The sequence below is a fragment of the Canis lupus genome, chromosome 28, assembly GCF_011100685.1.
Source record: "Canis lupus familiaris isolate Mischka breed German Shepherd chromosome 28, alternate assembly UU_Cfam_GSD_1.0, whole genome shotgun sequence".
Taxonomy (NCBI): Eukaryota; Metazoa; Chordata; class Mammalia; order Carnivora; family Canidae; genus Canis; species Canis lupus.
Window position 1 is genome coordinate 30,146,656 of NC_049249.1, and position 288,358 is coordinate 30,435,013.

Consider the following 288,358-nt stretch of genomic DNA (forward strand, 5'->3'; position numbering starts at 1 on the left):
AGGTACCAGATAACTTACAGCATATACTCCTGGAACAGAGGGCGTAGTAATCACACTTTAATAATCACACTTTAATAAGTTGGCGGCTGTCTTTCCCTCATGGCTGATGTTTTACCTTAAGAGAAAAATATCTTTACTCTCTAAAAATAGAAGGAAACAATACAATTAATTCATACAGGTTTCTGTTACACTCTTTATGCCATTTTCTTTTGAAATGACATAAGGAATTGATGTGTTAAAAGGGGCAGGGCAGCCCCGGTGGCCTTGCTGCCTTCAGCCCAGGGTGTGATCCTGGAGACCCAGGATCGAGTCCCACGTCAGGCTCCCTGCATGGAGCCTGTTTCTCCCTCTGCCTGTGTCTCTGCCCCTCTCTCTCTCTCTCTCTCTCTCTGTGTGTGTGTCTCATGAATAAATAAAATCTTAAAAAAAAAAAAGAAAAGGGGCAGTGAGGGGTGCCTGGGTGGCTCAGTTGATGAAGTATCTGCTTTCAGCTCAGGTCATGATCTCAGGGTCCTGGGATAGAGCCCCACATCAGGCTCCCTGCTCAGCAGAGAGTCTGCTTCTCCCTCTGTCTCTCCCCCTCAATTATGCTCTCTGAGATAAATGAATAAAATGTAAAAAAAAAAAAGGGGGGGGGGAAGGCAGTGAAAGAGACCTACAAATGTTCCTTTGGCAAATGTACTTAGCTGAATTGTGTCCCACCAAAATTCATGTCCATGAAGAATCTATGAATGCGACCTTATTTGGAGATAAGGCTTTTAGCAGATGTAATTAGTTGTTAAGAGGATGTCATACTGGATTAGAGAGGGATAAAGGCCATGTGACCATGGTGGCAGAGACTGCAGTAACACAGCTGCCAGCCAAGAAGTGCCAAGGATGGCCGGAAGTCACCGGAAACTAGGAAGACACAAGGAAGGATCCTTCCCTACAGCCTTCAGAGAGACACAGCCCTGCCAACACCCTGATTTTGGACTTCTAACCTTCAGAACTGTGAGAGAATAGATTTCTGTTTTAAACCACCTAGTTTGTGGGAGCTGGTTACAGCAGCCCCCGGAAACTGACAAAAGTGAGCAGGGCAAGGACAAGCACAGTGCGTGACAAATGCTTGATGACTTATAAGTGTCATAGAGAAGTCACAGATCCAAATAAGAGATTTCAAACCTAAGGTGAGTATTATACAAGAGGCAGTGGCTACACAGACCTCAGAAATGGTCCTCCCCTTCCTTCCAAACATACACCATGGTGAATGGACACTGCTGACTGAAGTTCCACGAGACATCTTGAGGGTATCCATTGTCTCAAATAAGATAACACATATAAAGATCTTAGAACTAGAAAATGCCTTGAGAACTATAAGGTGATTATCATACCTCCAGTGTAAAGAATCTTCTATATTCTGAAACATCAGAATATAGAAGGGTCATATGGGTGGGCTGTAAAGTCAGCTTTCAAGAAATCTTTCCCTTCGATGATATGAAGCCCTGGTTTTAATGTGTAGTGTATAGTATGTTTGTCTTTTTCACCAAAATGAGTTGTGTGAAGATTGATGAGGTATATATTTGAAGCTGATTGTAAATGAAATCACTCCTAGGTAGGGAATTACCGAGAGGCTAGGTGGTGTGTTGTTTTTTGTTTTTAAAGATTTTATTTATCCATGAGAGACAGACAGAGAGAGAGAGAGAATGAGAGAGAGAGAGAGAGAGAGAAAGGCAGAGACACAGGCAGAGGTAGAAGCAGGCTCCATGCAGGGAGCCCGACGTGGGACTTGATCCCAGGGCCTCAGGATCACGCCCTGGGCTGAAGGCAGCACTAAACCGCTGAGCCCCCCAGGTTGCCCTAGGTGGTGTGTGGTGTTGGGAATCACACTGGATTAGAACTTCCAAGGTTGGTTTCCATGAGGCCTGATGTCAGAGATTTGTGCCCAATCCTAGACAAGTTGCCAACTCTTCATTAGGCTAGATGATTGCTAGAGTTCTCTATAATTTCCTCACTGAGTAGGATAGAGGGGGCCACTGGCCATGTAGTAGGGCCACTCAGTACCTGTGAATGTGACCTGATTTGGAAATAGGGTCTTTGCAGATGTAATTAAAGATGTCTGGATGAGATCACCCAACAACCCCCACCCTTATAAGAGCCAGAAAAGGAGAAGATACACAGAGATGCAGGGGAGCAGGCTATATAAAGATCCATGTGAAGACAGAGGCAGAGACTAGAGGTACACAGGTACAAGCCAAGGAGTGCCAAAGATCACAGAAGCCACCAGAAAGCAGGAAAGAGGCCTAGACAAGGTTCTCCCTCAGAGCCTCCCACAGGAAGCAATCCTGCTAACACTTTGTGTACTTCTGGTCTCCAGAACTGGGACAAGATAAATCTCTGTTGATTTAAGCCACCAAATTTGTGGAGATTTGTATGACAGCCCTAATTAATACAGTTCCCTACAGGGCAGGAGGGCCCTGCTCCCATTCCTTGCCTCATGGAGCTTCTGGTGACAGCCAGCATTCTTTGGCTTGTGCACATATCACTTCCATCTTCAAGTGCCTCTGTTCTGTCTTCAGGTCACCTTCTCTTTTGTGGGTGCAAAATCTCCCTCAGCCTTTTTTTTTTCTCCTTAAATTGACATATAGGACTAATATATGACATAATGACTAATAACATAGTTTTAGGTATACAATATAAGGAGTTGATGTATGTAGGGACATATATATATGATCACCACAATAGTTGAGCTAACATTCATCACCATATATGGTTATACTGCTTTTTTTTCCTTATGAGAACTTTTTTCTTTTTTAAATGTAGGCTCCACGCCCAGCATGGAGCCTGATGAGGGTTTGAACTCATGACCCTGATATCAAGACCTGAGCTGAGTCAGATGCTTAGCCAAGTGAGTCACCCAGGTGCCCCTGTGATGAGAACTTTTAAGATCTGCTTCAGTCTCCTTATTAGGCTACATGTGATTGCATTTAGATCCCACCCAATTAATCCAGGATAACACCCTTAATCACATCTCAAGGTCCTTAATCATATTGGCAAAGTTACTTTTTCCCTATAAGGCAACATGTACAGGTTCCAGACACCTTCGAGGTCTAATTCAGCTAGCTCCGGTGGGGGTTGGGGTAGGGGTAGGGTTTCAACTGTGCTTTTAGTGAAATGTCCAGTAAGCCACCTAAAGCAGTCAGGTGGGCTGGAAGCTTTGCCTTCATCTGACTTAGTCTTTTCCTCTTGCCGCTGAGGGTGGGTGGGGTGAAGTTTAGGCCTTCAGAGAATATAGAATGGATACTACCTGTGTCCTCAGTTCTCTCTTTTTTTTTTTTTTTTTTTTTTTTTTTGAGTGTCTGCCTTCTGCCTTTATTCAAACCTACTCCCATTCTGATGTCTCCCAGCCCCTGTTTTGAAAATTCCAACCCTGGGGTGCCTGGGTGGTTCAGTTGGTTAAACATCAAACATCTACCTTTGGCTCAGGTCATTATCTCAGGGTCCTGAGATGGAGCCCCGCACTGGGCTCCACACTCCCTGGGGAGTCTGCTTCTCCCTCCCCCTCTGCCCCCCACCCTGCTTATGTGCACTTTCCCTCTTCTCTCCCAAATAAATAAATCTTTAAAAAAAATGGAAATTCCAATCCTTCCAACAAGTTAGGACCTATCCCTTCCTGTCTTTCCAAGTATTTATCACTCTGGCCATCAGCCTGATGTTCCTTTCTTGGTTTTGGAGTGTGTGTGTGTGTGTGTGTGTGTGTGTGTGTGTTTTGGAGGTTAGGGGGTGAACTTGGGTCCCATGAATTAGGAGGTGCCTGGTGTACTTCTAGGGAGTTCCTTGACCAGGAAAGGGTGTGACCAGGTTCCTTCTGAATCACTTAAGGGCAAGTATACCTTGCCCCAGGAGTGTTTCATTTCTTCCAGAGACAGCTTAGTCTGGTATCACATGATGAAAACACTTTCTTCCTATTAATAGTGCTTTTGAATCCTCTCCTGGAAAATCTATAAGCCTAGCATTATCGAATCAAAGAATTCTTCCTAGCTCCATTTTCACCAGAAGTGTTCCACATTAACTGGGAATAGCTCTGAGTCATTTGGGATGAATGGTGCTATTCTTGAACACGCCGTTTCCGATCTCCAGATTTATCTCTTGATAGAAGTGAGTGTGTGGGTGTGTGTGTACATGTGTTCCCCCAGCTATATGATTGTTAGTGGATTAGAGAATTGGAGGTAGCAGAAAGTATATCTGAGTTTAGAAAGGGGAGAGAGGCTAAAATGATGCCAGAGAATGATCTGAAGAGGGAATCAAGAGAAGACAGAGGAGGCACCAAATTCTTCTGGAATGTAGAAGCACAGGATGTTCTTTATGCTAGTGTTGGGAGCAAGGTCTGTGGTGCCTAATGCTTTTTAAAATATGGAGGGTTCTCTTTAGAAGGGAAGACACAGATTGAGTACAGAATTTGGTACAGGGCTTTGGATGAAATCCAAAAGTCCTGAAGCTTATATGTCATTAGCCTCAGGGTGAATCCTCTGTCTCTAATTTGAATCAAGGTCAACATCCACCTTGTAGTTATATGACTAATATCAATCACTCCTATTTCCCAATGATGTGATTTGAGCTAAAAGCATCTGAATTGTGTATATATTAACATTTATTCTTAAAAATTTTTAATATTTTAAGTAATCTCTATACCCAACGTGGGGCTTGAACTCCCAACCCTAAGATTAAGAGTTGCATGCTCTACCAACTAGTCGGCCAGGCACCCCTATTTTTTAATATATATTAACAGAATATATAGGTTATATAGGTTTATACATAACATGTTAAGAATCTGAAATAATCTGAAATCTAGTGGGGGGCACTTTATAAAGTAGATGTTTACAAAATTATAAAATTACATTTCTGTAACACTTTGTAGCTCAGAGCACCCTTTCAAAGACTTTACTTCATTGAATCCTGCTGAGAAACTTGTAAAGAAAATTTTATATTTTCTCTGCATTTTACATGAAGGAAGCCAGTCTTGAAGACAACTTGGAGATCTGCCGGCTTTGGTGAACAGAGGAGGTAGCCAGACCAGAGCTCCCCACTTGTCAGAGCTGATAGGGTTACATGCAACCGGTGAATACCCAACCTGGAGCAGGGTGCTTGGCTAGCAGTGGGGTAGGCCGGTGAGAACCAGAAGAGAGAGTCTATCAGAACTGCCTGAGTCACACTGCTGTTTCCTACCTCTCTCCATCCCCCTTGGATTTCTCAGCTCCAAGCTCCACCCACAGGCAGGACTGTAAGCAATGTGCTTCATAGTTAGAGCCAGCAGGAAAAAAGGGGCTGGTGGTGCATTGGAGAGTGCCTTCAGACCCGGAGCTTGTCTATCTCTGCAGGTGGACACCCATTCCTGAAGCTTGCTGCCCTCCTCACAAACTCTCCAGTTCTCACTGTGAACTCACAAGGTGAGAAAAGTCCACATCCTGGTCTGCAGACTTTGAATGTAAGCCCTGCCCCCAGCCCCAAATCATTTACAGGGCACATTTTTTTTTCCTATTCAAAATGAAAATAATTATACTGAATCCCAAGGGAGTAACAGGCTCCTGCTGCAGTGATGGGGCAGCGTGGTTAATGCCTGAGTGCTCCCAGCCTGCCCTCCCCCACCTCTGCCCTACAGCTGGAGAGATTTCTGGCTTCTTTCTTTCTCCCTTCTTCGAAGGGAAATAGCCTTGAGTGGTCAGATTTCACAGCAAAGAGCTGAAAAAGAGGAAGGAGCCTGGAGAGGAAAGGGACAGGAGTATCTGTGCTCTATGAGGACAATGATGAGAAGAAAAGTAAGATTTAAAAAAAACAACTTACAGAGGCTTTATAGTAGTTGAGAAATATACACAGAGGACTTGTATTTCCTTATTATTATTTTTTTAATTGTATGGAATGGATTCAATGCTGCCCTGGACTGGGCCCCTTGGGCTAGCTCTTTATAAGCATCACGTCTACAACCTAGAATCTTGATTAACAGCTATGGGAGAAACCGGGAGAAACGATGCACACTGCTTGTGGGCAACTTAAGTGTTAGGATCTTGCCATATTTGAGATCAGCTGCAATGTAACTAATCCGAAAGTAGAAGATGACCAAGTTTTGAAATGTGTTTGCCACATCTGCAGCTGGTCTCTGGTTATTCATCATGGTCCTCATTTAAATCATCTTGGAGACTGTGAATCCCATTCCACTCTTGACTCCCCCAGCTGTGTACCCCACCCCCTTGCCCATCCTGTCCAAACACTCCTCCCCACAATACACACCTTCTCTGCTTCCTCCGGCTCACTGAAGAATTGCTGGAAAATTGATGGAAGAGGATTGAGCAGTAGTAGGAAAACTGAAACCCTGTATTTCCTTGTTGCTAGGTCCTACCCTTATGAAATGGTGAAACACTGAGCTATTCTTTTTCTTGGATCAGGAGAAGAAACAGTGGACTTAAAATCTCCTGGGCAGTCATTCCAAGGACATACCAAATTTCTGCAGGAGCAAGTCCCCCCCGATATTTTCTGCTGCAGTGCAAAACATTCTTTTAAAAAAATCTCTAACATGATTATCTAACAGAAAACATTTTTGACAATTGTTATTGATTTATGATGGTATCAACCCCGATAGGCCATCCACCTGAGAGTTATAATTGGCAGAGAGGAAGAACAAGCCACGGTTACTGCTGTGGTTTAGCAAATGTGCTTAAGATAAAACTCTGTTCCCTTATGCTCAATTTAAAAAAGTATACAATGCAGAGAAAATGGCTAATATACTTAACCATATCTTGCTTTGACAGCATTTAAGATGTTAGGAAAGCTCAAAAGTACTAAGCAGCATATGAAAAATAAAAAGACCCATGCCTTGGATTCCTGGCTTGTCAAGACAAAGGTTCTAGACTCTTAGGCAGTAAATTACCTAAAAATGTTTGTGTGTGGTGGAAGAAGGAGTTTTGCACACACAGATTTAACTAGTGTTTTTTTTTTTTTAAATAAAGCATTAAAAACACGTGGTTAAAAAACTAAACTGTACAGGAATATAAAGTAAAAAGGAGAAGTTTCTGCCCTCCTTGTATTTCTGATCCACCCTCCTCCCATTCCACTGGGGTAACCATACTTCTTTGTAGGTTATTTCAGAAATGTTCTGGGCCTATAAGAACATCTTTCTCTCTCATTCTCCCCTTTTAAAAACCCTAATGGCATACTTTAAAATACTACTCTGCCCATTTGGACATTTTCTATTTAACAGTATATCTTGGACTTTTTTTTTCAAATTAGCTTTTTTTAGAACTAATTTCTTAACTATTTTTTAATTGAAAAGCAAATGCGTCACAGAAAGGAAGTGAGAGACAGCTGGCTTTAGACAAATATGAAATCATCCCTGTAAGGGCTAATTACCCTCCCTCTGGAAGGAGATTAGATGCAGACAGATTAGATTCATTTTTTTCTCTCTCAAATACACACGAAAGACTTATTATAGCTGGTTAAACAATGACTTGGGTGGATAATTTTATTGGGCCATATAATGAAATACCAAGTACTTTTTAATCCCCAAAATATAGAGATGAAGGAGATGGTCTCCTCCAGTGAGCAAAGTAACCTTTTTCTTTAGACCAACATGACAGTCTCCTGAGAAGCTTTCTCCCTTTTGCCTCTGTGGTGCTTCTCAAACAATATGTCAAAGTGCTCCAAAATGGTTGTTATAATTTCCAATAGTCCCTAGTGAAGTTATGGGAGGAGGTAGCACAAGTTTACTGGCAGACAAATCCAGGAGAAATTAGCTGAGGATTGGTAAAATGTAAACACTTGGCTCATGATCGTCTTGAGCCTCTAACCACCTCCACTGCTGACCAAAGAATGAGCAGCCTCAGGGCAGGCAGACTATGAATTTTTAAAAATTCTTCCTTTGGGAGATTTCTCCTACACAAACGAGACTGAAGAAAGTTCTCATCAACAAGCAACATACAAGACTGTGGACAAGTAGACAGGAAATGATGTCAAAAAAGTCAAATTTCGGGCAGACCGCGTGGCTCTGTGGTTTAACACCGCCTTCAGCCCAGTGCGTGATCCTGGAGGCCCGGAATCAAGTCCTGCATCAGGCTCCCTGTATGGAGCCTGCTTCTCCCTCTGCCTGTGTCTCTGCCTCTCTCTCTGTCTCTCATGAATAAATAAAATCTTAAAAAAAAAAAAAAAAAAAGTCAAATTTCACCAGAGGACACCAAGATCCAATCAGAACCCAAGAATCTCAGAGACAAATAATAAACTTGACACTGAAGGCCAAATCAATAATCAGAGTTGAGTCATTTACCATCATTATTTGCGTAGGTTTAACTATGTGGACACATTTCCTCACATTCATTGATTTCAGGGCTGAAAGAACCCTTAGTGACCATCTCTTTTAATAAATATAGAAATGGGCTAAAAAAAGATTTAGTGACTTGAGATCACACAGAGCTGGCTACTACAACCTAACACCCCCATGAATACACTTAAATGGGTATAAGAATGCCATACATGTAAAAAAAAAAAAAAGATGTAATATGCATGACGGCCATTCCTGTTTAAAAAGCAGAAACAGCATCACATCATGGACTTTCCAGTACAATCTGGGTGACACCATTCAAGGGCAGGAGGGCCTTGAATTAGGAAACTGGAAGAGAGTGATGTCACCTGTAGTCACAGGCCAGAGATGGGGAGGCTGGCCAGGGATTGGAGAAGCTGCAGGGTCTGAGGTTCAAGAAGTCCATAGCAGGGGGATCCCTGGGTGGCTCAGCGGTTTAGCGCCTGCCTTCAGCCCAGGGCATGATCCTAGAGTCCCAGGATGGAGTTCTGCATCAGGCTCCCTGCATGGAGCTGCTTCTCTCTGTGTCTCTCATTAATAAATAAAATCTTAAAAAAAAAAAGCCTATAGCAGGAGCAAGGCAAGGTAGCTGTGGCAGGAGACTGGGGACCTGATATCTGCCAAGGACAGAGTATTTCCTCTTTTCACTCATTCTGACCAGCAAGGCATGCATTTAGGAGAGAAAGAAAGTCAGATTCCAGGAGCAACTTTTCTTCAGGTTTTCTCTCTCCTAAAGATTCTGCTTGTTAACTCCAGATTTATAGGTAACCACTCCCCTGCAATGGTATTAGTTAATGACTGACTGCTGTTTTCTGCTTACAGCAGAAAATTAGGCAGACTTTTCCAATTAATTTCATTTTTAAAAGTGTTGCTTAGCCCTGGCTGCATATTACAATCCTATGGGTAGCTTAGAAAAAAATGCTGATGTCAGAGCCTACCCCACTTAGATTCTGATTTCATTCGTCTGAGGTCCTAACATCCGTTTGAAAAACTCCCCAGGCGATTCTAATAATAAGTAGCTAGGGTTGGCATCATTGATTTAAAACATCAGGACAAGCTTCAGTCGACTAGCCAATTGTTTGCAAACAATTACAATAGCATCGTTTTCTTCACATCTGGCAATGTGATTTATTTAAAAAATAACGAAATAATTTGTAGAACATACAGTCATCATAGGACTTCCTTATTACCTATTCATTTTTGCTAAGTCAACAGATGGCTGAATTCAACAGTAAATCTGAATCTGTTGGTTCCACTGAATCCCATCTCCATTATCTTCTGTGTCCAAGTCACATCACAAAGATTTGATATAGGTAATCACTCCTCTTGATCTTTATGTTGACGATGTCTGGGCAGTCCAGGAGGCTTGGTACTTATCAGAGGTACCCGGACAGTTTGTCATTATGGGTCTTTCTGTGCTATGCAAATTCAGCAGAGAACTCAATGTGGGCTGGAATAGTTATGTGGAATTCCTTGTTGCTTTGGGGCTCTCACTTTTATCTAAGCAGAAAGTTAAAACTATTGCCTTCCTATTCTTGTCTCCTACCTCATTTTTTTTTTCTTCCCTTCTAAAACATTCCAGAATGCAGGAGATAGGAGTAGCAAAGACTCACGGATTTATAAAACAGAGTGTAAAAGCCATTTAGTTCAGCCACCATCTGAAACCAAGAGGCCTCCCCAAGCTCATGCACTAGACCACATCTGGAGATGGTCGTGGAACTGGGGACCTGACCCCCAAGCCTCATTCGGTTTAACATACTACCTGGTCTTTCAAAATAGCTCAGAGATATTCACGGTGGGGGGCGAAGGAGACTTCCTCCTTCCACAAGAGGTTTTCCAGCCATCTTCTCCTTGTCAAAACTAGATCCCTTCCAATCAAGGGCTGGCTTGTTTTTTTGACGTCTTCTTGGACCCATCTTGCTTAATTTGGGACAGGATAACTTCAGAACTTTGCTCCCTTCTTCCTAATTAGAGCCCCATGCTAATACTTGTGTGTTTTCTATTGTTACAATACTCCGGGTTGATGTGTATTTATTGAATGCCTGCTGTTGTCAAACGTCACAAGGTTCTCCATAAGAGTGAATATCGAGAGGACGGCCCAGCTCTGCAGAGCCTGGCTGGGGAAGGACCCCAGGAAGTGCGCTTGGGTTGCACTTGCAGGCTCTCCGGGTCTGGGTCCCTGCGCGCAGCTCAGGCCCAGGGAGGGGGGGGTTCAGGCTGGATGATGTACGGAGCCAACCGGGCTTTCCTTAGGGCTGGTGGAAGGAGCCAATAACTTGCCGGCACGGGAGGGAAGAGCCCACGAGTGGGCTCCTGCTGTATAGACTACACTGCGGGAGGGCGGCCGGCCCCCGACTCAGCCGAGCCCGAGGTCCCGCGGCGGTCGCTTCGGGAGGGAAGGCGGGCTCGCCAGGGGCGGGGCCTGGGAAGGGCGGGAGGAGGGGTGCGGCAGGAGGGGAGGAACCGGGAGGAGGAAGCCGGAGGAGCTGGAGGAGAGGGCGGCGGGAAAGGGCAGGAAGGAGAGCGGAAAGGAGAAAGCTGCGCGCGGAGGAGACGGGGAGGGGGAGGAGCCTGGGAGACGCCGCGGGCGGGGCCAGAGAAGGGGGCGGAGCCGGGGAGGGGCGGAGCCGGGGAGGGGCGGAGCCGGGGAGGGGCGGAGCCGGGGAGGGGCGGAGCCGGGGAGGGGCGGGGCCGGGGAGGGGCGGAGCCGGGGAGGGGCGGAGCCGGGGGAGGGGCCTCCCAGGCCGCCGCCGCCGCGGGTGCGGGTGCGCGTTGTCCTCCCGCGGGCCTGGCCGCCGGGGCGCTCCCTCAGTCGCCGTTCCTCGAGGCGCGGGCTCCGGCGGCCCCGGCCGACTAGGACGCCCCGCGCGCCCCCCGCGCCCCCCGCGCCCCCCGCGGGCTGCCGGGGCCGGGGCCGCAGGGACGCCGCTGCGCCCGGCCGCCGCCGCCGCCGCCGCCGCCTCCCTCGGCGCCCGGGGCCGGCATGGAGCTCTTCCAAGCCAAGGACCACTACATCCTGCAGCAGGGCGAGCGCGCGCTGTGGTGCAGCCGCCGCGACGGCGGCCTCCAGCTCCGACCCGGTGAGGTGGCGGCGCGGGCTGGCCCTGGGCCCGGCGCGGGGGGCGGGGGCGGGGGGCGCGGAGGGGGCGCGGAGGGGGCGCGGCCGCCCCTCGGCGCGGGCAGCCGGGCGGGCGCCGCCTGCGGCCCAGGCGCGCGGGGCGGGGCGGGGCGGGGCGGGCGCGAGCCGGGGCGCTGGAGCTGTCAGGATTTCCTGAGGAGGGAGCGCCCGCCTCGCCTCTGCCCCTCCGCGGGGGACAAAGGGCCGGCGACCCTCGTCCCTCCCGCGCGCGCCTCCGCGTCGGGGTCCGCTCTGCTGCCCGGGGGCGAGGACCGGAGCGGAGCCGCGGGTCGGAAAGTTCGGGCGAGGGGCGCCTGGCCTTCACGGGAGCGCCTCCGGCATGTCCTTCCTGACGAGTTCTGGGTTCGAATCCGCTCCCGATCTGGGGCCGGAGGCGATCGTGCGGGTTCAGTGGGGCGTCCTGCGGGAGGCTCACTCCCTGTTGACATCTGTGTGTTTCCGGCCCCTTCTTGTTGAAGGTGTGACTTCGTTCTGGTCACCTGCTGGGCGCCCGGTTTAAAGCGCCTTCTCTTTGATTTTAGTATTACAACCGGCCTGCGTTGTAATGTTAAACTTTTAATAATGTTAAATGTTAAACTTTTAATAATATGACTCAGTGCTGTGCCATACAGGATGCATCGTGGGGCCATGTTTGGGTGAGCTGTTAGGAGGTGCCTAATCGGCAACGGTCAGTTGGCTTTAGGAAAACTGGTTGACAGCAGCCAGTGAGACGAGCGGCCCTGACCTCACAGAGCTGACAGGGGTCCCGGGGCGGTTGCCCTCAGCGGGGGACTCGGTAGCACCTCCCGGCTTGAGGCTGCCTGTTCCTTTTCCGAATCACCTCAGAGAGCTTTCACTTGAGAAGTGTGAGAGGATAGAGTTCTTTATTGTTTTTTTTTTTTTTTATAAAGAGTATTCTTTTTTTAAAGATTTTATTTATTTATTCATGAAGGATAGAATTCTTAAATACCCAGAACATTTAAAACTTCTTTGTGACTCTTGTGTGTGATATAGACAAGGATGACACGGTGTAGGATTGGAAAGCAGGGAAAAAGTCCAAATGAGCATTTCAGTATCACAGCTGTTACAGTTTATAAGATGATTTCCGATATTATTATTTTTTCCCCCTTAATATATTAGTCCCACATCCCCACACAACCTTACAGAGCAGGTGGTGGTATCCTCTTTTTCAGGTGAGAAGACAGGTTTGAAACTTGAGTAACTTGCTGAGCTCACAGAGGGCCTCCCCTCCCCCCACAACACACACACACTCTCGCAGGTTCCATTGCTTTTCTTTCTTTTTAAAAGATTTTTATTTATTCATGAGAGACACACACAGGCAGAGGGAGAAGCAGGCTCCATGCAGGGAGCCCAGTGTGGGACTCCAGGATCACGCCCTGGGCTGAAGGCGGCGCTATACCGCTGAGCCACCTGGGCTGCCCTCCGCTGCTTTTCTGTGAAGACCTGCTAGTTTGATTTGTGAGAGCAGTGAAGGAGAACTTATTTTTTCCTAGGCTCTGGGTGTATTTTTCTTGCCATTGCATTTTATTTCCTCTATTCAGAATGGAAGAGAAGTGACTGCACCCAGATAAAGTTCCTGATGATCTTGGGACAGAAGTTGTAGATAGGTTGATTTTGGCATTTTCCAGTCATTCTGTTCTGTTTTTCCTGATTTGACCATTTGCCTGGCGCACACACACACACACACACTCCCAGGTTGGGGTAAGGCTTCAAATGCTCCTTGAAGAAAGGTAGATTGTGAAATTCTTCGGCTGTCAAAGAGCCAACCCTTTAGATTCTTAGGGCTGGACTATTACAGCTGGATGGAACTTGAGATTATCTCCAGTTTGTCCGACAGAACGCTTTTCTGTGCCTCACTTCCTCTTCTATAAAATGAGGGTTGGGCTTTTGAGTCCTTGTACATCACAAAAATGTTTTTAAAACAATACCGATTTGTTCAGTGTAGACTTTGGACAAGAATTAATATGTTCTGTAAAGAAACAGGAGGTCTCCAGGTGGTCACCTGTGAATTTGGGCAGTTGATTGAGACGTATGTAAATAGGGTAGACTTGATTATTTCCATTTCTTGGGCTGGTCTCTGGTTCCTCTTAGCCTCCAAGATTGACAGAGGTGAACCAAGCTAGTGGAATCACATGCAGTGAGGTAGGGACAAGAGTCTTCTGAATAGGAGGGGTTTTGAGTGAATTATTTGTCATTTTCTTTAGTTTGTGTCTTATACCAGGAGCTCTCCAGTCCTAATGGTTGCTTGGGGATAAATTAACTCCCCTCAAGTGAAGTAAATCAACTCTTCTTGGATGCTGGCTAGCAGCTTTCAGTGAAGGCTACTGAAACCCATACTTCTGAGCTAAAGAAGCTCAGATGAGTCACAGGCTTAAGCCTTTAAGGAATATTCACAGGGTAACCTGGGCTTAGATTTTGGATTAAGCCATGTGAGTTGTATTACTGTTTATATATCCAAAGTCCATATCAGAAGGTAAATTAAAATTTTTTTTTCTGAATAAAATGGCTGTAGTCTTTGCAATTAAGTTTATATCCCTTCTGAGGATACAGCAGACCACAGAGAGATGTAGACCAAAACTCCAGAGGAGGGAAGAGGCCATTATGTTTCTGAAGTAACAGCCTGTTTTGATCTTTAGGTGTTCAAGTGTAGCCAGTGAGTAAAGAATCCCATGCACTAAACTTTACTGAATAGTTTTTCCTATCCAGTACTCAAGATCCTGTCTATAGAATGGCTATTAATAATGGTATTTTAATTGGATAAGTGCTTTTCAGATCTTTTTCTATAGAATCATTTAATATGTCTTCATTTTATTGGATCTCTTCCCTCTGCTTTTATGGACAGTTTTGCTATTGTTTGTAATGACAGCATTTAAAATTTCATTGCTTCCTCTTGGCTATTTAACTGAATAGATTACTGACCAAGTCCTTTTCTTTTCCAAAGGGCAGTATTATAAAACCAAAAAAGCCTGTGGGCATTGTGGTTTTTGTTTGTGGCTATTGAACAACCTGAAACAGGACTTTTCTTTTTCCTAGAGACATCCGAAGAATCAGTATGGATATTTGAAGTTTAAAAGCACCATTTCCTTAGCCTGGAATGTTTATCAGTCCCTTTTCCTGCCAAATTTATTCTGGACCCAGCTCAGATACTGCCCCCATCTGGTGCTCACCCTGGCCCACGTCCCAAATAATTCTGGGGCAGAATTGTTGGTCACCTTAATCGTATTTCCAGGTGCTTTATATGCTTAGTACACACTTCCATTACAGCCCATACTGCATCATATAATAATTTGCTTGCTTCTTCCCTAGTGGACAGTGCATTTCCCAGAGCAAGGACCGTACTTACTCATCTTGGTATCTGGCTTTAGAGTGGTTAGGATGAAGAAGGCCTTTTTGGCCTTTGAGCTCACTCAAGTCCAAGTTTTTTCTTCTCAGTCCTATCATTATCATAAAAATAGGATGTTGGGCTATGCTTAATTTTAATTGTAGGCCCTGTTTTAGAATATCTTCTAATTGGGACAGAAAATCTCTGTCCACTTGGGTGAGGAAGTAAATATAAGGAAAGGTGACTTTTCACTTGTGTTTTCTGATAGAGCATCACCTTTTTTTTCTTTCTTTTTCTGTGTGGAAATCTTTGTGGTAGTAATCCTTATTTTCTTCTTTAACATTGTTTAAATATTTTCAGTTTTTTTCTTCCAGCTCAACACTTGAGTACTGTTACTTTTTCTGCTCTTTCCACTTTCTTAAGGTTAGTGAGGAGTCTGCCTTCATAGCAGACTGCTTTTTGGTGGATGCTTATGTCTTTTGCAGGGTAATGACTACCAGAGATTGTTTTATTTTCTACCGGGAAAATAAAGCTCTGTGTGAATATTTGATAATCTCCTGAAAGTGATGTTTTATTATCTGAGAATAAGGATTATAATTTAAAGACTTAAGGAGGAATATAATGTAGTCTACTATTGGGGAAGGGTGGTAGGGTCTTATCTCTTTAGTCTTAAAATTGCTCCTACTAGTCCTTGTGGCTTTGTCTGATATGATGGTGTTATGTAATTTCCTGCTGAGTATTGCTTCATTCTATTCTGAGACTGAGTGACCATAAAAAGATGGCAAAGCATCTGTCATATATATAACATTCATAAGCATGTAAACCATATTTATGGATATGATACTCTGAACGATGAATACCAGAGAACATTTTTTTGGAGGGGATAGTAGCTCTGTTAGAATTCACAGAAACCTTAAAAAGTGTTCCTGTTCTTCCTAGAGTTATTTTTTGATGAAAATTATTTTTAGTATGTCATATGAAGTTAACTTTTTTCAAATGAGAAATTATCGTTATAGAATTGAAATCCACATGGAACAGTTATCTCTTCAGGAATTGCATTTTATGAAACTAGATTCCATTTATTTAGAGATTGTTAGTGTCATTGGTATTTACTTTGGAAAAAAATTATTTTGAACTTGATCTTTTTAAAAACTCATGTTTACTAAAAAGTCACAAATTACCAAAATGTAACCAGGCGTTTGTATTTAAAAATTGATTATTGGGGCACCTGGGTGGTTCAGTTGATTGAGAGACTGATTCTTGATTTTGACTCAGGTCATGATCTTGGGGTTGTGGGATGAAGCTCTACACTCAGTGTGGAGTCGGCTTGTCCCTCTCCCTTTGCCTCCCTCCTCTCGTGTGTGTGCTCTTTCTCTCTCACTCTCTCTCTCTCTCTCATAACAATTTTTTTTTAAAGTTGATTATTAAATCTATTGTAAAAATCTTTTTAAATCATTTTGTTGAATAACTAGGGTTTTTAAAAAATTTATTTATTTATTCATGAGAGACACAGACTGAGAGAGAGAGAGAGAGAGGCAGAGACACAGGCAGAGGGAGAAGCAGGCTCCATGCAGGGAGCCGGATGCGGGACTCGATCCTGGGACTCCAGGATCATGCCCTGGGCCGAAGGCAGACGCCAAACCGCTGAGCCACCCAGGGATCCCCGAATAACTAGGTTTTGTTGTGATGTCTTTAGTCTTCAGTTTCTTTTAAATGGCTTATCAGTTTTATACCTTAAATCACTTTTCTCCCATATTTTATATTTCTAACAGATTAGCAATTTGATTGATTGTACACATTTATTTTTATGAACAATTGATGCATGCAAGGTAGAAAAGACCGTTTTTTTTGTTGTTGTTGTTGTTTTTTTGTTTTTTTTTGAAAAGACCGTTTTCTAAAGTAACCCCCTCCCCTCTTCTTTAGCTTAAAAAAAGTCTAAGGTGATTGATGACATTTTCAATCAAGTGGTACAGATTTTGGGAAGTTTTTGTACATATTTTGTTGTCTACATTGTCAACTGCGATTAATAGTAGTAATAGCAACAGCTTTTATGTATAGAACATTTTTCTCAATCAGAAACTGCTCTAAGCCCTTGATATGTACTGTTTCCTTTCATCCCCACAATAAACATCAGGAAGAGGTTTTTATTATTATCCTCACTTTATAGGTGAGGCAGCGCAGGCACACAGAATAACTTTTCCAGCTTCACAACAAAGTAAGAGAATCTAACTAGCTTCTAACCCAGTATATGACTCCAAAGCCAAATTTTCCCCAATATTGACAAAAATGTTTTATAAACCTTTCTACCTTCTTGACCACAGGATTTATATTTTTATGGGTAATATCTGAAATGCATCTTTAGCTATCATAATGCTATAGGGTAGCTTATGGAGAGAATAAAAAAGCCTTAAATGTCAAAGCATCATATTGAGAAAGGATCTATATAGAACAAAAGGCTGATAATGGGACTACTGGTTGGTTCTATGACCCTACCTACCCCCTGCCCTGACTCCTTGTTGCAAACAAGTTTATGTAGTTGCAGGGAATGTTGTTATATAATAGATCGCCTAGTGATTTTTCCACATTATGGTCAGTTTATCAGATTACTCTTCTTAAGTTTTTAGAACATCTGCAGTTTGGGAAGGGAATAGATATAGGGTAGATCTTGGAGCAGAAACATTGATATGTATTGGCTGGGAACTAGTTCAGCCAGTGATGAGCAACCTGAAGCCTTTTCCAGTCTACCTTCAAGAGTCCTAGATCCAGTTTCACTGTATCCTTTCAGAGCACATAAAGCAGAGGGAGTGGAGGAGAGAAGGTCTTCAGGACAACCACCTTCAAAGAGGGCAAGAACCTTTGTAGAGTCACTAGTTCCTAGATGCTTGTATTCTGACCAGGCCTTAGCCAGCAGATGCCAGGACTTGCCAAAGGCCGGCTTCAGTGTCAAGGCCTTTTAGGCTACAGTATTCAGATGCCAGAAACCAGGGAGCCCTGACAGCTTGGTGTTTCAGAAATTTGGTCACATTGGTGCAGCTCCTGGATGCCCAGCAGCATGACTCCCCTTTGTCCTAACTGCCCAGCCTACTTCAGCCCCAGCAAGGAGAAAGAGGTGTAGATTCATCTCCACTTCCCTAGCACTTGGCCATAGCAGGTCTTCTATAAAAATAATAGTGAATTAATTGAAATGATTCTATTCCCTGGTTGACCCTGTGTACCTTAAGCAGCAAAGGGGTGCTGGGACGATTAAACAGAATATAAGAATAGAAGACCAGAACCTGCCTCTCTTGCCAAAAAAAAAAAAAAAAAGTTCTAATTTCTTATTGTCATTTTATTCATAAAGAGAGGAATCTAACTTTTAAGTCTGGGATTCGATAAATCTGTTCTCTTTTTGAATGAAAATAAATGCAATGCAAAGACATTGATATTTTTCTCGAACTGGCCCTTATGCAAATAACAAAAATCACTTGTTGCTGATTCTGGTACTTGTGATTTTTGACAAAATTAGGTGATATATTTACAGATAGATACTAGATGATTAGAAAATCAAACTAGTTTGTGCTATCGATTGTGTGGATTCTCATAGCCATAGTTTACTCTTGGTGTGTTTCATGGGGATTTAAAGGTGTTAGATCTTTGTAAGCTGTATTACTATCTTTCTATGAATAAACTGTAAACTGGTTTATTTCTGTTGAAATGTTTTGAAATATAACCTTTAAAAATCTAGTCTTGCAAACACAAGCCCTGGGAAGGTAACAGCAGTGTCCTAGAACCTCTAACAAATAATTACTTGTTATAATCACTATGTATATACTGACCATAATTGAACTGAGAAGAACATTTGGAGTATATTTAACAAAATAGAGAAGTAATACATTTTTAAAATTATCAGTAGCTGTTGATAATATGTTAAGTAATAATGCACAAGTAGCATTTTAGAATTGATGATAAACACTGAACATTTAGTAATATAGTACTATCACAACACATTCTGGTAGGATCTTAATTAAATCCCATGCTCTGTTAGGATGACTCATTTTCCGGTTGCTGCGAGACCCTTAAAGAAACTGCTCTCATTCACAAAAAAAGCATCCACTCCTGCCTGCTTTCTTTGGTAAGGCTGGTTGAATGAAATACAGGTTGATTTTAGGTCAGTGTTTCTTGTTTTTTCTTTTATTTAGTTTTAGTTAAGGTTCCTTCAAGTTTATCCATGCATTTCTTTAACTTGCTAGTGGGATATTTAAAAATACATTTTCTTTATGAATTTTTTTTACTTTGAAACAACTTTTTACTTACACTGAACCTCAGATGTCACAGTTTCTGCAATGGCAAAAATATGCAATTTGAAACAATCACAAGATCTGAAATATTAGGAAATTTTAAACACTGCTATAATGCTTTTTGAGTAGTTTGCATGTATAATATTAATGACACTTCTGAATACCATTTTACATTGTTTTTATGTCAGGTATATACATTCTTCTCCCTACTACAGGCATATATATCTCCCCCACCCTTGGGTGACAGACCAAATTGTTGAGCAGAGTAATAGTTTGCTACTCTCCCTTCTGGGCAGTTGTGCTTCTTGACTTCCAGGATTCACATCTAGTAGCTATTTTATTTATTCCCCTTTACCTCTTTTCCAGTGCACATCTCCCTTGTCTTACAATGGAGTTACTTCCTGAAAACCCATTGTAAGTTGAAAATATAATTTGAAAGTGCATTTAATACACCTAATCTATCAAACATAGCTTAGCGTAGCCTGCCTTGACCATGCTCAGAACACTTCAGTTAGCCCACAGTTAGGGAAAATCATCTAATGTGAAGCCTATTTTATAATCAAGTGTTGAATGTCTCCTGTAATCAATTGAATACTGTACTGAAAGTGAAAACAGAATGGTTGTATGGGTACACAATGCTTGTGAGGTGTGTGGATTGTTTACCTGTGGGATCACATGGCTGACTGGGAGCTACAGCTAACTGCAGCTGCCCAGCATTGTGAGCCTATGGTATGGCTTAACACTAGCCCAGGAAAAAAAAAAAATCAAAATTTTAAATTCTAAATACAGTTTTTACTGCATGAGTATTGCTTTTGCATCACTATAAAGTTGAAAAGATGCAAGTCAGACCATTGTGAGTGGGGGACCATCTGAACTCCCTTTTCGAAAAGAAGCAGCCTCATTTCTTCCCTGTAATTTTGTAATTTTGTGTTCTGGTTCTTTCTCCTTCCAAATTCTGTTCAGTCTGAAATTCTGTGAAGTCATTTATTTATTTCAACATTTATTGAAGACCTGTCTGCTGTGCGCTGTGCCAAAGAAGAAGGTAGATGGATAAGGACGCTGTACCCTCACTGGGGATGTGCTCCAGTGTGGGAGAGACATACACCGGATTCTAGAGTGACACATGCTGTGACAGAGCTTAAGGTCCAGTTGTGTTAGGAGGCTTGGATTGGGTATTAAAGTTTGAGGTTTTAGTGTTTTGTTTTGTTTTTTCCAAGGTGGTGAAAATCTGTTTTCCTTCCTAATAAAGAACATGGGAAGAAAAGTGCTTTTATTTGATTCTGTGAAGTTTCTTCCAGCTCTAAATAGTCTGATTGTTTCTCTCTGTAAGAGTAGAAAGCCATGGAAAAAACTAACTGTATACACTAGTAGACTCTTATGGACTTTTTTTTTCTTGGCAGACATAACTCTGTATGCATAGTGGCTTCGTTCTAATTGGTACTCAAAAAAAAAAAAAAAAGAAAAGAAAAAGAAAAAAAGGTTTATGAGAATGAGTAGTTCCTAATGGCCAGACTGAAATAGTACAGGCTCTCCCGCTTACTTCCCGCCTACAGGACACTGTGTTTGATCTAGAAACATCTTTATTTGAGGGCCATTAAAAGGACAAAACCTAGACCTGAGGGTGAATTTGAAGGCAGAGTTTTTTGTTGGAGGAGACCTATGGGGGCAGAATGACTATACAAATAATCCTAGATGGAAGGAGTAAGAGAATTGAGCAAAGTTTCCAAGAAAGGCTTGGAAATGATTTAAACACCACCTGAGAGTAAGGTTTCATCTATTTAATTATTGAAGTGCTAATTTTATGCATCTTGGTTGCGAGCTCTAAAATGAGGAAAGAAAATACCAATTGCTCTGATTTAGCTTTCAGGATCCTATTTCTGAAGATAATATCAAAGCAGTTTTGGGGAGCACAGAAAGTGAGGGGTAGATCCCAACACATTGCTGCTCCTTGGGTAATATATTATGAATTTATTATTTGAGGATTTGTCTAATCCTTATTTGAACTGACTATATTGTCAGCTTCTTAAGGTAATGAGTTTGGAAAATTGTAATTTAAGCTGTACTTACCTTCATTTATTCTCAAATTCTGTCTTTTTAATTTTTTTTAATTTTTTTATTTTATTTTATTTATGATAGTCACAGAGAGAGAGAGAGAGAGAGAGGCAGAGACACAGGCAGAGGGAGAAGCAGGCTCCATGCACCGGGAGCCTGATGTGGGATTCGATCCCAGGTCTCCAGGATCGCGCCCTGGGCCAAAGGCAGGCGCTAAACCGCTGCGCCACCCAGGGATCCCTCAAATTCTGTCTTTTAAATGTGTCTCCTGTACTAGTGTTCTGAATGTACTGTGAAGTCTATGCCTTCCATAATTTTATACATTTCCAGCAGGTCCTCCCAGGACCTGATTACATTGTCTGAACTTGCACAAGTCTTTTTTTCTTTGATTTGTCCTCTGTCCACATCTTGAGATGTGACAGTTGGGACTTTACATGTCAGAGAATCATAACAATTTTTAGATTGGTTATTATAGAGCTTAAAAAACAATTTCTGATATCCTTCATCATTGTGGTCAAAACTTTGTGGCTCTGTTACTGCACCATAATTAGATCCCTGTTTTAATAGAAAAGTCTAGATAGTCTTAAGATGCCTTTCCTAAGTAATGTCTCTCACCTTTTAAGTATTCTTAGGGTTATTTTTTGAAATAGTTCTTTATACTAGTTTAGATCAGCTTTTATGCCAACTATGTTTTGAGACTTTATGTAGTTTGTAGTACTTTATTTCATGAAGGTGTTTCAAGGCCTGCCTGGTGCAGGAGTCATCTATAAATCAAAGTGATATAAAATTACTAATGCAGGTTCCACCCAATAACCTACAATCCCTTAGACGAGTAATTCTCAATCTGCTGGTACATTAGAATCACCTCGGGGAGATTAACAAAATACTTGTGCCAGGGCCCCACCCTAACCACCTGAGTCAGACTGTCTTCAAAGGGTGGGGCCCAGGCATCTGCATTTTCTAAAGCTCCTAGATGATGATCATGAGAACCCAGGATCAGCAACCGGTGTGTTGGAGTTCACACTGGGAAATCACCAGCTGCTAGAACTTCTAAATTGGATTAACTCTTTAGCTTGCTGAATGCTGGAAAATAATTACCATTAGAGAGTTCAAAGAAATGTGTATCAGACTTTGCATTTATAAGACAGCACCTGAGTCAAATTATTCCCTAACCTGTTTTCCTTAATTAAATTTTGAGAATTGAAGCATGAGCTAACGATGGGAACTTACAGTTCCTCATGTTAGAACCCTTTTCCTCATCTGTTTGACTTTCGTGTTGGTGATTGTCTCTTCAGAGCAATAATATCCTTTGTCTTTAGCAGGAAATGAAACTTGGGTCTGCTTGTTTATGCATACTCTAGCACCTTTTTTTTTTTTTCCTCCTTAAAGACACAAGTGAAACTGCTATAAACTTCAGTAGATGTGTGAGACCCAAGCTTATCTTGGGCTGAAGGAGTGCCAGTCACTCTGGGCTCTTGGAATGAATGACTCATGCACTCTGAAGGCACACAGTATTTAATCACTTGTTTTCTGTGTACCAGGAAGAGGAGGGCATGTGAAAATAGAAGCCATGTACTGCCAAATGGGTCTGAAATAAGAGTGGAAATGTTGACCTAAGGGGTCAAACAATTGAGCTATGACAAAATACCTAAATATCTTTGGGTGTGTGTTACTTTAATTATTCCATTATTTTAATTTAAATTTGGCGCTATTTCAAAAGTGCTATACTTTGATAATTTGTAAGCAACTCGACTAGATAACTTTGAAATTCCTAAATTTTAAAACCAATCTGCCAATTTCAGAGGTTTCTCTTTTGATTTGTGTGACACCTTGGATGGTATCTTTTGAAGGAAAGATTAGAAAGCAGTATGTTTGTTGGAGCAGATCCATCACATGGCTCTTCTTTGTGGAAGGATAGAAGCCCACTGGTCACAATCTCTGCCGTGCCATTGCCTTCTGCCTCCAGAGTAGCCATTAATATTGGTGACAGGGTGGCCAATACTGAGTATAATTGCTACCTTGTTCAGACTGATATCATTTACATGTGTCCTCTGTATACATAGACTCTGCTAATGCCCCTTTTATTTCCTTAGTGAAGAGTAACAGGTTAAAAAACATACACACATTTTGAAGTGAACTGTGTGCAAGGTGCTGTACCCGGCAACAGAGTCATAGCAGTTCAGAAAGACCCACTACACTCCCTTCTCGTACCATTTACATTACCTGTTTAGGCTTTCCTTTCTTGTTTTGTCTTGCCTTTACATTGGTAAGGGAAGCCATGTGCCCCTGCTAGGCCTTTTAAGATAATTTAAAGTTTACTTGAATTTTCAGGTAAGTCTTCCATTGTGGGTAATCACAACTGCATTATTTATTATATTTATTGAAAAATAAATGCTTTTAGTATTAAAAGCACCATATTGGAAAGGACTGGTCTTTTGGGGCTTCCTTTAAAAACAGTAAAAACAAGATGTTAGTCTTATTAAATGTCACTAAAGATAAGCAGTTGATAGGAGAAATCCATTTTCCATTTCAATCTTTCATGCTTACTTTTACTTAATTATTCATTCATTTGGTTCAATAACTATTAAATGAGTGCCTGCTACCAGTGGCAAATAAAACAGGCATGGAATTAAATAAACTGAGAGGTTGAGACTTAAATCTCTCCCTTTAAGTAGTTAGTCGAAATTGTACATTTATTATAATTATTAATATATCAGGAGTTATTTCTACTTTTTATTTGTTTTCCATTATTATGTATACGTGGTTTTGTTGTTGTTTTTCTTTTTCCTACCACTTTCTCCTGTCTCCCTAGCTTGAATTTTCACCAGGTGTCTTTCTGTTGCTGATTAAAAGTTATACATTCTATTTATATTTCTCCATGGTTTCTCTGACTTAGTACCCAATACTTACTTTCACTTGCATAATGAAAGTGTACCACTATTCGTGTCTTTGCCCCAAGTGTATTTTTACCTCCTTTTAGATATTACCTCTTCTAGATTCTCCCCCTCTCCTGTGTAGAGGATTTAGGGGAACGTAGGAAGCTGGCCCTCAGTTTGCCATTTGGACCTAAATCAGGTTGCTGGGACTGAGACTGGAGTTACAGTCTAGTTTTGAGCTACATCAGAGCTTCAGGTCCACATTTCATGTTCTGAGGAAACAGGGTTCCGGGGGCATAGAGATATTTTCATAAAATATCTTTTACTCTGAGAAGGCTTTCAGGAATTATGGTCCTGCTATAATATAAGATTTAATAAGTAAAAACATATTGAAGTTTTTCCCCCTCCTTTCTTTAATAAAATCCATATGTAGACCCTTGAAATAAAAATCTTGGAGATATTTGAGTAAGAACCTAGAATTTTAAACACCTGTACATTTCCCAACTTGAACTAAAGGTTATCAAATGTTTATATGCCACATGTTGTGTTGGGCACTTTCACATAATTCTCTCGTTTGATACTATTACAAGCCCTGAAAGTTAGATGGAGTTTCCATTTACAGCAGAGGAGCTGTTGTCGAGAGGGGTTCAGAGACCGCAGTGGAGCTGAGATTCTTTCACCTGGGGCACGGGGTGCAGAGTGCAGGTGGTAACCTCATTGTGCCCACATCTCTGGACTTCGTCTAATCTCCTCATTCCAGTATCTGCCCAGACCACCCTTGTGCACCTGGCCCTGTCCTGTCACCTGGATCTCTGGCTTTAGGCCCACCCTCTCATGCCCATCCTCCACACACTGGTCCTCACATTCACTCTCCTACGCAGTCTACCCCGTCTGGACAGAGTGGCTCCTGCATTTACAACAACCCCCTGTGCCCCAAAGTGATCCCTGTGTAGTTCTGCAGCCTCCTCCTTCTAGCTTAGCTCATAGTACCAAACTGTCTAGAGTCCTTTCTGCATTCAGTAAATATTTGCTTTCCTATTATGCATTAAGCAGCCTGCCAGATGTAGGGCTGACAAGAGAGTTTTGAATGAGCCAGATTGGGGGAGGTCTTGGCCTGGACAAGGATAGTGGTGGTGGGATTGGAGAGAAGTGAAACATTCATCAGATATTGAGAAAATCAATAGGACTTAGGGAGGAAGAAAAGCATTTTGGATGTCTCCCAGGTTCTGGCTTACGCAGCTGGAATGATGTTGGTGAGCTGAAAGCCCTGTACAAATGTAAAACGAGGGTATTACACTCGAGAACATTTTGTAGGGAAACTTAGAGTGTTAGAGGTACACTAAAAAGAACCCCAGACTAAGTGGGAAATGGTGTTCTGATTTTGACAAGCCTGTGTTGTATGGGGCATGGCCAGCCCTGACATTTTTATCTGAAATAGATCCAGTGACCTTAACTTAGCCACTGTAACTAGTGAACCCTTCTGTGTGATTCACTGTAAATTATCTGACCTCAACTTGCTGCTCAATTCCATGCCATACTTTTCTTTGCCCGTTCAGCATTTTGGAACCTGCTGTGTACCATGTACTGGTACCATGTACCATGTACTGGGGACGTAAAGCTGAATGAGACTAGATCTCGATGAGCTTCCTCTTCAGTCAGGGATATAGGGAAGTCAGTAGTTGGATGCATTACACCAAAATAAGGTGCCATGATGGAAATATGAGCAAGGTTTAGGAGGGCCACAAAAGAGTGCTTGATCAATTCTGCAGGGCACATGGAGTAAGGAATATATCTGGGCACACCAGTGACTCTTGTTCTGAGTCTGGAATGAAAAGCAGGCAGAAGTGGGTGGGGAGCAGCATTCCAGACCCAGCCTGCACACACTTCTGGGTGGTTGCAGGAAGGCTGGGATGCTGGGGGTTGGGGAGAGGCAGGAGGAGGGTGGACACGACCAGCCTGACCAGCCCGTGCAGAACTTTCCAAGGAATTTGGACTTTGTCCCTAAGGCTGTGGGGAGTAGAAGTGATACATTTGGATTAGCAATGTTCATATTTATCCTTTTCTAATGCCCACTGTATTTTGTTCACAATATTAATTAAACTAATTCATTAATTAGACAAAACTAGACTTCAGGGGAAAGAGCACTATTTAAAATAAAGGCAGTCACTCTATCCTGATGAACTGTTGTTCACCAGGAAGGCACATTAATCCTGAATGTGTATGTGCCTGACAATGCAGTCTCAAAATAAAAAGCAAAAATTAAGAAGAAATGGAAAAATATACACAAAGTATGAGATTTTTAAAAAAATCTCTCAAAAACTTTTCAGTTAAGAAGTCAAGAATATTAGCAAGTACGTACAGGAGTTGAGCTAAATAATCAACAAAGTTGATATAATGAGCCCTAACGTTAAATAGTATGTTCAGATGTTTGAGATCCATTCTAAGGAATACTTTATAAATCGTGTCCTGGTGAACACATACCTGTATGTTTGTACCAGAAGCAAGAAAGTTTTGTGGAGTGTTTCTCTTCACCTGGTGCAGTTTTTTATTTACCATTCTGTTTCATTGATGTGAATGCTGATCTCATTATGCAAAATTGATTTCATGACCCACTAATGGATTGACATTTTTTTTAAGAGATTTTGTTTATTTATTCATGAGAGACAGAGGGAGGCAGAAACATACACAAAGGGAGAAGCAGGTTCCCTGCAGGGAGCCCCATGTGGGACGTGATCCCGGGACACTGAGATCATGCCCTGAGCCAAAGGCAGAAGCTGAACCACTGAGCCACCTAGGTGTCCCTGAGACCATTTTTCTTGAAAACACCGAGTTTCAAGCATGCATAGAAAACTGACTTTTTGGGTTCCTCTCACCATGCCAAGCCTTGGTTCCCCTCTCATCCCCCTCTGTCCTCCTCTGCCAAAGCTGGGAGGACTTTGGCTCCTGTTTTTACTGAGTCAAGGCCATCTAATCCATTCCTTTGCTGCTTCTCAGTGGCTATATTTAACCTTTCACCTTCCAGACCTAGAAAAAGGTAGTGTCATTTCTTTCCAAGGGCAACTTTTACACCTGTACTTTTGATTTCATCATCTTCTATTTTCCTCCTTGAATATCTCCTTTGGTTCTTCTTTCTTCTTGATCATCCTATTAGGAACTCAGTCTTCATGGGTTTAACTGGCTCTCTATCTGGACCTCAAAGATCATCTGTGACTATTCTTTTTTGTCACTAGAGCACAGAACTTGGTCATGTTTATAGTTTTTTTTTCTAGTTTTTTTTTTTTTTAAGTTTTTAATTTCTTGAATGGCTGATGTATTTGCCTGGCTCAAAATGTCAAAGATGGGAAAGAGTATTAAGTTAGGAGGTTCTCACCCACCTTTTCTTTTAGCTGCTGTATACCCTGTCCCTTGTGCTCATTCTCCTACTCTGGAGAGAAGAGAGGTTTCAGTGGCATTTTTTATTTTACTTATTCTCTTCCTGTCCTTCTTTGGCTTCCTATGTGGTGGTTCGTGTTAACCCCCTGTGCATTCTTCACTTACTGCCCACCCTGCCTCTGGGCTACATAGCTCCAGGTTGTTTCAGGCTAAGACTCTGGCAACAACCTAATTAGTTGTTCCTTTCCTTATTCTCAGGCTCTCTCTCCTGTCAATGCTGTCAGCTAACCCCTGACTGTCATCTTGTTTTATGTATGCCATTATCTGCCTGCCCTCATCTCCAGGAAGCACACACTCCTTAGTTTTTTATTCACATCTCCTCAGAGTTGGCCTCTTTACTTTTTCCAGTCTTATCAATCCATATCGTCTACAGCCATTGGTCTTCTGTTCCAGACAGCTGCTCCTTTATTTTTATGTCTTCTAGCCTGGTATAGCGCCTGGTTTCTGGCAGGTACTTAATAAGTGTTTCTCCACTAAAGGGACAAATTCAAGACCAAACCTTCTACTTTCCTCTGCGTTATTCTTCTTGCTGCTTTTCTTATGCTTAAAGTTCCACTTCAATGTAATGGTTCCTGGCTGCTTTACCTCTAACTTTGTCTTCCTCTTCCGTATTTCTAGAGCTCATTTGGTACCCAAAAGGTAGAGTCCTACAACTGTGGTCTGTTCATCCGAGGTCAGGGTACAGGGTTATGGGCAGTTGGAGCTTGCTCTTTAGAAAGGCATCTGTGTTGGTAGATACTGAAGCTTGGCCTGCCTGATACAGAGATTCTGGTGCATTGTTTGAAAAAAAATCAGGGTGGGGTGCCTGGGTGGCGTTGGTTGAGCGTCTGCCTTTGGCTTAGGTCATGATCCCAGGGTTCTGGGATGGAGTCCCACGTTGTGCTCCCTGCTAAGCAGGGAGCTTGCTTCTCCTTCTCATACTCCCCCTGCTTGTGCACTCTCTCTCTCTCTGTCAAATAAATAAAATCTTAAAAAGGGTATTTTTAGGCTGTACACCAACATGAATCCTAGTAGAGTAGTTAGACTGTTAAAAATGAACAAGGAAATTAATAAATACTTAATACTGAGTAAAGAACAATTTTAACTGTAAAGATAATGGAAAAAGGAGTGATACAAAAATTAAAAACCAGTACAAACACGTCAGAGTCGACATCTTTAATATAAAAGGATTTAAATCAATAAGGAATATACAAGAAGTGTTAGAAGATATGAATGAGAAAATCCTAGAAGAAGAAACATAAGCAGCTAATTTTATAATTAAATGTTTAATTTTACCTGCAGTGAAAAGAAAATAAACATCATTTAGGCAACGGATGCCAGCAAATGAGAACAATTTAAAAAGAAATTCTAAATGGTGACAAGAGTACTTTAAAACAAGCACTTTCCTATGTTTCTGGCAGAAGTCTAAGTTGGTATAACCCTGTAGAAAGCAGTTTGGTAATATCTGGAAGCTTTAAATTTTCTTATATGTCTTCACTGACTAATTTCATTCCTAGGAATCTCTCCTAGAGCTGTTAATTACAGAGGCAATAAAATATTTGCATAATACTCACCATTTATAACCTTATTTATTTTTAAAGATTTATTTATCTTAGAGTGAGAGCAAGTGTGCAGGGGAAGGGGCAGAGGGAAGAATCTTTTTAAAAATTCTTTTAATTTAAATTCAATTTAGTTAACATGTAGTATTAAAACATTAATAACATATAGTTTCAGGAGTAGACTTTTCATCAGTGCTTATTACATCAAGTGCCCTCCTCAATGCCCATCACCCTAGTACCCCATCTCTCCAGCTCCCCTCCAGCAACCCTCTGTTTCCCATAGCTAAGAGTCTTTTATATTGTTTCTCTCTCTGTTTTGATTTTTACTTCCCTTTCCCTATGTTTATCTGTTTTGTTTCTTAAATTCCACATGTGAATGAGTAAAGTCTTATGGTGTCTTTCTCTGACTTATTTCACTTAGCATGATGCCTTCTAGTTCCATCATGTCATTGCAAATGGCAAGACTTTTTTCTGATGGCTGAGTAATATTCCATTGTATATATACATGGCATCTTCTTTATCCATTCATCTGTTGATGGATATCTAGGCTCTTTCCTTAGTTTGGCTATTGTGGACATTGCTGCTGTAAACATTGGGATTCGTGTGTCTCTTTGAATCACTATTTTTGTATCCTTTGGATAAATACTTAGAAGTGCAATTGCTGGAGTCATAGAGTAGTTCTATTTTTAACTTTTTGAGGAACCTCCATACTGTTTTCCAGAGTGGCTGCACCAGTTTGCATTCCCACCAACAGTGTAAGTGGATTTCCCTTTGGGAGAGAGAGTCTTAAGCAGACTCTGCACTGAGTGCAGAGCTCTACGTGGGGCTAGATCCTAAGATTACCACCCCAGCCAAAATCAAGCATTGGCCACTCAACGGACTGTGCCACCTAGGTACCCCATCACAGTATTATTTAATAATAAGGGAAAACTGAAAATCACTTAAATGTTCAAGAGTAAGGAAGTGCTTCCTTTAGTGGAAAATTATGCAGCCCTGAAGTTACAATTTGGAGAGTATTTTAAAGACATGAAATGTTACAAGAAAAAAATTAGCATATACTGTTATATTTGCAGTCTTGTGATTCCATATGCATACAGACATATGACCTGAAACATAGCAAAATAAGTTATTTGGCTGGTGGGATGGGAGTGATAAAATATTTTTTCCCATTTTATACAGTATGGCTTTTATAATGAGAATGCATATTACTTAAAATGTAAATATTATCTTATTGGTTAGTTCCATGTATAGATTCTTTTTTTTTTTTTTTAAGATTTACTTATTTAAGCGCATACACAGAAAGAGACAGAGACAGAGGAGAGACAGAGAGAAAGCAATAGCAGGGGGAGGGGCAGAGGGAGAAGTAGGCTCCTCACTGAGCAGAGAGCCCAATGTAGGGTTAGATACCAGGACCCTGGGATCTGTATAGGTTCGTAGTACAATGGTTAAGAGGATAGGCCATGAGTCATGCAGGCCTGGCTTTGAATTACAGTTCTGCCCAAAGAGAAGTTAACTTTATTTGCCTCCCACTAAATATATCATTAACAACAAAGACATTCAAGATACAATAGTCAAAACTCAAATGAATTTGGAGACTATGAATTATTAAGTCTGTAATTACCCCATGAGTTACTGATTGATTATGAATTTCACTAAAATAAAATTTAAGTGGTAATAATTAAAATGTTATTTTAATTTTCTACTAAAGGAGATACTGTTTTCATTCTTGGTAATTTTTTCTAGTCTTGAGCTACCCACTAGGGTTACATTTATCTCCATGTATATAACAGCCTTTTGCAACCTGCATTTTGCAAGAGAATTAAGCCTTGCTGTCCTCACATATCCACTGAGTGTAATGAATTAGCCTCTTGCCTGGTCGTCTAGAATAGTATAAATTATGTGCCGTTCTTGGAAGAATTGAAAAAAGTCACCCAAAGCAATCTGTTCTGTTCTGAGCAACCCTCCCTCGGATGGATGCCTGGCATAGAATAGGCACTCAAGAAATGGCATGGCTCTTAGTGTTTTTGCCATAGAAGTCACATAAAGGAGCACCGACTTTCTGGATTTCCTTGCTTGGTGTAAGCTTCTGTGGGAAAGGGTATTTTCCAGGATGTGATCCAGTAAGTGGACATCTCCATGGCTGTTCCTCAGGCCTTGTCTTTGACTCTGGGACTGGCTCTGGGCTGCAGGCCAGTGGAGGACTCTTCTGATTTGCCCTCTCCCAGTGTACCAGCTTCTTTCCTCCACTGCAGGGCGCCAAAGTACTGCCTCCCATCTGAGTAGAGTTTTGGCTTGTCATTTCCCTTCCCCCCATAACTGTCCTTATAGCAGAAACCTTATTCAGGCCTTGGATTTAATACTTTCCCACAAATTGCTTTATAGTAATGTATTCAGTTTTGGATGTTCATAACTGCCCTTTGGGGATATCGATCATTTAAAATAGTGCTGAAGATTGTGTTTTAATGTTTTCTGATGAATATTTTCTTATGATTGCTTTTTATTTTATTTTAGCTACGGATCTACTTCTTGCCTGGAATCCCATTTGTTTGGGATTGGTAGAAGGTGTTATTGGGAAAATTCAACTTCATTCAGGTATGTTTCTGTAAAGTCCTTAAATCTGTTAAATTTAATGTAGCATTCTATGGCATTTTCTTCCTTAAGGATGAATGTGGATTCTGTTTAATTCCTTTGCCCTAATTTTAGGTCTGCCCAAAGTAGGTCTATTTCCATATAAGTTTCATGAAATGAAAATAAAGCTTTAGAGAAAAGAAAGGGAGGTATAATTTTACAATCCTTTCTTTCTCTTAATAGGTATTTAATACTTTTTCTTTTCTTTATGTGTCAGGAATTATGCTAGTTGGTAGAACATAGTAGTGAGGAAAAAAAACTGACCAGTGCTCACCCTTGTGGAGCTTACATTTTAGGAAGACAGGCGTCAGTAAGTAATCACTAAAGTAAATGTGCAAGTACTTGGTAATTGTGGTACATGCTCTGACAGAAACACCAACTATGCTGATTTCAAGGGAGAAGGAGGTTGGAGAAGGCTGGCAAGGTAGGCAGGTGGTGGACCGTGACTGACCAGGTTTGAGACAGTTGTCCATTCTGGATACAGTCAACTCTGGCCAGGTGCTCTAACGAGGTAGGCAAATTGATGAAAGGTCTAGGTTATTCACCAGACCCTTGTTTTGAAGACAGACTCTTGTGTCTGGGATTTGGAGGGAATTTTGATGATGAGAAGAGAGATGTTACATAGGCAGGTTCCCAAAAGTCCCGAAAAAGACTAACTGAAATATTTTAAGCACTGTATTTAAATATCTATCTGTTTTTCTTTTGGCATCATTTTTAATGAGTTACGAAATATAGGCAGCTTTGCCATTATTACCATGTAATTGGGAATCTAGCTATCTCTGTAGTATGTCCTTCCTTATTCTAAAATAAAATTGTTGTGGGGTGCCTGACTGACGCAATGGGTAGAGCATGTGACTCTTGATCTCAGGGTTGTGGGTTCAAGCCTGACGTTAGATGTAGAGATTACTTAAAAATAAAATCTTTTTTTTTAAGGTTTTTTTTTTTTTTTTTTTTTTTAATTTGAGAAAGAGAGCGTGCGCAAGCACACAAGTTGAGGGGGAGAGGCTGAGAGAGAGGGAGAAGCAGGCTCCGCACTGAGCAGACAGCCCACATGGAGCTCAGTGCTAGGACCCCAAGATCATGGCCTGAGCCAAAGACAGACACTTAACAGACTGAGTCACCCAGGGACCCCAAAAATAAATCTTTAAAAAATTGTTGTGCATTTGGGAACTAGGTTGATTCCTGTGTGTTAAAAAGCATGTATTGCCTGCGACGATCTAATTTTCCTTTGCTAGATTCTTTGATTATTTTTTAAGGTTTATTTTTATTATGAAATATTTCATAGCTGCATAAAACTGTTTACCACAGATATACAGTATAGGTTGTTGTAAAACACACATATCTCTGCCACCCAAACTAAGAAATGAAACACGACCAATGTCTTTGGATCCCTCACTGTGCCTCCCTCCAAGTGTGTCCCGTTTTCTTCTCTTCAGGAACACTCACAGTTTTTAATTTTGTGTTTATTATTCCCTTGATTTTCATTGGTGCTTTTATTACATATGTATTCCTAAATAATAGGACGCTAAGGTTTGTATTTGGGAGACTTTATGTAAATGATACCATTTGTCTTCTACTTCCCCCTACCCCCAACTCAACCTGATATTTGTGAGATTTATCCACATTGATGTATGAAGCTTAGTTCTTTAATTTTCACTGTTGTAGGACTGTATCATAATTTGTACTTCCTCTTGTCAGTGTGATTGTTTGGGGGTTTATATTTGCTATTAGAAGTAGTACCGCAATAAGCATTGTTGTATATTCTGTCTTTGGTAGTTTTGTAATCCTTTTGGTACAAAGAGACAAGCATTTAGACATTGTATAACCATGCTAAGTATTTTAGTAATACTCTCCTACCTGTCCACATTTACATAAATATATTTTTAATTCATTTATATGCTGACAGGATAATTTCATAGCTGAGTGTTCTGAGCTAAAACTCATTTTCTATTGTTTAAGTGAAGCTTATGAAACTTTTGAGTTATTTTTCTTCAATTTCACATCCTGGAGCAATGAATAAATCACTGAAATCAGTCAGGAGATCTGAATCTAAACTTTATTTATTAGCTTCGTGATATAGAGGGGGCTACTTAACAGGGGTTTCATTTATCTATTACTGAGACCCCAGGAATTAATGCCTTCAAACAACAACAACATATAACATCACACAATTTTATGGATGGACCAAGTGACTCTTTTGCCCTTTTCCCGCTATTGTCTGGGGTTGTGTGGCAGCCTTCAATGGGGACTTTTCCTGGAACCTCTCTGTCCAGATAACTCATTTCATAAAGCCTCCCCTTTGGGTCTTTCTGTCCTGGACACCTGGACATTTTTTCGGAGTGGTGGCTGGGTGCCAAGAAGACCAGTCTCTGTGTGCAAAGGTTTATCAAGCCTCTGCTTGTGTCACTGAGGTTGCTAATACTCCGTTGGCCAAAGGAAATCATGTAGCCAAGCCCAAAGTCAGCATCAGAGGGAGGTTCCCAAAGGCTGGCATCCCAGGAGGCTGATTCATTGGGACCACAATGCCCATGAGCCTCTACTTTGTAAGCTGTAAAACAAGAGTAAAAATAACTGCCCTCTTTTTCCCCTATAGACTTATGAATCTAAATGAGATATATACCTGAAGGTACTTAATAAATTATCACTATTTTTTTGAGAAATTGCTGTTCTACTGAAGGTAACAGGAAAGAGAGAAAAGGATTTCCATAAGATGTCAGGTAACAACTCACTTTTAACATTCTGTATGTTCTTACCTAAGCACTGAACTCTCTCCCCTTTCTCTGTCTCTCAAATGATAACCATTTTATCAAGGCCCTTTTGGTTGCAAATACAAACCTATCGGTATACATAAAACAAAGTTTTATTAGGACCTAAGGGACCAAAACCAAGAAATGGATGTCTTATAAGGTCCGAGATTACATTTTGGGGCAGGTGGTCTTGAGCACCACTTCTCTATACATCTCTTTTATTTTTTCTCTTCTTTTGGCTTTCTGTTTGTGTCCATAGGACAAAATTTCTGCTCTGACATGGTACCTTCAGGCCTCATGCCATCCGACAGCTGCTCTTCCCTACAAACCAGTGGAGACTGCCTAGCCGTCAGGGATTGAGCAGGGAGTCTAGTTCAGACCTCTGGGACAGAGATTTTTATAGGCCCTGTCTGGGCCAAGGATGGTCCTGGTCACAAAGTTCAGCTCCAGAGATTGACTTCTTCTGTCAGACTGGGAGGCCTTGGACTTGGCAGACAACCCAAAAGTTTCATTCTAGCAGTGAACAAATATAAGTTGTTGGTAGATGTGTTTATGATGCAGTGAAAGTCTGGTCATTTTTGAGGGGGTGAATTTGGTAATCTCCTGCAGTCAGCCTTTGTTTACAAGTGCTTTCCCTCCTGGCACCACTTGCCTTTGTTTAGACTCAAAACAAGTGGTTGATAAGCAGTGAGGCTTTCTGTTCTACAGGACATTTTAGAAAAGGGAGAAGTGAAGACAGAAAATATAAGAAAGGAAAGAAAGGCAGGGAAAGTAATCTGTACTTTTTTTTTTCTCTCTTGTCACATCACTTCTAATGTTTGGCCCTTAAGAGAAGGAGTGGGGAAGAAGCAGAGGAACATCTTTTCTGCTGCTACCCCCCCCCCCACCACCACTGTTCTTCATTCCCTCACCCACCACCCCCAGAGAGAACTGCAGCCACACCCCAGTGTGTCACACAGCCCCCACATTGCGCCCCCAGCTCCCCGCGCTTCTGCATCCATCTTCCCCTTCTCCGTTTGCTCCCTGCATTCTCTGCCCTAGGATGCCTCCCCTCCCTAAGCCCTGCTAAAGCTCATGCTCTAGCCACACCATTGGCCTGGCCTAGCCAGTGGAGATTTATTCCCTGGGCGGACTAGAACTAACATGATCCTTTCAGGTGCAACTTTCCTCTAGGAGCATCTTACCTTCTGGGGGTAGAGGATGGGGGAATAACATGTCTGTACTTAAACTCTTTCTCACTCCTGTTTCCCTCCTACTTCTCCACATTTCAATGCATGAATTTTTGTTCTTGCTTAGTGAGATGGGAACATAAGTTTATTTGAACAGATGTCATTGACAGTCTAACAGCGGCGTGGGTGAGCCATGCCACGGTTCCTGACTGTCACTGAACTCTGAGCTGGGTGGAATGTAAGCAGGCGTGACTTAGAAACTAGATCAGTTTGTGAGGGCTGCCATAGCAAAGTCCCGTAGACTGGGGAATTTAACAGAGATTTATTTTCTCTCCATGCTAGAGGCTAGAAGTCCAAGGTCAAGGTGTTGGCAAGTGGTTTCTTCTGAGGCCTTTCTCCTTGGCTTGTAGATGGCTGTATTCTCTCTGTGTCTTCACATCATCTTGACCATCTTCACGCTGTCCTTTCTCTGTGTGCATCTGTGTCCAAGTGTCCTCTTCTAAAGACACTAGTTATGTGGGATTAGAATCCACCCTAATAACCTCATTTTAACTTAATTACCTCTTTAAAACCCTGTCTCTAAAATGGGGCCACATTATAAGGTCCTGAAGGTTAGGACTATAGCATGTGAATTTTGAGGGGATCGAGTTCAGCTCATAACAGGAACTTAATGTCTACTGGAATGCTTATTACAAAAGCATATCAAAGAGAATTCCCACTGTTGCTTCTTACTCTTTATTTCTTGGTGAGATAGGTCATTTCCCAGATATCATTGACTAGGCACCGACCCCAGAGTTGGACTAACCTTGAAGATCACACAATAGCCTTAGGTTAGGTTATTTCATCTAAGATGTCTGTGTTGTCCACAGTAAGACAAAGCTAACATCTCCTTGATATGATCATTGTGAGATTTAATAAAACTCACTTAAGTGCTTAGCATGGTTCCTGGTAATAGTAAGCAATAGATGCTGGCTATTAATTTTTTCCCTTAGTTTTAAGGGTCACTTAGAGGTGTCAGATATTCTTTTTTTTTTAATATTTCATTTATTTATTCATGAGATACAGAGAGGGAGAGAGACAGAGGCAGAGACATAGGCAGAAGGAGAAGCAGTCTCCACGCAGGGAGTCCAATGTGGGACTCGATCCTGGTACTCCAGGATCACACCCTGAGCCGAAGGCAGACGCTTAACCGCTGAGCCATCCAGGTGTCCCAGTGTCAGATATTCCATTAGGGAACCACTTAAGTCCTGGCTATATAATTTTGAATAAATTTTAAACTTGGATTGTTTTTTCTAATAATGTTAACTTTTGCTGAAACTAATGATACTAACATGTCATTAAAAGACTACATGGTGGGGATCTATAAAAAGTAATGTTTTTAATGGTTAAATATTAGCATCAGTGAAAGTTATATTCCATAATCCATATGCTCCTTTTAAAAAAATGTGTGGTGGAAGAATTTTAAAGTATTATTTAATTATATCCTTTGCTGATAATTGCCCTTCCTTTTATCAAGCTCTGCCAGAAAATTGTTCTGTTAACCCTGGTGTTTAGAAAATGCCTTTTTAGAACTGTTAGTCTTCTTTGGATTTGGAAGGCCTCTTCCCCACACAATTGCGGGCAGGTGGACTTTCAGCTAGGGTGTAATGTTGTCTCTCTCTCTCTGACAACTTGATGTGCCTGATTTTGGTTTGGTCATTGGGATTTATCGATATGAAGAACAGAAAATAGAAGGAATATGTCATGTGCTAAGTAGATGAAAGAAAAGCTTCATGAAATATAAACTTTTGTCCATTGTAGGGTCCAGGAGGACATAAGCATGATAGTCAAATTTTTATCGCAACTGTAATTACATATTAATTTTCTGTTTTCCTTTTTTTCTCTTGGTCCCCTCCCACCCTAAGAATAAGCTCCAGGGAGATGGGATGTGTCCCCCTCTGCTCCCCTACAGCAGGGCTATTCATAAATATTTCAGCAAATACTACTTTAACAAATAATTGTGGAATGCTTACTGCATGTCAAGGTCTACACTCAGTAATGGGGACTGTAGGATGAACAAAACTCAAAGCCTCCAGGAGTGTAGGATTGGATCCAAGAGATAGACATTAATGACCTGATCACACCACTTGATCATTAGGCTTAAGCTTCTGAAGAAGAGTGTAGTATGTTGTAAGGCAAATGACAGAGGGGCCTCACTGGTGCAGTGGGGGGCCCTGGTTGGACAGTATCCCCGAGGACGTGATGTCTGTGTCAAACTTGAAATATGAGTGAGATCATCTGGACAAGGCCAGGATAAGGGTGGAGAGTGAGAGGAAAGATGGTTCTTGGCAGAGTCAGCAGCCATACAGAAGGCCCACATGATTGACATTTCTTCTCTTTTCTGTGTGATGTTGGGGAGATAGCTGTTATCTTCACTCAGGTCGCTTTAAGCTGCACACTTTAAATGGGTCACAAAAGCTCTTTCAAATTTATTTTGAAGACTAAGAAGAAGATAAGCTCAAGGTAAGAAATATCTGAATATGAAAAGCCAAAGTATATACTCAATGATACTTTCAGAAATAGTTTGAAAACTGTCAGGAATCTCCATTAATTTGGCATTAGAGGCTCTTGGTTTAGTAACTGAGTTACTACTCATAGTGTTGAACAGCTAGAGACACCGTTCACTCAAGCAGCTCTCGTTTGTTAAAATAGCGCTCGCCATCTGGTGTTTTCTCCACTCCTGAAGTGGTGAAGATGTCTCAATCATTAAAATGGTAAAATGTATTATGCATATGGTTTCAAAAGTGTGATTTTAGTCTGCTGGGGAGACTTTGCTAGGACACTAATGACATGAAATATTTTATATACTTCAGTGATGAATGAGTGGAGTGTCACTAGCTTTGCTTCAGTACTTTCCTGAAAAGCCATTAGAAAACCCTAGTTGTTGAGGGCACTGCAGGGCAGAGGAGAGAAGCTGGCAGGGCTTCTTATGTTTAAACATGAGTGTAACTGTCTGTATGCAGTTGCATTGTGAGAGAAGTAGATTGTTTTATCATCTACCGATAACTTATACTATTACAAACATGTAAGGATTGGGATAATGGCTGTACAACTTCAAACATATATTAAAATCATGGAGTTGTACACTTAAAATGGTGGAATTTTATGGTCTATAAATCCTATCTCAATGAAGCCATTAAAAACATTTAAGTCAGAAGGTAGCTTTTGATGTACTGTGTTGTTATTACTTCTGATTTTATCTTAATTAAACAGTTAAATACCTCTCTCTTTAGGTAACTTCTGGTGATTTTTTTTTTTTAATGTACTAAAGTTGCTTTGAGGGAAGTATTCTAAGGAAGTAGTATTTGTGACATTACATTTCTTCCAAAATAATGATTTATTATTTTTTAAAAATTTTTTATTTATTTATTCATGAAAGACACACAAAGAGAGAGAGGCAGAGACACAGGCAGAGGAAGAAGCAGGCTCCATGCAGGGAGCTCGACGTGGGACTCGATCCCAGGTCTCTAGGATCAGGCCCTGGGCTGAAGGCGGTGCTAAACCACTGAGCCACCTGGGCTGCCCCTGATTTATTTATTTTTTAAAAGATTTTATTTATTTATTCATGAGAGACACAGAGAGGCAGTGACATAGGCAGAGGGAGAAGCAGTCTCCCTGTGGGCAGCCTGATATGGGACTTGATCCCAGGACCCTGGGATCACAACCTGAGCCGAAGATAGATGCTCAACCACTGAGCCACCCAGGCATCCCCAAAATAAGAATGATTTAAATTGTAACTTAGATACAATCCTCTTATAGTCATTTTGTTATTCATAAGGATCTCAGAATTATTTATTTTGGGGGTAGAATTTTCATTGGTGACTAGGTTCCTGGCTACTCCTTAGAAGATTCTTTACTTGTAGTTTAGGGCATCTAGTCTCTGAATGGCTTTGGGTCTGGGAAGCATCTTCTCATTCTTTTCTGCTTCCTTCCTCTTCCTTCTACTCTCTCCCCAGGTACCTAGGTGCTGAATGGCCTGTACCTCCTCTTGGCTCCCTTCAGCCTATTCCATCACTGTACACTTCTGAATTTTCCATCACTTACCATGTCCCTGATCTGAGCTCCAGTCACCTTCGTACACATGATTCCACCTCTCTGGCAGGAGCAGAGCTTGAAGTAGACACATAAATATGACATATAGTTCTGAGCTCTCCCAAGGATCATCAGCCAAGCAAGCTTCTTGTTGCTGAACACATCTCTAATTGGCAGGTATTCATGTTTTCAGGGAGAGAGATTTAAAAAAAATTTTTTTATTGGAGTTCAGTTTGCCAGCATATAGCATATTACCCAGTGCTCATCCCATCAAGTGCCCTCCTCAGTGCCCATCACTCAGTCACCCCAACCCCCTGCCCAGCTCACTTCCCACCACCCCTTGTTCATTTCCCAGAGTCAGGATTCTCTCATGTTCTGTCACCCTCACTGATATTTCCCATTCATTTTTAGGGAGAGAGATTCTTTAGAGATGGGCCAATTTGCCTCTTAGGCTATTCCACTACCATCTCAGTTTCCAGTTACAAACTCATTTGTTCTTAAACTCCAGTTGTTTTCCTCAGTGATTCCCATGGTGGTGATATTAAAAGTTTTTAGGTTTGGAAAAGAAGAGGATTGTTACAGTAAGAGTGACATGTATGGACCACCTACAAAGATGCTTTTTATATTTATTTCCTCCTTTATGTTCTTTTTGAACTTTTTATCTTATTGAACATTCTGAAGTGATTATAATCAAATTATTATCAGGTCTAATTGTTGAAGATTAGAAATCTTGATAAATATAGTAAGTTCTCATTTACTTAGATATGGACCAGTATCAGCCGGCCAGAGCAGAAAATGAAGATTACTGATTGAATTGACCTGGTTTGCAAGCTGGTTACAGCCTTTGGGTTTGGGGTCCCCTCTTATAGGGGCCAGTGGCCTCCAATCTTGAAGCATGCATCTCTCCAACAGTAATTTATCTTCATGATGGTAGACCAGCATCATGAATAAAAATGCCAATTACAGGGTTCCTGGGTGGCAAATTGGTTGAGTATCTGACTCTTGATTTTTGGCTCGGGTTGTGATCTCACGGTCATGAGATTGAGCCCTATGTTGGGCTCCATGTTCAGTGCAGAATCTGCTTGAAATTCTCTCTTTCCCTCTCCCTTTGCCCCTCTCCACCTCTGTTTTCTCTCTCAAGTAAATAAATATAAAAAATTCCCAATTATACTTCATATACTTATACATAATTGTACTTAACAAGTAGGAAAATATGTACTAAAGTTTTTAATAAACATATAAGAACACATCACTTTAAGAAGAATAAGCTATAGTTATATAGAAAATGTACTTTTACATACAAATTCATTTTGCCCAATGATACTTTATAAGTTTGACTTTTCTAGTTTTGTAAAACCATTACAGACAAAAGACTTTATATTTTTATAGAGTATAAGAGATTATTTCATTTTATAGCAGGTCATTATTAGGCATTTAAATTCATCCTAAGCATAGTAAGCTGACCTGAATATGCTTCTGATTCCACCATTTGGTATTTTTGAAATGGTGCCTATTAGAAGAGCTTCTTGCCCTGGATGCTCTCCTGGTGAGTCATTGTCAATTTTCTATAAACCTAGACTTGGGGAACCTTTAGTAGGCAGCAGAGCAACCAGTCAAGAAATATTGAGTAACTACTATGTATGGAAAATTTAACAAATTCATAATTGGCTTTTTAGTTAGTAAGAGAATTAGAAGGTCCAGTATGATGCACTTTTAGCTACTAGGTACCTGACTGGAAAAAATGGTGCTGGTGTAGTGGTAGTATTACTTGTAACTCCACTTATTTGATGTACAAGGCTCCCTGAAATATATTCAGGGATGTATAGTGTTCTCTTTCCGTTAAGGGTGAAAAAGCATTTCTGCTAATGTAGTTTAAAAAAAATAGAAATGGCTTTATTTACTTATGTATTTATTTACTGAGCTTTATGCCTAATATGGGGCTTGAGCTCACAACCCTGAGATCAGGAGTTGCATGCTCTATCTACTGAGCCAGCCAGGTGTCCCAGAAATGGCTTTAAAAATAAAACAAACATTATATTAGTATACTATGATATAATAACATTAAATTAATATAGTATGACTCATATCTTTAGAAATGGCTTTAAATATAAAACAAACATATTAATATACTATGATATATTAATATACTATGAACTCATATAAGACAAACATTATATTAATATACTGTGATATATTAATATACTATGAGTTCATATCTTTAGAAATTTAAATTCATGTATAAGTTTGTATAAAACCAGTTTATAGATTCATGCTCCTTCCTATTCATATAAAAGTACTAACTGGCCCATGAATAGCTTATGCAGTGGGTTTCAATGAAATAGATTTTATGCACACATCATACTGAATTTAAATTCCTACCAAATATTTGTCTATAAAAACAACAATAAGACAGAATCCTTCAAATTGGAACATAGTTTATCCTGAGATAAACCATTAAGATTTTCCAATTATTAGCTTCTCTAATAATGTATAGTGTGTTAATATAATATTATATAACAGATCATTTAAAGAGATGTCATACATTCAAAAAGAGATCAAGAGAAACTAGTCAGAGAGTCTGTTTCTGACAGCAATAGATTAGCAGTATTTGAAGAGATAATAGCCAAGAATTTTCGAAAACCTATTATAAATAGGTTTAAGAAGTACTTTGAACCACAAGGGGAAAAGTATAAAGAAAACCACACTTTAGCACCTCATAATGAAACTGATGAAAACTGAAGACAAAGAAAACACCCTGAAAGCAGACAAAGAAAAAGTACACATTAAATTCAAAAGCGTATAGTGAGCCTTGATAGAAACAATGGAAGCCAAAAGACAGAATGATATTGTCAAAGTGCCTGTCTGGCATTTTGTACCTTTTAAAATTTAAGGAAAATAAAGACATTTGAGACAAACCGAAACTGAGAGTATTTGTTACCAGTAGTATCTGCACTAAAAAGAAACAGTAAAGAGAGTTCTTTGGGCAAAAGGTAAATGACTCGATGGGAGTGTGGAGATGTGGGAAGGGATGGAGATCCACGGAAAATGTAAATAAGTTGGTAAATTTAAAGGAATTTGGTTTTATATGGAGTTTAAAATTAATGACATTAAAATACATAGCAGTAGAAATGATAAGGAGTTAACGGGGTCCTTTCGCTGGTTCTAAGGTCCTTTTACTGACCAGAAACTGGTAAAACTGGTTAAAAAAATAGGCTTTTCTAAGTCAGGGTTCATGTAATCATTCCCTATGATATAACCACTAACAGAATAATAAAAGATTGTAAAATGTGAATAAAAGAGGAAATAGAATAATAATTTTAAAAATCCCCCAAAAGGCAAGAAATGTGAATAGAACAGGTAGGACAAATAATAAGATGGTAGATTAATTTCTAAATATACCAATAATTAGATATAAATGGGTTTATACTCCCATTAACTCACAAAGCTTTTTATTTTATTTTTTTAAAGATTTTATTTACTTATTCATGAGAGAGGGAGAGACACAGGCAGAGGGAGAAGTAGGCTCCATGCAGGGAGCCTGATGTGGGACCCAGTCCCGGAACTCCAGGATCATGCCCTGGGCCGAAGGCAGGTGCTAAACTGCTGAGCCACCCAGGGATCACAAAGCTTTTTATACTGGAAGAACAGTCAAATCCATCTACAGGCTGCTCTCAGACAAATTCCTTAAGTATGTGAAAATAAAAAATAAATAATAAAATAAATCTTGTAAACACTAACCTACTGAAAACTGATGTAGCTGTACTAATACCAAAACAGACTTTAAGGTGAGATGCATAGAGGGATATACTTTTTCATAACAAGGCTTAAATCACCAGAAAGGTATAACAATTTTAAACAAATTTAAATTTGTATGCACCTAAACATAACTAAAAAATATATAAAGGGCAGTGAGTCATGTGACTGAAATTGGTTCAGACTGTCAATGTGAAATGACAGAGAAACAACGTTAAGTATTCCTGCTATCAGTTTGACACAGAAGAAAGGAAAGCCGAGCCGACTGTCATCCCTTCTCCTAATTCTCGCTTTCCTTCTTTACCAACGTGTTTCCATTCTCCAGTACATGTGGTGGGAACACAGGCCCCTCCCTGAGGCATCATCTGTAGAAGCCCTTCAAGATTTTAAATATCTGTATTTGAATATTACATTACAAATAACTTTGGAGTATATGTATCTACCTGTCTTTGGATTTGTGTGAGGATGTAGTTACAAACTCTAGTGTACTGACCCCTCCATTCACAGTGGATCTCGTTAAGGCAACAGGTGCTCTCTGCTTGGCCATTCCCCACCCTCTCCGCCGAGAAGTGGACCCAGGAGAGATGCAGGGTGTGCTTTGTCTTCAGGAATACAGTCTGTTTAGGAGCAAGCTAAAGGAGCTAAATGCGTAAACATCAGCAACAGATGCCCCTTCTCTCTTTATTTTTGCCTTTGGTCATAGCATGAATGGTTATATAGAGATAGAAAGTAGAGAGTATCTAATGCAGTGACAACAGAACCTACAAACTAAGTCATGGTTGTATGCCACAAAATCCTTCTTTTTTTTTTTTTCCCTCTCTCTCTCAAAAATCTTAACAAAAAATCCTACTGAACCAGTTCATGTCGGAGCCAGTCTTTGGAAAAGGTGTACCAGAAGAAAAGAAAAGCAAAAGCTTTTTCACACAAATATTTCATTCACTTCGATTGTCTGGCACATATGAATATGTATTTCTTTCAGGAGCTCTTTTCATTGAATCTCACTTAACCTATTTACCGGCTTAATCAACATGCCCCGCTGCCTCTCTGCAAAGCCTGTTGGATGCACTAGATGCTCTGAAGGCTGAAAGCTGGGGACTGGTGGGGGATGGAGTAGGAAGCTCCCTCTCTCCCAGTGGATCATGGATTGTGTTTGTTCCTAAACCTGTTTATATCCATGTAACTCATTATTGTAATTACATAATTTAATTAAATATTAAATAAGCCTATCAACTGAGTGTAAAGGAAGCTGAATTGAATACAAATACTAAATAAAGCTGTGTTGCATAAAAAGAAAAATTAAACAGCAACACCAAATACCCATCAGTGACTCATCCTTTAAAAAAAAAGTTCTCAGTAAATCAATGTACATTTGAATGTTTCGTATGAAAAATAAAGTTAAATTGGTTTTTAAAGTTTTTTTTAAGCTTTCAAGTAAGATTAAAAGAACTAATGCCAAGTATGGTAACCAATTACTCTTACAAAGTGAGGTTTGGATTTGATTTAAAGAATATCTGTGAATGGAATGGGGAAGAATGGTCAAAGGAAACTTTAGTTTTATCCATTAACATTTACATTTTTTAAGCAAGTAGAATATAGTCATTTATTCCCTATAAAATTATTAATAAAAAATGAAAAGAATTGCTGGACACTCATCATTGGATCAAATGCCTATCTTTTCTTTATGTCAGTAAGATGGCTAGCCATGTCAAGAAATATCTAGATGGAATACTTCCTAGAGTTGAGGTCATGAGTGTCTATCTAAAAACATTTTTTCCTGAAATTGGTTGTAAAAAAAATCTTTTGATGAAAATTTTTATTCCACAATTGTTTATCCCCTTTTAAGCGAGTCAGTTATTGTATAGAGCAAGCAACTGAACCTTTTCCAGGACTATTGTTGTAGCTTGCCCTACTGGTCATGCTTTTCAAGATAGCGCCTTCCCAATCAGTTTTCTTATCTTGCTGAGGAAGTCAGAATTCCTTATCTGTCTCTTCCTGGAGGACCCAGGGTTACAAAACCGACTTTTTCTCCCATTATAAAATGTTTAAAAGGTTGAAAGAATATTTTTATGCCAGAGGACCTTGCTAGCCTGTCTCCTTTGGCTCTTGGTTGCACCAGACATTTACATCTTACCGTGGCAGCTTTCATTGAGCCATTTTTTCCCCCTGGTGGGTGACATAGATTAATATGATAGCCTGCCTTGGTGCTTTAAAAAATTTAATTACAGAATTATGCCTGATGCCTCCTGGGACTGCTAAACACCAGTGTCTGAATACGTCTACATTTTTTTTTTTTTGTCTTAAAGCTCAAACAATAAAACATATTATTTGGGGCATTTAACCCTGTTAATAATGTGTTTATTCTTACCAGACTTTCTAGGCTTCCAAGGTGGATATGTGCTGTTTCACCTTAAGCAAAATAATTATAGAATAGACATTACTATTGTTTTCCCTGAGTTTTTTGTTTGTTTTGCTTTGTTTTCTAGAGTCAGTGAGTTTGCTTGGAGATAGCTTGTGTTCAATTCAAAATCTTCATTTTCTTTCCATTGTGATAATTTTAATTACCTTTTGAACACTAGTGAAAAGAGGTAGCTGTTTGGAGAGGTGTTGATGTATTTCAAGAATTAGGAGGCTGTTCTAACTTTACCTTTGTCTTTGGGAGAAAATACACTTTTTTTAGTTTTTTATTCTCTGCTTCACTAGGTTAAAACTCCTAACAAGTTTGTTTTGTTTTTAGAATGCGCTTTAAAAAAAATTGAGATGTAATCCACATGCCATAAAAGTCACCCTTTTTAAAAGTGAACAAGTCAGTGGCTGTTGATATATTCTCAAGATTGTACGACCATCACTAATCCCAAAACATTTTCATCATCCCAATTTACTTCAATTGTAACTAGTCGATATCTGTTCCCTTATTTTACTTTTCATGTTTTCTTTTTTGGTCGATGTGTGAGACTGACTGAAAACAGGAGATTAAAAGACTTAAGAGCACAGTTAACCCAATGCAGTTCATAGATCTGGATGGAAGCTCAACAGTAAAAAGACATTTTTTTAACCCATGAACCCCACACTCCTAACTGCTAAGTGATTTAAAAGCAGACTTCAGATAATTTGTTTATCCACAAATATGTTTCAACACCGTTTCATGACATTCACTCTTCCCCCCTCTTTAATCATCATGTACTAGGTGCCCAAATTATATGAGTCTGTGTCTGTTCTACTCTGGTATTCATTTGACCGTACTTATACCAGTACCCCATTGTTTTATTTACCATAGCTTCATAGTATATTTTGCTATCTGGTAAACATTCGCTCTCAGTAATAATAACATGAATTATAAAAATTATTTAACCCTCATAGCTACTCTCTGCAGCAGACAGTTTTATCCCATTCCACAGATGAGAAAACCGGAAGAAGTCAGTCAAATATTGTGCTGCCAAGTGAAAGGTAAATAAGTGATGAGGTAGGGGCACTCGGATGGCTTAGTCAGCTAAGTGTTGGATGCTTGGTTTCGACTGAGGTCATGATCTCAGGATCCTGGGTTGGAGCTCTGTGTCAAGTCTGTGCTCAGTGGAGTCTGCTTGGGATTCTCTCCTCCCTCTGCCTCTACCACTCGTGCTGACTCGCGCACTCTCTCTCAAATAAATGAGATCTTTTAAAAAATAATAATAAATGGTGAGCTAAAATTCAAGCCTAAGTTCTGACCTCAAAGTCCAGAACCTTAAAGCTTTTTCTGAGAAGGGAAGGCTGCTATTTACAGATTCTCTATTGTTTGATCATTTACATTATATTTTCTCATATTTAATCTTCATCCTAACTCCCTAGATCTATTGAACTTCAGCCCATAATATATATATTTTTAAAAAGCACTTCAATTTTTCACATTTTTTCTAAAGTGTATTTGAATTTGTAAGTTGTGTTTCAGTGTTGGCAGTATTTGTGAAAAAAATGATGCCTTTTGGTTTCCCAAGTGAGTTTATGTATGGAGTAAAACCTTTGCTCGAAGGTTAATGTTTTGGCACTATGCAATTATTAGATGTTTTATTGGAAGGATCTTTATTACATTTGATTATGCACATTGTGTTTTTCATTGCTGTGATTTATTAAAATCATAATTTGCAAAAAAAAATCATAATTTGCAATGTTAATATGAAATGTATCCCAAGTAAACTCCAGTAAGAAGGCATGAAGTAGGAAAAGGGCTTCACAGTGTTGGCTTGTCTGGTCAGCTGCCAATGCTTTAATCTGTTCAGTGTAAAATAGAAATTATTCCTGTGAGATTAGGAGACCAATGGTAAGTATTTTGTTTTATTCAACAAAATGTATTGACATATGCAACAGTATATTATTTGTTGCTAACTCTTACCCTTCTGAAGAACAAGTATGATATGCTTTATTTATTACGTATTTGATTTATTATATGATAGGTGCTTGATAACTGATCTTGATCCATGCCTGAAATACTCCCTAGCCCATGGTAGGTCTTTGGTTAATGTTTAATGATAATGAATAATGAAATAGCCTGTAAAAGCTTTGAAGCTTTATAGTAAATTTCCACCCTACTTTATAAAGAATTATGAAACTCTTCCAAACTCTTGCATTTTTGAAATGCCTAAAGCACATCTTCAGAGCATGATCCCTAACATGAGAGTTGATTGATATTTAGGGGAAATTGAAATACTGTATTTCTCTTTTAAGAACATTTTTTATATGGTAAATATATATCCGTCATGTTGGTTTTCCACAAGAAATTACTGAAGCACTATTTCAATTATTTTAATGTTTGTTGCTAGTTAGGTAGTATTTTTTTAAGAGTGTAACTTCATGAACTGAAAAATTGTATTTGCATGCTGTCTTTCATAGACCATTTCCCATTTAATTAAAAATCTTTTGTGAGAAGTAAAAATTATGATTAGGAAGATAATTGTTGGGCCTCTGGATAGAGGCCAACAATTCTTGTATTTATTAAAGATTCTTTAGTTTGTTTTACCATCATACCACTCCCCCCCTCCCCCACGATTGCCCATTCTCCTCAGTCTATTATTTGCTATAAGTGCTAGTGTACACATAAAGTAGTTTTGGAATTGCTAACTCATATCCTTCCAACAAAGTCACTCACCAGAGTACAATATTATATGCAGTTCTTTTTGTCTTTTGTTTTCCATAGTTATTTAGGTGCGTTTTTTTCTAATAGTGTGGTTACACTTTTCGTTTGAAGCACAGTTGAATTAGTGTTTGCATTTTGTTTTGAGTTGTCCTCTCTCTGTCCTTCCCCCGCTGCCATTGAAAGGAACTATTTATTTTTGAGAAGGGAGACATCACTAGTCAGAACTATATAAAAGGGTATACTCATGGGCAGCCCTGGTGGCTCAGTGGTTTAGTGCCACCTTTGGCCTAGGGTTTGATCCTGGAGACCTGGGATCGAGTCTCATGTTGGGCTCCCTGCATGGAGCCTGCTTCTCCCTCTGCCTGTGTTTCTGCCTCTCTCTCTCTCATGAATAAATAAATAAAATCTTTAAAAAAAAAAAAAAAAAAAAAAGGTATACTCCGAGAACTGTCACTTCCCCTGATCTCCCTTCTTCCATCCTGTTTCTGCCTATCCTCTGTAGATAACCAGTCTCATTAATTTCTAGTTTATTGCTCTTATTTTTGGTGTGTAAATTGCAGATATATGCATATTTTCTCATATCTTTTTTTAAAAGATTTATTTATTTTAGAGAGCAAGCCCACATACATATGCAGGGGGAGGGGGAGAAGGAGAGAGGGAGAGAGAATCCCAAGCAGACTCCCTGCTAAGGGCAGAGCCTGACTAGGACTCCATATCATGACCCTGAGAGGCCAGCACTTAATTGACTGAACCACCCAGGTGCCCCTCATATCTGCTTTCTTACATAAAGGGTGGCATACTCTTGATATTCTTTTGTGCTTTGATTTAATAATATAAAGTCTTATATGATTTTAATATCTCCTTGTTCTATAAATATATCTTTATCCATGTAATATAATCAAGAATCATTCCTCATCAGTTCCTAGAACATGCCTAATTCTTCTTTACTCTCTGCATAGTACTCCACTGAGTGGATGTGTCCTAGTTTATTCAGCCATTCTCCTATTTTTGGACAATTAAGTTGTTTCCAATATCTTGCAGTCACAGACTGCTACAATGAATAAACTTGAGTGTACATACTTTTGGGTTGATTGTGTATTTTCAGGGTAAACTCAAGGGTGGAATTGCTATGTTAAAGGTAAGTGCATGTTTTATTATTAGGTATCACTAAATTTTCCTCCAGAAAAGTTGTATCTGTTTGTATTCCCACCAGAACTGTATGACATTGCCTCTCGTTCCCACAGCCTTGTTAGGGAATGTGCTCTCGTACCTTCATATTTTCCGCAGTCTGATGGATGAAATGATGTCACTGCATTTCAGTTTCCATCTCTCTCGTTATAAGTGAGATTGAACATCTTTTCACATGTTGAAGGCTATTTATTTATTTATTTATTTATTTATAAGATTTTATTTATTCATTCATGAGAGAGAGACAGAGAGAGGCAGAGACACAGACAGAGGACAAAGCAGGCTCCGTGCAGGGAGCCCGACATGGGACTGGATCAGGCCCTGGGCTGAAGGCAATGCCAAACTGCTGAGCCACCCGGGCTGCCCCATTTTTTAAATTTTTGTATATTTTTTTATTGGAGTTCAATTTGCCAACATATAGCATAACACCCAGTGCTCACCCCGTCAGGTGCCCCCCCACCAGTGCCCGTCACCCAGTCATCCCAACCCCCCACCCACCTCCCCTTCCACTACCCATTGTTCAGTTTCCAGAGTTAGGAGTCTCTCATGTTCTGTCACTCTCACTGATATTTCCCACTTATTTTCTCTCCTTTCCCCTATATTCCCTTTCACTATTTTTTATATTCCCCAAATGAATGAGACCATATAATGTTTGTCTTGATGGCCATTTATATATCTTTGTCATGTGCTTTACTTTAAAGTGTTATATCGTATGTATATTTTGTTGTTAGATTATTCTTCAGCTTGCCAGGATAGTAGCATTTTATAGATACCAGACATTAGTGTGACTTTTCTCTTTCAGATCTTCCATGGTGGCTTATTTTAATTCGGCAGAAAGCATTGGTGGGCAAACTTCCAGGAGACCATGAGGTCTGTAAAGTCACCAAAATTGCTGTGCTGTCACTTTCTGAGATGGAGCCTCAGGATCTTGAGCTAGAGGTAAGGTGGAAGTCTCAGGAAGTTTTATGGTAACTTGGTATAAATATAGTAACAAATATGAGGATTTGGTTAATAGACCAAAATCTTAATTCTAGAGCTAGATAATATTTTTAAAGTAATTGAATCCTGTGGTTTTCAAACTTCACTTCAGTAGTGGAAACTTTGTTTCAAGATCTGTGAAATCCAGTATAACAGATGCATAAAAGCAGAGGCGGCTTTGGTTGAGGTGGTGATGTGGGGGAGAAGATCCTTGGGATCCAGCCCAGGTGGCCTCTTATGGAAAACCACTTTCTGCTCCTAGGGAGCCCTAGGGTTCTGCATAGTACAGTTTGAAAACTCCTGATTTGGGGGAGAGAGAGGATAGTTAAGAAGATGAGATTTAACTTACTCTATATCCTTTTTAAATCTGTATTTCTTGAAATTTTTCTAAGCATATATTTCTTTTATAATTTTTTTAAGTTTTTTTTTTTTTTCTCAAAGAAAGAATCCATTGATCTAGTGCAATCTTTTAATTTTTCAGGAAGGAACCAAGCCTGCAATAGAGAGACTTAAGGCCAAAATAATGAGATTTCCCAGGGCCAGTATTTTTTACCACACTGTACCACCATCTGGTAGAAGTAGCACACAAAAGCATTTGTATTATGTTTGCTGTTGGTGCAAGAATTGGCATCTAGGGGTGTTATCACTCTGCCCTAGTCCTAGGCTCTCTCTCTCTCTCTCTTTTTAAAAAGATTTATTTATTTTAGAGAGCGCTCACATGGGGGTGGTGCAGAGAGACAGAATCTCAAGCAGACACCATGCTGAATGGGGAGCCTGACATGGGGCTTGATCTCATGACCCCAATATCATGGCCTGAGCCGAAATCAAGAGTCAGCTGCTCAACCAACTAAGCCACCTAAGCGCCCCAGTCCTAGGCTATCTTGATCACTGTGATGTGGGAAGCTCTGAAAGTTATGTGGATTATCATATTTAATCCCATAGATCACTCTGTAAGGTAAATACTAATGGATCCACACTGTACAGATGAAGAAAGGAGTCTTAAGTCACAGCTGGCAAATGGTGGGGTCTGGACCTGGCCACAGGCCATCTGGTCCTGTATCACTCTGAGCTGCCACCCTCTTACCTAAATAGCAGGTAACAGGTAACATAGCATCTACTGCCCCACAATTTAATCCATATTTTTCTAGGCTGGGCTCTTGGGGAGGGTGTTTGGGGACATGGTTAAATTGTTTTAAAAATAAGTAAAAATATAGCTATTTTTATGCTTCAGCTATTTTAATCCGAATTAAAATTTGATGATCTAATTTTAAGAAACCAGCATTAAAATGAAGTTAAAAGGGTAGCAGGTAACAGGTAACAGCATCTACTGCCCCACAATTTAATCCATATTTTTCTAGGCTGGGCTCTTGGGGAGGATGTTTGGGGACAGGGCTAAATTGTTTTAAAAATAAGTAAAAATAGGGATCCCTGGGTGGCGCAGCGGTTTGGCGCCTGCCTTTGGCCCAGGGCGCGATCCTGGAGACCCGGGATCGAATCCCACGTCAGGCTCCCGGTGCATGGAGCCTGCTTCTCCCTCTGCCTGTGTCTCTGCCTCTCTCTCTCTCTCTCTCTCTCTGTGACTATCATAAATAAATTAAAAAAAAAAAGATTTAAAAAAAATAAAAATAAAAATAAGTAAAAATATAGCTATTTTTATGCTTCAGCTTTTACTGGTAATTTGATGAGCTAATTTTAAGAAACCAACATTAAAATGAAGTTAAAAGGGAGCACCTGGGTGGCTCCCCTGGTTAAACATCTGCCTTTGGCTCAGGTCCTAGGGTCCTGGGTTTGAGCCCCATGTTGGGCTCCCTGCTCAGTGGGGAGTCTGCTTCTCTCTCTGCCTCTGCTCCTCCCATCGCTCACTCACTCTCATTCTCTCTCTCTCTCTCTCTCAAATAAATATAATCTTTAAAAGTGAATTTAAGAGGACCCTGATATTCTCTTTATTACAGGAATCAAAAAATAAAATTTTGAATAAAATATTTCTCTTTATTGGTAGTAGAGCTAGAAGATTATTCACTTATTCATTATTGCTGATCCAGAGACAAATCACTTAGGTAGTAATTAGGCCTATTAAAGGCAGGTGTTTGTAATTTTTGTTTACATTTTATTGTGGGGAAGAGCAAAATTCTGTTAGTTTACTAAGCCAATTAATTTGTCATCAGTGTCTTTGGATGGCTTTGCTGACAAACCGAAAGATCAGCATGGCTTTCTGTCACCAGTCTTTGCCTTGATGGGGAGCGCCCCTTGGGCTGGCATTCTGGTCTGAGCATTAAGCCTGGGGACCCTGGTAGTAGATTTAGAGCTCCTTTCCAGCAGTGAATAATAGGAGGAAGGGCAAAGAACAGCTATGTGGAAATCATGAATTGCTTGCTTATTTTCTGACATGTTAATTTAAGTCTTTGGGACCTTTATTTCAGTTTCCATATAAATGCATTTAAAAGGATGTTTTAGAAGCTTGATAATTTTTGTTTGTTTTGATTTGTTTTGATGTACTAAATTGTAAATGAGAAGGAAAAAAACCCACTTCTTAGAAGTAATCATTGTCCATATTCTAGTGAGTTTTAGTGGTTATTTCTATTTGCCCTAAGCTCTTTGAAGGAACAGTATTACTTTCAAATTTTCAGAATAGTTTTCATCATATGCATTTTTGCATATTTTTTCTGCTTTAACTCCTATTATTTTTCATAAACATACATATGCATATAAACAGATTTTTAAAAAACAAAACCAAGTCTTACATTTCTTTCTATGTCTTTCTAATTTGGCTGCCTGTGTATCACTTTCAGTGTCCTTACCCTTTCCTAGCAGGGCCTCAGGCTCTTTAGTGTAGTCACTATTCTCAGATTTGCTAGGACTTTATTAGAGGAGCAGGAGCAATCTTATTCCAGAATCTGGAATTAATAAATTTTCTAGTTTTCTGCCTTGGTTACCTTTTTACCTCAAGTATAATGTTTGTTTGGCAATTTAAAAAAAATTGACATACTATACAGTTCACGCATTTGCAGTATATAATTCAGTGGCTTTCAATCGGTTTAGAACATATTCATGCATGTTCTTCATGAAGAAGCCCTGTGCTCATTGGCGGTCACTCCTCATTTCTCTCCGAATCCTAGTTCCCTTAGTCCTAAACAACCACTGATCTACTTTGTCTCTCTAAACTTGCTTCTTCTGAACCTTTCTTATAAATGGAATCACATAATACATGGCCTTTTGTGATTGGCTTTGGTTTACTTGGCATAGTGTTCTCAAGGTGGATGCCAGTTGTTTGTATATAGCAGTACTTAATTGCTTTTCATCCCACATATGGATACATTGCATTTTATCTATTCATTCATCAGTTGATGGATATTTGGATTGTTTTCACTTTTTGGCTATGCTGAATAATTCTGTGAACATTCATGCACAAGTTTTTGGTAGACATGTGTTTTCTTTTCTCTAGGGTGTCCACCTAGGAGGAATTGCTGGGTCACATGATAACTCTATGTTTAACCTTTTGAGGAACCACCAGACTGTTTTTCAAAGCAGTGTGCCATTTTTAAAAAATGATCTATACAAGGGTATGAAGAATCCTTGGGGTTCAAATAGACAAGAATATAGATGTTCTTTCTTTTGAGAAAATATCCTTTAAAGTTTTATAGGCTTCTGTCCCATGTCTGCATATCTTACTTGGTGTATCTCATTGCCTTAATAGATAACTGTATCATTTTCCATATTTAGTTTCCCTCTAGACATCTGTTTAAAATTTTAGCTCCAGATGGACATAGATAACAACTTTTAAAGTAAAATCATCTATTTTCCTTTTCTTAAACAGTAGCAGTAACATCAGCCCTTAATCTTGGTTGTGAACTATAAGTGGCTACAGTAATAGAAAAACTAGAGGACCATCAGGGAGCTTGTGGTGGTGGTTTTCTTTTTGAGATGATGTGTATCAAAGCTGTGAATAAGGGCTTAAGCACATACTGTACAGAACTGGCTGGGCCTCTGGGAAAGGGAAGATGATCCCACTATCAGCACTGTATGTTGTAATTCTAAGAGCTCTGTCTAAACAAAGCATCTTCGGACTGGATGTGATCCCAAGAAGTTATTTTCTCTATCTTAGATCTTTAGTAAGACTAAATTTAACCCTTTTAGGATTAAAGGATGTGCTTGTCATGATGAACACTGGGTAATTATAACAAAAACGTTTTTAAAAATGGTAGCCTGCTTCAAAAAAAAATTGTTACCCTTTTATTTTTTTTTTATTTTTATTTTTTTCAAATTGTTACCCTTTTAAAAATGATAGTGGTCTATACTTTTCTAAAGGTAACAATGTGGAAGACTCTAAAATATTTTTTGAATTGTTTAAGGTAAATTTAAATCTGTTTAGAAAAATTGGTTTAAGAGACAGAAAGAGATTTCCAGATTAAGATGGTATCATGAGTTTGTGCTCTCCTGTAGAGATCACAGTCCTCTGAAAAACTTGGGGCCATATTTGAGTTCAGGATTTGGGGGAGTTTCAAAAGGCTAGTCCATGTATTCAATATGTACCCAGTGAGTCTGGGCATTACCCCATAATACATTACATTAATATTTATTGAAGAGTCTTACGAATATTCATACTATGGGGTATAAAGGATGACTAATAACAGCCTCATATCTATTCCGGGCATATTTAGCCATTAAATGAATTTGTTACAAACTTAAAAAATGAACTTCTAGGTTTCAGAGATTTTTGGATTTGAGGGTTGTAGATAAGAAAGTTAAGGGATATTGGGATTGGGTTGTGTTCCAAGCCGAGGAAGGGGGTAGATTGTTTTAAAAAGAAAGAAAAAGGAAAAAAAAGCAAAAGACATTGCCAGGCCTAGAGAGAAGCAGTATCTCATCTTCAGTGGGTGGTCAATTGAACTGAGACCCTAGGCCTCCTGGGTTCTGGGTCCAGAATAAGGAAGTGGGAACTGGAGATTTGGCCCCTGCAGAGTAACTTAACAAAGGGCTATAGGAGAGATGGGGCCCTGGGACCATGCACAGCGCCGAAGTCTGGTGCTGAAGTGCGACTCCCCAGCTCACGAGAGGAGGCTTGTTAGGTTGTCTATTCTGTATGGGATAATCATTCATAAAGAATTCTTCTGTCTGTTAAGCTGGTAGCACCTGCCTTAAGAAATACTAATCTGGGCAAAAGGTAAGGATGTGAATGAACACACTGGCAATCAGCATGAGGTAATTGGGATTGGTAGGAGAGATAATAGAGGAAAATAATGGAAAATGACCACTTGGTTTCTTTCTTAAGGGATCCAGTAGAGTAGTGTCATCAGTGAGGTAGGGCAACCAGAAAAGGAACAAGATTTGGGAAACAAATGTTGATTAGACTGGGAGATGCTGAATTTGAGGGACTAGTGTGTCAGTAGCTGGGAGATGTTATATTTTTGTGAACTCAAAATGAACTCATGAACTCAAAGCAAAAGAATGGCTTTAGAAATATGTAAACATACCAGTAGTTAAAATTAGGAGAGGACAGTGTTTTCTAGGCTGCATGAAGAAGGGGAAGAGAGCTAAGGCAGAACGTTGGGAAATACCACTGTGTTTAGAGACAGAAAGAGATGCCAAGGAAGAAGACTGAAAAGGAGCAGTGAGAGGAGGGAAGAGCCCAGAGTCGTGAGGACCAGAGGAAGAGACCACAGGAGTGATTGTTAGTGTCCTGTTCTTAGAGAATAAGGTTTATCCTTCTCAGAGTTGAAAAGGTCCTGGTTTTACTCTGCCCAGGAGGTCCCATTGGCCTTTCATTCTTTGACCTACATCAACTAGACCATGTTCTCACAATTAGCAGTCACTTGAACCATTTGTACCCTGCTAACTCAGAGGAGATTCTAGGGTTGAGGAATGGATTAAAAAAATACATATTCTGGTAAACTCGAACAAGGTTAAAAGATGGTAAGAGAGGGGCTCCTAGAGATCGGAACAATGCAGAGAGGAGTGAATGAAGGGTCCTGGTCCTCGGGACGTAGCAGGAAACTAGCCTTGCAGAGAAAAAGGGACTCCCCTCCTCCTAAGAGTGAGGAATCCATGGATGCAGGCAAGGTGTGGTGCTACAAGGTTACTTTAGAATAGCTAGGTCTTGAGCATCAGCTTTGAAATATTCCTGGGGGATATTTTGCTGGCTTGAATATTCTTAAGGAATAACTGTGTGACAAATGCATAACATCCAGTTTTGGAAACTAAAATTGCAACAGTCTATAACTAGGTTTGGGCATGTAAGAGTGTTATTAATATGACTAGATAATTACTAACATTCTATATAAAAATTGCTAATCAACAGTTGCTTGGTGTCATAAGCAGAAGCAGCAACGGGACTAATGGGAGAGCGTCTTTTCATTTTTTTTAATAAACTAATTTTTTATTGGTGTTCAATTTTCCAACATACAGAATAACACCCAGTGCTCATCCCGTCAAGTGCCCCCCTCAGTGCCCGTCACCCATTCACCCCCACCCTCCACCCTCCTCCCTTCCACCACCCCTAGTTCGTTTCCCAGAGTTAGGAGTCTTTATGTTCTGTCTCCCTTTCTGATATTTCCCACACATTTCTTCTCCCTTCCCTTATATTCCCTTTCACTATTATTTATATTCCGCAAATGAATGAGAACATACACTGTTTGTCCTTCTCCGATTGACTTACTTCACTCAGCATAATACCCTCCAGTTCCATCCACATTGAAGCAAATGGTGGGTATTTGTCGTTTCTAATGGCTGAGTAATATTCCATTGTATACATAAAGCACATCTTCTTTATCCATTCATCTTTCGATGGACACCGAGGCTCCTTCCACGGTTTGGCTATTGTGGACATTGGGAGAGCGTCTTTTCAAAAATGCTTCTCTACTGCCCCAGTGAATCTGCACCAATGAAGATGGGGGTGTGTAGGGTATATTCATGGAAAAGGGGGAGTTACTGTTTTCCCAGGACTACCTATATGCATGCTCAATGTATGAATCTGGAGGTTGCCGTTTATATTTTACCATCAGAGATTATCCATTCATTTAACAAATATTTATTGAGACCTCTTATGTGAAGTACTACTAAGGGATTAGAGATGCAGGAGTCAATAAAACAAACATGTCTGCCATTATAAAACTTCCAGTATAGTAGATGGAAGTCAGACAATAAACATCTGCATAATAATAATTATGTGTTATGTAGTACATTGGGAAATAATATATGCTATGGGAAATACAAGTTGGACAGAGTAAGGGTAGTGGGGAAAGTGCCCAGGGGTGGAGAGATTGTGGTAAAAGGTCTGGGGAGGGGGTGTACGGGCAGAAAGGACAGCTAGGATAGAGTCCCCAAGGTGTAAGTATTCCAACATGTTGAAGAGCAGCAAGGAGGCCAGTGTGGACACAGTGTAGTAAGCAAGGGGAAGAAAGTGGTAGGTGGTGAAGGCAGTAGAGGGAAGATGAGCATCTGATTTTGGACTGGTTGAGCTTGAGATGCCTGGTGGAAATTCAAGTGGAAATATTGGGATTTGTGAATCTAGAATTTTGAGTCTAGAGAGAGCTGGGCTGGAAATATCCATTTGAGAGGGAGGAGTTGGCATATAGAAGATATCTGAAGCCATGAGACTGGGAGAAATTACCAGGGAAGTAAATGTAAATAGAGATGAGGGTCAAGAACTGAATCTCGTGGTGGTCAAGACATTAAGAAGTCAAATGGTCAGAAAGGAACCAGTAAAAGATATAAAGAAGGAAGACCAGTGAAAGCCAAGTGTACAGTGTAGCAGAGAGGATGAGGGAGCAACGAACTGTGTCAGATACTACTGAGAGTTTAAGGACCAAGAATCCACCACTGGGCTTAGCAAAATAGAAGCTTCATCGTGTTGGTCACAATGAAGATAGCAGTGTAGGCGGAGTAGTAGGGGGCTGACGGCAGACTGGAGTGGCTAAGGAGAGACATGGGAGAAGAGGGGTTGGGCGTAATGAGGAGTACAAAGGAGTGGGACACTGGTTGGCAGAGGAAGAGGCATCAACTGAAGGTGTGTTTCTATGCTGATGGGAGGTGCCCTGGGGAAGGCGGGGAAGAGAGAGCTCCTGGAGCCGTGTCCGTTTGCTTAATTCTTCTCTCCTTCCCTATCAACTTGAGATCTTGTTACTTTTGCTCACTTTTTGGGAAATTGTTAGCCCACTTTTGGCAGGACGACTGTGAGCAACTTTATCTTTTTTTTTTTTTTTTTTTTAGATTTTATTTATTTATTCACAATAGAGAGAGAGAGAGAGACAGAGACAGAGACACAGGCAGAGGGAGAAGCAGGCTCCATGCAGGGAGCCTGATGCGGGACCCGACCCCGGGTCTCCAGGATTGCACCCCGGGCTGAAGGGGGTGCTAAACTGCTGCGCCACCCGGGGATCCCGCAACTTCATCTTTAGTCCCCGTGTGTTCACTGGTAGAGCAGGAGTGGCAAAAAGTTGTAATCAAGTTGCAAAACCCAAGTGATTAGAAACACCCTAGTAGTGGTAATTATTTAGTAAGAAACCAGTTATAATAGGCACTTAGTAATGTTCTTAATGAGAGTCTGCCACTTAGCATAGTAATACAACTAGTATGTTGAAAAAATGGAATTACTGCATATGGTTAATAGAATCTTTGTGTAGGGCAGCCCGGACTGCTCAGCGGTTTAGCGCCACCTTCAGCCCAGGGCCTGATCCTGGAGACTGGGGATCGAGTTCCGCGTCAGGCTCTCTGCATGGAGCTTGCTTCTCCCTCTGCCTGTGTCTCTGCGCCTCTCTGTATCTCATAAATAAATAAAACCTTTAAAAAAAAAAAAAAGAATCTTTGTGTACCTTTCAGAATACTTGCTTTCTGTGTTGAGCTGCATGAAATTACTTGTAAAACCCTTGACTTTAACCAGGTGGCTTTCTTTAGAACCCCTGTACCCATCTCTTAACATGTTCTCATCCTCTTCCTCATCTTTACCAGTTGGACTGCATGTTTCTTGCAGCCTCTACTTACTGCTTCTTCAAATTTAACTAATCTGTGGTCCCAAAGAGCAGGTTTTCATCTGATTCCATTAGTGTGTGTAAAGATGGAAGGAGAAAGAGTGGTTGGAATGTCCAGCTTTTAAGATTCCCAATAGAGCAGACTCTTGACATCTTCTCAACCAAAACACCTCAGTTAACTAGCATGAATGAATATTTTCCACAGCTAACTGTAAAGTAATGCCCCTGGAGCACAGCAGATGTGTATTTTGCAATGTTTTTAATCTTAGATGTCAATTTTCAAAGCATTAATAAACCCTACCCAAAGCATTTTATTCTTCAGTTGTATTGACTAAGAACTTGCTATAATTATGACCCTAACCTGAATTTCCCGCTCCTAAATCCTAAGGATATCCTGTCTTATATTCTTTGCTTATCCTCTACAATAGCTTTCTAATCCTCGAAACCACAGGTGTGCTTTCTTGATCAGTTATCTGCTTGGTCATTTGAATAATAAATCTGGAAGTTTTCTTTTGACCAAAGTGCATGAGCAGTAGCGGCCACTTCTGCACTCATACTTGAACATTTAACAAGCAGATATTAATAACAATTTTCTGTTTCCTTCTAATTATTTAGCTCTGTAAGAAGCATCATTTTGGAATTAACAAACCAGAGAAGATTGTACCATCTCCCGATGACTCAAAGTTTCTACTGAAGACCTTTACGCATATTAAATCGAATGTGTCTGCGCCTAATAAAAAGAAAGTAAGAGTTTAACTAATAGGGGCTTAGAATTCATCTTTGATTAGTTTTAAATTGAAGGGTAATTTTCTTCCCAGTAAACTTGTTTTCAAACTGCTCATCTTATGAAAGCTCTATCTATGCATGGTCCTTGGGATTATATTCACTTCTCTCCTGGGAAGTTGGCTATTATCCACGTAATGCTGTGACATTGAATTCCTGCGGTAATAATAGATTAATTTCTTACAGGTTAAGGAAAGTAAAGAAAAGGAGAAGTTGGAGAGAAGATTACTTGAGGAGTTACTGAAGATGTTCATGGACTCGGAATCTTTTTACTATAGCTTGACCTATGACCTGACCAATTCAGTACAGAGGCAGAGTGCTGGGGAGAGGGACCCCCGTCCCCTTTGGCAGAAGGTACTCCTCTCCTAGCTCAGAGCAGAACAGTTTCAGACCCATTTGGCTTCTCTAGGAAACCACAGACAACATGTTTCTTTTTTCTTTTTTCAATAGTGCTATCTTTTCATTTATTTATTTTATTTTATTTATTTTTTTATGAATTTATTTTTTATTGGTGTTCAATTTGTCAACATATAGAATAAAACCCAGTGCTCATCCCATCAAGTGCCCACCTCAGTTCCCGTCACCCAGTCACCCCCATCCCCCGCCCACCTCCCCTTCCACCACCCCTAGTTCCTTTCCCAGAGTTAAGAGTCTTTCGTGTTCTGTCTCCCTTTCTGATATTTCCCACTTATTTTTTCTCCTTTCCCCTTTATTCCCTTTCACTATTTTTTATATTCCCCAAATGAATGAGACCATATAATGTTTGTCCTTCTCCAATTGACTTATTTCACTCAGCATAATACCCTCCAGTTCCATCCACGTTGAAGCAAACGGTGGGTATTTGTCGTTTCTAATGGCTGAGTAATATTCCATTGTATACATAAACCACATCATCTTTATTCATTCATCTTTCGATGGACACCGAGGCTCCTTCCACAGTTTGGCTGTTGTGGACATTGCTGCTATAAACATCGGGGTGCAGGTGTCCCGGCGTTTCATTACATCTGTATCTTTGGGGTAAATCCCCAGCAGTGCAATTGCTGGGTCGTAGGGCAGATCTATTTTTTTTTTTTTTTTTTTTTTTTTTTTTTGGGCAGATCTATTTTTAACTCTTTGAGGAACCTCCAGACAACATGTTTCTGAACTGTTCTTTCTCTACCTTTTCCAGGTTGATGACCGATTTTTTTGGAATAAATATATGATACAAGATCTTACTGAGATTGGTGTGAGTAATTGTCTCAAAAATATCCTAAGGAGTTATAGTTATTAAGCAAATATTTTAAAATTGTATTAAAATGAATTAAAAGTTTCACTAAAATGAGGTGCCTGGCTGGCTCAGTTGTTAGAGCATGTGACTCTTGATCTCAGGGCTGGGAGTATGAACCTCACGTTGGGTGTGCAGCCTACCTAAAAATTAAAAAAAAAATCTTTTTAAATATCACTAAAATATTTTGCCCTCTAGAATGGGAATTGTTTGGCTAGAAAAGCTAAGGCATTATTTAAGGCAATTCACAACTCCACTACATAGCCACAGACCTAGCTTTTTAGCTAGTTCCCATAGGTTAAGACTGTGCAACTAAAGTCCACATATTTCCTATGAAAGAGAGGTTTTGTTTGTACCCATTGGAATGTGAAGCCCAATTTATCTTTAGTGATACCATTTAACTTTCCTGTCTCTTCATCTGGGAGCTGGAGTAGACAAATCTCTAAGGACATTCTAGTACTGCCAGTATTTGAATCAGGGAAGATAGGGAATATGGTGAGATTATTGCATGAGATTACTTCCAGCTTAATGATTACTTTGTTCCTTTACTCTGTCACATATGTCAGACGATTATGACCATCCAAGGACAATTAATTCAGTCAGTCCACAGATATTCATGGAAGGCTTGCTATGTACCAGTTACTGTTTTGGACACAAAGTGGGCAAATAGTTGAATGAGTAACATGTTTTCTTGTCATTAACTTTTCAAAAATTTCAAACCTTTTTTCTCCTTTCTCTCTCTCTCTCCCCCTTGGCAGTGGTTAGTATAAATGATTTTTACTTTAGCAGTGTCTACCACTAGGTATCTGTCTTGCCTCTATTGAGAATGAGGCTTGAAAATGTTCTCACCTCTTTATATGAGGCTGATCAAACTATGACCACTGAAATTCAGTGATGGGGAGAAAAAGGTTACTGTAATGCAGATTTTTGCTGTTTGCTGACAGATTGAGCTCTAATATGTTTTGTAGAGTTTTTGTCAGACACTTCGAATTACCATTTAAAACTGATGACTTGCAGTAGAGGTGGCATTTGGCAGTGTACGTTTCTCTTTTCCTGTCACGATTTTTGCATGATTCCTAGAACAAAAATACAAATAATGAGGATGGTGGTAAGAATAATGAATGCAAATAGACGCTTCACTTCACAATTTTCAATTCTAACCACCTTCCTAAGATCCTATCTGCATGCTTCATAAAACAAAACAAAACCATGAGACTGGTCCTGGCTTATGTGGTTATGGATGGGAGGTGGGTTTGAAGGTCATGCTGAGGTTAAGGCCAGATACAGTTGTGGAGATGTGAGAGAAAGAGGGAGAACAACACTCTGGAGCCCTTCTTACCCTTTACCGTTCCTGCAGTCAGCTCGGAAATTGGAGTATTCTTAGTCTGAAAGGCACAGAAGGGGACATGTCTAACTGTAATTAATACTCTGCTAATTATGTTGGGTGACTTTGTAAAATAAGTATGGAAAGGATTTTTTTTGGGGGGAGGGGGCATTTCATTTGCTGTATGTACTTTAGTTTGGCAAGGCAAGTTTTTTCCTAAACTAGAAAACAGGTCTGTCTTCTATGCTCATAATAAAGTGTTCAGAGTTAGTTGTATTTTATTAAAGTCTTGATGCAGTGGGGAGTTTAAAAATCAACCTGTATATTATTTTTGGGTTTTGTTGTTGTTGTTCTGTGCCAAGGGGAATAACACAATAGTTAAATTTGTCAATACTTATGATAAGGCAGGAACTATGCCAAACACTTTCTACATTTTACTCATTCATACAGCCTAATTAAGTAATAGTTTTTCCTATTTCTCAAAGCAGGATTTTGAGGCATGGTGAGGTTAAGTGATTCACCAGAGTGAGTAAGAGCTTGAATTCATTACCCAGGCAGTGTGGCTTCTGTCTTCTATGCTGTGGGCCCTCTCAGGCAGCTCTTGTTTTTGTTTTTAAGACATCTCTACACACAATGTGAGGCTCACGACCTCAAGATCAAGAGTCCTGAGTCAGTCAGGTGCCCTTCAGGCAGCTCTTTCTGAATGATGACTATAGAGAAAAGGAAAGGCTCTCCCCTTTGTCCTCCTCCCTCCCTCCTTTCTGCCATTCTCCAATAAGCAGGAAAGATGGTTAAAAAATGGGTTTCTTCTTCTAGTAGACTCACAAATATGTGCTGGCTTCCGTTTGAGTTTAAACAAGTAGCAGTGCTGTACAGAAGAGAGACAACATGATGCTCATATTGTTTTCAGACACCAGAGGTGGACTTTTGGATTCTCCCCATTATCCAAGGTTTTGTGCAGATTGAAGAACTTGTGGTTAATTATAATGAATCATCTGATGACGAGAAAAGCAGCCCAGAGACCCCCCCTCAGGAGTCCACTTGTGTAGATGACGTTCACCCACGGTTTCTAGTGGCTCTCATTTCACGCCGAAGTAGGCACAGAGCAGGTGAGTAGAGGGCTGGAATCGTGTACAAGTTAAATTCAGAGGAAAGTGGTAAAGCTGCAGATGTGTTGAAATGCTAATGACAATAATGGATTTGGAAACATAATTGGCTTTAAAGTGCTCAGTGACTCTAAATAGTGTGATGTAATTGGGGACCAATTTCTAGAGGGAGGTGAATGGGGGAGAGTTAACAAAAGCAGAAAGAAAAGGAGGTATATATATGGAGAAGAGAAGAGAGTCACTTGGGATATGCTTCTAAATACCATTGTTCCCACTGACAGCATGTATCACGGTAATAAATCCTTTCTGAGTGCTAGAACCCTTGGGAAAACCCTTCCCTTTCAGTTCACAGAAAGTATCTTCACTTCAACTTTTAAAAAACAATGATGCATATAGTTATGAGTTTTGGGGAAGTTGTTGCTGCTCTGTCTGGCAGTTTCACATTAGATCCTTGGAGCTCTGCTGAAAGGCATACTTGGTTAAGAAGGGTGTCTAATCAGACTCAATAATTTTTTTTTATGTTGCTGTTTTCTGTTTTAACTGTCTTTTTAGGAATGCGTTATAAACGGAGAGGAGTGGATAAAAATGGGAATGTTGCAAATTATGTGGAAACTGAGCAGTTAATTCATGTTCATAATCATACTTTGTCATTTATTCAAACACGAGGCTCTGTGCCTGTCTTTTGGAGCCAGGTTGGGTATCGATACAATCCACGACCCCGGCTGGACAAAAGTAAGCCTGTCAGTTACTTGGTTTGCAAATGATGATTTCAGAGAGAATTTTTTTTTTTTTAAACATTAGGTACTTCCTGGGTTTGGATTTGCTGGATTAGATACTTCATTTAAAACAATAACCCATGGTGAAATTTAATAGTGAAATAGTATTTGCAAGAGTAATAACCATTATTGACCATCTGAGTAAGTTATTTAACAATAAAAAATTCCCTAACAATAGGGTAAAACATAGCTTATTTCACAGATTTTAAACTGTTGTTTCCTTGGGGAGTACTTTCTTAAATGCTTACTTTCAGAAAAGGGTAAATAAATATAGCCAATATTAATAGAAGCAGAAAATATCTGAAGATGGCATCTACAAAAAATAGATATGTCTTTACTCAGATGTCTCACTGTGAGGGGTTTGTTGTTGTTTCAAATATTGAGGATTTAACTTCTTCCAGTATTTTAACTGTAGCACTGGAATAGCTAAGTAATGTCAATCTAACCAGATTACTCAGTGAGGTTGATTTTTAAAATTGTTTACAGAATATTTTCCTCCCCAAACTCAATATATATTTATGAGAATCCAGTAAACCTTCAGTTTTTAATACTCATATTTGTAGAAAGGTTTTTAGTCTCTTATAAACTACATGGAATCCTGTTTCTAACAATAGGCCGGATGCATGGACAATAAAGGTCCTAGTCTCACAGTGTGCACTTCCAATGTAGTTCAGTTCCAGTTGAGAAGAAAGGAATCTAAGATCTTTGTCTTAGCATTTTATTATAAAATACTGTTTTAGACCATCTTAGTTACATTTGGTTGTCAATAAATTATTGAAAAATAAAAGTAAAGATGGAATAGACACTAATTGCTGTCTCAAACATTGGAAGGAAAAATAGATTTTGTATCACTTCTTTGTAGGTGAAAAGGACACTGTTGCCTATTTCTGTGCCCATTTCGAAGAACAACTGAAAATTTACAAAAAACAGGTGGGCTTTGATCTGTAGTAATAAAATGTTCCTTCATACTCAACCATGGATATGTATCTGTTTCTTTAAATTTTATGAAAATAACAATGTACTATTTGTAATTAAGCAAAATGGCATCTTGTCATGAAGTTGACCATATAAGCTAATGGAATTTTCAATATTTTTTAGGAAGAATTATCACTGTACTTTAGAATATTTTTAGATAAGAGATTAGTCTACTGCTGGTTCATTATTACAGGCCAAGAGTATCTAGAGTAAGAAATGAAAGCCATCTCTTTGTACAACATAGTTGCACCTCCTGAAGATATTAGTGTATCTCTCAGTATCCTTTTTTTCTCTACCCATCTTTCATGTGTAGGAATATGATCATGTAGACTAAAATCAAGTGAAAACTGTTAAGAAAATTCCAAGTTCAATAAGATGACCAGGTTTCAGATACAAGATTCATATAGAATAATCAGTAAGTCTTATCCATTAGCAATGAGCAGTCTGAATGTGTAATGCTATAGGATGCATTTTTCTGACAGTCTTCAACAAAAAGAAAGAAGAAATTACCTAAAACCCAATAAACATACAAAAAAGGTAGCATGTGTATGGAGGCGGGGGGTGGGAGGAAGAATGACTAAAGAACACAAAAGAAAAACTGAATAAATGGAGAGAAAATACCATGTTCCCGGAACAAGGGACTACTACTGAATAGGTGTCAGTTCTTCCAAAATTAATATATAAATTTTGTGCAGTCCCAAAGAAAGCTGAGCAGGAAAATAAAAAGCAAACCCTCAGATGAAAGAAATTATAATGTTTGATAAGCAAAAAAGGCAGGTAATTGAGGAAATGAAAACTCACACATTACTAATGGAAATGTGTTGGTACAGCTGTTTCAAATGGTATTATCAATCAAAATAAAATATGCGTATATTGTTAGTCCAAATAGTTTTGCTTTTTGATATCTATCTATGTATTATATACAGAAATCACTTTCTGGTAGATATGGACCTGAATGTGAAAAGTTAAACCATAGGGGACCCCTGGGTGGCTCAGTGGTTGAGTGTCTGCCTTTGGCTCTGGGCATGATCCCAGAGTCCCGGGATCGAGTCCCACATCAGGTTCCCTGAGTGGAGCCTGCTCCTCCCTCTGCCTATGTTTCTGCCTCTCTGTGTGTCTTTCATGAATAAATAAAAAAAAAATCTTTAAAAAAAAGAAAATTAAACCATAAACCTTCTAAAGGAAAATATGGAAGGTCTTTTTTTTTTTTTTTTTTTTAAGACTCAGGACCTTAGCTCAGCCTCACTTTGGTGCCCCTAGAACATCTTTTTGACCTCAGGTCTTAATCATTACTTAAAAAGTGCTAACTTGATGAGAAAATATCAATACATTTAACTTTACTAAATTTTTAACCTTTATTGAAGTTTTATCATTTATTTATTGAAACTGTGTTAAACTTAGGACTAAAATCACCAACCATGATGAAAAAATTAATAAATTAGACTATTAAAATAAAGAATTTCTGGGGGTGCTTGGCTAACTCAGTCCAGAGAGCATGTGACTCTTGATCTTGGGGTCGTGAGTTCAAGCTCTACATTAGGTATAGAGATTACTGCTTCTCTCTTCCCTCACACTACTCTCTCTCAAATAAATAAATCTTTTTTAAAAAATAAGGAACTTCTGTTATTTAAAGTCACTGCTAAGAGAACAATAGCAATTCACAAAGTAGGAGAAGATATTTCAGATTTTTTTTTTTTAAAGATTTTATTTATTTATTCTTGAGAGAAAGGCAGAGACACAGGCAGAGGGAGAAGCAGGCCCCATGCATGGAGCCCGACGTGGGACTCAATCCCAGGTCTCCAGGATTACACCCTGGGCTGAAGGCAGCGCCAAACCGCTGAGCCACCCAGGCTGCCCAGATATTTCAGATTTTTAAATACATAACTAGGACAAAAGACTCCTATCTAGAGTTGTTAAAAAAACAAAACAAAACAAAAAACAAAAAAAAAAAACCTCTTATAAAACCCTAAAAAAAAAAAAAAAAAAAAAAGGATATATGTCCTAAAAGAAAACTGGACAAAAGATTTCAGCAGATGTTCCTGAAAAAGTATATTTAACATGCCAATAAAGCATATGAAGGGTGTTCCACTTCATCAGCCATTGGGGAAATGCAAACTAAAACAACTTACACACCACAATGACTACAATGAAAAGATAGTATATGCCAAGTTTTGTTAATAAGGATGTGGAACAACAGGAACTCTAATAAAAAAATTTCTAAAAATCTACCTGAGAGAAACACGTGTTCAATCCAGGAGGCATGTACAAGAACATTTATTGCAGCATCAAAGTAACCTGTTCTTCAGAAGGTCAACAGAATAAAGTATGGCACATTTAAAATGTTGAATACAGTTGCTTAGAAATGAGGTAGATCTGTGTATACTAGCATGGAAAGACCTTAAAATCACATAGTAGAATGAGAATAGACTGTGTAACAGCATATGGTGTGTTGCCATTTAAAACCCACCAAACAAAAGCGTATTATTTATATACATGTAATTCTTTTCCATATATATATGTTCTCACACATCTATGGAGTGCACGTTTATATAAGCATACTTTTATATGGGCTAAAAGAGAACCTACCACTGCCCACCAGTGTAACTCCAGGGAAGGCTGTGGGTCTGGGTTGCAGTGAGGAAGGATTTGACCTTTATCTACATTTGAACTTTTTACAATGTGAGTTAAGTTCATGTATCAGCAATATGTAATTGCTGATAATATGCTAATTATAACTAGCATTACAGAGAATAAACCACTGTTTAGATGTTAATATATAGGGGCACTTGGAGGGCTCAGCTGGAGGAGCCTGTGATTGTTGATCACGGGATCATGGGTTTGAGCCCCATGTTGGGTATAGAGATTACTAAAAAATAAATTAAAACTTCTTAAAAATGTTAACCTGTAATCATTGTGAGAATTGTAACAATACAGAGATGTATGAAGGAATTGGAAGAAATAACCTCTCATCACCCTCATCCCTACTCTGTGTTGACTTTCAAAACCTGTTTGTACACATCAGTTTTATCAGTGTATGTACTGAGCAGACCCCTCTTCCTTTCTAACAGTACCCTAGAAATGCTCCCTTATCTACCCGCATCCTCTGGGTCACTGTTCTCAGACAGGTGGACCTGCATGTCAGTCTGCCTCAGTCAGGATGGCACCACTGTTCCTATTGCCAGTGATTGGTTTAGGCACTGGCCTGTGTGTATTCATTGGCAGTTTGACCAGTGAGGTACGACATGAGGGAAGTCTGCCGGGAAGCTTCGGGGATTGATTTCCTGCTCTAATAAAAAAGAGATACGGGAACCAGCAGTCCCTCCGTGGTAGTTGTGTCTGGATTTGACGTACTGCCGCGGCTGTGTCGAAACTGTGAGTGAACTTAGCCTGAGAACTGGCCAGTATGCCAAGGACGGCAGAAAAGATGGAAAGATTTGGTACTGGTACCACTGAATTAAGCAATTCTGGAAACATGCAACCTCCAGACTTCTTGTTCTAAGATCTGAGTCAGTGATTTGTCAGTTGCAGCAAAAACCATCTTGACACATGCATATTTACACACATAAAATCAAGCCAAAAGGGGGCTGTACCATATATACTATTCTGTAACTTTTCACTTAATATTTCATGGCTGCTTTTTCTCTATTTCTCTATTGGTGGACCCTTAGTCTGTAGTTTTGCTTATGTAAAAATTTTCCAGAAAACAATGTTCATATATTATGGGACACTCATGTGCTTTATAGAATATATTTCTAGAAGTAGGATGGCTAGATCAAACAGTATGCATTTAAACGTGATACCTACCACTCTGATGTTCCCAAAGAGATCACAAGAGTTTATTCTGTCAGCAACTGGAGCCAGTGCTCATTTCCCCATATATTCACCAATGCTGACTCTATTCAGGATTCAATTTTTGCTTTTACATAGATGAAAACTAGTTTTCTGTTATAAATTTGTATTTCCTTGGGGTTTAAAAAAAGTTTTTGTTTAAATACCAGTTGGTTGGGATGCCTGGGCAGCTCAGTGGTGAGCGTCTGCCTTTGGCTCCAGTCAGGATCCCGGAGTCCTGGGATGAAGTGCCGTATTGGGCTCCCTCTGGGGAGCCTGCTTCTCCCTCTGCCCATGTCTCTGCCTCTCAGTGTGTCTCGCGAATAAATAAATAATATCTTAAAAAAATAAATTCCAGTTAACATACAATATATTGTTAGTTTCAGGTGTATAAGATAGTGATTCAACACTTCTATACAACACTTCCATACAATACTTGGTATTCATCGAAACAAGTACACACCTTAATTCCCATCACCTATTTCTCCTGTCCCCCCCATGTCCCCTCCAGTAACCATCAGTTTGTTGTTCTCTATAGTCAGAATCTGTTTCTTGGTTTGTCTCTCTGATTATTAACAAAATTGTAACTTCATGTTTATTGACTCTATATATTTTCTCCTGTGAATTTCCTCTGTATCGTTTATTCTTTTTTTCTTACTGAATTTATAGCATTCTTACATATTAATTGGTTTTATGTTATAGTTCTTTATTTCTTTTTGTTCTGTTGTTTTACCTTTGCTTACTTGTATTGTCATCAGGTATAGAGGTTCCAGATTTTTATGTTGTCACATTTGTCCATCTTTTTCTTTATGCCTCTGGTTTTTATCTATGCTTAGAAAGTCCTGTCCTGTCCTACAGTTATGGAAAGATCGCCCCAAATATTCTTCTAGCTTTTTTATAACTTAAAAATATTTAGGTCATTAATGCATCTATAACTTACATGTTAACTAGGGAGCTAGTCTAAGTTTTCCCCCCACAATATGGGCAGACGATTATTCCAGTACTATTTATAGAATATTTTGTATTTCTCCCAGAATGGTATTGTTATCCTGTTTTAGATTCCTCGGTGTACATAGGTCTGTCTCTAAGCTGTCCTCTTTTATAGGTCCTTCATCTGTTTCTACATAAGTACTACCATCTTAATTGCTATAGACTTAGAGTATGTTTTACTCTTCAATAGGTCCTCTTTTATTATTAGTTTTCAGAACTTTTTCCACATTAGTTTTCAGAACTTTATCCTTCCAGATGAACTTTAGAAGTAACTTGTCAGCTCCATAGAAAGATCCTGATCAAATTTTAATTGGGATTGTTGAATATTTAGATTCATCTGGGGAGACTTGGCATCTTTACAATATCTGGCTATCTGGAACCATAATGTATCTTTCCATTTACTCAGATTTTCTTTTATGTATTTCAGCAAAGTTTTATAGTGTCCATAGGTAGGTCTTGTATATGTCTTTAAAAATTATTCTAAATAATTTAAACACATGCTATGACAAAGGACCTGGTTTTTATCATGTACTCTAATGGGTTATTGCAAATACATAATGCATAAAAAAGCTATTAATGCTGTTGACGTGATTCTCATACACCTAAATGTAACAAGTGAAAATCTAATTTTATGGGAAAAAATTGATGCTTGAGTGGATAAATTTCTAATTATGACTATAAAATATTTCTAAAACGTAATTCCAAATAAATTGATTAAAGACCATATTGAGTTTTTAACACCTGATTAAACTGAACTTGTTTTTCCTTACTCTCACAGGTTATTATTAACTTGGTGGACCAGACAGGCAGGGAGAAAATTATTGGCGATGCTTACCTGAAGCAAGTGTTACTCTTCAACAGCTCACACCTCACTTATGTCTCATTTGACTTCCATGAGCACTGGTAAGAGGGCTTCCTGGTGGGAGTTTTAATCAGTTCCATTGTTTGTGGTATGTGCTGCCACAGTGACTTTAGCTTCTCCTCTTCCTTTGGGCAGAAAAACTTCTTGTTGTTACTTAGTTTTAATTTTCATATGAGCTTTATTTTGGCTAAAAATTTAGTTGTTCCTGAAATATTTAGACTTTCTTTCACAAAAGAACGTGTAGATGGAGAGTTCCATTTTTCCTTCTATCACTCAAAGAACGTCTGGAGGATTTCTTTTCTGCTTGGGTCCAAGCCTGGCAAAAGTAATTGAGTCTCCTTATTTAAAAATCATTGTTGTCTCATCTTTATACTATATTAATAGTACTTCTTTCCCTATGGACAGACTTTACTAGAGTTTGCTCTGGAAAAACAACTGGTGAATCATTTTGATGGTAACTTTAACCTATGTGTATTCTGAAAGCCAGGTTCTTTTGTCATAATACTTGCTCTAATGTAGGTTCGCTTACCCAGGCGTATTGAAGATTTGGTGGGGAAAGAAGCTTCTGATTCCTGCAATAGGTTTCAGTGTATTCTTAAATATATTTTCCTTCACAATGCAGATTAATTGTAAGCATGTATATAGTTGCCTATGTAATTTATAGTAGTACTTAAAGCAATAAATGTTTAAATTTTTAACTTAAAAAATTTTCCAAGCTACTTTAAATATTGTATCTTAAGCTAAAAAAGAAAGAAAGGAAAAAAAAAGGCCCAGTTCCTAAAGATTTTTTTTTCTTTTGGCATGTATTTTAGCCGCGGAATGAAGTTTGAGAATGTTCAAACACTAACAGACGCCATTTATGACATTATTCTTGACATGAAGTGGTGTTGGTAGGTATTTCATAAGTCAATTTGACAAACTCTTGGTCTGTGAAATCATATGTATTTGGCACTACTAAGCATTAAAATAATAGCAAGCTGGAAAAGCATTTTTATTTTTCTTGTTTTGCTCCCCAGTTCTTGTTCTTTACAAGAGAGTGTGTGTCATTAGGCAGTGTTAGCTTTAAACAGGGAAAAGGTGTCAGGTGGTCAGGCAAGATGGAATGGCATGCACTATGGCTGTTCTTTAATTCCCTCTAATGCTCCATAGTCTGTATTTCCTCTTTGTCTTCTTTCTTAGCATTCCTAACATGGCATTGGGGTACTTGGTCTCAGTTTGCAGGCATTTCAGAATTATCAGAGAAGGAAGATGATTCTCAGACTGCAGGAGGGATATGTAGGAATAAGAAATTGGCTTAAAGCATAGGAGAGAACATTCTATTAGACTTTAAGGCAACAGGTGGCCAGAGAAATTAGATGCACAAGGCATGCTGCAGGACTCCTCACCAAGTGGTAAAGTGACTTTGTTCAAGCTAGATGCATTTAGGTGTGTTTCTCCTCGGAGTCAAAAGGGAGGGACAGGATGGTGATTTAAAGCGCCTTCTGGCTTTAACATAGACGAGCATAATTTGGGGGTTGTGTCAGCTCTACCTAGTAGTTGTGAGACTTGGGACAAGTCATTCTGCACCTCAGTTTTATTTTTCTTCAAAACAGATATAATAATGTCTGTCTTATGAAGTTACTGTGTAAATGAGTAACAGTATCTACAAAGTACTCAGTGATGCCTGTCACATAACATTCCAAACAAATGAATAGCCAGTGCTGCTGTTGTTATTGCTATACTCTAAAGAATTGTGGTTTTTGAAAACCTTATTAAGGTATTTTATATTGTATAATAATCCCATACTATTTTTAAAAAGGGTTGATCAAGCTGGGGTAATATGTAAACAAGAAGGAATTTTTCGAGTCAATTGCATGGACTGCCTGGATCGCACCAATGTGGTTCAAGCCGCCATCGCCCGAGTGGTCATGGAACAGCAGGTAATTGGGGGTCTATTAGATTGTAACTATTCATTTCTAATTTTTTTCCACATGTGAACAAAAAACTAAAATCTTTCTTCTGTAGAACATTTACAGCATATAGGCATTCTCGTGACATTGAAACCTGGAAAGTACAACCTTCACTAGAAATAAGTTGAATTAAGTGGCATTTTCTTAAGAACTCGTTTCAAAAATGTGAGGCCCAACATTTCAGTGTTGATTGGGTGGCGCTGTGTGGTCACACACCTTTTTTCTCTCAGTTCCAAATCCTGCCTTATGTATTGGGGCCTGAAGGTCTCCAGCACTTTCTGCTCAGCCAGCTGCCTTTGTGTTAGGCTCTGCTAGTACCAGCTGCCAAAGGAAGACAGTGAAGCAGGAGGAGGAGGAAGGGGGCAAGCTTTGTCACCTGTGTCATAGCCCTCGTAGTGCCTTCTCTGTCACTGTTGCCTCCTTTGGCACCTAAGAAACCAGCCTTTACTCTCTACCCCCCAGTTGGTGGCAGCTGCTTCCTGTAGCCCTAACATCTGTTACTCAGTGTCCCCTTTTAGATCTTTCACCCCCTATCACCTGAGTAATGAATTTTTTTTTTTAAGATTTTTAAAAGTTTATTTTTTCATGAGAGACACACACACAGAGAGAGAGAGAGAGAGAGAGAGAGAGAGGCAGAGACATAGGCAGAGGGAGAACTAGGCTCCCTGCAGGGAGCCCACTGTGGGACCCAATCCCCAGACCTGGGATCATGCCCTGAGCCAAAGGTAGACACTCAATTGCTGAGCCACCCAGGCATCCCCAAGAGTAATGAATTTTCAAGGTGGAAATTCTTAGCACAGTTTTTGGGCGTTTTGGATAGAATGTAGTGACTGTTTTTTGAGACCATGAGTCTGTTCCTTCTAACATTGCACTCAAGCAGCCAGATTTTGAGTGTAAACTGTGGCTCCACAACATATTAGGTGTTGACCCCATGCAAAAAGCTCAACATCTCTAAACTTCTATCTCTTCATCCTTAAAATGGACATAATAAGAGTATTGATTGCAGCGGGTTATGAGGAGTAAATGAGATAATTTGTATTAAAAAAGCTCTTTGAACCCCAGCCTCAGCACAGAGTTCACACTTACTGGGCACTTGTTGCTCTGCTACTGCTAATATTATTGTCGTCTCAGTAGGCTTTTTTGATAGTTTCACTTCATAGCCAAATTTAAAACAAAGACCAAATATGTAATAATTAAAAAGTACATCAGAACAGTATAAATATTTCATTCTACTTAATTATGTGTAGCAGTTGATAAAACTATCTCTCAGTTGTGCTTTATTTTGGAAAAGTCTGAAAACACCATTTCTTTTATTTAAGAGTCTGAAAAGGTATGTGAACATGCTTCCTCTTTCCATGGTGTGTATCTTATGTTATGGTTTCCTGATTTATATGTAGCTAATCCACCAATGTGTTAATTTTAGCTGAAAAAACTAGGTGTGATGCCCCCAGAACAGCCACTGCCTGTGAAGTGCAATCGGATCTATCAGATAATGTGGGCCAACAACGGTGACTCCATCAGCAGGCAGTACGCGGGGACCGCTGCTCTGAAGGTGAACGTCGATAGTAGCTGCTGTGGGTCATTCTATGGGACACAGGATGGGGTGTTAAGCCAACTTTATTTTTGAGAGAAAGATATTTGGGCTACAGATGGTAATCTGTGTATTTGACTCCTTTCTGGAATGTTTGGCTCAGGCAGGGGTCACATATTCAGATTCTGCTGGGGCCAGGTAAGGTGGCCACCCATTAGATGAAAGGAGGCCATGGGTACAGACCTAAGGAAGAGCATCTGTCTCTGAAGGGCGCTGTTCTACTGCTTCTGTATGGGGACAGAGGCCCAGTGTTGCCAGATCTTCCAGTATTTCAAGGGAGTTTGGAAATTTGGAATTTCATGTGAAATAGTCGGTTTTTAAGATGTTACATAGATAAAACATGTCTATTGGTAGAATTTGGTTCCTAAGTATGATACTTTGCCTCCCCTGAATTTGAATCCCAACCCTGCCCCTTACTAGCTTTGTGTCTGTCTCTTCATTTGTAAAACAGGATAATACTAGACACACTTGAAGATTGTCATGGGATTATATGAGTTAATGCATGTGAGGAATTAGACCATTCCCTGGCACACAGTAAATGCTGAAGAAATGTTTTATTATCTTTTCCTGGTTGTTATGAATAAGTCTTTTGAAGATCCTACAGAGCTAACCTTCACAGAATTTAATTAATTTATTTTTTATTTAAAAAAATTTATTAGTGTGCACAAGAGAGAGTGAGAGAGCACCAGCTGAAGGCTGAAGGGAGGGGCAGAGGGAGAGGGAGAGGGAGAAGCAGGCACCCCATACAGCAGGGAGCCTGATACGGGGCTCAGTCTCAGGATCCTGGGATCATGACCTGAGCCAAAGACAGATGCTTGACTGACTGAGCCACCCAGGTGCACCACAGAACTTAATTTAAATGTGAACTATACTTATTGGTCACCAAGTACTCCTGTGGGCAATACGAAATAAGAAATGGTTGAATTAGTTTAAATTAGTTCTGTTAATTTTCCTTCAAGGTAATAGTTCATCTCAAGATATTTCTTACAAAAATCAAGTCTCAACAGGCATAAGATAGTCCATCTTTGGTTGAGTGATAAATATCAAAAAGTTTTTTATTAATTAAGGAAATTAGACTTTAGGAGTCATTGTACAAGTTACTGGTTAAAGACAAATGAACACCTACATATATAAAGCAAATACTAACAGAATTAAAGGGAGAAATAAATAGCAGTATGATAACAGTAGGGGACTTTAATACCTCCCCCCTTTTTTAAGATTTTATTTATTTATTCATGAGAGACACAGAGAGAGGCAGAGACACAGGCAGAGGGAGAAACAGGCCCCATGCAGGGAGCCCAATGTGGGACTCGATCCTAGGTCTCCAGGATCACATCCTAGGCTGAAGGCAGCACTTAAACTGCTGAGCCACCCGGTCTGCCCAATACCCCCTTTTCCACAATGGATCATCCAGGCAAAAAATCAATAAGGAAATAGCAAATTTGAATAGGACTGTAGACCAAATGGACCCAGCAGACATATATAGAACATTTCATCCAGCAAGAGCAGAATACACATTCTTTAGAAGCCCACGTGGGACATTTTCCAGGGCAGATCATAGGTTAGACCACAGAACAAGTATCAACAAGTTCAAAAAGATAGAAATTATATCAGGTATCTTTTCTGACCACAGTGGTTTGAAACTAGAAATCAGTGACAGGAAAATTGGAAAATTCATAAATATGTGGTAATTAAACAGCACTCTCCTAGACAATCAATGGGTCAAAGAAGAAATCAAAAAGGGAAATAGAAAAATACCTTGAAACAAATGAAAATGGAAGCACAACATACCAAAACTTACCAGATATAGCAAAAGCAGTTCTAAAGGGAAAGTTTAGGGGATGCCTGGATGGCTCCTGTTTGGCACCATGCCCAGGGCATGATCCTGGAGTCCCCGGATCAAGTCCCACATTGGGCTCCCTGCATGGAGCCTGCTTCTCCTTCTGCCTATGTCTCTGCCTCTCTCTTTCTCTGTCTCTTGTGAATAAATAAATAAAATCTTAAAAAGGGGGGGGGGTTATAGCTATAAATGCCTAAATTAAGAAAAAAGAAAGATCTCAAACATCCTAACTTTACACCTCAAGGAACTAGAAAAAGAAGAAAGTTAGCCCAAAATTACCAGAAGGAAGGAAATAATAAAGATTAGACCAAAAATATTTGAAAGAGAGACTAGGGAAAAAAAACAATAGAAAAGATCAATATAATTAAGAGTTGGTTTTCTAAAGAGATCAACAAAATTGACAGGCCTCAGCTAGACTAATCAAGAAGAAAAAGGACTCAAAATTATAAATGAAAGTGTCATTACAAATGATATCACAGGGATCCCTGGGTGGCGCAGCGGTTTGGCGCCTGCCTTTGGCCCAGGGCGCGATCCTGGAGACCCGGGATCGAATCCCACGTCGGGCTCCCGGTGCATGGAGCCTGCTTCTCCCTCTGCCTATGTCTCTGCCTCTCTCTCTCTCTCTCTCTGTGACTATCATAAATAAATAAAAAAAGATTAAAAAAAAAGATTAAAAAAAAATGATATCACAGAAATGCCTAGAATCACAGGTGACTACTCTTTACAATTATATGCCAACAAATTGGACAACTTAGAAGAAAAGGGTAAGTTTCTAGAAACTTACAACCTACCAAGACTGAACTTTGAAGAATTAGAAATCTGAGCCAGTGAGTGAGGAGTAAAGAGATTGAATCAGTAAGCAAAACCTACCAAGAAAGAAAAGCCCAGGGCTTACATGGTTTCACTGGTGAATTCTATCAAATATTTAAAGAAGAAATAATTCCCTCTCAAATTCCCTCTCAAATTCTTCCAAAAAGTGGAAGGGAAAGGAACATTCTGAAATTCATTTTATGAGGCCATGATACCAAAGACAATTCATTACAAGAAAAGACAATTATAGGCCAAGATCTCTGACCAACATAGATGCAAAAATCCTCAACAAAATGCTAACAAAACAAACTCAACAGCATGTTGAAAGGATCACACATCATGATCAAGTGGAATTTATCTCTGGGATACAAGGATGGTTCAACATGCTTAAATCAATAAATGTGACATGCCACATTAATAGAGTGGAAGGTAAAAGTCATATAGTCATTTTAGTAGATGCAGAAAAAGCATATGACAAAGTTCAACATCCTGAGAAAAACTCTCAACAAATGTGGTATAGAAGAAAATGTACTTCAACATAGTGAAGACCATATATGACAAATCCACAGATAACATCATATTCAGTGGTAAAAGCTAAACGCTTTCCCTTTAAGATCAGGAACAAGACAAGGGTGCCCACTTACCACTCCTATTCATGATAGTAATTTAATTCTAACCAGCATAAGCAGGCAAGAGAAAGAAAGAAAAAGCATCCAAATTAGAAAGGAAGAAGTAAGATTATCTGCAGATGACATAATCTTATCCTTAAAAAAAATCCTAAAGACTCCACCAGAAAATTGTTAGAACAAGTTAATTCAGTAAAGTTGCAGGATACAAAACCAGCATACGAAAATCAGTTGCATTTCTATATACTAACAACAAACTATCTGAAAAAGAAATAAAACAATTCTATTGACACTTGTATCAAAAACTATAAAAATATTTGGAATAAATTTAACTAAAAAGGCAAGAGATGTGTACAATGAAGATTATAAGACAGTGATGAAAGGAAGACACAAATGGAAAGATATCCTGTGTTCATAGATCAGAAAAATTAATATTGTTAAAATTTTCATAATACCCAAAGCCGTCTATAGATTAAATGCAATCCCTATGAAAATTCCAATAGCATTTTTCCCAGAAATAGAAAAAGAGATCCTAAAATTCATGAGCCCACAGACCCCTTAATAGCCAAAGCAATCCTGAGAAAGAAAGAACAAAGCTGAAGGCATCACTTGCCCTGACTTCAAACTTTGTTACAAAGCTATAGTAATCAAAACAATATGAGACTGGCATAAATCCAGACTCATAGACCAACAGAATAGAACTGAGAGCTCAGAAAGAAACCCACACATATACAGTGAACTAATATTTGACAAGGGAACTAAAAATACTCAATAGGGGAAGATAGGCTCTTCAAGTAAATGGTGCTGGGAAAACCAGATACAATGTGAAAGAATTAAGTTTGGCCCTCATGTCACAAAAATTAACTTGAAATGTATTAAAGATTTAAATGTAAGACCTGAGGCTTTACAGTTTGATCCTACAAGAAAACATGGGGTAAAGCTCTGAGGCATTGATCTCAGCAGTAATTTTTTTTTTTTGGATGTGACACCAAAAGCATAAATGAGAAGAGTAAAAATAAACAAATGGGACTACATTAACTACAAAGCTTTAGCACAACAAAAGAAACAATTAACAGAATAAAAAAACAACCTTTGGAATGGGAGACACTATTTGCAAAACCTGATAAGGGGCTAGTATCCAAAATATAATAGTTACTCCATAGCTCAATAACAAAAAACGAAAACAATCTGACTAGGAAAATGGGCAAAGGACCTGAACATTTTTCCAAATAAGACATACAAATGACCTATAGACACATGAAAAGATGCTCAACATCAATAATTATCAGAGAAATGCCCATCAAAACCACAGTAAATAACCACCTCATACTAATTAGAATTGCTGTTACCAAAGACAAGATAACAAGTATTGGCAAGAATGTGGAGAAATGTACATTGTTTGCAGGAATGTAAATTGGCACAGCCATCATGGAAAACAGCATGGAAAGTCCTTAAATTAAAAATAGAACAGGGAGCACCTGGATGGCTCAATGGGTTAAGCATCAGACTGTTGGTTTCAGCACAGGTCATGATCTCATAGGTGGTGGGATTGAGCCCAACATCAGGCTCTGTGCTCAGGGCAGAGTCTGCTTGAGATTCTCTCCCTCTGCCCCTCCCCCAACTCATATGATCTCTTTTTTTTTTTTTCTCTCTAAAATAAACTTAAGAACGTTATTTAAAAAATAGAATGGCCATATGATCCAACAATCTTATTTATGGGTATATATTGAAATTAAATCAGTATCCCAAAGAAATAGCTGCACTCCCATGTTTGTTGCAGCATTATTTTCAATAGCCAAGACCTAAAAACAACCAACCTGTGTCCAATGGTGGATAAATGTTGAGTGAGTGAGTAACTGGAGTGAGTGTGTGTGTGTGTGTGTGTGTGTGAGAGAGTGATGGAATATTCAGCCGTAAAAAAGAAGCAAATGCTGCCTTTGAAAACATGTGGGTGAACCTTGAGGGCATTGTGTTAAGTGAACTAAGCCAGAGAAAGACAAATACTGCATGATCTAAAAACGTCACATCAACTCTTAAAAATAAGAGTTGACTGGTGCTTGCCAGGGGATGGGGGAAATGGAGAGATGTTGGTCAAAGGGTACAAACTTCGAGTTAAGTCACTGTCATCTAGGGACTTGCTCTGACACCTCCGTTGTGAAAAGCAAGAGTAACAAAACAATGTAAATCTTCGTTGGATCATTCTACAGCAATTTAATGGGCAGTAAAGTACGGAAATTGCTATTCTTTCTCCATATTCACACACATCCACATGCACTGGCTAAATCCCATTGTAATAAACTCTAGGGAACTGTCCACACTTTCCCACATTGGAAATTTGTGATTTTTGAGGCTTGAAAATCTTCTTGTATGTTATATAATAAGTTTTGACCTGTAGATCCTAGAAATTCGACAGATTGCCAAGAATGGATTTACTTTATAGCAGCATCTAACTATGAAGACTTGATGACACAAATAGTATTTTAATTATTTGATGTGCTTGGGTCACAGCCAGATACTAGTAGATATTTTAACTACATTATTTAGAAATTATAAAAGCCTATAGAATTTTGGTCTTGTATTGAAAGCCCACATTGACTTTGGGAGCATTCTTGTGTTTGAATCAATTGTCAAAATGACTTTTTCCTTAACAGGGTGACTTTACAAGGACAGGAGAAAGGAAGTTAGCAGGAGTTATGAAAGATGGGGTTAACTCGGCAAATAGATATTACCTGAATCGATTTAAGGATGCTTATAGGCAAGCTGTTATAGGTAAGGAACATAAATGCCTTCCTTTTTTTTTTTTAATTTGTTATTCCTCTGTGACTAGTGTTTTACAGAAATCAACTTCATTAACATAGTTCATGTTTTATAATATACTTGTGTTTCTATATTCAGCATCTTACCCAAGAAATCAAATTCAAATTTTTACAAGACTAGAATTTGATGAATTTTTTAGGCTGAAGCAACAAAAGAAATTACTCATTTCCATACGTATTTGTCAGTTTGTTGTTCATGTAACAGAAGGCAGGGGTGAGGTTCCTGGAATATGGGAATAAGGTCTCCTAAAACCTCATCAGCTTAAAACTCCACGTTCTATTTGATTTTCCATTACTTGAGGCTGGGAGATGTAATGAGAGGTCTTTTTTTCCCCCCATATGACATTTATCATATGTTCTTGCTGTGAATAACACACCATCCTTTGCTATAAGAGTGAATGAATGGGACGCCTGGGTAGCTCAGTGGTTTAGAGCCTGCCTTTGGCCCAGGATGTGATACTGGAGTCCTGGGATCGAGGCTCCCTGCGTAGAGCCTACTTCTCTCTCAACCTGTGTCTCTGCCTCTCTCTCTGCGTCTCTCATAAAGAAATAAATAAAATCTTTTTTTTTTTTAAAGTGAATGAATATAATATTAGGGTATCAGATTTAGGGATTATCCTAACCAATTCTTATCATTATTTGGAAGAGGAAATGAGGGTAGATTGCCCAGTGGATTTCATATGTTGACAATATGACATGAAAGTATTACCTCATAGGATTAAAGTGAATGCAGAGCATTCTAGATTAGAACCAAAGTTGCTTGTCCTGCGGTCTCTGAGAATATTTTTTAAATCCTATTTTTAAATCTATTATTTGTCATACATGAATTGGTAGGGCCTATTTATTGTATCAGAAGTATTCTTCGCAGGATTCTTCTGAGCCTTCTATCACTCCAGCCTAGCCCCAACCCCCGAACTCGGGGGTTGCTGGCGGCCCATGGGCATTATTCCCCTAAATCCATTAGAAGTCCCACTGCTTAACACCTCTGTTCTCCTGGCCTCCAGAGTCTCCCATTACCTGAGCTCACCATAGCCTCATAGAAGGAAATCGCAAACATATACTCCAAGCCCTGTTCATTGCAATTTCCCTAGGATTATATTTTACACTACTTCAAGCCTCCGAATATTATGAAACATCTTTCACAATTTCTGACGGAGTCTACAGCTCCACTTTCTTTATAGCTACCGGGTTCCACGGACTACATGTAATTATTGGCTCTACATTCCTCATTGTCTGCTTTCTCTGACAATTATATTATCACTTCACATCAAACCATCACTTTGGATTTGAGGCTGCCACGTGATATTGGCACTTTGTCGACCTAGTCTGACTATTCTTGTATGTCTCTATTTACTGATGAGGATCTTACTTCTTTAGTATAATTAGTACAATTGACTTCCAATCAGTTTCAGATTGATTCTGAAAAGAAGTAATAAACATAATATTAACTCTAATAATCAATGTATCCTTAGCATCCCTACTTGTAATAATTGCCTTCTGACTCCCTAAACTAAATATCTACGCAGACAAGGCAAGTCCTTATGAGTGTGCTTTGACCCTATGGGGTCCGCACGCTTACCCTTTCCATAAAGTTTTTCCTAGTCGCCATCACATTCTTACTTTTCGATCTAGAAATTGTACTACTCCTTCCACTCCCCTGAGCATCACAAACTAACAAACTAACAACAATACTCATTATAGCACTCCTACTAATCTCTTTATTAGCCGCAAGCCTAGCTTATGAATGAACCAAAAAAGGATTGGAATGAACCGAATATGATAATTAGTTTAAACTAAAACGATTTCAACTCATTAAATTATGATTTAGCTCATAATTATCATATGTCCATAGTATACATTAACGTCTTCCTGGCATTTATCCTCTCTCTAATGGGCATGCTTATCTACCAATCCCACCTAATATCATCCCTACCTAAACAGGCCAGTTAGGAAATTTGAGAAGCCTGGTGTAAAGAGGTTTGGTTTTTTCCATAGGTAGTTTGTATGTCGACTTCAAAACTGGGTTTTAGCAGTTTAATCAAGGAAAAGTAAGATACCTTTCCTCCACGGCTTGATCTAGCAGCTCAGTTATGTCATTGAGAACCCAGACTCTGTGTCCCTCTTTCAGTCCACCCATCCATAGCATCAGCTTCACCCGAATCTTGAAGCTGGATTTCTTCAAAGATGAGAGAGAGAGAGAGAGAGAGAGAGAGAGAGAAAAGAAACCAGTAGCAGCCTAGGTTTACCGCTTCCCCTTCTAAGGCCAGCAGTCGGCACCTGTGTCCCAGAAGTCTCCAGTCTGTCTTGACCGTCTGTGGGGAATGGATTATATAGCTTTGTGAACCTTAAGCTACATGCTACAGCAGGAAGAAGTGAGCTTGTCTCTTCAGATCCTATGCTCCTTTTAAAATTGGCTCGTCTTTTTATTACCGAGTTGTAGGCATTCTTGATATATTCTGGATACAAGTCGCTGTCAGATGATTTGTAAATACTCTCACCCATTCTGTGGGTTGTCTTTTCACGTTCATGATCTTGCCCTTTGAGACACAACAGTTCTTAATTGTGATGATATCCACTGTGTCTGTTTTTGTTGTTTTTGTTGCACGTGATTTTAGAGTCATATCTCAAATATCCTATCAGCCTGATCCGAGATCACCAAGGTTCATGCCTATGTTTTCTTATGAGTTTTATTGTTTTAGGGCTTTTGTTTTTTTAAAAATGTATTAGCAAATTAAGATGATGATAGATATTAACACTTTCTACTCTAGATTTGATGCAAGGCATTCCAGTGACAGAAGATCTTTATTCCATATTTACCAAGGAGAAAGAGCATGAAGCTTTGCATAAGGAGAATCAGAGAAGCCACCAGGAACTAATTAGCCAGCTGTTACAGAGTTATATGAAGTTACTGCTGCCTGATGATGAAAAATTCCATGGGGGCTGGGCTCTCATTGACTGTGACCCCAGGTAAGTTGGAGTGATATCCTGGTAACTAATGTGCTTAAATTTCTGACGTCATCATCATAATTAGTACTATCATTCACAAGCTATGGGCATGGATGCATGATGCATGGCAGTTTTCAAATATAGGACTGGTCACTAAGGCAAACTGACTGAGACACTCACCTTGGGTGCAAAATTAAGGGGGCATTAAAAAAAAACTCAGTGATGAAGAGAAAGATTTTATAGCAATATTTGATTTTTTAAAAACCCAAATTGTAGAACACAGGACACAGCTGGGCCTCTCCTTTTACCCCCAAATCTAGGTTTATTGTTTTGATGCACATAACAGTGCAGCAAGAAGTGCAGTGATGCTAATTACCTTGATTGGTTGTAAAGTATCCTGGCCTTTCACCAAATAAATAGGCCAATTAATGCTCAACATTTTTAAAACAAAAACCAAAAACCAGTTTCAAGCCATTTTTCAAAATGAATGGCAGGATCTAAATTTATTTACCAGATTGAATGTTTGCTTTTAGGCTGAAATCTAACATTATAATCTTTGGTATTATGAATCAGTAACATTGCAGAAAATTCTAGACCAAGCTCTGAGGATAAAATGGCTCTATTTAGATTTTATCTTCTACTATATTTCATCTGTTTTTAATAAAAGGGGCATAAAACAAGCTTGAAAGAACAATTGAACACAAGATAATACTTATATATTAAAATAAAAAATAATATTGACTGTAGGTTCATTGGGAAATCTTCCATGACTTTAATTTCATGGATTATTTCACTTCGATAATCAATACTGTATGGATGCAATTTTCAGACTCTTAAAATAAGAGCTGAGGTTTTCCTCACAAATTAGCAGAAAAATTCTATGCTCCTTTGAGCCATTTGGTAAAAATTTTTCGTTCATGTACCTTAATTTTTTATAGCAGCAGTACAGCTTAATGCAGCACCCCCCAAAAGGTCATACTTTTAATTCCCATTCAGAAACAACTGCATGTAGCACTCCTGTGTTTTGCTTGAGTTTTAATTTGAGATTTTTTTTTTTAAGATTTATTTATTTATCATAGAGAGAGAGAGAGGCAGAGACACAGGAGGAGGGAGAAGCAGGCTCCATGCCGGGAGCCTGACGTGGGACTCAATCCCGGGACTCCAGGATCACGCCCTGGGCCAAAGGCAGGCGCTAAACCGCTGAGCCACCCAGGGATCCCCTAACTTGAGATTTTTAAAGGTGTCGAGATTGCCAATATCATCTTCCTTAGATCAAGTACCTTTATTTCTTCTTTGGAGATGATTGACATAAGGAAAGACCAAAAGGTTTATTTCAAAAGCTGACTACCATTTCGTAAGGTCATATTGCACCTGATTTGATTTCCAGTCCTGTAATTCTCACATCAAGTTGTGTGCTGGATGAGGAGTTTAAAACTATGTAAAGTGTATTTACTGTGCTATTTAAAGCTTGCTACAGAACTGAGATAAGCCCTCCTGTTAGAATCAGTAGAAGTCTCTTGCATTTAAGAAAAACATGTATCAAAACACCCAGACTTCTTTCTGGCATCTGGGCTCACTGGGACAACTGCTGTATTGTACCAGTGCTGCTCTGTACCGACGTAGTGCTCAAACCAGACCAGTCTCCTCTCCTACTATCAGGTCTTTAAGAAAACTTGTTGGGTGGTTAGATTCCCAAATCCATACTTCCCATATGCCAGATTCCTACTCCAGTTTTCTCTTTTCTTCATTCACATGATGAACTACTTCTGTTTTGTTCTGATTTTTTTTTGACTCCCACCCCTCTCCAGTGCCCAGCAATCGAACTCATTTTTCTTTAATCGTGCACTATACAATTTGGCTTTCTGATAACCGGGAGCCAGTGATTGTGTTCTGCTCATCCTCTTTGGTAAAGCTCCTGATGAAGAATATGGAGACACATGCTAGACAGCAAGTGTCACTGCATCCTTCCTTTTGCTCGTTGGCCTCATTTGGGTTATACAGGTGAGGAGAACTTTCCAAAAAAAGCAGAGCCCTCTCTTCCTTCACCACAATATAAGCTTTTACATTCCAGTACATTATCACATTTTTAGCAAGTGGGGATACCCCCACCAATCACCAGTGGCTGTTTCCAAGCAGTCTCACATTTCATGATGGATAGTGAAACCTTTCTGTGCTTTTAAGTTCATTTAATTCTGCATTTCCTGCTGGCTTGCCTGTAGGTCTCATCCTGGCCCAGGGCTTATGTGCCTAATGGTCATAGGGGAGTTAGTGACCTCTACATATTCCTTAAATTCTCAAACCCTTCATGCTCCCAGCTCTGCTGCTGTGGGTCTGAGCCCGAGCTTTCTGCTGAGTCTGCCTTGTTAATTCTATGTGTATGTTGTGGTCTACTTCTTCATTCCTTTGTTTTAGGATATCTCTTTGCTCGAATTCTTCAGCTGTGGGCCTGTGGCTCAGTCTCCTAATTTCCAACTTGTTCCTGGATTCCCTGCCTCTCTTCTTCACATGTCACTATTGCAAGATGTTTTGTCTTCTAATTCTTTCTTAGATGGTCTATTGCTAAGTTCTATTGTGAGAGAGTCTCTTTGTTTCTCTTACCTGCCAGAGCATATTCACCACCAATATCCTCATCCTCCTCTTCTTCCTCATGCTCGTTGGTGGACAGAAGAGGCCAGTGTCAGAGTCTTGGACCTGGGAGTATATTTTGACCTTTGTCCTGTGGGACACTGAGAGATTCTGAAGATTGTCCCATCAACTTAGATCTCATTAGCTGAGATGCTGTCTTCCCTGTCTTATTGGTGCTAACACACAGGCCGTGCCTGATGGAGAGTGGTTCTTTGTGTTGCCTCTTTAGTACAGACACTTACCTGGGTCTAAGGAGAAATAAGCGGAGGCTTTGTTGCTAACCAGGACAACGGGAGTGTCTGAGGAAGTGACGTATTGATTCTCAAGAGGAGGACTGGGTTGAGGGTGAGTCGAGGGGGGTGGGCACAGACTTGTGCCTATGGTCTGCTCCTGGGTGACAGGGACAGACTGCTCAGGTTTGAGACTTTCCACTCTGGTCTCAGAAGGATCTCCTCTAATACTGACTATACCAGAAGTGGTTGCATGTGACATTGAGGTGTTTTCTGCTTTTTAGGGTTTTTTATTGCCTTTTGTGTTTCTCATTATTACTGTATTTCTAGAAACTGCCTTCTTTGAAGCTGTGGGACAAGATGATGTGGAGGGAGTAGAAAATGAAGCAAATGCTTTGGAGTCAGTGACTTTGAAAGCCATGTTTTGGCTTGTTGGCTTGGATAGAAGGCTGGGACCTGCCTATCAATAGTCTTGGTATCTTTGTGGTAATGGGAAACACTTTGCCATGCTGAGGCTGGCCCCAATGTTGGCATCTTTGGGAGGCATATGTGGTTTGGAGCCTTACATTTGGGCTGTGGAGGAACTGGAGCAGGAGCCAGCAGTGTTTCAGAGCAGTCTTGTCTTTTCTGCCTTTCATTCCAGAGTAGATGCTTTTTCAGATACAGAATTATTATCATCTTCAGATACACTACATTTTCCTCTCAGGTGGATTATTCTCTGATGGGTATCATGTGTCCGTTTGAATTTCCAAAGTTAACTGTGTGTCTGCATCTTGATTACACAGTTCTTCAAGAACCCTCTACTTTCTTTTGTGGTTGACATCCTTTATAATACTGCTAAAATTTCTTTAAATTTGCCACTGGTATTTTTCATTTGCAAAGCTTAAAGATTTTCCAGATGGTGAACAGTTTTCCCTTGAAGGGAGATGTTTGGAAACTAGCTCTTTGGCTGAGTTGCTATAGAACCTTTGTACAGTCTATCAACTGAGCCAGAGCAGTGGACCCAGAGCAGGCGCCCCTGATGGAGGACAGGGAGAGGTAGCTTTGGGAATAAATGTGCCAACTTAGGTCCTGAGAGAGCCAGCCAACCAGCCGTGGACTTGGGGGTCTTTAGCAGTTGGTACCTGCCTGCCTCAGCTGCTTTTTCCTGGGTTGTGTGTATATGTTTTTAAAAGCTTCTATTAAGATATAATTCATATACCATAGAATCCATCCATTTAAAGCATATGATACAATAGCTTTTTTTTAAATAGCTTTTATTATATTCACAGACTTATGCAGCTATTACCATGGTGAATTTTAGAACATTTTCATTATTCCAGAAGAAAGCCCTGTACCTTCTAGCAATCACTATTCTATCACTCTGCCCAGACAACCACTGATCTACTTTTTTGTCTCTGTAGATGTCCCTGTCCTGGACATTTTGTATAAATGTGATCATATAATATGTGACCTTCTGTGACTGGTTTCATCCACTTAGCATCATGTTTTCATGGTTGGTGCATGCTGTGGCATATGTCATAACTTCATTCCTTTTTATAGCCTAGTGGTATTCTGTCCTATGGATATAGCATATTTTGCTTATTTTCCTCCGTGGATGGGCATTTAGGTTGTTTCTACCTATTGGCTACTGTAAATAGTAATACTCTGAATAATCACGTCCAAGTTTTGAACACCAATTTTTATTTGGGGTACATACCTAGGAGTGGAAATTGCTGGATCATGTGTAATTCTGTGCTTAACGTTTGAGAAACCATCAAGCTGTTTTCCACAGTGACTGCACCATTTGACATTCTTACCAGCAGCATAGGAGGGTTCCAATTTTTCAGCCTCCTCAACTAATATTTGCTTTTGCTTTCTCATTTTTTGTTTTGTTTTTGTTGTACTTCACCTAAGGGGTGTGAAGTGGTATCTCACTGTCGTTTTGATTTGCATTTCCCTACTGACAAAGGATAGTAAGGATTTTTTCGTGTGCCTATTGGCCATTTGTATATCTTCGAGAGAACACAGTCTATTGAAATCCTTTGCCCATTTTAAAAACTGGGTTTTGTGTTTTTTTGTCCAGTTGAGCTACGTGTTTTGGTAAATAAACTTTTACAGAGCCCAAGGCTAGGGTTAGCGTGAGGCAAGTGTGCAGGGTTGTACAGGTGCAGGGTCGGATCCTGTCTTTATTTAAAACGTTAGTGTTCTGTTCATTGTGATATTCTGGCATCAATTTTGATTTTTTTAAAATACCGCACTAAAAATTATCTTGATGGTTGGGTGTTTTTTGACGTCCCCGTAAATTTTACGCCAGAGACTTGCCGCACTGCAGTCCCAGCCGCTTAACTCTGGCGGAAAAACAGTTGTGGCCGCAGTTGACCAGCACGCAGCCCCGCCGCAGCAGCAGTGGCCCGCTCCCTGCGCCTCCCTCCGCGACCGCGACCGCGACCGGAGCGGCGCTGGCCCCGCACTGTCCGCGCGCTGCGTGCCGGCCTCGTCTGTTGCAGCCCCGAGCTCGGCGTGGACCGCCCGTGGCCAGCCCCCGGCGCGGAGGCCCCCGCGGTCCGCGGCCCCCAGGCCCTCCCCTCTCCCCGGCCCCGCGGCCCCGAACGACAGGGGCCTGGGGGCTCGCGGGTCGCAGGACGAGCCTGCAAAGTGGAAGGACAGCAGGCACACGGCTCAGCTGCCCTCAGGCCGCCCGCCGGCCCGTCCTTGGTTTTGCCCAAGCCTCCTGAACCCGCTAGTTCCACCCCGAGTAGATGAGCCCTTCACCCGTGGCAGCAGAGCAGCCTCTGTTGGGCTGTTGGGCATGAGCACAGGGACGGACGCTCACGGCGCCCGCGGCAGCCCGCGTCCCCCGAGCGGCGGCGACAGCCCCTCCCCGCGGCGTGGGCGAGGTCCGGCGGGGGTCCGGCCGGCCGTGGGTCTGGGCACGGCGGCCCCTCAGCGCCCCCTCCGCCTCCCCTCCGCCTCCCCTCCGCAGGCGCGAGCTGGGTGCCAGGCGGGGGCGGGCTGGCGCGGGCGGGCGCGCATGCGCACTGGGTGCGTGCCGCGGCAGCGGGGGCGGCCGGAAGCGAGCGGCGTCTGTGGGCGGGGCTTGGCGCTGCAGTTGCCGCAGTTGCCGCAGTCTCCGCAGTCGCTGCAGGCGCGAGCTTGTGTGCGGGCGGCTCTGACTGAGCTTCGACTTCTCGACGGACGGACGGGCGGACCGACTGACGGACACCATGCCGCGCTCCCACCGGCCTCCCCCGACCGCCCAGCGGCCCGCCAACGCCACCGGCAACGCCGCCGGCAACGCGGCCGAGCCTAAGCCCGAAGGCGGCAGCCTGGCCACGACTTTCAAGATTTTTCTCCTTTTCGCAGGACTCATGGTTAAAGTTCCTGTGGGCTTGTATTTTTCCTGCAAATTGCTCCTTTTCCAGAGTCTCCTGTTAATGTCTCCTGACGACAGTGGCTTTTACGCGACCATTGTCGCGGTGGTGGGGCTGCATGTGGTGCTGGCGGTGTTCGTGTTCATCGTGTGGAAGGAGGGCATGCCTGACTGGCAGGAGAACAAGAGCGAGTAGAGCCGCGCGGGCTGCGGGCGCGGGGGGCGGGGGAGGACGCGGGGGGGCTTTCTTTTCTCGTCCGTGTGGACCATCGTGTCTGTTGTGCGCTTCGGGGAGGGTGGGGGGAGGGACACTATTTACTGCAGCGGAGGCTCCAGTAAAACCGCGGGGTGGGGGTGGGGGTACCTTTTTCCTGACCGCCTGTCACGTGCCCAGTGCTTTTCGTTAAAGACATAATGTTTGTGACTGAGGATCCTGTCGGACTGGTGTAAATATCACTGCCCCAATCGGAGGCTGCGACGAGGCAGCGCTGACTTGTACAAGTAGACTTTGTTTCTTGTGAAAATCTGTGTGGTGACGTAATTGCGGTGGCTCGGCGGGAGCGCCGGTGGCGGCAGCGCCTGTAAGTACCTCTGCGGGCGGGCGGGGGCGGCGGGGTCCGGGGCGCGCGGCCTGGCCCGGGACCGCGGGCTCGGGCGCAGGGGGCGGGCGGCCGGGGGGCGGGCCCGGCGTCTTATCCGTCGTATTTTTTGGTGTATTATTGGACGTGAAACTCGAGGGGAATTTGTTAGGTTAGGTTAAGGCCGTCCGAGGTTCGCCGCGACAAGGTGCCGCTGATGTAAATTACTGCGGGTTCAGATTGTGGTTCTTTTTCGCCGCAGAACGCGTTAAACAGTGACCTCATTCTGACGCAGTTGACGGACGTGACTTCCATCGATAAATGTTTTTTTTTCCCTCCCGTTTTCCATTGGTTTTTCAGTAGCATTTTGGTAAATCGTGGCAAGTAGGTATGAGATTCTAAGCGAGCAATACCCACTCGTACAGTGGAAGTTTGAGACCAATGTTAGAACCGACACTGATTTCCGCCTTGTGATTGGAAGTTAATGTTGTTATAATAGATACTAAAAGTGTTGAGTTCACATCTTGCCCTGCTTATTTGTAGATTTTATACATGGACCACCTTTTTATTAATCTTAAAAAATACAGATTTTGCTGTAGGTTTAACGGGTTCATCAACATTCATCTGGTTTCTGACCCTTACTTTGATATGTGATTTGAGAATGGAGGGAAAATACAGCAAAATGGACTTAGAATAAGGAAATGTTTATTCGTTCTTTAAAAGCCAGGTAAATTATTCTGGAGTAAGAAATACAGTGGCTTGGGTTTGGTCCCATTTTTGCACCTCAGTGTTCTGTTTATTTTTGTGTTTTTTTTTCCCCCAAAAGATGCATTCTATATGTGTGTAAAAATACCCTTAATGTGCAGTGTCCTTTTTATGGTTAGGCTCTGTGAGATAATCTAGACATTTTCTCCCTTCTGAGCGTGAGGGTTTTCCTTCTTTCCCAACCCCCAACCCCTTTCCCCCCCAAATTCTTATTTCCCTCTATCCTCCCACCTCCTTGGCCACAGCTCTCTGAGAAGGGACCTCTCCTCAGCTACAATCCTTTCCTGACAACTAACCTCCCCCCTTCTCAAATTGGGTTCCTTTTTTCCCCCCTCCAAATGGATAGATTATTTACATTTAACCTAAAAAATAGGACTCACTGACTGATTTCCCCACACACACACAACCAATCTTTTATTTTAAATTGTTCTGCTATAGAAATAATCTTGGTGAAAATGCAGATGAAAATGAAAATATTTAATTTCCTCTATGTCTGTTTAGCCTCATTGATGCTACTCACAGAGATGTGGATGTGCTGTTACTGCTTTCTAACTCTGCCTACTACGTGGCCTAGTAAGTTGCTTATTGATTTAAAGCTTTTAATTGTTCGAGTACATTTCCTAGAGTTCATGACAAAAAAAAATTAAGAATCTGTTTTGTTACATATTTTAAGAACTCGATTGAACTTTATATAACTTATATCACTTTTTCCTCATCAATTTGAAAATACAATTTTAGAATTAGTGTTTATAGTGTTCTTTTAGCATTTAGTATTATTTTGTTTTCCATGTTTTGTTGTACTCCACATTCATTATTGACTATATATTATTATACAGTGTACATTTCCCCACTGTTTAGCACTGATGCTTCCATTTTATTGCTATTAGGAATGATACAGTTGTCTTTGCACCAGTAATTGTATACACGCACACACATGCTTCTCTTTTAAGAGTATGATGAATTGTAATACTTCTATGGTTTATTGCCAGATCTCCAGAAAGACTAACAATGTCACTAGCAAGCAAATAAGTACTTCCCATTAGCCTTACCAGAATCAATTTTTTTTTTTTCCTCTAAGTCATAGGCCCAGATACCCATTGGCATTAATCATATGGATTTTTTTATTCTTGATTCTGGATAGCAGATCTGTGTTATTCATAAACACATACCTTTAGTATACATATGTGTGTTTGCCTTTTTAGGTTAAGTTTTAGGTTTGTTGGTTTTGTTTTGTAAGTTTTTATGAAACAAATTATATTTTGTAATTGATTTTAGTGTAAGATCCATAAGCTGATTCTCATCTAGTTTTTAAAATGTTTAACTCTTTACCCCAGAGTGCGAAGGTTTTAACTGCATAGAAGTTACTACTAATATATCTCAGCTGCCAAGCCAAATATGCTTTTGATTGTAATCCTATTTTTACTCCCTTTCCCTTTATCCAGTTATGATGATGAAGTTGATAAAGTAAACCAGTATCAACGACTAAGTCTAGAAGACCTGGAAAAAATAGAAATAGGTAAATTTTAACATGCTAACCAAGTCCTAGAAAGCAAATACTGTTCTTCTGAGATTGGGTCACATTGTTTGAACAAACAGTACAATTTATTAGAACCAGAAAGGGATATTGATATTTCAAGTAGTCGATTTCTTAGGACTTTCTTCTATTCTTTAGAGATTAGTGATGGATGTGGTCTAATAACTGTTTATTACTTACCTTATGAAATTAACCCAAGGATCAAGAAAGTTTAAATATTTGAGACTGAAGAAGTTCTTTAACCTCATCAAATCAAATCACACTAAGCTTATATTTTGTGTACTCTCATGTAGAAATAAAATCTGCTAAGTAACTGATGAGTAATTGTTGGTATTTTAAAGATACAGAAAAAAGTAAATTTTATGTGAGATATTTAACCATATTCATTTGTGTTTTTAGGTCCTGAACCCACTCTCTTTGGTAAGCCGAAGTTCTCCTGCATGCGGTTGCACTACAGATATAAAGAAGCAAGTGGCTATTTCCACACACTGAGAGCTGTAATGCGCAATCCAGAAGAGGACGGGAAAGGTAATGAAGAGATGACAGTATTCAGTGGTAACTTTTGATCTGCTCTTTTAAGTCCAAGTGGAAGTGGGGACAGTATATACCGTTATAAATGGAACTTAGCTTTGTGCTTTGTAACCTTGAAATAGCCACTTTGTCCCCACAAAGCAGGGAAATTATTTGAACTGGTGTAGGTTGGGGCAAAGGTGTCTGTAATGGGAAATCTCGTTGGGTTTGGCCATACTTGAGTGCCAGGGCTTTATCCTACCACATATGCCTCTCATGGACAGTAGTCAGGGAACTCATTCACAGCTGTTGTCGTGGCATCTAAAATGGTTAGGACAAATGAGAATAAACTTTTACTTCCAATTGATTTGGCTCATTTGCCCTTTATTAACTCTTCTGTTAAAATTTGTTTCAGAACATAATGAACAAGAAGCAGTTTTCTATAAATTGTAGCAAGTAAACTTGTATTTGAATAAGACCGCAAATTTCATTTAGGGTTCTGAATTACAAGTACTATTTTTTTTTAGTATGTTTTTGGGGAAACTGGCAAGCAGTTGTATTTGGGTTTCAGATACCCTTCAGTGCATTGCAGAGATGCTACAGATAACCAAGCAAGCCATGGGATTAGATGTACCTATAATTGAGAAAAAACTTGAGAGGTAAGTGTACTACTTCAATTTTCTTAAGAATAAAGACCTTATTATCCAGAGTCTTACTTCTTTAAAAGTATTTGCAAATGAGAAGTCAAATTTGGGTAATGTATTGGTATTTAAACTGGGAAATACCAGATTTCTGTGGGTCAAAAAGTAAGACTCTTAAAAACGAGAAATACATTAGTTGTCACCATAATTTAAACAACTTTGAAACATTCAAGCTCTGATTTTCTCTCTAAACACCAGTGGGTTCTAAATTTGGGAAAAGAATGCCTGTGAAGAGATTATTTCACATTAAAATTTGGCTTCCCATCTGATTGTGTTTCATGGTCCACATTCAACTAGAGGAGAGCCATTTGGTCAGCCAGAGAAACATTGTTCAGTCTTGTGTTAGTAGAGAGTTGTTTCAGCAGCTCTTTAGCATCCTAATTTTTATGAAATTTCATGACCAGCAAGTCATACATACATACTGAGACGTGTGGCAAATAGCACTTTTTTTTGTATTTATAGCTGTTGTGAGGGATGCCACCTGAGAAAATCCTGTCAAATATCCCGTATCTTTTAAAATAAACGTAGGTAAACCACACGAAAACAAAAGGAAACAAACCCCCCTCCCACTTGAATTCAACCAAGTTGGAATCTGTGCAGACAGTTTGAGTTAAGATGCTATGGACTCCCATTTACAGTCTGTGCTGGGTTTGTTGGTTGTCAAGGTGGTCCATGTGGTAGACCCGCCCCGAATGGTAGCCACTTGCCTCTGTAGAGATCCCCTCTTCCCCTGTTCAGGCTCAGTTTACCTGTGGTCAGCCGTGGTCCGGGAACAGGTGATTCTCCTCCTGACACATTGTCAGGCCATAGCCTGATGCTCACAGTGACCACATCATTCACTTCATCTCAGCGTGTAGGTATTTTATCCTCTCAAATCCTCACCAGAAGGAGTGAGTACAGTACAGTAATAAGATATTTAGAGAGGACATTCATATAACTTATGACAGTATTGTAATTCTATTAATCTCTTACTCTGCCTGGTTTATGAACTTTATCACAGGTTACATATGTATAGGGAAAAACATGTAAGACATATAGGGTTTGATTCTACCTGTGGTTTTAGACATCCACTGGGGTCTTGGAATGTAACCCCGTAAATAAGAAGGAAACTGCTGTGGTTTGAATTTTGGGTGTGGTTTTGGGTTTTTTTTCTCAGAATAATGCACAAAAATGTAGGTTGAGACAGCCATTGAGAGGCTTCTCCTTTCCCTTTCCTTCCTCTACTGCTTCCCCTTCTCTGAACGCCAGAGAGAACCCTGTTGAAGGAAACATGCAGTAGTAATGATCAAATCTAAAGACAAAGTTTTGATCCAAAAGAACTCAACATGATTAATCCCAACTACTATGAGGAGCTTCACTGAGTAGGATTAAGATATTGCAGACGGGAGTGTTTCCACAGGCTGGCTGGCTGGCTCATCAGTGCACGGCCTGCTGGAGAACACGATGTGCAGGAGACTGCTTGCTGGACGGGGGTTAAAGTCACACAGCCGGGGCACGGTTCCCACTCAACATCCAGGGACAACTTGTCAATGTCATTTACAAAGGCTTCTGCTGCCAAGTTGTAAAATACTACACACCAGTTGCTTCATAGACTTAGTATCAGAAATAAGATATCTCATTAATCATCTTTTAATAGTGATTATATGGTAAAATATTTTGTGCATATATTAGGTTAAATACAATCAAAATTTCGGGTTTTTAATATGGCTAGAAAAACTTAAAACTACATATAGCTTATGTTTCTATTGTATAGTACTGTTCTAGCATCATGGATTATCTGATTTTGCCACTTAGCAGTGCACTGTTTCGGAAATTGGGCCCACTTCAAGTCAGCTTTCATTTATAGTAACTGGAACTGGTATATTGGATTTCACAGGGAGTTAACTTTTCTCTTCTTCTAATTGTAGGAAGAGCAGTAAACCTCATGAAGACATCATTGGCATCAGATCTCAAAACCAAGGCTCTCTGGCACAGGGAAAAAATTTTTTAATGAGCAAATTTTCATCTCTAAATCAAAAAGTGAAACAGACCAAATCTAATGTAAATATTGGCAATCTACGAAAGCTAGGAAACTTTGCCAAACCTGAAATGAAAGTTAACTTTCTAAAACCAAACTTAAAAGTAAATCTTTGGAAGTCAGATAGTAGCCTTGAAACTATGGAAACCACAGGTGTGATAGATAACAAAGTCCAGGCAGAGTCGGATGGGGAAGTGTCTTCAGAGAATGACTCCTACCACTCTGATGAATTCCTCGCAAATTCCAAGTCTGATGAAGACAAGCCGCTAGCTAATTCTTTAGAGAACGTAGGGCCAAGAGACTATGTTCTTCCTAGTTGTGGTATTATTGCTTCAGCACCTCGGTTAGGCAGTCGGTCCCAGTCCCTCAGCAGCACCGATATTAGCATTCACGCTCCTTCGGAGATTGTTGCTCATGGAAGTGGGTTTGGAAAAGGCCATGAGTCTCCTTTGAAGAAAAGTCCTTCAGCTGACAACATATACGTATTGACTGGTTTTGCCAAGCCTGTGGATATTTACTGCCACAGATTTGTACAAGATGCACAAAACAAAATGACCCAGCTGTCAGAAACAGGGTCTGTTTCTCAGCAGGCTAGTGAGGAAGGAAATCAAATGACCCATCAAGTTTCTAATGAAGAAACACAATCCGAATCAACAGAACAGACACCTTCTCGGCCATCTCAATTAGATGTGTCTTTTCCTGCAACAGGTCCCCAGTATTTGTCAGTTGAACCAGTGCATCCAGTTGTAGGTCAAAAGACCCCTGGCTCTGCATCCAGCATGCTTGAACTTGAGACGGGGCTTCAAGTAACTCCTTCTCCTTCAGAGGGCAGTAGCAGCAGAGCAGTCTCTCCCTTTGCAAAGATTCGAAGTTCCATGGTCCAGGTTGCTAGTATTACCCAAGCTGGGTTAACCCAGGGGATCAACTTTGCGGTGGCCAAGGTTCAGAAGAGCCCTGCAGAACCTGAAGTGGTGAATCAAGTCCAGCAAAATGAACTTAAAAATATGTTTACACAGTGCCAGACACGCATAATTCAGATTTAGTTTTTAGCCACAAAGAATCCTATGGCTTTTATTTAATCCAAAAAGAGGTTTCACATATTAGGCTATTTTAATCTGTACTGTCTTTGAAGTTAGGGATCACAAATTCTAATTATGTTTTTCGGGAAAGGTTTTAAAAGGAATCTGAACTTCAGCAGATTTCCAGATTTGAGAGCCAGAACAACAGAAGTACATCATCCTAGAAGGTGTAAACGTGAGTAGCTTATACACTACAGAGCAGCTGGTCCTTGAGAGTAGTTTGGGGATAATTACTTTGCGACATGACCACCTGCACCTATTTTGGAGTGGGGTGGATGGTGCAGTGTAGCGAGTAAACCCATGAAGGATGAACAAAGGACACGTGTAGGGGAATAGCATTTTTCATAATTTTGTCAGTTCATTCCTGTGTAAATACATTTAGTTCTTAGTGACTTTAGAGTGTTAACTAGTACGAAGCAGCATTTGAATATAAAAAATAACTAGTTTAGTTTTGATGGCTTAACCATTCCCTGTTATTTGAGGATTACTGGTACGACAGTCAAGAAAGGTATGCCCATTTGATCCTAATTTTCCCCAGTCTACTTAAATTTAAAATATTCTGCCCCTTGTACACCCAAAGTCTGGATTATGAAGACCTGTCAGTCATAAAGCCCGAGACACAAGGTGTGAATGAATACCAGCATCTATTTAATTTTGCCGTTTTTAGGAACGGAAGACTACGTTTACTGGGTATTGGTAATTATTGAAATGAGTGTTCAAGTTGTAATTTCTTGCAAGGGAACATTCCTTAACATCTTGTATAGGCTGTGACGGAATTGTTGAGATTTAGTCTGAAGCACAGTTGTACTAAAACTGATTTTATGGCTGTAATCCTGACCCCATGGCCTAAGAAAAGCCCGTACGAGGACGTTGCACACCTTATTCCAAACAAGTATCGGTTCGTCTGGTATCTTTAGAGCCTTACCCTGTTGAAGTGATTCTCAGCTAAACATTATGTCTGTTGTAACTTTGATAAGTATTTCCATATTTGTTATTTATTAGTGGTATCTTTTTTTTGAAGTGTCAAATCTTGTGACTATTTAAAATAAAATAACATTGTAATTTAGAGTGACCATGTGTATGAGAATTCCTTGAATAACATTTTAAACATAATGGTTGATTTCTAAAGCAGATTTAAAAATTCGTAAGATCAATACGCTATGACTGAACACTTGGGTCTCAGCCCTTTCAGTATTTTCCTCTTTTGTTGATATGACTTTAAAAGTGAAGTGTATCACCATCAAATTTCAAACACCCAAACACTGAAACCAAAAGTTTTATTCTGTCCCTAACCAACTTTTCCTGAGTCTCAAAAGTATTAAAGTGTCACACAACAGGAGAGAAAATATAAGCAAAGGTCAGGTGGTACAAGCTTCATGAAATTCCTTGCAAAGAGATCTTTGAAAACTAAAAAGGCGGCAACATTTAATTCCAGTCAGGGTAGTATGTTCAGTTTCCTGGTGATCCAAATAGGAATAACCAACTTCACCTTCCAGTGTGCGGGCAACAGAGAAAAGAAAAGGGGTTCTGAAGCCCAGAGCGCCAATCTCCTACCTGGTGGGACACCTGTAGGAAGACACCACGCTGCATCAGCTCCCACAGTTAAGCTTACGACGGTTTTCCACCAGGAAGGTGTTGGATCTTTTCCCATACGTCACAGGGTAACTCTTACAATTCATGAAAAACAGCCCAAAGTACTAATAATTTGGGAAGTTTTGTTTATTTCAAAGAGGGTTTTCCTTTCAAGGGAACTTTTCTGCAAGATCAAGCAAATTATTTACTTCTCTTTGGTAAATTACAATTCACATTGGCACAATAATCACACGGTAACTAATCTACTTGAATTTTATTTTCACAAATCCAGTTGAGTCTTCATTTTTATTTCTAAAAGGTTAAGGAAGTCTAGCCTACCCGTTATAAAAATGAAAACCAGTTAGAATTCTAAATATAAACAGATTATTTACATTAGTTTATAAAAATAGATTTGAGTTTAGGAAAAGTTAAACTAGTAATTTTCACTTCAGTTCATTAGGCATAATGAATTCCTTGGTTTTCAAGGCTGACCCTGGTTTCCTTGTTCAGCAATGTCGATTCGGAGTGGGAGGGGAAACAACACCCACAGAATCATTTAACTGATCTCCTGTTTCCCACTAGGTAAACTAACTGGCTTTAAAAAAAAAAACAAAAAAAACAAATTAATCTTTATACGTAACTGCTGAGAGCTTACATAAAGTAATGGTCAAAACTTTCCAAACATCCTTTATGCCACAATTACACTGCTGTACTGTATTAAATTGCTTTCTAGCTATGGATAATGATATTTTTGTTACCTTAAAAACCTTTATGTTAAAACTAATTGGTCTGGGAAAAACTTACCTATAGCTTTATTGGGTATTCCTGGATTAGCAGATAATGTTCGTTGAGCTAACACATCTGCAACTAATGGAAAAACTTACGCAAAAGTTTAAAATCCAATACAATCATCAAAGCAACTAAATGACAATTATGAAAACAATTTAAAACTTTATTTTCTACAGAAGGCATATTTTAAAAAGTTAACTGTTTGCTTTCTTCATACTTGGGCAACACAACCTATCCTAGGGCAGCATTCCCTTAAGTCCCATAAAACAGTGGTTCCCAAATGCACGAGGGGTGAAATGAGAAAAATAAGGACAATGTGGTGTTTTTTTCCCAAAAAAGCTGTGTTTATTCCACTGAAAGGACTCTCATCCTGAGACTCCTTTTATGAAGAAGAAAAAAAAAGTGTTAATACAGTGGTTTCTTTCAGATTACTTGGCAAAATACATCGGCAACCCTGTCCCTCAAATTTTCGGAAATGTTACTACTGGTCCATGAAATCCAAAGGTCTGGGAACCACTGCCATGTAATAGACTAATTTTGCAGGTTATTAATAACTGTTAAGTGGAAAAAAAAAAACAAACTTCTGTGGTCCAACGTTTGGGAAAGGATGCTACAGAATTTCACAGTCATGTGAATTAATGGCCGGTACACCCCATTCCCCAAAGTTGGACCACTAAACACATTCAGACCCACCGTTAATTGGAAAGACATTGTAAAAATCTGAACAACTCCTCTGACTTTGGAATTCCAACAATTTTCTTCAAATGAAGTTGACATCAGCATTTCAACAGAGTCTGACCTACGACTTAGCTGAAACTTAAGGAAAAGGTATCAGCAACATTATCAATATTAAACTTTTAATATCAAATACACTTTTGTACATTGTTACTAATTTATATAATTATAAAACAATCAAAAGCTCCATAAAACCAGTAAGGTAAAAGCCCTTACTGAATATTATATAAACTTCAGATGTTACCAGGCTTGATTTCAGGAAAAGTCATTGGTGTCTGATACAAATTATCTACAAAACAATGTGGTATAAATGGTACTTGAATTTTACAATAATGTGGCTACAATCTGCCCAATACTCTCAGAGGTGTCAGATCTTCAAAGTTCATTTCCATTCACACATTTCTGCTGTTGAAGCCTGGTTCTTCTTAAAGACTCTAACTGCTTTGCTCTTAGCCATCGTTCTCTTGACAGTGTGGTCTGACCGGCACTGAGAGACAGGAACCTGGCACGAAACACAGAATTGGATTTAAGTCTAGACTGAGGACAGTAACTAGTTCTTAAAAAAAAAAAAAAAAAAAAAAAAAACACCACCTAGGAATACTGGGCCAGGGGTCAAGACCATCTGGTAGCTTACACACAAGTCAGGAGCCAAGTAAGACTTCCGTAAAGGGATCTTTAAGGTTTAGAGAAAAAGCAAAACCTGTTCCACTGAAATGGTCACTGGCCAAACACAATCCCCCCCCTCAATGCCCTTCACATGGTATTTTAAAGGAAAAACATTTTCCATTTGTAGAAACCTGCCTCAGTTACTCCTAAAAACTGCGAGGTTCATACAGAGTTTACCGAAAAAGCAATTACGGGCAGGTCCTACTCACCGAGCCACGATGAGCAGCTGGTGGAGATCGTCAGCAGTGATGCTCTGAGGATCGTTCTTGCGCATCTCCACAAAGTCATCTTCAACTGCCTGTGACAAGAGAGCAAGTGGCCTTTAAAACCACGGCTTCTGAGGAAACGATGTGCATTATGTAGGAAAAGCAAAGTAATGCAGTCAGTTGGCTGATGTGAAAATGAGGAAGTCAGCCCTGCTGCTTGGGCGGCAGAGAGGGCAACGGACTGGGAGCCACCCCTCCACAGCCTGGGGCTCCTGGGCGAGCACCTAGGTCAGCAATGGGCACAGTCAACCGTGCAGTGATGTCAGAAGTGGCAGAGGGAGGGAGGATCTGAAAATTCTTTCCACCATTAAAGGGGACAAGAACACTAGCAAGAACTATCAAAATGTGCTTCTTCAAAAGTCTGAAAACTAACCAGAATACAGGCATCATATGTTCAAGACAGAACACTGGGCTCTGAGGCATTTTAGTTTGCCCTACCCACCCAACCCCCAGCCTACACCCCCAAAAAGGGACCGCCTGGCAGCCACACGACAGGGTGCTTGCAAAGCAGCACTCCTGGAGATCCGTCACTCTCTGCTGGTTCCTTGTGAGAACCCACGTGCAAAGCGTCTTTACTCAGCCGGACTCTATGAACAGCCTCTTCCCCCCACCTCCCGGGGAATTTATCAAAAACAACCCGAAGCAATTACTGATCATCCTGGCTGCCTCACGCACTGGGTAACAGTTGGGGCAAATAAGCAGCTAACCAAAACCCTTAAAAGAAAAAACTAGGAAATGAGAACTTTTCCCCTCCAAAGCCCGCAAAGGACACATCCATCTCTAAGTCCTCCCGAATGCAGAAGGCCGCATGCGTGCAAAGGGCCGAGCATGTACTCCGATCAGAGCAGGCCCTCAGGGGCAGCCCGGGTGGCTTGGCGGTTTGGCGCCTGCCTTCGGCCCAGGGCGTGATCCTGGAGACCCAGGATCGAGTCCCACATCAGGCTCCCTGCATGGGGCCTGCTTCTCCCTCTGCCTGTGTCTCTCTCTCACTGTGTCTTTCATGAGTAAATAAATAAAATCTTAAAAAAAAAAAAAAAAAAAAAGCAGGCCCTCAGCTACTCCGTCTGGGTAGCCTTTTCTGTGCAAGCAGAAAGAGAAGGGATGGTCACAGTTGTCAACTGCGTGGCAGTGTGTCGAAGGCCTACCCCGTGGAGACACAGAGCCCTGGGCTTTGACTGGGAGACCTGCTTCCAGACATCTAACGAAATTCACTCACTGACTGGCCTCTAAGCTAACAGAGCAGAGACTCCAGGACCTACACACAAAGGATATGTTTCCAAGAGTTCGTTCAGAAAAGTCACTAAGCATCAAGCAACAACAAACCCTAGGGAGGGGAAGGATCCACCAGAGCAGAGCTAGCATATCATTTAAACACCTGGTTTTGGGGCGCCTGGGTGGCTCAGTGGTTGAGCATCTGCCCTCGGCTTAGATCGTGATCCCGGGGTCCTGGGATCGAGTCCCACCATCAGGCTCCCTGCATGGAACCTGCTTCTGTCTCTGCCTCTCTCTCTGTGTCTCTCATGAATAAAAATTTTTAAAACAACAACAACAAAAACCCCTGGTTTTCAAAACAAAAACAAGGGAGACATAGAAACAAAAAAAAATGTCTGGATCGTTTCACTGGAAACAAAGAAGTAAACAGAAACAGTCCTTGAGAAAGCCCAAATATTGGACTTGCAAGACAAAGACTTTGAGTCAGCTCTTTAAACATATTCAAAGAACTAAAGGAAACCACATTTAAAGAGCTAAAAGAAAGTATGAGAATAAGGTCACATCAAATAAAAAACAAGAGGTAGAAATCACTTATTAAAGATTTTATTTATTCATTTATGAGACACAGAGAGAAGCAGAGACACAGGCAGAGGGAGAAGCAGGTTCCATGCAGGGAGCCCGACATGGGACTCGATCCCAGGACCCTGGGATCACCACCTGAGCCAAAGACAGATGCTCCACCACTGAGTCACCCAGGTGCCCCAACAGAAATTATTTAAAAAGTAAACAGGTGCTTGGGCAGCTCAGCGGGTTAAGCATCTCTCGGTTTCAGCTCAGGTCATGATCTCGAGGGTCGTGAAATCAAGCTCTATGTTCAATGGGGAGTCTGCTCTCTGAATAAATAAAAGTCTTTTAATAAAATTAAAGGCAAATAAAAATTCTGAAGCTGAACACTGTAGCTGAAATTTAAAATTCACTACTAGAAACTGGGCTCAAAAGCAGCTGTGTGCAGCAGGCAGAAAAAAAAGTCTCAGCAAACGTGCAGAAAGGCTGAGTGTGAATGGCCAGTGTGTCCAGAAGAAAGTATAAGGGAGGAGGAAAAATGAACAGAGCCTCAGCTACTTGTGGGACACCATCGAGTTTGCCAACATCCACCTACAGGCATGCTGGAGGGAAAGGAGGGAGAAAGGGGCAGAAAGAAATGTAAAGAAATGACGGTCAAAAACTCAGCAAATTTCCTCAAAACTTCCCCAAGATGGACAGTAACCCGCACACCCAAGAGGTTCAATAAACTCCAGTAGAAGAAACTCAGAGATCCAGACCCCCAGCACCAGAGCAAAAGGACTCAGTGCGCACAGGGGCCTCGCCTCAGCCGCGAGCGCACCCCTCACCAGAAACCCCCACGCCAGAAGGCAACGGGAGGACACACGTGAAAAGCGCTGAAAGAAAAAGTCTATAAAGCAAGAACTCCACGTCCAGTACAGCTAGTCTTCAAAAACGGAGAAATTCAGACATTCCCAGATGGGCAACCACTCGGCAGAACTTGTCACAGCCGATGTGCCCGACAGGAAGCACGGAAGGACCACGGGGAAGGGAACCACACAGGGAAATACCCAAGCGGTACAAAGGTCTTTCTCCTCCTAACTTTTTCCCTCCGATTTAAAGACAGGAGCGCAAAGCAGGACTGTAACCGCGCGGAGGAGCGCCGCCCACGTAGGACACGAGCTCGGCGCCAGTCGCGGTAAGTGGAACGTGACCAAACCGTCTAACTCAACACGGGAAATCGTTGGTTTCACCCCAGACACACCTTGGTTATCTCATCGGAAATGCTGTAGTCCAGGAACCTCAGGAGGGTCAGGTAGATGCGGAACTTGTTGAGGACAGAGGGGAGCACGGCGGACAGGAGGCTGTCGGTGTACTCCTCCATGTTGGGCGGGATGAGCTGGGGCTCCAGGTGGATCTGGCAGTCTGCCTACGGAGACCAACGGGACGCGGGGTTTCCCACGTTCCGAAATTAATCCAAAATTTCGGGAGGAGGCTTCATCTGTATCAGCCCGCGTAGCAATCGAGAAATACTTTTTATTACCGGAGGGGGGACACTTTCTAACATTCGTTTATAAGCACCGTGACTCCCTCGGCGACAATTACAGAGGTGAGCGTTTCTTTGGTTACTTACATTTCCGCAGGAAGAGCAGTAAACACACAAAAAGGTAACCAACCTCTAAAAACCAGCTAATTAAAATGTTTTCAAGGCTTTCTTAATCCTGGAATATGTGTACGTCTTACTGATCTCTCTGTCTAGAAACCACGTAAAGCAAATCACACTTTCCCAGAGAAAACTTACCCGGGGGCCATTTCATTCTCGTTCACGGGCAGTTTCTCATGAATCACAGTGAACATCAGTTTACAGAGAAACTCTACACCTTTTAGACAACGGGGCGTACTTCTCATCATGAAAAGACACAATTAAAAGCTCCCTGCATCAGTCACTCTGATGATTTATCAGAGCATTTCACCATAAAGCATAAAAATAATTACCATGTCATCAGGAACATTTTTAAATGTCTTAAAAGGAATTCTGAACTATTCCTCACGTAAGATTGGCAGAGACAATAGGACGGAGGCAGCAAGAACAAAGGTCTAGATGTGAATCAGGCAATTTACAGAAAGCTTCTACTTTCTCTGCCTGGGTGTGGGAGCTGCTGCTACCGACAGCTTTCCTCTGCTCTTCTTGGGATTCGCCGTATCTGGTTCTTCACAGGTTTTCATTCCCACAGCGGGAACAAAATAATCAATTCTCTTACTGATAATCAACAGCCCCAATTCTGAAACAAGTTTAACTCCTCAATAATAAGCCATACCAAGAAACAAAAGAATACAGGTATCTTTCCAACGTAACCTCCCTCCATCTTAACATGTCTCCTCGTACCGGCAGGAGTGATCTCCCCTCTGAAGTAATAAAAACATTAATATTGCAGGGGAATTCCATCTGGTGGTAACTGAAGTCATAATCCACCTTCTGCCAAGTTATTAGGTTGCTCAGGGCAGTCACATTATGAACACCTGAAAAATAAAAAAATAGTGATTTTTTAGTCATTTGATTTTAATCACCTAAACAATTTGGTTTTATTGACACTGATCGTAAGACATGAAGTTTCTACTGCTTTAAAAAGTTATCTCAAGCACTGTTCGACCTCCTAAGCTAAATGTTTACTAAGTAATAGGCTTCGGACAATACTGGTCAAGCTAAACAAATGTATTTTGGGGCCAGGACCTCCTAAAATCTAATCTAGCATCTGGTATACAACTAGGTACAAGATAGGTTCCCAGTAAGTACAATCACTTTCTATGTGACGTGTACAGGTCTAGCACAGTATGATTGAACTAAAATGATTTTTACGCATAGAGATAAGATTATTGAGTTTTACGGATTTTTATACTCATCTGTGCCTTATTAAGTATACCCAGTCCACACTATTTTTTTCCTTCTACCTTTACTTCTTGAACTTACCCCCCAATAAAGTGTAGTCTTCTACTAAATATTTTTTTAAGAGATTCTTTGAAATAAAAAAATAAAAAACTTCATATTGGGCAGTTAATGTTTTATTAAATCTTCTCTACACTTTTCTTTCTTTTTTTTAAAGATTTTATTTGTTCATGAGAGAGATAGAGATAGAGAGAAAGAGAGAGAGAGAGGCAGAGACACAGGCAGAGGGAGAAGCAGGCTCCATGCAGGGAGCCCTATATGGGACTCCATCCCAGGACCCCAGGATCATGCCCTGAGCCGGAGGCAGATGCTCACCACTGAGCCACTCAAGTGCCCCTACACTTTTCTTTTTAGCTAATATATGACTGAAGGCATAATCTCCTCCTTTCTTAGCCTTAAAGAGCTCCTTGCTACATCCTTGTCCTGTCATCGTACTATTTTCATACTAGGACAAAACACAGCCAATGTACACAATTTCTAAGTCTATAATATCCACATTACACTAATTCATATGGCAAGCCTTGATCCAAAATGCTTGTGAAATAGAAGTTTGTCTCTGATTGGTGATCCTTTTATTTAAAAAAAAAAAACAAACTTTATTTTTTTAATTTATGATAGGCACACAGTGAGAGAGAGAAGCAGAGACACAGGCAGAGGGAGAAGCAGGCCCCATGCACCGGGAGCCCGACATGGGATTTGATCCCGGGTCTCCAGGATCGCGCCCTGGGCCAAAGGTAGGCGCCAAACCACTGCGCCACCCAGGGATCCCTGATTGGTGATCCTTTTAAAAGTCAATACCAGATCTGGCTTTCATGGGAGATTAGGAATGAAGAGACACACTCAAGTCCATACCTGGTGTGTCCAGCTGCCCTTGTTCTAGGAGAGTTTCATCAATCACAAGGGAAGTGTTGTTCGGTAGCTGGAGGAGCCCACTGACCAGGCGATTGGCTGTATAGTCTTTGTGGGGGATGAATTTCAAATGGTTCATGTTCTCTATAGTCATCTGCAGACGAAAAGACTGCGAAAAGAAATTTTTTAATGAGCAAGGAACAAAGTTTCCTGTTTTAAGGAAGTACATATATGGGGTTAAATACTTTCCATATGTGTGTAAGGAAAGATCTTATATTAATTTCTAAGGCTATAGTTTCATGGTTTCTTGAGCTCCTAGAGAAAAAATCTTACATATCCACCTTAAATAATAAATCTACAACTTAAATAAGAACTTCACTAATTCTGTGAGCTGCTTTACTCTCAACTGTTTTGTTCGGTATTCTTAAAAAAATAATTTCGATTTTACCAGGAAACGAGAAACAAACAATAGATAATTCAGATACATTTACCAAACATTCAGAAGCTCAACTTCTTTTACCTACCACAACCACAGGATAGCAATGTAGAAAGTATTTATTTATTCAAAATGAGCAAAGTGGGGAAAGAAAAGCTTAATTTTCTTCTGTGTTCCTCAAATTAAAATCACATTCACTCATCAGACTACTGCGGACCAGGAAACAAACTGTCCTAAGAGAAGCAGGGGTACAGACCACACTGAGCAGGTGCCAGGCGCTGGGGGTCCTGTAACCTGCTGCAGACTACCTCCTCGTCCGACCTTAGCATGGTACAGTCTCGGTCAGTGCACATCACTCCGTGTCCCCGCTCCGAGCCCACCACTCCATGCCCTCTGTACCCAGCGTCACACTCCAATCTCCCTTCCTATCACTCCAGCCCAAATAGTAGTACGTGTGCGAAGGTGGAAATTGGGGTTAGGGAGGAGGGTGCTAAGGAGAAACTCTCAGAACTGACAGGATTATTGTACTATGGCTCAGTGATTCAAAGAAAACGGGCAGGGGGCTAGGACCACATTCTAGACAGAAGAAGTCTGTCTAAATACAGGGTGGCACACAGCAGGGTCTAGCTGCACGTAGCAGAAGCAGGTCGATCACAGTACACCCACTGTGAAAACTAAACAAGATATTAACCAGGCAAGTGTTCAGAAAAAGTTTGGTGCTAGACATAAACTCGCAAGAGGAATGTAAGGGAGTGGGATATGTAACAATGAAGAGTAAAACCCACAAATCTACTACAAAGCGATGAAAAAGCTACTACAAAGCGATGAAAAATAGAACAAGGAAATACCTCACCACGCTACAACCCTGAGCATCAACCACAGAGAATTTTCACATTTACAAACATAATCTGTGTCCTACTTATGCATGCTAGGCTGCTGCTTGGACTTCACCTCCTCCCCTTCTCCCAGAACTCGGTCCACACTGGCCACACTGGCCTCTGCTGGTGGGCCTCAAGTGTGCCGAGCACACCACAGCCTCAGAGCCGTGCTTGCTCTCCCTGCACAGGATGGACATTCCCTCCAACAGAAGCATTTGGCCTGTTCCTACGCTTGCAGCAAGTCTCTCCCTGAATTCCCTGAAGGTGAGACCTTCCCCCCACACTGTATACCTGAGGTACTCCACTCTAGCCCAGACTCCCTAGCCCCCCCACTTCCCCTGCACCTTTACTGTTCTCCATGGCACTTCAATGACATATTCTGTATTTACTTTTTATTAGTCAGATTTCAGAATATTATGATAGAAGGCCATTTCAGTAATTCCCAAAATGTGGTCCAGGGAACTCCGAGGGAGTGGCTGATACATTTTATGGAGTCCATGAGATCCAAAGCATGCATGGATAAAAGACCCAATCAATGTGCAAGGCAGAACAATGAATTTACAGTAACAGAGTATGAAAAGTTCCTTGAGGAGATTACAGATTTCACACTTGCAACTATCCTTTAAAAAAATGCCATGTGACCAGTTTTGGTTTGGTATCAAGGAATATCCCATTATTCAAAGAGGTCAGCTCTCCTTCATGTACTTCAATCAAAACATCCTATCACAAAAGACTGAATGCAGAAACGATTTGATAATCGTTTATCAGTGGTCTTCTATTAATCCAGATATTAAAGAGACTGGCAAAAATTTATTTATTTATTTATTTATTTATTTATTTATTTATTTATTTATTTATTTATTTATTTATTTATTTATTTAATTTGAGATTGGCAAAAGTTTAAAGCCAGGTCACTTTATGACTTGGGAAAATAGCTATTGTTACAAAAATATTTTATGTTCATATGTAATTATTTTCAAGAATATTTTGGTATATCTTTAGTTTTATTTTCTACTATGGTAAATTGATAATAAAAACACAGATAAGGGATCCCTGGGTAGCTCAGCGGTTTAGCGCCTGCCTTCAGCCCAGGGTGTGATCCTGGAGACCTGGGATCAAGTCTCACATCAAGCTCCCTGCATAGAGCATGTTTCTCCCTCTGCCTGTGTCTCTGCCTCTCTTTCTCTTTGTCTCTGTCTCCCTCATGAATAAATAAATAAAATCTTTTTAAAAACCCAAAACTTTAATCTTAAAAATAAAACAAAACCCACACAGATAAACTATACCTCTTTGAGTCAATTTTTTGTGTCAAGTGAGTTAAGGAGTGTGAGAAATGCTGGTCTGCTTGGTCTACTGCTGTTTAAGGGCCTTACCCTCTAATAACATGGTCACATGAATGATCTATTTTAACCTCCTAAATCTCCAAAATAAGACATGATCAGCATTGCCACTCACATGACTAGTCAGAAGCAATTCCCTCGTTCCCAATGTTTCACTACCACACAAACCCTGCATTCCATCTGCCCTGGCAAACAAAGGCAGTGTGACTTTGCAAACAGGAATTAAAACTGGGGTAATGGAGAGAAAGATCTTTATTACCTAAACTAAATGAACCATGGTCCTCTAATTTAGGCTTATTTAAAGATTTAAGATTTTAATGCACAAAAATGATACCAAGTTGCACAAACTGGCATCAACCAAGAATATAATTTTAAGGGATGTACTTGCAATCGTGCCATTAGAGTCCTAGAAACTTGTGCTAAGGCAATAAAAGGCAAGTGAAATGTTTAGGGGTGAATATGTAAATTATGGGACATGGCAGGCTATGTCCTCTTTAATAAGATCTATTAAAATCTCAAAGTTAAACACTTGAGCTGAAAAGACAATTAGATGGGTTTTTAAAGGATGCTCAGGTTTTTTTTAAATTTTTAATTTAATTTAATTTTTATTTTTTTTATGCTAAATAACACGTTTTCATTTTCCAAAACACTAAAATAGCACACGGCGGAGTAATTTAGGACACAAATGGAGAGAGGCAATGAGTAACCCCGAAAATGGTTGTCTTACTTTAGGACTCCTTAAAAACTCATACTCTGAGGTGACCTTGATTGGAGTTCTCAACAACCAGAGGGGTTACCTCAGAAAAAAGGTTAGTGTATAAGATACCTCCGCTCCTGGAAACTGGAAACGTTCTACAGGGGAAATACGAGGTCTGTCTCCCCCTACCTGAGCTACAGCAGATGGTCTCAAGCTTGTTTTATTTCAGGTGACAGGGCTAGGGCTCCTTGTTTGAGAAAGGATTATACTAAAAGGACACTGAATATTTCAACTTTCACCATAAGGACTCCATTTAAACTGCATTTCAAGGGGAAGGAAAGGGATGTGACAAAAATCAAATTTTGCTGCTGACCAAAATTCGATAGAACGCAGAGATGGTGGCAGCTCACAATCACGTCAGGCAGGGCTGAGAGCAGGTAGGGAGGGGCTGACTTGTATATAAACAGGCACTTTCACCTGATGATCAAACAGTCTAGGGAGACGGTATCTGGGACAGTAGCCCATTAGAATGAACGCTGAAGATACATAAAGAATTTTGTTAAATCTTTACATTGTAACCTGACATTTATATAGGATGTATTAATGTTCTTGAAAAGGTATCCCAATATTGAATGTCTTTCAAGCACAAGATAAAACATGTTCAAAAATCTCTCACATCAACCAACTTCCCATGAGTTCATCTGATCATACAAACTGAAGCAGAAACTTCATGGCTGCCCTGTTGGCATCCAGACTCAGTGTGAAAGAAATCATTATAAGACAACTTTTAAAATTAATCTCACTATTTTTTTATTGTTCTGCTTGTACCTTAACTATGGCATAATGGATTTGCTACTTCAAAAGCTGGTAGAGCCAGTAACCCCAGTGTTATCTGCAGATGGTTTGAGGTACTTTTTATACTTGAAAGCATTTTCTTGTATTCTACTATTTGTTTTGAAAACACAGGCTCTGAATGGCCACGGAAAACACATATTGTCACATCATTCAGGAAAACTTCGGGGCATGTGTACAACAGTGTAAACAGGACGAAATGCAAGCAAGACAGTTCCAACTCAAAGCCTGGCCCTTCTGGCAGAGCACTTGGCGGTTCCTCCTCAGACATCCCCATTCCTAACCTTTTCTGACAGCACAGTCGTCCTGACCCCCAAGGCTCTCCTTTGTGGCACCATACTCTGTGGCTGTTGATTGCCCTTGGCCCCTAGGTTTTTTGTTTGTTTGTTTGTTTTAATGTATTTTTTTTGAGACAGTGAGCAGAGAAGAGAACACAAGTGGACCGGGGAGGGGCAGAGGGAGAGGCAGAGGGAGAAACTGGTTCCCCACCAACTGAGCTACCCAGGCGCCCCAGAGTGTTCAGATTTGTAATAAATATTTATATTGATCTTACTGCTGGAACAAGATGTTGAATGATCCGGTACAAGTGTTCTGTGAAGGTACTATTCCGTGGGCAACCACTCAAGTTAACTGTGAATTTTCCCAGTGGAAGAACGTCTCTTCTTGTATACCTAGATAAAAAGATACCAACCAGTAAGATATTGATGATTTTCTGATTTCCATCAAAAAGCAAACAAAGATTAGCACAATACTGTCATTAAAAATAAAGCAAATTGGGATCCCTGGGTGGCTCAGCAGTTTAGCACCTGGGTCCCAGGATCAAGTCCCCACATCGGGCTCCCTGCATGGAGCCTGCTTCTCCCTCTGCCTATGTCTCTGCCTCTGTGTGTGTGTGTTTCTCATGAATAAGTAAATAAATAATAAAAATAAAGCAAATTACTCTGATCAGTTCATTTATCAGAATAACAGCAATAAAAATAATAGCCAGTACTTATATATATGAGCACTGAGCATGTGCTATAGGGACTGTTCAGAGGGCTTAAATGTCTCATTTAATTCCTAGACTCTCTGAGGCAGGTCATCTTCGCTGTACAGGTGAGAAATCTGAGACAGAAATCTGAAGTAACATGCCCGAGTTCACACAGCAGGATGCAGGAGAGCTGGATTTGAACCTACCGACTTTGGCTCCAGAGTCTGTACTCAACTGTTATATACAGCGATCTGAAGTCCCAACCAAGTGAAGGTCTGCAGTACAAAGATGTTGACTGCAGTGTCATTTACAGAGGAAAACTAGGAAATCTAACAATTATGGAACTAGCACAACGGTCTATAACAAAATACTGTATAGCCATTACAGTTCATGAAGTTCATGAAGAATTACAAAACAAGAATGTTTAAGATAGGGACACCCTGGAATCTCTGGGTGGCTCAGCAGTTTGGCACCTGCCTTTGGCCCAGGGCGTGATTCTGGAGTCCTGGGATCAAGTCCCACACTGGGCTCCCTGCATGGAGCCTGTTTCTCCCTCCTCCTGTGTCTCTGCCTCTCTCTCTCTCTGTGTCTCTCATGAATAAATAAATAAAATCTTTAAAAAAAAAAAAAGATAGGGACACCTGGGTGGCTCAGCAGTTGAGCATCTGCCTTCAGCTCAGGGCATAATCCTGGAGTCCCGGGATCAAGTCCCACATCAGGCTCCCTGCATGGAGCCTGCTTCTCCCTCTGCCTACGTTTCTGCCTCTTTCTCTCTCATGAATAGATAAACAAAATCTTAAAAAAAAAAAAAAAAAGAAGAAGAAGAAGAAGAATGTTTAAGATATGTTAAATGATAAAAACAAGACGTGGATCCATTTAGAGTACGATGGAGATCCGTGTAGGAATGTACACATACGTAAACAAAAAAGATGAAACAAACATGAGCCCAATGTGTTACTGGAGATCATCTCTAAGTGGGTGAGATTACAGACAATTTCCAGTCTCCTCATGCTCCTGGAACTTGCTGAAGACACAAGTTATTTCTGAAATCAAAAAATAAAGACCTGCGGTGGAGGGGAAAGGAGGTAAAGCACGTCTGCATACAAGTTAGATGTGTGTACACTGGGCCTTGCAGAGCGTTAGGATGTATAAACAGAGAATTCAGAATGCAAAAAGAATAAAATAGCTCATTTTACTCATCAGCTAGATTCTTTGTCTGATTGTGGCTCTTGTATTTAAGGGAGACAAACAAAAGGTTAAATGTAAAACAAAAAAATGGACAAAGGAATTCGTGATATCATGTAATACTTATTACACTGAATGAATAAAAACCATTTGATGACGAAAATAATCAACAGTAGCAGAGAAGTTACCCGAGAAACCTTCCTGCTCTCTTCCACTTTCAACAAAACCCCCACCTCCCCTGCCTGCCGCCAGGAATATAGCACTTACACTGTAGAGATGAGATGCAATATCAGGTATTCAGCAGCCAAGCTATCTCCCAGAAGGGCGTGAGTGAGGAACCCAAGCAGCTCTGCTCGGATGGGGGACAATTCGGACATGAAACCTGAAACAACTAGAGAAGGGAGGGAGACCACACTCAGAACACACATACCAGTTCCTCCCCAGTGTCTCAGGAACAAAGCACTCAAGTCTGTAGACAACTAGTGTAGACTTAAAATATTGGTCGTTAAGTGATGCCAACATTCAAAGTAAGACAGCTTGTCAACTTTTGGGCCTCATTTTAATAAAGAAAATTGACATAAAGGAAAATGGGCCAGAGTCACAGAGATCGCTAGATTAACCTGAGCAACGAGGAACTGACCGGCTCAGCCCCACCGTAAGCACACGGCACACGCAGCTCCCAACACGCGCAGGGCTAACGGTCTCTGGGTCCCGAGGCCTCAGCACTTACACTTACAGGTTTTGCTCTCCTCCTTGTTAAGGCAGGCAGGCAGTAAAGGATTGATGTGCTGTAACTTCTGAGCTAAAACCACATGAATTCTTGGCACTAATGAAGCAGGAGGACTGTGCACTCTCTGCTCCTCGGCAGTGTCTGTGCATTCCATCGGATCCAGGAGCGAAGAGGCATCCCTACAGAGAGGAGAAAACTTCAATTCATAGGCACAGCTCTGAAAATGAGAATTCAAGCCAAGAATGGTTCCACCTGTACATCTCCTCAAAGAATGGAAAATGGCTCCTCATGCTAAATTGTCATGCCACATAGACATCAGGTGAATCAGGTCATATGAGGATATGTATGTATTCTTCAAGAACAAGAACACTTTGAGGATGCTAGAACTACAACTAATGGGACAGAATGCATCACTGATAAAGAGTATCTGTGCTTGGAAACCACCTTATCAGCTGAGACATGAAATACTTCACAGCTTGTCTCAAAAACTGAAGTCCTTTTCTCAAAAGCCATTAGGTATCTATTATTCAGTGTGGAAGATCCATTTATCTCTTATTTTGCTAACTGGTTTTCCTAAATTTTATTCTTCCATTTCACCTCCTTGAATAGTGAATAGTCAAGCAGTGAAAAAATGACTTTTTCAGATTTGCTAAAAAATTAGCAGACGATTAACTCATAGTGATATGACTGAAACAAATCACTAAAACGTTTCTAGAACTTCAGACTTTACCAGCTGCTCTACAGAGTCCCCAATTTATACTGCTGCCCTCCTTACACGCAAGGACGATGACAACTTTTACATGGTATGTACTGCGCATTGGGCAGTGTTCTTTGCTGGGCACACATCAATTCATTAACGCCTCACCTACCCTCATCTACAATGAGGAATCCACATGGCCAGTTAAAGGGCCAAACCAGGTTGACAACTCAAGCCATCGGATGCATCTGTGGATTAAGCGGCTTCAACAAATGAAGTGACTAAAGCAGGAAAATCATAATCAGAAACCTCCAGGACAAGCAATCTGCTACACACACACACACACACACACACACACATATGTTGCTGCATTATATATGTGTGTGTGTGTGTGTGTGTATTTACAGTTGTTTAAAATTTCTGTCCCCCGCCCCCTTTTTTTTTCTTATGGTGAAAAGTAAACTCTTCTTATAGGGAAACCAAGATCAATGTCCAATACTCAACAAGAAAACTGTTTTGCGTGAGGGGATATGATCCCACTCTTGGCAAATTCAAAAGGAAACAAGAGAGAATGAGAAAGACTTGGGTTTTCAGGATATATTGTTAAATGGGGTGAGAAAGTATAAAGAATACATATTACCATACCACCTTCATATAAAGGGGGGATAGAACATACACATGTCTACTTATTTTTGCAAAAAATATAAGAAAGATAAAAGCAGAGACAGGTTGGTTCCCTATGGAGGGTGAGTGGGAACAGGGCAGGGGGGGATGACACCCCTACCTTCTTTGTATGTAACTGTGTTGTGGGCAACAATGTCAACGTTTTCTATACTTAAAAAAATCAAAACGAGGATGGACAAGGATAGACGAGAAACTCTAATGTGAAACGCAATAGAAACAAATAAGCTTAACTACATTAAATGAATAATGAGCCAAAGAACCAAAGGAGAAGAAAAGGACTCACTCCAGGAACTATGGACACAGAACCCTGACTATAGACTTCATTTTAAAATAAAAAGAAGTAGAAACCATTCTTGAACTCAAATTATGAGGTTTTTTGCAGTGGCATAGATTACCAATTCTGAAGTTGCCTTCTCTGTGCCATGGAATATATGGGGAATAATGGAGTCAAGCTTCTTTCTGTTAGGAGTTACAAATAATGTGGAAGGAGAAGGGAGGACATGTGCACGTGGAGCTAGAACTAGAAACACTGTGAATTCATGGTTCTGATAGAGAGACTTATTAATACATAAGAAGGGTGGCTGGGGGCTCAGTCGGTTAAACATCTGCCTTCGGCTTGGGTCACGATCTCAGGGTCCTGGAATCGAGCTCCACGTCAGGCTCCCTGCTCAGCGGGGAGTCTGCTTCTCCCTTTCCCACTCCCCCTACTTACATGCTCTAACTCTGTCAAATAAGTAAATAAAAATATATAAAGATGTATGGGTAAATAAACATTCATTTATTTGTATGCATACAGTGTATATGTATATACACTTCCTAGCACTGTCCACTAAAAAGGCATAGAAGCAATACCAATCCTAGAACCAATGAGCACACAAGCACTCACATCGTGACTTTAAAATTCCTCACTAAAAGAAACTGATGCGGGATCCCTGGGTGGCGCAGCGGTTTGGCGCCTGCCTTTGGCCCAGGGCACGATCCTGGAGACCCAGGATCGAGTCCCACGTCGGGCTCCCGGTGCATGGAGCCTGCTTCTCCGTCTGCCTGTGTCTCTGCCTCTCTCTCTCTGTGTGTGACTATCATAAATAAATAAATAAATAAATAAATAAATAAATAAATAAATAAATAAATAAATAAATAAAAAATAAGTAAAAACTGATGCTTAGAAAAATAGCTGACACTGCAGTTGGAGTATGGATCGGACAAGATGAGGTTGAAACAGCATAATGTGTCAGAAAAGATATGTTCAAAAATGAGGTCATGTCAGCAAGGCCCCAGAACATATTTACAATGACTCCCACTAGCCAAATGAGAAAATTTGAATCTCAAGTACCAGACTAACATCCGTGCTGATATAAACAAACTACTTAAATAAACAAGAGAGAAGGGAAATCTCTCTTCCAACAAAATGCCAATAAACTAGTGTAGAAGGAATGACTGAGAGATAAAATCACCATGAGAGTAACAAAACTGACTCAAGAATCATCAATGCATAGGGGTGTCTGGGTGGCACCATCAGTTGAGCATCTGTTAGTTTCAGCTCAGGCCTTGATCTCAAGGTCATGGGATCAAGCCCTGTGTTGGGCTCTACACTCCGTGCAGAGTCTGCTTGAGATTCTCTCTCCCTCTACATCTGCCCCTCCTACTCTCTCTAAAGTACATAAATAAATCTTTTTAAGAAATCATCAGTGGATATTAAAAAAAAGCGATGAAATGAGAAACTGGGTATTTATGTAGTCTCCAAGTATCTCCTTCCAAATTGCTTATTTTTACAAAGTAAAAAAACAGAAACCTTATAAGACAGAAACCTGACAGATGTCACCTTAACAAAATGATCAAAATTAGTATCACTAGTAATGGGGCACACGGACATTATGTGCCTCCTGATAGGACAGCCTGAATCTAATGAGGAAACGTCACACAAACCCAAACTGAGATATTCTACAAAGTGACTGGCTGTCCTCTTCAAAGGTGTCGAGGGTCTCTGACATGTGACAACACAGGAAGACAGCCATCTACAAACCAGGAAATGGGCCCTCACTAGACACCAGACATAGGTATGTCAGCATCAGCACCTTACTCTTGGGACTTCCCAGCCTCCAGAACTGTGAGAAACAAATTTTTGTGAAGTTTAAAAAAAAAAAAAGGTGTCAAGGCCAGGAAAGACAAAAGTTGAGAACTGTTCCAGGTGAGTGAAACATATGACCCTATGGATCCTGGATCAAGGAGAAGGAGGAGGAGGAGGAAGGAGGAGGAAGGAGGAGGAGGAGGAGGAAGGAGGAAGAAGGAGGAGGAGGAGGAAGAAGGAGGAAGAGGGAGGGGGGAAGAAGAGGAGGGAGGGAGGAGGGAGAAGGAGATGAGGGAGAAGGAGAAAAAGGAGAAAGAGGAGGAGAAGAAAAGAAAAAGGAAAAAAGAAAAAGAAAACAGAAAAAGAAAAAAAACTCACAAGAAAGAACCATGGCCCATGGTATGGACCATGAGTTAGTGTATGGTGTGTTTAGAGCAAATTCCTCATTTTTTATAACTGTACCCTGACTTTACAGGAGAAAGTCTTTGTTCTTAGGAAATAAGGACTCAAGTATTTAGGGAATAATGTATGCAACTTACTCTCAAGTTTTGCAGAAAAATACATGTGCGTATACACATATGAATGACAGAACAAATGGGATACCAGCGTTCACAACTGCTAACTCTGGGTAAACGGAGAAAGTTCTTTATAAATATCCTCCAATTTGTCTGCAAGTTTGAAATTAGATCAAAATAAATTTACCCAAAAAAGAGCAAACAGACTCACCTTTCATCATTATTTAGTATACTTAGTACAGGATCCACAGACAGGACACCATATAACTCAAGAACGTCATTGACTTTGAAACAATCCCAGTCTTCATATACCTGATAGGAGATCACATAAAAATCACATTGTTAGGACCAAATAACACCAAATAGTCATAAAATATTAGTGTTAAGGTAATAATAGTATCTTAGATTTTTATCGGTCAGGAAATGGACCTTAAAGCAACTCATTTATTTCATAAATTGAAACCAAGACAATAAAGTACTAGCCTAAAGTCATTTTCCTAGTTAGCAATTAACAACTAAAACACAGGACTCCTGACTCCTGGACCAAGGTCTGTTATCAACGCACTACACTACTTCGAAGAAAAGGCTTTCCCAAATGATGTTGATCAATTAACTTTAGAGACATGCATTATCAGGTACCTGGGTAGCTCAGTAAGTTAACGGAGGGCCTTCAGCTCAGGTCAAGATCCCAGGGTCTTGGGATTAAGCCCCACGTTGGGCTTCCTGCTCAGCTGGAGTCTGCTTCTCCCTCTGCCCTTCCCCCTACTCATGTTCTTTCTCTCTCCCAAATAAATAAAAAATAAAATCTTTAAAGAAAAACAAGAACCATGCATTATCTCAAAACCTATTAAGCACACCAAGAAAGGAAAAAAAAAAACGCAGGACTACTAACTTTGGACTTATTCACCAACTATGCACCATTAGGAACACAAAACTCAGAAAGGTTTTTCACAATAAAATTTTCGAAGTCTATCTTTGATGGACTTCAGTAACTGTCAAAGCCTCCTCTTGATGAGGCTAAACTGAAGCACGGCAGGAAGCTGTCCTGTCTGGTCCCTGTGATATATAACTAAAGTGCCATTTAGGTTAAAATCACAAAATAAAAGAATGAAAATTCTCAGTGATCATCTCTGAAACTTATATTGCTTGTTTCACCTATCAGGATCAAAAAACCAGGGTAAGCAAGATAGAACAAACTACCAATAGATTTTTTGCCTTCTATTTTATTTTAAATACAAATGAGATACAGATTTTGATGAGAATAATGTTGAAAATGCACAGATACTGTTGGAAGTTGGAAATGATAGAGAAAGGAAGTACACATGAATTAAACTATTCTGTGTTGGAAATATTCAAAATTTTTTTTTAAGTAAAAAAACATGGGGCTCAAACTCACAACCCTGAGATCAAGAGTCACAGGCTCCACCAACTGAGCCAACCAGGTGCCCCATATCCTTCAATTCTTTGAGAGTGCTGTGGTTGGCAGAGCATGGCCTCCCAAAGAGGTCTACATCCTAATTCCTGAAATCTGTGAATATGTTACCTGACAAGCAAAAGGGATGTGTGTACATTCAAGACCCCAAGATGAGATCATCCTGTATTACCTGGTTGGGCCCAATCTAATCACCAAGGTTCTTAAAATGGGAGAATCTCTCCTACCTACGGTCTAAGGGAGAAATGACTATGAAAACATGGTTAGAGAAATGCATAGCTGCTGGCTTTGAAGATGGAAGAAGGGGCCTCAAACCAAGAAATGGGAGTATTTATAAAACTGGAAAAGGCAAGAAAACAGATTCTCCCCCAGAGCATCCAAAAAGGAATGCAGCCCCAAGGACACCTTGATTTTATCCTCAGTGAGATAGATGTTGGACTTCTGACCTAAAGCCTGTAAAAATAATAAATTTTTGTTGTTTAAAAGCCACTAACATTGTGAATATTCACTACAGCAGCCATGGGAAACAAACATAGACGCTGAGAGTACTCCATGTTAACTCCCAAGACACATTCCACATCTACAACAAGGTCAGGTCTATAAAGGGTTTAGTACCTTCACAAGGCATGCAGGGCCCTTCTCCCCTGGCAGTGGAAAATTCAGGTCAAAAGGAGAAGAGAGGTTCAAGAAGTTCAGCTGTTGCCCAGTAGAAGCTTCAGTTTCTAAACGTTTTGGCTCTCCACACCACTGAAGACCACCAACACTCCCTAAATTCAAAGAACAGCACTGTACTTAGTCATTTTTAAGGCTTCCTAAAGAGTCTTTCAAGTTTGATATAAATGATGCTTCTGAACTCAAAACCCAAGTTGTTACAGTTCTTAAGAAAGTAGCATATGCTAACAAAACCCTCTGTCTGAGCTAAAACAGAAGATTATGAAGATCTGAAAATTTTAATCATTTCTCCCATTAACAAAAAAACTCCTCCCTTCAAACCTCAAGTATTGTAAAAGTTAGTATTTAATACAGTGACTGTGACATCTTTAACCTACAAAACACACTGTCTACTGACAATGAACCCACCTTGAAAGAACATGTTTTTCTACTTATTAAACAGAATAAAACCATATAGCAATAAATTCATTTACCAAATAATTTGTAACATTCATTATGTACAATTCATTCTGATTCCTAAATCAGGCTAGCTGCTGGCAATACAAAAATGATTTAAAAAATGCTCTCTATCCTTGAAAGTAGTCACAGCTTAGGGCGTACAATTAATTAGAACCAACATATAGCTTGCCCCACCATAAAACAGCTCAGCAATAAGAAGGAATATACTATTAATACATGCAACAACCTAGATGGATCTCAAGGAAGTTTTGCTGAATGAAAAAAGTCAATTCACAAAATGAACAAACTGTATGATTCCATTTATGTAACTTATTATTTTATTAGGGTTAATGCTAGACTGGAATCTTTTTTTTTTTAATTGCAGTATACCTGACTACATAACACTCTTGTAGTAACATTAGGACAGAGATGAAGAATGGATTAGTGTTTGCTAGGGGTTAGGGACTTGTGGCGAAGGGAGAGGCCGGAGAGCAGGAAGCATGACTCTAAAAGGGCGACTTGAAAGACGTGGGCAATGGACTGTTCTAGATACTGTGGTAGCAGCCCCACACGTGACATCTATAAGTGACAACACTGCCCAAAACTAAATACACACAAATAAGTACATTTAAGATAAGAAACGTGAATAGAAGGTCGAAGGGTGGTGTCAATGTCCACTTTCTGGTGATGATATTCTACTATAATTATATAAGATGTTACTATCAGGGGAAACTTATTTCTTACAGTTACATGTGATCTTATCTTAAAAAAAATTTAAAAATATATATAGCTTGAAAGATCACCTAGAAACCAACAAACAAGTTAAGCTGTACACAAACGCACTCAAATGTCCAAGGGCCCTATATACAAAATGACATCCAAACAAAACGCAAAAAAGAGGAGAGCGTCAGCTGCTTAGGTGATAAGAGAAATACCATACATCCCAGATGCTAGTATGTTATTTATTGTTATGACACACACTAATTTTAATGAACACTTAGGGAGTGGGTGGAGAAAAAGACCACCACATTTGTACAGATTGTAAAACATTCCAAAGTTAGAAACATTAAAATATGCCTTTGCTCTAAGGAAATACAGTAATATGAAGTTCTAAAGTAGGAAATCTATGGTTAAATGAAATTTTTAGTAATTCTTTACCACTCTCAATTGAATCTTACAGATGCTCCTTGACTAGACTGAATTGTTTGACCCCCTCTCCCTTCAACTTGCCTCCTGATGATGGTGCTCAAGAGAAGTGAATAGACATAAAAGAGGAATAAAGACAAACTTATCTACCTGCCATAATTAAGAAACTCACCACTCCTAAACACTGTGATTGGTGAAATCAAGAATGAAATATGTGAATTATGAAATTATCTCATGCTCTTAGGATATTGCAACTTTTGGTCACCCTGTATTATCAGAATTCATTGGGTTTTCAGCATGTTTCATGATAAACCACTACAAATGTGCATAAATAGAACAGAACTGTGACTATTCTAAGGGCTCTCTGCTCTCAAGCTGAGAACGAAGTTACATAGTTGACCACAATTTCATAGTTATCCTCTGATGCTTTTGATCTTACTAAATTAACGTACCACTATTTGGGGGCGCCTGGGTGGCTCAGCTGGTTAAGCATCTGCCTTCAGTTCAGGTAGTGATCCAGGGCCCTGGATTGCCCTGCATCAGCCCCTCGCCACCCCATGTCAGACTCCCTGCTCAGTGGGGAGCCTGCATCTCCCCCTCCTTTTGCCCCTCCCCCTGCTTGCGTGCACGTGCTCTCTCTATGAATAAATAAAATCTTTAAAAAATAAAAACGTAACACTATCTCAAAAATCAAATGAAAAAGGATGTTTTCAGATATAAAGAAAAACATTTTCAGCATAAAGTACTAGCTTCCATATTACTCAGGAGCTGAGATAAAAATAAAGAATGAGAAAAGACCTTTTTCAACTAGCCTTCTGAAACTCTTACAAATTAACAGGAAAGCAGACACGTCTAAGTGATGCCTAACTGCTCATTTATGAAGCAGTTTGACCAAAGAGTACTGTAGAAACTCACAAAACTGTCTATAACTGATGAACTTGAACGCAGGGTTGTTAAATCATGGTCAGTTCCTAAATCTAGAGCAATATTACACAACCTTAACTCTGAAAACACATTTGAGAGAGAGAGAGATGTACAGAAAGCTCATTGGCATACACTACCTGCTTGCCTGGCCCCTGCATGTTGGTCTTTCTGTTTATTGGGCTGTAGGTCCATATCTTCATCATCTTCGTAACTCCTCTTGTGACGACTGGGAGTGTAGGATGTCGAAGGGCTGACTCGAGCTTGGTTTGCATTAACATAGGCGTTAAATGAAAAGTTAAGAAAAATCTACCATGAATTGAGGAATCCTAAGGAATCCTAATTACAGGGCTCATAAAAGCTGACTGGTTTGCAATTTGGTTAAAATTAAAACATCCTTTTAAAAGACTGGACTTCCAGTTCTGATCATCAGAGTAGCAGCTTAACCTCATGCTCCCTACCTGCACTATGAAGAACTACAAACTGCACAAAAGACATGAGCACAAAAGACATTCAGGCACTGAATGCTGTAAAGGAGTTTAAGGCTATAGTTCCTGAATAAGGAAACACACCGGGAAACTCCACATTCTTCCCAGCCTTCTCTTGGGAATATTTCCCAAACTGCAACAAAGAGACATGAAGGTCTCACCCTTGCTAAGTAGAGAAAACAGAGCACACAGTTCAGGGTTACTGAGCAACCAGAATTTGCAAAGCAAACAAAAACAGAGTAACAAAAAGGCAAGTGTTGCAGATAAAGACCCAAAAACCTGTTCAGCTTTTACTTGGGTCTTTGGCTGAACACAAAACTATGGATGTACAGTCAGGATTCCTTGAGGCCTAGCAGGAAAACAGTTGCTAGTTGGCTGGGAGCTAACTGTAAATTCTGGAAATTGTATAATACTAGAACTGGACCCTGATGAACATCTTGGGTACTTACTTAGGTGTGACCCAGAAATAGCACATCTCACGAACACATCTCCTACACAGCAAGGGCCATTCCATACCCACCTTAACAAATTTCAAAACCAAGCCATGACAAAGTCAAAGTGATCCACTTAAATCACCTGTCAGAAAATGCAACATTACTGGAAGGAAGACAAAACCAACCCTCTACAATGTTGTATATCAGCATATAGTAACACATTATTAGTTATATATAAAGAGGCAACAAAACATGACTTACGATCAGGATTAAAATTAATAAAAACAAACCCAGAGAGGACTCAGATATTGGAATTAGCAGACAAGAATACTAAAAGGTATTTAAAAAATCATTTAAAGTTTTTTTTTTTAATTTTTTTTTTTTATTTATTTATGATAGTCACAGAGAGAGAGAGAGAGGCAGAGACACAGGCAGAGGGAGAAGCAGGCTCCATGCACCGGGAGCCTGACGTGGGATTCGATCCCGGGTCTCCAGGATCGCGCCCTGGGCCAAAGGCAGGCGCTAAACCGCTGCGCCACCCAGGGATCCCTAAAAAATCATTTAAAAAATATATATAGCCTTTATTGTGTTAAAGTATGTTCCTTCTAAACCTTAAAATTCAATTTTAAAACAAAGACGAAGGGCACTTGAATGCTCAGTCAGTTAAGTATCTGCCTTCAGCTCAGGTCATGATCTTGGGTCCTGGGATCAAGACCCATGTTGGGCTCCTAGTGGGGAGTCTGCTTCTCCTTCTCCCTCTGCCCCTCTCCCATGCTTGTGCACGTGCTCTTACTCTCAAATAAATGGATAAAATCTTAAAAAAAAAAAAAAAAAAAAAAAAAAGACAGCTGAGTCAAAGATGAGGGATGTTACCAGAGAAATGGGAACAATGGAAAAGAACCAAATGAAAAATCAAGAACTGAATATCTGAAATGTAAAGGAACAAAAAACCCCCACAATCTTTGTCATCTGGAGAATAACAACATTTAATGATTATCTGATTGAATCCCCAGAAAATGAGACAATGCCAAGAGACTAAGACAGAAAAATATTTAAAGAAGGGCACCTGGGGGCCACGGTCAGTTAAGCATATGCTTTCAGCTCAGGTCATGATCCCAGAGTCCTGGGATTGAGTTCCACGTCAGGCTCCTTGCTTAGCAGGGAGTCTGCTTCTCCCTCTGTCTACACCCACCCCACTCCCATAAATAAATGTATCTTTCACATAAATAAAAGCTTTAAAAAAAAATTTTTTTTTAAGAAATAAAGGCTGAAATCTGAAAAATACCAGACTACAGATCCAAAACCTCAAAAATACCCAAGCAAGATAAACACAAAAAAGCCCACACCCAGCCCATCACAGTAAAACTGCCAAAAACTATAGACACAGAGAACATTAAAGGCAGCCAGGGAAAAATCAAAGATATTACATACAGGAATACAGTAAAATGACAATTAGACTTTCCTCAAAAAGCAACAGGGATCAGGGCACCTGGGTGATATAGTCAGTTGAGCATCCAACTCTTGATTTTGGCTCAAATCATGATCTCAGGGTTGTGGATTGAGCCACACATCAAGATCTACATCAGGCATGGGGTCTGCTTAAGAGTCTCTCCTCCTCCTCCTGCCTCTCCCCTCACTCACTCTCTTTAAAAACAAAACAAAAGAAACAAGCAAAAAAAGCAACAGAGGTTAACAGACAATGGAAGAAGACATAGAATGCTGGGGAGGGTAAAGAGCTGTCAATCCAGAATTCTGTATCCAGTAAAAATATCCTTCAAAAATTGAGGTGAAAGGGGGTACTGGGTGGCTCAGTGGTCAAGTATATGCCTGCCTTCCACTTAGGTCGTGATCTTGGGTTCTGAGATCAAGTGCCGCATCGGGCTCCCCTTGAAGAGCCTGCTTCTCCCTCTGCCTGTGTCTCTGCCTCTCTCTGTGTGTCTCTCATGAATAAGTAAATAAAATCTCAAAAAACAAAACAAACAAAAAAAGAAGTTGAACCAAAAAACTCACCACCAACAGATCTACACTTTATTATTTAACATTTTAATCTTTAGATCTGTGCTTTAAAAAAAAAATTAAAAACAGCCTTAGTGAAATGACTCTATATAAAAACAAAAAGAAAAAAGAGAACTAGAAATGGTACATACCACAAACACAAAGACACTGTTTCCTCATTTCTTAATTTATGTAGAAAATAAACGCTTACAGCAAACAGGATAAAGTATTGTGGGCTCCATAGTTTAAGTACAAATGAAGCGAATGCCAACAGCAGCATAAAGAATGAGAGGAAGAGATGGAAGTACAGTGTGGTAAGATTAAAAAGAAAAAAAGAAATCACAAGGAAAATTAGAAAATATTTTTGAGTTGAGTGATGGTGAAATCAAAATCTGTGGAATGCAACCAAAGCAGTTATTAGAAAAAATATATAGCCTTCAATGCTCATATTAGAAAGGGAAGCTTTGAGGGATCCCTGGGTGGCGCAGCGGTTTGGCGCCTGCCTTTGGCCCAGGGCGCGATCCTGGAGACCCGGGATTGAATCCCACGTCGGGCTCCCAGTGCATGGAGCCTGCTTCTCCCTCTGCCTGTGTCTCTGCCTCTCTGCCTCTCTCTCTCTGTGTGACTATCATAAATAAATAAAAAAAATTAAAAAAAAAAAGGGAAGCTTTGAAAATAATTATCTGAGCCTCCACTCTGAGAAGCTAGAGAAAAATTAAAGCCAAACTAGCATAAAAGGAAATAAGTCAACGAGATTGAAAACAGAAAATTCAACAGTTGGTTCTTTGACAAACCATGAACAATACTGATCCAGAATAAAAGAAAAATTAATTAACATTACTGGAAATGAAGAGAGATCATTGCTAGATATTTCCCAGACATGAAAAGGAAAATAAGGAAATATTATGAAAAGCTTTGTTACTGACATAAATTTAACAAGTATGACTAAATGATTTTGAAACCATTACTTGAAAGATACAACTTATCACAACTGATACACAGAGAAAACTAATAAAAAACCTAATTGAAAATCTTCTCACAAAATGCCAGGCCCCAAACTGGAAACAACCCAAATGCTCATCCAGTGGAAAAAATATAAACAAATAAAATCAGCAATAAAAAGGAATGAGCTACTCTCACACACAAAAGGATAAATCTCAAATGTATTATGGAGAACAAAAATCAGACACAAAAGACTGCATGATTCCATTTTATGACACACAAGAATAGGTAAAATGCAGCTACAGTGAAAGAAATCAGCACAATTGTTACAAGAGGACAGTGAAGTGCCTGGACATAAGGGAAGTTTCTGGCACAAGTTCTTTACTTTGATGGGTGTAAAAAAAAATGGGTGTGCATTTGTCCAAATCACTGGAGTGCAACGTTAAAATTCATGGATCTCAGGGTATGTGAACTATGCCTTAAAAAATTACTAAAAAATTTAATGAAAACATTAAAAATGAAACTGAGATGTCAAAACATCTCTCAAAAGAAACATGTTTTTTCCCTTCAGAATCCAGAATTAGGGCAGCCCCAGTGGCGCAGCGGTTTAGCGCCGCCTGCAGCCCGGGGTGTGATCCTAGAGACCGGGGATCAAGTCCCACATCAGGATGGAGCCTGCTTCTCCCTCTCTGCCTGTGTCTCTGCCTCTCTCTCTCTGAATAAATAAATAAAATAATCTTTAAAAAAAAAAAAGAATCCAGAATTAGTTATTTTGAAACTGTGTTTTTATTTAATTATGGTATTCTTTTTCAGTACCTTTAAATCCACCTGGATCTTTTTAACAGTATTTCACTATGGGAATGTACCACAATTTTATCATTTCTCAAAGATGCATACTTGGGTTGTTTTTATAACTTTTCTCATTTAGGACAAATGAAAAACATTTCATTAAAATAAAGCCAGGCTCTGTAAACGAAGAACAATTTTTTTCCAGCTAACTTCGCTGGTGTAAAAAGACTAAGTTTCTAAAAACGCAAAATTTAATTGTGGTCTTTTCAAATAATAAAGTTATCAAGAACCTCTCAGCACAGAAGAAATTTCAGATAAAGGATATTTCTTTTACCCATGTAGATTCCCCAGGCACTGGGACACAATAGAAAGTCTGTCTTTCCAAAGTGGTAGTTCGTGGGGAGTTTAAATCCACTTCTTGTTGAGGCTGTGATATACACAAAAAGTATATTTAAAATTTTATTAAGAAAAACAAAAATAAAAATTTTAATTAGCAAGCTACATATTCACATTGTTTGCAAAACCATAGTAAATATTTCATATTAAGAATGAAGAGGGATCCCTGGGTGGCGCAGCAGTTTGGCGCCTGCCTTTGGCCCAAGGCACGATCCTGGAGACCCGGGATCGAATCCCACGTCGGGCGCCCGGTGCATGGAGCCTGCTTCTCCCTCTGCCTATGTCTCTGCCTCTCTCTCTCTCTCTCTCTGTAACTATCATAAATAAATAAAAATTTAAAAAAAAAAAAGAGGATCCCTGGGTGGCACAGCAGTTTGGCGCCTGCCTTTGGCCTAGGGCGTGATCCTGGAGACCCGGGATTGAATCCCATGTCGGGCTCCGGGTGCATGGAGCCTGCTTCTCCCTCTGCCTGTGTCTCTGCCTCTCTCTCTCTCTCTGTATGACTATCATGAATAGATATAAATAAATAAATAAATAAATAAATAAATAAATAAATAAATAAAACTAAATCTAAACTATCATTTTTAAAAAAGAAAACAGACATAAAATCATTTCATATGCAATCAATCCATGATCTTCTCTCAAATCCATATTATATAGCACCTTGTTACAAAATTAAATCCTTTTAAATAAATAGGATACTTTAATTTTTTTCAAAAACAAAGCATGTCTCTCACATAAAAAAAATCTTATCAGCCTAGAAAACAGGAACTTAATGAAATATGCATTAAGAAGTAACTCTGAGGGACGGCTGGGTGGCTCAGCTGTTGAGCCTTCAGCTCAGGGCACGATCTCAGTCCAGAGATCAAATCCCTCATTGGGCTCACAGGGAGGAGCCTGCTTCTCCCTCTATGTCTCTCATGAATAAACAAATAAAATCTTAAAAAAAAAAAAAAAAAACAAAAAAACAAACAAACAAACAAAAAAACTCTGATATGAGATTTGAGTCAGATGTTATTCCCTAGAAAAGGTATGTTCTCTATTTTCAAATATACTTAGAAAATCCTAAGAGGTGGAAAGGACCCAAATTTAATATTAAAATATTACTTTAATATTACTTTTAGTACATACATAGGACAAAAACAATCTCTTAAAATAAAACATAGATACCATTTTGTAGAGGGAAATAAAAGAGTTGTCAAGTTTCAGCCTAAGCTAGTTATGTCCAAGCAAGGCTCTTTGTGTGTGTTTCTTTCTTTCCAGGCCCAAAGTTTTCCTGGTTTGGTGTTTTTACTTATGACCTTTAGCAACACAATACGAATTCTTTGCCTTCAGCAGTGTCACACACGGACAGACTCATGTATTTTATTTTCCTTATTTCCAAATGCTGAGATAACTAACTTGTGGGGATACTACATTACTGTGTACTAGACAAAGCTGTGTATTGATACCTTAGGCTCATATGAGTTAGGGCTCCTCAAACAAGGGATACAGCAAGTATTTATAAAGTTGCCTCATTCATTTCGGCACCATATTTTACTTTATGGAAACACTCTCAAAGAAAAAGACACTGGGACACCTAAAGTTCATCATGTGTTAAGATTAGCAAATCCATCTTTCACAAGTCCCCCTAAATAATTATAGGAAGTTACATTCTTGTTTAATATTCACAGCAACCTTTCAAATTAGGCCTGTTCTTCTGTCAGGACTGGCCCTGAGCTAGAACACTTCACTCAATCAGGCACAGCTTCTACTCTGAACTGATGTGCTGGTATTAGGGCTTATAAATCTATCTCTTGAGGTTTGGGTAACCAGGGGTCAGACTCCCAGAATGTAAAAAGCCCCAGATAATCTAAGATTCTGGGTCAGCAAAGCAGAGAACTAGACAGAGAACAGAGGTAACGCCACCAGGTGCTACCTTTCTACTTAAGCACTGGCCTGATCTATTGTCATCTGTGATACTTGTTTTTTTTTCCCCAACAACTGACAATTACCATCACAGTTTCTAAGGAACCACATTAAAACCCAATTTCAAAAAATACAGATATACTGTAATTCCTCTGTAACTGCCTTTCTGCTAAGTTTCTACCTCAAGACTGTCGCTTTCACAACCATAATTATATCCAGTGTCCTCTGCCTTCTTGCCTCTCCCATTACAGATATGTAAGAGTTTCCATTACTTCTATCAAAGAAAGCTTAGTTTATTAAAAATATTTTTCCTAAGAAAACAGGATTTAATGAAATTTAACTTAAAAAGTGTTAAGTCCTAAGTTAATCTTACATTTTTACTTTAAAAGAATTTATTATAACTTGTAATTTTGAAACCAAGTATAGATATTAGGAGAATAAAGGCATTAGTTTTGTTATTTACAATACTCCACCTTCTAAGAGATTTTTAGAAGATAAAAAAAGTATCAAAGAAACTCTTAACTAAGAGGTGAATAAAACATTTCACATAACTTCTTAGAACTTATTTACACACTTGAGATCAACCAAAAGAAATAAATTCGCTGCTTAAGAAAAAATTCTTATTAAAATGTTTTCTGTATCTTAAGGATACATACCCCACACTCTGCTACATCTCTATATTTTCCAAAATGAAGGACCTATGATCGAAAACAAAGGATAACAGTATCATATCAGTATATCTGATTCAAAACCACCATAAACAAGGATAAAATTAATACCACTAATTACAAACAGAAAGTTTCATGAAAAAAAGCAATACATACACGTGCTTTTGTATTTCGATTAACTGTTTCATAAACTCCCATGTAAAACTCAGGGTCAAACATATCCTGAATCATGCAACGAAACTTCACAAAACTGTTAGGTTTCAAATAATGAAGGGGAACTTCATTCAGTGATGGTACCTTAAAGAAAAACAAGTCAGTAAGATACTATTTGTAAAACTGTAAGCACATATACAGAGACTGTATATCCAGAACCCAACCCTCCCACACACACACACCAAGACCCATTAGGAAGCCAGCAAACTCAAGAGTCAACATAAAAGTGCTAGACACAAAAGTATTTTTTATGTCCTTCCAAGTTCGTATAGTGACATCTGATTCTAATGTAAAAGGATGCTTTTCCTTAAGAACACTTCTCAAGTAGCAGGCACTTGCTTTGTTGAGCTCTTAAGACTAGTACATACCAATTCTTTTTAAATGAAATAAAACAAAGATAATCGAGAATCTCGCAATTACTGATTTGATTTGAAAGTAACACGGTCAATTACTGCCACCTAGAGGCACCAATACAGAAGCAATGAATTGCCTGAAATTAAAATTTCAGTTGGAAAAGGGCAAAATCTTTTAATTCATGTGCACATAAAGCAGAAGACAGTACACTTTAATGTATATAGTCTAAAATTTTAGTGATTGTTTTGGCAGCACATATACTAAAATTTCATGTGGGTTACCACTCTACTGAGAAAAATTGGAAGTCAGCCCAAGGCTCTCCCCCAAGAATAACAATAAACTTACCCATTTAGGAGCGTTATTTTCCTTCAGCTTTTCCTTAAAATATTCAATTACTTTCTTCTCCCAGTCAGGATTAACTCCATTTTGGGCTGAAAGAAAAATATACTTTTCAAAACTAAAGGTACAATACCTAACAATAGCCTAGGGTCACAGGAGGCACTTCACAGTCGGGTGGAACGCCGCTGCGCTGGGCACTCAGGAAGCCGCCCTACCAAGGGGGTTGAGTATTACAACGCAGGGCGGTCAGCAACCTAGCTGAGAATACCCACAGGATGAGATATGAAATTACCTAAACAAAGCAGCATACGAACTATCATTTGTAAAGCACAACGCTTTTTGAAAACATTTTTAGACAGATATTTTCTTTACAACTACCCTAAAATTAAAGGGAGTTCTTCTAAAACTTTTTTTTTTCCCATTTCGGGAATGATTTCAAACTTCAAAAAAAAAACTCAAATGAATAGTACAAAGAATACCTGTATCTTTGTTCCATTTGCTTTATCTCATCTCTCATATATATTTTTCTGACTCACTTGAGATTAAGTTATACACATCATAAACCTTTGCCTTTTAAGTATTTCAATGTGTTTTTCCTAAGAACAAAGATTATCTTATATAACGATACTGTTACCAACCTCAGGAAATTCCAAACTGATACCATACTTTTTATCTAACTTACCATCCATATTCCAATACTATCCTTTTTTTTTTTCTTTTTTTTTTTTTTTTTTTTTTCCCAATACTATCCTTGATTGCACTTTTTCCTCTTCAGTACAAGAGCCAGTCTAGGATCGCATATTGCTCTTAGCTATGTCTCTAATCTGGAACAGTCCTTCAACCTCTGTATGTTTTATAACATTTATATTTAAGAGGAATACAAACTGTCTAAAAATGTAGAATGCTCCTCACTTTGGGTCTGATGTTCCCATATGATTGGATTGCAGTTGTGCACTATCGGGCAGACTGTTCTATAAGTGATGCTGTGCCCTTGTAATGGGACCATCTAGAGACAAGATGTCCATCTTCCCCTCACAGTAAAATTTTTCCCCTTTGCAACTATTAAGTAATATGGCAGGAGACACTTTAAGACCAGGTAAAAAAAATTTATGAATCTTGCCACAACCCCCAGATTTAGCATCCACTGGTGCCTCTTACAATGATGACTGCAAAATGATGAGAAAACGGCTTTTAATGTCACGTTAAAGAAAACCGGAGCACCTGGCTGGCTCAGTTGGTAGAGCATGTGACTCTTGATCTTAGGACTTTAAGTTCAAGCCCCATGTTGTGTACATTACTTAAAAATAATTTTTTTTTAAAAAAAAAGGTAAGAAAACCAAGGCTCTGGGAAAAAATTACAGGAATTGACCAAGACCAAAATACATTACTGACAAAATTAGGAATACCTATTTGGGAGAACAAGCAAACCACATAGCTAGCCAGTACTTCCACCATTTATACTCATCACCTAAGTGCTATGTAGTGAAGTAAAGGAACTGCCTCTATTTGTTAGAGCTGATTGCTAGAAATACTCATAGAATTCTACTAACACCCCTGCCCTGTGTCTGGACCCCTCTGGCCACAGTGAGGCACCCGAAAGAGTGCACTAGCAGGGGCTTCAGCTCAGAAGAGTTACAAGACGCTGGTGTCTGCAAGAAGGTAGCAGGGCCCACTGGGATCGATCCCAGTGGATCCAAGAAGGCAAAACAAGTCCACAGAGTTCCTGCAGTGGCCATGAGAATACTACCCCAAGCTTACCCTCTTCCCAGGAAGCCCTTGGCCCCCAAAAAGGGAGACAGCTCGGCTAAAGACCTCAAATTGGCTGCCCAGCTGATGGGACGAGTCATGCCCATATGGAAAGTTTACGAGGAGAAAGCTAGAGTCATGTGGAGGAGGAGGAGGAAACTACAAGGTAATGGCTAGTGTTCACATGGCCCATGCCAATGCCTGACTCTTTGGCACTCAGGCAAAAAGGGCCAAGGACACTACAGAATAGGATTTTGAGAAGAAAAAATAAAGTGTCATTGGCAAACTGTGATAAAAATATAAATATGTAAACAAAATGCCCTCTAAGTGATTCTGACAAAGTTTCAGAATAACTACTGTATTAGGTAAGTGTCAATAAATGATTACTAGTAGAATTAGACAAAAAGAATTAAAAAGAATGAGTGTTTTTGCTTCCACTGAAAACGGCTATTTAAAGAAAAGGTTGATACACAGTCATGACAGCATACCAACACTGCTTTTCTGACTGCATATGTGTAAGAACCATGAACATGCTTGGGGCAGGGGTGGGTGGGTTGGCTAGCCAGCTCAGTTGGTGGAGTATGCGACTCTAGATCTCAGGGTGGTAAGTTCAAACCACGTGTTGGATGCAGAGCTTACTTTAAAAAGAAAAGAAAGAGCAAAAACAAATGAACATGACCATGCCACATAACAGATGACAAGGCTCCATCAGACAGTGACTGGAAGGTGGTAAGGTATGGGTATACAGACAGGATCTTCTAAGGCCACCTTACAAATTGTTGCTGCCCAACAATTAAGGGACTGCAACAGATAATTAAGAAAAATAAATAAATAAAGCATGCAATAACTGTCCATTATTTATTAAGCCTACAGTGTGTCCGGCACTCTACTAGGTTCAATAAGGATACTGATAGCTAAAGAACTTAAAGAAGCAGTAAATAATAACAGCCAAAAGCAAAGAGAATCTAACGCAGGTCAAATAATCTCAGAAGAGGGCTATTGATGGAGGTGGTACTTGAGCCAGGCCTTGAAAAAGGGGTAGAACTGAAACATGCTGAGGTATAAGAAATTCATGTATTCCAGACAATTAAGCAAGAACAAGGACGGCACTACTATTCAAGTATGTAGAACACTCAGTGCCTGAGAGCTGCATGTGGCCCCTATGACTAAGTTTTCTCAAAATTAAGCTATTCCAGAGGAAAACAGAGAGGCAGATTCCTGTACACACAGTGTAATTATTTGGCTGTAATTGAGCCTGGCACTAACCCACCCATGAACTGGATTACCTAAGATAACGTATTCATCATTTTGAGTTTAAGTAGGACCAAGTTGGGTCACTTGCAACCAAGAGTCATGCTTAGCACACACGTATCACTTTATCGTATTTCCTATGAATTCTTGGCCATCTGAATTTGAGCACCATTGCACTTGAGCTTGATCTAGTTTAAGAGCCAAGGGAACTGAGTAAGAAAAAAATACATAGGTTCTCACCAACAGTGTATGTACGAGCTTCTAGCTGGTTCTACCTCACCAATACTTGATCTTGTCAATCTCTTCAATACCAGTCATTGTGCTGGATACATACTGGTCTGTTGTCACTGTGGTCTTAATATGCATTTCCCTAATGACGTACACTTTTCATGTTTATTGACCATTTCAATAAATTCTTTCATGAAGTGCCTATTCACTATTTTGTCCATTTTTAAAAATAGGTCTGTTGTGGCATCAATGATTGTACTAATTCTTTGGGTATTCTAGACGTAAGTCTTAAGTCAGATATAAACATAGGGCACATTATTTTCCCCTAAGCTGTACTTTCTCTTTGATATTCTTTTTGTATGTCTTTTGATGAGAAGTTTTTCATTTTGATTAAGCCAAATTTGCCAAGTTTTTCTTTCATATTTACAGACCCCAGGGTCATGAAGATATTCTCTTAGGTTTATTTTCCACAATTAGGTCTGTAGCCAACATCAAACGAATGTTTTTGTTTATATTGTAACATAGGGCAAGGCTCACTTTTTCCCAAAAAGCTATCCACTTGTTTCAGAATTAAAAGGTTTGCTTTCTAGCACTGATTTGCTTTGGCATTTGTGTCAAAAAATCAACTCACTGTACTTACTTTAGCCTATTTCTACATTCTCTATTGTATTACCCTGATCTATTTGTCTATCTTTTTGCTGTATTAATATACTCATACTGTCTTAACCTCTATGGCTTGATCTTAAGTCTTATAATTAAGTACTGAAGTTCTTCAAGTTTGTCTTGATTATTCTCATCCTCAACATGTCTATATAATTTTGAGGACCAGTTTATTGACTTCTGTGTAAAGTCTGCTGAAATTATGACAAAAATTGTATTGAATCTACAGATTAATTTGAGGAGAACTGACATCTTAACAAAAGTGAGTCTTCCAACCTATGAATTCTCCCATGGGAAGAGAACAGAGGAGCCTACATACAGATTCCTCCAACTCCATCCAGGTCTTTTTCCCTTATGATCCACTATGGATCTTTACTGTGCTGCTATAATAAATCTTAGCCTTGAATACAACTATATACGGAGTCCCAGTAAATCCTTCTAGTGAATCTCTAAAGATAGAAGTGGTCCTGGGAACCCCCTCACATGAGTATATTTAATAGTTTCTTTTAATCACTGAATAATATTCCACGGTATAGCTGAATGACAATTTGTTTCTCCATTTTTTTTTTTAAAGATTTATTTATTTATTCATGATAGACATAGAGAGAGAGAAAGAGGCAGAGACACAGGAGGAGGGAGAAGCAGGCTCCATGCACCGGGAGCCTGACGTGGGATTCGATCCCGGGTCTCCAGGATCGCGCCCTGGGCCAAAGGCAGGCGCCAAACCGCTGCGCCACCCAGGGATCCCCTTGTTTCTCCATTTACTTGTTGAAGGACATTTAGATTGTCTCCAGGTTTAATACCTATAAACAAAACAACTATAAATGTTTGTGTACAGGTTGTGTGAACACGAACTTTTCTTTCTCTAGGTAAGAACCTAGGAATGGGACAGTTGGGGTATATGGTCAACGTACGATTGACTTGTAAGATTCTGCCTGTTTTCCAGAGTGGCTACACCATTTTGCATTCTTACCAGCAACATGTAAGAGATCCAGTTGTTTGTATCCTTGACCCAATTTGGTACTGTCACTATGTTTTCCAATTTTAGCTGTTCTAATAGGTATGTAATATCTCATCATGGTTCAAATTTGCATTTCCTAGGAGCTATGATGCTGAATTAGTGAAGCATCTATTTAATGTTTGACCTTTTTTACAATTGGGTTAATTCCCATTGTCCTTTCTTTATATTCTGGATACAAGTTTTCTCTAGGATTCTCGAATATATTCTTCTAGTTAATAGCTCATCTTTCTAGTCTAACAGTACTTTTTGCAGAACAGAATAAAAACTTCTGTTCTGGGATCCCTGGGTGGCGCAGCGGTTTGGCGCCTGCCTTTGGCCCCGGGCGCGATCCGGGAGACCCTGGATCAAATCCCACTTCGGGCTCCCGGTGCATGGAGCCTGCTTCTCCCTCTGCCTGTGTCTCTGCCTCTCTCTCTCTCTCTCTCTCTATCATAAATAAATAAAAAATTAAAAAAAAAAACTTCTGTTCTGGTAATTATCAAATTTTTGTTTTATGCATGTCTAAAAACTCACTGTCCGGCAGCCTGGGTGGCTCAGCGGTTTAGTGCAGCCTTCAGCCCAGGGCGTGATCCTGGAGACCCAGGATCGAGTCCCACATCGGGCTCCCTGCATGGAGCCTGCTTCTCCCTCTGCCTGTGTCTCTGTCTCTCATGAATAAATAAATAAAAAATCTTTAAATAAATAAGTAAATAAATACTCATTGTCAAACCCTGGGTGACAAAGATCTTCTGTTTACTTCTAAAAGATATATATATATATGTATATGTATATGTACATATAAAATATTTTTTGGTTTTCATTTAATTTTTTTAATTTAAATTCAATTAATTAACACATAATGTATTATTCGTTTCAGAGGTAGAGCTCACTGATTCCTTAGTCTTATATAATACCCAGTGCTCATTCCATGACATGCCCTCCTTAATGTCCATCACCCAGTTACCCTACCCCCACCACGTCCCCCTTCTAGTGACCCTTCAGTTTGTTTACCATGATTAAGATCCTCTCATGGTTTGTCTCCCTCTCTGATTTCTTCTTGTTTTATTTTTTTCTCTATTCAGTATAATCCTGTTGTTTCTGAAATTCCACATTAAAAGTTTTGTATTTTTATAATCTTAGGTTTTATATTTAGATCTGTGACCCATGTTAAGTTAATTTCTGCATAAGGTATGAAATTCTTGGTTAAAATTCATATTCTTGCAAATAAATATCTAATTGTTACAACAACTTCATTGAAAAGATCCTTTTCTATTGAATTACCTTTGTCAAACAATGAGGGCAACAAGGATGACCCTTACAAGCGTTCTGGTAAGTGAAATAATCTAGACACAAAAGGGCAAATATTATAGGATTTCACTTACATAAGGTACCAAGTTTATAGAAATAAAAATTAGAACAGAAAGCTCTTAGGGGGATACAGGAAGGAGGGGGGAATTGGTGGGGAGGGTTATCTATTTCATCTTGGGTGGGTGTGGATAACATGTGGTTGTAGTAGGCAGAATAATGCCCCCACAAAAGATGGCCACATCCTAATCCCCAGAAACTGTGAATATGTTCCACAACAAAGAGGGAATTTAGGTAGAAGATGGAATTAAAGTTGATAATCAACGGACCTTGAAACAAGGAGATTTTCTGGGTGGGTCCAATATAATCACAAGGGTACTTTAACGTGGAAAAGTGAGACAGAAGTAGTAATCAGTGATGAAAAAAAGAACTCAAAGGGGACCATAAGCCAAGAAACATTGGCAGATTCTAGGATCTGGAAAAAGACAAGGAAACAGATTCTCCCGTAGAGCCCCAAGAAAAGGAATGCAGTCTTGCTGACAACTTTACTCAGTAAGACCCACATCATTCTGGTTTCCAGAACTATAAGATAGTAAGTTTATGTTGTTTTAAGCCACTAAGTTTGTGGAGATTTGTTACAGTAAAAACAGAAAACAAATTGTTTTTTTTGAGGAACTGTTCCATTAACTTGTTGAATTTATGTCCACAGAGCTATCTTGTGTTATCCTTTCCATGATAGTCTATAGTGTCATCTCCTCTTTCATTCCCAGTACTGGTAATTTGTGTCTTCCTTTTTCTTTTTCCTTTGCTAGTCTGGTTATAAATTTATGAATTTCATTGATCCCTTTGTTAAAAAAAAAAAAAAAAGCCTTGGGTTTCATTGATCCTCTCTTCGGCTTTCAACTTTGTTAATTTCTGACCTATCTTTATTAGTTCCTTTTACTTGGATTTATTTTGCTCTTCATTTCTAGTTTTAAGGTAGAAGCTTAAATTATTGATTTGAGATCTTTTCTTCTAATAATACGTATACTTAATGTCTCTTAGCACATCTTTGGCTGTATTCCATAAATTTTGACATGCTAGGTTTTCTTTCATTTTGTCCAAAATATTTTAAAATTTCCTTTGAGACTTTTTGATCCATGGATTGTTTAGAAGTATTTCCACAAGTTTGAATTTTCTTGTCATCTGTTACTGATTTCTAATCTAACTTCATTATGGTCAGAGAACATATCTGATGATTTCAACTCCTTAAAATCTGTTAATATTGTTTTATGATCCAGGATGTGATTTATCTTGGTGAATGTTCCATGTGCACTTAGAAAAAAAAAAAGTATATTCTACTGATGTTAGTGGAGTAGTCTACAAATATCAATTAGATATGCTTGGTTGACGATGTTTTTCTATGTCCCTTATTTTGTTCACTAATTCCAGAAAGTACTAAAAGTAGTAAAATCACCAAATATAATTACAGATTTTTCTTTTTCTCTTTTCAGCTATATGACTTTTTACTTCATGCATTCTAAAGTTTGCTGTTAGGCACATTTACATTTACATCTTCTTAGCGAAATGCTTAATCATTGTGTGACGTATCACTTGTTCTCTTCTCATACAACCTTTCCTAAAAAAAATTTTTTTAAGATTTTTATTTATTTATCCATGACAGACACAGAGAGAGAGGCAAAGACATAGAGAGAGGGAGAAGCAGTCTCCCCGCACAGAGCCCAATGTGGGACTCAATCCCAGCACTTTGGGATCATACCCAAGCCAAAGGAAGATGCTCAACCACTGAGCCACCCAGGAGTCCCTCTTAAAAATATTTTTAAATTTAAGGGGTGCCCCAGTGACTCAGTCCATTAAGTATCTGACTCAATTTCTGCCCAGGTTGTGATCTCAGGGTTCTGGGATCCAGCCCTGTGTCAGGTTCTGTGTTCAGTGTGGCATCCACTTGAGATTATCTCTCCCTCTGCTCTTCACGCTCGTATGCTACTCTCTAAGATAAATAAATCTTTTAAAAAATGTATTTTTAAATTTAAAATGAATCCACTAAAAAGGAAGACTTAAGGTCCAAGAAACAACAGAATTAATTCATGAATGCTATGGGGAAAAAAAATCCGAGCATAACAATTAAGCAACAAACCTGAAAAGCAACTGGCACAAATTAGAGGAATAATTCAGAAGGCAAGCTGAACATCCACAAAGACATCATAGTTCTCAGTAAATAAATAATATGAATGAAATGCTGGAAGAACTTGATGAAAATGATATCAAATTTCTGTTCAATAAGAAAAAGAAATGCAGCAATACAATATTAAGTAAATTAAGTTTTAACACAGTACTACTCAAGAAAATACATATGCACCTGACCGCATAACCTCAAAATGCATAAAGCAACACCTTTCAGAATTAACAGGAAAAACTAAACAGAAATCTCAATTAGAGACTTTTATTTAACATAGATAGCCCTCTCAGAAACATAAATCAAGCATAAAACACAAAAGCATACAGCAGGTATGAAGACAATAATAAGCTCTCCAATAAATATAAATATCCAAAGTACAGCTTCAGTACATGTGACATTCACAAAAAGTTCTATGTACTAGTTACAGAGGAAACCTCAATAGATGCCAGGTGTATGTTCTCTGTCCAAAATGTGACAAGATAAGAACTCACCACAAAAGGAAAGCTTAACATATAATCATCCTTATGTCTATAATAATTTTTTAAAACAAAGAAGCCCACACTAATAAATAACCCTTAGCTTAAGAAGAATTGATAGGGGTAATTCTGGAATTCTCCCAGACAGATAACAAGAAAGGTACAAAGTTTAATGTATATGGGTTGCTAACATGACATTCAGAGAAAAAGTTATAGATTCAAATAAATTTATCAAGTACCAAGAAAGAATGGAAATGGATGAGCTTATTAGTATTCAATTTAAGAAGAAAAAGAGCATAGAGCAACTCCAAAGAGTAAAAAATAATAAAGGGCAAAAATCAATGAAATGGAGAATACAAATCATTAATATTAAGATGGACAAGTTTTCTGGCAAGCCTGCTCAGAAGAAAATCCAAAGAAAGAATAAAATCTTACAAATAAAAACAAGATACAAACAGAGCACAAGGGGCACCTGGGTGGCTCAGGTCATGATCTCAGAGTCCAGGGATCAAGCCCCTGGCTGGCTCCTGTTCAGCAGAGTATCTGTTTCTCCTCTGCACCTCCTCCCACTCATGCTCTAATAAATGAAATCATAAAAAAAAGTAAAAAAAAAAACAAAAAAAAAAAACAAAAAAAAACCCAACACATTACTAAAAGGAACAAATATTTATAGGCATAGAAGAACAAAATGAAAAAAGAGAAATGTGATACAGATAACAGAAATATTAAAAACTGTGAAATATTATGATTATAAACATTAAAAATTCAAGTGAAATGGATAAATTTTGAAAGAAAATAAATTGCCAAAACTGCCACAAGACTGGCAGAGTTCTTATTGTTACCACAATTTGGTCAAGGAACACTGTACACCTAATATCGATAGGAGAGAAACTGCTTCTGATCCTTCTTTCAATCTCATGAAGTCCCAAGTCCAGATAATTTCACACTTTGAAGCCAAGTTGACAAAAGATAAAGACACAAAGATCCTATATAAACTGTTAATACAGTGGAGTATTCGAAAGAAATCAGAATAAATTCCTTTTATCCCAATAAAACAAAAATAATTATCAGAAAATCTATGAGTGTGATCTAGGACATTGAAAGATTAAAGAAAAAACATAACCACGTTGGGGGATAAAAATAAGGTATTTTGTAAAGTGTAAAACCTATTTTCTGATGAAAAGTTATAAATTATGGCTTGAGAGTAAACTTTGGAGTGTAAGAGAAATATTTGACCTTGCCTCTTGAAACACTGTCCTTAAAGCAAAATAAGTTAATGACATAATTATACTTCCTTCACTACTGGTCCAAACACACTAGCAGGTCCTACAGGGAAAGCAATTATATAATCATAATAATGTAAATGCTATTCACTGGTTTTTGACCTTATAATACAATCAGATAAAGCACTAAAATATCATAAACTTTGGTAATACACAGTGATGAATACAAATTGGACAGAAGCAGTAGAGGGCTGTACAGACACTAATTTCCTCATCTTATGAAATGGAAACCCTGAAATAGTATCTAAAGTTGCTGGAGGGAAGAAGTAATTTTTAGAATATGCCTTTATATTCAAAAGGAAAGCAATTGAAGAATTAAAAATAAGTGAAAAACCAGAAGCTTCCCACTGAGATAGGAACAAGGCATGGATGTCCCTCTCATCACCCCTTTCCAACACTGTACTAGAAGTCATAACTAATGCAAGAAGACAAAAAAGGGAAATAAAAGGTATACTGATAGAGAAGGAAAAAATAAAAGTGTCCATTCACAAAGGACATGTTTCTACATAGAAAACCCAAAAGAATCCACAAAAAACCCTCTTGGAACTAATAAGCAATTATAGCAAGACTGCAAAATCCAAGGTTAATATACACAAGTCAATCATGTTCCTACACGCTATCATGAATAAGTGGAATTTGAAATTAAAAACACAATACCATTCACATTAGCATCCCTCCAAAAGAAATTCCTGCGTATAAGTCTCACAAAATATGTATAATATCTATATGAGGAAAACTATAAAACTCTGATGAAAGAAATTAAAGAACCATATAAATGGAGAAATATTCCACATTCATGGATAGAAAGACTCAGTATTGTCAAGATGTCAGTTTTCCCCAACAAAATCTCAACTAAGTGCATCTGTTTGGACAGTGTTTGGACCATCTCTAAGTGGTCCAGAATAGTACAAACTTGCTTAGGGGCAGTTAGTGTCCACCAACCCTTGGGTAGCACTCTAGAGTCCCACATGCATACAACAGGTTTTAAATGAACAACACAGTGATTGAAAAGATGAAGGAACAAAACTGGTCCTAAACTTCTATGAGATAACCTGGGAGTGTTTAGTTGTATTTAATATATAAAACAGTGTGAAATGAGAGGTATAAGTGCAAATTTTTAGCTCATACATTAAATATTTCACTGAATTTAAACAGATTTAATACTGAAATGTATTCTTCTCAGTTATTTGCTTTATAACTAAAGAACGAGTCAAGAAAATACATTCGTATCAGTGGCACAATTTGGTAAATGCTTAACTTGTGTCTTTGCAGTTTGTTCTTTCTTTACTGAAAATACTTCCATAGTAAAAAGAAAGGAGGTATTTAAAAAAATGATCCAGGGAGCCAAATACCCAGGGTATGGGCCTGAAGTTAAACAGTCTGGCTCTAGAGTCTGTAATCTTAATTATACTCTATTATCAAAAAAACTACAGATTCAATGTAATCTCTACCAAAATGCTGTCTTTTTGCAGAAATGGGTGATCTGATTCTAAATTTCTATGAAAAATGTAAGGGACTCTGAAAAGGCAAAACTATACCAAAAAGGAAGAAAGTTGAAGGCGCAAATTTCTTGACTGAAAAACTTACTGCAAAGCTATAGCAATCAAGCCAACATGGTAGTGATATAAGGAAAAACACATAGACCATAGAATGGAATTGAGAGTTCAGAAATAAAGTTACACACCTATGCTCCAGTGATTTTTTGACAAAGGTGCCAAAACCATTCAGCGGGGGAGAGAACAATCTTTTCAACAAATAGAGCAGGAACCCCCAGGTTGGTGAATGCATTCACTGTTGGGAGGTAGCTAACACACCCCAGTGCCCTGGAGACAGATATGAGGTACCATTCCAGATCTCACCCTGTGTACCTCTTCATTTGGCTGTTCATCTGTATACTTTATAATATCCTTTATAATAAACTGGTAAAGATAAAAAAATAAACCAAAACCAAATTGTTCTTTTGGCCAGACAACTGGATATCCACATGCCAAAGAATGAATTTGGATCCCTACTAAATACTTTATACAAAAATTAATTCAAAATGAATCAAAGACCTAAATATAAAGCTATAAAACTCGTAGAACATAGGTATAAGTTTTTATGGCCTGGCATTACACAATGGGTTCTTAAATATAGTAACTAAAGGGAAATGAGATAAATTGGACTTTATGAAAATTGAAAACTTATACAAGTGCTATGAAAGTTTCTCCTTTCTTTTCCTTTACACAAATTAGTGAATTATGCACAAAAAAATGAAAAACTTACATCCAAAGACACTATCAAGTGAAGACAATCCACAAAATGGTAAAAAATATTTGCAAATCATATATATCTGATAAGTCTAGTATGCAGAATATACAAAGAACTCCTATCTCAATGACAAAAGTACAATTAAAAAATCTGCAAAGAAAAAAAAAATCTGCAAAGGATTTCAATAACATTTCTCCAGAGAAGATATACAAACGGCCAAGATGCATATTAAAAGATGCTATTATCATTAATTATTAGGAAATGCAAATTAAAATCACAAGGAGTTACCACTTCACACCCACTAGGATGGTTATAACTAATGAAACAACAGAAAATAACAAGTGTTAGATGTAAAAACTGGAAGCCTCACACATTGCTGGTGAAAATTTAAAATGGTGCAGCCACTTTGGACAAGTTTGGCAGTTCCTCAAAAAATTAAATATAAAATTATCATATGACCCAGCAAACCTATTCCTAGGTATTACCCAGAGACCTGAAAACATACATTTACACAAAAATTTCCACATGGATGTTTACAGCAGCAACATTCACAATAACCAAAAAGTGGAAACCCAAGGGTCAATCCATGAATGAACGGATAAACAAAATAGGATATATCCATGCAATGGAATATTATTTTCAATCATAAAAAGGAATACAGTGCTGATATAAACTACATGGTCGAATCTTGAAAATATTATGCTAAGTGAAAAGCCAGACATAGAAGTCCACATTTTTATTCCATTTACATGAATGTCCAGAAGAGGTAAATCAAAAACAGAAGTAGACTGATTGCCAGGGAATGGAGGAGGGGGCAATTGGAAGGATTGCTAAAAGGTACAGAATTTCTTTTTGGGTGATGCAAATGATAGTGAACTATACATTTCTAAATGGTTAATTTCATGTTATGTGAGGTATATCTCAAAAAACAAAACAAAACAAAACAAAAAACTTGTAAAAATAAAGGCACTCAAGGACACCTGGGTAAACCAGTCAGTTAAATGGTCCGACTCTTGATTTTAGTTCGACTTGTGATCTCAGGGTCCTGAGACCGAACTTATAACAAATACTTTTTCTCAGCGGCCTACCAAGATCAGGATGGTAGGAAAGATCTAAGGTGGGTACAAATCAAAGGGGATGGATTATTTGCCTAGAATCATGGTGACAGGGGCACTTGGGTGGCTCGATTGGTTAAGCTTCTGCCTTCAGCTCAGGTCATGATCCTGGAGTCCCAGAATCGAGTCCCACATCCAGCTCCCTGTTCAGTGGGGAGTCTACTACTCCCTCACCTCTTCCCCTCACCCTGCTCATGCTTTCTCTCTCGTGCACGCTCTAATACTTTTTTTAAAAAAGAATCATGGGGCAGGGCGCGTGGCTCAGCAGTTTATCACTGCCTTTAGCCCAGGGCGTAATCCTGGAGACCTGGGATCGAGTCCCACGTCAGGCTACCTGCATGGAGCCTGCTTCTCCCTCTTCCTGTGTCTGCCTCTCTCTCTTTCTGTCTCTCATGAATAAATAAATAAAATCTTTAAGAAAAAAAAAATCATGGGGACAATAAAAAAGCAGACTTTTAGTCAACTTTATTGCTTTGAATTCTCTAAAATGCTAGTGATCAAATACTTCTCTCTGCCCTCCTCCACATACCACTGCTTTTTTGTGAGCTAGTCTAGTTCTAGTTGTTAGATACAACCAAAGTGCCTTGAATATAACTAATAATGATCTTGACCTAACAAGCTAAAGAGCAAACAGTGAAAGAAATCAAAGTCGATATACACTCCTACCTTTTCACTATGCCATCACAGAGCCCAACAAAGATATGCTGAACTGAAGTATTTCTAAATCATAATTTAAACCTTTGGATCTCAATGTCCTGTACATAAGATCTTTCAGAAACTCCAAGTGAAGCATTAAAGATATTTTCTGAAGGCTTACAGGAAAAAATTTACATATGAACCACTGTAATATGGCAGATACAAAATCAAAATACGGAATGATTCACAAAGATGAATTATCACCCCTGCAGTAATTATTGGCCACTCGCAGAATTTCAAAGTTTCTTATCTGAATGAAGAAGAATTAGGACTTGCATGTGAAAGTAACTCCTACCTGGTAGGATCATGAATTCTCTGAATTATTAATAGGAGGTCCACCAGAACTGTCCTAAGTCTAAGACTTGTGATCACAGTAACCATCCCAATTCACACTGTTTTTAACTGATTAGTCTTCCCACTGCCTCTTTCAGCACACGTTCCCTGAACATTTTCAATGTACAAGGTGTATTCCAGGCAATGAGGATATACTGGTGAGTAAGAAAGGGCCCTGAATTCCCTGAGTAAAAATGTAGCAAAGGAACTCAAGAATCAAGTTCAACAACTTGCCTCTTTCATATGTGAAAATTAATAAAGGGAAATCTCAGCTAAAGTTTACCTGGTATGCTAGAAGGGGAGGCTGGAACCCTGAGCTGCACAACCCTATGTCAATTACAAGAAGAAATGTACAGAAGTACCTTCAAAAGGAAACCATCAATTACAGGCCACTACAGGGAGAAGTGTATACTGCATCTCTGACAAGGGTCTACAATCTCTGCAACTAAGCCACTGAGAAACAGCATCACCCTCAACTCCTACTTCCCTCCAATGGGCTGGCTGTCCTTCAAAATAATCCATCCTAACTTCCTCCTTCTCTTAAAACAAAGTTCCTCTCCTTTGTTTATGGGACTTGTCTGTGGTTTGCCATAGCTTGCTTGTCCCGAATTGCAATACTCTATTATTTCCCAATAAACCCACTTTTACTGGTAAAGTAACCTGCAGTTTTAGTTTTAACACGTTAAGTTTCAGGACATATAAAATCCTGTAGTAATCAAAGCAGGGGGTACCTAACTTACATTCTCAAAATAAGAGTAAGAGTTAGCCAGGAAAGTGCAAGTAGAATGAGGAGGAGGAAACCAGGCAAAGGAAACAGCTGCTGCAAAAGGCCTAGAGGCAAGGTTCAAAATCAAAGAACTGAAAGAGGGTTCAGTTGGAGGGGGAATGTGGTGATGAGGTTGGAGAGCTAGGTATGGTGGAGCCAAAGCCTCATAAACCACAACAGACATCTCTCGATCTGGGTGAAAAATCAATTTAAAACAATTTACTACAAGACCAAAAAGAGTCTACAAGTTTAACACCTAAATTACTTCTCACAGAAACTTATCTGTAATGCTATTATAAAGATTTCCAACATGTTCACAATGATAAAAATATACAATAAAAACATTTAGGGCAGCCCGGGTGGCTCAGCGGTTTAGCACTGCCTTCGGCCCAGGGCGTGATCCTGGAGTCCCGGGTTCGAGTCCCATATCGGGCTCTCTGCATGCAGCCTGCTTCTCCCTCTGCCTGTGTCTCTGCCTCTCTCTGTGTGTCTCTCATGAATAAATAAATTAAAATCTTTAAAAAATAATAAAAATAAAAATATTTAGAACAGCTTCTACAAAAAAAAAAAAAAAAGAAAAGACCATAGAGCCGTGTTATTTTCTTCCCTTTCAAAAGACACAACCAATATGGGAAATTAAGACATTCTGTGGGGAAACCCATCAACAAGGTCCAGGTGCCCGCAACAATTTACAAAATTTATACAAAATACTATAAAGCCAGTATTTTATATCTAAATGCGTCCTTTCTGTCCTATAACAAGATGTGCCCCCCAGGATCATACACTTGAGACACAAAAGTCTAACAAATACTTTCAAAACATCATCAAATATGAAATTATCTCATTCACTCATCCAGACTACAGTAGGTGCTATTTGCGCTATTATTATATGTGCTATATAAATTTTCTAAATAGCCATAACTGGAACCTCACCCTTAAGCGCAAAAACTTTTTACTTTTGATGGGCTTTCCCTAAAAAGTACCTATGCATCTACACCCACCAACCGTGCAGTTTAATCTTCACATTTCAAGGGCCCTTATTTGGGACATCGATTATGGGTTTCAGTATTCACTGTGAACATCAGTTACTAGGATTTAGTAGAAAGTATACATGTGGGGATCCCTGGGTGGCTCAGCGGTTTAACGCCTGCCTTTGGCCCAGGTCGCCATCCTGGGCTCCCGGGATTGAATCCCGCGTGGAACCTGCTTCTCCCTCCTCCTATGTGTCTGCCTCTCTGTGTATTCTCATGAATAAATAAATAAAATCTTAAAAAAAAAAAAAAAAAAGGACACATGCCCCTTCCTCAAAGCACCCAATGGATATAGTGATTTTTTTTTGGGGGGGGGGACCTTTTTAAAAACATGTATACACACACACACAGTTCTAGATTTCTTCTTTAGCAGGTCGTTCCATGTTCACCGACTACCCTCCGGATGCCTCCCCAGGCCTTCTAATTTGCTGCTTCTAGTTTTGGCTTGGGAAACCAGAAAACTAAACCAGATCAAATTATAGGGAAAACGAACAAAGCACTGCTGAGTCCGTCCTGCAAGAAATACTTCTGTTTAACGCCACCGGTTTTTAGCTGCTGGACTATCTGGCTTCCCCTGAAGCCTTCTCGCCAAAGCCCCGCGGTGCTCCAGCCGAACTAGGGCCACTCCCACCAGGAGCTAAGTTCGCTGCAGGTGCTGCAACCTAAGCGATCTCGGCTTTGCCTCGCACCGCTCGCTCCTGAGTGCGAGAGAGGAGGAGGGAGAGGCCCAAAAGGACCAGCTGCCCCGCACACAGAGCCTACATAAATCTTTCCCTCAAGGACGCTCAGCAGCCAAGTACCACTTGCAAAATCAACTGCAACTAAAATGTACCAATAATAAGCTTGTCTGCGGCGTCTTCTGCTCTTTTCTACGTAGGGACCTCCTTCTGGGGCAGCTCCAACATTTCTTGCCAGAGCTCCGGCCCGGGGGCAGACAGACGGGATGCCACCCGGCGGGTTCTAAAGTCATCCTAAGAGGAAAACGAAAAATTGGGCCCCGGCGCCCAATCTTCTCTCGAAAAGGGAGGATGCGTGTAATAGAGTAGTTAGAGCCAACTTCGGGCGGCGAGCGAGCGCTCCCCCGACACACCGGAAGTTTTGAAATATCCTGCAGGCTCCCCGCAGGCAGGGCGCTGCTCCCCGCGCGGTGCCGGCGGGTCCCCGAGGGGGTCAGGAGCCCCCCCTGCGCGAGCTGCGGGGCGCGGGGCACGGAGCACGCCCCCCCCCCGCCCCGGGGCGCCGCCGACGGGAGCCAGGCCGGCGCTCACCGCCACCGCCGGCTCCTCGCCGCGTCACCCCGGCCGCCCGCGAGCCGCGAATCGGGCAGGTGGGAGCCTCGGCGCCGCCCGCGCAGGCCCGCCGGCCGCGAGAGCCTTCGGGGAGCCCCGCGTGCGGCCGGGCCCCGGGCTCGGGCAACTCGGCGGCCGCCCGGCCCGCCCCCGGCGCCGCCACTCACCGAAGAAGCCTTGCACGATCCCGAGCGGGTGGCTGAGCCAATCCTCCCCACAGGGCATCTCGCCGACGGCGGCCGGGGCGGCGCGGCCCGGCGTCCCGCGCCGCGGCGGCTCCTCCTCGGGGGCTCGGCCGCCCGCCGCCCGCCCACGCACCGCGAGCCTCGGGGCGCGCGCCGCCCGGCCTGCCCGCGCCTCGGGGAACCACGGCCGCGGCGGCGACTGCGAGGAGCCGCGGGCCGCGGGCAGGAGGCGCGTGCGGGCCCCCAGCCTCCACTTCGCACAATGGCGGGAAATAGGCGCCGCCGACCGCGCTGCCTGCGACCTGGGTGGAGCTCGAGCGGGGAGGGGCGGCGGGAGCGCGCGGCGCGGCCCCGCGGGCGGGAGGAGGGGCGGGCCGGCTCGCGCGGGGGCGGGGCGGGGCCGGGCGGGGCGGGGCCGCGACGCGGCGGCGACGCCCCGGCCGCCATCTTGGACACGGGCAAAAGGAAGGGCACCCGGGGCGTCGGGGAGGGAGCCTGGCGTCGGGGCCGGAGGGAGGCGCGTTGCCTCGGATCACGCCGTGCAGGTGGGAAGGCGGGGGGGGGGGGGGGGGGGGGGGGGGGGCGCTGCCTGTGTCTGATTTATTAATTCAAGTAAGCGCCTTGCCCAGGTCGGAGGCCGCAGCAACCTGAAAAAGCACAAGCCCAAGGACACCTCGAGGTCCTCTCTGGGCGAAATGAATGGGTGAAACGGCCCTTGGGGCCCACCCACCTCGTCTTGGTGCTGCTTTTTGTTTTTGTGTTACTCCCTTCTCTGGAGCCCTGCCTGAAACCCATGCAGGGGCTTTCCTTCAGTTGCATAAAGTCTTACCCCACTGGCGGAGGTAGACATTCACATGAGGGCACTCTGAAAAATCCCAAGCGACCTTTGCTGTCAACTCCAGCAGGAGGGTAGAGGGACCAGTTCCTAATTAGGAGGCAAGCTCATGACTGGAACCGTACCTGGTCGGCCTCTGCCTGGAGGCTGGCAGGTTCCTGCAGAAGGTGTGTACAGGCAGGCATACCTTAGAGATGCCGCTCCTTAACTACACCACCGCAATAAAGTGAAAATCAGAGTAAAATGAATCAAATGAATTTTGGGGGTTCCCAGTACAGATAACGATTTTTTTTTTATGTGTGTGCGGTACTGTAGCCCATTAAGTGTGCCATAGCATTGTGTCTTTTTTAAAAAGTACATTAATTTTAAAATAGTTTATTGCTTAAAAGATGCTATCATCTGGGGGCACCTGGGTGACTCAGTCTTTTAAGCATCATCTTTAAAAAAAAAAAGATTTTATTTATTTATTCATGAGAGACAGAAAGAGAGGGGGGACAGGCTCCCCACAAGGAGCCTGATGCAGGACTTGATCCTGGACCTCGGGATCAGGTCCTGATTGAAAGCAGACGCTCAACCACTGAGCCACCCAGGTGTCCCCTTTTGAGCATCATCTTGATTTCAGCTCAGCTCATGATCTCAAGGTCATTAGATGGAGCCCCATATCCAGCTCAGGGCTGAGCAGGGAGTCTGCTTGAGATATTCTCCCTCTCCCTCCGCTCCTCTCCCCCAAATAAATACATTTTTTTTAAAGATGCTGTCATCTGAACTTTCAGCAAATCATAATCACCCATCATGGATCTTCATCACAAATACAGCACTAATGAAAATGTTTGAAATACCACGAGAATTATAAAATCTGTCACGGAGATACCCAGTGAGCAAATGCTTTTGGAAGAATACTGTCAATAGACTTGCTTTGAATGGTATTCCTACAAACTTTCAATCTGTAAAAACAGACAAAAATGCAACATCTGTGAAGTGCAATAAAGCATAGTAGAACAACGTGCCTGTATCGAGATACCCTCAGAATGAAGTGGCATCAGCACACACAAAAGATCAAATCTAAGAGTAACCTTTTAGTATGGATATTTGGAAAATATCCAAGTTCAGCCATGAACTAGCATGTTCCTCCGAGGCCTGGAATGTACCTGGGAAAACTGCGGTATCAGCAGCCAAATATAGCGCTTGTTAACAGAAGGATGGTCTGAATGGAATCTGGAAAGTGGGGAGCCCAAGAACAAAAACTGAATTTAAGTTGCAAGCCTGACTTTGGGCAAAGGTGTGGGGGGGTATAATTTGTACTTCTCATTGTGAACTAATTAATTAACATACTGGATTATACATCTGGCTCCTGTGAGTTTGCGTGAGCTGAGAAAATTGAGTTTCAAATCCAGGGCACTACTACCACTTCATTCATTTATTTATTTGTTTAGCAGAGAGGGTTGCCATATCCCTGGTATTAAATGGAGAAATCCCATATTTTAGCTTCAGGACCTGTCACATGCAAATTAAATGTATGCAGACATGAAAATGTCTGCTTTTAAGTCATAATAATCTAAGATTTGCTTTATATGAATTGCAATTGGATACCAAGTCAGCAGTGACTAGGGACACTTCAGTTTTAGATGATTACTCAGATATACTTAACGAGACACTGTGATGCTCTAAAAATGTCATTATTTTATAATATGAATGACTGTAACATTTAATTTTTCTGTAGGAACGCATTTGATACTACTAATAAGTAGTTATGAAAATGTAAGAGGCCACAGCAGGGTCCAAAGAGTACATCGCTATGGCATGATTTTTTCCCCCACCACCAGTAACAGCACTTCTGCCCCCACTCCAAGCTTGAATTGTTAAGGAGGGCATTAAGTAATCCCTTTACCTTTGGTAAAGGAAAAGGATCCTTGAGGGCTTCCCTAAAATATGACATTTAATTAGGACTTGAAAAGATACCTAAGAGTTAACTAGGCAGAAAGTATGTGAGAAGAGTGTTCCAAGCCTAGGAAAACAAAGCTTATAAAGAAAAATTAAAATAATGATAATTCATTATATGACTTGGCTACTAATAGTGTTCATATAATCATAATAATGTTAAAATTTGAATGTTGATCTAACCAACATTATAATTTAACTTTAGTGAGAGGTTGGGGGTAAAGGCTTCATATATATGATGAAGACAAAGATCAAAAGGGGCAAAATCTTCATTGTTCATCTAGGAAGTCAACACATAATGCAAACAGGGAAAACTTCAGAAGTGGGAATGTAATCATGTTAATTTAGAAATAAATACTGAAAGAATCAACTGAAAGAGTTAAATGTAATTGACTTCAGAGTGGGGTAATTTTTTTTTAAACATTCGCTAGTTTTCTACATACTTGTTATTAATTAGACCCCAGCTGCACAAGAATTTCCCCTACATTCTAAGATCCTTGAAGCAATGATTTTGGGTATCTATACAGTTTTATTTTCTAGCACCTAGAACAGTGCCTAGCACAACATAGGCGCACAATAAATGGTTGCCGAATGGATAATGCACGTTTTCCATCAGTTGTCTAAATTTCCTCTCTAGGTGTTTAGACATATTTTCTTGGATAAATTTTTTTATATAAATTTATTTTTATTGGTGTTTGGATATCTTTTCCTGAGCTTTTAGGACCTGTTCCAGTCTGGACTTCTAGTCTGCCCTCTACCTCTGGTATTAAACTGTCTTCCTAGGGTCTCCTACCACATTATCCTAAAGGATTCTCTTTCCTTTCATGTTTTCATTGAGACTTTGAAAAAAATCTGTTCCCTCCTTCTTCCATACCTATAGACAGATTGCCTACGGAAGAACTGCATTTCCTACTTTCAGAGGTATTGCTGAGGCTGGTTGCCCAACTAGGGACTACATTTCCCAGCTGTCTTTACAGTTAGTTGAGGCTGTGTGATTAGGTTCTTAACAAAGTACTAAGAGCAAATAAGATGTCTGGAACTTCCACTTAAATTTCTTTCTTATGAGAAAATTTTTGGTCCAGATATGTTTTTTCCTTCTTTATTATGGATGGAATGGTGATGACTAGAATGACTCTGTGTTAAACACAGGTTGGATTTTCATTTGAGCATTGCATTCTCTCTCTCCCTCTCCCTCTGCTCCTCTCCCCACCACACGGTCTAAATAAATAAATCTAAAAAAAAAAAAAAAAAAAAAAGAGGGGCATCTAGGTGGTGCAGTCAGTTAAGTGTCCAAATCTTGGTCTCAGCTTAGGTCATGATCTCAGGGTCATGGGATCAAGCCCTGTGTGGAGTCTGTACTCAGTGCGGAGCCTGCTTGAGATTCTCTCCCTCTCCTTCCCCTTCCTGCTCATTCTCTTTCTCTAAAATAAATAAAATAAATCTGGAAAAAAAGAAAGAAAGTGGCAATTTCTTACAAAGTTAAAAATACTTGACTATAAGATCCAGCAATTCTTTTTTTTTTAAGATTTATTTATTTATTTATGATAGACATAGAGAGAGAGAGAGAGAGAGAGAGAGAGAGGCAGAGACACAGGCAGAGGGAAAAGCAGGCTCCATGCTGGAAGCCCGACATGGGACTCGATCCCAGGACTCCAGGATCATGTCCTGGGCCAAAGGCAGACTCTAAACCGCTGAGTCACCCAGGGATCCCCAGATCCAGCAATTCTACTCCTAAGTGAAGTGAAAACAATGTCTACATGATGATTTTTACACACATGTTCATTGCACCTTTAATAATGATAGCCCCAAACGTGAAACAACCCAAATGTCCACCAACAAATGAATGAATAAATTGCATTATAGCCATACAATAAAACATTACTTAAAAAGGAAAAAATAATAACCTATGATTCACATAACATAGATGAAACCTCAAAAACATTATATTGATCAAAAGAAGGCAGGTACAAAATATAGGCAGGCACTATATGATTACATTTATATGAAACTTACTAAAGTTGAATATGGGGAGGTGGGGGGCTGGGGTAATTGGATGATGGACATAAAGGAGGGTATGTGATGTAATGAGCTCTGAGTATTATGTAAGACTGATAAATCACTGGCCTCTACCTTTATGAAACTAGTAATACATTATATATTAATTAATTGAACTTAAATAAAAATAGTACCACCAAAAAACAAAAACAAAACAAAAAGACGAATGCAAAATGTAAAAATAGAAAGTAGATCAGTGGTTGAATAGGGCTGGGAGTAGAACTTATGAAGTTATAAATTGGCTGGAAAGAGGAACACAGGGAATATTCTAGGGTGATGGAATTATTCTACACTGATACATAGTTTTGTCAAAACTCATAGAATTATACATTTACAGTTCATACAATTTATCATGTAAATTGTACCTCAATAAAATGATTAAAAAAGTAAAAAAGAAACAAGGAACATTAATTTTCAAAAAGATTTTATTTAATTGAAAGAGAGAAGGTGGAGGGACTGAGAGGGGGAGAGAGAGAGAGAGAGAGAGAGAGAAACTCAAGCAGATTCCACACTGAACATGGACCCTGATGTGAGGCTCAATTTCATGACCCTGAGATCATGACCTGAGCCTAAACCAAGAGTCAGATGCTTAACCAGCTGAGCCACCCAGGTGCCCCCAGATAACATTAATTTTAATAGTATGCTAAATCCAACATATCCAAAATATTATAATTTGAATAATCAATATGAAGATCTTTAATGGATATTTTACATTCTTTTTTTTAAACTAATTCTTTAAGTCTGGTGTGTATTTTACACTTACAGCACATCTCAATTTGGACAGCTCCATGTCCAGTGCTCAATAGCCACAGATGGCCAGTGCTACCAGATTAGGCAGCACAGGAGAAATCGGGGCCTTCAGTATTCAGATCAGAGGAGGTAAGAATCTTGCTCAAATGCATTTTCAAGGGTCTTTTAATATCTCCCAGGTGAGCTAAAGAATCTAGTCTTGTGGCAAAGTTCAGATTAAGAAAAAAAAAAAAAAAAAGTTCAGATTAAGGATGTAGCTTTCCCTCCCACACTTATTAGGTTGACAGAAAAAGAGCTCAGGTCAGACAAGGAAGTAAAGAATGTTGAACCATCAGGAATAAGATGCCAGGAGCTTGGCCTGAAAGACTCTGCAGCTGGTCAAGCTTTAAAGCAAGTCTCAAGCCCCACGCTCGTATGAGCAGAAAGTGGGCTACCAAAGCTGTACAGCCCCCAAAGAGGACATGCTTCCCAATGCCACTTGAGATATGGCCATGGAAGATCAAGGACAATGAGAAATCTCCCCAAGGGCAAAGCTGAGGCCAGGAAACACTATAGATTCGGGAAATACTTCCAGAGGCTTGAATCAGAGGCAAGCAGGACTAGTAAATATTCTCTACTATTGGGGCAGGCAGTACTTGAAATTTATGCCTAGCAGGATTTAATAATTTCTGTGAGACAGTGGGAGTCTCCATGGCACTTACCCTGTCCTTGCTCCCCGACCATCTCCATCTATTGTGCGTTATTGTCATAGCTCATGAGGAGCCACATCCAGACCTCAAGGAAAAGGCCAAGCTGCATCCAGAGATCTTGGACTTTTAATCTGGATGCATCTGGTTGCTTCCTGTGGAGAGTGAGTATGTTGTACGTTTGGGAAGAAGGGTTGGTATTTGGTGGCTGGAGGGACACACTGTAATGGTGATTGTCACGTCATGTGCCCTTAAAATCTTCTTCCTCCATATAGAACAGTTACAGAATTGTAGATAGGATGTAGCTACTCAGGTGGGGACGCTATTCCTAGCTCTTCTTGCAGCAAGGGTGCCTTTTGTCGAAGTTCTCACTGGTGGAATGTGAACAGAAACATCTTGTGCAAGGTCTACCTCACTTGTTAAGATGAGACATTTGTGCCTGAATCGCTCTGACCCCTTCCTGCTGCCGTGCTTGGCAAGAACTAGAGCAGCCTTAGAAGCCTTATGTTGAAGATAAAAAGCTGGTTATCTACATATACTCTTATGTGAGTGAGAAATGAACTTTGATTTTGTTTAAGCCATTGCACCTTGGGTCTTTTTTGTTATAAGACCTTACATTCCCCTGTACACCTGTGTTGGACATTGTGTTTCCTATAACCCATGTAGGAAGACTTTCTTAGCTTCTTCCTTTATTTTGGTGGAGCACCTTCTCCATTTGCTGTCTTCGAAGCTGTGCTTGGGTGGGGTAAGTCTTTTGAGATCTCAATTCCTTTGCATTTGACCTGTTTTTATCCTTCTGGAACCTTTAAGGATCTTCTGTTTGTCTCCAGTGTTCTAGTGTGTGTCTATTTTCAACCATTGTGCTGGGTACTCAACCCTTTCAATCTGGAAAGTTGTATCTTTCACTTCTGGGAATAAAACATCTTTTCTTTGATGATTCCCTCCCCTGCATTTTCTCTGTCTCTATTCTTAGCAAAACTCTTAATATACAGATATTGGCTTTCCTTGCCTGGCACTCAAATTTTCTTATGTTTCTCTCTTAGCTCCCATATGTTTGTCTTTTTGCTTCACTTTTTGTGAAATTTCCTCATTATTTATCTTCCTTCTACTGATTTTCTTGTTTGTTCTCTGAACATTTCTTTTTAAAATAACACCCTGGTCTTGTTTCTTGGTTACAGACCTTCTTACCCCCTGAAGATATTATTAATAGATTTTGTAAGTCTTTTTCTTCCTGTGTGTGTGTTGTTCCTTCTAAATTGCCATTTCTTCTTCCTTTTGTGTGTGTCTTGTTTAGATTTCTTTCACATTAAATGATCTTCTCAACCATGCGGTGATCATATTACAGTGTGGGGACTCAGGGCACCAGCTGACTCAGTTGGTAGATCGTGCAACTAACACAAATGTCTCATCTTAACGAGTGAGGTAGATCTTGATCTTGGGATTGTGAGTTTGAGCCTCACATTGGGCATACAGCATAGTTAACAAAAATAAAGATGAAAAAGTAAAGTGTGGGTGATGTAGTTTTTTTTTAATGTTGTTGTTGGTGGAGTCTGAAGCCTACAGCCAAGAAAGAATTCTTGAGACTTCTCTGGTGCAAAATGATGGTTTTATTAAAGCCCAGGGACAGGACCCATGGGCAGAAGGCTGCTGCCCTGGGAGTGTGAGGAACAACTGATTATATACATTAGGGTTGGGAGAAGTAATGATAAGGGAAATTCCAATAGAATTTTCATATGTTAAAGAAGACTCAGGATCTTGGAGGAATGTTATAATCTGCCTATCTCAAGTATCTGTCAGTGGGCTGCAGGTTATAAGGAGATTTAATTTTATCCACACTTCCTTCCACCTTTGTTTCCCACATCATGAGGACTAACAAGGTGTTTGGAAGCTCAGAACATATAAATAGGGTTTGTTAATTATGAATTTAATTAGGGGGTGATCTGGCTGGGCCATCTTCCAGGGGAGCCCTAACTTCTGCATCTGTATATCTCTCATTCCCATTCCCCAAAGAAGATTCTTCTAATCTTCTGCCAGTGTTCTTAGAGCTGAGTGGAGAAACTGGGCTGGGGCTGTGGGAGAGATTATTTGATAATTCAGTAAACACATATTTGTCTAATGTTCCTTCTGTTACCCACTCCCGAAGGGAAAACTTAGTCTTTTTTTCTAGAAAGGGGATGGTTAGTGGTCAGTTACTCAGAGCAGGAGAAAGGGACCTAACTGCTTCTCTAACAGTTTTAACCAATCTTCCTAATTACAGGACCTCTCTCTAGCTCCTCTGCTACTTCCTGAGATGCCTGAGTTATCAGACCCGAAACTTTATGATGATTCTATGATGCAAATAAAGTTGCCCTTGGGCTTTTCCTATTACTGGTTTGCTAAATCACCTACTACATGTCCATTTTGTGTGTGTGTGCAAAATCTTGTGGCTGTCAAATCCTCTCCCATCCTCCTCATCCTTATGGGTTTAAGAAACATACCCATAAAATATTTTTATCTTTTTAAAAGTATTTTATTTATTTATTTGATAGCGCGTGCTCGCGAGAGAGCTGGCAAGAGCAGGGGTGGAGGGGCAGCCTCCCCGCTCAGCAGGGAGCCCAAAGCCGGTTCTATCCCAGGACCCTGATACCATGATACCCTGATTCCAAAGGCAGATGCTTAATCAACTGAGCCACACAGGTGCCCCCACCTATTTTGTGTTTTCAACAGAGTTTTAGGAGGAAGAAAATGGAGAGGCTTCTATCCAATCTGACGTCTATGCCCAGGAGCTACTCCTATTTCTATTCATTCCTACTGCAATTGCTCTCTTTTGAGCCACTATCACTGCTTGCCTGGTCCACTGTAGCAGCCTGCCAGCTGCCCTTCCGGGCTTGTTCTTTCCTTATCTATTTTATTACACTGAAGCCAGAGTGGACTTTTTTCAGAACAAATGTTATTTCTCCACCCTCCTTTATAACCTTGACTCCTTTTTGTTCTTAACTTGTAAGACCGGGCATCATCTGGCCTTGCCCTGCTTTCATCCTCATCTTCCAACTTTCTCCCGGTTGCTCACTGGCTTCCAGCCAGACCCTAAGCCATGTTTCTCTTCACACCCAAATGTGGCATCTCAGTGTATTCCTATTTAATGCAACCTTACTGCAATGATCTCTTACTGCTTTCCCCACCAAAATTTCCAGTTAACTTCTCCTCATTGACTTTCAGGTCTGGACTTTAATTTTTCTTCTTCAAAGAAGCTTTTCATGTCACTCAACAGTATGTAGGTCCTTTGTGATGGTCCTATTGGTCTAAATATTTGCTATCTTTCCCCCACAGAAGGGTTTGACCTCCCTCTCTTGATGGTGTCAATATTCCACATAACACACTTGGGAATTTTTTTTAAGATTTTATTTCTTTATTCATGAGAGACACACACAGAGAGAGAAAAAAGAGAGAGAGGCAGAGATAGGCAGAGGAAGAAGTAGGCTCCCTGTGGGGAGTCCAATGCAGGACTGCATCCCAGGACCCCGGGATCATTACCTGAACCAAAGGCAGACACGAAACCACTGAGCCACCCAGGTGCCCCACACTTGGGAATTTCTACATTACAACTTTCATCACACTATAGTTTATTGTCAGTATGTGTTTAATTTTCTGTCTTCCTGGTCAAACTATAAGCTCTAAGATGGAAGGGTCTTGTGTCTATCTTAAACACCACAGTGCCCTCAGTGTTTAGGATATTGCCTTTCCCACCCCACAGGAATGACAGACTCTCTCCTTAACCAAATCTAGCAAGCTTTCTAGCAGTTTAAGGTCATGTCCCTAGAACGACCCCAGTCCTCCTTAAAACGCCTGCCTTGAGAAAGCTCAACACTGTCAGAATAATTCACTGTTTGTTCCAGACAAAATCTGGTGCTAGGCATACAGGCACCCCCACTCCCAACTCCCTTTTCAGAGCAGTTACTTAAAAAAAACTTGCAATTATAAATCCCTTAGAATTTTGAGATGCAAATCTGCCACACAGAACCGTCTTCTCAAGGCCCATCTCCTCCCAGCCTGGTGGTGTATTGCTCTAACCTGTGCAAGTGTCTGTCATAAAGACATGAGAAGTTTGTTTCTCCTCCAGATAAGTGCCAATTAACAAACCAGGTGGCCTAGTCACATGGACCAACGCCCCTTGGCACCTCTCAATGCTTTCCCCTTAGCACTCCAGCCTTTAGAAAGTCTCCAGTCTTTTGTTTTGGGGAAGTTTAGTTGAGTTCACGATGTACCCTCTTTTCTGTTGTAATAGTTAATACTGAGTAAAATCCATCCTTACTGCTTGAACCAGTGTCTGGCTTTGTTTCTCTCTGACGGTAAGTGCACTAAATAGTTACTGAATTAAACAGGCTCTATGCAGACGTGAACAGCTGCAGGGGAGGAGTTACATGATGTCAAAGCTCCTTTGGGGGGTCTAGCTTCTTCTTCCACACCCCACAAAGCTACTTATCTGTCATTTTTTTATTTCATGATCTCTAACTACATGAACGATGACAATTACATCCAAATCATCCACAGTGCATTTTGGGATTCAACTAATCAGATTATTGCAGAGAGATACAGAAAGCTATTTTAAAAGTGGCACCTCTAAATTTCAATCCCCTGGTTCCCCTTTTAAACACGGCTTAAAAACTTCAAAAGTTTTTGCCATTTCTATTTCTGGGCCTACAAAAAAGAGTTCAGTTCAGTCCAGAAAGACATGTGGGCGGGCTGGATGTGAGAGCGAGCGTGGGTGAGCTGGGCTCAGCTTTGGCTACAAATGGCTCACACACCTCTTCCCTCCCAAAGCGGGCAGCACTCTCTGTCTGCTCCTGCAGGCTTGCGCTGTTTCTTCAAAATCTTTGCTAGTTACGTTCTCCGGTGGGTACTTTTAGGAGGCCCAGAGCGCCCCACCCCCGCAATCTCGGACCCTCACTCGGCGTCAGCTAATGCCTTGATTCAGAACCAGCAGCCGCGCCAGCCACGCCCACGCTCCAGCTCCAGCCTCGGCCCCGGCAGCACCTGGGCGTGTCACGTGCCAGGACTCGGGCGTGAAGCCAGCGCCGCCATGTTGGTTTCTGGCGACGCTTTCCAGGGGAAGGGGAAGGCCGCTTCCTCAGCCTCCCGTTGTTCCGGGGCCTTGTGCGCAAGTGCGGAAGTGTGTTGGCCCGAGTGTGACCGGTTTCCGGCCGGGGGTGCCGCACCGGCTGCCAGGAGACGTGTAACGGACGGTGGGCCGCAGCCATGGCCGAGAGGAAACCTAACGGTGGTGGCGGCGCCGCGTCCACCTCCTCATCGGGCACTAACTTGCTCTTCTCCTCCTCGGCCACGGAATTCAGCTTCAACGTGCCCTTCATCCCAGTCACCCAGGCGGCCGCTGTCTCGGCCTCCTTGCTCCTGCCGGGAGGTAGTAGGGAGGTGGTGCGGGGATCCGGGGGGCCGCGGGGGGCGTGGGTCCCGGGCGTCGGGTGGGAGCTTTTCCGTCCGTCTCCATCCAACTCCGTGGGTTGGATGCCACGGCCATTAGCGGCCAGATTTGAGTGGCCCGGGAGCGCCGAGATGTCGGGGGCGGGGGCCGGATCCTGAGGCTCGCTCGTAGTCCAAGGAACCCTCTGTCCCGAGGGCTGGACTCTCCGCGGTGGCACTGGCACTGCCCAGATTTCTGTTGTGTCTGTAGTGGTGTGCCCGGTGCTTGCGGGGAACGCAAAGAAGTTAGTGCCCCGTAACTAGGCTGCAGTCGGGTATCTCCACCTGCCAAGTGGAGGCACAGAACGCAGCGCTTCGCTTTGTCTGGGAAGCTCTTTCTGGTCCTCCTTGGCCCCCACTTCTGTGCGCACCCCAGCTCATCCATTTCTTTGTTGTTGTCTAGGGGTGTTGCTTTTTCGTGGTTGCGGGACATAACCCAGAGCATGGTATTTAGGAGCGCAGACCGAGTTTCAGCCCTGGCTCTGCCAGGAATTAATTGCTGTAGGGCTTCAGGCATGTTACTTCCCCTCTCTGTGCTGCTTCGCTGTACCTATCTGGCCAGCCTCGTATAAGGCTGTAATGAGAGGCGGATTGGTTTTTGTGTCATGTTTGTGAAGGCCACGTATCTGCCTCTCTATTTGGACTGTGGCCTTCCTGCAGGTTTGCAGCTCCTGCTACAGTGTGTGCTAGAGTGCGTGCAGAGGAGGGGCTCAAGTAGTCGGTGGTACAGCGGAGGGCCTCGTATACCCTGCGGGGGAGTTTATGGTTCATCCTATAGGTTGTGCGGGAGCCTCAGGAGGACTTTAAGTTAACAAGGCAGTAAACTTAGAGGTATGTTTCAGAAAGACTGGAGCTTTCTGAAATTGCAGCGGAGGAAAGCTGACTGTAGCAAGAGTGGTCAGTCTGGTAGAGTGGATGGCACTCTAGCCCTAGCCAGCCACGTTGGGCATGAGGACCAGGGATGAGAGGTGAGAGATTTTTTTAGTCTATAAATTGTTTGACTTAGTAACTCACTGGAGGTCATACTGTCGGCACTGTCAGCGTGCTTCTCTTCTTTCAGTTTTTTTAGCCCAAAGCCCTGGCTCCTTAGCTGGCATATAATGAATACCATGTACATGTTTCTTTATTACTTTTTTTAAAAGATTTTTAAAAAAGATTTTATTTATTTATTCATGATAGAGAGAGAGAGAGAGAGAGGCAGAGACACTGGCAGAGGGAGAAGCAGGGAGCCCGACACGGGACTTGATTCCGGGACTCCAAGATCACGCCCTGGGCCAAAGGCAGGTGCTAAACCGCTGAGCCACCCAGGGATCCCCCCCCCCTTTTTTTTTTAAAGATTTTATTTATTTATTTGAGAGAGAAAGAGACAGCATGAGCGGGGGGGGGGGGGGGCTGAGAGAGAGAGAGAAAAGGACTCCCTGCTGAGATCATGATCTGAGCCGAAGGCAGACGTGTGAAACCAACTGAGCCACCCAGGTGCCCCTGTGTACATGTTTCTTGAATGTGTATCTGAAGGATTGAATGAAGGGATTGAGAAATGACGAGAGTGGGGGAGCCTAAGAGACGATGTTTTGATTTGAGTGTCTGGATGGATGTTGGCAGACATCTGTTGAGCCAGGTAGTAAAAGAAGCACAGGAAGGGGGATGGTTAAGGTGATACATTCATTTTCAGGCTTACCGAGTTTGAGGTGTATGTGGCTGTGTCTGCCAAAAGTTTGAGGAAGCAGTTGAGTAATAGATTCTGGAACACATGAGAGCAGTCTCGGTTTGAGACAGAGTTGGGAGTGTCACGAGTGTACAAGTGCTCATTAAAGTTGTGAGTGTCTTTTACCAAATGTGTCCACGTGTAATTAGAGAGTGCTCCTGAGGGGTGCTGGCAGCATTTTGAGATCAGCATTCCATTTACAATTGATGCTAAGTAGAAAAAAGTTTCTTGGATCAAGCTGATCCAAAGGACAAAGGATACCACAGAGGTTTTTTCCCATTCCATGTTTTTAGTGTTGAGAGATGAACTGAGAAATAAAACAAGTGAAGTCCAGGTAGATGAAAAGAGAGAGTGGGCACTGGAAATGTTACCAAAAAGGGGAATAGAACCTCCTTTGTGCAGGAGGTGATATTTTTAGTTACAAAGAAACAACTGAGAAAAGTATTTAGTGGAGTATCTTAGTTAAATTGATATGTGAGAAATATAATGGAGTAACAGAGAAGCTCAAGCCAGAATCACTGTTGAGTCCAGTGGCCTTCTTCCGCCGAGGTCAAGAAGGATTCTGAAGCTTGAAAGAAGGCCAGTCGGACAAGGATCACAGTGTACTGTCTGCTGGGTGTGGGTCCTCTGTTTACTGCTTCTAGCAGTAGGAGATAAGAGGGAATGAGACTGGAGAAGGAAAAGATTAGGAAGAGGAAAGTTTCTACAGGCTAAGGCTTATAAAAAGCTTAGGAAGAGCAGGCTGGACTTTTGAGGCCGAATAGAGGGAAAATCCTTTTATTTTACAACTTGGTTACAGAAGAGAAGATAATTTGATGTTGATAATACTTGCAGTGAAGATCAGTTTGGGCAAAGGGAAGTGATGAGAACTTCGGTTAGAAAATAACTTTTTTCATGATTTGGCATTCTCTAATGACTAGTTATCTGGTTGTGTTACTGTGTGAATTTAGGGATGGCAATTAATGGTTGACCTACTTTGCCTTGGGAATACAAATACTGCATGTTCATTTGTACAATGAATGCTTTGTAGCTAAGAGCCCTGACACACCCCTTCTTGTCGATAGAGTCATATCTGTACTTAAATTTCTTGTTACTGTAGAAGTAAAATTACGTGTATTTTGGTAATGGAATAATATTTGAATTATTTTTTACCAGGAAAAAATTCAAAATGAGATTTAAAAATAGGTACAGATTTTGTTTTTGAAGATTTTATTTATTTATTCATGAGACACACAGAGAGAAAGGCAGAGACACAGGCAGAGAGAGGAGAAGCAGGCTCCATGCAGGGAGCCCGATGTGGGACTCGATCCCGGGACTCCAGGATCACACCCTGGGCCAAAGGCAGAAGCTCAGCCACTGAGCCACCCAGGCATCCCAGATTTTGTTTTTGAAAATATCCTCATACGGGATCCCTGGGTGGCTCAGCAGTTTAGCGCCTGCCTTTGGCCCAGGGCGTGATCCTGGAGACCCGGGATCGAGTCCCATGTCGGGCTCCCGGCATGGAGCCTGCTTCTCCCTCTGCCTGTGTCTCTGCCTCTCTCGCTCTGTGTCTCTCATGAATAAATAAATAGAATCTTAAAAAAAAAAAAAAAGAAAATATCCTCATACAAATATGTATAATTTATGTATATTGACAAAATAAATATGTAACTATTTATGTTTGTTAAAAAATATAAAAATTCATGTACCAAATTGTTAACAGTGATTGGGAGGTGGGCTTATGGATGAATTCTAATTTTTCCATTCTTTTGTTGTTTCTTATTCATATTCTCTAGTTTTTCATTTCAAAGAAAAAGGTTTTCTTTTGTTTTTGTTTTTTTTTTTCCAGTAGTGCAGAAATAGAACAATGAAATGAAAGATACAGTTGCTAGATCTGCCATATAGGATCATATCTGCAGAACAATAGACTATCCTTTAAAGTGTTTGCTCTCTGGTTCCCTTTCAGAGGATTCCACAGATGTTGGTGAGGAGGACAGCTTCCTTGGTCAGACTTCTGCTCACACATCTACCCCACAGACATTTAGTTACTTCTCTCAGGTATCAAGCAGTAGTGATCCTTTTGGGAATATTGGACAGTCACCGTTAACGACTGTGGCAACATCAGCTGGACATTCAGCATTCTCCAAGTCCCCAGCTGCTCTCCCTTTCACAACCGGATCCCAAGATGTGTTGAATGCATGTTCACCATCCATTTCGAAGGCTCAGTATGGTGCTCCACCTTCTTCACAGATGGGAATGAATACTTATCTGCCTTCTCAGCCGAGTAGTCTCCCTCCTTCCAATTTTGGGAGCCCACCGCAAGGAACACCCCAACAGGGACATAATCCGTATCGTCATACCCCTGTGAGCAGCCGGGCTAATCCTTATATTGCACCACCACAGCTGCAACAGTGCCATACACAAGGTCATCCCACCCATCCTCCACCCCCCGGACCCCCTGTTCAGATGTACCAGATGCCTGTAGGATCTCTGCCACCGGTAAGGAAACATGTGTTTATATCCTAGCTATTCACTGTGATTTTTTTTTTTTTTTTAAGATTTTATTTATTCATGAGAGACACACAGAGAGAGGCAAAGACATAGGCAGAGGGAGAAGCAGGCTCCCTGTGGGGAGCCGTATGTGGGACTTGATCCCAGGACCCTGGGATCACGACCTGAGCTGAAGGCAGATGCTCAACCACTGAGCCACCCAGGTGCCCTCACTGTGATTTTTTATTTTTCTCTCAGCTTATGTTTTTAAAATCACTGCACTTTTTTTTTGCAAGACACACACACACAGAGAGAGAGAGAGAGAGAGAGAGAGAGAGATCGGCAGAGACACAGGCCAAGGGAGAAGCAGGCTCCATGCAGGGAGCCCGACGTGGGACTCGATCCTGGGTCTCCAGGATCACACCCTGGGCCGCAGGCGGCGCTATACTGCTGAGCCACCTGGGCTGCCCAAACACTGCACTTTTAATAACCAATGTGATGACAAACTATTTTCAGAGGGCATTTTTTGTAAGCTATGTGCTTTGAAGTAAACGTTCGTTTAAAGGTAGCTCATCAAATGGTTCATGTATTAGTTTATATTCTCAGTTTATGGAAGGTAGTACTTGATTTTAATGAATTAACTACATGTTAGTTATTTCCAGATTTTAGTGTAAGATGCCAATAATGTCTTCTGGGGATATGTGAGAGTTCAAGCAGTTATTAACAGACTGCCGGGATCCCTGGGTGGCGCAACAGTTTAGCGCCTGCCTTTGGCCCAGGGCGCGATCCTGGAGACCCGGGATCGAATCCCACGTTGGGCTCCCAGTGCATGGAGCCTGCTTCTCCCTCTGCCTGTGTCTCTGCCTCTCTCTGTGTGTGTGTGTGTGACTATCATAAATAAATAAAAAATTAAAAAAAAAATAAATCTTTAAAAAAAAACAGACTGCCAATTTCTCATTTTTTAATTATCCTGTTCAATCAAAACATTCAATTACAGAGACTAAAATTCATTATTCCAATTTGAATTTCTTTTATTTACATTATGAAATTTGGATCTGGACAGTCAGACTCTATCTCAGGAGGGTGATTGAACAACATTTGCATTGGGTAAATTTTATGAAATTCCCTTATGCTCTTTTCCCAGCTAATTGTTCAATTAGCTTCAATTAGCTAATAGTTTAATTAGCTAATAGTTCAATTAGCTAATAGGTTCAATTAGCGCCTGCCTTTGGCCCAGGGCGCGATCCTGGAGACCCAGGATCGAATCCCACGTCGGGCTCCCGGTGCATGGAGCCTGCTTCTCCCTCTGCCTGTGTCTCTGCCTCTCTCTCTCTCTCTGTGTGACTATCATAAATAAATAAAAATTTAAAAAAAAAAAAAAAGAGAAAAGAAGGTTGCAAAAAATAAAAACAGCACCCCAGCACCTTAACCTATATTTACCTGTCATTAACCTTTTACCCCATTTGTTCTGTCACTGTGAACATGTGTTCTCACACACATTTGGGCATCCTCTCTCTCCTGTTCTCACTGTGTTATCTGCAGTTATTTTGGGAAACACTTGGTTAGTAGAATACATGATGACTCTTTACTCCTAAGTATTCTTGTGTGTATTTCCTAAGAATAAGAAAGTTCTTTAACATAACCACAGTACAGTTAACCTCAGTAACTTTAGCATTGATACAGCATCCCAAAATGACTTTCAATTAAAAATGTTTAAAATAATTGTATTCTGATTTTAGAATTATTTCCAGTGTAGAAAATTTGAAAAATGCAGAATAGCCAAATAATTAAAGATTGTCCCTCAAATAACCCCTTTTTTCATTTTGTTCTGTGTCTTTTTTATATTTTAGACAAATGTATTTCTGTGAACATTTTATAGGTGTTAAGATTATTTTCTAAAATTATTTTTAATAGTTCTAGAGAATTCCAACAGTTAAGTAACTTAATCAGGTCTCTGTTAGACATTTAGATTGTGTCCAGTGATTTTCTATTATAAATGACCTTTTGTGTACATCTTTGTAGGTAAATTTTTACTTGTTTCTTAATTACATCTTTAGGTTGAGTTCTTAGAAGTGGCCAGGTCAAGAAATGTACAAGTTATAAAGATGAACTAAATTGTAGAAGACATAACTGCTAGATTCATTTCTGTGAAGGTATTGGTTTACTTTGCCATCGATGTGAGAAAGCCCAGATTACTTTAACACTGGTGTTGGGCTTTGTTAGGTTTTTTAAAAATTTGAGTTGCTTTAAGGCCTAATTATTAATCTAAATGGTTGTCTAGAAATATGTGTAGGGTAATCATTGCAAACATCCCTTTGGGTCTGAGGCGTACATGGAATTTTTTTTGGACTAATGTCATAGTCCTAATTTTTTTGCATCCTTCAGATTCCTCCTTCAGTGCCATCAGGGTTGAGCCCTCCAACGCAACAGCAGGCACTTGCTAGACCTGCAGGTCCCTCTGTGCACGCGCCACCTTTTCTACTTCAGAACCAGTACGAACCTGTTCAGCCCCATTGGTTTTACTGCAAGGAGGTAGAATACAAACAGCTATGGATGCCTTTCAGTGTGTTTGACTCTTTGAATCTTGAAGAAATCTATAATTCAGGTAAGCACTGATTATGCATCGCCTGCATTTGATTTTAGGACGAGAAGAAGTAAAGAGTGATTTATCCATGGCTCGCTTTTTGTGTGTGTCAGATTCCTTAGTCCTGGTGGACTCCACCAGACTATACCTTAAGATAATGATATAAATGTACGTCCTGAGTTATTAGAGCAAGGTTTTTAAGGAAGTGTTTTAATAATTTTCTTCTTTGTTTAAAGGTATTTTAGATTAGAGAAATAGAGTAGTTCCTATAAGGTGGGTGTCAATTTTCGTTATTTCCCTTATTCGTTTATAGTTACGGGCATTTATAAAACATCTTCTTTGGAACTCTTGTTCCTGAAGACGCTCTGAAAAGTGTTCTATGATCAGGTGAGTTTTGGCAGCGATTTCACTCCACGTACCTTTTTGAGGTAGTGCACTGGAGTGTGTGAAGGTATTGAGATTGGAGTGTAGAGAATATGTGTTTGTGTTTATCCTGATGATATTTCATCATGGGATGTAACAATCACTTGTTAGTACCCTCTAGAAACATATTTCATGGAGCATTGCTGCTTTGATGAAAAAATGGAAACCCACCAGTTACTTGAATGATTTTATGATTTTTTTTTCATGATCATGTTTTAAAGCTTCACTGTGGCTATTTTTTCTTCACTTAAGAAGAGTCCTAATTTTGAGCAGCACAAATTGATCATAAACTTCTATTTTTAAACAAAAATGGGCTTAGTTCTTTGTCTTTTAGGATCAGCCAGTCACCATATTCATTATTTATTACTCTTAAACATCTCTTGTAACTGTTGGGTTAAAATGTGGATTTTATACTCCAGTCCAGCCAGATCCCGAGAGCGTCGTTCTAGGCACGGATGGAGGGCGCTATGATGTTTATCTCTATGATCGAGTAAGGAAGGCCGTGTACTGGGAGGAGGAGCCCGCTGAAGTGAGACGCTGTACTTGGTTTTACAAAGGGGACACAGACAGCAGATTTATTCCCTATACAGAGGAGTTCAGTGAAAAATTAGAGGTATGTGGGCTTTATTCCTTTTTTAAAAAAAAAAATTATTCATGAGAGACACAGAGAGGCAGAGACACAGGCGGAGAGAGTAGCAGGCTCCATGCAGGGAGCTCGATGCGAACTTGATCCCCGGACTCCAGGATCGTGCCCTACGCCGAAGGCAAGTGCTTAGCTAATGAGCCACCCAGGTGACCTTGGGCTTTATTCCTTTATGCTTTTCTTTAAAAAACATAGGCTATAGCATATAGTCTAAGTATAAAGTCTAAGCAGTATCTAAAAGTATTCACTTTATCTCAGTTGTATTTGATTACAAATGGGTGACACTGGCTTTGAGGGTGGGAGAGCTACCTACTGACCATCTCAATAACACATGGCTGTTCTTAACCGAGGGAGATCTTAGCTCCTCTTCAGCCTCTTTCATGATGCTGAGACCAGATCAGGGAAGATGCAGAGGAGGTTAAGAAGTGAAAAAACCAATGAGAAGAGAAGCAGACATATTTCTCAATATTTTGTAGGTGATCCTGTCCTATGAGAGCACTGAGACAAGAGTTGGAAATAGAAAAACACCTATTTGATGATGACATGATTATCTATATAGAAAGTCAGGAGAACTTTTACAAATATCAGTAGCACAAGTCTGGATATAAAATCAACACACACAGAGTTAATGGTATTCCTGTGCAATAGAAATAACTAACTGGGGGTGCTGTTGGTTGGCCCAGGTGGGAGAGTGCGTGACTCTTGATCTCAGGGTTGTGAGTTTGAGCCCCATGTTGGACATGGAGCCTACATTAAAAAAAGAAAGAAATAACTAGCACCCATTTAAAAAAAAAAAAAAAAAAAAAGATGCTATTTATAACACTAACAAAACCATAGGCTGAGTAGGAAAAGGTCTGACAAATACCTACATGAACTTGTGGAGGAAAACTATGAAACAGAATTAAAGGAAATAAAAGATGATCTCAAGAAATGGAGCTAAATATGTTCACAGATGCACAGTTAGGATGTCAGTTCTTTCCAAGTTATTTTATAAATTTTATGTAATCCCAATCAAAATCACATCAGAGTTTTTAAGGTAAAATTTGTAAACTCCTCTGAATTTTATATGGAAGGGTCAAAGTATCAAGAATAACCAAGACTGGGATCCCTGGGTGGCTCAGCAGTTGAGCGTCTGCCTTAGGCTCAGGTTGTGATTCCCTGGTCCTGGGATCAAGTCCTGCATCGGGTTTCCTGAAGGGAGCCCGCTTCTCCCTCTGCCTATGTCTCTGCCTCTCTCTCTCTCTGTGTCTCATGAATGAATAGAATCTTAAAAAAAAGAAAAAAGAAAAAAGAATAAGCTGTTAGAAGAATGGCATGTGGAAACTTGCTCTACCAGACAACATTTATTTTAAAGCTATGGATTGAAAGGGAATATGAAAAAGTGCAAATAATTCTTAAGATGAGGGCAGCCCTGGTGGCGCAGCGGTTTAGCGCCGCCTGCAGCCCAGGGTGTGATCCTGGAGACCCGGGATCGAGTCCCACGTCCATCTCTCTGTGTGGTGCCTGCTTCTCCCTCTGCCTGTGTCTCTGCCTCACTCTCTCTCTCTCTGTCTCTATGAATTAATAAAATAAAATATTTAAAAAAAAATTCTTAAGATGATAAAACTTCTTTTCCTTTAAACATTTTTATTTGTATTCCTGCTTTTAATAATTATAAATATGGTAAAAATTACAAAAAGCCAGGTGAGGAAGAGTCAAAGGGATAGAGGCTGTTGGAGAGGAATCATTAATCAGTGTTTGGGAGACAAAAAGAAATTAATCTATTTTGACATGATTGTCAGATAACTGTTGTTAATAATTAAAAAAAACACACACACACACAAAAATAACTTTGGACAGTGGATGTGCTAGTTTACTTCATCTTGTGTCTCTCTCCAAGAGGCCCTCAGACCTTTTTTTTTCCTTGTTGTAAGTAGAATACTCTGTCTGGAGGAAGAGTAAGAAAATGGTTCAATAGTCAGGTCTTTTTATTTTTTTTTAAAGGTTTTATTTATTTGAAAGAGAGGGAGAGAGAGCACAAGCAGGGGGAGCATCAGGGAGAGGGAGAAGCAGGCTCCCCACTGAGCAGGAAGCCCAATGTGGGGCTCAATCCCAGGACCTGGAATCATGACCTGAGTGGAAGGTGATGCTTCATTGACTGAGCCACCCAGGAGCTCCTCAACAGTCATGTCTTTGGAGTTGGAAAGTTGAGGGTGGGAGTGAACTGCAGTTCTGCCGTTGCTAGTTTACAGTGTGTAATGTCATGTAGCTGTGAACTTAAAATGTCTAATAGGGGTTGAGTGTGTCCTCCTTTCCACCCTCCGAAAGATATGTTGAAGTCCTAACCTCTAGTGCCTCTGAATATGATCTTACCTGGAAATAGGATGCTTGCAGATATAATTAGTTAAGATGAGATCATTCTGGAGAAGGGTGGGCCCCTAATCCAGTAGGACTTGATGTCATACTGTGTAAAAATAGAGAATGGGAGTGTTGCGACTATAAGCAAGGAACACTAAAGATTGCTGGTAAACCATCAGAAACTTGGAAGAGGCAAGGAAGGAGTTCCCTATAGGTTTCTGAGGGACATAGCCCCACTTACACTTGACTTCAGACTTCTAGCCCCCAAAACTGTGAGATAATAACATTTCTGTTGTTAGAAGCCATTCAGTTTGGGACGCCTTGGGTGGCTCAATGGTTGAGTGTCTGCCTTCTGCTTGGGATGTGATCCCGAGGTCCTGGGATTGAGTTCTGCATTGGGCTCCCCATGGTGAGTTTGCTTCTCCTTCTGCCTATGTCTCTCTGCCTCTCTCTCTCTCTCATGAATAAATAAATAAATCTTAAAAAAAAAAAAAAAAAGCCATTCAGTTTGTGGTACTTTCGGACAGCAGCCTTAGGAAATAATAGGCTTTGTAAACCTTTGTTTTCTTTTCTATATAATGGGTATAGTCTTATTTAGGAGTGTTGAGAGGAATTAATTAAATGAGGTAATAATGTGTATAAAGTGACTGACAAGTGTGTTAATACATGACAGCTGCTGTTACATTATTTTTATTGTCATTGTGTTATACTTTCACACTTTTTCTCAATGTGGTATAGATTTGTCTTACTGGATTATTTGTTTCCATTATTTTAGGCTGAATATAAAAAAGCAGTGACCACGAATCAGTGGCACCGTAGATTAGAATTCCCAAGTGGAGAAACAATCGTTATGCACAATCCAAAGGTAATGTTATTGTTTAAGATATTAAAATATTAGGTTCATTTTATTAATTATTTTGGTGAATGTGGTTGATAAAAAATGTTCATTTTAATTAACTTCTGTAGGGATATATTTATAACAATTGCATGGTTTTTAAAAGCTTACTATAGTTCACATTGATCATAGAAACAAAAATTAAATTTTTCTCATGAAGTTTCTGTTTATGGCAGCGTATTAACTGAAGCTTAGTATGCACCATTGAAGTTGCTTGACAAATGTTTGCACTTGATCAGAGGTCGGCAGGCTTTTTCTGTAAAGGGCCAGAGAGTAAATATTTAATTCTTCGTAGGCTGTGTGATCTCTGCTGCAGCTGTCAGCTCTGCCACTGTAGCCTGAGAGCAGCTGCAGATAATATATAAACTGGTGGGTGTGTCTATTGCAGTAAAACTTTATTTATAAAGGTCGTGGCTCAGAGTTGGCTTGCAGGCCATAGTTTGTCCCCCCTACCCTTGATAATGGTTTGTTTCCACTTTTAAAGATATGTCCTTCCTTTTCTTAATTTGTATTGTCTCTACAAACTTTTTTTTTTTTTTTTTTTAAGATAGTGATTAGGGGTGTTCTTTCATTTCCCATACTTGATATCTTTGAGTTCCAGATTCCTCACTTGTAATAGGTACCTCCCAGGGTCTTATTTCAGATAAAATGAAGTAATTTATACAGAAACATCCAGCATAATGCTTGGCATACAGTAATTTTTCAGAACATAGACTATTTATTTATTTTAGAGAAGTATACAAGAAAAAATTAATTTTAATCTTACCACTTCTGTAGTCCTTATTGATACTGAAATAAGTAAAAATCTTTATATGTCAACAAAATTTAAACAGTATAAAGAAATAAAATAAAAAACAAAAGCCTCTTCTGCATTTCCCATTTCTCCTGATGGTAACTACTTTTTACCTCTTGTTTTTCATTTTTTTTTTTTTGATGCATATACAAAAATTTTGCATACCATCTTGTATGCCTCTTTTTTTTTAAAGAAAAATTTCTGCGTGACATGGGACTAAATTAAGCTGATTTATAACAAAATACATGTTTTCTTAAAAAGTGGTGGGTAAAACAGTTTTTGGCATTGAAATTGAATTTGTAAATTAATTGGGAATCTTGTTATTCAAAGGATTATGCCTTAAATATTTTTGTAAGACAAAGATTTCTCCATTCTAGGTAATTTTCCTTATTTCTTATGTGTAAACCTGGATTTTTATGTTATATTTTTAAAACCAAGATATATTACTTCTGATTTAGTTGCGGTATTTTCTAGTATAAGCATTGGAAATAACGATATTGATTTGCCTAGTTTTAACGGTTAATGAACACTAGTAGGACTGTTAAAGAAATTGTTTTGGGAGAACAATATAACACTTGATTTGTCAACTATTTATATTATGAAGTAGTTTATTACGTATTGAAATAAATTATTTAGCCTGTAATGGAAATAGTCTTGGTCCTGAACTCTGTCATAATCCTTCTGTCGTGTCTTGAAGGTTATTGTCCAGTTCCAGCCTTCATCGGTACCAGATGAATGGGGAACCACACAAGATGGACAGACAAGGCCCAGGGTTGTAAAGCGTGGGATTGATGATAACCTTGATGAGATTCCTGATGGTGTGTATCGCTTCCTAAGGGCCAAGGTCATTTTTAGACTCCTCTCTTTCAGCATCATTTTTTAGAATGATGAAAAAGGAAGCAATTATTAGGACTACCTGCCATAGCATTCAGAAATCAGGCAGGTTGGCACATATCTTTCTTTTACTTCTATTACTTTTATATCTGTTTATTTCTAAATACAGAATTCTGTTGAAGATCTACAAACCATGTGACATGGATTCTAAAATATGTATTGTTGTGAACAAGCACTTTGCTGGTTGAAACTAGGCTCTTGGCAATATTTTTGGACCTTTGTGGTCATGTCTCATGTTTGTATTACTGTAGTGCAGAAGATGGCAAACTTTTTCTGTTAAGGGCTAAATAGTAAATGTTTCAGGCTATATGGACTTTGCTGCATCTGTATTCAACTCTGCCATTGTAGTGTGGAAGTATCTGTACGTAGTATGTAAACAAATGAGCATAGCCATGTTCCATTAAAGCTTTATAAAAAACAGGCCCATTTGGCCAATGCCTACTCCAGTGTATGTGCTTTGATCTCTCCCGTTACACCATTTAAAATACAGATTTGATTTGATTTGATTTGATTTATTTTTAAAGATTTTGTTTATTTATTCATAGAGACACAGGAAGAGAGAGAGAGAGAGGCAGAGACACAGAGGGAGAAGCAGGCTCCATGCAGGAAGCCTGACGTGGGACTCGATCCTGGCTCTCAGGATCACACCCCAGGCTGTAGGCGGCGCTAAACCACTGCGCCACCTGGGCTGCCCAAATACAGATTTTATTTTGACGATTATATACTTTCATTTTTGTTTCACTGCCTTATGTGACTATTAACATAAATAAATGTACTCAAATTATGAATGTGAACAAAATAACCAGAGTAAAATAGTAGATTTAACTTGTAGTTGTTTCTATATGCCAGAGTAGAATAATAGATTTAACTTGGTTTTCCTATATATAACTTGAAGATGCTCCAGTAGGTACAAAACTGCTGGTTATCATATGCTGGTAGCATCTGGGATCAGAGGTGGCGTGATTCCTCCTCTTCTTGGTCTAGTTCACTGTTATTTGCCAAGATGGACCTTGAGCTTTGTTCTCCTCATTTATAGAGAGTAATGAAACTCACTAGCTTGGGAGGGGTCTTGAATTTCTTTGTCCTATCTTGATGACAAAAGGGGTATCTAGAATATTGCTATTTAAATACGAAAACCCAAACAATTTCCCAGTTTGCATGTATGCGTGTAGGCATGTATATATTTCTTTTGTAGGGGAAATGCCTCGGGTTGATCATTTGGTGTTCATGGTACATGGGATTGGACCTGTGTGTGACTTGCGCTTTAGAAGCATTATTGAATGTGGTAAGTATTAGTCATTTATTTCATGGAATGAATTGAGAAGTGATAACTTTTAAATGTTCATTTTTGAGATAGTTTCCAGCTCTTTACTACTGGCTGAGGAACTGTAAGAGGAGATTTAAGTGGTCACTAGGAAATAATGTATACTTGATTTGCTTCTATGATATAGGTAATTCATAAAATCCTACAATGAAGAATTAGAAGGAATCTTGGAAATTAGTCTTTCTGACAAATAGCCTCTGCCTAGGCACTTTTGGCAACTAGGTATACCTGTGCATTGAGGTGATTTAAAGTGAATTAGTTGAAGTTGTTTAATGGAACAATCTGCCTGGTTTACTTAAATTTTTGAAGTTTTATTTTTATATCTGTATAATAATAGTTCTATTGAATACTTGATTTGTACCAGGCATTTTGCATACGTTGTGTTACTCACCTCTCACAATAAACCTTGAGGGGGGTATAGGTACTGGTGCTGTTCTCCCCACTAGTAGGTGAGGCACTGAAGTGCGTAGGTGTAAGTTGACCTCTCCTGTATCATGGTCTGTGGGTTCTTGAGTGGGGGTCCTCCATTCCAGAGTGTGTATCTATAGTGCTATGCTGCCTTCCAGGAATGGTAGTTAAATGTTTTTCAGTTGTTCTATACATTCCTCTGAAATATTGAAAAATTAAAAAGAGCTTCCTAAAGGTTGGGTATTTTCCTTTTTGGACTGATTTTGTCATTCCTATTTTTTTTCTTAAAACGTTTGTTATATAAAAAGTACTAGAATATTTGAGGGAATTACCAACTATCTATCAAGCTAGGACATTTAATCAATTTAATTTGTCTTCCCTGATTTTCTTGTTTTAAGTGGATGATTTTAGGGTGGTTTCTCTGAAATTGCTGCAGACACATTTCAAGAAATCTTTAGACGATCGGAAAGTAAGCAGAGTGGAATTCCTTCCTGTTCATTGGCATAGTTCCTTGGGTGGGGATGCCACAGGTGTTGACAGGTTTGTGGACTTTGATAACTCGTTGTTCAGATTAGTCAAACTTAGATTCAAAATTTAAACCGTAATATGAAATAGTTTATTGTAACTTCAACATATGTTTTCAATAAATTTAATCCTTTCTTTAAATGACGTAGTTTCTCTGATGACATATGATTTAAACACTGGCTACTTTTCCATGTGCGCATGCATTTGTGTTTGTGCATGTGTGCACATGCATACATGTCTGCATTCCTATTATAAACATTTAAGAGAATCTGGTAAATGTAAGCCCATTTTAGAATACTATTCTAATCTATAGTAGGTTATACAGGAGGCTATCCTGTACATTGTAGGATGTTTAGGAGCATCCTTTCTTCTACCCACTGGGGAACAGCAGTGCCCCCCCGCCCCCAACCACCAACAGCCAAAAATATCTCCAGTCCTTGTAAAAGGCCAGCAGCATCTGTAGGCACTGTGACAACTGAAAGTAGCCCAGTCAATTTTGAAAGCTCCCAGTTGAGAAACAGATTTAGATAATATTTATGCTAGGACACAGGGCTAATAACATACCTGGATTTTAGTGAAGATCATGGTTCAGGACACATGTTTTAATGAAACTAATTCTGCAAATAGCATTCTCTGTTATTCCATATATTATTCTATGGTTAGTCCTGTTTATGAGAGTATAATCTTGAGAGTGGATGTTCATGAACTTCACTATATCCATTCTCAAATCAAGAAGGATTTTCAGTGCATGAAACTCCTTTCTCATTCCTTGCTATATTCCCTGTTGTCCTTTCCACCACAGTTTTTGTCAGGTATCCTGATTTCCAATTAATGGGAGGAATGGAAGAGTAGCCTTTCATCTTTAAAAAGAAAATTAAAATTTTTACATAGGCCTTATTTTATGTGATAACTCTTTGGAGAATCCCCAAAGTCACAGTCTAGTTCTAGGCACACATGACTTATTTTTTGTTTTATCTTGATTGATTTATAATAACTCTGTCTACAGAATCAACTCGTAATTAGTCTGTGGAATTCTTATACTCGTATATTTAGAAATCACTGTCTCAATTTTAAAGAATCTGTAGATTGGAAGGTGTCTGGTGACTGAATTTGCTTTTTCTTTCTAAAACAGGAATATTAAGAAAATCACTTTACCAAGTATTGGTCGGTTTCGTCACTTTACCAATGAAACCTTGCTAGATATTTTATTTTACAATAGCCCCACCTACTGTCAGACGATTGTGGAGAAAGTGAGAATGGAGATAAACCGCCTGCATGCACTATTTATGAGTCGGAATCCAGACTTCAAAGGAGGAGTCTCTGTTGCTGGTCACAGTTTAGGTAAAACTGTCAAATATCCACATTTTAAACATAATTTTTGTTGAGTTATCACTGCTTTAAGGTGACGTTGCTAGTATGAGATTTAGGATTAAAGATTTTAAGTTTTATAAAGGGTGGATGTGAATGCGTTGAGTTTAGGTTCTACCTTTGCTTTTCAATTACCTAGGAATGCTTTTATTTTAGTTTATTCTGCTGTTTGGTAAAACGAGTATTGATGATCAGATCTTGATTGACATTGAACTTTTGTATGACTTTTGCCTAAGAACTTTGAAAAAAAAAAGAGAGAATTTACTTAGTGTTATAAAAGTATTAGTACATTATAAAGCAAACTGCAATTTTTTTTTTTTAGGTTCTTTAATATTGTTTGACATCCTGTCTAATCAAAAAGATTTGAATTTGTCAAAGTCTCCTGGACCTTTTGCTGTTGCTAATGGAGTTGTGAAGCAGCCACATTTTCAGGAAAAACAGGTATGGCCCAGTTAACATATTTAGATTAGAGATGAAGCCAAACAGTTTCCTAAAGTCTGAACTGTTTCCTGAAAAAAAACATTTTTTTTTCCTTAAGTTTAAGTAATCTCTATGCCCAGCATGGGGCTCAAACTTGCAGCCTCAAGATCAAGAATCCTATGCGTTTCTGACTGTGTGGGCCAGGTGCCCCTGAAAAGTCTTTATAAATCAAAGTACCTTGAGGTTTATAAGTATGATAGAATCATATAGCTTGAGTTTCTCACTTGTCTTTCTTATGGATTATAAATTTAAATGTGAAAAAAAGTTTTTGATTAAAAAAAAGTCAAGTAAATTATTGTAGGAAATGGGAACAAGAGTGATTTATTCACAACTTTTTCAGAATATTCAAACTTTGGATGATAAACTACCCAAAATTATGACTTCTATATGGAGCAAAATTGTTTAAGATTTGCTGTAGATCAGGGGACAGTTTATGGAAGTTTTTCTGAGGTTTGCAGTCAGTGTTCCCTGACTTTTTTTTTTTTCTCCTTAAGATACCTGAAGAGCCAAAGTTGACTTTGGATGAGTCCTGTGACCTTGACATTGAAAATGAAGAAGTCTTAAGTTTGCAAGAAACTCTGGAAGCACTTAGCCTCTCTGAATATGTTAGCATATTTGAAAAGGAAAAGATTGATATGGAATCTCTGGTACTGAGGATATTTTGATTCATTTTTGTTTAAGATTGTTTTTCTTGTGTATTAGATCAAAAATTAAGAATGATTTGAACACTTTTACGTCATGATACATTTCAGATAAGGCAGAGACTTAAATATTTAGAAACTGAAAAACACAGGAGTTTTGTTTGTTTGTGTTTTAGTATAATCTGGGAGGGCTTCTAAGTATGACACAAAACCCAGAAGCCATAAAAGAAAAATTGGATAGCAGATTTCCTAAACAACATCTAAAGGCCAGTGATGATTTTTTTTTTTTTTTTTTTTTTTTTTCCGTGAGGATTTTTTTTTTTTTTAAACAATGTTATCAAGCCATGAAAAGACATGGGGGATTTTATCTTTTATTTTATTTTTTAAATTTTTTATTTATTTATGATAGTCACACATTGAGAGAGAGAGAGAGGCGGAGACATAGGCAGAGGGAGAAGCAGGCTCCATGCATCAGGAGCCCGATGTGGGATTCGATCCCGGGTCTCCAGGATCGCGCCCTGGGCCAAAGGCAGGTGCTAAACCGCTGCGCCACCCAGGGATCCCAAGGCCAGTGATGATTAAGAAGACTATTTGGAACACACATTAGAGACAAAAGATTTATTTCCATATTATTTAAAACTCCTCTGAATTAATTCCACAAAGGCCATCAACACAGTAGAATAGGTGAAGAATATGAACAGATGATGTGCAGAAAGGGAAATAACAAAAATGGCTTTTTGTCATATGAAAACTCCTGAGAGAAAGTCAGATTAAAGGTACAATGAGTTTTTTTTAACCTTTCGGTTTGGCAAAAATAAAAACTTCTTAGTATAATGTGGGCCAGGGTGAGGGTAAGTGGGCACCATCTACATACTGTGTTTTTTTTTTTTTTTAAAGACTTTATTTATTCATGAGAGACACACAGAGAGAGGCAGAGACTTAGGCAGAGGGAGCTGCAGGCTCCCTTTGAAGAGCCCGATGTGTGACTCAATCCCGGGACTCCGGGATCAGGCTCTGAGTTGGCAGAATCTCAACCGCTGAGCCACCCAGGCTTCCTTACATATTGTTTGTAAGACTAAATTGCTACAACCCGTATGGAAAGCAGTTTGGTAAATATTTTTACCAAAATTTTATTTGAGATAGAATGAGAGAGTTCACAAGCGGTGGGTGGGACCAGAGGGAGAGGGAGAAGCAGACTCCCACTGAGCAGGGAGCCCACCATGGAGCTTGATCTCAGGACCCCAGGATCATGACCTGAGCTGAAGGCAGACACTTAACCAACTAAGCCACCCTGGTGCCCTTATTTTTTTCTTTTTAATGAAGAATTATAACTTTTTTTTTTGAGGAAGATTTTAGTGTATTTAAAATAATGGCAGGGTTGGAAATTTTATTTAAAATTTTTTTTATTTAAGTTCAATTTAATTAACATGCAGTATATTAGTTTCAGAGGTAGAATTCAGTGATTCATCAGTTATGTATAACTCCCAGTGCTCATTACATCATGTTCCCTCCTCAATGCCCATCACTAAGTTACCTCATCCCTCCTACCCACCTCCCCTCCAGCAGTCCTATTTATTCCCTATGTTAAGATGGTAATACATTTTTAAAATACAAAAAAACAAAAACAAAAACAAAAAAAACAAAACCCAAAAAACAAAAAACCAATCTCTTGCCCCAGCAATTTGACTACCAGGAATAATTTCAATAGAGGTATTCACACAAGAGCATCTACAAAGATACTTGCTATAGCACAGTGTTTATGATAGCACAACCTTAGAAACACCTTCTGTGTCCAGTAGGAGGACACTAGTATAATAGTTTATGGTACATGCACATAACAGAATGCAGCTGTTGAGTGAATAAGGCAGTGTCAGAGATAATGGTAGGAAGTGATTTCTAAGATATGTGAAAAGTGCACAGTTCAGTCCCATTTGCATAGCAGGGTATACATCCAAGGAAAACCATGTAGGTGCTGTGTATACAGAAGTTGTCTCTAGGAGAGCAGATTGCAGTGGCTGCTGAGGGAACTGGGTGGTTGGAACAGGAGTGGTGGTAAGAGACTTCATTGTCTGCTTGACTGTAGCTTTTGAATTTTGTACAGCACGTGTGTATTTTCTGCTAAAAACGACTAGAATGATTTAGATGTAGAAGGCTCAGATTTTACAACCTAAATTAATCTATGATCTAAAAACAAATTAACTTTAAAAAATTGACTGGCTCTTAGATTGATTTCAATGGGATGGTTCCTTTTTATCATTTCCTGATTCCAGTTTCATCTATCATTAGATTAACTAATGTGCTTGTTTGTCTGTTTTCTTTTAAAGCTTATGTGTACAGTTGATGACCTGAAGGAAATGGGCATACCTCTTGGACCCAGAAAGAAGATAGCTAACTTTGTAAAACAGAAAGCAGTTAAACTGGTAAGTTCATTTCTGCCCTTAAAACTGAAACCAAAACTCATAATTTGACTAGCTTGTTTATATTTTGGAAGTTTTCGTTAATACCAGTGTGGTTGGGCCAACTGGTGTGCTCCCTGCTCAAGAGCATAGTGGTAGAGCTGATGGAAGTGTAGACTTTATTTATTTATTTATTTATTTATTTATTTATTGATTGATTGATTGATTGATTGATTGTGTAGACTTTAGAGTCAGCCAGAACCAGATATCAATCCCAGTTAGGGTAACTGACCATCCTGGTTTTCCTGAGACAGAGAATGATGAAGGACTTTTAGTTTTAATATTGGTATTTGGGGATTTCCTGGTGCAATAACTGGGTAAGCCTTGGATAGTTGGATGAATTGGTCATCCTGCTACCCAGTTCAACCGTTTTTAACTCCTTATTCATGATGAATTTGCTTAACTTTTCAGATTCTTGGTTTCCCTAATTTCTAAAATGCAAATGATGCTACCTTCCTTAAAGGGTTGAATTAATGCATAGAAGTTAAGCTAATGTTAGCTCATTTTCTCCCTTCTTAGTTCTCATCATCTGAAGAGATAAGAATAGACCCACTAAAATCTCATTAAATAATAACCAAAAAGCAAAAATTCTTTTTTTTTTAATATTTTATTTATTTGTCTGAAAGAGAACGAGTGAAAGAGCACAAGCAGGGAGGAGGGGCAGTGGGACAGGGAGAAGGAGACTCCCTGGTGAGCAGGGAGCCCAACTCAGGGCTTGATCCCAGGACCCTGGGATCATGACCCGAGCTGAAGGCAGGCACTTAACTGAGCCACCCAGGCACCCCAAAAAGTAAAACTTATTACAAAACAAAACAGCTAAAAAGAGTGTAAAAAGAAATAGAGCAACTACGGAAAAACTCACTTGTTACATTTAATTTCTATTTATTTATTTATAGCTTTTATATATTTGAGAGAGAGAGCATGACATGAAAGGATGAGCAGGAAGAGGGGAGATGCTGAGAGAGAGGGAGAAGCAGACTCCCCACTGAGCAGGGAATCTGACATGGGGCCCGATCCCAGGACCCTGAGATCGTGATCTGAGCTGAAGGCCGACATTTAACTGATTGAGCCACCCAGGAGCCCCTAATTTTCATTTATTAAATTAATTTTATAGAAATCTCCAAAATCCGTTGTTTTCGAATAGTTGTTGGGTGATAGATACTTCATTATGGGTTGGATTTGCATTTCCCTGATGATTAATGATATAGAACATATTTTCATGTACCTGCCGTGTGTATGTATGTCTTCTTTGGGGAACTATTCAAATCCTCTGCCCATTTTTTAATTGAATTGACTTAATTTAAAAATTTTTTTTGTGAATTGGGCCGTAGCTGCATTTTAGTGCAGTAAACCTCTTGCTTCATTTTCTGAGGGAACATTGTTTGAGAACCACTGCTGTAGGACAGAACACTCATTGTAATTATTCAGTGACTCAGTGAGAGAGGATGGGGGTATAATAGGAAGTGGAAAAGAAGGGTGGCAGACAGTTTTATTTCTTCTATATTGCCTACTGAATTAGCCACTTGGACTTGTTTCCCAATATCCTAGTGTTTGGGAATCATTAATAGACAAGCTTGATTTGGCCAGCTGTTTTGTTCAGGTGCCACGGGGTGACTGTTTCAATAGAGACATACATAGCCTTGTGCAGCTTGGGGAGTACAAGCCACTAAAATGTGGGCTTGTGGCAAATGGGCAAGTTCCCCCGTGGTAGCTATTCACATTCCCCTGACATGCTGGCTGCTGTGTCAGGCTGTGGTCAGTGAGTGGATTTGATCTCACTGTTACAGAGATACCCTGGTTCCACAGATGCTCCTAAAGCTTTGGTTCACTTCCTTATTTATGGAAATATATGGATCTTAAGTGTTCAGCATAGTAAGTTTTGAAACTTTGTGTACCAGTGTAATCTTTTTGAAACTTTTTGCACCTAAAACAAGAGTTAGAACATTTCTGTCACCAGATAGTTCTCTCCTGCTTCTTCCTAGGCCGCTCCTCCCACTCTCTTGACGCTACTCTGGTTTCCATCACTGTTGAGTTTGCTTGTTCTGCAAGTTCATGTAAATGGGATCAGTGTTACGTATTCTTTGGTGTCTGGCTTCTTTTACTCAAAATGCTATTTTTGAGATTCATCCAAGTACTGTGTCATTTGCAGTTCATTCTTTTCTATTTCTGAGTAGTTATTCTGTTGTGTGACCACAGTATGCTTATCTGTTCTTCTGAAATGTTTTTGAGGAAAACTTGTCAGTGGCTCCATGCAGACATAATGGGTGTAAATATGTTGAATGAAGAAATTTCTCCCCAAATCTACACCTTTATAGGAAGTATGTATTTTACAATTATATGATACTTTAATCTGTCTAAAGCTGAGATCATAAAGGAAGAAGTTGGCATTTTGTATTAAAACTTTATATAGAAAAGTAGAATGAATAATGATAGGCAGCATTTGGATTTTTTTTTTTTCTTCTTAACAGAAGTGAAGCTATTTTAAGAAATATGAAAAGTTTTTCAAGACATCTGTTTTCAGGGACAGATCACAGGAACAAATACTTTGCAGAGCTGGTTTGTTCTAAAGTCTATCCCAGGAATAGGGGCAGCCAACTTTCATGAGGTACCAAGACATGTTTCAGCAAAAATATTTTCACTTTCCTAAAGTTATATGCTGTTTTCAAGTCCAAATATATTATAAATATCTGATCCTTTTCTGTCAGCAAAAAAGGGAACACTTTTTTTTTTTTTTTTTTAACTCCAACGTTGGTAGTATTTGTGCAGAATGAAGGTAGAATTTGTTTTTTTGTATTTCTGAATACAGGTGAAATCAGACCATCTGAAACTGTCCTGCAATTCACATCTTTCAAAGGTCCTTTCCTCCATTCACATGAATTCATCAGAGTCATTGCCGTCCTGATTTGAAGACATGTTCTCAGCTTTCATCAGTGATGAATAGCTCCTTAGTTCGTCCATTTCTCGCTTCTTCTTCATCTCTTCCTTTTCTCTCCTTTTCATCTCCTGAATTTGGGCTTTTTTCTCATTCCTCTCTTCCCGGTCTCTGCATTCCTTCTCTGCTGCTAGGTCAGGGAACCGCTCCATTTTGGTCTTTTCCAACCGGTTCAGGATCTCATTCACTTTCTTCTCCACAGTCACAATTTTCACATCCTTCTGCCTGTTAAAGCCTATCTGTCCCACATCCATGTCAGCTGTTTTCTTCAGATTAGCCCACGGTGTATATACCACATTAACGTTGTTCATCTTGCAGCCTTGAATGCTATTCGCCTTCACAAGATGGGCGCAGTCCATCAGGACTTCCTTTGGAATGTCTTCTATCTTCTCCCCCTTATGTAATCGAAGGTATACATGAGCCGAAGAGAGTTTGTCCACATGAAACCAAATATCTTCAGGCCAGCCATGCTTTATTAGATCTTCATTTTCATATTTATCCTTTCCCATGTAAATAGTGTAAGCTGAGGAGTTAACGCTGCTGCTGGTGAAGTAGAACACCATGATCCCGGTGGCGGCGGTGCAGCGGCTCCAGGGCGGAACAGCAGCACTCAATTCGCCAGCTCAAGAGACCAGCATTTGGATTTAATTGTAGCTGTTTTGCTGTTTTTTCTTAGTCTCTTCATTTTTTCTTCCAAGAATTTTACTTTATTTTTTAAAGATTTTATTTATTCATGAGAAACAGTGAGAGGCAGAGACACAGGCACAGGGAGCCTGATGTGGGACTCGATCCCAGGACCAGGAGATCACGCCCTGAGCCAAAGGCAGACGCTCAACCACTGAGCCACCCATGCTTCCCTTTCTTAAGAATTTTAAAGTAAATTATATAAATCATGGCATTTTTCCCCCTATATGTTATGTACATCTCTAAGGACATTTCTGTGAACACCACACTGCCTAAGAAATTACTGATCATTCCTTAGCATTGAGATAGCATGTTCTGTAGTGATAGCTGATTAATTTTGCCTCAGAGTCATGTTATGAATTATGAAATGTTGATGTTTTCACAGGAACAGAAAAAAGCAGCATCAGAAAAGAAGGCAGTGATGGCGGCTTCGACAAAGGGACAAGAGGAGAGTGGCCAGAAGGCTAAAGAAATGGCTTCTCTTCCCTCAGAATCTAACGAGTCCAAAAGGAAACTTCCAGTTGGTGCTTATGTGTCTTCTGTGCATGTTGATTATGAATCTTTTGAAGTTGGCACTGGACAGGTAAGTTTGCATGTTGATTAGGGCTGCATATTTTATGTTGGAATCATGTATCTTTTTCGTTGGAGTTGGCTTTAAATTCTTAAAATAATCAACATTTATGGAGGGTGAAGAAAACTGATTTTCTGTCCATAAGATGGTATGCTTCTTTCAATAAAATATTTTATTTATTTTGAAATTTATCTTTATTTCCACTGCTCATTATTTTATAACATTAGTCTCTCATAGCCACTAGCAACAGAGTGGTGATAGAAAATCATGTTGTGAACACACTTGTCCTGTTACCTGTGGTTTAGCTTCCTATGGTTTCAGTTACCCATGGTCACCTGTGGTCTGAAAGCCCATGGTATGGTCCTCCTTCTGACATATGGTCAGAAGGTCACTAGTAGCCTAACATTGGATCACAAAGCTTGCATCATTCACCTCACTTCATCTCATCAAGTAGGCTTTTTATCATCTTACATCATCACAGTAAGGCTGAGTACAGGACAAGAAGACGTTTCGAGAGAGACAGACTATATTCACATAACTTTTATGGTAATATATTGTGATAATTGTTCTATTGTATTATTAGTTATTGTTAGTCTCTTACCCTGCCTAATTTATAAGTTAAGCTTTATTGTAGGTAGGTACATATGAGCAAAGACATAGAATATAGAGTACAGTTTTTCTGAGATTTCAGGCATCCAATGGGGGTCTTGAAATATATCCCCTTGGGTAAGGGGGGACTACTAAATACTTAAATTTCTGTGAGATAAACTTGATGTATTCACTTACATTTTTTTGGATTTACATTTCTTCTCTTGCAGAAGTTTTTTTTTTTCTTTTTCAGAAAATTTTCAATAAAAATCAACCTAGGGAGTCAGCAGTGCTACATTTAATAATATACTTTAATGTACTTATATCTTAATGGCTTAGAAGTTTTATTTATAGTTGTGTCTGTAAGGTTCCATTATCAGAAGTGAATTAATGACTGATTTAAAGAAGGCAGAAAATGGAACAGGATGTTTGCAGTAGCCTGTTCAAGCTTTTAAACCTAATTCATTGATAAAGATTGCATTTTTAAAACGTCTTCCTTTTTTTTTTTTTAATTTTTTTTTTTAATTTTTATTTATTTATGATAGTCACAGAGAGAGAGAGAGAGAGAGGCAGAGACATAGGCAGAGGGAGAAGCAGGCTCCATGCACAAACGTCTTCCTTTTTAAAGATTTTATTTATTTTGTTAGAAAGAGCATGAGTGGAGTGAGGAGTAGAAAGAGAAGCAGACTTCCTGCTGAGCAGGGAGCCTGGTGTGGGGTTTGATCCCAGGACTCTGGGATCATGACCTGAGCCGAAGGCAGGCTCTTAACTGCCTGTCACCCACGTGCCCCATAAAATGTCTTTCTTTTTAGATATGAGCAAACTTGAGCATACTTTAGCAGATAAAGAGCAGGTATTTCCTCACTTAACTGTGAAGGATCAGAGTATAGAAGGAGATTTGTGGAAATGGGGGCTCTATGTGGCCAGGACACTCACTGTGTGCCCCTCTCTGGGCTGGCCTTCTCCATGAACCTGGAGCCATGGGTATCATTGTCTATTGGCTCATCTCTTTAAAGCTTTATGACCACAGAGGAAAAGAAGCCTCCCCTGGAGGTCCAGTTAGAAAAATTTACTTGATGTGGTTTTAGTTATGGGCCCATTTTGGCCAATTTGTACTGTTTGGGGAATGGAGCACAGGTATTGACCCAACCCAAGTCACATGCCACCCCCATTGTGGGTGGGCCACTGTGGGCTAGTAGGATCTGTTACCTAGAACGTTGTGGGGCAGTGTAAACAATAGCCTGTGTGCATCATTCATTGCCAGAAAACCAAGAAACTCTGCTCAAGCAGGAAAAAAGAAAAAATATTATACTTTCCTTAGCCAGAACTAACTACTATGAACTGTTTGAACAAGGCCTTTTAGGCTTTTTTTAAGCATGTATTTATGTATATGTTTTAACAAAAAATAGGAAAATACTCCATATAATGTTTTACCAAAACATTATATTGATGCTTTCAAACACTGAATTATGAATATATTCTTATGTCAGTACATAGTTCTCTCATTTGTAATGACTATTTTGTCTTACTGTTTGGAGAGATAATGATTTATTTTGTCATTTACTTATTGGATGTATTAGTTTGCTTGGGCTGCTGTTAACGGAGTATCACACACTGGGTGGCTTTAAACAACAGAAATTTATTGTCTCAGTTCTAGACGCAGGAAGTCCAGAGCGAGGTGTCAGTAGGGCCATGCTCCCTTTGAAGAAGGGAGAACCCTTCTTGGCCTCTACCTGCTTTTGGCGGGTTGCCAGGGGCTCCTTGGCTCCTAGATGCAACTCTCCAGACCCACGTCTTCCCATGGCTGCTCCCTGCATCTGCACCATCTCCCCTGTTAGTCTGTGTGGCCAGGTTTTCCTTTTTTATAACAACACCAATCATGTTGGATTAGGGTCCACCTAAATACCTTATTTTAATTTGATTTGGTACATGTGTCTATTTTGTGGGGGACACAGTTCAACCCATAACATAGGATGTGTAGGCAATTTCTAGTTTTTCACTTTTTTAAAGCATTCCAGTGATGAACACTTTAAAACCAGTTTTCTGTGCTCATTCTTTATTTCCTTCATTTAAATAAGTAGAAGTGGGATAGGAGGTCCCAAGAATGTACACCTGAAAATTCTGGTAGTTACTTGTACTTGCCCCTGGAAAGGTTGTGCCAGTTTGTACTCTTGTGGACACTCTATAGGATGGACCCCTCTCCTCTGTCCTCACCAACACTGGTGCTGCATTGTCCTTTACAGATAGGTGGTGTTCACACTTTTATCGCTTCCTTCTGAAGAAATGACTTTTTCATGAAAACAGAAGATTTTTACTTTTTTTTTTTAGTATTTCATCTCTCTCTCTCTCTGATAACCATGTAGGAAAAAAGATGTCTCATTGTCTTTCTGAGCATTAGAGAGCTTAGATGTTTTCTCCTATGTCTTCTAGGCATTTTTCCCCCCCTCAGGATCTCTGTCCCGAGATCAAGCCTCACATTGAGCTTCCTGCTCAATGGGGAGCCTGCTTCTCCTTCTTCCTTTGCCTGCCACCCTGCCTATTTGTGCTTGCTTGCTCTCTCTCTGTAAATAAATCAATCAAACCTTAAAAAAAAAATAATGACAGCAATTTTAAGCATTATAAGCCATACTTGAGTGGCATCATCTGTGTTGAGATGCTTTCAACTAAGCAGTTCCAGCTTGAACTTTCGAATTTTTTATTGTATGACATTGGAATGATGATCTTTTATTGTATTTTTTATTCTTTCTAGGTTTCTGTTGTTTACAACTCATTAGACTTTGAACCAGAGATTTTCTTTGCCTTGGGATCTCCAATTGGTATGTTCCTCACTATTCGAGGAGTGGATAGGATAGATGAGAACTACAGGCTTCCTACGTGTAAAGGATTCTTCAATATTTATCATCCAGTGAGTGACTTGAACTACTTCCTATTTTGAAGAAGATAAAACATCTACATAGAAACACCAATATAGATAAATCATCCTAATAGATTTTCAGATTCTTTTTTCTTAGGAACTAATTCTGATTTTGATGTACACCCAGCTCTCTGTCCTAAGAGAGAATAGTCTGATACCAACCAATAAACTTTTCTGCCAGAAAGCCTTTGTTCAAGGAAATAATTCTGTTGCTTTGCTTGCAAAGTAGTTTTCCTCACAAACTTAGAAGTCGTCTTATAATTACCAGTAGGTGAATGACTTGTGGGGAAAAAAAATCAAAATCTCTGGTTTGCTAGTTATCTATTTTGTCATACAATCAAGATACATAACTGAAGATAAGAGAGCTTTTCCAAAATTTCCAATTCTTCTCTTTACAGCTTGATCCAGTGGCGTATAGATTAGAGCCTATGATTGTTCCAGATTTGGACCTGAAAGCAGTTCTCATTCCACATCACAAAGGCAGAAAAAGACTTCATTTAGGTAAAAAGCAAATACTATAAAAGCTTGTTTCCTTCCTGTCATTTTGTAATCTGTTAGTCCTAATGAAGTATGTTTTTCCTGTCACTTGTAATTGAACTGTGAAAATCTTAACACCAGGTCCTTTCTGACAAAATTAATTTTATTTAAGAGCCTGCTGTGTTTAGAGCCTGTTTATTAAATGTTCAGAAGAGCTATAAAGTTTTGAGTGAGTTGCTTCTCCTTGAATATTTTGTTCTAGATGCGACGTTCTGATGGTTGAAATACTTAGGAATGGGGGATGTTGGTAATAAAGTGATGAGATATACCTATAGATTTTGATAGAATTTGGCCATAATTTTTGGAGTTGGGAAGCAGAGTAACACTTGAACTAAGGACCAACAAGACATAAACTTGATGCTAAGTCAACTGAGCTGTTACTTCCTTGCTAAATAGATAAACTTTTCCAATTAAAAACATTCATTAAACGTAATGGATCACTAAGAATTCCAAATGGGGTTTAGGTTTCTCTTATGCCTGTTAATGGTGTGTATCATCCAGGGGCTTAAAGGTTTGGGTGGAAGGGATGGGAGTGCAGTGGAGAAGAGGGGGTATGTGATCATGCCCTTTTATTTAAAATTGGATTTTCTTTCTTTTTTTTTCTTACATCATTTTTTAAAAAATATTTAACTATTTTGGGATTAAAATGGGAAATTTGATACATACCTTAAAATCAAAAGGATTTATTAGACAAAAGTAGGAAAAATGAAGGGGCAGAGGTTTCTTCATTTTTAAATCAGAGGTTTATATTGTGGTTATATTAGAATCTCAAATTCTCAAAACCATTTTACCATTACAGATAAGAAAAGCAGTCATCTTTTTTATCTTGTGGGCCCATTTTTTTTAACTTACAGAAAAAAAAGCACATGAACGTGTCTACATTTTTATAGTATTTGAACTCTTCCTTCCCTCTTCTTTTTTTTTTTTTTTCCTTTTGTCGAGAGAGGGAATTTATACAGTTTGCCTGGATTAGCTTTGGTTATTAAAAAAGATGACAGAATAAGCCTCTATAAAACATTTTAATATGTTGAGAGTTCTTGGGTGAGAAACTCTGAGTGTTTGGCGTTTAAGAGAGGATTCATCCAGTCTGAGAAGAGTGTTAACTTTGAATTTTTATGGCACAGAATTTCACCTTGTGACTAATTAAGTTGATGTGTCATCTTCATCTCTTTAGAGTTGAAAGACAGTCTCTCTCGTATGGGATCTGATTTGAAGCAGGGTTTTATTAGCTCCCTGAAAAGCGCTTGGCAGACATTAAACGAATTTGCCCGCGCTCACACCTCTTCAACTCAGCTGCAAGAAGAACTGGAAAAAGTGGCCCATCAAATCAAAGAAGAAGAAGAAAAACAAGTAGTTGAAGGTAAATTTGGCATTTGAGGCATTTTCTAGTACAAATGTTATTTGTAAACATAATGAATTATTTGTATACATTATGAATTATTTAATGATGCTTTTCCATTCTGGTCTTTTTTGTTAAAATATGGAGGTTGTTTTTTTTTTTTTTTTTATATAAAGGAAAATCTGTTGTGATAAACTGTACTTCAACATGGATGCCATTCTTTTTCCAGGGTTTTGCCTGATAGTTAGTTGCTGGACTTTTTACTCTGCAATCTTGTTTTTGTTGAGATTCCTAAGGCCAGAGTGGAATATCAGAGTTAAGAGCAAAGCTTGTATTCAGGCATTTTAAAGACCCACTGTGAGAAAATATCTTCTGATGTTGTCTACCTTTGTCGTTTTATTATAGACTTTATCTGCATTGTCAGGTCATTGTGCCATGATGCTTTTGACTCTCTTCAGATTCTAATTCTGTTTCCTTTCTTTCTACAATGCTCTCTCACCCCTTTTCTTCAAAACTGTCAGCTCGTTGGCTCTTTCTCCTCTCTCGGGTAACCAGCCCCTCTTCCTTCTCCTGGCTCTTTGGAGGAATGGGAAGTGAGCCTGGTATCTCCCCAGGTTGCTACGTGTGTCAAGCGATATTCTCTTGAGCCCAGAAAGTCAGCTAAAGTCAAAGGATAATGATTAAGTGATTGACTTTGATATTGAAATGGTTTAAATTTTAGCAGAAAAGATTGTTGAAAGTCCAGATTTTTCCAAGGATGAGGACTACTTAGGAAAGGTTGGAATGCTAAACGGAGGCCGCCGAATTGACTACGTTCTTCAAGAAAAGCCAATAGAGAGTTTTAATGAATATCTTTTCGCTCTTCAGAGTCATTTGTGCTATTGGTAAGTAGTTTCTTCTTTGATAACATTCACGCGGCCTGTAGGTGCTGGCATATACAGCAGTTTTAGGGGAGACTCTTTTGCCGATTTATCACTTACGATGAAATATTAATTTCAATGGCCATATATTCAAAATCCGTATTTTCCCCCGTTATTTTATTATCCACAAGATGGCAGTGTGTCATCTGCCTTTTACCAAAGGACTTTAGTACGTGCACACTGATTTTTGTAGGGGTACCTTTCACAGAATGGAAGTGGTAGGGACTTTGAAAAGCCATCCTTTCATATATCCCCTGTCACCATGGAGAATTGCAACACAGCTGTTTTGTAGCTGGTCAGTATCCATCCAGTTTTTAAGGACAGCTTTAAGACTATACTACCTTATTTTCATTTGCCTTTCTTAGGTAGGGTTGAATAAAACAAAAGCTGCGTTTTCCACAGGTATGCACCGGTATGCATAGAGGTTAATTTCTACTAATGGTCTCCAAAGTAAACATGTTCTTTTCTTTGTGATAGGGAATCTGAAGATACTGCCCTGTTGTTACTTAAAGAAATTTATCGAACAATGAACATTAGTCCAGAACAGCCCCAGCATTGATTGGACTTCAGCCTCACTGTGTGAGTTTATCTTTATTGTGTGCATACAATCTGAATGTTTCATTCTAAAATCTTTTTTTTGTTGTTAGGTTTTTTTTTTGTTTGTTTTTTGTTTTTTAAGTAATCTCTGCATCCAACATGGGACTAGAACTCATGACCCTGAGATCAAGAGTCACAGGCTCCACTCACTGAACCAGTCAGGGTCTTTTATATATATATAAAAAAAGTCTGAAGTCTTTTTTATAGTGTTGAAGTTGACTATAATTTTCTCTCTTTTCTGTTTCTTCCTGGTGTTTTGTTTTTTTTTTCTTTTTTAAAAAATTCAGAATAGAGATGTTAAGGAGGGGAATTTATTTGCAATCTACATTTTTGATATGTTAACAGTTTTCTTTCTAATTCCGTCTGCTTTTATTTGAGTTCTTTTATTTTTGGTTTCTTTCTACAAGATATTCCTAGGAATATCAGCTAGGAATTCCTTTGGCTGTAGAAACAGAACCTGACTCACAGTACCTTAAATGAATAGAGGTTTATTTTTCTTGTGTAATGGGAAGAGTTCATGTGTTATGCCCACATTGTTGGCATCTTTTTACCTATATGTGGCTCTTACTCCATAATTACAAGACAGCTGCTGCGGTTCCAGGCACTGTGTGTACGTTCAAGACAAGAATCAGGAGGAAAGGACATTGGCAGTTATATCTGTTCCTTTTAATTAGGAAAGCAAAAATGTGTCCCAGAATTCACTCATGCCTATTGACTAAGCTTGTGCCACATATTCCATGTCTCCTCCAAACCCAGGCTCCAGGGAGGATTGTAAAAGCAATGTTTTATGCACCCCAGTCTTTATAGAGGGAAGGAATAGAGAGGGGGCAAACCTATGATGAATGAGCCAACCTGCGAGCCAGACACACTGCATTCCTGTCTTCCTGAGACCCCTGACCCCTCTTTTTCCTTGCTAGATTATTATTAAAAATTTTATTTAAATTTTAGTTAACATACAGTGCAATATTGGCTTTAGGAATAGAATTCAGTAATTTACTGCTGACATACAGTACCCAGTGCTCATCATAACAAGTGCCCTCTTTAATACCCATCAGCCATCTAACCCATCCCCATCTGCCTGAGTCCATCGATCCTCAGTTTGCAAATGGTGAGATTTCATTCTTTTGGGTGACTGAGTAATATTCCATTGTATACATATACCTCATCATCTTTAACCCTTCATCAGTCCATCACATTTGGTTGGGCTCTCTCTATAATTTGGTTATTGTGGATGGTGCTGCTATAACCATCACGGTACATATACCCCTTCAAATCTGTATTTTTATATCCTTTGGGTAAATACCTAGTAGAACAATTGCTGGATGGTAGGGTAGTTCTATTTTTAGTTTTTTGAGGAATCTCGGTGCTATTCTCCAGAGTGGCCATACCAGTTTGCATTCCTGCCAGCAGTGCAAGAGAATTCCCCTTTCTCCGCATCTTCACCAACAGCTGTTGTTTCTTATATTGTTAATTGTAGCCATTCTGACAGGTGTATGGTGGTAGCTCATCATCCTCACTAGATTATGCATCACTTAAAAGAATAGGTAGTGTTAAACAGAAATTTTAGGGCAGCCTGGGTGGCTCAGCGGTTTAGTGCCGCCTTCAGCCCAGGGCGTGATCCTGGAGACCTGGGATCGAGTCCCACATTGGGCTCCCTGCATGGCTCCCTCCTTCTGCCTGTGTCTCTGCCTCTCTCTCTGTCTCTGTCTCTCATGAATAAATAAATGGAATCTTAAGAAAAAAAAGAAATTTAAAGCCTTTAAAGCATTAAATACAAGTGGTTGAGCTCTAAACTGTGAACTCAAAAGCAGTTCTTGGCACTTTTGAATTTCCTAATAATAAATGTTAAGTTCAGCCTCCACCTTCTTATTTTGGTGAGATAACCACTTTCAGTAGGGTTTCCTTAGATTTCCCTGTGCATGTCTAATCAAATGTGTGTGCAGGTAAAAACAAAGATCTCATTTGACAGTATTGTTTTGCAACTTGATATTTTCTTTTTCTTTTTTATTTTTAAAGATTTCATTTATTTATTATTCATCAGAGAGAGAGAGAGAGAGAGATAGAAAGGCAGAGGGAGAAGCAGGCTCCATACAGGGAGCCCGATGTGGGACTCGATCTTGGGTCTCCAGGATCACACCCTGGGCTAAAAGTGGCCCTAAGGCACTGAGCCACCAGGGCTGCCTGCAACTTGATATTTTCTATCAGCCTTCTAACTTGTATGCTTTTCCTTATTAGTTTGTATCTTTTTCATTCTCTTCCATGGTTACATAGTAATCTATTGTGTATAGTCCATCTTATTTAGCCAATTTCCCATTAATGTGCACTTAGCTCATTTCTTAATTTATATTAGGGGATGTTAGTACAGAGTGGGTAAGAGGTCTGAAAAGCCATTTTGCAGCCAGCCTCTTTATACAGTTTTATCAGTTCTCACCATTTCTGATATTACAGAACTAAAATAAAGGTAATGTCAGAAGCTACTCCAGTTCAGATGTTCAATTATAAAATAGTCTCTCATTTGTTTCGCAAATATTTATTTGGTACTTAACTATATGCCAGGCACCAGTTTTTGTGTTGGTGATAAGTGGAAAATAAGATAGCATTCTCACCTTTAAAGAATTTACCCCCACTGGGAAGAGATGGATAGTAAACTTGTGCTCTCTGATCCATAAGTAAATTTCAGATATTGATAGGTCTTGTGGAGATAAAAATAGGAAGATGTGAGTGATGGGTTGCTTCTGGGGAAGACAATGGATGATGACATTGGAGTTGAAATTTGAAAGATGAGAGGGAGGTAGACTCTAAGGATATGGGGAAAACGATCCAAGCAGAAGGAAGGGAAGCTGCAGAGATCATGAGATGGGAACAGACATGGCACCTTTGAGGAACAGTAAGCAGACCAGTATGACTGGGGGTAATAAATGAAGGGGAACACAGGAGGAGAGGAGTCAGAGGTGGGTAGGCCTGATTATGAGGGAGCTGGTAAGATCTTTGCATCTTACTGAGTGTGATGGAAACATGGAAGTTTTAACGGGAGGAACGATATGACTTGGCTTAGACTTCAGAAGGAAAGCCCTGGGTGCTGGGTGGAGGGCAGAGTGTTGAGCAAGGAGGGAGGGAGGGAGAATAGTTAAGTGCCTGGTGGTGATGCTGATGAGGGCTCCAGTGGTAGGGATATTGCGAGATGATTGAGTGCAGATCTGTTTTGGAGGGAGTGAAGCCAGGGACTTCAGATAAATTCATCATGAGGGAGAAAGGAAAGAAGTTGAAGATGACTTGGGATTTTGATGTGAGCAACTGGGTGGATTGTAGTACCTTTTCCTGAGAAGGCTTGTGGACATATCAGGGTTTTTTGTGGGGTGTAGGGGATGGAGGAATCAATAGTTTTGTTAAGTCAGTAGTTGATGTTCTGAAGCTGATGGCCTGAAGCTCGGAAGAAAGTTCAGACCTAAAAAAAATGATGACTTTAAAATCAGTCATCAGCATATATGTGGCCATTTGAAGTCAGAAACGGGATGAGATCACCTTGGAGTGTGTAGGTGGAGAAGAGAAGTCATCTGGTAAAGGAGGAACCATTGAAGTGAAAGAAGATTCGGGAGCTTGTGGTCTCAGGGAAGCTGAGAGAAGATTGCTTCAAAAGAGAGTAGTCAGCAGTGTCCAGTGCTGCTGACAGAGAGGTCAAGGAAGAGGAGGACCAAGACTTGGCCATTGGCTTGAGGCAAGCGTAGTACATCATTGGTGACCTTGATTAAACAAAGGTGTTTTCATGTCATGGCAGAGGTAAAGTGGGTTGAGGAGATGTAAAGGATCAGAGAGGAAAGAGTTTTTTGCTATGAAAGGTAATAGAAATAAGACTCGGGGACATATTATAATATTAAGGTGTGTTTGTTTGCTACTGAGAATGATCCAGTATTGGGGGATGAAATTGATAAGGCAAGAACAAAAGGGAATAATTGTGGAGGGAAATACTTGAAAAGGCAGTGTGGGAAAGGGTCAAGGCCAAGTGAAGTGTTTAGCCTTAGAAAAGAATCAGGGATGCATCAAACCTAGTACCAGATGAAAGTGGGGAGCGTAGGCACTGATACGGATAGGCGGTGACATTGGTGCCTTCAAGGATCCTCTTTCCTCAGGGGGAGGATGGACAGTAAATAAAGGATTGCAGTGTGCCAGATGGTAAAAATAGAGCAGCAGAGAGGGAGCAACTTGGGATGGGACAAGTTCTGTATAAGATGGTGAGGGACACTTCTCACTGATAATGTGTCATTGAAGCAAGTGAGCCAAGTGGGTATCTGCGGAAAGATCATTTCAGACAGAGGGATGTAGATATATCAGAATATAAGAGCTGTCTCATTCTTTGTAATGGTCATGTAGTATCCCATTGACTGCTACAGTATTTCTGTTTTTTAGCCAGTTCTTTGTTGATGGGCATTTAGGTTATTCTGATCTAGTATAAACAATGCTCTAGTGATATATTTAATAGTTGCATTATATTCTATTTTGTAGTCCTAATTATTAAAATAGTTATCTACTATTGTTGGGTGTTTGGATGTTTTTCCAACTTTATTATAAATCTGACATGTAGTTTCATATACCTTTTGCACATATCTGTTTGGGAGACATTCCTACATGTAGCATTTTTGGATCTAAGAGTATTGTACATTTTCAAAGGATTTTGATCTATACCTGTTGCTAAATTGCATTTCAGAAAGGTTGCTCAATTTTCATGTCTGTATAAGTGCTGGTTTTCCTGTATCCTTGCCAACACTGGATATTACCATTTTTAAAAATTTTGCTGATTTGATATCTACAAATTGTTATCATTGTTTTAAAACGTGTATATTTCTGTCACTAGTGAAAATGGAGCATTTTTGGTATATTTCATTGGGCATTTGTCTTTTTAATATTTTTTTAAATTTAAATTCAGTTTGCCAACATATAGTATAAATCAGTGCTCATCCCATCAAGTGCCCGCCTTCATTTGTCTTTCTTGTCAGTTGCCTAGCCTTGGCCTTTGAGCAAAAGGTATGGAGGTGTGGTGTAAGGTATTTTGTTTCTAACTGATTTATAGTTGTGATATTTTAAGGATACTCACCCTTTGTCACTGTAGAGTTGTTTTCCAGTTTGACATTTGCCTTTTATTTTTGCTTAGGCCTTGGCTCTTGGGGGGCTGGATGGGTAGAGAGCATGTTTTAAAAACAAGTCGGCCAGTCTTCTGAGATTATCATTTCAGTATTATGTTTAATTTTTTTGTTCTTAAACAGTTTTGTTATTCACTCAACTTTATAGTGTAGAAGAATAGAGAGGGAATTAATTTTTTCTTAGTTTCTTTTGGCCTGTGCCATATATTGAAATGTACCCTTTGGTCACATGATGGGTCTCTGATATGCTGTTGTTTGACATTTTTATTATATGCCCAGTATTCTTTTTTTTTTTTTTTTTTTTGATGAGAAAATTGATTTTTAAAAAAATCTTAATTCCAATGTAGTTAACATACAGTGTTAAATTTCAGGGGTGCAACACAGTGATTCAATACTTCCATATATAACCCAGAGCTAATCACAAGAAGTATACCCAGTATTTGTTTTTGAGGCTTTTGGACATCTCTTCCATTGACTTATGTATCTGCCAACCATATTTCACTGATTTCAAGTCCTATAAATTCCACATTTTATCTTTAAATTTGGACTGTATCTTCTAAACAGCTGTTGCTTGGATGACAGTTGAGTTCTTCCCAAGATGGTTTGCATTTTTTTCTGCCATTTACTAAGGCAGTGCTACCAACCTGAGTCTGCTTAAGCTAATTTCTCTGCTTGAGATATTTTGGACTATGTTGCCAGTGTGAATTCAGACCACAAAACTTGTAGGCTTATAGAGCTGGGGGACCAGTTCAAATATCAAGGAATATTTTTTCCTCCTCTTACCATTGTCAAGGAAGAAGTGTGCAGACTTCTTTGCTGGCCCTTGTAGATGAAGGTTTATTTTTCTTTACCTCTCACTTGAGGCTGTAGCCATCTAGTATCCCCACTTTTTGTGGCTTCTGTCTCTTTTTAGACTCTGTATCCTAAGTATCCTTCCTCATTTCTGTGTGGTTACAAAAAATAGCGGTCTTACATTTGATGGTGTCTTACATTTAGTGAAATACGGTGTTTTGGTGATTGTAACTTGATAGATTTTACTGTCTGGTAGTGCAGGGACTTAGGATACCATGAGTCCTGGCTCTCGTTCCAAGTGAATTTTGTAATGACATAAGTTCCCCTGACAGTTTCTTTCTGCAAGACAAAACAAAACAAAACAAAACCCAAACAATGTAGTTCTCGGATTTTAATAATCACCTAACAGGAAAAACTTAAGAACCTTTCATTTCACACCTAATTTATTCACTGTTCATTGTTTTGTCTCTTCTTATACTTGATTATAAAATTTGGGTGGGAACTTAATTAAGTTCCTGATACGGTTTAAAAACTATAAAATTAGGGCAGCCCGGGTGGCTCAGTGGTTTAGCACCACCTTTGGCCCAGGGTGTGATACTGGAGACCCTGGATCGAGTCCCATGTCGGGCTCCCTGCATGGAGCCTGCTTCTCCCTCTGCCTGTGTCTCTGCCTGTCTCTCGCTCTGTGTGTCTCATGAATAAATAAATAAAATCTTTAAAAAATAATAATAATAAAACTATAAAATTATTAATTTAGAATATCGACAGTTCTCTACGTGGTTCATTTAAGTGTAGAGCACTTCTGTTGAATAATTCTTCTATGTGTATCTCCTCGATTCATTTTTAGAATTGTTCTTTTTTTTAAAGATTTTATTTATTTATTCATGAGAGACAGAGAGAGGCAGAGACACAGGCAGAGGGAGAAGCAGGCTCCATGCAGGAAGCCCGACGTGTGGGACTCGATCCTGGGTCTCCGGAATCATGCCCTGGGCTGAAGGCAGACACTAACCTACTGAGCCATCCAGAGATCCTCTAGAATTGTTCTTTAAAAAGCCTCACATGACCTTCACAGAAATTTTTTCTTTTACTTTCTGTACTCATTTCGTTCTGAAGATCTCCCATGCCCATTAGTCTCACCGGATGCTCTCTGCCACCCTCTGTCCCTTCAGAAGCCACGAGGCCTTGTGCTCACGGGCTGTGTTCTTCGGAGGCGGCCAACAGTGCAGATGTGGCAGTGCTGAGTGCCCGATGGAATATTGTCTTCACTCAGGAAGGAACAGCAGTGCTTTTGTCTTTTGTGCTTTATTACTGTAAGTTTGCAAATCTCACCAACGATTCTGTCTTTCTTTTAAAGACTTTCTTGTCTTTCCAGAAAGTCAGAGTAGAAATTACATTGCTGAGTAAACCTTCAGAGGACATTCCCAGTTTGCTCCCGTGATGGATGATGGAAAAGCAGTTCATCAGCATTTACTCGGGAAGAATTCTCACAAGTAAGAAGTCACTTAAAAGAAAACATACAGAACAGAAAGACAATGAAGAAAATCAGTACCACATGTGGACAGTATAGATAAGAAAAAATAATTTTTCAAATGATGCAATTAAAATTTCCTCCGATCAGTTTAGTTGTACAGCTGTCGAAGCGACGCGTGATACCAATGAAGACATATTTGTGGCATGCAGGCGGTTATTTCTGTTTCTTAAAAAGCTATTGCCAATGGGCTATTAAACTTGCATTTTTTAAAATTAATGTAGTATGTTCTTTTTTTCAAGTATGGACTTCTTGAGAAACTGTAGTAGTAAGATTTTCCAAAAATTTATGTTCTATTTTTAAATGTGAGTTGTAGTTCTCCGAGCTGCTTTACCACGGAGTCATCTGTATCTAAGAGGAAGTAGCCAAGATTGCTTATATTCCAAGCTGAATCTGAGGTTTTATGAAGCCTTTCAAGCACTCACTCAGTGCGTAGTTGTGCAAGTGAAATGTTCCTGCAGCACGGAAGTCCTTGACATGCTCTCCTGGCACATCCATGTCCAGCAGGGGTGTGGGGGGCAAATGGGAGGCTTCCCATTTTTTCATCTGAGGTAGCTGTGCAGCTGCCTCGTTGCTAAACTTTTAATTAATGTGAGAACCAAAGTAGAGTTTCTTGGGTTTTTTTCCTTTGTATTAATTTCACTTATACCAAAGTGTTTCAAAGTATGAAATGTATTGCTTCTAGACTATAAATCTACTTCTTGAAAAGACTGTTCTGTAATATTCCACTTTGTTTTACTATAACTTCAAATTATTTTAAATATTTTCCTAATACTACATGGGAATGCTGATTTTTCTTCTTTTGTTATGCAGTAGAAACATTTTACACTGTCTATTACATAGTTCTCATGGAACATAGAATTTTTTGAAAGCAACATGATACACATTTTTTTGTGTATATATTCTAATTAGTGTGAATAAAATAGCAACTGCATTTTTAAAAAGCAGCAAACGTCTGTATTTTTCTTCTTCCTTGAATATTTCTGTGATTTCAGCATTTATTGACTTTTCATTGTGAGTGCCTGCTGTATGTATTTAATTCATAGCATTTACTCCTAATAATAGAAGTAGGACAGAACCGTTTTAGAGCTGCAAGTGATCTCAGGTAGCATAAATTCCTTCCAACCACCTCTTTCTGCAGCTGAGGACATGACACTGCATGCCTTTCTCTGCAGATCTAGTGGCAGATTGGGGCTGGAATACACTTTTCACTGACTCCTCTTGGCCTTTATGTCTCTGGATCTAGTACTACTGTTTTTCTTTTAATTTGTACTTCCCCAAAATAGAAGAAAGATATTTATTTATGTATATAAATATATGTTTTAAAAGATTTTATTTATTTGAAAAAAAAAGATTTTATTTATTTGACAGAGAGCATAAGCACAGGGAGCTGCAGGCAGAGGGAGACGGAGAAGCAGCCTCCCCACTGAGCAGGAAGCCCGATGTGGGACTCGATCCCAGGACTCTGGGATCATGACCTGAGCCAAAGACAGATGCCTAACTGACTGAGCCACCCAGGCACCCCAAAGGTTATTTGTATATACTTAATAAAATCCAGTTTGATTTTTCAATTTATAGCTGGTTTCAGCTGCATCATTCAGCCTATGTCTTCTGACTATTGTGGGCAGAGAAGAAATAATTGAACCAATGCCAAAAGAAATTTTAGGAATCTTGAGATTTTAATACTTGAAACATAAATTAGAGTGTTTTGGTGACTCTGCCTATGGACATATTTATATTACTCTTAAATATTTTTTTTAAAGATTTTATTTATTTTGAGAGTGTGCATGCACAGGGTGGGGTGGGGTGATGGGGAGCAGAGAGAGAGGGAGAGAATGTTAAGCAGGCTCCATGTCTTGCACAGAGCCTGACTTGAAGCTTGATCTTGAGACCCTGAGATCACGACCTGATCCACTAAGGCACCCTACTCTTCAATTTCTTAAACAAAAAACCCCAAAAAGCTAAACTATTAGTAGGTCCCCTGAGGGTGGAATCTGCACTTGTTAGCATATTGTTCACTATTGGTACCACCATGCCTAGCACAGTCTTGTCACATAGTAAGGCACTTTCCAAATATTTTTTGAATAAAAGAATTCTAAGGATCAAAAATATGATTTAACACTTGGAAAAGACCTTGGGAAACCATCCAGATCAGTGGTTTGTGAACTTTTAAAAAGCAGCAGAATCCCTTTTTCAAGTGAGAACTTTAACCAAATTCCAGAATGCAATCTAGATGCAAGCAGAGCTGCTGAGTCCAGCTTGATGACCTCTTTCCCCAGCAAGAGCCCATCCCCTCCTGAGACCTCCCACTCCAGCCCCTAATCTGGTTAATGCCCTCACTTTGCCCAGGTGGGAAGGTCAGGGCTCTCCTTCTTCAGAAAGGGTTTCATATGCAGTGTGTGGGACAAAAAAAAAACAAAAAACAAAAAACATCAGTGTCTAAAGTTGGAGGTCAGAGTCCTCATAGCATAAACGATGATAATGTGGCTGGTTCACTCGTCGAGTAACAAGGGGAAAGTGCTTCCCAGCTCCGACAGACCTGTGTGTTTCTACCAAGTAAGGGTGTTCCTCAAAATCAGAGTAATTATAACGAACTACATAGGTCGTATTGATTTTTGAGGCAAGTGTATTATTGGAAAGGTGTGATCTGGATAGAGCCTTGGCAGTGAGGCAGAGGGTAGATAACCACCATCCTGGCAGGAAGATCATACATGTGAGAGACTCAGGACGTATGCTCTCACTGTAAATAGGGTGCCGGCAATCCGGACTGTCCCAGAACACCCAGGATGATTGGCCATGGTATTTATATTGCTGTTGTTTTAGGTTTCTGTGACGTGAGGCATCTCACTACCTTAGTGTGTACCAAGGAATACCCTGGTGATGACTTGGATTCCTGTGTAGATTTTGCCATCTGGGAAGAGGGTGAATTGAACTGCAGGGCATTTGGTTTTCTTTTTTAAAATATATTTTTATTTATTTATTCATGAGAGACACAGAGAGAGAGAGGCAGAGACACAGGCAGAGGGAGAAGCAGGCTCCACGCAGGGAGCCCGATGCGGGACTTGATCCCGGGACTCCAGGATCACGGCCTGGGCCAAAGGCAGGCACCCAACCGCTGAGCCACCCGGGTGTCCCAGCAATTGGTTTTGTAGGTTACAGTTCTCAGAACTTGGTAGGTTGGCCTTCTGGTTTTAAGGAGTCAATTCTGCAGGTGGGTCCTCTAAGAGGAGTTGATAGAATTTAGCTCCTTGGGGAGCTGCGGTGCCAGCACGGTGTCCCTGCTGTTATCCATCCCCACGGAGCCCTGGTGGACCGTCAGCTGATTTGTCTCCCCCAGATGTCTGTCCTTCCAGCAGGCGATCAGCCTTGTCCTGGCATTTCACCTCCAAGTTGAGCTCTCCAGAACCTTGATAGCATCATAAAGAGCTCTGGTGCCCACCGGCCTTTGTGTCCAGGCTCCTAGCTGTGGCTGCTCGTGCAATACTTTCTCGGCAGACAACGCGTTTTTTGGTTTTGGTCAGTTTGCTCTGCCATGAAATACCTCATCCTCAGTCATGAGACCAAACGGAAATAGCATGCATGTGACAGCGCCAGACATGCTAGCAGCGCTCAGAATGTCACTTGTTCTTAGCACAGTTACTGATCTGTCACCAGAAGCACTCTTCATGGCTGGCTGGTACCACTTCCTGTCGTCCTGGGCCGTACTGGGGCCAGGTTTCTCAGAGTTGAGAGCTGCTAGTAGCTATGCAGGTGTGTGAAGCGTGGCAGCCTGGAGGAGGTGGCGGTCCTTAGAAAGGAAAACAAGGGGCGATGGAGCCAGTTGGGGTGGGGATGCTAATGCTGATTTGCCTGCTTCAAGCAGATAGCAGGATGCTTAGCACAGAAAAGTTAGAAAATAACTTTGCCTTGTTAACACCAATGGGAGCTAGTGAGATAATGCAGCCTCTTTACTTCATATTTTCTTCTCTTAGTCTCAGGTCAAGGGTAGAGAATTTGGACAGTTATACATGCTTAATATTCTAGGAAACTACCATAAAATATGTTCAGTATGTATGAAACTATATGACGACACATAAAACACACCAGGGATTATCAAGGACCCATCTATGAGCTAACAGATTTGTTAGAGGGTGAGCTGCAGTTCAGGTTCAGGGACAGGTGGAAATGGTATACTTGAGATGACTACCATGTTTTTCTGTCATTTCTATTAAAAGGTGACTTTTAAGAGACTGTCCTGGAAATTTTCACATACACAAAAGTATGGGGGATGGTGTAATGAAACCCCATGTAGCCTTCCCCTCGCTTCAGTGATGCTGTCAGGGATGGCCTCCCAAGGAGGTGGCCCAAAGGACTGGTGAGGGGTGGAAGCCAGGTGAGATGGGGGAGGGGTGGCTGCATTCAAGACTTGTGGGAGGATGTCAGGTGGGCAAGGGCATCACACCCTCGGGCCACTGGAAGAAATTAGGTTATTAGGCATGAAATGCGAAACATAGCCAAGTGTGTTGTATGATTTTCATTGAAATATTTGTTTTATTTTTTAAATGATTTTTCTTTTTTAAGTTTTTTTTTTTTTTTAAGATTGTATTTATTTATTCATGAGAGACACACAGAGAGGCAGAGAGGCAGTGACGTAGGCAGAGGGAGAAGCAGGCTCCATGCAAGGAGCTCGATGTGGGACTCGATCCCGGGACTCCAGGATCATGCCCTGGACCAAAGGCAGATGCTCAATTGCTGGGCCACCCAGGCGTCCCATCCCAAAATATTTGTTTTATTGTTTTAAGAGAGAGAAGGAAGAAGGGCCAGAGTGGGAGGGAAAGATTTTTTTTTAAAGATTTATTTATTTATTCATGATAGAGGCAGAAACACAGAGGGAGAAGCAGGCTCCATGCCGGGAGCCTGACGCGGGACTTGATCCCGGGGCTCCAGGATCGCGCCCTGGGCCAAAGGCAGGCGCCAAACTGCTGAGCCACCCAGGTATCCCTCCCAAAATATTTGTTTTAAAGACAACATTTTTTTTTAAAGATTTTATTTATTTATTCCATGATAGTCACACAGAGAGAGAGAGAGAGGCAGAGGGAGAAGCAGGCTCCATGCACCGGAGCCCGACGTGGGACTCGATCCCAGGTCTCCAGGATTGCGCCCTGGGCCAAAGGCGGGCGCTAAACCGCTGCACCACCCAGGGATCCCCCAAAGACAACATTTCTAACAGTGCCTTTTCTTCCTGTAATGATTTAATAGCATTCACTCCTGTTGAAAGAGCACAGTTTGGAATATTGGCAAGTGCTCGCTCCCAGCGAAACTGCATTCCTTTCCTGCCCCTCTCAGATCCATGCCTGGCTACTCACTTTCTTCCCATTCCAGGGTGTATTTATTGGTGAGGACTTACAGAGCTGTTTTGCAGGGCACCTCTGACTACTGGAGAAGCTTCCCGTGAATGAGGCTGCTGTCGTTTAGAGAATGTTCCTCCCTGGCTAGAGCTGGGGTGGGCACTTGGGTTTGGGCATTGACCGTGCACGTTCTAGCCCCCTCTGTGTAGTCTTTATGGGAGTCTGTTGGAGGTGGATGTTCTCCACCCCATTATACAGATGAGAGAACTGAGGCTTCTGGAAAGGTGCCGTCTTGCCAGGGCCACACAGTTAGTGGCAGGGCTGAAAAAAGTGCACCTAAACCTCAAAAATTAAGGGAAGTCTTTTCAAATACTTGCAGATTGACTGCCTGAGTCTGTTTGGAAATGCCAGGCAGTCACAAAGCTTATTTCATTATTACTGCATAAGCTGAAACCTCCTCAGACGATACCTATGGAAGAAAAGGATAAATTTTAGGAGCTGTGGGTTATAATTTGCTTTATTGTTTTTGCCTGAAGTGCTGTTTTCTTTGATGGAGGGCTAAAAGCCTCTTGTTAATGAAGATTCCCAAATCTTGGTCCAAATAGGACCTCGAGGGTAGCCCGGGTGGCTCAGTGGTTTAGAGCCGCCCTCAACCCAGGCCTGATCCTGGAGACCCGGGATCGAGTCCCACGTCGGGCTCCCTGCAGGGAGCCTGCTTCTCCCTCTGCCTGTGTCTCTGCCTCTCTCTCTTTCTCTGTGTCTCTCATGAGTAAATAAAAACAAACAAACAAACAAAAAAAACAAAAAACAAATAGGACCTCGATGTTTGCAAAACTACCCTTTGAAAACTGAGAAGGGGAGGAATAAATGCAAGATGGTCTATTTGACCACAGTGTGTAGAAAGTGTCCTCGTTTGTGTGTCCACCCTGAGCTGCTCAGTGACCATGGCCAGGTGGATCCTCCCAGGGCTGGTTCTCCATTCTAGCTTCCATTACCAGTTGTCCTTCAGCCCTGGGGCAGCCACGACACAGCCCTGGCTCAGCAGCAGTCCATCCTGAAACCATGGCCGTCCCAGCTTGACCTCCAGCGCTGTCCCTGCCTGACTCCCCCATCCCACCGAGGGGCTTTCCTTCCTTCTGAATCTCATGTCCTCCTGTCCACTTCCCCAGCCTCTCTCTGGCTTTGCCTTCTGCTCCTTCCATGCACCAAGCCAGCTATTCATTCTCCCCATTTGCTTTTCCTTTTTGGGCTGTGCTGCCCTGAGCTGCGCATCCTGCCTCCATGGGGAACCAGAGCCCCATCCCACCTGCTCCCACCTGCCTCGGCCCCATGGGACCCCCGCCCGATCCTGTGTGCCTTGGTGTTTATTCAAAAAGCCCATTTCAAAGGAGGAAATGATTAACGGGATTCCATCCTTTGCCCTCAAAGCATGTTAAAGGGAGGCAAACAAATGCAGACCCTTCTCTATTCCTCTTTGCTGGCACCCGCAGCCCCTGCCACGTTGACCCCAAACTGGCTCCCCGCCCCAGACAGAAGAGCAATGTTAGAATTACAGTTTCTCACCTGAATAACCCATAAGCTAAGAGAAGGGAGGGTAAACAGCTTTACCTTCTGCTCACCAGCATCCAAGTGGCTGGTCATCTGGCCAGGGGAGGTCAGCGTGCTGGCCAGGGCCACAGGTGCTGCTTCTAAAACTCGCAGTTACCCCGTGAGGTGTCCCTGTTAGGTTGGGAACTTCACCTTCACTGCAAGGGTCTGGGTTTAATGTGTTCTGTTCCTCTGAATAAAAAAGAAAGCTTTCCCTGTGAAAAGATAAAAAATCCCCCCCCTCCCCCAGTATCCTTTAGTGTCACAGTTTCTTTCAATACTATCCATGATGGGACGCCTGGGTGGCTTAGCGGTTAAGCGCCTGCCTTTGGTCCAGGGCGTGATCCTGGGGTCCTGGGGTCGAGTCCCACGTCGGGCTGCCTGCATGGAGCCTGCTTCTCCCTCTGCCTGTGTCTCTGCTTCTCTTCTGTGTCTCTCATGAATAAATAAATAAAATCTTAAGAAAATAAAATAAAATTCTAAAAAAAAAAAACAAACTATCCATGATCCCTTTTGCTAGGTAGACTTTTCTGGACACTATCTGGAAATTTCCTTAACTTGCCTGTTTTGAAGTGTTTCTTTTCTAGCATTCTTGTTAGAGTTTCCTTTAGGTTGTGTTTTGGTCTCGTGTGTGAACAGGAGGGATTTTGTTATTCCGTTTAGCATTTGGGCAGGCAACTCTTATGTCTTGCATTTGAAACACAGCTGTAATGTTGCTTTTTTACCCCTTGAGACTATGCCTGCCTTATTATTTATTTTTAGCTCAAACGCCTTCCACTCAACTTCCTTCAAAATTCATTTTTTGATGCCACTTTTTATTTTCCAGCACGTTTCAGAATCAAACCCTAGATGGCCCTACATTATTTTTCTTTTTCCCAAATCAGTTTTGCCAACACCTGAATCTCACCCAGCTGTGGGCTCTGGATGACTGCGTATCATTTTCTTCCTCTGTCACCACTTTCTATCGCCTGGGCCCTCTGGAGTTTCATTCTCTATAAAATGACAATGTTTTGTTATGTGAAAATGATGGTTCACTTCAACTGTTGTCAAATATAATGAGTTCTGAGTTGGTGATGTTGAGTCTCAATAAGCCTCCTCCAGAAGAAACATGAAGATTGAGGTTTCTGATCCTTGGACATCTAGTCAAACTTGCGCTGCATCTGTGCAGAGAATGAAATCCAGTCTGCTAGCTGAAATTCAGAGCCACATCTGCTTTCGTGAGTGCTGAGAGAAGAATATAAACAGTCTTCTTTTTGGCATATCTTAAAATTCTAGAAAGCTTTCTCCCTTCCTCCCGTCCTCCCTTCCTTCCATTTTAGAGAGAGAGTGTGTGCATGCATGAGTAGGGGGAGGGGCAGAGGGAGAGAGAGAGAGAATCTTAAGAAGGCTCCATGCTGAGTGTGGAGCCCAACATGGGGCCCAATCTCATGCCCCTGAGATCATGACCTGAGCTGAGATCACGAGTCAGACGCTCAACCAACTGAGCCACCCAGGTGACCCAGGAAAGCTTTCTTGAATAGCAAGAGTGATCATGTGCAGAAAACTGGAACTACATTCTTATTTGCCAAGTCTCAAAGGGAAATGAATATTTAAAGTCATTTTTAGGGATCCCTGGGTGGCTCAGAAGTTGAGTGTCTGCTTTTGGCTCAGGGCGTGATCCTGGAGTCCTGGGATCGAGTCCCGCATCAGGCTCCCTGCATGGAGCTTGCTTCTCCCTCTGCCTGTGTCTCTGCCTCTCTCTCTCTCTCTCTCTCTCTGTGTTCTCATGAATAAATAAATACAATCTTAAAATTAAGTCGTTTTTATTTTATAGATGTTGTTTTGTTTCTCACAGTGTGAATCCCAACCAACTTGAAAGAAAGTGGTCACTTTTTATTTTTTGTCTTGAATTAAGTATCCCACCCCTTTTAACTCTGGATGAAATTGCTTCACAAATTTTCATATGGTGAATTTTGAGCAACTTAAATATGAAAAAGACACAGATAATTCACTAGAAAAGACTAATACACTTGAAATAAAATGTTCATGCTTGTTACTTATCTCAAAAATGCAAATTAGAATGTAAAAAGAAGGACCTTTTATTTAACTGCTCATAATGGTAAATTAAAAAAAAAGAAGATGGGCACATACTTCTCACATTGCTAATAGAAATATCAATTTTTACTTCCTTTCCAAAAACAATTTGGTAAACTGTGTATCAAGAGCCTTAAAATGGTCTGTACCTTTTAGCTCCGTAATTTCACTTTCAGAAATAGTCTTAAAGAAGGGACAAGGATTTATATTACACTGGATTATTCATCATGGGAACATTTTAGAGTGAAGACCTGGAAACAAAATAAGATGGTCAGTTTGGGAAGAAGTTGGAGAAGAGAGAGGAAGATTGAAATTTCACACATTTCTAGTCTTGGCCACAAGGAATCTTCCTGAACTCAACTATAGTTGAGTCTCTTATGGTTTGTCTCCCTCTCTCTTTTCGTCTTATTTTTCCTTCCCTTCCCTTATGTTCATCTGTTTTGTTTCTAAATTTCACGTAAGAGTGAAATCATATGGTATTCATCTTTCTCTGATTTATTTCACTTAGCATAATACCCTCTAGTTCCATCCATGTTATTGCAAATGGCAAGATTTCATTCTTTTTGATGGCTGAGTAATATTCCATTGTATATATACACACCACACCTTCTTCATCCATTCATCTATTGATAGTCATTTGGACTCTTTCCATATTTTGGCTGATGTGGACATTGCTGCTATAAACATTGAGGTGTATGTGCCCCTTTGAATCACTATGTTTATATCCTTTGAATAAATACCTAGTAGTATAATTGCTTGGTCATGGGGTAACTCTATTTTTAACTTTTTGAGGAACCTCCTGTTTTCCAGAGTGATTTAATTTAATTTGTATGGAACAAATTATTAAATTTTAATTTAATCCAGTTTGGATTCCCACCAACAATATAAGAGGGTTCCCCTTTCTCCATATCCTCACCAAGATTTGTTGTTTCCTGAGTTATTAATTTTAGCTATTCTGACTGGTGTGAGGTGGTATCTTATTGTGATTTTGATTTATATTTCCCTGATGCTGAGTGATGTGGAACATTTTTTCATGTGTCTGTTGGCCATTTTTATGTCTTCTTTGGAGAAACCTCTGTTCATGTCTTCTGCCCATTTCTTGCCTGGACTTTTTGTGTTTTGGGAGTTAAATTTGGTAAGTTCTTTATAGATTTTGGATACTAGCCCTTTATCTGATAAGTCATTTGTAAATAGCTTCTCCCATCCTGTAGGTTTTCTTTTAGTTCTGTTGACTGTTTCCCTTGCTGTGCAAAAGCTTTTTTATCTTGATGAAGTCCCAGTAGTTCATTTTTGCTTTTGTCTCCTTTGCCTTTGGAGACGTGTCTAGTAAGAAGTTGCTGTGGCCTAGGTCAAAGAGGTTGCTGCCTGTGTTCTCCTTTAGGATTTTGATAGATTCCCGTCTCACATTAGGTCTTTCATCCATTTTGAGTTTATTTTTGTGTATGGTGTAAGAAAGTGGTCCAGTTTCATTCTTCTGCATGTGGCTTTTTCCCAACACCATTCATTTCCCAACACCATCTTTTTTCCATTGGATATGTTTCCTGCTTTGCTGAAGATTAGTTGACCATAGAGTTGAGGCTCCATTTCTGTGTTCTCTCTTCTTTTCCATTGATCTATGTGTCTGTTTTTGTGCCAGTACCATACTGTCTTATGATCACAGCTTTGTTATACAGCTTGAAGTCCAGAATTGTGATGCCTCCAGCTTCGGCTTTCTTTTTCAACATTCCTCTGGCTATCCAGGGTCTTTTCTGGTTCCATACACATTTTAGGATTGTTTGTTCCAGCTCTGTGGAAAATGTTGATGGTATCTTGATAGGGATTACACTGAATGTGTAGATTACTTTGGGTAGCAGAGACATTGTAACAATATTTGTTTTTCCAATCCATGAGCATGGAATGTTTTTCCATTTCTTTGTGTTTCCTGAATTTCTTTTGTAAGTGTTCTCTAGTTTTCAGAGTACAGATCCTTTACCTTTTTTTTTTTATAAATTTATTTTTATTTATTTATGATAGAGAGAGGGGGGGGCAGAGACACAGAGGGAGAAGCAGGCTCCATGCTGGGAGCCTGATGTGGGACTCAATCCGGGTACCCCAGGATCGCACCCTGGGCCAAAGGCAGGCTCGAAACCGCTGAGCCACCCATGGATCCCCTACCTTTTTGATTAGGTTCATTCCTAGGTATCCTATGGTTTTTGGTACAATTGTAAATGGGATTGATTCCTTGATTTCTCTTTCTTCTGCCTCATTGTTAGTGTATAGAAATCCACCTGACTTCTATGCATTGATTTTTATATCCTGAGACTTTGCTGAATTCCTGTATTAGTTCTTGCAGATTTTTGGGTGGAGTCTTTTGGGTTTTCTATATAGAATATCATGTTGTCTGCAAAAAGTGAAAATTTGATTTCTTTTTTGCTGATTTGTATGTCTTTTATTTCTCTTTGTCTGATTGCTGAGGCTAGGACTTAAAGTACTATGTTGAACCACAGTGGTGAGAGTTGATATCCCTGTCGTATTCTTGACCTTAGGGGAAAAGCTCTCAGTTTTCGCCTGTTGAGAATGATATTCACTATGGGTTCTTTGTATATGGCTTTTATGATATTGAGGTATATTCTCTCTATCCCTAAAGTGCAGAGAGTTTTTGTCAAGATGCTGTATTTTGTCAAATGCTTTTCCTGCATCTATTGTGAGCATCATATGGTTCTTGTCCTTTCTTTTATTAATGTGGCATATCACATTGATTGATTTGTGGATGTCGAACCACCCTTCCAACCCATGAATAAATCCCACTTGTTTGTGGTGAATAATCCTTTGACTGAACTCTGTTTATTTTTGTAAGTATAAAAACAATCCATGTGGATTCCTGTTGATGGCAGGCTGGGAGGTCACTTTTGTATAAACCAGTCTGGTTGGATGATGGATGTGTGTAGCTTGAACAGTGACTGGAGTTGGGAGTCAGGATCAGTCCTAACTAAGTCCTGAGTAATATGAGCATTTTGCAGGGTGAGGGGGGGCTTGGTCATGGTTGCAGATAACAACAAAGCCAATGTTAGAGTCCCATCTCCTGATTCCAAGTCCATTTGTGTCCATCTGGAGCCCAAAAACTAAATGACAGCCTCATATATCACTTCAATGTTTGTGGCATAGGAATGACACAGGCCCATTTTATAGATAAAGAAACTGAGATTAGGAAAGTGGAGTGACTTGTCTAAGGTCACACAATGATTAAGTGGTGGAATTGTCAGAGTAGAGAAAGCAAAAATGGAAAAATGAAATGAAAGTTCAAGATTTTGCTTCTAACTTTTTTTATGTTCCTCTCATTTTGACAAAATCTCTCAGTGTGTTGATCAAAAGTTATTTCCTTTTTAGTGGATTTGGAAGGGAGAGGAGTATGTTAATCATCTAAAAAAAAATCCTATCTGTTATATGTGGATGTATGTCCTACAACATCCTTACCTTTTTCTGCCTCGTGTAACCTTATCATGTGCCACTAGGGCCAGAGACAGTTGTTTCTTCACTTTCGTGGGTTTTGTAAATATCTTTTTTTTCTTCTTTATTGTCTGGTGCTATGTGCCTGTACAACACCCCTGTTTGGTACTCTGTGCAGGGTCCCACATCTGTATTTGAGGCAACAGGTGCATAGCAGGAGTGGATGTCTTATCTCATGTAAAATACAGAAGAATGTTAAGAACACCCTTAATACAATTGCAATTATTTCTTTTCTTGGCTTGCACTTTCCCTATGGCAGGACACTTTCATCAACTTCACTGCATTTGATCTTTGTGCTAATTAAGGGAGGAAGGCAGGACAGGGGTGATCATCTCTGTCTTTATAGATAAAAGAATCTAGATTCCCAGAGGCAATGTGACTTGTCCACAAGTGACTCAGGAGTGGACGATGAAATTGAGACTGGAACTCCTGTCTTCTCATCTTAGACCAGCCCTCTTTCTATGGCACCATATGTTTCTCCTTGGAAAAACATGTTTTTCCTTTTCTCAGAGAGAGTTTGTGGAGTGGGGGTGGGGAAGGACAGAGAGAGAGAGAGAGAGAGAGAGAGAGAATCCCAAGCAGACTCCCTACATGGGGCTCAATCTCACAACCCTGAGATCATAATCTGAGCTGAAATCAAGAGCTGGATACTTAACTGAGCCACCAGGTGCTCCCAGAAATAGATCTTATATTAATATATTATTGGTAATTCTGCTAAGCCCAGAAATGCATAAATATGAAGTAGCTCTTGACATCATGTTGCATTAGACAATTTGGGAAATGCAGAGAAGCATAAAAGAAAATCACATCATTTTTTCCTTATAAAAATAGAATCACATTATAATGTTTGGAACTTGCTTTTTTCATTCACTATTTCTTAAGTTTTTCTATTATTAAAGAAATCTTCTATAAGATTAAATTAATGTTTACTTAACCAACCCCCTATTAGTTGATTTTTGAATTGTTTCTAAGTTTCCAAATATGTACACGTGTGTGTGTGTGTATGTGTGTATGTAAACAGACATGTCAGAAAGATCAACCTTTTGATGAACCTCCTTTCAGAGAGAGCTTTGTGAAAGTCTTCAGCTACTTAGCTGTGTATAGTTTTCTATTTTCAAACAAAAAATTAATTCTACTGAAGAACCAAATTAAAAAAAAAAGTGAAACAGATAGTTGTGGGAAATGTGAATTCTAGAAGACATTCCTCTGTAAGAATCCGGTGGCTATTTAACACACTACCGTGACTTCCAAGTCTGATTTACCTGGAAGGGCTATGTTTACCAAAAGGTTGCATTTTGCATCTAAATCCACATACTGTTTTGACCAGTGGATGTCATTTAAATGTGGCGTGCACATATGGTTATAAAAGCCTAATGATTCAGTTTCTGAACCTTTCCAAATCTTCTGGAAAGCTTTATATTTCAGAAAGGTTTTAGTTATCTCATGTGTGTGGTATATATGATTTATGTTGCATTCATTTGTTTTCCTTCAGGTAAATGAGGATTTAGTACTTGGTCTGATTCATGTAGCCAGTGTTAACAACATTTTAAACTCCTTTTGTAGTATCTTTGGCATTTCACTTATTTACTCTTATTTAAAAATGAAATTTGCACTTGAACATAAAGCTCTGATTTCTAAAATGCAGTTATTGGCTGTAGGTATTGTTTTCTCATAAACCTGTTCAGATTCTCCAATCTATCTTCCAGAAGCTCTTAAATCCAAATTACGGGCACTAGAGGGGAAGAGGGAGAGCAGAGCAGCCCACCCAATGTTTCCTCTTGCCAAGCAATCTTGTCTTCTAGAATACAATTGTTCCCTTGTTGGCTCCCTGCCACTGCCCCCAATTTTCAGTACCCAACTCATCCCATTTTTCAGTTATGATGCCATGTGGGGGACTTCCACTTTGAATAATGATGGGGTAGCGTGTCACACACCAGCCATCCTACTAAAAACAACAGGAAAATATAATATGTAGAAAATAATGTCTGGCAGTAGCAGAGACTTACCAAAGAAGCAAGGACTTGAGGGACTGAGATTCTAGAGAGAAGGAAGGGCAGCAAAGTAAGTCTGACACTTGGTGTCACTTCTCCTCTTGAGGTAATTGCCAAAGCAGCAGGTAGTGACTGAGGTGAGGTGACAGCAGAGTTTTCTGCATTTTTATGAGACTAAGGGAACAAAATTCTAGTTCACAGCACATCAAGGAGGATTCTGGTGAAAACCACAGGATTTCCTCTAGATAGGGATGAACCAGAAGTAGAGCAGCCCTGACAAAGACTAAAGTTGAGATTTAAAAAAAAAAAGTATTTATTTAATGGGTGGGGTGGGTAGGGGGGAGGGGCAGAGGTAAAGAATCTCAAGCAGACTCCCCACTGAGTGTGGAGCCAGATATTCATGACCCTGAGGTCATGACCTGAGCCAAAGTCAAGAATCAGTCACCCAATTGACCAAGTCACCCAGGTGCTCCTGAAGCTCAGATTTAAATCAGCTTAATTTCTGATTGTGTTAAGGTGATTTGCTCCCATGTGAACTGCCTGCAAGAAGCAAAACGAGTTCTTTTGGAAGGAAGATACTATCACCCAGAGCTTCAAATTTTCTCTGTACTTTTTCATATACAATGTCCAATTTATATGACTGAAAACCAAAAGAAGAAACACACCTACGGTAGATCCAGACGTTGGAGTTATTACAGACTTAAAAATGGTAGTGACTCATCATCATGAAATTGGATAACCATTTAGAGTAGAGAATTGGAGATATAGAATTGAATAGTGGGTTTCATAATAGGTAAGATGTAGCTGAAGAAAGGACTAGTGAATTAGAAGGCAGGTCAGAAAGAAATAAACTGGAGCACACAGAGGAAGAGGATAGAAAACACAGGAAAGAGTGTAAGACACACATGGAATATCATGAAAGATCTAACGTGTGTATTTGGAGTCCTTGAAGGCAAGGAGGACAGAGACCAGGACAGGAGCAGTATTTGAAGAGATAACAAGGACTTCTCGTTAGCCGACAATGGTTTCAAGAAGCATCACAAACCCTTAGCTTAGTAAATATGAAGAAAACCACACACTAAAGCACATCAAGGGAAATGCTGAGCGGCTTTAAATCACTCATTAAATCACTACTTGACAAGCGTGTCTTCTACTGAACAGACCTTCACCTACATGGGCAGGCCCACTGCTATGCATTTCCACACTTGCTTCTACACCTTTATCTTTAGAATTCTTAACCACACACATCTCTCTTTGGGGAAACATTTTCCAAGGACCAGCATTTGTCTTGAGTGAGGTCCCCGTGACCCAGGGCTGGTGTGCTTCTCTCACTGACCCTTTGTCTAGGGTCCCAGGGGAGAAATGCTCAGTGTCTTGTCTGCCTGTGCAGGCCTTTCATTGAGGCGTTGGAAGGTTGTCAGGGTCATGGCTGAGAGCACAGGCTCTGGAAACACATGGCTATGCTCGTTCACCTCCTTCTTCCACCACTTAGTCATCATATAATCTTACCTTTTGGAGCTTTAGTGTCCCAAGGATGATAACAGTTACACTTTTAAGGGTTGTTATGAGACTTAAATGAGCTCATGGATGTAAAGCATTTGACGTATAGAAGACAATTAATGGATGGGCTTATTTTTAAATCTTCCTGACCCATTTATTTCTTTAGCCTGCTCGGCAGCCATGTATTTTTTCCTTAATAACAGCTGAGGCTTCTTCAAACCTTTGTGCCTGGTTCGCCCCAGTGGGAACTGTACATGAAAGGAGAGGAGGGGGTGTACATTTTATATCAGAGGAGAGAGCTTAAAAATTAATCTCTTTAAGTATGTACAAGAGTTGGTGAACTTCACCCTTCAAAGGAAGACGTGAACATTAAAGTTAGAAAAGTTTCAAAAAAAGCCAGAAAAATCAGAGCCTGATAGGATCAAATAAACCACCTGGATTGGCTGAAGGATTTTTCTTCGTAAAGGTTGCTGCTCTTACTACTCTGACCCATTTAAATTTGCTTCCTCGTTCTGCCTTTTAAGAAAAATTGATGCACTGAATGCACCATTTTCTCTATCAGAAAAGTCTGTAATAACAGTTCCCATTAATTGAATCTTGTATTCCTGTTTCAATTGCCTGTTGAGCTACTATTAACTTCTTAGTTAATGCATTGAGAAAATATATACATAAAATTATTTACATAGGTGTCTTCAGTTTATTTAATTCACAATATATTCTTCCTTCTTAGGTAAATACACATTTATATGATTTATATTGTAATTTCAGCAACATTGCAGAATATTGGAAAATGAATTTTATTTAATATCAAAGACTAAACCTATCCACCATTGGCATCAACCTGTCTGATATTTCGGTGCTCCCTGGATTAGCACTGAGGGACATTCAGGAGAAATGAAAGAAATAACTGAATCTGCCTTCCAGAGAGCACTAAGTATCTAACAGGCACCAGAAGAAGCCATTGCCATGCAAGAGCTCATCTTGTCCTTGCAGCAACCTGGGGAAGCCTTTCCCTTGGGTGCCAAGTGCATCTTTTATTCTCCTTTTTTTTTCACTAGGCAGAAATAAGATTTTAATACAGGTATAAATTTGGGTACTGAAATTGGTGGTACTTCTAAGGTATAATCTTTTTTTAATTTATTATTTAATTTTTTTTGTTGGAGTTCAATTTGCCAACATATAGTATAACACGCAGTGCTCATCCCGCCAAGTGCCCCCCTCAGTGCCCGTCACCCAGTCACCCCAACCCCCCGCCCACCTCCCCTTCCACTACCCCTTGTTCGTTTCCCAGAGTTAGGAGTCTCTCATGTTCTGTCTCCCTCACTGATATTTTCACTCATTTTCTCTCCTTTCCCTTTATTCCCTTTCACTATTTTTTATATTCCCCAAATGAATGAGAACATATAATGTTTGTCCTTCTCCAATTGACTTACTTCACTCAGCATAATACCCTCCAGTTCCATCCACATTGAAGCAAATGGTGGGTATTTGTTGTTTCTAATGGCTGAGGAATATTCCATTGTATACATAAACCACATCTTCTTTATCCATTCATCTTTCGATGGACACTGAGGCTCCTTCCACAGTTTGGCTATTGTGGACATTGCTGCTATAAACATCGGGGTGCAGGTGTCCCAGCATTTCATTGCATCTGTATCTTTGGGGTAAATCCCCAGCAGTGCAATTGCAGAGTCGTAGGGTAGCTCTATTTTGAACTCTTCGAGGAACCCACACAGTTTTCCAGAGTGGCTGCACCAGTTCCCATTCCCATCAACAGTGCAAGAGGGTTCCCCTTTCTCTACATCCTCTCCAACATTTGTTGTTTCCTGTCTTGTTAATTTTCCCCATTCTCACTGGTGTGAGGTGGTATCTCATTGTGGTTTTGATTTGTATTTCCCTGATGGCAAGTGATGCGGAGCATTTTCTCATGTCTAAGGTATAATCTTCACCTATTAGGTAGACAGGTCCTATAAGGTAGATGACCCAGAGTGCATTTATGTGCTAGGATAAAAAGCATTGCACGAGATTTACTCCCCTTTCTCAGACTGACATAAGAGAACTGCTGTTGTCTTTGCGGGAGAGTCTAAGCTTCTGTGATGCAGCTTTGGATTCATTCACTTGTTCATTCTGTGAAGATTTGCTGCAACCCTACTCTGAGCCAGGCTCTCTATTCTAGGCGCTTGAGATGGAGCCCTGAACAAATAGAAATCGTTTCTCTCGAGAACACTTTCTAGTGGGAAGAGTGGGATATAATAAGCAATAAACATAATAAATAAGTGATATATATATAGGGTATTCTAGGATAGGGTAAGTGCAGTGGAAAAAATAATGCGGGCTAGGAGAGATAAACAGTCTGGGAGGGGTGTTATACCTTGAAAGGTGCTCAGGGGCTTGGCTTCACACACAGGCGATGGCTTAGCAGAGACTAGAGGGAAGTGAGGGCATGAGCCTTGCAGGGAGCTGGGCACCAGCTGGTGGACAGAGAGCACATGAATGTGAACAAAGGCTCTGGGTGGTCAAGGAGGCTGGGAAGCTTTGTGGGGAGGGAAGCAAAGGAGAGAGAAGTAAGTCATGGACAGATTGTTTGGGGCCTTACAACCATTATTAGGATTTTGGCTTTTAGCCTGAGGGAGATGAGGAGCCACTGGGAAAATCTGAGCAAAGGTGTGATGTGATGGGATTTATGTAACCTTCTGGCCGCTTCTGAGAGAAAGGACAACAGGGGATGTCCTACTTGGATTTCCCCAGAAACGGACACTAAGAGGGAAGAAAGTGTGCATGGTGTGCCCCACTATCTGTTGGGGATGAGGGAGGCGGGGTAAGTGGAGGCCCAAGTGTTTTGCAGTGGTGGCATTGGCTCAAGGGGATGGCCTTTGGAGATGTCCTGGATTGAGGCAAGGGGCCTGGGCCTTATATCCCTACATTCACCAGACATAGGATGTGGGCTGCTCTTAGGAAAGAAGCATGAGCTCAGGCCTTTAGAGGGCATTCCTGGGGAGGGACTCAGCTGAGAGCCATCAGCAGGTGACAGTCCTGACAGCTGGGGAAATGAGTGCCATGGTCTGAAGGGTGAATCTGGGTGGCACTTCATGGTACCCACTGCAGGACAAGGGTGGGAGCAGGGAGGTCACATGGGTGCTCTTACACTAATTCAGGGGGGAGAGTGTGGTGGCCTGAACCACTGCTGGGGCAGGGAAGGGCTGAGAATCTGCTAGAGTCTTGGCAGAAGAGGCCTACTGAGTGGCTCCAGAGAATTGCAGAGACAAGATATATCGCTGGAGGTTACACATATTTTTAGAAAGCCTCAAGTTTAAAAAAGGAAAAAGGAATTTCCTTTAAATTATTTTTGCATGTTTGGGCCATGTTTCCCCACACCCCAGTGATTAGCCTAACCTAACATGGGAGTGACCCATGTAGGGATGGTCATATACTTGGTCTTGGCCAGTGCTGTGGGGGAGACAGGCTGGGGTGGTGAGGTGGGGTGCCTGGGAAGGCTACCTCATGCCTATGGGGGCCTTGCATGTTCCCTTACCCCGATCACAAGCATTATGACAGTAATGCTGAGTGCCACCCATTCACCTGTAATCACAGCCCTGTGACTAGGCATCCTCAGCTCATTTTACAAGAGGCAAAACTGGACGTCCAGAAAGTTGGGAGACTTGACCATCCCTAGGTCACACAACTTGGTAAGAAAAATCACACACAAAGCCCTCAGGCATGGCCCAGAGGAGCACTGTGTAAATGGCATCAGACAGATACTTCCTCAGTTCCAGGAGGAGTGTAGGGTCAAGATATCTTAATCTAGATATGTGTGTGTTTTTTTTTTTTTAAAGATTTTTAAAAATTTTTATTTATTTATGATAGTCACAGAGAGAGAGAGAGAGGCAGAGACATAGGCAGAGGGAGAAGCAGGCTCCATGCACCTGGAGCCCGACGTGGGACTCGATCCAGGGTCTCCAGGATCGCGCCCTGGGCCAAAGGCAGGCGCCAAACCGCTGCGCCACCCAGGGATCCCTATGTGTGCTTTTTGAATTCATTTTTGATTTTTATGGGTTTTCTCTTTCCCCCTTCATGCACTTTGGCATTTCCAATTACTGTCCCCATGTCTTCCTGAATCGTTGTACAATAGGAGGAACTTTGAAGACCTGAGTTTGAATCCCAGCTCCATCACTTACTGGCTCTGTGGCCTTGGGATCACTTACTTAACATCTTTGAGCATTGGTATCCTTATTTGTAAATAGCAACCTCAGAGGTAGTTTGAAGATTTAATGAGATAATGTGTATAAGGTATTTATTAGCACATTGCTAGAATAATGTTAGATATTATTATTATTATTATTATTACTATTATTTCAAGAGAGAGTATGTGTGTGAGCTTGGGGGGAGGAGCAGAGGGAGAGGGAGAGAGAGAATTTTAAGCAGGTTCCACACCCAGCACAGAGCCCGACATGGGGCTTGATCTCATGACACTGAGATCATGACCTGAGCCAAAATCAAGTTGGATGCTTAACTGACTGAGACACCCAGGCACCCCTAGATATTATTATGTTTGTTATTGCAAAGATGGCTCACTGGGGCAGATCACATGGCTACCTAACAGGGTTACTGTGACTGCCAAGTGAAACAGGTATGCAAGAGTGTTTACAAATGTTATTATACTTTTAGAGTAACTCAACTGTATGGGAGGAACTTGCTGTACATAAAATGAATATATGTAAGAGATGTGTGTGACTGGAAACCTGGGCATGGGGAAGAGATAGCACAAAAGAGCAATTGGGTGTCATTTTCTGGGAGTTCTGGGCCATGCATTGTTGTGGGTCTTGTGAAGAGCTGAGGATTTGGGAAGGTACAAAGAGTAAAATGAGAGGGATTCTTACAGGGAACATGCTCATCCAGAAAGGCAAGGGATGGGTTCTTCCTTGGGTACCTTCAGGAAATGCCCGGAACCTGCCCTCACTGAAGTACAGTCTGGTTTGTCACAGGGTAGGTCCAAAGCTTCAAGGCTCAGTGTCAATGAGAAGCAGAGCTTGTGCCCGGGAGTGAAGGTGACAGTATAAGTGAATGGTGTCCAAAGGGCCTGTGTAGGGGAATGGGGTCCAAGCCAAGGGGTGAGACTTGAGGACAGTGATGTGGATCATGTGGCTGGGGAAACTGGATAGGAAATAGGGCCCAGAGCAATGGCTCTGCGTTGAATTATGGTCCATGGGGCACCATTCACATTGACTGTGATGTAATGTGCCTTCCCACCAACTCTGCCCCCATGTGTTACCCCTATCCCCCCGTGCCACACCCCTTGTGTGGCCTGGCTTGAAAAGTTCCTAAATCAGGGAACTCCTTAGAGCAACCGTGTTTACACTGGAGTCAGGGCACTGTATGCTGGGGGCCCACTGAGCTTCCTCCACAGGAATTTTAGATCTTTATGTTTTCACTATGCTGATGATCTTAATAAAAACAAACAAGTCATTCGAGGTGAATTCTGGGGTGGTGGAGCACAAAGGAATCCTTTGGATTCAGACTGATTTGTTTTCAATTTCAGACCTGGACAATTTTCTTAACCTCACTTTTATTTTAACAGCTTTTTGTTGTTATAAAAATAATTATTTATAGGGTCTCCTGAGTGGCTGAGTCCGTTAAGTGTCTGACTCTTGATTTTGGCTCAGGTCGTGATCTCAGGGTTGTGAGATTGAGCCCCGCCTCAGGCTCTTCACTGGGCTTGGAGCCTGCTTAAGATTCTCTCTCTCTCCCTCTGCCTCTGTCCCTGCCCCTCCTGAAAAATTGTTATAAAAATGCAAATTGGGGCAGCTCGGGTGGCTCAGTGGCTTAGCGCTGCCTTTAGCCCAGGGTGTGATCCTGGAGACCTGGGATTGAGTCCCATGCATGGGCTCCCTGCATGGAGCCTGCTTCTCCCTCTGCCTGTGTCTCTGCCTCTCTCTCTCTCTCTCTCTCTCTCTCATGAATAAATAAATAAAATCTTTAAAAAAATTCAAATTGTACAAACATAACACTAGGTGTCTTTGGTCTGTTATAACAAAATGACTATAGACTTGTGGATTATAAATAACAGAAAATCATTTCCTATGATTCTGGAGGCTGGAAGCCCAAGATCAAGACTGGCAGATCCAGTGTGTGGTGAGAGCCTGCTCTGTGGTTCATAAATGACCATCTTCTCACTGTGGCCTCACATGGTGGAAGGATTCAGGGAGCCTTGGGTGTCTCTTTTATTAGGGCACTAATCTCATCTGACAGGACCCCACCCTCATGACTTACTCACTTCCCAAAGGTCCCACCTGCAGATACTGCCACACTGGGCTTTAGGATTTAACATCTGGGTTTGGGGGGACATATATGTTCAGTCCATCACACCAGGTAAAAGTGAATTTTCTGAGTCTATCCCCTTGCCCCAATCCCTCTCCTATTTAGTTTCTTCAGCAGATTTTTACAGTGTTTCCTCAGTCCTTTGTAGTTGGGTTGTGAGTGGGATGCGTAGGATGATTTTTACAAACGATTTCAGCTGGATGCCTTAGTCCCTAGGAAAGCACTGATTGTCATCTACCTTGTTTCCATCTGCCTTACTCCTTGCATTTCTTATGCTAATGGTTTTCGTCTGTTCTTCTTGGATTTGCTGAACATCGGTTTTCTCATCTGCAAGATGCGGATAGGGTTAGCTGTAGAGCTTTAACAAGGATTACACGACATAAAGTAAGAAACCTAGCTTAGTGCCAGGCTGATGAATATTGGCTTGCCTTTCCACTGCTACCATCGTCATGCTGAGAGCTCTTCTGTGAGACCCCCTTTGCCTATTGCAGGCAAATGAGTCGAAAGGCTTCCTTACAGCCGCTTATATGAAGACTGACCTCAATCAAGGGGCCGCCAATGGTTTTTTCTTTTTTTTAACTCTTAAATTTTTTTTTAATGGTGGTAAAATACACATAAAAATCGCCATCCTAACATTTTTTAATTGTACAATTCATTCTCATTAAGTACATTCACATTAGCAACTATACAGCCATCACCATCATCCAGCTCCAGAATTCTTTTTTTCACAAAACTGAAACTCTGCATGTATCAGACAGTAACTCCCCACTTTATTCCACTAGCCCCCGGCGACTGTCATTCTACTTTCTGTCTCTGTGAATGGGACTCCTCTCGGTACCTGAAATCAGTGGAATCACACAGTATTTGTCTTTTTGTACTGGCTTATTTTATTTACCGTAATGCCCTTAAGGCTCATCCATATTGTAGTATTTGCCAGAATTTCCTTGCTGACAAGGCTGGATAACATGGCATTATATATATATGCTATGTTTTTTTTTATGCTATGTTTTCTTATTTATTCATTGGTCAGAGGACACTGGGCTTGCTTCCACCCCTTGACTATTGTGAATAATGCTGCTTTGAACACAGACCGCAGGTATCCCTTGGTGTCCCTGCAGTTTATGCACCAGTGAGTAGAGGAAAAAAATTCCTGAGTGCTTCTGGGTGGTCCTCAGCCATGGGAAGAGCAGCCTGACTGGCATCCCCTAGGCTTTGTAGGCAGGCTGCTGGGACAGAACGGAGGGGTCTGTATCTGATTGTGTCACTCTGTGCCGAGCCTGCTCCGGCCCACCAGCCTGCCCTCTCAGCATTCAGGGCTACAGAAGATGCTGGACAAACGTGAGATTTGTTGCTGTTTTCGCTACTTTTAGGACTTCCACAAATATACATCTTTCTATTTTATTGTGTAATTCCAACCGCCAAAATGACCCTGAACCATGTGCAAACTGCAATAAAGCATCAACATCTGGCTTCCAGGAAGATAAAAATGCAGCAGGAAGAAGTAGCAGCAGGAGAAAGAAATCATTATGGGAAACACATAATGAAATGCCTAGGCTAGTTTTTACATTTCCCTTCATTGTTTAAACTCTGTGTATTATTCAGCACAGCATTAATTGTAACAGCAGAAGTCCATGAACAACCTAGATGGCCATCAGTTAGAGATGGTTAGTTAAACCACGGTCCTCTGTGTCATGGGATACTGGATAGCAGAAAAGAATGACCAACCTCTCTGTAGAGAAAGATCTACCAGATATTTTAAGGGAGATAACAAAGGTAAAATGCTGAGTAGATTGTGTAGTATGCCATATTTTGTGGAAAAAGGGAGAAAAATCAGAATGTGTGTGTGTGTGTTTGTGTGTGGGTGTACGTGCATGCATTCAGTGCATTATTATGCTTGCTTGTATATAAAAATGAAATCCTGTAAAGATGCATAAGAAACCAGTATCGGTAGTTACGTATCAGGGTGGGAAGGAGATTTTCACAGCCTTATATACCTTATATATATTTTATTTCTGAGCCATACAAATATATCACCTATTGAAAATGAAGAGAGAAAGGACTTGTATTTTCCCACTTGCCTGACTGTAGGCTCGAAATCTAAATTAAGTTGATTTATAGGCAACAAACAGTTGCACAATTTCTTGCAAGAAAAAAAAGTCTCTGTTACAGGCTATTCAGAATTTATCTTCTGATCAAGGAATCCAAGAACTTCTGATCCTAACCCTGAAGATGCCTGAGAGGAGATGGGGAGAGGATAGGGCTCTAAGACTCACTCTGCAACTGACCCTAAACTCTCTGGAGAAAGGGGAACATTGGGTGCAGGGAGTAGGGTCTGTGGTTGCACAGGGCAAGGAACCAAAGCCAGGATGGACTAGGCCTGGGTTTAACTTGGGGATTTTGCTCTCCTTCACATTGTCCTGGGTGAACCAGGTGGGTAGCTGGGATGTGCTCCACAGTGCAATAGCAAATCTTAGCTTGTATGGCTGGACCAAGGACTCTGGTTGCTCAAAAGCTTACAATCTGCAGCAGCTCATCAACAAGCAGACAGACACACTGATTGATCTGAGTGCCCACCTCCATGAGACCAGGCTGCTATCACTGCCCACCCCAGAGAGTGCCCAGGCAGGAATTGCTTGCTCCTGGTAAGTCTAGGTAGGGGCTTTTGTCCAACTCACCTGGAGAGGCACAGGTAGGGCCAACTCACCTGGAGAGGCATAGGTAGGGCCTCCTCCTCTTTCAACTGGAGAGCTATCATTAGCCAAGGAACAATCAGTCTTAAGGAAGTAAGGTGAACAATTAGGAGACATCTGAACAATTAGGAGACATCTGGGGGGCAGGAGCTCTGTGAAGGATGGTTGCCAAAGGTCAAGGACTCCGGGATGGGCTAGTGAGAGAATCCTGAGATCTAGCGACACGTTTGACACATTCGTTATCCACCAAGTCACACTTGAAACAAAAGAACACAGGCAAATTGAAAATAGACAAAAAGAGATGCACCAGGGCAAATAAAGCTCAAGTAGCAATTTTAGTATCAGATAAAACAAATATATGGAAAAAATGTATCTCAATGACAAAGCAAGGTATTACATGCTGAATAAAAGGCACACATCAAGAATTATAGTTGGAGATTTTAACACACACTGTATAAATAATTCATTATAAAATGCTAAAAACGATACCAATTAAAATAGAAAAAAACCCTAGACTCCACAAACCTATATAGTTTCTAGAACTTAACATAATAAAAAGTCTCAAGACCCTCATGAAGAAAAATCTGAAACTCTATTAAGGGATATAAAATATGATGTAAATAAATGAAGAGCTATGGAGGAGATGACAACATTATACAACTGTTGATTTTCTTTCTTTTTTTTTTTTTTAAGATTTTATTTATTTATTCATAGAAACACAGAGAGAGAATGAGAGGCAGAGACACAGGCAGAGGGAGAAGCAGGCTCCATGCAGAGAGCCTGACGTGGGACTCCAGGGTCTCCAGGATCACGCCCTGGGCTGCAGGCGGCGCTAAACCACTGTGCCACCAGGGCTGCCCTACAACTGTTGATTTTCATGTAATTGATCTATAAATGCAACGCAAGTCCAATTAAAATTCTAAGAGTATTTTTAAAGGGCTTAATAAACTGATTCTACAAATTTGATAGATGAATAAAGCTTCATAAATGGCTAAGATATTTTTGGGAAGAAAAGGAGCAAAGAAAGGAGACTTACAATACCAGATATTAACATGTATTATAGAATGAGGCAGAAAAACAGGCCTGATGGAACAGAAGAGCATCCAGAAATAGACCCTGTATATATGGGAACTTGATATTTTATAGAGGTAGGGAAAAGATGGAGGATTTGGTAAATAATCTTGGGAAAATTGGGTTGTTATCTGGAGGAAAAATAAAGTTGGAGCCTCATCACATTCCATATGCTGGTAGATTAAAGACCTAAATTTAAAGATAAAATTGCCCCACTATAGAAAAAAAATGAAAATTATTCTTTGTGATCTTGGGTGGGGGAGTATTTCTTAACAGAACTTTCAAACTAGTATAATACAATAAAGAGATAGATTTGAATGCATTAAAAATGGACTTTTGGGGCCACTGTTAAAAGACCATCATCAAAGTGAATGAATAGGTGACAGCTATTGGCAACATCTATGACTGAAAAACAAAAAGCTCCTGGGATGCTGAGAAAATTATCTAAAAGTCTGCATGGAAAAAACAAAGAATTATATGAATTGGCAAATTACAGAAGGGGAAAACTGAATGAAGTATATGAAGAGGTGTTCAACCTCAGAAAAACACAAATTTAAGTAATAATAAGACCCTGACTCCATTAGATAGCATCACTCCCCTGTGTGAAGGGGAGTTTATTGGGGGGGATAAAACACACCCCTATGTGGTCTGCATGATTGCCATGAAGTTGAGGAAAGCATCTAGGGGAGCTAGCTACTTCTTTTAAAATATGCTTTCTTTTTGGAGCAGTTAGACTTACAGGGTGGCGTGGTGAAGAACTGATGCAGCCAGCCAGCAGCCAGGCAAGAAACTAAAGCACCCAAACAACCACATGAGCGAGCTTGAAAAATTTGACTTCTCCAGTCCTAACTGAGCCTAGAGGTGACGGTAGCCTCAGCCTGCAGCTGGACTGCTGCCCCATCAGAGACCCCGAGACAGATTATCTTGGCTAACCCACTCTCAGACCCCTGATCCTCAGAACCTGTGTGGGTTAATAATTATTTGCCGTTTTAAGTTGCTAAGTTTTGGGTTGATTTGTTACCCAGCAACAGATAGCTAATATAAGAGGTAAATCACAAGTGGAGATTTTTAGAAATGTTAACTATCACTGTATTCAGATACTATTATGAGTTTTTGAGAGTTTAAAGATGTGAACTATTTTTAATTAAAATTTTTTTCATTTTATTTTTTTGAAAGTTTTTATTCATTTATTTGACAGAGAGGGTGAGAGAGCACAAGCAGGGGGAGCCACAGGCAGAGGGAGAGGGAGAAGCAGACTCCCCACTGAGCAGGGAGCCTCAGGCAGGGCTTGATCCCAGGACCCTGAGATCATAACCTGAGCCGAAGGTAGATGCTTAACCAACTGAGCCACCCAGGCACCTCATGAACTATTTATTATTTATTATTTATTTTTATTTTTAAATATTTATTTATTCATGAGAGAGAGAGAGAGAGAGAGAGAGAGGCAGAGACATAGGCAGAGGGAGAAAGAAGCTCCTCACAGGGAGCCTGATGTGGGACTTGATCCCGGTTCCCAGGATCACGCCCTGAGCCGAAGGCAGACACTCAACTGCTGAGCCACCCAGGCATCCCATGAACTACTTTTTAAAACAAGCTTTTTATTTTGGAATACTTTTAGATTTGCAGAAATGCTGGAAAGATAGCAGAAAAGGTTTCCACATATCTTACCCAACTTCTACCATTGTTAATGCCTTCTATCACCACAGTGCATTTGTCAAAACTAAGAAACTGACCATGGTATACATTGCCATTAATCAAACTCTAGACTTTACTTGGATTTGCCAGTTTTTCCACTAGCGTCTTCTTTCTGTTCCAGGATCCCAACCAGGGCGCTACATTACATTTAATTATTATACCTCTGCAGCTCCCTGGTGTGATCATTTCTCCATCTTTCCCTGTCCTCATTACCTTGACAGAGATCTGGGCTATCTTGAAATGACTTCTGTTTGTTGGGTTGTGTCTCTCTGACTGTGACACCACTATGAAATTGAGCCACAGAAACACGTGCTTTATAATAATAATGGTTGCAATACTTATTCCATTCGATGATTAGTTTTACATTTATTTGTGCATATTTTTGACTGTCTGCCTTCCTCACCAGCCTGTAAAATCCAGGAAGGTAGGGACTATGTTTGTTTTTGCAAACCTAGGCTGACGTCTGGCACATAGTAGTCAGTCCATGAGTATATACTGAATGAATATATTCATGTGTATGTATAAGTCCACATACATAGTGATCCATAAGTATTTTTAATGAGCAAATGAGTCTCAATATTCCTCACAGGACTTAGAATTGCGCCTTTATTTAGTAAGCCCTAAATAAACACTAACTATTTGCCAGACACACTGCCAAATAGTTTACCTACACTAGCTGAATAAATATGCACACAATTCAGTTACATAAAGTGAGAATTACAAAGTTCTAAGAAACAATGATTTGCTTCCTCTTGATGAGAAAGTCTTAGTTGGTGTGAAGGAATTATTACTTTGGTCAAGTCTAAAGCAGGTTGAGGGAAGAGAGCTAACAGAACTGGCTCAGCTGCTGCTCCCATAGACACGGCGTGCTGTGTAAGATGAGAGTGTTGGGGGCTAGGAAACGAGGGCAAGGAGAAATTGTCAGCTTCTCAGGAGCTGTGTGCGCAGAGAAAACCATCACAGGTTCACAACAGGAGGGAAGGAAATGCAAAAACCTCTGCCTCTTTGAAACCTAAAACCTAAGTTCAGAAAACTTTATACTAATTGAATACAAGGTCATTTTAATTCCCTGCAAAAATTTCATGCATCTCTTAATTTGAATGGAAAATTTTCACTTTTTAACATTACTATTCATATTACTAGTGGCACTTTCGTTAAAATGCAAAGTGCGAGTCATTCTTTGGACTTTTTTTGGTGGTAAGAGGTGGAGGCGGGTGATGGCACCACTCGGGAAATTCCATCTTAATGGAATTTGGAAAATGAGAAAAGCCTAGTTGGTGACGTGTATGTCTGAAAACAATAATGCATTCCAGTGGCAGCTCCACTGACATTATTATTAAAGGCTTTAAAAAAAAAAAAGGCTTTATGTGGTGCTTTATATATAATTTAGAAATAATAATAAATTGGAGTTGGACTTTTGGCTCTCCTCCCAGATGAAATCCCTTGAATGTTTATCTTAGAGAAGACACAGAAAGAATTCAATTTTCAACCTGTATATTTATCTATAAATGACAATTTTTTTTTTGTTTTTTTTCTGTACAGGGTAAAAGTAAAAATTTGTCTTAGAGTAAAATACAAAAAAAAAGTCATTAAAGTAAAAATTCAGGATTGGGACTCTGCAATATATTTTCCTAGTGGCAGTCTAGCCCAATAAATCAGGTCTGTTTGTTTATTTTCTTTATAATTGATTTTCCATATTTTTTAGTAAGCCACAAAGAACTCAGCTTTAAATGTGTCTGTTTTTATCTATGACTTTCTATGGGAAGAAATTACTTTTGTCCATATTTTAAATTATTTATGTTCATGAAATTTTCATGGCCTAACCTCCAGATTGCTATTCCATAAAAGGGCTCATTCATTTATTCATCCCATTGCTCGTAATGCCTTGCATCAGATTCCCGATGATTAGTACAGCGTCTGACATATGGTGGCATGTTATACATTTTTGTTGGGTAGAGAAATGGGGTCTGCCTGCATAGAACATTGTTTTAAATGTATTGCCTCTGAAATGGTCACTTGAGATGGCTAATTTTCTTTCATTATATACTCTCCCTTTCTTTGATTGTAAAAGAACTTTTAATTTGGTTCTGCATTTTGAAGGCAGGGATTTGCTTTCTCCTTGACTGTCTTCCTTCCCTTTTACTGGTGGGAATGTAGACAAGGTGCTACGACACTGTAGACAGTTAAAGGCAACCCTCTGAGGATAGCAGAATCACAGACTGGGGGTTCCTGGATCCCTGCACAGCACAGTGGAGCAGAGCCGCCCTCCAGCCCTGTGCTCTGCGTCTGTACCATCTCCAGCAAGCCACTGTTATTTGGAGATGTCTCTTAAACAGCAGCCATTCATCTTTAACCAGACAGTTATTAAGGCACTAGACTCTAGAAATAACCATAATGCAAGTCAGGGTATGAGAAATTCCGTGAGAGTGCAGTAAATGCTCTGAGGCTTCGGGAGAGGGAGAGCAAATTAGATTTGCTTTAGGAACTAGGACATCTGAGTTTTAGAGCAGCATGACCCTAGAGCCTGATGGTCATGGATATTATGTCCTAACTGCCTGACTTACCTGGTCTGGCTGTCTGACACACACTTGCAGCCTTCATACTTGGGGATGAGCAGATAGATATTCCAGAGGGCCTGGGGGTGGGGAGAGTCATGTGTGCTCAGCCCCCACCAGAACAAAGAAGCTGACTGAACTTTCTGTAAATTGCAAATTATCAGGTGATTGAGAGCTTCTGGGTCAGACAGGCATAGGGTTCAAATTCTATCTCTTCTGCTCGCCAGATGTGAAACCAAGCAGAAGTAGTAGCTGAGGGGTGCTGGGGGGCTCAGTGGGTTAAGCATTTGACTTTGGCTCAGGTTATGATCCTGGGTCCTGGGATCCAGTCCCACGTTGGGCACCCTGCTCAGCTCAGAATCTCTTTCTCTCCCTGTACCTCTCCCTTAGGCTCACACACTCTCTCACTCTCTCTCTCTCAAATAAATAAATAAATAAATAAATAAATAAATAAATAAATAAATAAATAAATAAATAAAAAACCTCATCCAAAACTAGCTAGAGATTTGGTTCTTTGGGTTCAATTTGTCGATCTACCACTTAGGAACATGGCCCAGTGCGATTTGTTTAAGCTGTCTGTGATCTGCCTTCCTCATGGGGATATTACCTACTTGTTAGGATTGTAGGAGAAATCAGGTGAAAACTCCTGATAATATGAAGTCATCAACACACATTTCATGCTTAGTATGTGCCAGGTACATAAACATATTTATTTGCCTATTTAATCTCTATAAAGAGAATAGTATCTGGTATATAGTAAACATTTAATAAGTATTACCTGTTATTAAGGACCTAACTTCTTGTAACTTAATGGCGTGAGTTTACTTATGTGTGAAGCAGACACGTGTAATAATTTCTACCTGTCCTCATATATAAAATGAGGACCCGTTAGGGTCATAAGGTTATATTTATAAAGCACTTGCAAAATACCTGGTAAATAGTGAGGTCAATAAATAATTAAGGGCTTTTTGATGTAAGTCTCTAAAAGTTTTTCCCACACATTTCCTATGTACTTTTAAGGCAAATAAGAATTACATGCTGTTTTCTTAAATGTACACTTGAGGAGGGAAGCCGCCATGGGCATAAGGGAAATAGTGTCAAGCCTTACGCTCTGCTGTGTTAGCTGTCTTTGTAAGGATGCTGCTGGGAAGATAAGGAAAATTCTAGATGGTGTCAGGGAGAGGGAAGTAGGAGAAGCTACCACTTATGGAGGCCTTCTATGTGGTTTACCAAGGCCTTGGTAGGTGACTGTATCCTGACAGGAAAGTGAGATTCACAGAAGGTAATTTGCCTGTCCACAGTCCCCTAGCCAGTCCATAGAAGATCCAGAATTTACTGTATGTACCCCCTGGCAATCCCATTCTGGTTTAAGTACCAACAGCCAGGCCAAGGAGCCAAGCCGGTGGTGGATGGTGAGCTTAGCATGTCATCCCTGGGGATCTCTCCCACCTGTAGGTGTTGGCAAGCTTTCTGCCCCTCTGACAGCTTCTGACTATCCCAGATGTTCCCCAAGTGGAAAAGCCCAGACCCTGCAGTGGTCCCTCAGGAGCTCTTCCTCCTGGATCTTCCGGGTCCTGATCATTTCTCAACACTTTACAGATAAACACCTCTTCCCTTCCTCAGCTAGAATAGAACCCTGACTGCCCTCTCTCCTCGTGTGGAGTACACCCAGTATTGTGGGGGGTGCATTGGAATTGTGTGGAAGAGGGCTCTGAGTTGGCCCCACACTTCATGATTCTCCTTCTCCTGCCTTTCCCGGGCTTTGAGATGGTTGTGACACGAGGACCCTCTTTGTTTCAAACTATCCTCGCTGCCATCCCTGTGCTGTTACTCTCTGGCCTTTGTGGCACAAGAGACTAGATAGGAGGTGTCCAGGGTTCCATGTGGGCCAGACAATGTTGATTCTTTTCACTCTGGGATTTCTGATCCATCTGGGTCTCTGCCATCAGCCTTCACACCTTCTCTTTCAGGAGCAAGCCCCAAAGATAGACTGCTTCAGCCCCCTCCCTTCCCCTTCCGCTCTCTGCCTCCTTCCTCTTCTAGCTCTGGGGTAAGAGAGTGGGTGCAGGGTGGGGAGAGCACAGGATGGGGAGCTGCTTCTGCCAGATGGCACCTCTTTTCAGATATTCTCCATCTTTTACTTGAGCTGTGCCTTTTGAGCTTAGAAACAAATAATGTGTTGACTCTGGACTTGACCTAGTCACAGACCTTGGGACCTTGGGACATGAGACCCACTTTTCATGATCCAAAGAGACCGTGAATAGGGGGAGTATGGGGCCAAAGTGCATGATTTCTTTTCTTGTCTTTTTTTTTTTTTTTTTTTTTTTTAGAGAGTGAGTGTGCGGAGAGGGAGGTGGTAGTGGTGGAGGGACAGAGGGAGAGGGAGAGAGATAATCTTAAGAAGGTTCCATGCCCAGCATGGAGCCCAGCATGGGGTTTGATCTCATGACCCTGAGAATATGACCTCAAATCAAAAGTTGGACACTTAATTGACATATGCCCCCCAGGCGCCCCAGTGATTTCTATCTCACGAAGTCACTCTGCTGTATTTCTTTGCTCAGGACCTATTTGTGTGTGTATATGTGTGCACATGCTCATGTGTGTGTGTGCGCGCGTGCAAGTGTGTGTGTGTGTTTGCATCCTCCTTTTGCCTCATGTATCCTTAAAGTGATGAGATAGATGCCGCCAGTTGCACAACTTTGTACAGATACTGCATTGTACTTATATGTTTCTGTTACTTGGTAGCCATTTGGACTTAGCACATATGGATTTTTCTGCGTCAAAGATTTTTTTTTTTTGCGTCAAAGATTTTTTGAGGAATTTTCCCAAGTACCTATAGGCCATCATTCATATCAAGAACATTCATTAGAAGTTTATAGGATTTAGGACAAGCCCCAATCTATCTATCAGATGAGTTGGGGTGGTGCATTGTTCAGCCTCATTAACTAATGCAGATTTGCTATACACTCTTCACCCAGAATTTACTCTAGATAAAGCTATTTGAAGCTCCAATATTCCCAATCTGGAGATATAAAAAAGTAGGACTTTTCTTGGGGGGATTTTCTCTTTATCTGATGGTCTGTATTCATCTCCATATGCTTATAGTTGATAGACTTTGAGTCAAAGGACATGTGCTTTGAATGGAAGCTCTTCTTAACACAGTGGAAGCTCTGCTCAACACAATGGTGGCAGCACAATGGACTTGACCTAGTCATAGACCTTGGAGCGGGGGACCCGCTGGAGCCTGCTGCCCCTACAGATTTTCTTCTGGGCCAATCTTAGCGCTGAGATTCTGTTTGAAATGTTGTCACTCACTGTCCATGTCAGCAGATGTTGTCATGAGATGAACAGCTATGAGTGGCAAATGTTGTAGGGGGAATAACATATAGGTAATTAGCAGAGTGGCAGGGAGGCCAATGGGAGCTTTCTGTTTTTTTTTTTTTTTTTTTTTAAGATTTTATTTATTTGAGAGAGAGGGTGAGTGACAGAGAGCATGAGCAGGGGAGGAGCAGAGGGAGATGGAACAACAGACTCCTAGCTCAGCAGGGAGCCTGATGCAGGGCTCAATCCCAGGACTCCAGGATCAGGACCCAAGCCAAAGGCTGATGCTTAACTAACTGAGCCACCTAGGCACCCTAGCAGTTTTCTGTTTTAATTAAAAATTTTTAGGGGCAAGAGGACAAAGGTGAGGGATGATATAAGATACAAAATTTATCTTAAAATTTACTGCTAATGTTTATTATTTTTTATGGATAATAAAAGTAGAACATTTGGAGGAAATAGATAATTATAAAGAAGAGAACAATTTTTTTTGAAGAGAACAATTATTCATCATACCACCACCAAGAGATAAGCTTTTTTAAATGCACATATTTCTATTTATAGCATGTATTATATAAGAATATCTTATACTTGATATTTTATAAAAATTTTATTTAAAATGCTTTTATAATGCTTTTTAAGGGGCATCTGGGTGGTTAAGTGTCTGCCTTCAGCTCAGGTCCTGGGATTGAGCCTCACATCAGATTCCCAGCTCAGCTGGAACCTGCTTCTCCTTCTCTCTCTGCAGCATCCTGGGCTTGTGTTCTGAGTACCCCCCTCCCCACCCCATGTCAAATAAATAAATAAATTCTTTTTTAAAATAATGTTTTTTTTTTAAAGATGTAATTATTTATTTTAGCAAAGCAGAAGGGGTAGAGGGAGAGGAGAATCCTCAAGCAGATTCCCTGCTGAGCACAGAGCCCGATGCAGGGCTCCATCCCAGGACCCCGAGATCATGACCTGAGCCAAAACCAAGACTCGATTTGACCAACCGAGCCACTCAGGTGCCCCAAAGCTTTTATTTTTATGAAAGCAATGCATGCTTGTGGTGGGAAACTCAAGCCAAGCAGACTGTGTAAGCTAACACAGTGAGCCATAGTTGCTGCCTTCACTCTTTTATGTTCACCAACCACTTCCCAGAGGGTCAGTGTTCACATTTGGTGTGCATCCTTCTAGAGACGTTCTTCACATGTGTATTCTCTGCAAGTTGCTTTTTTCACTTAGCTACTCTTTCCAACAGTCACTTGGCCATAGATTTCCAATGTCTCCTTCCTGTTTCCTGTGCTGGTGCCTGATTGGCTCAACCATTAAGTTCACTAGGCTACACATGCCAAAGCCACGGGTTCAATACCCACCTTGAGCCTTTTTGAATGGTAGTCCATGATGGCACTCCCCTTGGGTGGCCCCTGGACCTGGGGGGGATGACTTTCAGGACACTAGATGAGAGCAAAAGTCCACTTTCCTGGGAGGGAGTACTTCTCATGATGATGTCTTGTAGAGGACCCCCAGGAGCAAGGCTATTCCTCCCCCCACCACCGCCATGCACTGCCATCACTCTCAAGAATTACTGCCCTGTCACAGTGACACTCCATGTGGAGATGGTGCTACCTGACTTTGAGTTGATTTAAAGAAGTGAAAGATATGGTGTGTCTTGCATCTCAGCGTTTGTAGTTGCCCATTCATATATGTCCCCAACTTGTACTTGAACAGCCTCTCAGGAATTCTGGAAAGATAGATTCTGAATTGCTTCCTAACTTGTCTGTAAAGTTTTGGTCGCGTCTGCAAGCTTGGAAGAGTTGGACAAGCTAATCTCCTGGCATCATGTCGTTTGCAAACATTACCCACCTTCTACGAAGGATGGTGGCCACTATTAGAACTGGCATGGCCACTGACAGAATGGGTGACTTCCCAGGGGCTCTCTTAATTGTCACCAGCTGGACTTGCTCTCTCTCTCTCTGACTCCCTCTCTCTGACATTGCTGGAAGGTGGGCTTAGTGTTGCCAGAAATGTGTTTTCTTTCTTTTTTTCTTTTTTTAAGATTTTATTTATTTGAGAGAGAGAGGGAGTGAGAGCATGAGCATGAGGGGCAGAGGGAGAGGGAGAAGCAGACTTCCCGCTGAGCAGAGCGTCCAACTTGACTCCATCCCAGGACTCTGGGATCATGACCTGAGCTGAAGGCAGATACTTAACCAAGCTGAGCCACCCAGGTGCCCCCAGAAATGTGTTTTCAAAGTGTAGGTGGAAATCTACACTTCCTGTGAATTAATGCAAGAAATTAACTCAGTTTTCCCAAACTCCATGCAGGTGGGAAAAAAAACACTCCGTGGGCTACATTTGGCATCTCTGGCACTATAGGTGAGGGCAAAATTCTGTCTATCCATACAGTTATGTTGTCTTTTTATAGGTTTTTACAATTCACCTCTGAAATCCTGAAGTCATTATTTTGCCCACATCACATGATTTATGGGCCAATCTGCCAAGTAGTTAATATTAAACTCCCTTGAGCTTACCCCCCAATAGTACTGACAGGCTGACTTTAAACACTTAAAGCAAAAGGTGACTATTCTTCTGGATGTAATTTTAATGGATGCTAATGGGATTTCAATTTAAGGAATGACTTCTGTAGTCTTGTAAAAGAGAGGCTGAGTGGAAATTGAACTTATTATGGAACAAGCAGTGATCACGTTTACCTTCCTAACATAAATTTAAGCCTAAATTGATTTAAGAATGTTACGATATCATTTATCTCTTTGAAACAGAGTAAAATGGTAGCATAAATTATAAAACTAAAAGGTTGTGCAGTTCCTTTTTTCCATTATTAGAATCTAAAACTCCTTTTTAAAGTGTGAAATAAAGATGACAATTATAGAGAAAAATATCAGATGCTCAACCTATCCTTTCCAATGACCCCAATACATAACATCCTCCTGCTTCCTCAGTACATTCTAAAATTGCCTACTGGGTCAACAGGAAATGTGGCCTCATGACTATCAGCCCTAACTAGTTATTCATCCATTTTCTGACTCATCACTTTTTCCTTTCCAGGGGTAACTAGCTCTCAGGACTCTACGAACTATGTATAGGTCTGATTCTATAAGGATAAGAAAACTGAATGAATGGAAGTTGGCGGTAGTTGCTGCCTTTAGGTGCTTTATACTCTTGTCACTGGGCTTACACACTATGGTCAAAGCCATTTCTTTGATGGGAATTGCTTTTAACAGGAATCTGGAGGATCCGAGTGTCAGTGACTTAGTTCCCAGACCAGTGGAGATTTTTAAAACCATGCTCTTCATTGAGTAGTAGAAGTTTTCTTTCCAAAGTCAACCCAAATATCTGACAATTAGAAAAAAATGCTATTTTGGTTGGGGGTGTGGTGGGGGGTGGAATAGAGCTTACGAGATCCAATTTCTCATGATGTGCCACATTACATTTAACATGAAAACAAACTATATATTAGAGGGTTTGCAAACACTGTTCCTTGGGAACATATTTATTCCTTCATAGTTCTTCATAACAATTGGGGTTTATTTCATTTTTTAAAAAGATTTTATTTATTTATTCATGAGACACACACACACACAAAGAGAGAGAGAGAGAGAGAGAGGCAGAGATATAGGCAGAGGGAGAAGCAGGCTCCATGGAGGGAACCCGACATGGGACCTGATCCCAGGTCTCCAGGATCAGGCCCTGGGCTAAAGGCAGGTGCTAAACCGCTGAGCCACCAGGGCTGCCCAACAATTGGGGTTTAAAAGGCACAGATGAGTGGGGGAATTTGTTCTTGCATTTGTCTCTATCAGTAAAGACATTCCCATAAATACAAGGATGCTACTAGCTTCCAGTAAAGACCTTGTCATTGATATCTTTTAACTCTCATCATTCTGAAAGCCACAGCGTGGCAGTGTGTCTCTACCATGGTATACATTGCCATTCGTATCATAAGAACCGATCTCAGAATGCATTGAATTTAAGTGGCTCTATATTTATTTTAAAGTTAGTTGGAAGAAATAAAATTGACACACCAAGCCAATGAATTCAAAGGTATGAAATGATCCTTTTGAAATAGAGTAGATGATTTAAATGGAAATATTAGGTAAATTAAGTAGGAAATAGTTTGGACAATACATGAATATGGAGAAAAAATCGTACAGAGCGTACAGAAATGACAGAAGGTCAGGGAGCTCTGATTTAATGCAGCCTAACTGCCTGTCAGGGCGATACTATGTTTTAACTTTAAAATTTCAATCAGGTTAGAATTAGATGGACCTCAAAGGTCAAAGTAGATCATCCCAAGAATTCAACAACTTGACGAGCCCGAAGAAAATGTCAGATTGGTGGTTGACCTTAGTTTTCCTTTCTAGCATCTGGAATATTTAAGGTTCTGTTCTTGCAGAGGATCTTGTTGTGTGTGAGTGTTGGCTCTGGGCTCCTAACTCTCCCACTGTCCTGTCGTGTGAACTCAGACGAGTTATTTCACCACTTTGAACCTATTTTTCTCACCTGTAAAATGGGGGAAAAATAGTACCTTGCTTAGGAGTTTCTTTCTAACTTTCATAAACCAAAACACATCAAGGATTTAGGCTGTCACTTTGTGAAGCATTGAAAAAAATATTAGCTATTATTATTTTGTGTTTCTGAAAAATTGTGTAAAGATTATGGTTTATATATAACTGCTTATTTATGATGCCACAGAGTTTATTTAGGAGATATACTTGGTGATGCCCATTGTGAAATAAATGATTACTGTGAAATATACTGCTTTAAAGGCTGTATTTTTGGATAGGATAGGTTTAAGGTGAGGTTGTTCTTAAAACATTTAAGTCCTGTAAGGCTTGAAAGGGGTCTCTTTTCACTGGTCCTCACTATGACTTGGCACAAAGAAAGTTATTTTGAAAGGTAAAGTAAATTACCTCATTCTTGAAGGCATATATTCCAAGCCGCATGTGGAATACTTTTCGATGATGGTTTGTATTTCCAGGAAAAGAACTACATTTCTCCTGGGAACCTTTCAGAGGAGAGCCTAGGTTAAGACTCCCGGAAATGAGTTTTTGTTTTCCATTCTGTGTCGTATCACCTGAATAGGATGCGATTTCATTCTTAAAAAGGTTTGTAAGATATGAAATCTTTCACAACTCTTTTATATACACTTACTTGGAAGAGTTTTTAGTTGTAGCTACTTAGGTAGGGCTGTATGTAGAATCAGAGGATTTTTAGAGTGGGAAGAAACCCAAAGTATTGTCAAGTTATCCTCTCCCCTCCGTTATCTCTCTCTCCCACGGAGCCCTAGAGAAGCTCACCAACTTGTCCAAGACTGCCCAGCTCAATGGGGTCAGGCTCAGCTAGGAAGCAAGTGTGAATAACTCAGCAGCATCCCCCAACTGAATGCCTTCCCTGGACAACAAGCTTCTTAAGGGCTAGAACTATATCTTACGCACCTTTGTCACTTGCCTTCAGACCAGTTTCTGGCACGTGGTAGTCTTCACTAAGAGTTTGGTGACTCAGTAGAGATCACCTCCTCCCGACCCAGAAACTATTGACATTCTTGTGATAATTAGGTAGCAGTTCTATGATTGACACTTTGAGAGATTCTTTTTTACTAAATCCACGCACATTTTAATTATAGACTGCGTTTTCAGATATTTCTAATGAATCCTGGCAACGTGTTTTCAAAATTATGACCCATGGACTACTTAGCTCAGAATCTTCTAGAGTCCTTGTTAAAATGCAGGTCCAACCTCAGAATCTCGGAGGGGTCTCAGAATCAGCATTTGGAATCCCCAGGCAATTTCAATGTTTGCTGAAGTCTGAGGACCATTGTTCTAGGGAATTTTAATATTTTTAAAAGATTTTATTTATTTATTTGAGAGAGAGTGAGCGAGAGAGAACACCAGCGAGGTGAAGGGCAGAGGAAGAAGCAAACTCCCCGTTGAGCAGGGAGCCAGATGTGGGGCTTGGTCCCAGGACCCGGGGGATCATGACCTGAGCCAAAGGCAGATGCTTAACAGACTGAGCCACCTAGGCGCTCCCTAAGGAATTCTTAGGGCTTTTAAATAGCACCATCTTTCAAATAATTTAGATTCCTGCATCCCAAGCACAGATTTCAGGAGGAGTTCTTTAATATTTTAAATACAAAATAGGTCCTTTCCAGTAGGAATGGAGGAATTGGGCAGAAGATTTCCCTTTCATGTTCCAGGCAGGAGCTACTTTGAACCCGCTTGACTGGAGCCAAGCTAAACACCACTAAGTGCCTCTAAGACAGACCAAGACACATGGGACAGGAGGACTCCTAGACTTTAAAATGGGTTTTAATTTTAATTTTAATTTATTTATTCATGAAACACACAGAGAGAGGCAGAGACATAGGCAGAGGGAGAAGCAGGTTCCCTGCAGGAAGCCTGATGTGGGTCTCGATCCCAGATCCCAGGATCACGATCTGAGCTGAAGGCAGGTGCTCAAGCACCGAGCCACCCAGGTGTCCCAAAATGGGTTTCATTTGTATCAACTAACCACTCCTTCTGGAAGTGCTGTGTGTCATGACCTCTCCCACAGGCTGCACTTCTTGTCATTGTACCAGTTGCCTTTGGATTCCAGGACCTCAGAAATCCACCTCCTCCATACCCTACCTCATTTTCTACCTACAGCACAGACTCTATGGTCATGGCCCAGATTTGCTTCCTGTCCTGGGCCTGGAATATAGGACTTCCTGGATATTCACTCTTTGATGTTTTGTGGCTCTAGTTGCCCAGACTGTCTGCTGATTGGATAATGAGCAGCACACATTCATGGAGTGCTAAAGGTTTCATCTAATCCAGCCAGTTGAAGTGAGGGGGTATTCCTTTCCACTGGCAAGTCTGGAGTCTGTCCATGAGCAGGCCAACATGGACCACATTCTTGCCTGGGCCATGGGGGGACCAAAGCCAGCGCAAGCGCATTCATTCACATAGTAAGGACCAGGGAGAGAATTGGGGTGTGTGAACCCTGGGGAGAGGGGAGGCCAGAATGGTTGGGAAGGGCCTGGGTGTCCCTGGCAAAATTGATCCCACAAAGTCTGTGCGCACCACGTTGCTGCTGATTAAACTTAGCTCGGTGGTGTGAAATGTACTGGATCTGTGTTTGGGAGCTGCTTGGGGTGAATGTTACAAAGCTGTTCTATGCATAAGGGGGAGAGAGCCTTAAAACCACAGAAAATTATCCGGAGACAGGATCTCGATGGCTCCAGTGCGCAGGAATTTTATTTTCCCGACTCTGCGTGATGATGGAGAACTACCCCAGTGAGAATCTGGGGGGCAAATAAGTATTGGAAAAAGTATCCTAGTACTTCTTTTTATGAAGAAACAGAAAGGTTCTAGCATGCTAAAAACCAAGCCCTTGATTTATAAAGGGGTTGAACTCTACTTTGCGATTGCAAAGAAGAAAGGATAAACATATCCATTTTCATTAAATCTCTGCATATTTTGCTCCATTTCTCCTTTCATCTCTTGCTCGCAGGTTTATGGTCCCAACAGCCTTGGTTAGTTCATGAGACTCACTTTATTTGTTTATTTATGTTCAGCCCTGCTCTGCGCTTCTACCCGATTCTGGCTTGTTGGATGCCTCGTAAATACTAATGAGCTCATCTGTCTCTCCTATTGACAGCAATAAAGAGGAGTAACCATCTGAGTGTTCTCTCGATCCCGAAGTGTCTGTCCCAAAGAGCCTTAATTTCCCAAGTAGAGACTGGATTAAAACATGACATGTTTGGACAGTTCCAAAGGGCAAGTATCAGCCACTCACTCATTAGTGTGAAATACTTAGATTATTTTTCTTCCAATACAAAGTTGAAGGTTACACTTTAGGGAGAGGTTTATCTATTTCTGAGGTAGAGAACAAAGTAGATGTGGGGTGAGGGGGGGCGGGTTTCGACAGCCCAGAGCTGGAGAGAGACTTGCACGTGACGCTAGCACCCTGGTGCTGGGAGGGCAGAAAGGGAAGCTGAGATTAACCCAGGCTCTCTAGTAGTTTATCTAGAGTAAGAGGAGCCTCCTCAATTAATGATAATTGTATGGACATTACACTTTCTGCTCCTCCCTATTATTTATTAGAAAGTCATCCTGAAACAGCCTGGTGGGACTTTTGTTCTTGTTGCATTTACAGAGCTGTCCAGTGGGGGGAAAATGATGCAGATTAGGGTTTTTGCCCAGGGAAGCTTTTGCCTTGGCCAACTGTGCCTTGGCCTTCACCTGGTGGCTAATTTCCTGTGGGTCTCAGAGGTGAAAATTGATTAGAAATCAAGAAATTAGAAGTCTCAGTAAATGGAACATTCTGAAGATCTTCAGAAACTTGTTTCCCTCCCAAAGTAAATTTTGCTTACACACACCTCTTGCTGTTATGAAGGAAAGTATAATCTAAATGTCCTGCTACGAGTAGACCTCCAAGATTTATTAAAATAACAAAGTAAGTTTCAAGACTAAGCTTTAAGTATGATTCATTTTATGTTACACACACACACACAGAGCTGTAGATCCTCTGTGAGTAAATTTATTAATATATGTAGGTACCTCTCTCATGATGTTGTTATGAGGATTTAAAAAAGATGATGAGTGTAAAATGCTTAGAACAATGTCTAGCACAGTGTAAATATGTCTCAAGTGTTAGCTATTGCCTGATGTAACACATTGGGAACGATTAGTACTGAACTTGTAGCCAAACTTTTAAAGTGGGATAAGGGGATGAAAGAATTGGATTTTAGTTTTACCTTTAATGTTTAAAATACTTTTGCTATAAAGAAATACGTTCACAAATTACACTAATTAAAAATTAATTTTTACACCTGGAACTAATATAACACCCTGTATGTTAACTAACTGGAATTAAAATAAAAGCTTAGAAAAAAAATTAATTGAAGAAGCCCTTACAAAGCAGGCAGATATATGCAGACTAAAAAATTAAGAGAGAGATGGCAAGCAGTGCTGTTTTTGGACCTGGACAGAGGGGACACTGCCCTGAGCCCCATGCTTTAGAGTCCTGCATGCCACATGCACACACATCCCACATGACACACAACACATGCCAAAGAACAAATGGGCAGCTCTGTCACATTTGAGCTCATCCTCCACATGGAGGTAGCTTGATTTAACACTAATTTAAATGCTAATTTAAAACCTAAGTACCTGCTTTTGTCAATAGATGTGTTCAGGCCTGGGGAAATGATTTGTGTCCTTGGCCCTGTGTCCTTGACACAAAGGCAGCTGCCCCTGGATGCCATGAAGGGTCACGGTTGTGCTGCTGCCCCTGTTGGAGCTGCTCTAGGATCTAAGAATGATTTGAGCAGCAGAGCACTAAGGTAAAGAAAAGACAATTTAATTAATTTATCTTTAATTAACTTACAATAGATTCTTGTAGAAAGAGTTATTGCTTCCCAGCGGTGCCAAGCGTTCATTTTCCAGCTTCTCTTTGTGTTCCAATCCTTGGTTCCAGAGGAACTCATAAATTAGCACGGTGCTTGCAGCAGCAAACACAAGGCAGCTGAGCAATATTTTGCAATGTTAAAACAATGCATACCACTCTTCAATTTGGATATATGTAGATCTAAATATACACGTGCAAAGTATGATGTCTGTTTTTCATACAGGCAACTAGATGGTAATTGAATGCTAAAATTATGAATAGTTTTGCTTCTATAAAATATACTTAATTAGCAATGATTACCTTTTCAAAAAATTAAATAAAACTTTCAGTGTTAAGTACTTTCGATTTAAAAATTTTATATTCACTCATTAAACATTTTATTTTGGCTACACATACTCCCTCCTCCACACACACTCTGAAATGTTTTAGAAGAAAAATAACTTCTAGCTAAAAGCATAAAAATCATTTTATTTTTTTTAAAAAATGAAGCATAAAAATCATTTTAATTTTTAAAAAAAAATAGGCTCTATACCCAGCGTGATGCCCAAGGCAGGGAGGGCTTGAACTCACAACCCTGAGATCAAGACCTGAGCCAAGATCAAAAGTCAGAGATTTAACCAACTGAGCCACCTAGGTGCCCCAAAATCATTTTAATTTTTAAGTTCTAAGTTTTCTTTTAAGAAAAAAAAGATTTTATTTATTTATTTGAGAGAGAGAATGAGAGAGAGAGGGACTGAGAGAGCATAAGCAAGGGGAAGCAGAGGGAGAAGCAGGCTCTCCACTGAACAGAGAACCTGAAATGGGGCTTCATCCCAAGACCCTGGGATCATGACCTGAACTGAAGGCAGATGCTACACTGACTGAGCCCCCCAGGCACCCCTAAAATTTTCTCTTAACTGACATTATTAATGAAAATTTCTTCCAATTTTGTATGTGTTGAGTATTATTATATTTTGATTATTTAAGCATTTAGGTCATTGCTATTGGTAACATACAAATGATGTGAAAATCTTGATGGTAACAATATATTTATGATTTTCCTGAAATGAAGTCAAGAAACACAGAGTTTATGAAATAAACATCATCTATGAGTGATGTGTATCTTATTGCTTATCAGACACCACTAGCCCTGCTGACCAAACACCCTGACACACACAATCATAAATCCGCTTGTGTTTGACATTTTGCCAACTTTCAGTTACATAAAAGTCTAACTTGGTATGTATTTTCAATTTTATCATTATGAAGATATACTTGTAGTAGGGGGATAACGTACATTTCATTTAGCAGTTTGATAGCTTGATTTATAACTTTAAATGTTGCAGCATAAAGAACAGGTGCCTCCATGTGAACTCTCAACCTGGTGCCTTGCCCTTGTCAGGGGGGGGGGGCCTGAAAATAGTACCCCTTTGGCCACCATAGCTACTTATTCTCACCTATTCATTTGCTATATTTCTTCCTCCACCCTGATGGGTCCAGGTTGTCCCAAGGGAAACCAAAGGAGTCAACTCTCTGAGCACCTAAGAGGATGGACTTCTCTCTTTCTCTTTTTTCCCCTGGATTCTTCACTTCTCTCCATGCCAAAGGTCCTGGAGGGTGCTCTCTGGAAGCTGGTGAAACTGTAGCTTTTTCCTCTCTTCTGTTCTATGTCTCTACAAAGCCTGCCCTCTTAGATGATTGTCAACTAATTCCTGCTAAATTGTTAGCTGAATATTGAAACCTGAACCAGAAACGGGTTTCAGAGAAGATCTTTCCAGAGATAGTAAAATTTAACAGAGGACGATGTTTCTCACTGTGTTCTCACAGTTGATTCAATCTCACACTGAAGACGATTCAAATAATGAAAATTTCCTCTCTTTTTATTTCTTTTTGGTTATCTGATTAGCTCAGGGAAGAAGTTTCAATTTGTTGCCAGTATGTATTTTAATGCCTTTCTTGGGAAATTGCTGCCCTTCCCTCCTTTTTATTTAAAAACTAACTTTATTGAGGTAAATTTCCATCAAATAAATGGCACCAGTTTTAAGTGTGAATGTATACACAACACCACCACCATGAATCAAGATCGACTGTTCTCATGTCCAATTTGCGTTTGCCTCTCTACCTCCAGCCCCAGGTCTAATGGGTGTGTAGTGGTAACTCACTGTGATTTTTTCTTTCTTTCTTTCTTTCTTTCTTTCTTTCTTTCTTTCTTTCTTTCTTTCTTTCTTTCTTTCTTTCTTTCTTTCTTTTTTTTCTATTTTTTTTATTTTTTTTAAATTTTTTATTTATTTATGATAGTCACACACAGAGAGAGAGAGAGGCAGAGACACAGGCAGAAGGAGAAGCAGGCTCCATGCACCGGGAGCCCGACGTGGGATTTGATCCTGGGTCTCCAGGATCGCGCCCTGGGCCAAAGGCAGGCACTAAACCACTGCGCCACCCCGGGGTTCCCTATTTTTATTTTTTTAAAAAGATTTTATTTATTTGAGAGAGCACGTGTGTGTGTGTGGGGGGGGGGGGGTTGGCAGGAGGGGTGTGCTACAGCAGCAAGAGAGACTCTCAAGCAGACTCTAAGCTGAGCATGGAGTCCAGCACAGGGCTCCATCTCAAAACCCTGAGATCATGACCTGAGCTGAAACCAAGAGTCTGACACTTAACTGACAAAACCACCCAGGTGCCCCATCTCTCTGTGATTTTAATTTGTATTTCCCTGATGATTAATATGCTTATTTGCCATTCATGTATCTTCTCTGATGAAGTGTCTATTCAAATCTTTTGCCCATTTGTCTTCTTATTGAGTTATAAGAGTTCTTTATATATTTTGGGTAGGTATGAGTTTTGTAAATATTTTCTTCTAGTCTGTGGCTTGCCTTTTTATTGTTTTAACGGTGTATTTTTTTTTTTGAATAGCAAAAGGTTTAAAGTTTGACGCAGTCCAGTTTATTAATTTTTAAAAATAGTTCCTGCTTTTTGCGTCTTACTTAAGAAATCTTTGCCTAGGCCAAACCTTAAGATCTTCTCCCATGTTTTCTTTTAGAAGTTTTATCATATTAGCTCTCATATTTAGGGCTATAATCAGTTTTGAGGTATTTTATTCTCTGTTGTCTGAGGTAAAGTTTCAAGTTGAAAAAAAATTTTTTTCTTTTGCATATGGATAAGCAGTTGTTCCAGGCCCATTTGTTGAACAGATTGTTTTTTAACCTATTGGATTGTCTTGGCACTTTTGTTAAAACCCAACTGATCATATATGGGAGCATCTAATTCTGAACAGTATTCTGTTTCACTGATACCTATGTCTATCATTTTGTAAGTGCCACGTTGTCTTAAATGACTGAATTTGGGGAGATACTGTATTAGGAGAATAAAAAGCCTCAAGTGTCTCAGAAATAAAACTCTATTGAAAGGATGACTGGTGCAGGTGTGTGATTTGGGGCATCCTACATCACACTGATGATTCCATTTGCAGTAAGGAGAATTTCTAGGCTGAAATTAAACCTTCAGTTAAGTTTTCCCGTAAGGATGCTCTGTGGCAGCCACACTCATGAGTACCTCTGTATTTAGGGGACCCTTACACTGAGCCTGGAGATATGAAATGGCAGGGAGTTGGTGCTTGATATCCATTAGCAATGGCACTTTAGGGGTTAAATTACAGTTTTTCTGCAGAATGAGTTCTTATCAGGTAAAGAAAAATGACGTACCTCCCACTTGCTGATATGAAAAGTAAAAATATTTATTTCCTGGTTTACCAGATGCCTAAAGTCCAATTCTGCTGTCTTTGAGTGACAGTGTGACCCTCCCTGTGATGCATCCCAGTTTGGGTGGATAGGACAACATAATTGTGTGTTTACTTGCCATCTGCCTTCCACAGCAGCAGGTTGAACCCAGGAGCTGAGTACAAAGCTAAGTCAGGTCAGAAGGGCACTAGTGTTCATAGTCTGAATCTATTTCTCAGAGCCTACGGTCTATTTCAGGAGACAAAGACATGATTAATGGGGTTGACCCTGTGATCCTTTGGAAAACATTGAGCCAGAGTCAAGTCATAGCAAAGCACAGAAGAAAGGTGTGGGTCGCATGATATACTACTTGGCAAGTTATCTGAACCTAGGTTGTCCCCTTCCCCAACATCAATATGGAAAATGGGGGAATTTACAACCATTTTATTCTACTTATTAAAGTTGAGTTGCTTATGCTTAGATTTGCTAAGCCACATCTCTCTTTTTTGGCCGACATGCTAATAGATTTCTGTTGACTTGTATTGTTCTACACTACATTTCCTCACCAACCACTCCGTTTCACAAATTCTACCCTTGCCTTCAAGTAGCTGTGCAGTAGCTCTGTTAACAGGGCCTTACTATTTGGAGCCAGAGAACTCCTGTTGTTTCTTTTCCCCTGTCTGAGCTCATCTGGCCTTCCCAAGGCACACATCTGGGAGACAAAGGTTACTATTCATGAAAACTACCTTTTGATTTTTATTGATGATTTTATTCTGAAGGCATTTCCCCCCAGTGTTTGTAAAATTCATTGAGAGTAAAATTAGGAAACAGTAAAAATCTAAAAGAATCATGGTAAAAAATAATAACTCCAAGTACTAAATTTAACTGAGTATATTTCCTATTAATTCACATCTCAAATGGAAGGTAATATATAACATGAGACTTTTCCCCTAAATAAGAAAACTTTGTATAGATATACATAGGTACGTACTTGTATAGGTATGTGCGTGTGTGTGTGTGTGTGTGTGTGTTTATGGTCAGGGGGCTTTCTGAGCACTGATGTTAACTCAAGGATAATAGTTGGGGGCATCTGGGTGGCTCAGTTGGTTAGGCATCGAGCTCTTGGTTTCGACTCTGGTTGTCATCTCATAGGTCATGGAATCGAGCCCTGCATGGGCTCTGTGCTCAGCAGGGAGTCTGCTTGCAGATTCTCACCCTCTGCCTCTCCAACTCCTGTCACGGTCTCCCTCTCTCTCAAATAAAGAAATCTTTGGGGGGAAAAAAAAGAATAATAGATTGGTTATTAGCCTTGAAATTGACCTTAAAGAGCACCTAATTTCAAACCTTTAATTTTATAGGTAGGGAAACTGGGCCTGATGTGATGGGGTGACTGTCTTAAGATCCCACAGCCTCTATGTAGCACTGTCCAGATGAGGTCAAGTTCAAAACTTCAGTCTTTTGAGGGGTCACCTTATCTACTGTAAAATTCTACATGCATAGCGTAAGCTTTGTTTTAAACAGTTAATTTTAAAAAGGCTGTCTTCTATTAGAATTTAACAAGCAGGGTAACTAACCATCCTGGTTTGCCTGGGATTCACAGGATCTCTGGGGCTTGTGACTTGAATGCTAAAACTGGGAAAGTCCAGAACAACCAGGGTGAGTTGGTGACCCTAGTTACGGGGGTTTGCAGCTCTTCACCTGGGTGGTTTTACCATATATTTCCTGATGACCTGTGGAAACGGATGACTCTGTCCTGTGGCAAAGAAGAGACAAAGTGACTCTACTCTGGGTGGTGAGCATCCAAATCCTGCTGACCTTAATCCAGTTCCATCTATCCTCTAGGTTCTTCTGGGACATTTCTAACCTCCTTTCCCACCTGCCCACCGTGGGGGTTGTCAAACACCTTGCCAATTGGGAAGACTGACTTCTGTATGAACCATTTTACCCTTTGCCATCAAGCACTGTTGACTATGATTTCATGTGGAAAGGTTTTATCTCATCAAAGACCTCGTGAGACCCTTGAGGGCTGGAGGTCAGATCTGTGTCCCAGGTGGGTGGAGATCATGGACTCTGGTTCTAGGTCAGAATCTTGGAGCCCTGCACTTTGTTAGCTGGGTGGGCTGGGAAAGCCTCAAAACCTCTCTGTTTCTCAGTTTACTTCTGTAAAATGGGGGATAATGGTACCCACCCCATAGGGGGTCGTGGGAATTGCCTTGGATGATACCCACAGAGTACATTAAGCAGCACTTGACACATTCGCTATTGTAAAGTCTGTAGATTCGATGTTTGCTGACTGATTTGAATGCATATTCACACGGCTAATTCCCTAACCTTTAACGTTCCTTCCTTTGTTTGCTTACAAGCTCTGCACTTTAAAAGGAAGTATGGTGGTGGAGAACATTCCTTTCTACCCAGGCTGTTAAAGGATTCTCTCTGTGTGGTTCATTAGAATTCTAACTGCAGTGGACTTGCCTTGAAATAGAATCTTTAAGCACAAGGCCATCTATCTCATAGTGTCTGCTCAAAGATTACTCTTTATAAGTAACACTTTTACATCTTTGGACCGATCATTTCATAAAAGCATGTTATCAATTACAAATAGTTTAAAAGCACGTTCAAGTGACAACTAATTTCAATTCATTGGAATAGATCTTTATTATATTTGATGCATAATTTGAATTTTATGGCCAAGATAAAAGGTTAAATCTGATAGGTAACTGAAATTGAATATGTGCTTCACAGGAGCGTAACTTTTAATTTTTGATGTACCTTGGTGTAATTAATAAAACATTTCTTACAGCAGAATTGCACAACTGAATGAATCCATGAGCTCCCCGAGTGTCAAGGCAAATTAAGCTATTTCAGTCCTTATTTACAGAATAAAACTGTTCAAATTGGAGTGACTGATAAATTCCTGACTTTGGGTGAAGGAATCTGTAATGTCTTTGAAGAAGGAATAAGTATTTTCTGCAATGCAAAACCGTATTCCTTTCTCTTCACCTGTAAGAAATCCAGCCGGAGGTGATGACAGTGTATGTTAATGTAGTAGCTGCTATACTTGTCTGTCCAGCACCCTTTACCCCTTCTGGAGCCCTTCTCTCTTCTTTGGGGTACAGCCCTTTCCACCCCTCCTACCCTCTTGGGGGCTTCTCTTCAGAGTAGCTAGCCCTCCTGACCACTATCTCCCTATATGAATTTCCTGTGGCTGCTATAACAAAATACCACAAAACAGGTGGCTCACCACAACAGAAACTCTCTCAGAGTTCTGGAGACCAGAAGTCCAATCAAGGTATTGGCAGGGTTGGCTCCTTCTGGAAGCTCTGAAGGAAAACTGTCCTACAGCTCCCCTAGCTTCTGGTAGTTGTGGACAATCCTTGCCATTTCTTGGTTTGTGGGTGCATCATCACTCCAGTCTGCCTCTTTTGTCACATGGTGTTCTTCCTGTGTGTGTATCTCTGTGTTCAAATTTCCCTCATTTTATTAGGGGAATAATCATTAGATTAGGACCCACCCTAATCCCATATGACCTCATCTTAATTTGATTACATCTGCAAAGACCTTATTTCTAAACAAGGTCACATTCACAGATACCTGGAGTTAGGGCTGGAACAGGTCTTTTTGAGTTACACAATTTAAGCCACGATACTTTCTTTCTCATAGTGATTGGTCCAATGATAATCATGTTACCTAACCCAGGCCAGTCTGAGTCCCCACTTAGAGTTTCTAATTGGAGCTTTTGGGGGATATTCTCACTTTTCTGCTTGAGAGAGTCATGGCGGGCCTGTTGGCCATTCTGATGACAGCCCTTTGGAGAAGTTTGTCCAAGACACTGGAGATGGGCAGAGACAACCAGAGAGAGGAGGAGGAAGTCCTGATGGTGCTCATATCCTGACATCCAGACACACCTTCCTTTGATTTGCGCAAGTGAACCATTAAGCAGTTTCCCCTTTTTCCCTTCTTAACTTGAGATCATTTTTTTAAAAGTCATTTGCAACCAAAGGATCCTAAATGATACAATTTAAAGATATTATTTAAAATTTTTATGCAAATGCGTTCTTACGTGGAAATGTCATCTCCCACAGAAGCGAGTGCTTGGCCAAGATTTCCTCAATGCACTTGTATTTGCTTAGCAGGGAGGGTCGTGTGTGCACAGTGACAGCGCCCATCTTCCAGACCACTTGGATATGACTTGCTTGCAGCATGACTTTCCAAAGACTGCTCCGGATGGCCACAATGGCAGGTGGCCACAATGGTAGGTGGCCACAATGGCAGGCACCTCATTGTTTTTATTTTTCTCCTCCACTCATAGGCTTATTCTGATCATCTATCATTTTGACCATGAATTTACAGAGGAAAACTTTTCTTGAGTTCTTAAGAACAAAAGAACAATGTAGAATACTGCACTTTTCCTAAGATGACATAAACAGTACAATAATAACATGAATATCTTTTCCAGTTGCTTGATTCATTGCCACGTGTTGGAAGACCACATTGCAATATCACTGACAAACTCTCTGCCATCAAATGACATTCAGCAAGCAGGAGGCTGGCCTCATGGTACCTACAGGACACTTTCAGCTGCAAATAATAAGCCCTGGCTGGAAGGAGCTTAAATAATAAGGGATTTTTTTTTATCTTACACGACAAGAAATGTAGACACAGGGCTTCAGTGACATCATCACACACTCTTGCTTTCTACCTTTCAGCTCTGCCATTCTCAGCTTGTGGGTAACTTTTCCTCTCCCAGTTGCAAAAATAGCCTTGGGAGGTCCCATTTCTGTATGTAACAACATTCAAAAAGGGCAGTAGAGTCTTCTCCCCTGCACCTGTTTTTACAATAAAGGAAAACCTGTCTCTCAGTCCACTGGCATCCACCCCAGCTGGTTTTCCCTCAATCCTTAAGGCCAGAATTGAGCCACACCTTGGTACCAATCACTGCAGAGGAAATTGGATTCCGTGGCTTAGTAATCAGCATTCCCCTTGGCGTTAGGGACAGCCCATGAAGCCAAGGACACTCCATACCTGAACAAAACTGGGAGGGGAGGGGTCAATTAGCAAGGAAGGGAGAGGGCAGGTATTGGGGTCTGGCATAGCAATTGGGGGCCACTGATGGAAACTCCGGAGGCGTGACATCAGCCTTACTGAGGAGGCTGCCCCACAACTCCTTGGATTAAGTGACACAGGAGGAACTGGTAAAGTGTAAAGATTTAAGAGGTATTTCTTAGAAGAAAATTGATAGTGTTAAATATTTAATATACTATATTTAATAGAATTTAATATATTAAAATAGTTTAGAGATTTCTATATCATATATAAGAATGTGATATATCATATTTTATATTTAATATAGTGATATTTAATATACTACAAAAAGGCTCAACATTAATGAACTAACTATTGAATTTAATAGAGGAAAAGTAGAATAATTCATAGGAAGAATCAGAATGATGGGAGCAATATCACAAGAACAGATATTAACAGTAATAATAGAAAACCATTTTTAATAGAGAGGATCAACAAAGCTGGTTTGGTTCTTTGAAAAGACTAAAAAAAAAATTTTTTTTTTCAAACTTCTGGTAAGAATGATCTAGAAAAAAAGAGAAACACAATATTAGAAAATAAAAATATGGGCAGCCCTGGTGGCATAGCAGTTTAGCACCGCCTGCAGCCCGGGGTGTGATCCTGGGGACCTGGGATCGAGTCCCACATCGGGCTCCCTGTGTGGAGCCTGCTTCTCCCTCTGCCTGTGTCTCTGCCTCTCTCTCTTTCTCTCTCTGTATCTATGAATAAATACATTGAAAAAAGAAAATAAAAATATGAGAAATCTATGCATTAAGACATTAAGATTTAATAAGATAATATAAACCACTTATGACTATAAAAATTAAAGTTTAGATGAAATGGAAAAATTTGCCCACCAAAATTGATTCAAGAAGAAGTATGTACTGAATAGTCTTCTAATCTAAGGAAATGGAACCATTTGTTAAAAATCCCCCCACGAAGGATATCCAGATGGTTTTACTGACAAGCTCTGTCAGATACTCAAGAAATAAATAATTCCTGTTTTATACAAGTTATTCCAGAGTATAAAAGGGGGACAAAAGAGGGAACAATACTCCTTTTTTGAGACACGGATAACTTTGATTCCACAACCTGATAAGGACTGAATGGGAATGGAAAATCATTCATAAATATAGTTATAGAAATCCTAAGGGATATATTAGCAAGCAAAATCTCACATCAATTAAATGTGTCCATCATGAATGAGTTGGATTTGACTTCACATTATAAAATCAATTAATACAAATTATGATACTAACATGTTAAAGAAGAAAAGTCTTAGGATCATCTCAACGCATGCCAAAAAAATCTGTTGATGAAGCCCAGCGTTCATGGTAACAACTCTTAGTGAGCCAAAGACTGACCATGCCCATTTGACTGGCCAATTGGCTGAACAACAATTTCTCAGGCTGCCTTGAGGCTCAGTGGAAAGCTGACCACAGAACTCCCTGTCCTTTGGGGCTTCTTTCCCAATTTTCACTATTGTATGGTTATGTGAAAGTCTTGTACCTCTTTACATATACTGATCTTCTATTTTTTAAAATAAAAATAGGTACCTGTTATATATACTGTTCTTCTTAATTTCATTTGACATACTGTAGACATATTTTCTTTTCAGTATATATAGATCTACTGCACTAATAGCTATATAGAATTTCATTGTATATAAACCGTAGTTCATGAACTTTAAGAAAATATAATTCAGCAGGCTGAAGACTGAATGCAACTCAATGTGTTTAGAATCAAAATCATATAACATAAAAAAAAAAAAAAAACCCTGGGAATTCAGGAGATTTCTGCCCCTTAAGGAAAAATGCGGGCTCCTTTGGGCTGTAAAATCATCACCTGTGAACCGAGATTTGGGCAGATGTGACAAAAGCAACTTTTGAAGATCATCTTTCTGTATGAGTCTAGAAGTGAGAGAGGACAAGGTTCGCAGTGCTTCTAGGGGTGTGATCCAACCGAGAGAACTAGACTTCAATCCATGAGCACAAGGGTCTTTCGTTTTAGAAAAATCTTATAACCAATCCAACTATCCTCTTTCTCCCAGGAAACTTATTGGGCTGTTTTTTTCTTTTTTTTTAATTTTTAAAAATTTATTTATTTATGATAGTCACAGAGAGAGAGAGAGAGGCAGAGACATAGGCAGAGGGAGAAGCAGGCTCCATGTACCAGGAGCCCGACGTGGGACTCGATCCCGGGTCTCCAGGATCGCGCCCTGGACCAAAGGCAGGCGCCAAACTGCTGGGCCACCCAGGGATCCCCTGGGCTGTTTTTTTCAAACCACACGGTCTGTGATTCTCTGTTTGGTGGACTGCCCGTGGGGCATGAAGGGGCTGGGCAGGCATGATTTGGAGCAAAGGGTATCAGGTGGTTAGGGGAGAAACCAGGTCCTGTGGCACATCACTGCACTGCTTACCAAGTGACTTGGGCTCTCCTGAGCCTTCTTTCCTCATCTTTAAAATGAGCTGGATGCTCCACATCCTAAATGGTATTTGTAAGACCTGAGTAAGATAAGCCTCCCTGCCCCCAGAGGGGCCAGTGTAAGAATGTAGCAAGTGTCTTGCTGTCTTGGCAATTTGTTATTTCAGGGAATGGTTTTTACAAGGAGTCAGACTGTGTTTCTCCTTGTGCATATGACTTGCAATCAGAGTGATGATAAAGTATTATAAAATAATTTCTGGGCTAAACTACTGTCAGCAGTTCATTTTTCCTTTTCACTCAGTTGCCCCCACTAAGCACTCAAAACACCGGGGAACAATGGGACAGTCACCAAAACATTCCCAGGGGATACGGGGGTGGGGGAGAATTTAAGCACACCCTTGCCCCATAAACAATTTAAAAATCCCAATTAGAGGGTTCAATCTTGTCCCCAGGCTCTTTTCTCTTGCCCCACCCTGCTCTCACCTGCAAGCAGTTTAATGACATTGTAGTTTTACTGGACTATAAGCTTTGGGGTTTCACTATAGTTGCCCAAGCCAAATTCTTAGCAAGATATCTTTTTTTTTTTTTAAGATGTTATTTATTTGAGAGAGAGAGAGAGAGATCACAAGCAGGAGGAAGGGCAGAGGGAGAAGCAGACTCCCTGCTGAGCAGGGAGCCCAATGCAAGATTCGATCCCAGGACCCCGGGATCCTGACTTGAGCAGAAGGCAGATGCTTAACCGACTGAGCCACCCAGGTGCCCCTTAGCAAGATATCTTTTCCAACAAGAGAAGTTGTCATGCCAGTTGCTCCCAGATGATGTTTGCCTTTTTAATTTTATGGTGGCAATGTTGTAGTGGGGATATAAAGATGGCAAAAGCCTCTTCTGCCAATGCCAGACGCCTGATGATGTGGCATCTGTTGCCTTGGCCACCCCTGGCTCTCTGCGGTTGTGTGCAGCTGCTGCTGGTTACATGCAGGTCCCTCCTGGGCCATGTCTGAGCTCTTCACGGCTCCCTGTCCTTCCCAAACACTCACCTGGTGGTAGACCCTTCAGTTCCAAGGCCTGAGGGCCTGGGTGCTGGGACCACAGTAGCCCCAGGATGGAGCAGATACCTACCCAAGGCAGGTACCCGAAAGTTTTTATGGAACGAGTCCATGTATATTCACAGAACCTGAGTAATCACCCTCTATTTCAACCTTCTACACTTTCTTGCTGTGCAAGCATGTATTAGTTTGCTAGGGCTGCTATAACAAAGCAGCACAAACTGAGGAGCTTAAAGGATAGGAATAGTCTGACAGTTCTGGAGGCCAGAAGTCCAAGATCAAGGTGTCAGCAGGGTTGGTTCCTTCTGAGGGCTGGGAGGGAGACTCTGTTCTAGAACTCTGACCTAGCTTCTGGTGGTTTGCTGGTGATCTTTGGCATATCTTGGCTTTTAGATGCATCACCCCAGACTCTGCCTTCACATTCACAAAGTCTTCTTCCTGGGTGTATGTTTGTGACCAAATGTCTCCACCAGTCATATTGAATTATGGGCCCGCCCCAATCCACTATGACCTCATCTTAATTAATGACATCTTCAATAACCCTATTTCCAAATAAGGTCACAATCTGGAGTACTGGGGGTTAGCACCTGACCGTATGAATTTTGGGGGAACTCCATTCAACCCATAACAAGGGGTTACCAAGCCGTATAATCACTTTGTCTTGTTCTCAATTCTTTATGTCAGAAAAGGCTGAAAGTTAGGTTGATTTCTGTGACGTATGAACACAAGCTGAGGAGGAACAAGGAAGTGTTCCTCAGGTTAACATAGCTTGGAGAATTTGGGGTTTTGTCTGACAGTGACAACTGAGGTTGAGAATATTAGTGTCACGTAAACCAGACCATTCCACTCAGACCTTGTGTATCATGCGAATAAACCGCATTTTTCTCTTTGGAATCGGCCAGTTGTTTGCAAAAGAATCCTTTTTTTTTTTTTTTTTTTTTGCACAAAAAGGCCTTGTGCCTTTTTTTTTTCCAAAAACAATTTTTTTTTTAAATTGGAGTTCAATTTGCCAACATTTAGCATAACACCCAGTGCTCATCCCGCCAAGTGCCTGTGACTTTTCTTAAGTGAAAGGCAGCGCTGTCCCGTGACCACTGGCCCCCGCCCGCGGACCGGACGCTGTTAGGATCCCGCACTGGACGGACCCTGAGCTGGCGCGCGGCCAGCGGCCAGCAGGTGGCGCCCGAGGGGGCGCGAATCCCGGCGGGCGAGTAGGGTCGGGGCTGAGCGTCCAGGCCCGGGGGCTGCAAGGTGGTCTGCACCGCGCTCCAGGCTTGCTGCCCCCCGCCCGGGAAGACAGCGCCCAGCCCGAGCTCAGCTACCTCCGCCTTTGGAGAGCACAGAGCGGGGTGGAGGCTCCTGCACGAGGCATACCTGGGTTGTCCGTTTTTTTTTTTTTTTAAGTTTTTATTTAAATTCCAGTTAACACACAGTGCAATATAGTTTCAGGTGGACAATATAGTGATTCAACACTCCCATACATCACCTGGTGCTCATCACAACAGGTGCGCTCCTTAACCCCCGTCACCTGTGTCCCCCATCCCCTCCACCCGCACCCCTCACCCCTCTGGCCCCACCAGTGTGTTCTCTATACCTCACAGTCTGTTTCTTGGTTTGCATTCTCTCTCTCCCTCTCTTTTTTTTGCGGCAGGGGGTGGGGGGGTGTTTGTCCTTCCTTTTTAATTTTTGCCACCTGCGCCTCTGGCCCAGGGGCGGGTCTGATGAGATGCAAAACTCTGGCAGGTGCGCGCCGACTGCTGCTTCGCGGGTGACAGCGCGGGGCGGGGGAGGCAGGCGGCTGCGGGGTGCACACCCCCCCCACCCCCCACCCCCCCACGGGCCCTGGAAGTGTCGCCTCCCCGTGCACCCTGCCGAGCCTGTCCTCTTTGGAGGGCTTCCAGCCTCGCTGAACTCACCGGCCGTGCTGCTGCTCTCAGCGCAGCTCCCATCCCCCGGCAAGGTCCGAGGCAGAAAAGGGGGCAATGCCCAGTGCCGAGTTTGGGGGAGCAGAGGCTGGCAGGAGCCGCTGGACCCCAGGCTTCAAGGCAGGGAGCGGATTATCCGCGCCCTCCCTGCTTCCCCTTGGGAAGCAAATGGGAAGGCTCAGAGGTGGCCAAGGTCACTGAGAAGACGCACACAGGCTACTTGGGGAGACAGGGAAAAAGGCTAGTTGTGGAGGACGTCTTTGCTGCGCCTGGAAGTGACCAGAGCATGCCCCAAGGTACCCTGACAGCGACACACCAGGGGGTGGAGCCGGTTTCAGGACCGGGGGACTGGCCCTAAGAATGGTTAACTGGGGAAAGGAGAGGGACCGCATGGGGTGAGGGGAAGGAAAGCCAAATGAGGCCAGCCTCCCTGTCCTGCCTCCCTGCCCTGCCTCCCTGTCCTGCGGGGGCTGATCTGGGAGTTTTGCCTTGGGGTTGACTCATTGCTAAAGTTGGGTTCATAGTTATGGAGGAATGGTTAGGGGATTTCTTTTCCTTTAGGGCCCAGTTCTTGGTCAGGCAGCTTCCAAGAATGAAGACGTAGACCAGACAGCACAGTGGGCAGCAAAGCAAAATTTATCGAGCAATAGTCCAAAGCTCTGGAAGAGAGAGGGGACCCCAGAGGGCTGCCACCGGAGTTTCTAAGTCTAGGGCTCTTTATGGGCTTGTTGGTGAGCTGTTTTAATTTAGGAACCCTCCATTCACCTGTCACCCAATCAGGTTTTTGTCATGTACCCATCAGTGTGGGAAAGCGTGAAGGGCTCCTTCCAGGGGAGTGTAAAATCCTTTTAAGGGTGGTTTCCTCTTGGGGGAAGGGGGGGCCCTGTTCCTGCCTGTCTTTCTTCGGACTATCTTTCATCAGAATGGGAAGAACAGTGGGAGTGACCGAGTCACTATAGGGGCATATATGTACCTCTGTTTTCTTACCTGTAAAGTCGGATGGCCCATTGTCACAGTGGCCTGGGGCTACCGGAACACGGCGTGGTTCCCATCAGGCTCTGCTGCTTACTGTGTGATCTGGAACATCTCTAAGTCCTAGACAATGTCTCAGCAGCCAACCAGAGAAATACATTGGAACTGGCGGTGGGGCTCTCTGTGAGACCTACACACTGAGGATCAGGACCTGCATTCTCTATCCTGGAACTTGGTTTTTCAAGTGATGTCCTTATGGATCTGACATGTGCCTACTGGGTTTGTGTCGATGAGACAAAATCTAGCTAGAGCAGATTCTAGAGGACAAAACTAGTTCCTCCTGGCATCATGTGAGACAACTCAACAGTAGCTTGTCAGAAAATTGTATGTAGGACTGGAATCTTGGGAAACCACCATATGTTAATGACTTAGTTTTGTGACTATCTGCAGACTTGTGATGTGAATTTAAATTGTGACCTTTGCAATGATGTATCTACCTGTATAGGTTAAACTCAGGGACAGCTGAAGGGTTTAAGAGGTTTATTTCAACTAAAATCGATCTGAATTAAAATCTCAAGTGGGACAGGTCAACTTCTGTCATCACTGACTTGTAGCAAGCCTTGTCTTGTACATAAAATGTAGCTGATTTGGTTTTGCATCGTGAGTTCTCTTATGTAACGTTTGCCTCATTTTCTGGCGTCAATTTTTGCAATGGTTTGCCGCCCTACCCTCCATTCTGGCACATGGTAGGTACAACAAAAATTGGTTGAACAAAACTTAGAATGAAACTCCAAATATAGTGAAGATGGGGGCAATTCTAGGGCTGAATCAAAGTAGGTTCCGCTCATTCAATCTTTCTCTCATGGGAACCTTTTAAAATGAAGAGTCCACAGCTTGAAGGTCAGGGCTTTCTCCGAGAGCCCAATGAAATTTTCAACTCTTCCTTTAGACATTGCAGATGAACACAACATTTTGTAAAAATTCCAGAGAGTTCACAAGCTCAGGTGGTTGGTCTCTGGATAAGAATCTCAATGCAAAAAAAAAAAAAAAAAAAAAAAGGAATCTCAATGCAGACCTCTATCATTCTGGTGTTCCTTGATGTGAATGGAAATACTTAAACAGAGAAATGCTGTGTTCACGGCTTGAGGGAAGTAGAGATGGACTGCCAGTAACTTACTATTTTGAGGGGTTCCATCTCTGATTCCTCTGCAAAGATGTGCAGAAAATTCTAGAGTGAAGAGGGAAAGACAAATATAATGATATCCAGTCTTAGGGTTTGTTTTGTTTATTGATTTTCTAGTTATCAATTTGATGTACAAATATTTTTTTTCTTGGTTCATTTCCTTCCTTGTTCTCAAGGGAGATAACACTAGGAGATTTGGCTGGAAACCCCGAATGGTTCCGAGTGTATGTATCGCAGTGCATTCTGTGCCTGCATCTGCTGAAAAGGAGCCCCAAGGTATAGTCATTTTTAGAAGAAGCACGTAGGTTTTCTTGTCAACAGTGACAAATTAGATTTCTTTCCTTACAGTATCTAGGAATTTCTAAACGAAGATGCTACACAAATGTGGCTTTCAGGTTTGCATTTAGCTCCAGCTTCCAACTTTGCATAATAGCTTATGGGTCATTTTCTAAGTGCACTCAGATATGTGTATTTTCCAGCCACTGTCCTGTGCAAACATTCAACTTGAAAAGAGCATGTGAAAGGAATGTTGATGTGTTCAGGTGTTGCTCCTAGATCATCCATGCGGCAAGAATTGCACCAGGAAACACACGCTGTTTCTTTCCCCGATTTGGCTTTGGACTTGCTTAAGCCAATTCAGTCCCATTCTGATCATGCTCAGCAGGGTTATGTTCACTTTCACTAAATCATTTTACGAGTCAAGCGGTTTTGTAACCAAACTAACATGAGTTTGCTCATTGGTGAGTCACAGATAGAAGCTGCACCAGTTGAGTTGTTGTGCAAAGGAAACTTTATTTGTGGTGTATAAGGAGATCATGGGGTGAATAACTTCCAAAGCTGTGACTCCAAGCAAGAGTGTATGAGTTCTTTTTATTTAGGGTTAGGATGAATATTTAGATAGGGGGCCTTATCATCATATGTAGAAGCTGGCATAAGGTTGCATATGTGCCTTAAGGAAACATGCCTATACATACATTGTATGTTACATAAATGAGGCTCACGATCTTCCTTGGGTGGAGGTTTTAGTATTATGATGAGGGAAAGGTAGCTGTCACTCTGGTCATTCTGTGGCTTCCTCTATCTATGGAGGCTATAGGTTGGGAGTTGAGTTCAAACAGGTCTCGGTGTCTGCCCACCAGAACTCTTGGTCGGGGCAGTTGTTATTGCTTGAGGGGTAGTTTGGGTTTCCATCCTGGGATGATATGTCCCTCAGGTCTTTTGCCCGAGTTAAGAGATAAGCTGGAAGGAAGAGCTTAAGGAAAATGTGGGACAAAGGAGGGTGGTTACAAGCAGGTGAGCAGTAAAGTTCATGTCCTGAACTGGTCCAGCTGGTGGCCTTTTCAAATTCTAGGATATTACTTCCTGGGGACAGAAGGAGTGGGAGTAATGGCCTGGGATTCAATATTAATAGATCACTCATTACAGTACCTTTTGTTAAAGAATGAAAATTCAACCAAATTTAAAGATCTAATTGGCTTTATTCAACTATTCTTGAATTAGGCAGCAACCCATCTAACAGATAGAAATATGCTCTGAGGGCTTGTACAAAAAAGAAGGCTTTTATAGGCAGGAATGAGGAGGAACAAGGAAGTTATTAGCAAAAGAGAAGGCTCATTTCAGGGGGAGGCCAGGGGTCTTGTGCAGATAATGTCACAAGTGCTGAACAAGAAATCCCAGACTCATGGGTTTTAAATTCCACTCCTGGGAAAAGCTGGAACTACAGTTGGGTTAGGTATTAAACTCTGGTGGGCCTTACCTATTGTTTCTTTCTTTTTATTTTATTTTATTTTTCATTTTTATTTATTTATGATAGTCACAGAGAGAGAGAGGGGGGGGGGGGGGCAGAGACATAGGCAGAGGGAGAAGCAGGCTCCATGCACCGGGAGCCCGACATGGGATTCGATCCCGGGTCTCCAGGATCGCGCCCTGGGCCAAAGGCAGGCGCCAAACCGCTGCGCCACCCAGGGATCCCTATTGTTTCTTTTTTAATACTTTTCTCAGATTAGAGTTTTCTGCAGGCAAGCTATAAGGCAAATCTCACAGAGCTTAAAACAGCACAAGGTGAAAACTTTCTAGTGTTTTCACCTTCTTTGATTTGATTAAAACTCAGGTCTGTGTCAGGAGTGCCTGGGTGGCTCAGTCGGTTGAGCATCTGACTCTTGGTTTTGACTCAGGTCATGATCTCTGGGCTGTGGAATCAAGCCCTGCGTCAGGCTCCGCACTCAGTGGGGTGTCTGTTTGAGGATTCTCTCTCTCTCCCTCTTCTTCTGCCTCTCTCTCTCTCTCTCTCTCTCTCTCTCTCAAATCAATCAATCTTAAACACACACACAAAACCAAAACTCAGGTCTGTCTTTCTGTTGGGAAGTTGGCCTCTGAGTATGGAGACAGGTTTATGCCTTCAGATGAGATGTGACTGCCATGGATGTAGCATGCCTATGAACCTGAGGAGCCATCTGATTTGGGGGGGGGGGGAGCTTTGATCTCTCACCCCCAGAGGGCTCAACAGGAGGCAGACATAACACCCTAAAGTAAGAACCTTGAGAGGTACTGTCATTTGCAATTAGTTTTTTTTTGCATAGGGGGTGGTGGGTAGAACATTGTGACCAGGAGTTTCCCCCACTCAACTAAACTCACTGTTTTTTGATTGAATCCATTTCTCCCCAGAAGATTATGGCCCATCCAAAAGATTTAATGCTTCACTTTTGAGTGCTGTGGAGGACAGGACGCCTGCTCTCATAATTTTATTTTTATTAGAAGCATTTCTCACACTGTCCTCTTACTTTTGTATTATGATTTCTATTTCAATTTTTTTAAAGACATAAAGCAAATGCCTTGTCTTATTGCAAAAATAATTTTTTTTTTTACTGAAGTGAAATTCACAGGACATAAAATGAAGCATTTTAAAATGAAGAATTCAGTGACATTTAGTATATTCACAATGTTGTGCGATCACCACCTCTATCAAGTCTCAAAACATTTGCATCACCCCATAAGGAGAACTTGTGCCCAATAAGTAGTTGTTTTCTGTTCTCTCCTCCCCTTAGGCCCTGGTGACCAGCAGTATGCATTCTGCCTCTAGGGATTTATGCATTCTGACGTGTAAATGGAACACAAGAGGAAAGGACATTAATGTGGCAACTCATAGGATGGTGGTGTTCTTTGTTGGAAGAGTCACTTTACGGTGCGTATAGAAGGCGATAATGGCACTTCTATAGGATATAGAGAAGAAAGTTCCTATTAACTGACAAGTCAGTGGTGAAGCCTGGAATGGCTCTGCTTTCTCTCCTTTAACTCACTTTGGTTCTCAAGATTCATTAGACAAGGTATAATATATAGCAATATCTCCAGCCCTGCCTTGCTTCACAGCTACCATTTAAAAAAATTGTCAGTAGTTCAGTGGAATGTAGACATTTCCTTTCATTTGTGTACTTGGCTTCCACAGAACATTTGTCTGTTTTCAATAGATTTTTTTTTTTTCAAGTCAACTCTCCTCAAGCAATCTGCAATGAAATTCTACGAATAAACCACATTTCCTGTCACTTATGGAGACAGAAAGTCAAAGATGGAGGAAACTCTTAGACCTCGGGTGCAATTCCTCTAATGGCAATATTTTTCAGTGTGTGGCACATTCAAGGCCTTACCACCGAGACTTGTTTCTTGAAGAAAAATAGGAGCTGACCTATTTTCCACCATTAAATTTTGATATGTTCTTTTTATCCATTTAAAACACCTGCACTCAGCGCTTTTCGAACTTTTTTTCCTGGCCCAATGGAGAAATCTACCCTGATGAGAACCAGTAGAGCAGATTGTATGCTCAGACCTAGATGTACTTGTTTTTTTTTTTTTTTTACCATTTTATGTCATTCAGTCTGAACAGAAGTTTCACTGCACATTTGTTAGAGCATCGCTGTAATTTGTAGGGAAGTCTCCATAGCAGGTCCAGGTGGGTGGCCTAGAACATTGCCCCTGTCTACTGCGTCCAGAGGGAGTCTTCCTTATACTTATATATCTTGGTGATTTATAGTTGCATTCTAGTCTCAGAGAATGCAGACCTCATGAACTCCAAGGTGGTTTGCTTTGCTGCTGGTAATGTAGTTTGCAAACTTATTGCTTTCAAGAGATTCTTAATGCAGTCTTAGATATATGGCCTTATGTCAAATTCCAGTGGAGAAGTGAGGAATAATGCTCTCCCAATCATTCTTAGCCTCAGGTTCCAGTTTTCAGTCTTATGATACATAACAATATAATAAAGAAAGAAACAAATATTTTTAGGGCAACAAAAAAGTTGTGTGGGAACATAATGAAACATAGCTATTTGTTTTTAGCCAATTTTCTCACCACCCCTTGGGTGCTCATCATGCCGGTGCTGAGTCCATTCTTTTTTGAGGCGTGCATTGATGTGACCTGTGGGTGATTTAGAATCTGATAGCCTTAGTTGTGTGCTCTACCACTTACCGTCTGTATCATATTGAGTGAATCACTTAACCTCTCTGAACATCAATCCCTTCATTATAATATGGCCATAATTCCTCAGGCTTACCATCAGGATAAAATGAGATCATATGTGTAAAAAGCTTAGCTCAGTTCCAGCTACTAAAGTGTGGTTCTGTAAGAGGTGTTTATTATTGTTATTTAAATAATTGCCAACCATGGCCTTTAACTTCAGTCTTTCAAGAAAAATATCCTGAGATCTGAAATATATAAGATAGCTTCTAATTAAGCATTCATTCAACAGATAACACCCAGTCCACAATAAAGAGTGTGGCCTTACATTTCAAAGTAACAACATGATGTTGATCAATGGAGAAACCCTAAATTCAAATGGAAAAATCTGCTTTGCTGGAGGGGAGGGTGCTAGAGACTTTGAAGCAGGATGAATGTGTTTGAAATTGATTGACAGTGATGGCTAAGAAATAGGATTCCATGGGCCAAGAACAACTGTTAAATTTTTTTTTAAAAAGTGTTGGCAATGATTAATAACCATTACATAGGTCACCAGCAAGAATTTACCTTCTTGATAATTCATATATGTGTCCAACAGACATTTATCAAATTCCCAAGACCAGCCATGTGGAGTTCTGACACAGGGGGCCGTAGTCCCTGTTATGTCCTCAAGGAGCTCAAGGGGCTCACAGTGTAACTGTGCAGAACACAGTGAGAGCACAAAGGTGGAGCACCTAACCCAACAGACCCCAGAGTTTTCCTGGGGTAGGGGACTCAAGATCTGAAGGCTGAAGAAATGAAGCAGATTAATGAGCCATGTGGGGTTGGAGAGGGCACTATCCTTCTGAATAGTGAACAGTGGATTCTCTGTCTGCTGAAGGGGGCTCAAGCAATTTTTGTTAAGCTGCAGCCCCAAGTGTGTTAATTAGAAGAGATGTTTAAGTAGGCAAAGTTGATTGTTAGAGGAATTTTAAGTGAAAAGAACAGTGACTATCCCCCACAGCCCCCACAAAGCAAGAAAACCAAATGTGGGAGATGGGCTGGATGCTGACCATAGGGAAAGAGGTGGGACCATGGTGGTGAGCTGGAGAACCTTAAGCGTTTGGTGTTGCTGGTGCATAGACTGGAAGGTCAGGGTGGTGACAGGGCAAGTAGGCAAAGTAGAAAGGGCCACACAGGCTTTGGACTCCTTCCATAGGTGACAGGAAGTCACAGAAAGTCTTTACACATAGGAACTTTGGAGTCAGATTTCTGGGCAGTGTTAAGTTTTTGTTTTAATTTTAGAAAATTTGGCTCTCTTTGGGGCGCCTGGGTGGAGTAGTAGGTTAGGCATCTGACTCTTGGTTTTGGCTCAGGTCATGATTTCAGACTCCTGGGATTGAGCCTCATGTTGGGCTCCGTGCTGAGTGTGGAGTCTTCTTGAGGATTCTTTCTCTCCCTCTCCCTCTGCCCCTCACTCCACTCATGCTCTCTCTCTCAAATAAATAAATAAATCTTAAAAAAGGGAAGAAAATTGCTTCTCTTTCATTAGTTTCCTCCTCTCTCTTTTTGTCTTCTACATGGTCAATAAGATAATTGGGTGATGAAAATTAAGTGGTGCTTTCTTTCCCTTGCACTGGAGGAGTGATTACTACTTTGCAAAACATCTTCCCATCTGTCACTTCCTGGGCTCCTCTCAGGAAAAGTGTTTTTAGCTGTGAGGTATTTGGAAACAGGTTTCTGAACTGTAAGTGTGGGAGGCCATCTCTGGGACTGGATTTGTGTGACCACTGGCTGATGGGTAGGCACAAGGTCAATTGTCATTTGTTTGATTCTTTGCTTTCCTGGAAGCAGGCCACTTATTATAAGTCTATCGATTCCTTCTCAAGCTTCAATTTTAAAAATTGGCCCCTTTCTGCATATTCCCAAGACATTTGTCAGTGCTGGTTTTCTTTCTCAAAATAACTGCTCCTTTCTGTCGCCTTGACATGATTAGCTTTTGGGGAGACTTCTGCATCCATGGTCCCTCCTCTGTCACCCTCCAGCAACCTCTCCTCCCTTGCAAACACAGATCATACTTAATTGACTGATTAATTGTTTAATGATCCTTTGCTCTTCTCATTTCACATTCCTCTAACAATCCTCTTTGGCTCATTAGACATCATTTTAAATTACTACTCTTTTGGCTGCAAGTAACAAAATCCATTTGAGCTGGTTTCTGCAAACAGAATTCCTTGGGAGAGTGTTGGGGTCTATGACAGAACCCACAAACAGGGACATGACGGAGCCTCAGCATAGATGAGAGCCAGGAACCCAGTCTCTAGAAAATTACTGCCAACAGCTCCTGCAATTTATAACTCCCCCACACCCACTCTGGTAAGGGTGCCCTGCCTTTCTTAGTCTTCATTCCAAATTCCTGGAGTAGAGGCTTTGGGTTTGGGGTCAGGGGATGGGAGAGAGGTCATTCTGCATGAAGGCTTATGGCTACCCAAGGGGCAATTCCTCAAATTGATATTAGGCAGAAACCAGTTAGATGTTGAATTCGACTATATGAAATTACAGCTTGGCTCTGTTTTTAAATGGTGGTTAGAAACTTTTTTCTTTTTTTCGGTTGGCATTTGAGGAGAACCTACTGCCCTTTCTAAGTCTTGTAAAAGTCATTCAATTTATTATATTTATTCTTCTCTTCATTTTCTTTGCATGGATCTCCTTCGTCTTGACCCTTCCAATCAAAACATTTTACAATTCTTTCCTTTGGTGGTTCTTCATCACTTTAAACTTAGGAATATATGCATTTGTGTGTGTGTGTTTGTGTGTGTGCAAACCTGGTGTTTAGGTGTGTCTGTGCATGTGTGACAGAGGGTGGGCAGAGGGCTATTGATTAGAGGGGAGAGAGGAGAGATTTTTGCATTAGAGCTCAAAGAAAGCCTGGATTGAGGAGGAAGGCAAGGCTCATGCCTTGCATATCTGCCTCCATTTCAGGTTCCAAGACTTGGCATCAGCCCTGTAGAGAAAAGCCTGGATTGAGGAGGAAGGCAAGGCTCATGCCTTGCATATCTGCCTCCATTTCAGGTTCCAAGACTTGGCATCAGCTCTGTAGAGAACGTGGCTGCTAGCAGACGTTGTAGGAACTGGTGAGGTTCAGGGGTTGGAGGTTGCACTTCAATGTGTGGTACAGTGAGGGGGGCATTCTTCCCTCTTCTGCATGGAACAATGTTTCTCGGATATTGTGTAGACACCAGGGATCTTTAGCCGACTTGGCTCCTGGAAGGAGCTGAGAGCACCAGACAGATGCTCATTTATGGCCTGGATCATCTTAGTTGATGTAATTCCAGAGAGTGGGAAAGCACACTTATTCAGGAAGCATCTTGTCAGCATTGAGTGCACACTTGATGTTTGCGGCCATAAAAATTTGAAGCAAGTCCAGTCATTCCAGCCACATGAGTCTTTCCAGAAGTGTTCTGTTATATGCTTGCTTTAAACGGGATTGGGGTTTTGCTAGGTGAGTACAGTGGGAGGAAAGAGTAACTAAGGAGTTAAGGGTATTTGGAAGAGAGTGTTTCTGATACTGGACTGTGGGATATAGATAGATCAGGAAGTGAGGGTAGGATGAGTTCTGGACAATGAAAACATGGTGGGCTCAATGACTGTATGGGATCTTTACTGGAGACAGAGTGCTAGAGAAGGTGAAGAGAAACATGAAAGGGAATGGTGAAACAGTCAAAGACAATTTGACTTTGAAATTTTTGATATGGCACTGTTACTGGTGATGATTCCAGTTGTGAAGCTGTGGTGTGGTAGAGGAAAAAGATGATCGAAACCAAGATTATGAAACCAAGGGATGGTCAGAGTGTGGAGTGGGGCATCCAAGTGAACGTTGAAATCACTGGGAATAATTGTAACAGTGGCAGGAAGGGGAAGGCAGCAAGACAGATGCCAAAAGTCATCAGTGCGTGGGCAGGAGTGACCAGTGAGCGAAAAACCATAAGGAATGGTAAAGTCTGTTGATGGGTGCTCTTTTCCCAAGAACTTCAGCACCTCCAGGCTGTGTGGAATGTGAAGTGCAGAAGCAAAAGCTGCAGCTAAGGCTGTCTCCTTACGGTCATATTGAATGATCATTGTACAGCATCATCATCTGTACTAATGGCACCCTCTGAACTTTCTCAAATGGTGGCCTTGACTTCAGGAAAGGGATATGATTAGAGGCTATCTGACTCCCAGAGAAACAGGCAGGAAATGTTCTGAGAAGAGGTTGAGGGTTTTGGGGGTGTGTGTTGGTAATGGACTTGAGTAGAAGGGGCTCTGGAGGGCAGTGAGGTGAGAAATGGGGGTGTAGGGCCAATGGATGGAATAGAGTATTGAAGCTCACCTGGAGCACAGTAGAAACAGACCTCCCCGTAGAGAAGCTGCTCTATTACAAACCAACAGCTGCAACTCATAGATCCAACCTAATGGGTTTGACTTGGTGTTCAAGTTGGAGGCCACTATATGTCTTCTTTGCTCCTGGCATCATAGGACAGCTCTTCCAACACATTATCCTGGGGACTTCTCTCTTGGGTTGAGTCTCAGTAGTCCTCGGGGGTGACCTTAAGAACCTCAAAAATAAACCATGGGAATGCTCCCAAATCTGTATTTTAGGTCAGGCCTCCCAAATGCACCCCATATCACTGTTTTGTGTAACGTGGTAGCAAACTGCCAAAATATTAATTTTATTTGTGTAGATTCCCTATCTGGTTCCAGAGAAGATATTAAACCCTCTATAGTAATATATTTATTTTAGCAAGATACAAAAAAAAAAAAAAAAGAATGAGTAAGGAAATTGGGGTCAAAAGAAAATAAGAATATGGAAAATCCGATAAAGCCCTAAGTAAGGTTAGCACATAAAGTGCCCGAGGTATGATCCCAAATGTGTGGCTATGAGCTTCTTAGACTCCAAAGCACAGAAATAAACAAAATTCATAGCATGAAAGAGATTCAGAACTAACCAGTGGTTCAGAGAAGTACAGCTATCTTGCTACTGAGAGCTGAGAAATTTCTCCTGTGGGTCTTCAATAGGAAGCCCAGTGTGATGTAGCAAATAATATCCTCAAAACCATTCAGAGAGAATATATAATAATATATAGTAATGAGCTTCCTAGGTTGTTTCTCATAGCACCTTTCAACGTAGGTCAACAGTGTGGTGAAAAATTATAGCTTAGTAAAAACTTTTGTATGGGAAGCAAAAATGGTTCAGTTATTCTTTCTAAGGGTCTAGCTGACTCAAAAGGTTGCATTTAAAATTAAAGAAGAGAATGGACAGCATGTTCTCCAGGCAGTCCTCCATCAAGACTATTTCTTGCAGCTAAGTGAGTGCTGCTAAGTATAGGCTGGCAGTGAGTTTGATGTTATCCTCTGACAAAGAGCAGGGTGGGGGAAGGGTGGGCATCCTTTAAAGTAAACTGGTGAGTCTGTGCCTGAACTAGGGGCTGGCCTGCCTGCCCATGGAGGGGAGTTGTAGGAGTATACATGAGAAGGGCCAAAATTTTCCTCAGAAAGCGATTCTAGGTCTTTTCTAGTAACACGGATAATGGGTAATCAAAGCTCCAAAGTTTTATGCCAGTCTTGGCTGGGAAAACATTGAAAGTAGGTTCATTCATTGGGTGCGTTGTCGAGATCCTTCATTGTACTGGTAATGAGCGAGAGACAAACTTCATGCCTTCATGGGGCTTACTTTCTGGTGGGCCGAAGATGGAGAGTAAGCATGTAAATGAATAAATAAAAGGATACTGCAAGTTGTGCTAAGGGCTAGTATCCGGGACGGAGAGGAGATAACACAAGGCGGGAGGTCTCTACACTAAAGGAGGCGAGGAGGGGACATTTAGGCTATGACTCCTTGCCAATGTCCAGGAGGAGATTTCAGGAAGCAATGGGAGAAGTTCTGAGATGAGGCTGGGAGGTACAGGGGCCTGCCTGGGGAGACCTCCATGGGCTTCAACACAATCTTAGTTGTCACTAACTTTAAGCATTGCATCTTGTTTTTAATCTCCTTGAAAATGTCTTGGTTGCAAAGTACACCTTTGGGGAACTCAATGGCTGACTTCACGTTCAAGCTGGTTAGCATAACAGTTGTAGTTAGAGGTTAGAGGCAGCATAGTGAAGTTTATGGCATGTGAATTCTATCTTTTTTTTTTTTAAAGATTTTATTTATTTATTCATGAGAAACACACAGAGAGAGGCAGAGACACAGGCAGAGAGAGAAGCAGGCTCCACGCAGGGAGCCCTATGTGGGACTCCATCCTAGGATCCTGGGATCACGCCCTGAGCCAAAGGCAGACGCTCAACCACTAAGCCATCCAGGCGTCCCTGAACTGTATCTTAATCAAAAGAAATTATAGGTCAAAGGCCAAATCTTAGTGATCAAAGTGGCATATATCCAGTTGGTGCTCAGTACATTATTTTTTTTTAAATTTATTTATTTATGATAGTCACAGAGAGAGGGAGAGAGAGAGAGAGACACAGGCAGAGGAAGAAGCAGGCTCCATGCTGGGAGCCTGATGTAGGATTCGATCCCGGGTCTCCAGGATCCCGCCCTGGGCCAAAGGCAGGCACCAAACCGCTGCGCCACCCAGGGATCCCCTCAGTACATTATTTTGATGATTATAAAGAAATGGTTGAAAAAAACCTATGAAAAAATGATAGTTCTGACTTTATAAGAGTCGTCAATATTCAGGTTTTCCAGTAATTCTTCCCTAGCTCAGCCAGTTGGCTAGCTCAGCTCTTCCCTGTTGGTGAGGTGTCCTGTGCATGTAGGGAATGCTGTCTTTTGGTTCATTAATGGGAGTTGTTCTGAGGGTTTTCGGCCTTCCACATGATGTGTCGAGTCATTAAGAGGAAAAAACTCGAAAAAAGAGAAAAAGGATGGAAGGGAGCAGAACCCGCTCCTGTATTACCCTCCTGGAAAGTTCTATTTTGTTGAAGGGAAATTCTTGCCAATCCTGATTGTTGAGGTTGTGAGAAAGTAACTGATACAGCATCAAGTTGTAATAATCCAAAGCTGTCATTATTTTACAAGGGGTTACCTGACAGGAGCATGCTCTAGGGCAGGAAAGGTTATTTCCCTTCTACCCTTCAGAGCTCTTGGCTGAGACCCAAGATGTGCAGGTAAAAAAACCCACCAAATTTAATTATGCACATATAGGACCATATAGGAGACCCCCCCCCCCCCCCCCCCCCCCCCCCCCCCCCCCCCGCGGCAAAGAGAGGAGACTCCACAGGCTGCCATACAGTTGAGGCTGGGCTCTGGAAAGGGATGGGGGGTGGGGCTTCAAGGCAGCGGGAAGTCAAGTCACAGGAAAGTGAGAGAAAGAAATGGTAAACAAAGTTTGCAGGTAAATCTCTTAGGTGAGCAAGTCATCTCTAGGAGTAGCTCTCTGGTACAGGCCACCCCTTTCTTATGTCAATTTTCCTCACAAAAGGGTAACTTCTATTCCGTTTTCAGAGCTTCTCCTGTGTCTGCAGTTTCTTCAAATAATCAACTGAAAATAATCCTTATGCCAGAGGGATATTTTGGGGTGGTGTAATCTGCTGCCCTTTGAGGCTAAAGGAAGCAGGAAGGAGAAGAGAGACTTTCTTTTAAGGTTTCTATAGAGTAGACTCAGTCCTTCCAGGGCAGGTTTTCCTGGGTGGGGCACCCTTCCCCTCCACCTCCCTAGCCTCTTCACTCCCATCCCTGATTTGCAAGAGGAAGGGAGTGATTGTAATATTTTTCTCTTAGAGGGACCCCTACTCTTTGTATGCAGTTGGTTTCAGGAGTCCCTACAGTTTCTCCAAACCAGATTAAAACAAGTTCTCTCTTTCCTTGTTGGTAGTATTGTTTTATTTAGCAAACACATCCTTCCCTATAATACACAGGGAAGCTTTAGCCCAAAGTGGTTCATGATCACGGAAGCCCCAGGAGAGTGTGTTCATGATAATGATGGGCTGGGTGGCCGGGTCTCTTTGGCCTGCGCCTTCTCTACTATGTTCAATCTCCTCCTTGTGGGACAGATAAAACCCCATTGTTCACCAAACAGCTGATATGTAAAGTGATATTCTTCAATTTCAGGTATTTCCCTCATATCTTTCCTTTTAACTTACTTTATTTTAAATTCTAGAACAGAAGACAAAAGTGGTTTAGCTAGTGTTGTCCCTTCCAGATGGACAAAAGGATGTTCTTTGACTTTTTTTTGGAAAAAGTAACTTTAAATATTATATAAATAGTACATGTTTTGTTGTAAAATATTCTATCAATACTAAAGTTGATATAGTTATAGAGTAAATTGTTTTCCTTTCTCCCCAAATTCCATTCCTTTCCCAGGGCTAAGGAATGTCAACAGTCCATGGCTGTGCTTTTTATTCCCTTTTCATTTATAGTCACTCATATCCATATGATACATACACACATATAGAATTTTATTGTTTTTTTTGTCTTCTAATTTTTTATTATTCTGCACTTTTATTTATACATTTTTATTTTGAAACAATCACAGATTTATAGGAAGTTGCAGAGACAGTGCAGAAAGATCCTGAAACCATTAACTCAGTTTCCCCTGAAAGGAAATAGGGTATGCCACCCCAAAGTATTGACATATTGATTATTGCAAATTAAAGTTACTTGAGAAACCGCTGGTGCAAGGTCACTCGGATCCTCCTTTGTCTCCCTGAAATCAGGAGATAAATCTCTCCTGTGAAAGGGACCTTCCCTGTGCCAGGAGAGTTAGAAGGCATCCTTATCACCAGAGACAGAGAATTTAGGGCTGAGAAGTGTGTATAAACACACTCTTATTTCTTCACTAATTTACTATTCCAAGCCCAAACCCCTTTGTCTTACTGATTCTTCACAAATTTATGGTTTCTTTTTCTAAAACATATAAAAACTTCCTGCTTTGGCCACTTCTTTGAGTCTTATATTTTTATAGGGCTTCCATACATATGCAGATTTCCCCCCAGGAATCTGTCTTATATCAATTTAATTATTAGACCAGCCAAAGTACCCAGAAGGGAAGAAGGAACATTTTTTCTGCTCCTCCACCCCCAATGTCAACACCAGGCAACCGACATTAGTACAATGTACTTCTATGCCATTTGATGACACGTGTAGTTTTGTGTGACCACCACCACCGCAGTCAAGATACAGAACTGCTCCTTTTGCCCCAAAGATCTCCCTTGTGCTATGCTTTTATAGTCATGCCTCCTTCTCTCCCCCTCCCAGCCTCAACCTTGCTACTGTTTTTTAAAAACATGAATTGGTATAAACTACACTTAGTGAAGTATAGTTTGCTTCCTCCCCTCCACCAACAGTGAGGCCAGGAAAGTTTTCCACATTAGCGTGGAGATTGGCTGGGAATGCCTACCCTGCGCATATTGCTCTGGGTGGGGTGATCATAATCACTGAAGGACCTGAAGTTTCCTTTTTTCTTCCTCCTATGTTTTGGCTGTTATCGACAAAGGCTGAATTAAATATCTTTGTGCATGGATCTTTGTGCACTTAATGCCAGTATGTGGATGGGATCAAGTCCTAGGAGCGAAAATTCTATGCCAAAGGAAGTGTGCATTTTATTGATAGATACTGTCAAACCGCACTCCAAAAAAGCTGTATCAGGGCACACTCCCAGCAATGCTTCCTGAGGGGGAAGTCCTGCTTTATGGAGTTAATTAAAGGTTGGTGGCAAGTTTTATTTCCTATTTTTATTAATTTTCTCTTTTAGAGTAGAGCGGGATTTCAGACAGTGTAGATTCACTATGCAGTAACCTAGCTTTTCCACAAATGCATTAGTTTTCTGTGGCTGCCACAACCTAGTGCTATGAACTTGTGGCTTAGAACAACAGAACTCTATCGAATCGCAGACCAGAAGCCTGGCACTAGGATGACGGTGGGGCCGGCCCCCTCTGAAGGCTCTAAGGAAGGTCTGGTCCAAGCCTCTCTCCTAACTTCCCGTAGTTCCTTGGCTTGTGACAGCAGAGCTGCTGTCCTCACATGGCTTTCCCTCCGTGTGGGCCCGTGTCCAAATTTTTCTTTTTAGCAAGGACATCAGTCATGTTGCAGTAGGGGCCCCCTCCACAACTGGTGTGACCTCACCAGTACTAATTACATCTGCAAAGACCCTATTTCCAAACAAGGTCATGTTCTCAGGTCCTGGGGACCAGGATTTCCACCTACCCATATTTGGAGTGCGGATGCAGTTCCATCCATAACAGCACCGGGCACACATGAGAACACGTCACTCTCAAACACACAACAGAACATTTTGTTTGCTCCCTCCGGCCGGGAGACCCGTCTCACTCCCTGTGTCTAATCGTGGGTCCCACTCTTGACTCAGCCGCCCAGGGACAGACCTATGCTTTCACTTCCTAGATGCTACAGTGACACCTAGCACATCTAGAAAGAATCCGATCAAACTGAGATGACTGCAAGAGGCCTGTGCTCAGACTGGGCACAACCAGGTCAGGAATCCCCTGACTGGATTTTACCTGCCCAGGAGGGCCCATCTGGTCCAAGTGTGCAAACACAACTCAGAAGCGTGCTTTGGCTGAGGTCTTCGTGACAGCGCCTAAAGTCTAAGCTGAGACTAACAAACCCTGAAATAGCAATAGTTTGAAATAGCAATGTTAACAAAGCACTATTATGCGCTAGGCATTGACCCAAGGCACAAACTCACTGAATTCTCACCATATACCTACAAAATAGGTTTTATTAATGACTCCAATAGACAAGGAACACTGGGGAGGAAAAAAAAATCTTTTTCCTTTCTCCATCTTAGGTTCCACGGGGTCCTTGTAAATTAGACTAATAGATTGACAAGAGAAAAACAGTTTATTAATGCATGTAGCACACATCAAGAGGGAGAAAGCTCAGTGATGAACAACTCGAAAGGGATCATTAGGACTTGGGCTGATACAGCATCTTAGCAAAGAAAAAATACGTAGAGGAGTAACAAGACAAAGGAAAAGCCTTGTAGGCTTCTGAGGGCAGCAAACTGTGGAAGGTAAATAGTTGGAGGAAACAAATAGAAGATGAGGTTATTTGTGCAGGTCAATCTTGGCACCAAGTTTCTGTCTTTTTCATGGCCATAAAACTTCCCTGAGAGATGGAGATTTATGACAGTCTTCATTGCTCAGAAGTTTCTGGCTTTAGTCAGATAAGGGAAGCTCTGGAAAGGCTTCTTTCTGTAGCTGCTGTTTCTCATTTCCCTGTAGCTCAAAAGAATCCTTATGCCAAAGTGGCATATTTCAGGGTGGTGTGTTCTGTGCTCGCACAGCTTCTCTGCTTGGTCCCAACTTGGAAGCTGGTGGCCATTGGCCAAGTCCTGACCCATCTGGGAAGGCTGCTGTGGGGGTTGTGGGTCAGAGTTCTCCCAGACATGGCCTGGTCCTCCTATATTCCATTCGTATATTCTGTCTCTGTAGTGCTATCAAGAGTGGGGTCTGATGGTATGTTAGTTGTTCTCCCTGCTGCGGAGTTAAGGCAACAACCCTTAGCTTGTGTGGGTAAGGAAATAATTTGAGTCTAATTCAGAGTCTCACTGAACATAGTTCCATCTGTTGGCATTTGCTTTGCCTCAGGGCCCTGATCACTATGGAGTGGTTGAAGCTCGGATCCCTTGCTCTCTGTAGCAGGTGTGGCTCCCTTCCAGTCCTCTCTGTAAGAGAATCTTTTCCGTGGCTGTGTGATGCTGGAGCTCTCTGTCTCTCCCATCTAAGTACTCTGGGGCTACAGGTAGCCTCCTTCTTTCCATGAAGGAAAACGTTCTCCCAGATGTTGTACTGGAAGGGCAGCTTTTGGACCCCTTGGGAGGTTCTCCTGCTGTTTTAATGACATTCACGGTTGCCTAAACTCTGGGGTCTATGCAGGGGCTTTGCTGTTATATCACACCATGCTGACCGTTGTATGGTCTTTATTTGAACTTCTTTTTTTAAAGATTTTATTTATTTATTCATGAGAGAGAGAGAGAGAGAGAGAGAGAGAGAGGCAGAGACACAGGCAGAGGGAGAAGCAAGCTCCATGCCGGGAGCCCGACTCGGGACTTGATCCCGGGTCTCCAGGACCACACCCTGGGCCAAAGGCAGGTGCTAAACCGCTAAGCCACCCAGGGATCCCCTATTTATTTATTTATATTGGAGTTCAATTTGCCAACATATAGCATAACACCCAATGAAGAGCTGAGCTTTCTAATGCGCAGTACCCACAGGCATGGATAAGCCAAGCATCTGGCTAGAAAGTGATTATAAGCAGGTTGGTTTGAAGTTAGATGTAGATACACTATTGACATGACTCATTGAATATAACGTTCAGCTTTGTACCTGGTGCCAAGTAGAGACAGATTTAACAACTTACTAATTGCTTTTTAGTTGGGAGAAAACATGAGCAGAGATACATATTTTTTTCTTCTAGCAAGCACAGAGTTCTCCAGACAATAGAGATGATTTTATTCAGGCTATTGCAATAGGGAGAATGCCCAATGAACGGGGGAATATCTTAAAGAAAAGAGAGAAAAATTGGGGTTTTATAAAATAAAGGAATCATTGAAGGAGGATGGAGGTGGACCAATAGCTTGGAATATCCTAGAGAAAGGTTGTCCTTTTCTCTTAGTCCTTTCTCAGAGCACAAAGGACAAAGGGCAGGGAATTTCTCAACCATCACTCCTTCCTGGAAACACAGGGTTCAGGTAAGGTTTGATGTTATCACTTCTAATGTACATTCTTTGAAATGAAAAACTGATTACTGTCTCCTTTTCTGGTACTTCCAATTCCAAGTGTCTGGGCATCCTTCAGAATGGTGTAAACATTTCTACAGGGCTGCTGTAATGTATTTTTTAAAAAGTAGAATTATGTTGTTCCCTAGAAACTGTTCCGGCATCTGCATTATCTGCCCACAAATGAATCCTTTGTCTCCAAATACGTGGTGATTAAACCTTTCCCCCACATATAATGATTCCCTTATAAAAACTACCTTCATAATTAGCATTTCTTGAGAATGGAATGAAAGTAATTATGGCTAAATTGACAAATCTTTTCTCCATAATGTTTTTAACTAGAGTTTACATCTCTAAATTCTTAGGTACACAAATCCAAATGCCTTTCTAATTAAGGGCATTTAAATTCTCCTTGTCTCCTTAGATGAGTCACCATCTATTCAGCTTGAACCTCTGGGGCATTCACAAAGAAGTCAAATTAGCAAAGGTATAGGATGACAATGACTAACACAGCAAGGCCTGGGAGTCAGCTCAGAAAGCTCTAGTCTACCTCTCTTTGATGGGGATGATTTTAGCTTGGATAATTTAGCATTTTGTTCACGTCCATGCTGGGAATCACTGTGTCCTCATATGGCACTGATAAGACAGCTGAACGTCCATAGGTCCACCTTTCTGAAATTGAGGAATAGGCTCACTGCCTCTTATAATTGAAAAGAGGCACGAGGCCAGAAGACAATGTCCACAGGGATTTGGATCTCGTAAATGTCTTTGCTTCACATTTCTCAGATAGGCATGTGGGGATTGGACTGAGCTCACTGGCCATAATGTCCCAAGGCCTTGACTCTCCTTCAGACCTCTACTCTTGTGACTAAAGAAGGAAATGAGAATGAATAATGCATGATGTAGAAAAGCTTGGAACTCAGGAGAGAGAGAGTCCAGAGAATGAAATCCTGTTTATATTTAAAACAGAGCAACTGTTTAATGAATGGTTTAATGTGTTCAGCTGCTCTCGGTCAGATGCTTAAGATGAAGAAATGCAAGTTCTGGCCCTAACATTTTTGTGCTGTGCTGACTACGGGTCAGGCACTATGCCAAGTACTTTATATCTAGTAGCTTTTTCCCATTTTTGTGTCAACACTATGGAGTGGATAACTATTATCAATCCCATGTTCATACGAGGACACCAAGGCTCAGAGAGATTAAGCCACTTGTCCAAGGCCATGCAGTGAGTAAGGGCATAGCTGGGATTGGAACCTAGGTCCCTCCTACACTAAATTCCATGGTGAATGGCCTGCTGACCAGTATCTACTGTTGGGCTGGGAAGTTAAGACACAGTAATATGAAAAAGTAATTAATAGTTCACAGAATACATGACAAATGCTCCAGAAATGGAGACATGGTCTTGGCCAAAGTAGTGGTAGCAGAAAACATTCTATAGAGGAGTATCTGTACTAGGCTTAATAATAGGAGCAGAGGCAATTGTCCTCTTGGAAGGCAGGAGATGGGAGAAGGATACTCTAAGCCAGTGGTTTTCATACTTAAACATGCTCGGAATCACCTGTGTTATCAAAACACAGATTGCTGGACCCCAATGCCAGAGATTCCGATCCAGTAAGTCTTGGAGAAGGACTTCGAATTTGCATTTCTGATCAGTTCTTAGGTGATGCTGATGCTCCTGGTTCCAGGGACCACACTTTGAGAACCACTGCTCTAAGCAAAGACAAGACGGTATAGAATTATAGAGTACATTTGGAAACCAATGATTTGGCCAATTGGGTTGCAGTGGAAGGTTTGTGCAAGCCAGGGAATTAATGGAGATGAGGCTGAAAAGTAGTTGAGAGCCACAAACATTCCTGTCACTTTTTAAATGAAGAGTTTCATAATTGAAAAAAAAAATCAAGATACCTTGTATAATCATATGGGGGAAATTTTGTTAGTATGCATTATGGGAAAAACTTGTTCTTCCCTGGGGTAGATTGTGTGATTGATCCCCAACTCTCGCCCCACCCAGTATTCACACTCTCTGTCATGTGACCCTGGATTTCTTCCATAAAGATAGAACACGTATACCTGTCCCTTGATTTTGAGTTTAGCTATGTGCTTTGGTTTGGCCATTAGAATGAGACAAAAGTGACAGTGCCAGGTCTGAGCCTTGGCCAGGTGATATTGTGGTTTTCCATTTGACCTTAAGCCTTGGCCATCACCATGAGAAGACCGTGGGCCATTAGTTCAAGGAACACGAGAGACATGTGGAGCAGAGCTATCCCAGCTGAGTGCTGACTGTAATAGTCATCTCCCCACCCCACTGATGCATGAACAAGCAATAACTAATTTTTATTTAAGCCACTGAGTTTTGGGATAGTTTGTTTACTCAGCAATAATTTACTGATACTTCTTTAAAACATGTATATGATTTTGAATGTATGTTTTTTTAGGCAACCTAATCAAAGCACCAAATGCATTTTTCATTTTTCTTTTTTTTTTATTTTTCATTTTTCTTTGTATTAAACAACCCTAAGGGAAACTTGTTATACTTGCAAAGTTGGTGATCATTTTCTGCAAAATGCCATGTACATCACATGGACAGTTCCTTTATTAAGAGGATCTGCTGCAACTTCTGGGCTTTTTTCACATCTTCCTCTGTGGTTTCCTTGATTTTCAGGCTCAGGCTGAGCCTCCTCACTTGGCTGAAACTTATTATTCTTGAAGGGTCTAATGAACAGTCCATTATGTTGTCAGCTCATTGATTAAGAGTGTCTTCAGTGTGAGAGAAGATCATTGTTATGGAAATTTCCCTGCTCCTGTCTATTTTTCCTAATAAACTTGATACAAATGAGAACCTGAGCTTGAGGAGAGAGAAGAGTGGGCGGTTCAACCAAATAGTGGTTCAGGCCTAAGAGTGGTTTAGCATTTATAAAACATTGCGTTTTATTTTTTGATAAATATTATTAAGTGGGTTTATCACTTACATTCTCGATTTGTATCCTATTGCTACTTTCAGAGATCAGAGAGTTAGATCTGGTAGGAGTTCAGTCTGTTCCCTACTAGAGACAGCACATGGCTCTTTGGGGCTACTGGGCAACACTTTCATTTTCAAATAGAGACCTTGATCCATTCTCTGTTCTTGCTACCAAGTTTCTAAAATCTGATTTTTTAAAAAAGATTTTATTTATTCATGAGAGACATAGAGGGAGGAAGGGAGAGAGAGAGAGAGAGAGAGAGAGAGAGATAGGCAGAAGTAGGCTCCATGCAGGAAACCTGATGTGGGACTTGATCCTGGGACTCCTGGATCACGCCCTTAGCCAAAGGCAGACAGACGCTCAACCGCTGAGCCACCCAGGCGTCCCAAATCTGATCTTTCATGAGAGCATAAAGTTCCTGACTAGCATCTTGGTTAATTATGTGGGCTCTGAGTACCTCAGTGAAGCTGAACCTATACAGCTGTGAAACCCATGGACTTCTCATTACTTTAATGAGTGCCATGTCCAAGTGTCCAACCATACAATCATCTCCTTTGTGGATTTTTCTCAGACTTTCTTCAATCCTGTTTCAAAAAGGTGTACACGTCTCCCTCCTATAGAGGATGTCAGGAACACATAACTATTTTCTGCATGGGTACTTCTCAAATTTCAGTGGCAGGCACTGAGGGGGCACTTGACGGGATGAGCACTGGGTGTTATTCTGTAAGATGGCAAATTGAACACCAATAAAAAATAAATTTATTATAAAAAATAAGAATCACCTAGAGAGCTTGGTCAATCACAAATTCCTGGCTTTACCCGACAGATTCTGATTCAGTTGGTTGGCATGGGCCTAACAATTTGTATTTCTTTTTTTTATTTTTTTATTATTTTTAAAAAATTTTTTATTTATTTATGATAAAAATAAGTCACAGAGAGAGAGAGAGAGAGAGAGAGGTAGAGACACAGGCAGAGGGAGAAGCAGGCTCCATGCACCGGGAGCCCGACGTGGGATTCAATCCCAGGTCTCCAGGATCGCGCCCTGGGCCAAAGGCAGGCGCCAAACCGCTGCGCTACCCAGGGATCCCAACAATTTGTATTTCTAATGAGCTTCCAGGTGTTGCTAATGCTGCTGGTCTGCAGACCTCATTTGACCTGCCTTTTGAATTCTTATCCCAGATTCCTTCTCACTCCATTCTTCAAGATGTTTCCTTCCCATTTCACAGGATTTGTCATCATCAAATCCATTTCTGATGGAGGAAGCTCTAACTTGGGCAGCCCGGGTGGCTCAGCGGTTTAGCGCTGCCTTTGGCTCAGGGTGTGATCCCGGACACCTGGGATCGAGTCCCACGTTGGGCTCCCTTTACGGAGCCTGCTTCTCCCTCTGCCTGTGTCTCTGCCTCTGTCTCTCTGTGTGTCTCTCATGAATAAATAAATAATTAAAAAAAAAAAAGGGAAGCTCTAACTCCACTGGCTTTTATTTATTTATTTATTTTTATTTTTATTTATTTATGATAGTCACAGAGAGAGAGAGAGAGAGAGAGAGAGAGGCAGAGACATAGGCAGAGGGAGAAGCAGGCTCCATGCACCGGGAGCCTGACGTGGGATTCGATCCTGGGTCTCCAGGATCCCGCCCTGGGCCAAAGGCAGGCGCCAAAGCGCTGCGCCACCCAGGGATCCCTCCACTGGCTTTTAAACTCCAACAGACTCTTACTCCATTCTCTCTAAGCAAGCATCTATGGGACAAGGACCTCAATGATTAGCATTTTTTTCTCTGTACAAGGCACATGCCAAATAATAGAAATATTGTGAAATTTATGATATTTCTGCTCTCATGGGTTTGAAAATCTAAATGTTCAGTAATACAATTGTTCAGTAAGGGATTAACCTTCCCCAAAGAAAAGTTTGGCTCTTGCCTGGTACCTGGGAGGTAATCTCTAAACTGTTGGAATATCTAGCCTGGTAAGGAGGTCTCTGTTGACTTGGGGACCTTGGGTCATACTGGATAGTCTATTCTAACAATATGATTTGTGGGAGGAAGATGGGGCTTGGGCCGCATGGTATATGCTTGACATTTGGAGGAGCTGGAGTCTAAGGTCAGCCACACAGGTGGTTAGCTGTGCCAACATGACAAAACCCCGATAAAAACTTGGACACTAAGACTAGGGTGAGCTTCCCTTGTTGCCAACACTTTGTGTTGCCATGCATTGTTGCTGGGAGAAGTAAGTGCTGCCCACATTAGTTCATTGGGAGAGGACAATTGAAAGCTCATGTGGTGTTTCTCCTGGACTCTCTCCTGAGTCTTTTTTATTGGCTGATTTTGATCTGAATCCTTTTACTGTAATAAATTGTAACTGTAAATATAATGGCTTTTCTGACTTCTGTGAATACTTCTAATGAAATATTAAACATGTGGGTGGTCTTGGGAACCTCCCAAACTGTGATAATAAATATATGTAAAATGAATAACCAAAGATAACACATGCCAATTGTTGACGAGTAGAGGAAGTGGTAAGTTTCACAGGTCCTCAGTGGAGGAAGCAAACCTTTGGTGGAAAAGACCAAGGGAGGCTCCTGGAGGGAACTAGAGTTAGCTCTTGAAGGATGGGTGACATTGAAAAAATAGAAAACCCCTAAAGCATTTATTTTCTTAAAAATGTTTTGATATGGGGGATCCCTGGGTGGCTCAGTGGTTTAGTGCCTGCCTTTGGCCCATGGCATGATCCTGGAGTCCTGGGATCGAGTTCCACATCAGGCTCCCTGCATGGAGCCTGTTTCTCCCTCTGCCTATGTCTCTGCCTCTCTCTCTCTCTGTGTCTCTCATGAATAAATGGATAAAATCTTAAAAAAAATAAAAAAAAGTTTTGATAATATAGAAAAGCATGGAGAAAATAATAGAAATCTCCAATAACTCTAATTCTAAAAACCATCAGCAACTTAATATGTTATTGAATTTTCTTTTGGTCTTCTTTCTATGTGTATGTTCTAAAATTTTTAATATGAAAATTCTCAAATGTATAAAAAAATAACGGGAAGAGCATCATGAGCCCCTTATATCTATTACCCAATTATAGTGGCCAATCTCATTTCCTTTATATCCACTTTCATTATACCTATCCCCTAAATGATTTGGAAACAAGCCAAAGACATTATATAATTTCATTGGTATACATGTATGAATCTCTCAGAGATAAGGATTCTCCTTTTTATTTTTTATTTTTTTATTTTTTTAAAGATTTTATTTGTTTATTCATGAGAGACAGAGAGAGAGATAGAGAGAGAGAGAGAGAGAGAGAGAGAGGCAGAGACACAGGCAGAAGGAGAAGCAGGCTCCTTGCAGGGAGTCTGACGTGGGACTCAATCCTGGGTCTCCAGGATCACGCCCTAGGCTGAAGGTGGCGCTAAATAGCTGGACCACCCAGGCTGCCCAGGATTCCCCTTTTTAAATGTACCACAATACCATCATGCCCACGCCCCAAACCAACAATAATGCCTAAACATCACAAAATACCCAGATAATGTTAATATTTTCCACCTTGTTCTATAAATTCTTTTCTTCTTAAATTGTTTGAATCAGAATCCAAAGAGCCACGCCTTTCAAGTTACTGTGTCTCTTAAATCTCTTTTAACAAATGAACTTTCCTAGGTGAGAGACTGAATATCTGCATAGACAATGGCTTAATGATATACATATATTGTTATAAAAAATTTATATAACTTTAACCCACAGCATACAGTAACCTGTCCAGGAAGCTATCAGACTTGTAGGAAGCTAGGCTCCTAGCTCTAATGACAATCCAGTAAGTGAAACAACAAAAGCACCCATTTTAAGTGTACAGTCTGTTTAGCCATGTTAACTACCATCCCAATCAAGATAGAGAACATTTTCATCACTCTTGAAAGTTCCCTTGTGCCTTTTTGAAATCAAATCTACCCTCTCTCAACAGCTCTAGGCGAGCATTGATTATTAGCCTTCTGTCACTATGGATCTAAATGCAGTTCTTTAATAAATCTCCCCGATCATGGCTCCTGGCCAATTCCTGCACTTAGTTTTGCTCTTTTTCCATTCTGGAATTCTTTAGGGCTTTTGGGATGAGCCTGACCTGACTCAGAGCCCTTAGGGTGGAATAGTCTCAGTTCTGGTTTTTCTACAACTTGAATGCCATCTTCTATCACCCTGGGATTAAAAAAATATATATATAGCCCTTTGATGGCCTTTCTTGTTTTCCTGTGCTATCATGGTTTTTTTTTAAGATTTAAAAAAATTATTTATTTATTCATGAGAGAGAGAGAGAGGCAGAGATACAGACTCCATGCCAGGAGCCCGAGACGCAGGACTCGATCCCAGGACCCCAGGACCACGCCCTGGACCAAAGACAGGCGCCAAACCACTGAGCCACTCAGGGATCCCCATAAGATTTTATTTTTATTTATTCATGAAAGACAGAGAAAGAGAGGCAGAGACATGGGAAGAGGTAGAAGCAGGCTCCCTCAAGGAGCCTGATATGGAACTCAATCCCAGACCCTGGGATCATACCCTGAGCTGAAGGCAGTCACTCAACCACTGAGCCACCCAGGTGTCCCACTATCATGGTTTTTGCTGTTAAAATTAAAAAAAAAAACCTATAACCAGTGGAGATATTAATAAGAAATAGATTTTATTTCTTTCAGTCATTACCTCTAGCCATACCTTGTCTATTTCTTCTTTCCTTTCCTGTAATAAAATCTTAGGCAAATTCCTTAACTACTTTCACCTTAGTCTTGTTCCAACTAGAACTTTATAGTTGGTTTAAACATCTTGTGGCTTCAGAGACCTGCAGTGTCGTGGGGATGGAGGCTTAATTTGATTACGAAGTACACTTTTCTTTTTTCCCCCTTGTCTCTGGTTCTTCCTGAACTGGGAGCAGGCAGGAGGGACAGTCTCCCTGTAGAAAGTGTGTGGTTTTCTTCAGGGGCAGTGATTTTCTGGAGAGAATGACAGCTGATCTCCCTTCAGTCTCTTTTGCTGGTCTAGCTGTACTGCTATGGGATGGTGTGTGTGCGCATGTGTGTGTGTTTTGGCTAAATCATGTATTTTGCAGAAGACATGAAATTGAAGACATGAAATTCCTCGCAGGAAATTTGGGATGTTTTTGACATCAACATGAGGAAAAGGAGGCTAACTCAACAGATGTGTAACACATGTTTAAAGACCTCATCTTTTGAACTGTTGAATAGAGAAAAAGAGAGGCATTTTCCTAGCACAGGTTGAGAATAATCTCACATTTGCATCACAGCTAATCTCTTCCTAGATGTATTATTCTTTCCAGAGTTACTAGTAAATTGTCTTTACCTATTTACCATATCTGAGACCCTGAGTGATCTTCACCTTTCTAGTCTCTAAGAACTGCCTGCGTAGAGACATAGCACGCTCCATTCTCTTTTCTCAGGCTGTTATTAAATGCAATACTGAAAGGCTATCTGTGGTTTATGAACCAGGGATGGATTTCTTTTCTCTCAAAAATGAATTATCATGAGACTTTGCTGATGTTGGAAACAGATTTAATAAAGGAGCGTCTTCATATGGTTGAAGGTGGTTTAAATTCAGAACATTTTCCATTATAATTCGAATTGTATAAATTCTGACCCTTCGAGGAATTTACAAGATGAGATGCTCTGTAATCTGCTGCCAGGCATCATGGCTACTAGGTTTTATTGTTTCAGAAATGGCATAATGACTATTGAAAAACACTAATTACATACAGTTTGATGTGATAGAGGAACATAATACATTTGTTCTGCCCTGTAGACCTTTGTTTCACAAAGATAATCTAAGGTACATAAGAAAACAATAATATATTGTTCATGGCATTTGCAGATTATTATTATTTTTTAATCTAAGGGCATTTTGAATAATTTTTTTGCATTTCAAATCCTCTAATGAAAGTAGCAAAATATAGTGAGAAGAGCAATGGACTGGAATTGGATTTCAGTTTTTACCCAGCTTCTTATAGGCTTTATGAACATGGTCAGTTTGCCCAAACTCCTTGGGTAACAGTTTCCTTTTCAGAGAATAAGAGAGTTGAACTAGATAATTTCTAAGGTATTTTGAAACTGCAGAATCCACTGATTCTATGTTGTATAAAAAAAAAAAATCAAGAAACCATTAAGTAAATTATTTGTATCATCCTGTTGATTATTAAATAACAAGCCTTGTTTTGTTAATTATATCCTTTAGCATTTTATGTTTTTACTTTTTTATTTTTTTAAAAGATTTTATTTATTTATTTGAGAGAGTGACAGAGCAAGCATGAAGAAGGTGGTGGGGGGGATGGGCAGAGGGAGAGGGAGAAGCAGACTCCCCTCTGAGCAGGGAGCTGATGCGGGGCTTGATCCCAGGACCCTGGGATCATGACTTGAGCCGAAGGCAGATGCTCAACCACCTGAGCCACCCAGGTGCCCCCATTTTATGTTTTTAATATTTTGAGAACAATCTACTTTTCCATTATATTTTCAGGTCTATTATTGCTTTGGAAAAAGAAAGCTTTGATTTTTGTGTATTTAGCTTGTATCCAGCTATTTTACTGAATGCTTTTTGTCCTAACAGATTTTTAGTTGAGATGCTTGGATTTCTGGAGATGAAATCTATGAATAATAATTTTAAGACCTCAAGAACAATGTTGAGGAATATTCATGATATCAGGTATCCTTCCTGGTTTTTAACTTGAGTAGTATGTATGTCTTTGCTTAATATGATGTTTATTATTGGTATATAAATACTCTATCAAATTTGGATGTTTTCCTATTTCAATTTTACTTAGGATTTTTATATATGGTTTTCTGGCATCTATCAAAATAGGCAGGCTTTTTTTTTCTTTAATCTACTGATATAATGAATTACATTAATAGATTTTTCCAATGTTAAACCATCCCAGAATTTTAAAATCATCATAAAATTCCTGTAATAAACCAAACTTGGTTATTGTGCTTCAAAAACACACTTTCAAATTTAATTTGTTAATATATTATATAAGATTTTGTCATTTATATCATACTGCAAGTAATATAGGTCTATAATTTTTTTGTACTTAAAGAAAATAGTTTGAATCAGAATTATGCTTAACTCTCAAATGATTTGGAAAGATTTTTCATCTTCCTTTATGCTCTGTTATAATTTGAACAGCATAGGAATTAGCTGTTCTTTGAAGGATGGATAGAATTCATGGGCAAAACCATCAGGGCCTGGTTCCTATTGCAGTGGTAGATGTTTGACAATTTTTCTAGTAATTCTATGGTTATTGTTAATTTATTCTACCTTTTCTTGAACCTATTTTGGTAATTTATATCTTCCTAACGTCATTCATTTCATCTTGGTATTCAAATTTACTGGCATATGCTGTTTTTTTTATTAATTATTTTAATTACCCCTATATTTGTAGTCTCATTCCTGATATTTATTACTTTCCTGCTTGTTTTATCATTTATTTTTAAAAAATTAATTGAAAAATTGATGTATAATTGATAAAGATTACATTAGTTTCAAGAGTACAACATAATGATTCAATATTTGTATATACTGTGAAATGATCACCATAATACATCTTGTTAATATCCATTACTATATGTATTCCCCCTATTTCTTGAATTGTTTTGCTAGGGGTTTATCTTTTTCATTCAGTGTTTCAAAGAACCTACTCTTGGTTTTTCTTATACATCTTTAGATTTTTAAAAATAAGGGGTTAATTATTGACTCACTAAATGGAAGATATTCCAGAAAAGTCATTTGTTACCTTGTCTGGAGTCCCCACGTTGACCCTCCTAAGTAGAGTTTAGAGGAAAGTGAGGATGGGGCTAGGAATAGGGAAATCAATCCTAGTTGAACTGTGAACTGCTTGGAAGGTGGACTTAGTGATTTTATACCATGTAATACTGATTAATATATAATCTACAACTCAATATGGGGGAGAGATAGTGCTTGGCAGCTTGAAGGCAGTGCATGTTATGTTGAAAGTTAAAGCTTTAGAAAGACTTGCCTTTGTTTGTTTTAAAGATTTTATTTGGGAACCCTGGGTGGCGCAGCGGTTTAGCGCCTGCCTTTGGCCCAGGGCACGATCCTGGAGACCCGGGATCAAATCCCACGTCGGGCTCCTGGTGTATGGAGCCTGCTTCTCCCTCTGCCTGTGTCTCTGCCTCTCTCTCTCTCTCTGTGTGACTGTCATAAATAAATAAAAATTAAAAAAATAAAGATTTTATTTATTTATTCATGAGAGACATGGAGAGAAAGAGAGGCAGAGACACAGGCAGAGGGAGAAACAGGCTCCCTGCTGGGAGCCGGATGTGGGACTCTATCCTGGGAGTTCAGGATCAGGGCCTGAGCTGAACGCAGTGGCTCAACCACTGAGCCACCCAGGTGTCCCAAGACCTGTGTTTGAATCCTAGTTCTGCCACTTACAAATGGGGTTACTTTGGGCAATTCTCTTGGCTACTATGTCTCATCTGCTTGTGTGTTTAGGGAGAACACATATCTAACCCTGGTGGGTGGTAATAGCAATGGTAGTTGTTATTAATCTAGTATGTGGTCAAATCATAGAGTCTCAGTTTCTCATTCTAAAAAGGTGAGGTTTTATCCTTTGGAAGCTACTCAGCAGGAAGATCTAGAAACACTTTTCTTCTAGCAGCACAAGCTGTTTTCCCATCCTTTGCCAGAGTAGGGCAGGCTCTGATAGCCAGATGTGGAGATGCCAGTCTTTCTCTGCACCATCCCAACTAGCTCAAAGAATTAGACTACCTCTGCTAGATAACCTTTCTCCCACACTTTCAATGATAATATCTGGGCAGTGAGGCTGTAAAGCAGGAAAAGGTGTTGTATATATATATATATATCACTGATATATACTTCTCTCACTTTGGTTATAAATTTAGGATTTTTGAAGTTTGACATGTAATTTAAAGAGTCCGTTATGGTCTCTTTGGAATGGCAAAGTAGAACACAAGGCCTGTGGGCCCCTTAAAACAGAAGGATGAGATGAGGTAGCAGCCAAGGTTTGTTTCCTGAAAGTTTTCCCATCCTTCCCTTCCTTCCCATTCTGACACAAATGGTTCCTGTGCTGTGCCGGAAGGGAGACAAATCCGGAGATGTCTGGGAAATATGCTATAATGTTGGCGCTTATACATCTTTGTGAAATCTTAGCTCCTATTCCATGCAACATGCTACATACCCAAAAGTCTCTTCCTGTTTCTCCTACTGTTATTTTTATCCCTTGGGGATTTGGGGGCCCATGGCTATTGGGAGTGGAGGGGTGGTAAAGTCCTATGGCCATAGCAGTTTGTACACTTCCCTGCAATTTATGAAGCCCAACTCCAACATTGTCTCACTGGCTTCTTAGCACAACCTCATGAGCTCAACAGAGCAGATAGGGCTGTTATCTCCACTTTGTAAGTGAGGAAATGGAGACCCAGGGAGGCTAAACACTTTGCCCAAGGTCACACCTAGAAGGCCTGAAGCAGATAGTAGTTTCTACTGCTAAGTCCAGGGCTGCTTCCACCTACAGGGCAATCTGTCCTCTGCAAAGACCAAATCTCAGATCAGAGATCTTGCACTTGAAAGTTCTCATCACTTCCTGCCTGAGGGGCCTCAGCTTGGCTCAACTTCCCTCAGTGTAGGAGAGGAAGAGGTGGGCAGAGGGGATGGAGAGGAAGAGAGGAAGGAGAAGCAGGGGAGAAACAGGGTATATACTCTTACTTCTCAAATGTTAGACAATTCCTCCTCAGCTTGGCCTCTTTAGCTACCCAAACC

The 288,358-nt window shown here is 40.6% G+C and overlaps 3 protein-coding genes, 1 long non-coding RNA gene and 1 pseudogene across 9 annotated transcripts; 3 read left to right on the top strand and 2 right to left on the bottom strand.

Annotated features, from left to right (window-relative positions):
* Nucleotides 1–11,258: 11,258 nt before the first annotated feature.
* On the top strand, nt 11,259–98,506 carry INPP5F (inositol polyphosphate-5-phosphatase F). 2 transcript variants are annotated; one of them, XM_038578965.1, is made up of 20 exons: nt 11,259–11,400; nt 31,468–31,548; nt 50,419–50,555; nt 60,173–60,301; nt 60,527–60,694; nt 61,509–61,565; nt 63,839–64,037; nt 64,587–64,766; nt 65,673–65,740; nt 71,382–71,506; nt 72,278–72,355; nt 73,264–73,384; nt 74,838–74,966; nt 80,933–81,050; nt 83,866–84,064; nt 92,095–92,166; nt 93,036–93,109; nt 93,527–93,655; nt 94,209–94,296; nt 96,246–98,506. In XM_038578965.1, the coding sequence occupies exons 1-20, from the start codon at nt 11,304–11,306 to the stop codon at nt 97,396–97,398; spliced, it is 3,402 nt and encodes a 1,133-aa protein (XP_038434893.1). In that variant the 5' UTR covers nt 11,259–11,303; the 3' UTR covers nt 97,399–98,506. The 2 variants fall into 2 exon arrangements, with proteins under 2 accessions (XP_038434893.1, XP_038434894.1); XM_038578966.1 differs by lacking the exons at nt 11,259–11,400; nt 31,468–31,548; nt 50,419–50,555; ... (10 more) ...; nt 80,933–81,050; nt 83,866–84,064 and adding an exon at nt 85,854–86,044.
* A 2,132-nt stretch (nt 98,507–100,638) lies between these two features.
* On the bottom strand, nt 100,639–149,030 carry MCMBP (minichromosome maintenance complex binding protein). Its single transcript, NM_001270851.1, has 16 exons — nt 148,973–149,030; nt 131,204–131,289; nt 130,448–130,588; nt 130,280–130,321; nt 127,645–127,746; nt 122,812–122,956; nt 120,110–120,261; nt 118,274–118,374; nt 114,099–114,277; nt 113,636–113,759; nt 111,767–111,884; nt 107,014–107,179; nt 105,604–105,737; nt 104,482–104,646; nt 101,406–101,494; nt 100,639–101,032 (listed from the first exon to the last, which is right to left on the bottom strand). The coding sequence occupies exons 1-16, from the start codon at nt 149,028–149,030 to the stop codon at nt 100,906–100,908; spliced, it is 1,929 nt and encodes a 642-aa protein (NP_001257780.1). The 3' UTR covers nt 100,639–100,905.
* A 378-nt stretch (nt 149,031–149,408) lies between these two features.
* Nucleotides 149,409–152,139, top strand: LOC119866527. The gene is made up of 2 exons (XR_005380299.1): nt 149,409–149,535; nt 150,577–152,139. It is a non-coding gene; the product is annotated as an uncharacterized LOC119866527 (long non-coding RNA).
* An 8,263-nt stretch (nt 152,140–160,402) lies between these two features.
* SEC23IP (SEC23 interacting protein) lies at nt 160,403–200,140 on the top strand. 5 transcript variants are annotated; one of them, XM_038578969.1, is made up of 19 exons: nt 160,403–160,652; nt 164,362–164,894; nt 167,271–167,490; nt 168,312–168,505; nt 171,648–171,737; nt 173,258–173,378; nt 174,650–174,739; nt 175,585–175,726; nt 176,844–177,052; nt 177,402–177,520; nt 178,054–178,206; nt 180,525–180,620; nt 184,658–184,855; nt 188,181–188,336; nt 188,744–188,846; nt 190,057–190,242; nt 190,943–191,105; nt 191,619–191,720; nt 198,835–200,140. In XM_038578969.1, exons 1-18 carry the CDS (start codon nt 160,490–160,492, stop codon nt 191,698–191,700), a joined length of 3,018 nt encoding a protein of 1,005 aa, XP_038434897.1. In that variant the 5' UTR covers nt 160,403–160,489; the 3' UTR covers nt 191,701–191,720; nt 198,835–200,140. The 5 variants fall into 5 exon arrangements, with proteins under 5 accessions (XP_038434897.1, XP_038434896.1, XP_038434895.1 ...); XM_038578968.1 differs by having other exon boundaries at nt 199,020–200,140; XM_038578967.1 differs by having other exon boundaries at nt 199,038–200,140.
* On the bottom strand, nt 183,205–184,202 carry LOC609428 (annotated as a pseudogene).
* Nucleotides 200,141–288,358: the final 88,218 nt, after the last annotated feature.

Coding starts and splice junctions, on each gene's coding strand:
- MCMBP (NM_001270851.1), bottom strand. CDS start 149,030: ATGCCCTGTGGGGAGGATTGGCTCAGCCACCCGCTCGGGATCGTGCAA. Junction 120,262..122,811: donor TGCAGGGGCCAGGCAAGCAG/GTAGTGTATGCC, acceptor CTTTGAATTTAG/GGAGTGTTGGTGGTCTTCAG. Junction 101,495..104,481: donor TTTCCGATGAGATAACCAAG/GTGTGTCTGGGG, acceptor CTCTTGTCACAG/GCAGTTGAAGATGACTTTGT.
- SEC23IP (XM_038578969.1), top strand. CDS start 160,490: ATGGCCGAGAGGAAACCTAACGGTGGTGGCGGCGCCGCGTCCACCTCC. Junction 164,895..167,270: donor CTGTAGGATCTCTGCCACCG/GTAAGGAAACAT, acceptor TGCATCCTTCAG/ATTCCTCCTTCAGTGCCATC. Junction 168,506..171,647: donor AGTTCAGTGAAAAATTAGAG/GTATGTGGGCTT, acceptor CCATTATTTTAG/GCTGAATATAAAAAAGCAGT.
- INPP5F (XM_038578965.1), top strand. CDS start 11,304: ATGGAGCTCTTCCAAGCCAAGGACCACTACATCCTGCAGCAGGGCGAG. Junction 60,302..60,526: donor CTGCGCCTAATAAAAAGAAA/GTAAGAGTTTAA, acceptor AATTTCTTACAG/GTTAAGGAAAGTAAAGAAAA. Junction 65,741..71,381: donor TGAAAATTTACAAAAAACAG/GTGGGCTTTGAT, acceptor TTACTCTCACAG/GTTATTATTAACTTGGTGGA.